Source organism: Cibotium barometz, chromosome 19, assembly GCF_041138505.1.
Source record: "Cibotium barometz isolate CiBa-2024 chromosome 19, ASM4113850v1, whole genome shotgun sequence".
Taxonomy (NCBI): Eukaryota; Viridiplantae; Streptophyta; class Polypodiopsida; order Cyatheales; family Cibotiaceae; genus Cibotium; species Cibotium barometz.
In genome coordinates, this window is record NC_141064.1 from 19,523,796 (window position 1) to 19,812,153 (window position 288,358).

The 288,358-nt window shown below is 43.0% G+C and overlaps 7 protein-coding genes across 13 annotated transcripts in view; 3 read left to right on the plus strand and 4 right to left on the minus strand.

Annotated features, from left to right (window-relative positions):
• Positions 1 to 32,255: 32,255 nt before the first annotated feature.
• On the plus strand, positions 32,256 to 33,345 carry LOC147628313 (uncharacterized). The gene has a single exon (XM_086813401.1). It carries the CDS (start codon positions 32,516 to 32,518, stop codon positions 33,116 to 33,118), a length of 603 nt encoding a protein of 200 aa, XP_086669527.1. The 5' UTR covers positions 32,256 to 32,515; the 3' UTR covers positions 33,119 to 33,345.
• Positions 33,346 to 85,806: 52,461 nt separating this feature from the next.
• Positions 85,807 to 220,305, plus strand: LOC147628314 (histone-lysine N-methyltransferase SUVR4-like). Of its 7 annotated transcripts, none has more exons than XM_086813402.1 (11): positions 85,807 to 86,306; positions 86,432 to 86,535; positions 87,367 to 87,450; positions 165,945 to 166,055; positions 166,158 to 166,286; positions 166,382 to 166,790; positions 166,963 to 167,876; positions 168,035 to 168,297; positions 219,423 to 219,489; positions 219,593 to 219,643; positions 219,774 to 220,305. In XM_086813402.1, the coding sequence occupies exons 2-11, from the start codon at positions 86,434 to 86,436 to the stop codon at positions 219,870 to 219,872; spliced, it is 2,229 nt and encodes a 742-aa protein (XP_086669528.1). In that variant the 5' UTR covers positions 85,807 to 86,306; positions 86,432 to 86,433; the 3' UTR covers positions 219,873 to 220,305. The 7 variants fall into 7 exon arrangements, with proteins under 7 accessions (XP_086669528.1, XP_086669532.1, XP_086669533.1 ...); XM_086813406.1 differs by having other exon boundaries at positions 168,035 to 168,269; XM_086813407.1 differs by having other exon boundaries at positions 86,030 to 86,306; positions 87,367 to 87,445.
• LOC147628315 (uncharacterized) lies at positions 143,534 to 147,857 on the minus strand. The gene has a single exon (XM_086813410.1). It carries the CDS (start codon positions 145,669 to 145,671, stop codon positions 144,475 to 144,477), a length of 1,197 nt encoding a protein of 398 aa, XP_086669536.1. The 5' UTR covers positions 145,672 to 147,857; the 3' UTR covers positions 143,534 to 144,474.
• Positions 220,306 to 222,354: 2,049 nt separating the features above from the next.
• Positions 222,355 to 223,071, minus strand: LOC147628316 (uncharacterized). The gene has a single exon (XM_086813034.1). The coding sequence runs from the start codon at positions 223,069 to 223,071 to the stop codon at positions 222,355 to 222,357; it is 717 nt and encodes a 238-aa protein (XP_086669160.1).
• A 28-nt stretch (positions 223,072 to 223,099) lies between these two features.
• LOC147628317 (uncharacterized) lies at positions 223,100 to 224,308 on the minus strand. The gene has a single exon (XM_086813035.1). It carries the CDS (start codon positions 224,306 to 224,308, stop codon positions 223,100 to 223,102), a length of 1,209 nt encoding a protein of 402 aa, XP_086669161.1.
• Positions 224,309 to 255,988: 31,680 nt separating this feature from the next.
• On the plus strand, positions 255,989 to 284,936 carry LOC147628318 (T-complex protein 1 subunit alpha-like). The gene is made up of 17 exons (XM_086813411.1): positions 255,989 to 256,247; positions 256,337 to 256,401; positions 267,589 to 267,678; positions 267,768 to 267,854; positions 267,939 to 267,998; positions 269,244 to 269,294; positions 269,378 to 269,473; positions 269,558 to 269,623; positions 269,867 to 270,084; positions 270,352 to 270,448; positions 270,545 to 270,631; positions 274,923 to 275,057; positions 276,116 to 276,220; positions 276,294 to 276,422; positions 276,527 to 276,630; positions 276,754 to 276,844; positions 284,494 to 284,936. Exons 1-17 carry the CDS (start codon positions 256,181 to 256,183, stop codon positions 284,578 to 284,580), a joined length of 1,635 nt encoding a protein of 544 aa, XP_086669537.1. The 5' UTR covers positions 255,989 to 256,180; the 3' UTR covers positions 284,581 to 284,936.
• Positions 284,937 to 287,951: 3,015 nt separating this feature from the next.
• Positions 287,952 to 288,358, minus strand: part of LOC147628319 (uncharacterized) — a 1,625-nt gene continuing 1,218 nt past the window's right edge. Inside the window, exon 1 of the mRNA XM_086814148.1 lies at positions 287,952 to 288,358. This exon is cut by the window's right edge and continues 1,218 nt beyond it. Coding sequence (XP_086670274.1) covers positions 288,040 to 288,358 — 319 coding nt within the window. The 3' untranslated portion in view covers positions 287,952 to 288,039.

Genomic DNA, 288,358 nt, shown 5'->3' on the forward strand with positions numbered 1-288,358 from the left:
CCAACCCTCAATCTTGTTGGAGCCCAAAATCCATTCTCATCTCTTGTGTTATGCAGCACAAGCTCTTCCACCTTCTCCCTAGGTCTTTTCACATTACTGGAAGAGGCCATGGTGGTAAGAAAAGAGAATAAGGGAAAAGAAAAGATTTTTTTACAAACAGAGAAGTGGAGAGGAGAGAAAGTTCAGGGTTTTCAGTGTAGCAATGGAAAGCTTAAAAGAGGGTTAGAGTTTGAGAATAGGCTTCCTGAACCTAGAGTAGACTAAAGAGGGATAGAGTTTTTGCAGCAATGGAGAGGGAGGGAGCTTGAGAGAGAGAGAGAGAGAGAGAGAGAGAGAGAGGGAGGGAGGGAGGGAGGGAGGGAGGGAGGGAGGGAGGGAGGGAGGGAGCTTGAGAGAGAGAGAGAGAGGGAGATTAAGAGGGAGGGAGCTTGAGAAGGAGGGAGAACTTGAGAGGGATGGAGCTTCTGCAGCAATGGAGAGCTTAGAAAAGGAAGAAAGAGGGAGAGGGGGCTTGAGACTGAGGGAGCTTGACAAGGAGGGAGAGCTTGAAAGGTATGGAGTTTTTGCAGCAGCAAATGGAGAGCTTAGAAGAGGAAGAAAGAGGTTCAAAATGAGCTTTCCAAACCTAGAGTATGTTGGGGGAAAGTTTGAGAGGGAAAACACACTTTTGGAAAAAAAATTAAAAAATTTTTAATTTTTAGGGTTTTTAATCTACGCGATTCTAGGTGGGGGGGACCTCTAAGTTTGAGCCCAAGAGGTAGGGGGGACAAGAGTAGTAATTAGGCCCCATTAGCAAACCAAAGCCTATGCCCCCTAGGGTCAAAGAAGTCAAAAATGTGCACCCATCCCTCTTCCTATTGGTCCATTCCTAATCAAAAGTTAATCCAAGAGGCCCTCTTTGGGTCCAAAAATTTCCTAATGCCAAAGTCCAGTGAAATGCGGCCAATTAGTTCTACCACCACAAGCACATAACTCATGGGGATTAAAACCTACACCACACCCTCTAACAACTTCCTAAGTCTTAACCACTTTGCTAAGCACTCCATGACATCAAAGCCCTTTCCTCAAGCAACAAAAGCCACAATCTCCCACATTAGCCCACATGAACCACTCCCATTATTGGCATCACAATTGCTTGTGTCTATGCTTTGACATGCTATATCCCTCTTTCTTGCCTACAACAAGCCTTAATAGTTAACAATATTTCTTAGCTTCAAGCCCAATCCTAAGTGAAACTAAAAGTGACCAAGACACATAAGAATACACCAATCTCCTTGTATGTTCTAATTTGATTGCTTGATTTCTTCGTTTTACAAAAAAATGGAATGATGTATATAAACATTTTTATACAAAAATGCCAACAATTCTAGCTTTCTAAAATTTCTCTTAAAAAACAAATCCTAGTTCTTTCTTGTAAAAATAAACAACTCATTTAATACCCTAAAATATAGTGTGTATTCAACCTATGTTAATGCTGAATTGGAATCCCTATATACGATGATAGGATAATAAACCATTGTGCATGTACATGTGTGTATATTTCTACTCCATTTTCTACAGACGGTCCTAAAAATAAAAAATCCTAGTAGTAAATTGTACCAAGAGTTTGCCCACGTATTTTCAAGATGAAGACATCTCAAATTTTTTTAAGGAAGACCATATTAGGGAGTTTGGTAAAATCCCATTACTTTGGGAATTTTCTTTTCAATATATTTTTTAGTGTATCTTCAACATACCAAATCTAAAGTTGTCAGAGAATGTGGATTTAGAACCTCTTTAGAACCTATTCTTCAAGAGCTTTCCAATGATATGGTCATATGAGCTGGTTTTGACAAAATCTTAAAAGGGTTTACCGTGTCCCCATCTTTTTTATCTTTCAAAATGCGAATTGGGATTTTTCTTCCAAACTCCCTAATATGGTCTTAAGGGGGGAAGGATGTAAAATCTGTTTTTGCTTTTTGAGAGAAAGACTTGCATGTAAAGAAAAGTAAGATATTTTTGTATTGGGAGCTATTTTGGGCCAAATGTTATCACCCAATTTTGTGACAAAGACTTGCATGTAAAGAAAAGCAAGCTATTTTTATATTGAGATTTATTTTGAGCCCTAAAAGCTATCTTTTACTCTCATTTTCTCACCCTTGGTCCTCCTCCCCTAATATGTCATTGCATATCAATATGCATAAGGCTAGTTACGTGTGTATAAAGCCATGCATAAGCCTTATGCTTGCATCATGCATGGATTTATTAATGCACATAGCATAACATAGTGGCTTATGCATGCATAGAGACATGCATGGGGTTGTATGCAAAAGGCTTATGCATAGTGTCTTATCCCTATGTATAGCCTTTATGTGTAAGGCTCTTATTTTGAGAGCTCTCTATGTATAAAATCGAGCAAAAGCGAGATACATTATTGTTGAGAGATTTCTATATGCATAATGTCTTGTGCTCTCTTTATGCATCAAAGGATCCTTATGCATAAAGCCTTTTAGAGAGATCTCTTGCATCAAAGTATCCTTATGCATAAGGCCTTTTGGTTTAATTTCTCCAAAAATATTCTTAAGAGTAGGAAGAAGAAGAGACAATGGAAGAGCACGAGAATAATCTTGTCAAGTTTTGTGACTTGCTAAGAATGGGCATGCATTGGGAGGTAAAATGAGGAAGGAATGGAAGAGCTTCTTGTCAAGGCCTTCCTCACATTTTACTTGCATGCCTTGAAATATCAACACACTAATGTTATTCGCGCAGCAATGTGAGGTTGCATGGATCCGCCTCGAAGGAACGAGGTCATCTCATCGTGAACACTCCGTGAATAGTAGTTATTCTCTATCCTGTAAATAGTAGTTATTCTCTACGTATCTTTAGCTTGTAATGGTAGAATCAAAACTATCTAAGTACTTGTAAAGGTACTATGGGTAGAATGGGATAGATTTGAGTTGAAAAACATTATTTATAGAGTCGGTATAAGCATCGATATACTCATCAATATTAAGCATTAGTATGAACCGATGCTTATATTGAAGGTTTCATATGGACACCCATACTAATGATGGGACTAGTTTAGCTTAAAAATTTTCTAAGCTCAAGGCCTTCCTCACTTGCATGCCCACTCTCAACACTTAAATGTCATTCTCGCAGGTGTAGCCATATTTGGTAGTGATGTCTGTGAACACACTAGGACTAGTCGGGGCACTTTTTTCCTTTTTAGGAGGTTTTTGCCCTGTGCTAGTATACACCCATCTTGGGTATACTTATCATCTTTGTACAACACACTTTCATTATCTATCTATCATCTCATTGTGTGCTCCCTTAAGCTTCTCCACTGTGTGTGTGTGTGTGTGTGTGTGCAACCTTATTTCCAACATTTGGTATCAGAGCATACGCTCCTTGCCCCTATGTTGCGATCGGCCCTTCACCTCGGGTCACATATCTCCTTGAATCTGATCAAGAAGCCCTTTTGGGAGAAGAAAGAGGACCGTGAAGTGTGCAGCTTTATTTTCGTTCCACGTGCATTTTGGACTTGCAATGTGAAAATTAAACTCATGAACTGTACTTTTTTAAACATTGCTCTGACTAGAGAGACCGTGATTCGTGAAAAGTTTTCCCAATCACTACATGTTCTATCATGGAGTCGATTTGTCATAATTATTTTTGGTGGAATATGTTTCTTTGCATATAGTAAAGCTCTTGAAAACGTTTATTTTATCCAAAATTCTTAGTTTTAACCACAAATCAACAAAATCTCTAGTTTGTTTGTGTGCTTTTAACGTATCCCACATAATTATGTGGGTAAGTATGAAATTATGCTTATAAAGCAAGCGTAATTTAAATGAATGTACACTCAAGGTAGGTGTTGGTAAATGTGGGCCCCAACTCGAGGGATAACTTCAGTAAAAATAGGTATCATGCAATTTCACCACAAGTTTGGACAGGTACACTAAATGTGAGTAAATTGCCTATAACTTTTTATATTATTACTCATATGATGTTTCCACTTTGCAGTGGATTTCCCCTGGCCTCTCGGGCACTAAGAGACTTGAAAACCGCACACTAGGAGCTACTTGATATACCAAACATTTTTCGATGGTGACAAAACTTTGCGAGCATGCGGGGGGGACCCCTCGTATGCTCACAAAGTTTGGTCACCATTGGATGATGTTGGGTACAATGTCATGGTGAAGAGCAAGATTTTCCATGGCGTCTCAAGCACTAAGAGACTTGAAAATTGCACACGAGGTGCTACTTGATATACCAAACATCATCCGATGGTGACCAAACTTTGTGAGCATGTTTGGGGGGAGGTCTCCCCCACATGCTTTGTGGACGATGTTTGGGTATGATGGCATGGTGAAGAGTGGGATTTTCCATGGCCTCTCGAGCATTAAGAGACATGAAAATTTCACACTGGGCGCTACTTGATATACCAAAAATTATCCACAAAGTAAAGTTTGGACACCATCGGACGATGTTTGGTGGGTGCGATGGCATGGGGAAGAGTGGGATTTTCCATGGCCTCTTGAGCACTAAGAGACCTGAAATTGCACACTGGTGGGTGCTACTTGATATACCAAACATCGTCCAATGGTGGTGACCAAACTTTACAAGCATGTGGGTCGTTTGATTAGTGACCAAATTTTGTGAGCATGTCGAGGTGACCAAATTTTATGGACGATGTTAGGGTACAATGGCATGGGGAAGAGTAGGATTTTCCATGGCCTCTCGGGCACTAGGAGACTTGAAAATTGCATAGTAGGTGCTACTTGATATACTAAACATCATCCAATGGTGACTAAACTTTGCAAGCATGATGTTTGGGTACGATGGCATAGGGAAGAGTGGGATTTTCCATGGCCTCTCAGGCACTAAGAGGCTTGAAAATTGCACATTGGTGGGCACTACTTGATATACTCAACATTATTCGATGATGGTGACCAAACTTTGTGAGCATGTGAGAAGGGGGTTCCCCCCCACATGCTCGCAAAGTTTGGTCACCATTGGATGATTTTTGGGTATGATGACATGGTGAACAGCAGGATTTTCTATTGCCTCTCGAGCACTAAGAGACTTGAAAATTGCACATTGCTACTTAATATACCAAACATCTTTCCCCGATGGTGACCAAATTTTACGAGCATGTGGGGGAGGCCTCCCCCACATGCTCACACAGTCTGGTCACCATCGAATGATGTTTGGGTATGATGGCATGGGCTTGGTATGGGGAAGAGCGAAATTTTCAATAGACAATATGATAGCCAAAGTGCAAAAAAAATCCTGAGAAATGGTGGTGCATCTTGAGGGAAAGGTCATTGAAAAACCTCAGTGTAATAGGCCATGGATACAAGGGTAAGTAAGACACTGCCACGTTAGAAGATCTACGAAACTCCCAAATATGCAGGATCAACTACTTTTCCTAGTGCTACGCAATCTTCTCCCCAATCACATGATGCTCTACCTCAACTCTAGCACTTTGTGCCTCAGCCTGCCCCCCCTGGCCTGCTCAAAAAGTAAAGCATACAAAAAATTTGATTAGTCTCTCTAATTAGGTATAAATTAAAGAAATTTATAAGTTTAGACCTTAACTATAACTCTTTTAAATACAAAGAGAGAGACCTACCAAGTGGATGCCAATCTCTCTTGCTTTATGCACCTCTATATATGGGGATCTAACGGTTATTTGATATCCTCCCATATGCAGCACCATGTCGACTATAGATATGTGCCACCATACAAGGATGTGAACACTGCAAAATAGTAAGGGGCTTCCTTGCCCCCCAAGCCACATCCCACGGCTATCAAGAAAAGGTCCAAGTATACTCCATCTCTAATAGGACCAAGCTCACACACCTGGTGATATGTCAAGCCATGTGATACTAGAGCAATACCGTGATGTGCTATCCACTCATCTACATAGACAACATCGTGAAGGCTACAAAGGGATGAGAGCATCGCCTCCAAGTCTGACACGATATGTAAAGTAGATGGTGTGTTTGTAGCACTCCTACACGGATAGCCACTAACTCACAGTCTATCTCTGCGATGAGGTCCAATAGATGAGCGGCCCTCCTCACGTGACTCCATGCTAAACCCTAAGCCTAACACAGATGGCCAGGCCAATGTGAAAGGTCTAATGTCTAGGGCTAAGAAAATATTAATCTAGCACTAATGAAGCTCTAAAACACCATTAATGTTGGATTCAAAGCCCACTTATTGCACTTCAATCCAAGAGAGAAACGAGAGTGAAACAATGAAAACGATGTGAGAGAATGAGGGGGGTGTTATGGCTCACCGTAACCCCCATGAAACACATCCAACAAGAGATTACCTAGTGAACTACAACTGTCGTGCTGTTCTTTCCAATGGCCGAGCTCGTAAACCCTCGAGGTCTCCAAGCTCTACAACTTTTTAAGAAGCAATTCCAACACACCTCCTGTGAGTGTTGTCACACTGCCATGTTGCACTATGGGTACTCATCCCTCCTCTCACCTCACTTCACTCACACACACTCACTAGCATGCATTAGGGGAGAGAGATTAGCAAGAGGATTAGTAAGAGCAAGACTCAATTGCACAATGGGAGACTCATGTTGTATTATGAGAGATATTCACTTATACACATGGCCATAAGTGTTCACACTCACTTAAAGTGTGGTTGACTGGGCACTTTAGGCTCATAAGAGGCCTAATGCTATTACAATGACTACTCTCATAATATATCGATGAAGTACATCACTTAGGACTTCATCCTAACTTGCTACCACACGCTCTTGAAGCAAGAATCGGCATAAATACTATGTCACACCATTACGGGCGCCCATCCAAGTTGTAGCTTTGGACACTATTGCTTCATATCTTGAATGTATGACCCTTTGGTGTATCTATCGTGACTCCTTGATGTAAGATAATGGCAGTGGATCTTGTTAACCCTAGAAATGGGTTAACATCTCCTCCTTCCTGATGGAGATCCCTGATGGAGATCACGTCCTCGTGATCGCGTTGAAGACCTTTGTGTGGGGAGAATGGACAAGCTTTGTTGATGGCTTTGAAGTTGATTGACGCTCAATGGTCTTTGTCCCTCCAAAAGGAATAAGAAAAGCTAGTTAGTGAATGAAAAGGTTAGTGGTTTATTGGGAATTCCTAACGGGGTGGGAGATGGGGGTTTTTGCGAATGATTGCATTTTAATATTTGTGTGAGCTCCTTTTTTTGCTCACTTTGTTTTTGGCAATCATAAGCAAGGCTACATGTGATTTGTGTTAGTGGGGATACTAAGAGATGTTAATAATGGGAGAGAAGAGAAGGAAGGATCCGGAGGAATGTAGACATAATCATCAAAACGAGATGGTGATTCTCAGTTCCTCATTTGATTCATTGATGCGATATTCATCATTTGAAGAAATTGGCCTATGATGATGTCCCTTATGTGGCAGGAATCTTGTCAAATGTTGTTGAGTAGGCATTGTTCCTACATGCTTCTTCTGCCCGTGTTCTTTTTATGTTTTAATATATATTTAAGTGCTGTTATATGAAGCAAATATACATGAAGTACAAGAATTGAGTCATATAGACTCTTATTGAACTATTATGTGTTGAAATAGCCACTTGTTGATGAGGATTGAAAGAATTATGTTGACTTGCGAGGTTAATATAGATATCTTCACTAAGGATTGAAGATCATTGATTTGTGAAGATGGTAGCGTCATTTGGAGAGGTTTGGAATTTAAAGGAAATTTTCAGGCGATGGGTTGTACCATTGACTAGGATTTCGCCCACCATGGCCCCTCTATCTAGAGATGTACTTGGAGGTTGTCGATGGTGAGGCTTTGGTGCAAATGTTCTCTAGTGCATGAGTATGGATATGTACTCATGGAGTAGCTGCTACATTAATTTAGCCAAAAGAATAGTAAGCTATAAGCTTAACAAATATATAATAGCTATTGAAGATCGGTGGAAAAGTGTTAATGCGTGAGATGGCTTAATTCATGATATGGCTTAAATCGTGAAAGTGCAGGTTCTTAAGCCATGAGACTATTAATTCGTGAGAGACCTGAACTCGTGAGATTGTAGGTTTGTTGGCCGTGAAGGGATATTCCGTGAAATGGCCTAATCCCGTGAAAGTGCATGTTTTTTGGCCGTGAAGGGATATTCTGTGAAATGGCCTAGTCCTGTGAAAATTAATCCCGTGAAATAGTGTTTCCGTGAAAATGCAGGCCATGAAAGGGTAATTCCGTGGAATGGAATTCCGTGAAGGATAATTCCGTGAAATGGAATTCCATGATGAAGGCTAATCTCATGAAATGGAATTCCTTGAAATGGAATTCCGTGAAATAGTCTAAAGCCGTGAAATTGCAGGCCATGAAATTGCAAGTTTTAACATCGATGGTTATTGTTTTGAAATGATTCTATGGGTCAGCTAGGGCATGACATGTGAACAACAGGTTCTTGTGCACTTATGCTTCATATCCAGAGGGGTGACAAGAGCATTGTGAGTTTGTCTTTGATGCGCTCATAAGTCTCCATTGTAGACGTGGGTATTGATTCCTAAATTTTTGGCTTAAATGTTGTCGAGGTGGTAATAAGTAAGACTGCTAGTTGGTTACCATTGGGGTTGTTTGAACACACAAACTCTTTTGTAGGTGCTGAATGCACGAGAGTGGTTGAGTGACTTGCTTGGTGTTACTTGGGCCTCCATTCTTATCGAACTTTAGGTGAAGCTATTGGGGTTGAAGTCCATGGGTGAGGTTTTCTTCACGTTTTTTGATTTTGGCAACCATCTAATGGGATTAACCATCAGATATAGTACCCTTGTTATTGAAGCACATGCATAGGCACCCATCCTTGATGAACATTATAAACTAGGACTGATGTGCTTGGTGTTGAGGCTTCCTTCTTTGTGCAAGCATAGGGGACTTTGTGATGCACTTGGGAATCCAAGCTTTGGTATTACTTTGGTAGTACCCTTGTGCTTGCAGTAATGTTTTTGGTACCCACACTTGTTGACTTGGAGTTCTTTAAGGAAATCGAATCGGCTTTTGTGCACGGTGTTGTAGAGTATTTGTTTTTTTCTTTGGCCTTTGAGTGCTGTGTTGAGGAAGAGGCATTGACTGTCAAGGCACCCAAATTTGATTAGCACCTTCACTTGTAGCCTTGAGCTACAAGTAGCTGCCTTTCCACCCACATCGTGATACTTTTAAGATACCTTGATTGTGGTTATCTTGGTGGAGTTTTCTTTTGGGTTGATGTGGAAGGTTTGGGGCCCTCCTTGACTTTGGTTGGCGCTAAGGCTATAAGTTTGAGACTCATGGGCATTGTTGACGATGATGAGGCTAGAGTCTCTTGTGGAGTGGTTGTCAATGATGAGGCTTTTGAGCATGCGGTTGTCTCCTTTGGTGGGGTTTGTCGATGATGAAGAGACATAGGCTCCGGGGCTTTTCCTTTGAGTTCCTTGTTAGAGATAGATGGTTGCGATGTGGGAACTTCTTCAAGAATAGTTGTTGATTGCAAGGTATTGGATTGAACTTAGTTGGTGAGGGGATGGGATTGAAGGAGTATATGCTTTATCAGAGTTAGACGTTGACGCGAATGGTAGATCATTGTGTAGAGGGGCTTGTGTGGAAGAGGCTTGTAACCTTTTGCGTTCAGCATCATAGAAATCCATTAAAGTTGGATCCTCTTCCTTGCAATATGGTATTGTCAACTTTTTGCCGTTGAATATCATGATGACTCTATCGCTAGCAAAGCATAGTGGTGCTTGGGCAACAATAGTCCATTTATGCCCCAAGATCAAATATGCTTCCAACACATACTCAACCACAAAAAAACTTGCAAGTAAGGAGGTTAGTTGTAATATACATTATATGTTCAAAGTACCCCAAACATGGCATGTTCAAGTCTTGTGTAAAGGGAATTCTTTCAGGATGAGCCGTGTGTTGGTTTACCTAACAAATCCCATAACTTGAGGGTCATGGGATTATGTTCTCGTATTGGATAAAGTTGTGCTTGAGCTATGGTTATTTTATTGGAAAGTTTCAATCCAACCAGAATCCTAGGGATGCTGGAAGTTCCAGCTCCTCCAAGGTCTTTTTCTCCCGTAATAGCAATTGTACATTGCTTGTAGGAGTGTTCAAGGTGGTTGATTGCATGGATTCATCTATTGAATACAATGAGTCACGTATCCAAGTTCCACCAAGGATGACATTATACTCAAGGGAATCTAAGGTAACACGGAATGTAAATTTTGCATCTCCACCTATTGTTTGAGTATCATAGCTAAAGTAACCTGGAACTTCAATGCTTTGTCCCTTGGCTTCTCTTGCAAGACCATTATCTGTAGGGATAAGTTTAGGTTTCCCCAATGACACCCATGGTTAGTTAGTACGAAAGGTACGATACGGTACGGTACGATAAAATACGGTACTAATTGGTACCTTAAAATTTTTTGAGGTACGGTACGATATTAGTACGTTTTAAAAAAAATACTTCCTAAACTTAAAAATTGTAGACAAGAAGTTACAAAATAGTAGAACCATGAACATAATGTCATCATGCCATTAGAGTACAAAATTGCTACAAAAGGATAGGCCAAAAACTCATGGCATGGGCGACCGCCAACATGCGTACATACATGATACCACATACTACAATACATCATCGATGGGCTAGAAGGAGATAGATGCCCAATGCCTAGAGAGCTATAACATATCAAAAGTCTACATCATCACCAACATCTGCATGATCATCAACATGATCACTACTAGAGTGTCCATCAAGAGAGTTCTCTAAAGAGGACTCTTCGAAGGTGGACGAGACACTCTGGGGATCATTCTCGCTAAGTAGGTTGCCATCATCATCAAACAAGGGCTCTCTAGGGAATGGGGTATCATCATGAGGAAATGGAAGCTCACTATAGAGCTCCATGAAGATTGCCTCCTCCTCCTCATTAGGCAATATGATCGCTTGCCTAATATGGCAATGGCAAGTGCACACGCTCCTGACAAACAGCTTCCTATAGGCTGCAAAGGGTGATGAATGGCTCTCTAGAAGACTGAAATTGCTCCACGCAACAACAACAACAACAACACCACCACCACCCCCCCAAAAAAAACGTACGGTATCGTACGAATCCGTACGGTACTGTACCGTACAACAGGTACGTACGATTTCAGTCGTACAACGTACGGAACTAACCTTGATGACACCCAAGTGTCTATTGTCATGATATAACTAGATCAAGGGCTAATCAATGTGCGTTTACGCTTAAGATCATTACTTCTAAGGAAATCCAACCATATCATGATAGAATCTTCAAGAGGAACCTTGGATGTTTCAATTTTTATTTCAGCTTCAAATCTCGTTTCTGTTTCATATTCCCACTCACTTTCATCCTCTTTTTGGCTCTCGACTTTTTCAAGAGTAGCCAATGTGTACACTAGCACACTTGGCCCTCTAACAATTCTAAATGAGGTCTTTTTGGAAACTTGTGAATCCTCATAGTCTCATTCTATCAAGCTCTTTATGTCTTTGTATAACTCGTGTGTTGAGCCCTTAAAAGATGCAAGTGCTGATGTTATACTGGCTTCACCCATGAGAGAAGAGCATTCCTCCAAATGAGGTTTTGAGAGATTGCTTTAATTTTGTAAGGGAATTATCGAATTCCTCACGTGCTTTCTCAAGCGCATAATTCGTGCAATCTGTCTCAAATGACTCTTTTGTGTAGTAGAGAGTATGTATTCCTCTTGAAAGGGGAAGCAATACTCCTCTAGGTTTTGTATTTTGGTTACTTTTTTAGGATTGGCATTATGAGGCTCAATCACAACCGATGATCCTGTAAGACACTCAACCAAGCTAAGCATGCTCTCTTGAGCTTGAATTTTGCATTCCACATATGTCATATGATCATGATTTTAAATTTGGGGTGGTTGGGTGGGTTCTAGTTTCTTGATTGGTTTATTAAGTGCACTGAGTGACAAATCAGAACTTGTACTTAGTGACATACTAGAACTTGTTTCATTTTCTGACTTTCTTTAGATTGTGAGTTTTTCATTATGTTTGCTCATGCGGCGAGATAAAATTTTCTTTTGGCCTTTTGTATCCTATGTCGCACATATGGGTTTTGTGGTTTGTGTGGTGGCTTTTGATGTGGATGATTCTGCATCATGTTTATCTTTTGGCTCTTTTGTGTTTATGTCCCCTTTTGGGTTTATGTCCTCCACCACAGGCTCCCTTTCCCTGTCCTTTAATTCAACCTTGGTTTCAATAGTTTGTTGTCCCTTATTTTTCTTGGGTTTAGAAGGTTTTGTTTTTTGTTTTGGGTTTTGCTTCAAAGCATGTTCTTCTACCCGTGTTGAGGTATTGTCTTTTACATTCTTTTTGACCATTTCTCGTGCCTTGGCTTCTTGTAGACGTGTAAGCACATTCAAGGGTACCGTGGACAATTGCCCGTTTTATACACTTAAGATGTTAAGAGTTGTATTTTGTGAGACAAGTTGTATCATCTTGGAAAATCTTGGAACATGTGATCAATGCCACATCGTTCACACATGCATCACAAAGTGTCAGTGATTATGGGTATGGAAGTATTCCAAACTATGCAGTCTACCACCTTGTGAGGTCCACGACAATAGAAACACTCAAGTATTTGATTAACTACTTCCTGAGCAGTTTCTATCGGAGATGAAGGTTTTGTATTAATTGTGGATGAAGTGGGACACTTTTTGGTATCATGATCAAAGGTTTTGCCATATATGCAATATAGAAAAACAAGTGCCTTATATGCCCAATGGGGATTGGGATGGTCGCAGTGATTGCACTCAACACAAGGCATTTTGTTCCTCACTTGTAGAGGCATTAAGGATGTTTGGTTTTGAAGGAGCTCATCTTCTCTTAGAGATGTCGATTGAAAGGTTTTAAGCAAGGCTGTATAGAATTCAGGAAATAACAATTCCGAGACCGATCCTTCTTTAGCCATTGCTTCACTTGGTTTAGATAAGGAACACATTAGGACATTTTGGAGGTCATTTGTAGAGCCTTGTAAGAAATTCATGAATTTGGAGGTCATTTGTAGGGCCTTGTAAGAAATTCACGAATTTCTAATTTCTCTCTCTAGAAAATGTGTATAAAATAAATAAAAACTAAATTTCAAGATATAAAAGTTCTATTCTTTCATTTAAGAACATTTGGAAGCTTGTCATAAAGTCCCTGTACCTCATGTCTATACCCCACATTGCATTTATGATGTGAGAGATGTGGAATTGATGGTGTGGAACACGGGCACACATCACTAGAAGCGCAGGTATTTGATATTGGTAGCATTGAACTCAGGCACGCTTAGTAAACTCCAGCTAAGGGAATGGGGCCAAGTTAAAAAATATAATAAACATGGCCACCAACTGCATCAATAAATCCCTCACATGCACATGGATAGGTCATGAGCTCCTTAAGCTAGGGGTCTAGGGCCAAGAGTCATAGGGTAGCCCAAGTTTTGTTGAAATTTGAGCATTGTGATGAGCTATGGTGGATCAAACACTAGAATCAACATCAGTAACAAAGTGATTAGCAAATAATTAAGACGTAATTAGTGGGTAATTAACAAATAGATTAATGTAGGCATGGATAATCAAAAACCAACAAATTCTCATTAGGGCAATGCCTCAATTTATAGAGTTTACATCAAGCATCAAATCCCACTGATTTCTCCATGATTCACTCCACCTCTTTTCCCTAATTCTCTCCACCTCTTCACTTTTTCCAGAATATCTACACACTTCCCAGAATATCTCCACACTTCCTAAATCTTCTCATGCTACCCTTTATTCTCTCCCAATAGATTCTTCTCACCTTTTCACAGGTTCTTTCACATTTACTCGTTCTCTTTTATAGCCTCTAACCATGGGCTTGTTCCCGCACACACCCTATTCACTTGTATTTTCAACACCTCCCCTCAAGTGAATACTCCTAGTACACCTAGACCCTATACCAAGTTTGCCTCCCCTTACTTGATAGTCCGCGACCAATGTCTACTCCTCCCCTCAAGTTATCTTAGCACACCTGGACCCTGTATCAAGTTTCTTTCTTACTTGACAGCCCGCGACCACTGCCTCAAGTCCCTAAACTCCATAGTCCTTGACACTCTCTCTCTCTCTCTCTATGTGTCCAAGGCTGCTATAAGTGCCCGCGACCTTGACTAAAGTGCTCACACATACATCTCTCTACCACGTGGCCTACATCATCGGTGGCTCAGAGGTGGTTTTACTTTGATGGGGCAGGCTACATTGGGTTGTGGGGTCTCTCTCTCTCTCTCTTAGAGATTTTCACATGGCTCCTCACTCTTTGGAGCCTCACATCTTCTCTTATCTTCAATCTTCTTATCATGGTAGCTTCTCTCCACGCGTCCATGTCTTTCTCTTCTTTCAGTCTTCTTGGGGCAGCTTCTCTTCTCGTGTCCATGTCTTCCTTTAGATCTTCTTGGTGTGGATCTTCCTCTTGGAAAGAGATATTCTTCTTCTTTCATGGCTGGGGCCATGAGCTTGTCTGTCAGGTCTTTTTGCTCCATGTGAGCAACATGTTTCAATGTTTTGTTGACAGTTTCTTTGGGCTTTTGATGTTCATCTTGTGTCATTATGCAATGCAAACCCAAATTTATGCAGGAGGTCTTACCTCTTGCCTTATTCTGGACAAGGGCAGTGTCTGTTCCCATTTTTACACTGATGTAATGTGCCCAATACATAATGCGTATAGCATTCATTCTTATGCGCATTCCAAATGCAACTCTGGCTGTGAATAATCTTGAATTTGAGTGAGATTTACAGGCATTAACCAAGGGTTAAATGCAAAATGATAATTATCACAAATTTATCAGCACAATTTTTTCATTAAATCAAGGGTAACCAATTTGTACGGGATGGTTGGAGTATCAAACCAACTCCGAATTCTAATCTGAAGTTATAGGGATCTGCACCAAAATACAGTGATTAGCACTGATTAATAAATTAATCCACTATTTTATGTGCAAAAAACAGAGTATGTGGGGAGTCCAGATCTGGTGCCTTAGACTTCAAATGAGCTCAAATGCTTTCAAAGCCATCAATAGCAATGAGTCTAGTAGAGGATTAATCCAAGAAACACAAGATTTGACCAAATATTGAAAGCTTAATCTCTGTTTTACCAAAGTCACTTACAGATTTGATGAAGAGCTTGGATCTCATTTGATGAAATTGAATTCTGTCTTCACCAGCTTGTAGAGCATGCTTGAAAACCCCCAGGGCTAAGAGGAATTAGAGAAATTTGATTTAATGAAGTGGAAATTATTGATTTGCTGTAGAAAAACGTAGCTTGATAAAAACGCGATTTCTCTTCATCCGGTTGTTTGGCGGTTTGCGCTTCTGATTCGATTGGCTAGAGTAGCAAGGAGTTGGCTATCTATGGCTAGAAGGGTTTGGGCTAATTTTATGTGTGCAAGGAGAGGGAGCTCCTCCATTGGCTGGGGGTACAGAGGTGAGTTGAAAAAAGAGAGAAAATTATAATTTTCTACTGATCCTAATTAGCAAAATAATTAGCAAGATAATGAGCTCAAAAAATGATGGATTCTAGGCATGGCTCTGATACCATGTTGAAATTTGAGCATTGTGATGAGCTATGGTGGATCAAACACTAGAATCAACATCATTAACAAAGTGATTAGCAAATAATTAAGACGTAATTAGTGAGTAATTAACAAATAGATTAATGTAGGCATGGATAATCAAAAACCAACAAATTCTCATTAGGGCAATGCCTCAATTTATAGAGTTTACATCAAGCATCAAATCCCACTGATTTCTCCATGATTCACTCCACCTCTTTTCCCTGATTCTCTCCACCTCTTCACTTTTCCCAGAATATCTCCACACTTCCCAGAATATCTCCACACTTCCTAAATCTTCTCATGCTACCCTTTATTCTCTCCCAGTAGATTCTTCTCACCTTTTCACAGATTCTTTCACATTTACTCGTTCTCTTTTACAGCCTCTAACCAAGGGCTTGTTCCCACCCTATTCACTTGTATTTTCAACAAGTTTCATAATATATCTTTTTCCATTTCAACACACACACACACATGTATACATGCATGCATCCAAATAAATGTGAACTTTGAATGAAATAAATCACTTTCAAAACTTAAGTTTTGGAATGTAAGGGAAGAGTAAAAAGGAAGTAAATGTTACAAATAAAACACTTTCCTCTTGATAGCCATTTGGTGCACATAAGGGTGCATGAGTTGCTTTAGAATATTCTTATAGCTTCGAATGGCTATCTTTTACACATACACACACCCACCCACCCACACACACACACACACACACATACACCCAGCCAGACACACAAACTTATAGTGATGTAGGTGTGTGTGTGTGAAAGATAGCCATGTATGCTAAAAAGGCTAAGTGGATAGAGAAGAAGAATGATGAAGATGATGAGAGGGAAAGTTTATTTTGTGTGCTAAATGTTCTAGCAAAGAAGAAAACTTAAAAGAAAGTATGATGAATTTTAGTACTCTTTTGTATCACACACACACACATACATACATACACACACACACACGTGTGTGTGTGTGTGTGTGTGTGTGCATGTACACACACACCCACACACACACACACATACTCTGAATTCTAGTGCCGTTTGGCACGATATTTAGACCTTAACAATGTTGGAATGTAGTATGCACGCTAAATGGCTATGGACCATTGGCTTTGTATCTTGTGCTCCTATAGAGTTGCTTTAGAATATTCTTATAGCTCCAAATGGCTTTGTATCTTGTGCTCCTATAGAGTTGCTTTAGAATATTCTTATAGCTCCAAATGGCTATCTTATACACACATACACACACACACACACACACACACACACCAACTTATAGTGATGTAGGTGTGTCTGTGTGTGTGATTGTGTGTGTGTGTGTGTGTGAAAGATAACCATGTGTGTGCTAAAATGGCTAAGGGGATAGAGAAGAATACTTTATGTGCTCCATAGGGGTGCATGAGTCGCTTTAGAATACTTTATGCACTCCAAATGGCACTCTTTCACTTAAACACAAAAACACACGCATTTTTATGTACTGTAAAAGGTTTTATGTGTGGGTGTGTGTGTGTGTGTGTGTGTGTGTGTGTGTGTGTGTGTGAGAGAGAGAGAGAGAGAGAGAGAGTGTGTGTGTGTGTGTAGAGCCTTTTGGTGCACATAGGAGATCACAAATTCTACATAACCTCCTTATTGCACCAAATGGCCATCTAAGTCTTGCCTTGTGTATATGTGCATATATGTATCTGTGAGATGGTGCATGTGTGTGTGTGTGTGTGTGTGTGTGTGTGTGTGTGTGTGAGAAAGAGAGAGAGAGAGAGAGAGAGAACTTCAGTCTGTGTGTATCTCTCTCTCTCTCTCTCTCTCTCTCTCTCTCTCTCTCTCTCTCTCTCTCTCTCTCTCTCTCTCTCTCTCTCTCTCTCTCTCCACTAACACTAGAAACCAAATTTTTAAAAAAAAATAGAAGTTTCTATTTTTGGCTGAACATTAAACCTCAACCGTACGATCGGCATATCACCTCACACATGTACGGTCTCGAAAGACGTGCCCAATGAATCAATTTTTGAGGTTCAATTGGATGATACCATGTGTTGAACAGTACTCACACACGTGTAAATCCAAGGTCTATTTTGCTAAACTAAACTCGTGTTTGCTATGAGTTTATTGCTTCATCTACTTTAGTAAGCTTATAGGTACATTTAAATCCAAAAACTCATTCTCCTTTCTCTCCCTTATATCACTGCAAATGGCTATCATAGCCATTTCAAGCGCATTGGTGCTTTGATTCTCCTTACTCTCCCTTGTATGGCTCCAAATGGCTATCATAGCCATTTCAAGCACATTGGTGCTTTGATTATCCTTGCTCTCCCTTGTATGGCTCCAAATGGCTATCATAGCCATTTGGCACATATTAGTGCTTTAATTTTTCTTTCTCTTCCTTGTATAGATTTAAATGGCTATTTGATGTAATCACATAGCTGATAATTTTGGCTTGATTATTTTTTCTCTCTCTTTTATAGCTCAAAATGGTTGGTGTATTGGGAAACAACTTTTTTTGAGCATTGGTGTGTTGTAGCTATTTTTGGAAAAAAGGAACAGAAAGAGAAGAAGAAGACACGACGATGAGAAGAGCAAGACAAGAAGAAGAAGATCGAGGAATGAAGAGAACATTCAAAGTTCTCCCTCTCTTGTGTCAAAACAAAATACATGCTTCGTACTTGGTCAAGCCTCTTTATTGCTATTGTCAGTCACATTCTCCAAGAAAGCGCTACTTTTTAGATAAAAAGGCATGTTTATTGCTATTGTTAGTCACGTTCTCCAAAAGAATGTTACTTTTTAGATGAATACGATAGTTTTTTTATTATAAGTTAAAGTTTTTAATTTTTTTATTTGAATATAGCTATTTTTCAACGTTACGTTGCCCGCTTGCTCATTGGTCTACTTCTATTTTCTCTCTCTTCTAAAAGGCCCTTCAAATGACCTCCAAAATATTCTAATGACTCATAGCATGATCATCTTCCAGCATGTCGTCATCTAAACATACTGCTTCTTTTTACAACATTTATCGAATGTTTCTGGGTTGGATACAATGATCAAGTTGTGTAAGCTCTTTTTCTTTAAGCCCATCTCATGAAACATTTCTTCAATTGAAAATCGTTTAATTTTTTCCATGACTCATATTGTGAGTCCAAGAGTTTTATCCGAAGGATAAAATTTCTAATGGTTTCATTTGGTTTACGCTCAATTGAATAGAGTTCTTTTGCTGCACTCCACTGATCACCTTGTCTTGAAAAACTATGGATAAAGGTTATTTCAAGGTTCTGAAGTTGGTCTTGATCGCCGGTATCAATGTGATGAACCATCGACTAGCCTTTTCCTCTAAGCATAAGTTCAACGCATGTACCTTGGTGGTACAGTTTGGATTTCCAAAGGCTTCACATCTCTGTTCAAACATTTGAATGAATTGAATAGGGTCTGTTGTTCCATCGTATTTGCCCATAATTTTAAAAATTTGTACGGTCGTATGTTTGTACGAGTCACTGAAGTCGTAAGTGAGTGCTCTTGTGGGTAGGAACTCACTCAGTCCTTGGGCTACCCCGCTTCATAGACTAGTCAGTATATCCAAGGTGTGGGCATCCAGGAAAGGGTTGGTACCTATAGGATTTGTGGAGATGTTAAGTAAAGGACCAAAGCCAGGTGGGATTGAAGTGACAGGGAGTATAAAACCCGATGACACGCTTGTTATGGCCAATGATATTGGGATGTGCATTTTGAGCATAGATCTCAATGTCTCAAAGATGTTAGCCATTGGGTTCAGTCCTTATGTGATCCCTGGCAATCCCTTTATCGTTGCCATGTCTGATTGCCTAAATGCTCCTTAATGAGCAAGCACACATTTTTTTTTAATTTACTTTTTATATTTTTTGATAGCTCATTATAGCCTCAAGAGGCTTGGCATTCTCTTCGTTGGGTCAAACGAGTGTCCGTTTAGCTTAGGCGCTATACGCACGTGAACCTTAGATATATTTTTCTTAAAAAAGTGCATGTTAGTAACTTCCCAGATGGAAGAGAAGGTCCTAAAACCTATTTTCTATCACTGTCTCTCACAATGAAAAAAAAATTCAAGAATTTTTTCCTTGTTTCGTAGCACATTTTTTAGGGTGTTCCAAAAGGAATTTTGAGAAACTCTATATGAGAGAGTCATAGTATTTTTGGATTACTACAACTTTGTTTTTCTGAGTCATTCGTGATTTTGTTGTTTAGACCCTCAAAAAGTAGCCCGAATATGGTTCGATGTTTTCGCACTATTTTTTTGCAATTGTGCTTTCTGGGCTATTTTGTCTCGATTTTCGGGTCAAATTTTGAGACTGCTAGTCAGAGGCCAAAACGATCGCTTTTGACCATGTCCAAAGCTGAAGAGCTCGATGTCAGCTTTCCGATGAGTCCTAGAGCACCTTCATTGAATATACGGTTTAGGAGATACAGGCCTCCAAAAACAGGGGTGTTTTCCAAAGCCGTGAATTAGCCGGGTACAGTTCACGGCGTGAAGCGGACGAATTTTATCAATTTTATTATTTTTTTTCTTCTGCCGCGTGAACGAAAGGTTTCACGCTATGAAACCTTAGCGTTTCACGCCGTGAAGTGGACTTAACGGAAAAGTTATATTCATTTTTTTTTCGCGAGGAGCGTGAACGGAGTGTTTCACGTCGTGAAGCGGACTTCACAGAGAAGTTAAATTTGATTTTATTTTTTTTGCCGCGTGAACGAAGGGTTTCATGCCGTGAAACCTTAGGATTTCACGTCGTGAAGTCTGACTTCACAGAAAAGTTAAATTTTTTTTTTTTTTTTGCGGGGATGTGAACGGAGTGTTTCATGCCGTGAAACCGTAGGGTTTCACGCCGTGAAGAAACGGACTTCACGGAAAAGTTAAATTTGAAATTTTTTTCAGCGCGCTGACTCCTAGAGCGTGAAACCTTAGGCGGTGAAAGTGCAGAAATGGTTCATGGTGTGAACCGTTTTTCGATTTATTTATTTATTTAGTCTAGTGGGAAATACGAATTTGCTTTTTTTGGGGGGGATATTTTTTAAATTTAAAAACAAGGAGATATGGGCATTTTCAGAAAAGGAGATATGGGCATTTTCAGAAAAGGAAAAGTGGGAATCAAAAAAGTCAACCTTTTTATGATATCTCTTACACCCTTCATAAATGGCTCCCAAAATGGACAATTTGACAACTCATGAGCATCTAAACATTGAATGCTCATTAGCCTTAATGAGTAATGTAAAAAAAGTGATTAAAAATTAATCAAAGATTAATTATTTCATTAATCTTTCTCTTCTATATTAATTAAGGATTCTAATTAACCACTAATCTCTAATTAATTCACACAATGGAGCACATCATTGGATAGAGCAAGGGAATGCTAATCTATGTGCATCAACAAATGTGTAAGTTAATCTAAAATAAGAGATTAATTAGACTCTTAATTTTGGTCTCCTCTTTTAAGACAAACTTAAGCAAAGAGAGTCAAATTCTTCCAATTGATGAAGAAATTGATGTAATTAGGTGTTTTGATGCATCTAGATGCTCTCAAAACACTCAAAAACACTAATTTCAACTACTCATATGATCAATTTAGACTTCAATTCATACATTTTTAAATTTTTTACCTCTTAAATAAGATTAATCACCCTTAATGACAAAAACCAATCCATTAAGAGAAATTAGTCGAATTCAAGGGTTTTTTTATGGTTTTAAGAAATTTTTTGAAAGATTAAGCTACTCCTAATGCTTGCTAACACTCTAAAGCAAACAACTCCAACAAAAAAATACATAATTAAGCTAAAATTAATGATTTTAGTTCTATTTTTAACACTAAAGAGAGCTAACATTCACTAAAGAACTGCATTCTATTGCATTGTTTAATGCAATGGATGCAAACTAAGCCTAATACAAACTATATACAAGCCCTAAGAACATGAAAAACCACAATAACAACAACAAAAACAACAAACTAAACTAAAAATTAAGCAAAAAACATTCTAAACAAAAACAAAAACAAAAAAGAGCTATTCTACACCAAATCACACACAAATCACCATCAAATCCACATCTTTTTCATGGAAAATCATTAATCAAGATAATGGGAAATGGTAATGCATAGATTAGAGGAAAAACGATGGAAAAAGTCAAGGGATGGCTCCTCTCAACGGCGCCAAAAATGTTATGGCTCACCCTAACCCCCCTTGAAACACATCCAACAAGAGATTACCTAGTGAACCGCAACTGTTCGTGATGTTCATTCCAATGGTCAAGCTCATAATCCTCAAGGTCTCCAAGCTCTACAGCTTCTTGAGAAGCAATTCCAATGCACCTCCCGTGAGCGTTGTCACACCACCGCGTTGCACTACAAGTTCTCGTCCCTCCTCTCACCTCACTTCATTCACACACACTCACTAGCATGCATTAGGGGAGAGAGATTAGCAAGAGGATTAGCAAGAGCAAGACTCAATTGCACAATGGGAGACTCATGTTGTATTATGAGAGATATTCACTTATATACATGGCCATAAGTGTTCACACTCACTTAAACTGTGGCCGGTGTTGGGCACTTTAGGCTCATAAGAGGCCTAATGCTATTACAATGACTACTCTCATAATATATCCATGAAGTACATCACTTAGGACTTCATCCTAACTTTCTACCACATGCTCTTGAAGTAGGAATCGCCATAAATACTCTGTCACACCATTACGAGCGCCCGTCCAAGTTGTAGCTTTGGACAATATTGCTTAATATCTTGAATGTATGACCCTTTTGTGTATCTATCGTGACTCCTTGATGTAAGATAATGGGGGTAGATCTTGTTAACCCTGAGAATGGGTTAACAGGGGGGAACTTAGGGGTTTTATAATCTTGATTGAGGTTATGTGGCATACATTTTAGGGTTTGCTACAACCCCAATGTATGCGTGGTTTTAGGGTTTGTGAAACAAATGACCCCGATGTATGCATGATTTTAGGGTTGGTGAAATAAACGGCTTTACTTTGTTGAGAGTATCTCGATTGAGATACATGGACGGCTTCGATTCAAACTATGTATCTCCATCGAGATACACCAATAGTTGGGATCGTATCTCGGTATATCGAGGTAAATGGATGGATCAAATTATAATGACGTATCTCAATTGAGATATATTTATGGCTTAGATCGCATTAGTTTCTCGATCGAGATATATGAATGGGGGAGATTGTAACTCACTATCTCGATCGAGATATGTCAATGGTTAAGATCACATTTCCATATCTCATCGAGATATCGAAATGGTTAAGATCACATTTCCATATCTCATATCTCATACGTGGATGGTGGAGATGGCATCACTGGTTATGATGAATATACATCCGAGTGGGCAAGTTGATCGAGATCCCTTGTGGCATTGACATGGATCCTCGTGGCCTGCGTATCTCGATCAAGATAGCAAGGTGGCAGTGACATGTTTTAGTGGTAGGACAGTGACAACCCTTCCAAGCCTATTGGTGTGGCGGTTGTTGGTGTCTCGATCGAGATATTGGGCTTCTGGCTCGAGGGGAACGTGTCAAGTTATTATGATGTTGATATCTCGATCAAGATACCTCACTTGAGAGTTTTGCTCCTTACATCGATGTCCTATTTTCAATGAGAGTGAACAAAAGTGAGTACCCTCACCTTGTATCCACCCTTCTACACCATCATTTCCTGTACCTCATGTCAACCAAACCTTTCTACCTCTTCTTCTAAAACTAATCTATTTCATTCCTCATCATGTACAAATTCTCAAAGTATAAATAAAACAAATGATCCACCATGGATTTATTTTGTGGCAAATTTCAATAGCACACTACAATATTGAGGCCACAAAAAATTCCAAGCAGCAGTCGACCCCAAAATCTTATTTATATAAAACCTATTGCTTAGTGTAACTTGAAGGGTAGAATTTAGTGACACTCTTTTAATTATTGTAACAAATAGAGTTGTTAGTGTCACTTGGTGATGCTTTGTTTAAATTATTTTCCCACCACATGTAGCCAATGGCAATATATTTTTTAAGTCATTGGGTGTGTTGCAGGGGGGCTAGGGGTGGTGCATGCATCTTATTATTTACTTATTCTTTTATGTACTCTTCTCTAAGTCTATGCATAAACATGTACAACCTCAAAAATAAGAAACAACAAAGTGTTTAAAGGATTACTTGACATATCACAATATGCTAGAATGATTGTCATGTGTATTTAAATATAATATGAACATGTGTATACATTCATTAAGCATATATGTGGATGTGTACCCCTTGACCCTTGAGCCGATGGTGGTGTGTGTGAGTTTATACACAAGCAGATGTGGTGGTGTGTGTGAGTTTACACACAAACAGATGTGGATGTGTACCCCTTGACCCTTGAGCCCGTGGTGTGTGTGGGAGTTTATACACAAGCGGATGTAAATACGCAATTTTCTACAATTTCAAGTTCAATTAAAAAAATAAATCAATTAATTAATTAAGTTTCTAATGTTTAATTAAGGTTTGTAGCTTTCTATTCGATTTTTTATTTTAAAAAAATGACCCAACAAGTCTCTCTCTCTCTCTCTCTCTCTCTCTCTCTCTCTCTCTCTCTCTCTCTCTCTCTCGATCACGCAGGGGGCTTTGCCCCAGCTCGAATACCAGCCAGACCTCCCTTTTAAAGCCTTCAACGAAGACTCCAGATACTCCAGAGTCGGTGCTCCGAACACTCCAGACATAGTCGATTTTTACAAAAAATAACCCTAAGGTCTAACATCTAAGCCCCTATTGAGATTGGTGGAAATATTTTTGAGGGGTTGGTGAAAGGGTAAGTCTCTCTTCCTTGGCAAGGGCTAACCAATGATGTTCAAAATGCGTTTTAAGAAGCGGCCCTACCGCATGCACGCAGCAGGGACGTGTCCCACGTGAAGAAGATAGACTGTACGAGCGATCTCTACATTGTCCCTACCGCATGCGCGAAGCACTATGGACAGCTCCGTGGCAAACATCAACCTATCGCCTGCCCCCGTCCTATTTCAATTTTGGGATTTTGACGCCTCGCCCAACTCCCGACTCCCTAGACGTCCCCTCTCCTCCCGTGAGCGACAAATGCACATGTATACGATTCTACGAAGAAGAAAAACCGCCTCTTGGTCAGCACTTTCGCAAGCATTCGCATCTGCCAACCCGCATTTTTGAGCACCCTACCCTACCACGGCCATCATGGGAACACCGGCGCTCCCCTCCCCTCCCCTCCCCTCCCCTAGCCTTTGTAAAAGCGCACACCACTCTAGAGCCTCCAAAGAGTAGTTTATCATGCCTTTTCGTCCTTGCTTTCTATGTGTCGTTTCACACTCTTCTAATGTTAATGTCCTTGCTTGTGTCGTTTCACACTCTTCCAAATTCCACCCTCTTATCCCATGCTGGAGATGTGCTTTTACTAAATCCTTCCCACCTCTAACACTCTAGATAAACATTCTGCATACGAATATATGGTTTAACTAGCCCCTCTCATTTGGTCCCCCTCTTCATTTACTACTTCACCAAAATCACATGCCATGCTCTACTTTTTTTTGCTAAATGCCCAAACTTCTTAGTCTGCTTTTGAAAGAGACATTCAAGACATTTTTTTATGAAAGTAACACCCACATAATCACGAGAAAGTTTAAATGCGTGATCGATTCCCAATTTTCCGTGCACGTTTTCCATTTCTTTCAACCTCATGTCTATGTTGTGTGCTACATCTACATTTTTAAGAAAACAATTACGTTATTAGAAGAGTGATAAATATAATGTATGGAATGTGCATGTTTTCTAATAATGAAGATAGCATTGTTTGAACTTGCATATGTGACAACTAACTTTAGTCACAATCAATGAGTATGAAAGAGATATAACATGGGCATGGTGACGGTTTTTTTATCATAACTATGGATGTTTGCATGCTCCACACACACGTGGCTCAAAAATACCATTAATCATCTACCAGCATAATTATGTCAACCAAGAAGTAGAAAAAAAAAGCTTATTAGATAAAAGGAAGTGACATTATAAGATGTTTATATTTTTTGAACGAAGACATCTTAGAGTGTTTGTTTATGACATATTAATAAAAGATTAAAGGTTGTACTTGTAAAAATAGAACTGTGTGTGTGTGCGTGTGTGCGCGTGCACGCGTGCATGAATGCATGCATGCATGCACGTGTATATGTGCGTGTGTGCATGTGAGAGAGTATATGGCTTGAAACCAGGCTATAAAATAAGGGTATGCTTCATGGTATAAATATAAGTAGGTTCGCAATTATGCAATTTTATGTCTATAAAATTATACAAACCCTGGGTGAAATTTTTATCTTATATGCGAATATGTAATGTGTTTTTTTGACAATTTTTTTTGCATAATCCACTTGAAATTATTCTTCATAATCCACTTGAAACTAGTAATTTTCTCTTCATAATCCACTTGAAATTAGTAGTTTTAGGCAATTGCAACTTTTTTTTCCATAAAGTTTCCTTGTAAACTACCTCAACACTTTTTGAAGGACCTTGTACTCGATGGACCTTACATGTTGGTGGAAGCCAGATTCTGAAAGAATATGTATTGAGAAAATAATTTGATGAATATGAAACTACATTAGAGTTTAAGCCACAATTGAGGTTAAGCCAAATATTGAAAGGTACAATGAGGTGAGGGGAGATGAACCCTAACTGGAATTATTTTACATCACAATTTGTGACACTACAAGAACCCTGACATGAGAAGAACCCTTTATTTTACATCACAAGTTGTGATACTACAAGAGCCCTGAGGGAGAAGAACCTTTATTTTGATCAATTTACCTAACAAAAGTCATTTTATAACACAATTTGTGACACTAAAACATAAAATTGTGATGCTAATTAACAATGTTCAAAATGTCATATATATCATCTATCCTTCCTTTTTTTGTAATATATTTGTGGATTATGAAGAGAAAGAAAAAGAGGATAAGGAATCAGAATCATACCTTTCTTCTCATAACTAAGTTTTCTTCTTCTTGTTGTCTTCTTCTTCACATGCATGTGTAGAAGAAGAAGGACAAGAAGAGGAGGGAAAATATGTGCTTTTCTTATTCTTCTTCTTCTCATGCTTGAATAATTAGAAGAAGAAGGCCAAGGCAAACTAGTTGGGCGTGTTTTTTTTCATCTTCTTTATCATTGTCTTCTTTTTTGTCTTCTTCTTCACAAGTATGTGAATGAAGAAAAAGTGGAAGAAAATGCAGTACAAGAGAATGCTAACTTTTTGTTATTTTTTAGCATTGTTTTCATGGTATAAGTGTTGGTATAAGCATTGTTATAAGCATCGGTATACATAATATACCATCACTTCTACAAATTTTGGGCAAGGAAATAAATAAAGAATGTGAAAAATGAATAGCCATGAAATTTCCTTAAAGTGTATCAAATATGATAAAAATATGATTAGATAAATCATAAATTAGCGTGAAATTTTAATATGTATGCTCAAACTAAATTTTAGTAAGCATCATGCTAAAACAAATAAAATAAACATTCTAAGGTGAGGTAGAGTCTTTTTCAACTTGGTCTTGTAATAAATTCATACATCCCATATGGTCTATGTCTAGGTTTGGCTTATCAAGGGCCACTGTCATGTAGCCTATAATGGCACGTAAGAGCTCGGACCGCATGTGGAGCCCAAACACCAAAGTGCAGACAGCGAGTGCATCCATGGTCTAGGGGTGAGAAAACCTCGGTCATCAAAGCATCGGGTGGCCCCGTAGAGCTAGGTAATCAGATGACCAGACGGTCTGACTAGTGTGAACAGCAGGCCCTATACTAGTTGGACAAGTGTGTACACCCATCATTATCCTCGACAGTTGGGTGGTGACTAGAGCTTGAGATCCTCTTAAAAAAAGCATATAAGGTTCAAAAATGTGCATAACTTTACCATGTCCTATCTCTTCGACATGAGAGATGAGGTTCTCTATCCCCATCTTAGTGGGATAGTAAAATTTTAAATTCTCTCTCTCTCTCTCTCTCTCTCTCTCTCTCTCTCTCTCTCTCTCTCTCTCTCTCTCTCTCTCTGCTATATATATGTAAGATTATGTTTAAAAAGGATGTTATCAAAAATTCTCTCTAGAATATTTTTGAAAAAAAACTCTAAAAATAATTAATGGTGATAACTTTTTCTCTTGGTTGCAATCCATTGGGTGCTATTGATTTAATAAGAATGTAGAACCATTAGGTCATAAATATGAATGGCTTGCCCCTTTGAGGCATTATGAGACACAACAAGCGAGAGAGAGAGAGAGAGAGAGAGAGAGAGAGAGAGAGAGAGAGAGAGAGAGAGAGAGAGAGAGAGAGAGAGAGAGAGAGAGGAAGAGAGAGAAAGAGAGAGAAAGAGAGAGAGAGGCATTATGAGACACAAGCGAGAGAGAGAGAGAGAGAGAGAGAGAGAGAGAGAGAGAGAGAGAGAGAGAGAGAGAGAAAGTTCTATTAGAATCTACAAAAGACCACACCAAAAGTGTTACAATATGTCCGTGAAGCGAATGAATTATGGAAAATCATATAAAAACCTAACTAGAGCTTAAACAACAAAAATAGCCATGTAATGATCGGTACAACTAAATAGCCATGTAATGATCGGTACAACTAAACAATTATACAATGTGATGGGAATAAAGTGGGTCCTCAGTATCTATGGTTAGAGAGAGAGAGATCCACCATTTTACAATTTGTGGCCATGACATGCCTTTGTACTAGGGGCTTTGGCTTAGATTCATCCATGTATCTACATATGTGAAAATATTTGTGTTGAAAATAGCAAGTGATGTTTGGTGAATTTTACGAGCAAGTGAAAGTGTGTGACCCTAAATGAAGTAGAAGTTGTACTAGTCATATGAATAAGGTTCAAAGGCCCAAAGGAGGTTCAAATGTGAAGGAGAACGTGGATGTCTAGTCCAAAGGGTGCCCAAAAGAAGACGCCTAGAATCAGGTGCAAAGAGGCCCCAAGTGGGTACTCACTTAAAGGGAGTGGGCCAAAAGGGTGCCCAAAAGAAGACGCCTAGAATCAGGTGCAAAGAGGCCCCAAGTGGGTACTCACTTAAAGGGAGTGGGCCTCAAATCTAGGCAAGATTAGGGGATGGACTAATCAAGTTCATGAGTCACAATTAGTGTCTAGTGGATATTTACTCAAGCCTATATAAAGGCCCCTATCTAATGGAATCATAAATGAGCTTTTTGCTAAATCTCTTATCTTGTCATTATTTCATAGTTTTGTCATTAGCAGTAATCATTTTCTTGCATTCTCATTAATATGTCAAAATATTGATTTTATTCCATTTATACACAGCCTAATCCTCTTTAAGAATGAAATTCAACTTGATATCAAAGCCAACCTCAATCCCTTGATCATACATGCATCCTAGGACGACTCTAGTTAGCTAAATCATTAGCATTCCAATCAGCCATTAATCAAGATTTTTCCCTCTTTTCCCAAGCTCTAAAATCATAAAAATAAAGGTTTTTGGGCACATCTACAATAAGGAGGCTTCTAGTACGCATCCAACAAAGGAGGGGAAGTGTAATCAAGCTACATCTTCAAAAATAACCCTGAAATTACAACAAAAAAAGGGTAGATGTACTACTTATCATATCTTGCAACTATTTTGATCCATGGATTCATCATGTCATGTGGAGGATGTGTGTGTCACTTTGTTTGCACAAACAACAAGTTCTTGAGATGTAATATTCAAATCATTCTATAGTTTGTTGATAGAAAACTACCTCTATTAATAATGTGACCATTGGGCTATGTTGCCAAGTCCTTGTGCATCATCAAATCCATTTCTCCCCTTGGTTTGGGGCAGTAATTTACTCTCCCATAACATGGGATTCTCTGGTTTGACAATTGGGAAGAATTAATCATACAAAGTTACTCCTATTACATCTCTCTCTCTCTCTCTCTCTCTCTCTCTCTCTCTCTCTCTCTCTCTCTCTCTCTCTCTCTCTCTCTCTCTTTGTAAGAGAGTAGACACTAGCATTTGGTCACTCCATTGCTAAGAACTTCCCATCCTCATAGAGAAATTATGACAACTCCACTCATAGTAGCTGAAAAATTTAATGGTGATGATTTCCATACATGGCAAGTAAAGCTTAAATTTATACTCGTGGAATGATGGACTTTGGGATTATGATGAAAGGAAGAGGGAAGTGTCCCGAGCTAGAAGGAGAAGAGAACACTTTTTGGCGCTTGGAATACATGAGAGAGAATTAGCCATCATTGCATTATTAGGCTTAGGAGATAGTTTTATACACCATCATATTTGCATCGAAAGAAAATTCAAAAGGAGCATGAGATGAAACTAGAAAAAAAATTTGGTGCCAAACGAAAGAAATTAAAAATTAGTTTAATTTTTTTTTATTAAACAACAAAGAATGAAAGTCACTTCAAGCTCACTTAAACAAAATGAAAAGTGTTACGTAACAACTTATATGCATTGGACTCCAGACAAGGAGGAGGATGCCATAACAATCCTTCACAAGAGCATGAGCTTGGAAGCATTTAGCCCATGGCTCCCTTGAAAAATCTACCTAACCCTACCTTCATCATCGACATTAAAGAAGACTTGATTGAAGAGGAGAAAAGACTCAAAGAGGGTGGACTTTCATCTCATTATGAGGAGAAAGCATTTTTCACCAAAGGACTAAGAGCCGGAGTATAGTGTAACTTTTGTGGCAAACTAGGTGACATGGAGAAAGATTGTTGGAACAAAAAGAAGACTTAACCCAACACTAAATCAAACATAATGATCCAAGAAGGAGAAGAACCAAATGAAGGGGCTTCCTAAGAAGGAGTCTAATTATCAGAATATCTCTTCTAAATGATGGAAGAGGACTCCTCTCCGAGCTTGTGTCTAAATGCACTCATACTCAAACTCCATGGTGTATTAGTCTACATACCTATAGGTCAAATGGAGTAACACCATCCCATACTAAGTTATTACTTTTTGGATAATAAAATCTACTTAGTTTGGTTTTTTTTAATCGTTTGGGGGGGTTTGCTTAAAAATATGTAAGTATATCACATGAGTTCACCAAAAAGAGTTTTTTAATTCACATTTTTTGGGATAAAAATTAAAGCATTGTACTTACGAAAGGGGTTTCTTAGATTTTGAACAAAATTTGTAAGTTTGCATAGAAAATTGGATCATTTTAAATAGTCAAAATTCACAGATAAGGGACCCCCTTGGACACATGTGATAAATAGGTTTTCTAGAACTTGAGCACATGTATTGAACACCCCCCCCCCCCGCGAGAAAAACCAAAAAGCATTTCAAGTAGGGATTCGAGAAATGTAGAGCTTTTATACTAAATACCTCTTTATATACATCAATGTTCACATATGGATAGTGATCTAACAAGATCTTCGCTTGCATTCAAGCATGCATTCTTATGGGGAAATGAGTAATTGATAACTTTTACTAGGTTGGTGACACGTGACTAGAGGTGATCGGAGGCTTTTCCACTTGATGCGTCAAGAAACTTACGTCTACCTTCTTTCATCTTTAAATTCCACCTTCACCAATTATATGGTGTGTCCTTAAATAGACCCCCCCCACACCCACACACACACACGCAAACATATGCATGCATGTATACACACACAACTATACGTAACAACACTAGTATGACCACATAATATAAGCATAGATAAACTTTAAGTAAGTGTCTTAAGTGTCTTTTATTGATGATGGCATTATGAGCTAGCCAAGATTCCAAGTAATTTATTTTGTTTGTCTGCAATGTCATGTCCATTCAAAAGTAGAGCAACACTTGCCTTAACCTTTCATGACCCCACATTATGCTCTTTTAGTTCCATCTACTTTGTTGAGTGATGTCGCACCCTTTGAAAGAAAAGTTAAGAAGTAGCAAATACATCTCATTTGGTTGCATTTTTTGGTTTATGGCTACCATGCTTTAAATAAAGGTTGTGATTGGTGAGATGTAAACATCTTACTTATCAACATGTCATGATAGTGGTATGGGACCTGAAATAATTTACTTAAGTGTATGTCTTTTAACAACAAACGAAAAGCCATGCTTTAAGCACTCAATGCCGACATGAATTGTGTAATGTAAGGACCATATTCGTTCATATAACAATCAAGATATGGATGATTGATAAAAACAAGTTTTCCTTAGCACCGTCAACCCCACAATACATTGGCAAGCTACTCTCATTTAAGTACTTTAGTGTGGAAGGGCCCTAAAACACCCTCTTTTTTGGCACCCTTTTTAAAGTGAAAATTGTACAATCAATTCTTAAGTCAGGATTATGCTTTTACGACATCCTCTAAAGTGGCTATGTAGTAGTAGCTTCGCCTCCTCTATCTTGGGTTGTAGTGGCTTGGGTGTGGTTGCTTTTGTCAAGGCCATGGGGCAAGACTAGCAAGAATGAGTTGGTATTTGCACTCCTTTTTAGAGAAGGAACGTAGAAGTGAGAATGTAGGGGCCATTAACTAATAATGCCTAGTCTAGACTTTCTAGGATAAATGGTACTAGGTAGGGCGGATGATAAGAAAGACTTTGTACACACATGCAATCATGTGAAAGCATGTGCTCACAACGGGGCCCTTTTGTATGTGTGTGTTGACCGCCCACCACACACACACACTCTCTATCTCTCTCACTCACACACGCACGCACGCACCCCCACACACACACTCTCTCTCTCTCTCTCTCTCTCTTACTTAACTCTTAATCCCCCTCACCATGTGCTGCTCGAGAGAGGCTTCGTGCGCCCTTGTCCCTTCGTCTCATTGCTTGCACTGGTAGTTCTAATTTCTCCCCATCACTCCCTCCTTATCAGACCATAACCATCTTCTTTCTTGATTATCATCTTAACTGATACGCATCACCTCCTGTCAGAATGGGCGAACACACATCGCGTCATAGCCAACGGGCCTTACGGCAGAGGTACCTTGCTCTCTTTGTGCCAGCCTTAGCTAGAATTAATGCTGATCATCCACACGGATCTGGCCATGGGATCCAACGAGCGCGGGCAGTGAGACGAGCAGCAGACGAGTGCTTGGCAGCGGCAGCCGCCAGCTCGGCCTTTCATCGCTTCAAACCTAGCGGCCGGCTCTTGATAATTAGAAGAGGAAGAAGATCATACAAGCGCCGTTTGGTGCTGATCAAGAGAAAATTAAAGACAAAAAGACTTGGTAGTAATAAGCATGGCTCTTACGTGAAGGCCCTCCGCTCGGCTTACTACAAATCGCCCCTATCTGCAAGGCTCAATCTTAATTACCATCGTAACGACGCCGCCATCCCTGCCGAAAGCGAGCTGAAGCGGTTGCAGAACGTTATATTTCCCCATGGCAAAGCTCAGACCGGCGCCATCAACCCTGCAACTCTCTTGACACAAGCCGCCCACTACATCCTTGCATTGCAGGTGCAGGTGGACGCCTTGCACACCCTCGCTCAGGCTGTAGATCCTGCTGCGGCTAACGCCTCCTGTACCCTTTCTTAGCCGGTAACTCTTTGCTAGTACTGTACAGGTTCTCTTTCTCTTGTAGAACTTAACTTTGCTATCTTCATATCACCCTGAAGTACCAACCTTTGGATTAAAGCCTGCAATTATTGTAAATTTTAACAAGTGATCTCCGTGAATTTGTGTAGCTTTACTAACAGCTTGTATCACTTGTATCCTGTCAAATGAAACCTAAGAAATGGCTTAATATGGATGCCGCATTGTCATATCTACCTGTGTTTTTACCTCTGGGCTTATATAGCAACAACAACCTCTCCCATCAGGTCATCAGAATCAATGCTTTCCTGCAATTATCTTTGCCATTGCCGCAAATATCATGCATTGAACAGTATTTTGATTTCTCCTCAGATCAATAACGGTATCTGAGATCATTAACGTAGTTGTAATTTTTCTTGCCGCCTGATCCTTCGCATTGCGTGTACATAATCTTACCAGTTTAGAGGCTCGAGACATGCACATTTCTCTGTGGGAGAGATGAATTACTGTCACACTTGCTTTCAATACTGTGAAAAAGTTTAAGTGGATTTTCAATTTTGCCGGTATACAGCCTAATTAAGGGCTCAAGTGAGTGTTAATGCACATGTACAAGAAATGTAAAATACTGTAATGCAGGATTTGGGGAAAGATAGATTTTCTTAACCTACAGCCGGCTCAAATTTTCAAAAATCTTCCTTAACATTGATCGAAGAACGAAAAATAACCCCTAAACATTTTCGAGGAATAGTTATAATTGAATGGAAGTTTGAATAAAATTCTTGTTCTTATTCTGATCTTGAACCCATGGTGACAAGTTTCAGTAACAGCCTACTTCCAAAAGCTTCTTTTATGGATGAGGCCTCTGATTATAAAATTAAGAGCTTTCGAATGTTTAGGGAAATTTGCATGTAATAAGAGCTACAAGATTTAAAAAAGTTGGTTCGTTTTGTGCAATCATCATGTCACATCTTCTTGTTGAAAAACCCACCTAAATGTCTTAGCACATACTAGATTCTTTCAACATGAGAACGATTCATTAATGTCACATGTATGTGTTATATATTTGATCCTCATTTTCTACATGCAATGGGACTCAAGCTTGTAGTAGGATGCATGCCATTTGGATACGTAAGTGGTTTGTTTGTGTGTGTGTGTGTGTGTGTGTGTGTGTGTGTTGCGAGCACGGGATCACGTGTGTGTGTGTGCACACATGCATATGCATAAATGCATGGGCATGTATGTGCACTCATGTGCACAAAAGGCTTGGTGCATGCACATGTGTTGAATGCATTGGTTGCATTATGGTGGTCATCCCACATGTGCAAGAATCATAAAATTAATGATACCATATGTGCCCAGTTTTCAAGGGATGTTGGCATTAGTTGACTAGCCATGTAGAGAGAACCCCACTTGGAGGTAGCACCATGCTCTAGCCACAGTTGGATGGGTCCCATGGTGGTTCTTTGGTTGTAAATGAAGACCTTCTATACCATAATCTAGGCCTGCATGGTAACACCTTGACCACCACGATTATGATTTTCTTTCTTTGCATTCTTTATATAAAATTCCATTAAAACAAACTTCATTATTTACATGTAATTTGAGATGTAAAGGGTGCAAGATCTTTAATCAAAGTCCAAAGATGTTGCAAGTCCATGATGCACATATTATTTCTTTGCAAGTAAGAGATGCACATTTGGGTTTGCACATTTGGCTTACACCTCTTCAATACCCAAGAGAGTTGGGCACCTATTTGGAATTTATACTATCTTGCACCAACATAGTTTGCACATCTCTTGCACCTCTTGAATACCCAAGAGAGTTGGGCACCTATTTGGAATTATCATCTTGCACCAACATAGTTTGCACACACTAAGCACATATGGGTCATGTTGATACCCAACCTCTACTCCACCATCCACATCTTACTTCTAGTGGCCTTTGTACTAACCTTTGTATGTATGCCACTTCCACATAGGTCTCTCCTCTATGTGGGATAGAGTCCATAGCCTTCAAGTAACACCAAGATATTCATTATAAGAAATAGGGGGGGGCGGGGGGTATAGCTGTGTTTCTATATGCGAAGAACTTAAAGGATCTAGAGAGAGAGAAAAACATGTTTTATGGTTGGACCGTGTTATAGATGTGTTTATAACCATGTTTATAATCGCGAAACAAAACAAATAACAAAAACTTTGGGACAGAATGGGTAAGATTAATCTCCCTCATTATGTCTCAATTTTTTAAATTAAATTTAAGTACATATCATCAAGAGCAAGAACACATTAAGAAGATAAAGATCTCATAACAATAAAGAGCATAGAAAGGTATAATATTTAATATCCAAAATATAAAATTATATTTATGATATATAAAAAAAGAGGAATCATATCCTCAACCATGCATTCTAAAGTTAAAAAAACTATCCTTAAGTGTCCTATTCGTCTTCATCCTCATGCTCATCTTTATCATCATCATTATCATGCTCCTCCTCATCATCATCCTATATACATAGAAAAAAAATTACAAGAGAACTATGACTTTGTTAGAAAAGATAAAAGAGAATATGGTAGACTATTAAATTCACCCTCAATAAGAGCTTGAACTATTTCCCTTTTAAAGAAGCCATTATGTTCTCAACCATATTCTTCTTTTGTTGTGTTGAGCAATTAGCTTGAGCTTTCTAGAAAATAAATTAATTATCTTAAGAAATTATATGCATAAGATGAAAAGATTAATCGTAAAAAAGTGATAAAACTTAAAAATTTTGTACGAAAGGTAGCTTTCCCACCCGAATTGTAGTGTGAGGGCCCCATCTTAACCAATTTACACTGAGTTGTTGTCCTTTATTGTGCATGGCTTTGTGGGTCCTCCCTAAACGGCTTCTCTACATTATCCACTCCTTGTTTTTTAGCAATGGCTAGGATAGGGGCTACCGTGCCTAATGTGTCTATGTGTATGGTCGATCTCCTATTAGAGAAATATAGTTTTTGAACAATGGCTAGGATATGGGCTACCATGCCTAACGTGCCAGTGTGTATGGTCAATCTCCTATTTGGAGAGACATAGTTTCATTTTCTCTTTGGCCCAACTTTCATCAACACACTAGCTCATGGGATTTGGAAATTATGTATTCAATATATATTATACTTCTTGTTTCTAGTCTTTTTCTTGGTCTACTTGATAAATGAGTACTTGAAAGTTTGGTTGACCAAGATTTATAGGCGGTTTTTTAAATGGTTACCTTGGACATCCATGAGAACACTCCCATCAACATTCACCATGTAATATAGTCTCTCCATCATGCATGAATCATCCTTCACCATCCTCCATGGATGGTGACCTAGAAAGCTATATCTACCATGCTTAGAGCACTTTATGCATTCATAGAGAGCCCTATATATGCCCTATGTATGTGTAGAAAGCCCTTTATGTACATGCATAGAGCTCATAGAGAGCCCTCCACATATGCATGCATAGAGCTCATTATAGAGATCTCTTTGCATAAATAGAGAGATATATCAATGCATAGAGCTCATAGAGAGCCCTCTGCACATGTATAGAGAGAGCCCTATGCATGCATAGAGCACTCTAAGCATAGATAGAGCTATGCATAGATGGAGCTCATAAAAAGCTCTGTGCAAATGCATAGAGAGGTATATCCATGATAGAGAGCCCTATGCATGTACAGAGAGAGCCTTATGCATGCATATATAGAGCTCATAAAAAGCTCTATGCAAATGCATAAGGGCACTACCTTATGTACAGAGAGAGGCCTATGCATGTGTAGAGAGAGGCCTATGCATTCATAGATAGAGCTCATAAAAAAAGCTCTATGCAAATGCATAAGGGCACTACCTTATGCATAGAGAACTCAAAGAGACCTTTATACATAAGTTATGAGCCCTTTTGCAAAGAGCTCTTATGCATTTGGTAGAGCCCTATAAATGCATAGGGCACTCTATACATAGATAGAGAGCCTTATGAATGCGTAGAGAGCACTCTATGCATGCATAAAGCCCTATACATAGATAGAGAGCCCTATGCATGCATAGAGCACTCTAAGCATAGATAGAGCTATGCATAGATGGAGCTCATAAAAAGCTCTATGCAAATGCATAGAGAGGTATATCCATGATAGAGAGCCCTATGCATGTACAGAGAGAGCCTTATGCATGCATATATAGAGCTCATAAAAAGCTCTATGCAAATGCATAAGGGCACTACCTTATGTACAGAGAGAGGCCTATGCATGTGTAGAGAGAGGCCTATGCATTCATAGATAGAGCTCATAAAAAAAGCTCTATGCAAATGCATAAGGGCACTACCTTATGCATAGAGAACTCAAAGAGACCTTTATACATAAGTTATGAGCCCTTTTGCAAAGAGCTCTTATGCATTTGGTAGAGCCCTATAAATGCATAGGGCACTCTATACATAGATAGAGAGCCTTATGAATGCGTAGAGAGCACTCTATGCATGCATAAAGCCCTATCAATGTGTACATAAACAGAGAGCCTTATGAATGCGTATAGAGCACTCTATGCATAGGGCACTCTATACATAGATAGAGATCCTATGAATGCATAGAGATCATAGAGCCCTCTATACATGAAAAATATCATAGAGCCCTCTATGCATGAATAAATCTCATAGAGAGTACTACTTATAGAGTGCTCTATGCATGCATAGGGCACTCTATACATAGATAGAGAGCCTTATGAATGCATAGAGAGCATTCTATGCATGCATAGAGAACTTTGTACATAGATAGAGAGCCCTATGAATGCTTAGAGCTTTCTATACATGCATAGGGCACTCTATACATGGATAGAAAGCCTTATGAATGCATAGAGAGCACTCTATGCATGCATAGAGCTCATAGAGCCCTCTATGCGGCATGAATAAAACACATAGAGAGTAATATGCATATATAGAGCTTATGAGCTCTCATGCATGTGAAAACAGAAAGCACTCCCACAACACCTAGTAGTGCAGTATTTAAAAAAAAGAGTGTTGGGTTTAGAGCGTACAACTATAAGATATTGTAAGAGAGTGGAGAGGGAGAATAAAGGCCATGCAAGATATTTGGAAGACCTGCACATCAAAGAAACATGAGTTATATGAAAACAAATATTAGGGGTAAGAGATCTCTATCCATAATCAACATTTTCTTAATAAAGAATTTGAGGATTTAGCTTGTTCATTAGCCCTTGTACTTGTAAAACTTCAGCAGAAAACAATATTTTTACATTGCTTCAGCAGAAAACAATATTTTTACATTGCTTTGGGGCCCAAGACTTGTGTCCTTTTCACAATTGGGGGCTAACTACAGAGGTTTGTCTTGCAAATAATTTATGCCTAGTCTTCATGCTTGCAAATAAGGGAAAACATCTCTAGAAGGCTACCAAATCATCTTGGCTTTCAACGATCGTTTGAAGGCTGATTTCTTACATTATTGCAAGTTCTTGATTTTTTAAACTTTTCTGCCACTTGGATCATATTACTAGTAGTTATTGACATCTATCTTACCTTATGAACAAAGAGCGAAACTCGACTTTTTAAGCAAATCAACTCAAGGTAAGGCAATAACACTTTCTACCATCATTCAAGTGAAAGATAAGCCAATTACTTACTTTAGTTCTTTTTTAGTAGAAGTATACCATTTATCTTCTTGCTTTAGTTCTTTTAATCAATTCAAGTATATCATTTATCTTTTATTTTTTCTTAAATTTTATCTATCATGGAAAAAAATCCACTTCTTCTTTTCATTCAAGAGAAACTTAACATTTTCCACAATCAACTGAGAGGGAGTTAGAAGATAGGTTATCCCAAAGAAAGAGGAGCAGAGGCACATCTAATCTACACTCATTAGATTCTAAAGACTCTAGAATCTGTAGGACTATTGAGGCTACTCGATATGCTCAATTTTTAGAAACAATATAAGATTAGCTGTAAAGCTTTTACTTTTAAAAATTATGATGGCAAGAAAGATACATGTGTTGTACTTTGTTGGATTAGCTAGTGTGATGATTATAGATAAATTTGCTAAATGAGATAAAATCAAGTGCATTGCTAACTATTTAGCAATAACTAGAGTGTTGGTTTATGGTCTAATGTCACTAATAATAGTCGTCACAAACCTCAAACATAGAAATCTTTCAAGAAGTTGATCAAAAGGAATTTTCTATCACCACAATACAAGGTTAGGGCTAGGCAACAATGGGACATCCTTCACCCATTAGAGAAAGATTCTATGCTTAATAGATTCTGGCAGACTCTTCTTCAATTGCAAGTCATAGACAAGGTCCATGAGAAGAAGCAAAAGAGGAAATTTATAGCATGACTTAAACCTACCATTAGAGCTGAAATAAATATGTTTCATCCACATTCCCTTACCTCTACCATTTCCTTAGCCATGAATTGGGAGAGAAAATTTGGATTTCCAAGGAAGCAAAGAATTGCAAACATCCTTTGGAACCTTTGGAAAAATGGATTTCCAAAGGAGGCAAAGAATTTTAAACATCAACTGATAAAACCTCATAAATTTGGATTCTTTTTATAGATATTTGACAAACCCAAGGACTAGAGGGTAAAAGATACATACTCATTTAAGCAACATGGTAACGATGATCATGAGTATTCAAGCAAAACTCATTATCTTTTGAGAATGAAAGGAACTATTAATAGTAACGATGTTACTATTATGCATGATGTTGGTAGCACACATGACTTTATTTCCAAAAGAACTATGAGAGTTTGTTCCCTCACATTATAAGCTAAAAGATGCTTTTACTAGCACAAAGTATAATTGCACTACTAAGGTAGTGAAAGATGTAGGTCTATACATCAAACCTTATGTGGAGAAAAGAGATTTCCTAGTAGCACCTTTCCAAGGGGTAGACATTATATTAGGTATTCCTTGGAGACATCAATATAAACCTTAGATTGACTATGATACGCATACTATGTGGATTACCAAAGATGGTAAGAGTTTATGTCTAGGGGGATAAATGAAAGCTTAGCCCCTTGCTTAGCCACACCCAAGCTAAGAGAGCTTTGTGTAAGAGGGAGAATTCTTATATGGTGTTAATAAATTTACAACCATAAAAACTATACCTGCTAATCCCTTACAAGAAGCATTTCTCTCTAAGTTTAAGAATTGTTTCTTAGAGGAATTGCCTACTGGACTACCATATTCCTGACCTAAAGACCATAAGTTTGAGGCTCTCCCAAGTAATACACCACCTTGTAAAGCACATTATATAGTTAATATACTAGAGAAAAAAGAAATCCAACATCAGATAAAAGAACTTTTAGAGAGAGAGGTTTGATTAGACCTAGCAACTCACATTATGGTGCTTTGGTCAACATCACTTACCATATGTGTATAGAATATAGAGCCTTAAATAAGATTACAGTAAAGAGTAGAAATCTCATCCCTAAACTACTTGTAAAATTGTTGATTTTTTAGAACCTATTATCATTGATGTCGGGTAATTTTATCCTTCCTCTTATCATCACAACTTGGTGTTTTTCCATTCTTCCACCATACCCCATTCTTAAGCATTCCATAGCGTGTTCTTAAAAATAAAAAATTCCTCTTATGCCTAGTTCTCTTCCCCTTGTTTTAACTCATGTCCCTTTATAGAGTCATTGTTTATGCTTATGTCATCAGCTACACACTTCACATTAAACATATTCATAGTTTATATTTAGAGATTGAAGGTGAAGAATTGGAAGCATCACTGAACTGAAGGTATTCTTCTCTAGTTGGGGTAAACTCTACCCAATCTATTTAGTTTATTGGATTGTTCATAGTTACCTTCATTGTTCGTAGTTACCTTCAGTGTTGCCATACGTACTCTGCATCTACATGTATGCTACCATCTACATACTATATATTTTATATATTATGTACTTACTATATATTATATATACTTACTATATAACATACATAGTAAATATACATATGTATGTATAGTTACTATGTATGTTTACTTCCATTGTTTCATCTTCGTATACTTGGTTTAATCTCTCTATTTGTACCATATATGTATCTTACTTTGTTTCTCCATCTGATCTTTGTCCAGTCTCTTTAGTTTCTTTCCATCTATGAGTCTACATGTATATTGCTATTTATGGTACACAATATGTATGTAAACCATGTATTGCTATCTATGGTACACAATATGTATGTAAACCATGTATGTTTACTTACATTGTTCATACTTGGTATGACATCTACATATACTATGTATGTAAACCATGCATTGTTATCTATCGTACATAGTGTGTATGTAAACCATGTATGTTTACTTACATTGTTCATACTTGGTATGATATCTACATATACTATGCATGTATCTTACTTGGTTTCTCCTTCTAATCTCAGTTTGTATATCGTGTGAGAATCTTTCATGATCTCACACATTTTCTAATACTACTATATATGCTTGATACATTTTCCTATACTACTATGTATTCATATTATTGTGTGTATCTTGCCTGAATTGGTCTTTACATGTATGCATCTTGCCTGGATTGGTCTTTTTGCATGTATGCATATTATTGTGTGTATCTTTCTGAGATTGGGGTTTGCACATATGGTATGTATTCACATGTTGTCCTATAGAATTTTCTTATTCCTTTGCACATTAACTCTACTCAAATGCATCCTGTAATCAGAGTTTGTGCATTGTTTGAAGCCTCGCATATGTTTGATTTTGTGATGTAAGGAGTGTGAAGTTGTACACTATATGGGATAATGATCTTGCATTGAAAGAGAATAAGCACTCGCATTTTGACATGTTTGGTGTTTGCTATACAAGGAGTGTGAAGCTATACATTATATGGTTTTTGTGGGTTGAGAGGATAATGATCCTCCAGCAACTCAGAAGCTGAAAGAGTACAAACACTCTATACATGGTATTTTGGCATGTTCAAGGGTCAAGCATTCAAGTTAGGCTTTAGATTATTCTAATAGGTTTCTTTTTGTGGTTTTATCAAATGGTGGATTCTTCTCCTATGGGTGAGCCCACGTGGTGGTGGATCTAGCTATGTAATATAAGAAACATTTTCTCTTGTTGCAAGGGGGGAATTTTACCCTTTCTCTGATGTGTTGAATCCTTTTCCCTCGCCCTCTAATAAGTGTGTATGAATTTTTTTAACTTTGAGAGTTGATATAATTGAATCACTGAAAATAGATGCATACTAGTCTACAAGACTAGGTGTTTCAAAAATTGAGTGCTCACAGGATGATGTGTTAATCCCATTTTGGATTAACAAGTATGCTCCTTCAATTGAGGACATTAATAAGCGTCATGAAAAGGCACTATAAAAGTTGTACATCATGAGATATTGGCCACCCAAGGCCTTAGTTAAGTAAGTTTTGGGTGCCCAAGTGCGAATAAGGGCCAAATGTATATAAGGCATTTTCTCATAAATGAAAAGACACAATCCCCCTTTGTGCTATTGAGAGCTCTTCTTTGTGCCTTGAGAGAGAGCATTCTAGTATTTATGCCTCTTCAATGCTTATATGTTTCATGCTTGTGTGTGAGAGTGAGAGAGAGTGATTGCCTTATGCGACGATGTGAGAGCGACTCTACGGTGATAGCATGGAGGTGGAGCTTGGAGGTTTGGAGCTTAACAAGTGAGCTTGGAGGCCTCAAGGGACTCAAGTTTAAAGCATTGGTAAGTGCCTGTTAAAACCCTAACATCTCTCTAGATGATTGCTATGCATAAACATGCATAAATCAGGCATAAACTCAACCACCCAACCACCCCCCCGAGCCCAAGGGATGCACACATGAATTAAAAATGAAATACATCATACCTCTACCTTGATGTCCCACACCATCAAGAGGTATAACTCCAATCCAATAGCATGTAGCTATAGTGTGAAATGGTAGATGAGTAGATATGGACCTCTACACAAGAGACCGTAGCATAAGCCTCCAAGCCCCCAAGCCCCCTTGTGAGTGTGCCCCATGCCCCTATTATATAGGAGGGCCCTCAAGTGACTCTTGACTTTCCATTCCCCATGTGTGACCCTTGGATGCCTGACCCTAACCTTAATCCTTAAGGTTAGTCCTAACCCATGCTCCACTAGAGCTTGTTCCCATGCTCCCATGCTCACAAGCCTAATGTGGGTTAGCCTCTTAGTATATGCACACATAATGTGTATATAACATAGCACACATAATGTACATATAACATACTTCCCCTCTCTCAAAACATTGCACTCTTGCAATGAAAAGAAGGAGAATTGCGCTGAATAATCTCAACCGACTCCCAAGTCGAATCCTCAATTTTCCTATCTTTCCACCTAATTTTAACCTTAAGGATTAGTCGACTAGAAAGTTTCATTTCCCTGAATTCAAGAACCTTATCAGGTTCATGTGGAACATAGGATAAATCTTCGACTTCAACGAGTTCTTGAGGGGTAACTATGTTATCCTCAGTTTGAACTCTAAAGAAAGAGATTTCAACAAGTGAAAATGCCGATGAGATTACCCTCATCAAAACATGCATCAAAACATGCAGGCTATAGATAAAAGAAGTTTATCTAAAGAATGCCCACACTATAACTTCTAGTGAATTTTAAAAATGAGATTGTCTTTGAATGTTGAGGTCAACATGCTAAGTGATGTAAGCAAAGCAACAATCTTGAGCCCAAATTATCCCATAAGATAATATATGTGAGGGATCACTAGCGTCCCATACCACCATGATACCACCCATACATACCTTAACAATTTGAAACTCCCTAGTATGCTGTCTAAGAAATATGAATAAAATCCTGTATAAAAGGAATAAGATGGCCTTATCCAGACTTTCACATACTAAAACCTGTCTCTATATACCTGAGACTACATCAAGGAATAACTCCTTCTGAGTACATCATTAGAAAAGAAATTAAATTATTGACGCCTTTCTAATGATAACTACCCAAAACATAATAAAGTTAGGATAGAAAAATAACTCACCTAGATATATAAGCAACTAGGTATCCGAGTTGGAATATATACAAGAGTATAAGAAATATACTCCAAAATTATGTGCAAAAAACGAAGGCAAATGCTACCTTCAAAGCATATGTAATTATTCAAAAGATCAAAAGATCCTTATAAAACCATGGATAAAAGCATAGAAGCTCCTCCAATCCATAAAGACCATAGTTGATCATAAAAATCAATGCGTACCATCTAATGGACATTAATCATGCCAAAAGAAGCATTAAAATTGGTGGCCAACTCATCAATCCGGAGTATATGAATATTGTGTCGTTCAAGCAAAACTCCAAAGTAAGCAAGTGAAACACATATGTATAGCACTCAATAAAAAACCCCTAGACACAAGTGATCTAGGCAGAACCTGATGAGTCCAAATAAAACTTGGAAAACATCTAATAAAAATCCACCAAAACAAACCGATCAACTAACCCATGATAGAATTTGTCTTAGGCTTAAGAAATTAAGCACAAACCACACTCAAACAAGTGCAAAATAAGTTATCATGGAAAAGTGTCAAAGGTGAAACACACTTTGAACGCAAATTATAGCCATCAAAAGAAATTAAGGAACATGTCCAAAAAGAATGGCTAAACAATAGTAAAAAATCATGAATACATCGTTTAGAATTAATCCAAACATAAACAGCCATTAATACAAGGTATAATCGTATTAATAATATGCGAATAACCTGTATCTATCTAATGTCATCACGAGAAAATGTACTTCAACATTAAATAATCCTCGAAAATATTAAATTCTCGAGAAAAAGAATTATCATGATTTTTTCCTAATTTTTTCTAATTTTTTAGGGCCTCAAAATATAATAATTTTGAATTCCACCAAACCTATCTTATGGCATTCCAAACCTATATTTTTCCAAAAAAAAATTAGCGCTTAATTTTGTCAAAATACCATTGATATTTTAAAAATATCAATTTTTAGGATTTTTTAAAATAATTTCTAGAAATTTCCTAATTTTTCCTGAGAATCCCATCGTTCACGAAATTTCCAATTCCGCCCGATAATTCTGAAATCCAATGAAAATTTATAATTTTAATGGATTTTCTAATTTTTTGGGTCAAAAATATATATATTTTAAAGGAATTTGAATGGTCACGGGCGCTCGAACGGACACACCACATGCCAAACACCAACCCCACATTTTTCCAAAATTTAAAATAACATTAGTCTAATTTTCCAATAAGTTTCAAGAATTTTTTGAAATTTTTAAATTACCCTGAACGCATTTAGAATATGAACGGTCAAAAATTCTTGGAATTCCAACGGTTTTCCCGGAATACGGAAAGCAAAAATTTTTGGAAAAATGAAAAGACAAAAAAAATCGGAATGTGAAAGGTCAAAGGTTTCCGGAATACGAAAGGTCAAAAGTTTTTCCGGAATTCGGAAAGCCAAAAGGTTTCGGGAAAAACGAAAGCCAAAGGTTTTCCGGAAGATGAAAAGCCAAAAAGTTTCAAGAAGAAATTTTCAGAAAATTTTCAGAGATTTTTTCCTCAAATCCCGTAATTTCTCACTATTTTTCAGGCTTTTTTCAAGCTTTTTTTGAAATATTATCAAAAGTTTTTTTTATAATAAAAAACTTATTATTTTTTTAAAAAAATAAAAAAATATTAATAAGCTTTTAGCTTATTATGGTATTTGATTTTTTTAAGGGGGGGCAAATTTTTCGCGAGAGCGTGGCTGCAGCGTAGCGCGTTGCGCCTGATGGAGGTGATGGAGAGAGAATCCTCCCTCTCCCCTCTCTCCTTTCTTTCTCCATCCAAAATACAATCCTCCTCTCCTTTCTCTCCTCTGTTAACCACAGGGAGATTAACTTTAATCTTTGATTAAAGTTTTTAATTAAATAATACTTAATCATAATCATTAATTATGATTAATGTTTAAAAAATCATTTTTAAGAGAATTTCTCACGGGAAAAAGAAGGAAAAATCAGATTTGAGAGGCGAAGAGAGTCCAACGCACACGGGAGAGCATTTCATGCATCAACACGCTATCCCCTACTGAATTTCAGTAGAAAATCGACAGAAATTTGATCGCATACCCGTGGAAAAAACCCACAAAAATGTATAAAAAATACATTTTTAATCATAAAAATGCTCAAAAAATTCCTAAAAATTTAGAAAAAAAATCCTTAAAAATCCAAGAATTTAGGGAATCCATTCTATAAAAAATATCCATAATAAAATATGTGGTATTTTTGTAAAATTTTCCATTAATACTTGATTTAAACCGTAAAAAATAAGAAAAAATAGCATTAAACTCACGAAATTCCCTGTTAACCCATGGCAGACATTGAGACGTACTATATTTTACGTCATTAATTTAAATATTCTGAGTCATGGGCCGGGCTTGTCGGCACCATATGTTAAGGATAAAGGGATTGGGTGATCGCCGATGAGAGGCGCACCTTGGATATCAGTAGGGTTAGGGTTAGGATCGGCCGGCCATGTATGGGCGCCCAAGTGTGAACGGCCAAGTCACCTATAAGAGTCAAATGTAACCCTAAAATCCTCATTCTCATGTGTTGTGAATACAAGAGTGCTCTTGCCTTATCTCCTTGGCTTCCTTCTCCTACGTGTGAGAGAGAGAGAGAGAGAGTGAGAGAGCGATCGAGCATTGTGTAGCGGCACGGCGGCGGAGAGGCGGTAGAGCGGCGACGGCGGCTCCTCCTTCACGGCTGCGACGCGGGAATTCTTCAAGGCGGCAGTTAAGCGGTGAGTGACACACCTTTTGCATTCTGTTTTGAGCTTCCTTCCCTGGTTGTATGCTTGCAGCCATTCGTGGCTCGCATACGGTGTCCGGCAAGTCCCCAGCTACGACCTGTGCGGCAAAAGCGCACATTTTTGGCGCCGCTGCCAGGGGGTTGCCCTGCACCAAGCTCCAGTTTGCAGCTCGGCTGCTGCGTGAAGTTTAATCTACACTGTAGGAAAGCGACTGTGTGTTTGTTGTTAAGGTGTTTCTGCAATTTGTCTGTGCATTTCTGTTTCTTTCGTTATATTTTCGCTCCGCGTGTGGGCGTGCATTCTGTTATCTGGTTTCTGTGTGTGAGAGGGATTTCTGAATCCCCAGATCTATGCTGTGTGTGCGAACTGCGCCGCGGCCAAGGCTGAACCCTAAGGAAACCCTAGAAAACTTATCTCACAAAAAAAAACAGAAAATAAAAAATTATAAAAATTATAAAAATTATAAAAAATAAAAAAGGAAAAATTAAATTTTATTTTCAAAGAAAGAACTGAACGTGGGGAGAGGAAAGATTTTCTAATTGGAGAAAAAAATTTTGAAAAGAAAGAACCCCAATTGACCCCCGGCCCCGACCTCGGTCTCGGTCTTTTGATATATATATATAGGAGAGTGAGCCTCCATAGCTTTCTTTCAAGTGAGAGCTTATGGGAAGTTGTGCCCTATATGTAGCCCACTCCCCAAGGAGTAAAGTGAGCATGTGGGATAAAGCCCTCACCCTTTCCTCCACAAGCAAATAGGCTTTTGCCCCTTTCCTCCACGGACTGTTTTGAGGACTACAGGAGCTCTGGATAGGCGAACACGGTGCTGTAAAGCACACTAGGATCCTTTAAACGATACGCTCATTTCGAGCTATCACATGCCCTAGTCCAGGTTCGACCGTAAGTAAGGGGGTCAAAAACGGGTTAAAAATAACACAAAAACAAATAAAAACGGGGTACGAAACACCTAAGAAACCACTTGTGTGAGTTTCAAGGGTAGTTACCAACGCACGTAGGGTACCCACGTCACATGCATCTACGCTCTGGTCGGGTGCTGGAGTCTGAGCCACTAGAAAGCGTTTCAGTCTATGCAGGCTCACACCATCCCTCCACGTTAGCATCTTGGCCTTCGGCTGGAACCCAAGGGAGTGCAACCCAAGATCCACGAATAGTGGATAGTGACTCATCTTCTGACTCAGAAGCCATGGAAGGACACCCTACCAAGAACCCTGAGGAGACAAGCCAAAACATGCCAGTGTGGGCCCCACAACCTGGATCTAGCATGTTTAGTCGTCTAATAGAGACTTTTAGTAGAGCTACACGCTCTAAACATGCAACAAGCGAAGTAAATGAAGAAGGAGGGGTAGTGGATTCGCCATTCACATCTTATGTAGACCCTACCCTCCCAAAGAGTGTCCATGTGGATATTCTACCCACTTCGTTTAATGAGGGCCCTACTGAGCTACCACATTCCGATGCTCTTCCTAAAGTAGAGGTCCCTAGAAGCCAATCCATAAGAAGTGACATTGCGTCCACTTCAAGAGAACCGTTTGGCACACCAAGTCTAGATGGGATATTTCTCAATGAAAATTGAAAATATGATCTACACACAGAGACTCTAACGGACCTATACACGGGTTACACATACCATGTAGGTTGGTTAGAAGTCCTACGATCTACATCTAGCGCCACTAATCTAGAGGAGCAACAACACATGATATGTGAGGTGATTCATAGAATTATCCAATTTGAGAGGCAAAATAGGGGAGTGAACCTAGTTTCCACTGGCCCTATGAGATTTTTGGATACGGGCAAGGCCAAACAACCAACCCTATCACAATTGGAGACTCCCTCGGTGAGTCCCATAGACCCTTCATATGTTGTTTCGCCTGGAGTCTCAATGCAGGTTGAGCCCACGAGTAGTAACTTTAGCTTTCCAACCTTGGCTCAACTTTCCATTAGGGAGTCCGCAATGCCTACCCCAATGATGAGCATAGCTGAAAGTGCACCTGTTACCGCTGTAGTTAGTACGACACCGCTACCTAGTGGAACAGTACCTACAACAGTGCGTGCCAGTGCCTATCGACCCTATGTACCTATCGCTACTCATGCTCAGGTAGCTCCTACGCCTCTTAGTATGCCAATGGCGTATGCTCCACGACCGCCTTATCATAACCATTATCCAAGGGGAGCTAGGCCTAGTCACATATCATATCCTACGTCATTTGCCAACCTACTCAGACCAACGCCAACTCCTATCAGCCAGGCTATCCCAGAAGTGCCTCCACCAACTATGCCTGCTCACTTAGGTGATCTCGCAGCATTTGCTCAGACGATCGGACGATCCATTGGAGAAAACATGCGGGGTATGCCTGAGAGAGAACCTAGAAGCAAGGCAGTACAAGTGGCTAAGCTTACTCAAAACTTCAGTGGTAACGAGGATGTTAGGAAGCACATTGAAGTCTTTGAACACGTGTGTGATTCCTTGGAAGAGCACAATGAGCTGCACAAGTGTAAAGCCTTAGGCTTAACCTTGAGTGGGAAGGCCGGAGATTGGTATCGAACCTTAAGGGTTGAAGAGCGCACTCACTACCCCACTCTCAAGAGATTGTTCTTGAAAGAATACATACGCGAGGGTGTGCTTTGGGGGGTAGCATCTCAACTCCAAAAAGCTGAGCGCGAGGAAGGGGAGTCAGTGAGAGACTTTATAAGTCGATTGAAGCATCTAAATTCTCGCTGCACTCCCGATGAGCGCTTCAATAATAACCAACTACTCGATAGATTCATTCGAGGATTGCGCCATGAGGACATTTACAATGGCCTAGTCATTAGAGGTCTTACAACGTGGGAAGCAGTCACTGCCAATGCAATCCAGTTAGAAGACAACTTGATGATTGCAAGTAAAAAGGTGTCTTCAGAAACAAAATCCGTTAGTTCGCAAGTATCTGGGCACGAGCCAATGACGGTGAAACCTCTTGCCAAGGAGCCCAAGATATCTGAAATGTCTGTGACCGACCTTACTAAGGCTCTCCAAGAATACTTTAGGGGTAATCGGAGCTCCCCAGAATAGCCATATGTACCCAAGGAGAGAGCAACAATGGTGTTCGGTGTGCTTAGGACCACATAGCACGAGTGAATGTCCCACATTTAGAGTCAAATTCAATGGGAATTGCAATGCATGTGGTAAGTATGGCCATCAATCTAAAGATTGCCTAACCCTTAAGCGAATGTTGGCAAACCAGGCACCACTAGCTTGGTCAAACACACCTCAAGTACCCGCGCTAATGCCTGCACAACCTGTCGAGCAATCGTCACAGCACATAGTTCCAAGGAATCCGAATGTAGTCCAATCTGTGCCGTTACCACCGCCAGTGCTAGGACCACAACCTCCACATCCAAGGATTACCCCAATAAACCAAATGGGTTGTGAGTCACATAGTGCGTGTGGGGATTATGAAGAGGAGATAGACCCCACTGCCCCATACGGGATTAATACGTTTGAAATGATTCCCTAGTACTACATGGAGGATCATTTCGGGCAAGTCAAGCTTGTATATCAAGCGGCTGCTCTCGCCACAAGAGGGCAAAACCTTAATACATTGGCGAGGAGACCACCTCTTCAATGCTATGATTGTGGTGGACCGCATCGTGTAGCGGAGTGCCCTAATAGGTTACAAAAGATCGCTACTCAGATGCAACCAAATCAAGGGAGCACATCGAGAATGCCGGTACTTACATGTAATCGTGTGGCATAGATCATTTAATCGCTCAATGTCCACATAATCCTAATGCACCCAAGATTACGCCATTGAATTTGGTTGAGGTCACCAACCAAGCACGAGGATCCACACCCGTTGTACCCACGAATGTAGTTACACGGTCAATGCTTCAAAATCAAAACTACATTCTTGAAGAGAGGGATACTGCATCAATCGCTCAGGCAAAGAAAAAGAAAACACGGTGGAAGAGATCGCTTAATGCCACGAGCTCCAAGCCTAGTTCAAAGACTAACATAGGGACAGGAGACGACCCCGTGTATATGAATGATCCTGAAGATGATTCCGATTCCATAGAAACCATGGGGACCAAAGCCACTACCTTAAGGGAGGAACCCACTCGGGAGCTCAATGAAGGAGAGTCAAGCGAGTACATAAATAAGGAAAAACAGAAGGAAACTTCCTCGGCCCCACAACCAAGTCAGTTAATGCCCTCTCGACCACCCAAACTGACTGAGACTCCCCAAGACAAGCCACGTGGGCCAAAAACCCTCAAGAAAAAGATTGGAACTTACCCAAACCCAATTGAGGAGATTGAACAGGTGCAACACTTAAGGGGTTTGGTGGAAGAAACACAAAGAGAACTGGAGCCAAACCCTAGAAAAATCAACATTCCAGACACAGTGTTTCCTACGCAAGTTCAGCCTCACCGGAACCATAAACCGTTAGCTATACCTAGCATCATTCAGGAAGAAAGTGAGGATAGGACATCAGGAAGTGGGCAAACACCCTTTTTGCTTGAAAGAATGTTTAGTGAGGGAATGCCTGACCCCATCGAAGAGGAAGTGATTCCATCTTCACCAGTCCCTAGTCAAGGAGCGATGTCTCGAAAAGTACCATTGAATGTGTCTAAGCTAATGGATTTCATGTCCTCTGAAATTAGAACCACGATCATATCCAAATTATACGGAGTTCCTGAGCTATTCTTAGCTCTTCGGGCATTTCTCAATGGAGAACTAAAGGCGGGGCTACCACAATTTGCAAATATGGATAGACCCGACACACTTCAAGATGAAGGGAAGCATTGGGATCTACAACCCAACTTAGATGAAGATTCGGTCGTTGAAATACCTGTGAACAAGTTGGGACAATACTTTGAAGGTGACGAATCTAATGCAACCCTCCCCATTACTACCAAGGGATTAACTCTAAAGGGAATCCTCGATGGTGGTGCTGGAGTGAGCATTGTGACTAAAAACTGTTGGGAATCTATGGGAAGGCCTCACCTCGAAGTCACAAACATAGTGGTTAAGATGGCAAACGGAACCATAGCTAAACCTATTGGAATGTTAAGGGACCTTAAGATCAAGGTCCTGGGATACAAGGTAAAACATACCTTCATTGTAATGGATTTCTCCAAGCATCCTATGTCATATCAAATGATCTTAGGACGTCCTTTCATGAGGGAAGCACAAATGGTGCATGACTGGTCGAAAAACCATGTCTATCTACAATTCCAGGACTCTGTCATTCGAGTTGATCTTGAGAATGGTCGTGCACATCCTTTAGGAAGCAAGGTTATCATTGATAATCGATCGGATACCACTATTCACTCCGCCCCATTAAGGTATTGCTATACATGCAAAAAAGAGACTGATGATGGGAAAGACTCTCCTTACATGGATGTCCTACCAGGTATGACTGAGTCGGATAACGTGGATTGGGTACACCTAGCGGCAACCATAGACACATGGGGAAATAGAGGCACAAGTTGGGTAACACCTGAGGGGCAAGATATGCCACCGTTAGTGCCAATAAACATGATAGGTGTTATGCACTTGACTCCTGATGGCGAGAACGTGGCAAACTCCATCGACACTGAAAGTAGCGAAGACTCTGACCAATGCAACTCTGAGTATGAATCTCAAGAAGAAACTGACCCTGAGCCTGATGGGGAAAGTGAATCAAATATTCACCCAAATGTGGAAGCAAGGTGCTCAAGGCCTAGGACAGTGGCCTCCTGCAGTTCATCCGAAAGTGAAGATCGACCAAGTGAGTCCGAATCTGATAGAAACAAAAATCAAAAACTTGGTAAGAAGAAAACGAAACATAAGCGCCAACGCTATCGAGCTAATGTACGCACTGCAATAAACAAGGAAAGATCCACTGCAGAATGGCTTAGTTATGTAGGAGCCATTGATGCTCATCGGAAGATAGCGGATAATTGGGGACAATACCTCCAAAGTGTCATGTGGTGTATTCCGCAACCTCATGACGTCGCCCAATTAGAAATCGAAGAGAAGCCGAAACTAAGTCGTACTGCAAGAAGGCGGCAAAACCAAGAGTTGGCTCGACAACAAAAGGAAGCGGAATTGAAAGAAAAAAGTCTGGCACAACAAGAACCAGTAGACTTACACCCCGCACCCGAGCATTTCAAATCATTCACCACAGGGGAACGTAAAGTAGTCTACACAAAAGCCCAATGAACGCCTACCAATGGGAGTAGCGGTGTCTACGATGGCCCTGCGGTAGTTAAGGAGATAGACTTAGCAGATCCGGGTGAGGAGTCTAAACCATTTTTTATTGCTCAAGACCTCACCAAGGCGGAAGAAGCTGCACTTACGAAGCTTCTTAAAGAATTCAAGGACATATTTGCTTGGACATATCATGATATGAAGGGTGTTCCACCCTCGGTGGTGCAACACACGATTCCAATGATTAGCACTGCTAAACCAATCCAGCAACGTCCCTACCCAATGAATCCTAAGTACGCAAAGATTGTACAAGAGAAAATTGAAAAGCTTGTAAAATGTGGATTCATATACCCTATTGAGCACTCAGAATGGGTTTCTCCGATAGTCATCGTACCAAAGAAGAATGGGAAACTCAGAGTGTGCGTTGATCTCAAAAAGGTTAATGCAGCCACCAGAAGGGATCATTACCCCTTGCCATATTCTGAACATGTGCTTGAAAGAGTGGCAGGCAAGGAGGCATATAGCTTTTTAGATGGGTACTCGGGTTACAATCAAATCACAATTGCAGTCGAGGACCAAGCTAAAACAACATTTATCACGGAGTTTGGAGTGTTTGCTTTTCGCGTCATGGCCTTTGGCTTGACCAATGCACCTGCAACATTCCAACGATTGATAAACACGGCCTTTAAGGAATATCTAAGGGACTTCTTTGAAGCTTTCTTAGACGATCTTTGTGTTCATTCCTCTTGGGATGAGCACTTGATGTGTTTACAAAAAATATTTGAAAGGTGTAGATTATATCGCATCTCCTTGAATCCTTTCAAATGCCAATTCTGGGTTAAACACGGAGTTATCTTAGGGCATATAGTGTCCAAAAATGGGATTTCCACTGACGAGAGTAAAATCAAGGTCATTCTGGAATTACCCCCACCCACCAACTACAAGGGAGTCCAACGCTTTATGGGCCACGTTGGTTATTATCGAAGATTTATTCTATTCTTCGCCGAGATAGCTCGACCATTGTATAAGCTTCTCATCGAGTTTATTTGGACCGAAGAATGTGATCGTGCCTATGAGCTATCAAAGAAGGCCTTGGCGAGTGCTCCAATCTTGAGAATGCCTAACTGGGATTTACTCTTCCATGTGCATATTGATGCATCAGACTTTGCTATTGGGTGTGTGTTAACTCAACCTGGAGAACACAAGCTAGACTACCCCATTAGCTTTGCCAGTCGCCAGTTGAACGATGTTGAGATGAACTACACCACTACGGAGCGAGAAGGGTTGGCAATGATATATGCAGTAAGGAAATTTCGTTATTACCTCCTTGCCACCAAGTTTGTTTTCTATGTGGATCATCAAGCATTGTTGTATCTGGTAAACAAACCATGCTCCACAGGAAGAATCACACGATGGCTATTGATTCTTCTTGAGTTTGATTTCACTGTTGTTGTGAGACCTGGCAAAAAACATGTTATGGCTGATCATTTGTCTCGCATACCTAATGGTGAAGCTCCTACGGGGGTTGATGATGACTTACCGGACACTTCCCTGTTCATGGTGGAGACAATGCCTGAATGGAGTGAGAAGATTGTTAACTTTTTGGTTAATGGCTTTCCACCCAAGGAGCTTCGTAAAGATCTAGCTCGAAAGCTAATCAAAGAATGCGAACCCTATTGCCTGATAGCTGGGACTCTTTATAAAAGAGGAAAGGATGACGTTCTTAGGCGTTGTGCCCGAGAGGATGAGTATCTATACATTTTTGCAAGAGGCACATATGGGCGTAGCCGGTGGTCACTTCTCAGGAGACTTAACTGCGCGAAAGATCTTACAATCAGGGTATTGGTGGCCCACTATGTTCCAAGATACATCACTCTTTGTGAAGGGTTGCGATGAATGCCAACGATATAAGAAACCCCAGAGGAAAGATCAGATGCCCCTACATCCAATCAAAGTAAACCAACCATTTGAAAAGTGGGGTTTAGACTTTGTAGGTCCAATTAGCCCAGCGGCCCGAAACACACAATCTCGCTATATTATTGTGGCCACTGACTATATGACCAAATGGACTGAAGCGAAAGCGACACGTAAGGCAGATGCGAGGACAACAGCCAAGTTCCTCTTTGAAAATATAATCACACGCTTCGGTTGTCCTTTTGAACTTGTGAGCGACAATGGTACGCATTTTATAAATGAAGTGATTAAGGAACTCACAACAAATTTCATGATATCCCATCACAAATCTACTCCTTATTATCCGCAAGCGAATGGCCAAGCCGGGAGTACAAACAAGACATTAATCTCTGTTTTGACAAAGACAGTTGAAGCTCATCGCACGGATTGGGATCTAAAGCTCACGACAGCTTTATGGGCCTATCGTACTGCGTACAAAGTGGCTATTAATTGCACACCATTCAAAATGGTATATGGCCAAGAAGCAGTCATGCCGTGGGAATTTGTCATTCCTAGTCTTCGTGTTGCTACTCAAGAGGGTTGGGATGGTAATCCCTTAGTAGAGCGTCTATATATCCTTGAGCGGCTAAACGAAGAAAGACAATTGGCTGTATACAATGCCCTTGTGGAGAAGGATAGAAGGAAAAAATGGTTTGATCGCCATCTAAAGGACAAGGACATCAAGGTTGGGGATAAAGTCCTAATGTATGGAGTGCGAAACGAAAAGAAGAAGCTCAAATATGCTGGTAAGGGACCGTATAGAGTATGTGAAATTACCCCGCAAGGTACCATCAGAGTGGAGACTCTCGACGGAGTTGAAACCATTGGATTCCTTAATAGGAGTAAATTCAAAAGATACTATGACCCCCTAAGCTAAGAGGAGTTACATGCAATCCATCAAAAAAAGGCAGCTAAAGAACAAGCTGAGCTTAAAAAGATACAAGCGAGAGTCGAAGCCAAAGAACATCAACAGCGTGCTAGGCGACAACGAGAAGCCAACTTGGGAATTACGCAAGTATTTTTCGAGGAGGCAGAGGAGGATTCACTGGAATCCGACCCGCCTCTAAGATACCCAATTGAGTTACATAGTCCTTACGGGGAGGTGCTGTATAATGCATTATTGGATACAGGAGCTCAACACAATTTGCTATCATATGGCGTGTGGTGTCAACTGGGAAAACCACCTTTATCCAAGAGTTCTATCCAAGTTCAAGGAATCAACAAGAAGAAAACCCCTGTCTCAGGAATTCTGCACACTCCGGTTGCTTATGACAAAGGAACCATAATTCAAAGCTTTTTGGTTATGCCTACGGGTACCATGGAAGGGACTGTAAACTTAGGGCGCAAATGGATGATGGCCACCAAGTGCAATATCGATTGGGCAACTAGACGAGTCACAACGCAAGAACCAACACTAGGTCTGACCGCTCAAAATCCCGCACCTAATTCATCCACTAAAATGCTAAATAATGAAAAATCACAAAGTCCAGTGGCAAAACCATCTTTGATTGTTTGCCACCCCTCTAACGCTTCAACGCCAAGAGTGGAAACATGCAGGATGATCTCTAAAGCTCCGCTTACTATGCCAAAGAGTATATACAAATGGGTACCAAAAGCTTCGTTAACAGCTACTTCCCCTGCTCAATCTCGTTCAGCCACCAAGAAGCCTCGTAAAAGGAAAGTAGCTACCCACCCGAGAAAGGGCAATGTAACATCGCGATGGATCCCTAGAAAATTATTAGTAGCCCAAGGGTATTATGAGGGGAATGACCAGATTTGGGTCCCTAAACATAAGGTGAATCCCTCTACATCACCTGTAAAACCTTGCAAACCAATTGTTGCCACCCCAATGACAATTCAAGACCGTGGTAAGAAAAAGGTAACAGAGTGCTCCGCACCACTTCTTCCAGAGCTAGTTTGGATTCCCAAACGATATCAATCATTACCACCTAGCTCAGGAAGGGGGGAGCCACATGAAGCTTCTAGCTCCTCATGCCAGGCACACACTCATATAGAAGTTTCTACATGCTCTACACCTACTCTTGTCAACACCCAACAGAAAACCGATGAGTCTACGTCTCCCCTTGTAATAGTATCGTCGGAAACCATTTCCTCCATTCGTCAATGGGAGCGTACACTACCATCTCTACAATTGGATGTGGCCACAAGGGTCATAAAAAGCTATCTGCCCACATCACAACCTATGACCCGCTGGACAAATTGGTTCCAAGAGGCTGCAACATCATTGCAAATAATATGATCTACCCAAGGAAAGGGGGAGCATGTACTCACGCGCTCGACATTCTAATGCTTCCTCCTTAACCTTCTTCCCTGACCATGTAATTGCCAAATTCAAGGGGATGTATATATATAGCTTCATACATAAAACAAAACAAAGAAAATAAAATAAAAAAATAGTAAAAAGAGCAAGAGCACAAAAAGAGAATAAATATCCGTATACAATCAAGAACTAGATTGACCTGTCACAAACCTACTGATGCTATATCTGTGTTTGCAGATATGGCAGATGCACGATCATCATACACTTTATCCACTCCTACCTTTGGTGAGAGGTATCATCCGTACCTTTCTCAGATATTCCACATGTGCTATCCTGTAATTGAAACTGAATGGGATCATATAGATGTACTAGCCAGAGAGGAAAATATTGAGGAATTAGAATGGCTAATTCGCCTATTGACCATGACTGACCCCTACTCCGTAGAGGACATATCCCCGATAGCCCAATGTTTTCCTTTTCCACAAGATGACTATCCTCGCATGGTTACATTTTTTATGAGTTTATGTGGATGGGAAAATGAAAAGGAAATATCTGATAATGATGAATGGACGGATGAAACTCATGGCACTACTGAGGTTGACTTTATTTGTTTGGATGATGCGGATAGAGGCTTAGCCTTAGGGCTAGAGCCAGGACTCTACAACATCCTCTTACCGTATCCTCAGTAGTAGTGTGGTGAACTGGTAGGTAGGTTAGTGTTTTCAAGTTTTTTCTAGTTTAGATTCCTTAAACGAGTCTTGAAATTTTCACACTAATGTGCCTCTCGAGGTATAGTGCTTGTTAGTTGATTGTACAGGTTAAAAAAGTTTGAGGTGGGTTCGCTTTCAAGTCCTGAGACTACCGCAACGTTCATCAAAATATATCTACATCAAATTGCAAGCTGTCTCGTCAAATCAAGGAGATCTCCAATTACAGGTGTAATTCTTCCATACCCACTCTCTTTCGTTTTTACTGTTTAATTAATTTCATAAACTATAAGGCATGACCACATGGAAATTGTCAATGTACTACTTAGTTTTTGAAGTTGCTTGCATGCTAGTGTAAATCATTAATGAGCTTAACTTTATTGAAAATATTCCTAGGCAGCATGACGTCTTTAGTTAACCTTGGAATACGATTGTCTTAGGTCTAGGGTCAAACCATCTTAATGTTTGAACACCTGGCTGTGTGTGTGTTGACCTCTAGGACATAGCTTTTACCCCTTGTCGAAAGGATGTAAGAACACATTTTAGTTCAGGAGCGAAGATCAAAAGAAACTTTATTTAAAAAAAAAAGCCTACAATAAATGGCAATACAAGTCTATGATGTGCTTTAATGTTGGCCTATCGCCTTATTGATACTTGGTAGGCGAGGAGTATTCTACTCCATACCGATGCCTTGGTTGGTAGGGGGTAGCCTTGCCTAAAGTGAGCTAATAGATTCTTGGATAATGCCTTGTGTTAAACATGGTACCAGGATCGATGTTAGTTTTGCCTTAGGAAGGTCACCATTGTGTATAAAAATTGTCACGTGCATAAAAAAATAAAGGCAAAAGGCTCCTGTAACTCTGATGTTTCTTGTGTCCCTAGGCTCGTGGTATTAACTTGTTCTTAGAGTAGACACAGTGTGGTCATCTGTTTAAGCTTGGTTATTTTCCTTGACTTAGGCCAGTTAAAAACCTTGATTAATCTTTGACACCTTGCTAACTCTTGATTTACTTTCAATAATTTTAAACTCCTGTTAATTTGCTACACTAGCACTTTAACGTGACCCTTAAACTAAGTTCTCATAGCAACATCCATTGTGGTCTAACATGCTTGAATTTATACACTTTATATCTTTTGAATTCCAGCATACTTTCACTCTTTTCCCTGTTTTGCAGACGGTCAACCACAACAACCCTATCGAGCTTACCATCCCATAGCTTCCGAGGACGGAATCTACATCAGGAAGGGGGGCATGTTAACCCATGGGCGGACATTGAGACGTACTATATTTTACATCATTAATTTAAATATTCTGAGTCATGGGCCGGGCTTGTCGGCACCATATGTTAAGGATAAAGGGATTGGGTGATCGCCGATGAGAGGCGCACCTTGGATATCAGTAGGGTTAGGGTTAGGATCGGCCGGCCATGTATGGGCGCCCAAGTGTGAACGGCCAAGTCACCTATAAGAGTCAAATGTAACCCTAAAATCCTCATTCTCATGTGTTGTGAATACAAGAGTGCTCTTGCCTTATCTCCTTGGCTTCCTTCTCCTACGTGTGAGAGAGAGAGAGAGAGAGAGAGTGAGAGAGCGATCGAGCATTGTGTAGCGGCACAGCGGCGGAGAGGCAGTAGAGCGGCGAGCGACGGCGGCTCCTCCTTCACGGCTGCGACGCGGGAATCCTTCAAGAAGGCGGCAGTTAAGCGGTGAGTGACACACCTTTTGCATTCTGTTTTGAGCTTCCTTCCCTGGTTGTATGCTTGCAGCCATTCGTGGCTCGCATACGGTGTCCGGCAAGTCCCCAGCTACGACCTGTGCGGCAAAAGCGCACATTCCCCTGCAACGTCGATTCGTCCATTGAATTGTAGTAACACACGTTCCAATCACCATATCGATGATCCACGTGCAATTCATCAACACAAATCAAAAAAATAAAATTTTTATTAGTAAATATTAAAATTTACTTCAAAAAAATCAACAACAATTAAATAGAGATTGCTCTGATACCACTGTTAAAACCCTAAGATCTCTCTAGATAATTGTTATGCATAAACATGCATAAATCAGGCATAAACTCAACCACCCAACCACCCCCGAGCCCAAGGGATGCACACATGAATTAAAAATGAAATACATCATACCTCTATCTTGATGTCCCATACCATCAAGAGGTATAACTCCAATCCAATAGCATGTAGCTATAGTGTGAAATGGTAGATGAGTAGATATGGACCTCTACACAAGAGACCATAGCATAAGCCTCCAAGCCCCCAAGCCCCCTTGAGTGTGCCCCATGCCCCTATTATATAGGAGGGCCCTCAAGTGACTCTTGACTTTCCATTCCCCATGTGTGACCCTTGGATGCCTGACCCTAACCTTAATCCTTAAGGTTAGTCCTAACCCATGCTCCACTAGAGCTTGTTCCCATGCTCCCATGCTCACAAGCCTAATGTGGGTTAGCCTCCTAGTATATGCACACATAATGTGTATATAACATAGCACACATAATGTACATATAACAGTGCCCTACCACTGTTGTGTTCTATTGCTCTTCCTTTAGGTGAATGCATTGAGTTCTCTCTTAGAGGTGTGGTAGCCCATAACATTTTTGGCACCACTGCCGAGGGAAACACCTTTGTTTCTTCCTTCCTCTTGGAGTTTCAGCTCCCATTACATAAGCTTCATGATTGCCTTTACATTCTGGTAGTGCATTATGTAGGAAATGAATGGATAAGATTTGTGTGGAAGTAAAAAATCATGAGAAATTGGTTGTGTTTATTATGTATGTGTGTGGTGGAGTGGTCTTGGAAGAGAGCTTCACTATTTTTTCTAGTTAATTTTTATATTTGCATCATTGGAATCATCAAGGTGAACAAGCAGTTTGCTGTTATGTTTTTCTTTCTTTTTAAAAATTCATAAAAACTAAAAAAATAAGGAGCCATTGACTGTGCCTTGAACTTGTATTACACTCCTTAGGCGTGGCACAATCATTTGGAAATAGTTGGATAAGTATTTTGCACCCAGAATCACATTAGCCGATGTGGAAAGTTCCCACATAAAAGTGCAGGAAAATCATTCACGACATGAACCGTTTTCTACAAACTCACGCCGTGAACCACTCCCGGCATTAACGCCATGATTAACACCGCAATTCACGGGATTACCTTGCCAAAAATAGATAGCCTGATCCAAACATCTCTAACACCACGAGATCTGACAAAATTAAGAATCGTGAACATGCAAAAAATCATTCACGACGTGAACTATTTCAGAACTCTTCATAGCATGAACCATTTTTAGTTCACGACGTGAACCGATTACTTTTCATGACGTGAACTTTTTCTGTAATCTCACACCTTAATCAAATCAAACTCACAAACTTGGTATAGTCAGATTAAGGCTAAGGAAGTCTTGAAAAAAATGAAACCCCAACAAGGTAATGGGGAATTATGATTCCAAAAGCAAAAATTTAAACACATGAAAGTGCAAAAAATCGTTCATGACATGAACTGTTTTTTGACACTTCACACCACCGTGAACTGTTCACTGCAATCTCACAGCCTCAGAAATAGGTCGACAGAATCTGATCAAAACTTAATTGGGACAGCAAAATAACTTATCAAATCATGCATACATGCACTTAAGGTCTAGAAAGCTCATCGGAGACAACCTTACACCTGACAATAGTGCATCAAATCACCCAAGATCTTCCTATTAAAAAAGTGTGGGTTTAGGCCACTCAGTAAAGCACTCACTTGAGTATCTTAAGGAATCCAACCACCATTGAAACTAGTAGTGAAGAATCCATGGAAGAAGGGTTGCGATACTCTGGGTTTGGGGAAGAGAAGAAACCACCCTCCCCAACCAGATCCAGTGGTATCATTGATATCGCCCAGGGATTTTTTGGTCTCCACACCAGCCATGACAAAGAAGTGCAATCTGCGAGCATGGGTCCCTCAACCAGTGCGGACTTGGTCCAAGGCAAGAAGTGCCCATCCAAATGTCAAATTCGAGGCTGTCAAACACCAGCACCCCCTGAATGAGACGGGACATGGAAAGTGCGGCCAAGACAGGTCAAGTATTCTTCCCAACCTCAGAGGAAGTAGAGTTAGATCTAAAAAGGATCGAGGTGGTGGAATGACAACTATGAGAGTTGAGCTTAAGGAAACAAGAGCTTGATACTCAAAGGGCGAGAGCTGAACAAAAGGAGATGGGAAGTTTAAACTTACTCCAATCACGGGGTAAGGAGCCAAAAATAGTCATGGGAAGAAGTCAGGGAGAAATTCCAAACTTAGAACCCATAAATAAAGAGCCCAAAGCTGAGGAAGGTTTTGTGACCTTAGAAGAAGAGAATAACCTAGCAAGAGCAGCTAGCGAAGTGGAGGACCGTTTGTACACCAAAAAGGACATCGAGTAGATGATCAATCATCCTACGTTTCTATAGGATATGGAACTCTTAATTCCGTAAAGGTGTACAAAGGCAACTAATGATGAGCCATTCCAAAGTGCAGTAGCAGGACCATCCCATGAACCGGAGATACCTAGAAGAGCCAACCTAGGAAGAGGATGAGGTCTAGGTAGGGGGGAGCAATTCCTCAAAGACCAAGGGTGGATACAACCCTCGATCTTGGATGGATCTGTTGAATATGATCGTAGAAATGGGCCGAGGAATGGTCAGGGAACTAGGCACTGCTCCAGAATCCCGACCCTCCAGATGAAGCCCCACGTCATTTCCAAGCTCGTCCAAAAATTCTATGGGGATGAGAATCCTATTCAACATGTAGAGACTTTTGAATCCACATACAAAACTTGCGGGCCTGTCAGTGATGTGACTATGATTCATGCTTTCTCACATTGACCCTAAGAGTGAAAGCACATCAGTGGTTCCAAACCCTCAAACCCAAGGATAAGATTAACTTCACGACTCAAGAATGTATTTATGCCCGACTTTGCTAGAAGTGGTGACAGATGGAGCCCTATGGCATAGCTACACAATATCAAACAAAAGGAAATGGAGTCTATGAGAGACTATGTGTCTCGACTAAAGCACTTAAATTTAAGGTGCAAACTACGGGAGAGGCTAACTGATGATCAGTTATTATTGCCTTACTTCCAGAGAGGAGTTAGAGACCACAAGATGCATGATTATTTGGTACTAGCCCGACCAGCCACTCTAGATGCATGTTGCAAACTAGAAATTGAATATGAAGATAATATGTTGGAATTGCCACAACCGGAAGATGACAGAATATCTTCGGCAACAATGACTTCGCATGTTTTGAGTCACCAAGAGATTGGAATTCAGAGCAAGCAAGTCAGAAACATGACTATGGACAAGCTCAGTAATGCAGTACTAGAGAAATTGAAGGTAAAGGAGGGAAGAGAAACATTTGGGCATGGGCATAACCATCTTTACCCTAGTAGGGAATTGGTGCAGTGCTCCATGTGCAGATTGAATCACACTACCACCGAATGTCCACAGTTAAGAGCAAGGCCACTACTCTATTATGTACACTATGTAAAAGTAGGAAATCATGACACTTCAATGTGCAGATATCCAAGGTTCCAAACATTTACACAACTACGAGCACCTAGAGCTCCATTGGCCTTACCAGCACCATCTGGACAAATCACGCAGCTTTGTAGGACAACCCAACTCTTCCTATTTACCTAGGGGGATGTTCCGAGTACAGGACACTTCACCTTTACCACCACTTGTTCTACCACCACAACCACCATAGGGGCTAAAATCAACCAAGTATTTATTGAAGAACCATCAGAAGATATTAATATCGTACGTGAAGTAGAACTTCAATCAAGAGAAGAAGGGGATCAAGCGATCAACCACCACAAAGAACCTGACCTAGAGGAGAAAAGGGAAATACCATCAACTCCTAAAGGTGTTGGTGAGTATCCAAATGCCGAAGAGGAAATAAGAAAGCGTGAAGACGCTAAGGCTTTAGTAGAAGAATGTCAACGGCTTCATGAAGCCGAACTAAGGGCTAACCGGGTCGAGGATACAATGTATCCAAGAAACGAGCCAACAAGGGAAAGAGAATTGGACGTACCTACTCCAATTCTAGAAGAATCAGAAGAGGGATCTCAAGCAAACACAATGTCCAAGATGTTTGAAGAAAATGTGCAAGGTGAGTTCATTCATTCCTTCCCTAGGGATGGATACGAGACACACACATGGAGGGAACCCTCAATCTCTAGAGAACTAGAGACATAGGAAGCCTCGCGGATGTACTATCCCCGTCTGTGCAAATGCCATTGGGGCAACTGCTACGCAGTTCACCAACCCTATGGACAAACATAAAGGAATAGGTAGTAGAAGGCGGACTAAGGCCAGCCGCCGCCGCCGCCGCTGACACTACAGAGGATGTTCTGCTATCTTTGGTAGAAAGAACCCTAAAACACACAAGGGAAACCAGAGATACCAGTTAATCAATTAGGACATTATTACGAGAGTGACAACACAAATGCCACAATCCCAATTCATCCATGGCAAGGGTACCAAGCACTAGCTATCCTTGATGGTGGGGCGGAGGTTAGCATCATCACAACACGTTGCTGGGAAAACTGGGAAAAACCCGATCTAAAAAGAGAAGATCTAATCGTTAAAATGGCAGACGAAACATCTTCAAGACTCATTAGACTTTTGGAGAATGTAAAACTCAAACTCTTTACGTTTTGCTACCATCATACATTTGTGGTAATGGACTTCCTGTGCCAACCAGACTTATATGACATAGTATTGAGGAGACCCTTCATGAGGGAATCCAAATTGATGCACGATTGGGCATTAGATCATGTGTATGTGCCTAGGGATTCACAAATTTTAAAGATAAATCTGAGAACGTGGAGAGTACACCCCATAGAAGGGCAACTGTTCCGTAATGAACTGAGTGGACCACATCCATACAATATGCCAGCCTTCGATGAAAAATTCCAAATAGGAAGAGGAATCAGAAATGTATGCATCACTTCCTCCTCCGGATTTCAATGAAAACTGGATGCATAGCTACCATAGATGTGATGTAACCAAGAGGGACCCAATATGTAGAATTAAGAACTATTCCCACCACGACGTCTGCCTGTATAGTTAATTGAAAAACCATTGATGAAGAATCAAAAGAGGAGGCCTCTAGCATAGAAGGGACTATAACACAAGGCCGTATCAACGCTCAACGCCTCAAAAGATGGCGAAAACAGAAATGATATATTACCCAACAAAATGCTCTATTACAAAGAAAACCCATAGATGCCCAGTGGCTAAGATACATTGAAGCCACTAAGGTACACAGGATTGGGGTGAGAAATTGAGTAAGATATCACTGGAGGGGAAACATAAGGAGAAAGTCTTCCTTCAAGAGCCAGAAACACCTAAGCTTATGAAAGCTGGGCGTCGAAAATGGAACAAAGCTCTAGCAAAAGCCAAGCGAGAGGCTAGAAAAGTCATGGCTAAAACAAGGCCGTATCAACGCTCAACGCCTCAAAAGATGGCGAAAACAGAAATGATATATTACCCAACAAAATGCTCTATTACAAAGAAAACCCATAGATGCCCAGTGGCTAAGATACATTGAAGCCACTAAGGTACACGATGACTTTTCTCAGGATTGGGGTGAGAAATTGAGTAAGATATCACTGGAGGGGAAACATAAGGAGAAAGTCTTCCTTCAAGAGCCAGAAACACCTAAGCTTATGAAAGCTGGGCATCGAAAATGGAACAAAGCTCTAGCAAAAGCCAAGCGAGAGGCTAGAAAAGTCATGGCTAAAACAAGGCCGTATCAACGCTCAACGCCTCAAAAGATGGCGAAAACAGAAATGATATATTACCCAACAAAATGCTCTATTACAAAGAAAACCCATAGATGCCCAGTGGCTAAGATACATTGAAGCCACTACGGTACACGATGACTTTTCTCAGGATTGGGGTGAGAAATTGAGTAAGATATCACTGGAGGGGAAACATAAGGAGAAAGTCTTCCTTCAAGAGCCAGAAACACCTAAGCTTATGAAAGCTGGGCGTCGAAAATGGAACAAAGCTCTAGCAAAAGCCAAGCGAGAGGCTAGAAAAGTCATGGCTAAAACAAAAAGTGAGAATCATGATAAACAAGACTTGCTCTTAGTACCAGACCACTTCAAAAAATGCACTGTTGAGACGAAGGGAAGGTGGTCCGACTAACGGCAAAAAGGGTTAAGGAAGATGGGCTATCCACATCATACGATGGCCTGGCTGAAGTCAAGGAAGTTGATATTACGGGGCCAGGGGAGGAAGCCATACCCGTATATATTGCTAAGGACTTGAATTCAGCTTAAGAAGATAAGCTCGTTACCCTCCTTAAGGAATTTAAGGAGGGTTTTGCATGGAATTACAAGGAGGTGAAGGGTGTACCACCTGAGGTGATGCAACATATGTTCCCAATCATGAAAGGATCAAGACCAACCAAGTAGAAACCATACCAGATGAATCCTAAGTATGCGGCAATTGTAAAGGAGGAAATAGATAAACTCATTGCAGCGAATTTCATTTATGAGATAGAACATACGGATTGGTTGTCACCAATCGTAATAGTGCCAAAAAAGAATGGGAAATTAGGGTCTATGTCGATCTTAAAAAGGTCAACGTAGCTACTAGGAAAGACCATTATCCATTGCCCTATAGGAACATGTTTTGGCGAGAGTGGCTGGTGAAGAAGCTTACAACTTCTTGGATTGATTTTCAATCTACAATCAAGTGTCAATAGCACCAGAGGACCAGCATAAGACAGCTTTCAATATAATGTGGGGACCGTTTACATACAGGGTCATGCCCTCCTTCGGTCTCACCAATACCCCAGCAACATTCCAATGATTGATGTGCACAGCCTTCAAAGTGGTTAGAGGTATTCATTGACGATTTGTGTGCACACTCTCGATGGGCAAACCATTTGGCCTGCTTAAGAAAGGTGTTTGAGCAATGTCGATTATATCGTATATCCCTAAACCCTTTAAAGTGCCAATTTTGGGTCAAACATGGTGTGATATTGGGACACATTGTCTTAAGGAAAAGTATATCCACGGATGACAGCAAGGTCAAGTTGATCTTGGAGCTGCCACCACCCACTAATTACAAAGGTGTGCAAAGATTTATGGGCCACGTTGGGTATTACCATTGCTTCATAATCTTCTATGCTAAAATCGCCAGGCTATTGTACAAGCTACTCATTGTCTTTGAATGGACTAAGGAATGCTAGGAAGCATATGATCGATTGAACCAAGCATTAGCTAGCGCGCCTATTCTAAGACCCCCCAATTAGGACCTCATATTTCATGTGCATATTGATGCATCAAACTTTGCTATTGGATGCGTACTAGCATAGCCCGGTGAGTTCAAAATTGGACTATCCATTCTGCTTCGCTGGTCGTCAATTGAATGCCACAGAGGTGAATTACACCACCACAAAGCGAGAAGGGTTGGCCATGGTTTACGCTATCAAGAAGTATTGACATTACCTATTGGCCAAAAAATTCGTATTCTTTGTGGACCATCAAGCCTTACTACACTTGGTGAATAAGCCTTGCACCACGAGAAGAAAACGCTGTTGCTATTACTATTGGAATTTGACTTTACAATTACGGTAAGGAAAGGGACACAGCATGTGTTAGCTGATCATATGTCAAGAATTCCAAATGGGGGGGAAACAACAACTGGTGTTGATGATGACCTCCCTGATGCTTGTTTGTTCAAACTGAATATGGTACCCGAATGGAGCGAGGAGATATCAGATTATCTAGCTTATGGTTTTTCGCAACAAGAAACACCCTTGAACAAAGATAAAATGCGGCGGCTTATCAAGCTTGTTACACCTTATCAATTAATTGCAGGAGAACTATATAAGCTAGGTAAAGACAATGTCCTAAGAAGATGTGTGAGAGAAGACGAGTTCGTCCACCACGATATTGGACGAAGCTCATTCAGGGATAGCAGGAGGGCATTTTGCTGAAGAGATTACGGCTCGCAAGGTACTTCAAATAGGATTATGGTGGCATACGTTGTTCAAGGACCCCATAGAATTTGTCAAAAGGTGCAAGGAATGTCAGCGATATGCTATCCCACAACAAAGGGACAAGATGCCGCTCACCCCTATTATTGTAAGACAACCCTTCAAAAAATGGGGGATAGATTTTGTTGGACCTATTAGTCCAGTGGCACATCCATCTCATAAGCCCGATATGTGATCGTGGCCACAGACTATTTCACAAAATGGGTAGAAGTCAGAGCCTCGAAGAGCGAGATGATGCACGAACAACAACAAAATTCTTATATGACCAAATTATCTCAAGATTCGGCTGTCCATTAGAATTAGTTAGTGATCGCGGCTCACATTTCATTAATGAGGTGATTGATCATTTACTTGCTGGATTTTTAGTAGTCCATCGAAAATCATCACCTTATTATCCCACAGGCTAATGATCAAGTAGAGAGTAAAAAATAAAATTTTGTGCACTATCTTAACGAAAACCTTGGAAGCAAGTCGAACGGACTGGGAGCATAAGCTGACAGCAGCCCTATGGACATACCGAACATCATATAAGGTAGCGACGGGATACACTCCCTTTCGTCTAGCTTATGGTGTTGAGGCAATAATGCCTATGGAATAGCTAGTTCCGAGCTTAAGGATTGTAGTGCAAGAACGTCTGATGGAGGATGCATTAGCTGAAAGGCTAATCGATTTAGAGAAACTTGATGAGACCAGACTAATTGCATCGCATGGACTCATGGTCGAGAAACTATGTAGGAAGCATTGGTTCGATAAAAATTTGAAACAAAAAGAACTGGAAATGGGGGGCCTTGTCCTCATGTATGGTGTAGGAAGCACAAGGAAAAAGAAACTCAAGTATAGAGGCCTAGGACCCTTCCGAGTGTCTGAGATCACACCTCAAGGGTTGGTTAGGATTGAGGCAATTAACGGCGTACAAATGGAGGGTTACATCAATGGGAGAAAACTCAAAAAATATTTTGGACCACTGACCCAAGAGATGTTCTTGCAAGAACATCTCTTAAAACAATAAAAACAACTCGCAACAAAGGAAAAAATCCCCCAAGCTCAAGAAGAGGCTAAGGCAAGGGAGGCCAAAGCCAAACAATTACTCCAGAAGAGAATGTTGCATTTGAACATGGCTTCTTTAACTCTCCTGGATGAAAAGGAACTGAACATTAAGCCAGCATGAGTAAGGGTGGAACTTTCTACGGTTAAATGCCATACAATGAGCATTGCACTAATAAATACGAGATCAAGTCATAACCTAATCTCATATGAGACATGGGTAGCCTTAGATAGACCACGCCTTGAACCCACCACCAATGCACAAGTACGCAGTGTGCACTTGATAACTACGAAAGTTGAGGGATTTTTAAGTGTTAACATTTCCATCAGAAATAATCCCTTGGTTGGAAAGGTGTTTGTCATGCCTGCAAGGTCCATAGAAGAGGAAATGATCCTAGGACAATCCTGGATTTGCGCCAGCAAATGTAATATCCAATGGGAGAAGAGGACACCACTACCGAACGAGGGCAACAATGTCATGTTCGTACCCTTATGGAGACTAACAAACATAGGGAAGCATGCCATGATTGAGGAGCTAGTAACACCAAGCACGGTGACATCAACTCATGAAGCAAAAAAAAAAAAACATCAATTCCGCAAACCCTACAAAAACAATATCCTAAATCACAGGGTACACAGTAATGGGTACCCAAGGTTCAACTTAGAAACCATCCCCACGAGAAGGAGAAGGAGGTTAATACAGAAACAATAAGAAGGGTTCAAAAGGGGCCAAAAATCAGAAATGGCCTATACAAGCAGGTTGGCAGTACTCCAGACAAACCAACACTCCACAAAGCATTCGTAAAAGCAATGGGTCTGAAAGGATTTACTACTAGCACAAGGATACTACCAAGGCAATATAACAGTGTGGGTGCCCAAACCCCACCTAGTGACCACCATTAACTGCTCTGAATACTAAGGAAAGGATAGTAAAAGCATGCGGAACCAACTCCCAACTAAAACCAATGCTCAAACAGCACTCAAACAGCACAAACACATGTATATGAAGGAAGGAGACAACTCAACAAGATGGGTTAAGTATTGCCAAAGCAATACTAGTAACCACTTCAATCAAGGAGCTAGACAAAGCAATACTAGTATTGCCAAAGCAATACTAGTAACCACTTCAATCAAGGAGCTGGACAAGGACCCTAAAGGAAGGAAAAAAGAAGTTCAGCAAAAGGACACAAATAAAAGCCCCAATCCACAGGACTCAGTAGTAAAACTGTTCAGTTGGGTAGAAGGAAGAATCAAACACTCCCACACGGAGCTAAAACGCCTACAACAACACCTACCCACCAGAAGTGCCAAGGTGTCACCTTGGTTCCCATGGCAATAAAAGATGAAGGTATCCATTAGTCACAAAATGGATACAAGGTAAAACTGGGTATCATTCACTCATCTAATGGATGTTGAAATGACTGAGCATGAAGAGAAATAGAAGGTATCAACTTGCACACTCATAATCTGAAAAAATTCACATCGTGAATGGATACAAAAAGGTTCACACTATGAACCAATCTTAAAAGGTTCACGTCATAAACTAATCCAAAACAGTTCACATCGTGAACTGCTGCAAAACAGTTCACGCTATGAACTGGTCCAAAATGCTTCACATCGTGAAATGGTCACTTCTCACGAGCTAATCGCAAGATGCCACATGGCTTTCTTCATTAAGGAAACCGCCCAGTCTGACGGTTGCATCATAAATTCAAAAATCTTTCCTTTTTTCGTCATTTTGCATCTTGTGCTCAAATGCAAACAGTCTTCCATCGTGCACTCCCGCAATCAGTCTTCTTGCATTGCATCCCCGCTTCTTCGAACTCTTATCGACATTCACACATTGAGGTGGGAGCTTGGATCCTTCCTTGTTTTTCTTTTCTTTTTCATCCTTTCAAACTTTGATTATGATCAATTGAATGTCTTGACAACATAAAGTCTTGCACATTAAAACCGTCTACATTTTCATCAAACGATTTCCGTGTTTTGTTCTGAGATTCACTCTAAACTCCGCTAGGCGGTCTCATCACAACTTGCACGAATTAAATCCTTAAGAAAGAAACAAAACATAAACATGGAATTGCCAAAAACCTACAGTTTCACGGAACTACCAAAACTTGCTTCATGAAACTGCCAAAACCTACAGTTTCATGTTAATAAAACTCATGGGATTCCGTCTCACAAAAATCCCTCTCATGGGATTCCGTCTCATGTAAATCCCTCATGGGATTCCGTCTCATGAAAATCCCTCTCACGTTTTTAACCTTCACGCCTTTAACTCTCAGAGGATTCCGTCTCACGAAAATCCCTCTCACGTTTTTAACCTTCACGTCTTTAACTCTCACGGGATTCCGTCTCGCAGAAATCCCTCTCACGTTTTTAACCTTCACGTCTTTAACTCTCATGGGATTTCGTCTCACGAAAATCCCTCTCACGTTTTTAACCTTCACGTCTTTAACTCTCGTGGGATTCCGTCTCACAGAAATCCCTCTCACATAACTACCAAAAGGAACTACCAAAAGCTTGCACCTTTACGCTACATAATTGACCTCTTCAACTAACACACCTTGTTTATTGCTCCCACCACTAACACCCTTCTCATGCCGATTAACCTCCTTGCCCTTCTCAAAAAAAAAAGAAAAGAAAAGGGAGTGGTACCTACCCCACCAGTCTGGAGATTGATTTTCTTTACATGTATAGATGTCGACCTTAGACCCCGAAGCCGCAGAGACCCCCACGGTAACACAAGCCAGTGCTATGTGGGCTCTCCAAGGTAAGTCAAAAGAGGAGGCCGAACACGGGGACCAAAGATGAATTACCTAGGCCCATATGCCCAAGCCTTCCATGGTGCCATCATCAGAGCAAGGAGATCCATACAGCCCATGGAAAGGTGGCGCTGCAGTACCACAGCCCGGAGTGCCTCCAAATCCTGGAAGAGGTAGAAGTAAAGGAAAAACTGGAGAAAATGGGCCTCGAGAGAATGGCACAGATTCTTCCCAAGAACATCAACACGGAGCTTTGTGCCGAGTACATCAAAACCTGTGAGACAAAGCTACCAAGCGGGGTACAGTACGAAGACCAATGACAAAGCAGGTCCTGATCACAGAAGATCTAATCCGCGAAGCTCTGCAGGTCTCACCACCAGTCAAGATACACGCCCATGCCTTTGATAAGATGCCCTTGGATGCCATGCTAAAGAAGAGCTCCTATAATTCCAATGGAGTTGAATATGAGAACATCAGAGATGAGGCCACAGAGAAGGCATGCAAGGCAATGTCATTAATCATGCAGGTGAAGCCAGTGGACTACTACAACAAGGTACCACTAAAGAGAATTACAGAATTCCATGAAGAGGAGGAGGAAGACTGGGCATACTACATAAACCGGGAAATGGAAAAATACCTCAAAGCCCATCAGTCCAAGATATGCAACCCATACCTCCTGACACAAGTCCTAAAACATGTGGCGAAGAGGACCCTTCCAGAACCCGAACCAGCAGAGTGGATGCAATTGGCACTCCTTCTAGAGTAACCAACACTGACAACTGCAGAGATGGAAGAAGGCCAAACTGTCCTCATAGAAACACAAGCCATAATGAAGGAGATAAAGAAAGGGAGGAAAAAGAAAACAGAAAGAAAGATGAGGGGCATCATTCCCGACGTGGCTGAGGAATCACAAAGGATTGAGGCTGAGCTCGCATAAGAGATTAAATCATACCAGGAAGTACTGACACTACAAGAAGCCACTGTCAGTTAGTCCACACAAGAACAAATGCAGCACAGATGACTCCTCATTCTACTATGACAGACACACCTACGAAGATGGAGCCAGAGATAGCAGCAGAAGCAGTGCCGACTAAAGAATCACAAGAGCTTGAGACAGCAACATCAATCCCAGTGTAAGATCCAGCAGTGCCACTTGATACAGGTAAAAGACCAAGAGGTAAAGATACATCCAGTCTGAGCAAAAGAAGGCACCTGGAGGACGAAGAAAGAATACCACATCTGTCATTCCTATAGAATATAGATTATGAACAGTTCATGCAAAAAACTATGGAAGGCTTGAATGGGCTACTGAACCTACCGTATGCTAGACTGGAAGGAGCAGCGGGCACAAGTGCACCACTTTGGGAGTAGGAGCAACGAGTATGGCGCTGCCATCCCTCACTACACACATGCTTCATGATCATAATGCTGCACTTTAGAAGCAAGCTCAAGAGTCCAACACACAAGTACATACCTTAAAAGAACACTTGACAGCAGCAGAGGCTGCACATCGAGATGTGATCATGAAGAGTTTGAAGGCCACTAAGGAGCAAGAGGCTAGGTAAAAATCATTTGAAAAAGCAATAATTTGGTTCTAAGCCAAACTATTGTTCAGAGAATTAAAGAGAATACGGATCTTAAGGCAAAGCTGAAATAGGCTAACAAGCAACTCCAAAAGGAGGTTACCCCCCCACAACCACGAGCTAACAGCCATTCATGCCCAACAAGTACAAGAGCTCCAGCATATGTCCATGGCCAAAGAAGAGGAGCTACAAAGCTAGATCCAGCAGTTACCCTTAAGTCTAAAGGAAGCAAAAAGAAGGGCTACTCACTTGCAAAAAGAAAGGGAACATACAAACAAGGTACATGTAGAGAAGGTGAGAGCCCTTGATGATATCATTAGTGCCAATCAAGTTGAAATGCAAAGAATAGAGATAGCACACCGAGAGGCAATGGCACAAGTCGCCCAACAGTTACAAGACAGTCAAAGACTAGCTGCCGAAAGACTTCAGAGAATCACAGAGGCTCAAGAAAGAGAGGCTACTGCCAAACGTGCCCAGGAGGACACAAAGAGGCGCTTCGAGGAGTTGGATGCTCTGCACGGATGGTCCGAGAAATAGCCATATCAAACCTCCTCTCAGCACTAATGACTCCAGTCTACAAGAATTGGAACGCCAATTGGCCATACAGGACCGTAGTTAAAGACAAGAGCCTAAGGACGAAATACGCCTACTCCTTGAGCAAGCCTCGGAGATAGGTCAATTGCCGGTAACCCCTCGGGCCCCTCCTCAAACTCTTACTCTATTTTTTGTCTATACTAACCCTCTCCTTGCTTCAATATGGTATAAATCTATCTGAGTACCTAGGCCTAGGTGAACTAACCCTCATTAGGCAAAATACTGAGCGTGATGCTGACCCCACTATCATAATGGGAATTCTGCGTGGAGATATAGTATTAACTAATCCACAGGATATCTACTTTTATCCATTACACCCTATTGTGTTAAACCTTTGTAGTTGGTGTCGGGTACTACAAAACTCTGAAATCTTGGACAACAGTGTTGAAAAATTAGACCTGTTTGTTCCAGATGATCTTCCCGAGACACCGGCCAACTACGAGGTGGTAGCATAAAGTTATCAATGGATTATAAGCTATGGGTGGCTAGCAGTCTACAATACTCACCAGCAGTTAAACTTATGTGAGTCTTCTTTATATCGCCCTTTTGGAATTCTAAAACTATACTATACTATCTACAAACATTTAGAATCCATGTTAACCAATGTACTTTACACTTTTGATGCCACCCATATTGAATATCTTAACATAAATCCTGAGGATATCCCTGAACTTCAATATTTTATGAAATCTCACAAACCTAGCCATCTACCCCCCACCAGCTCAGGTCATGGTCAGGAAGAGACACCATCTTCATCTTCCATCTCCACTTACCTAGTACATTCTAATGTCGCTAGTAAACTACTTAATCCATATCACCTACTAACAGGTCTCAAGCCGACTACATCTTTTCTACTCTCATTCCTCAACATATAGATTTTCCCACTAACCCTCTCGCCCCCAAGGAGATACTGGCACCTCGTCCGTCTCCCCCATAGTAATCTCAAGAGGTATGCCATACTCTCCCCCAAGACAATATTGAAGCTTTTACTGATGATACAGTTTTGGAGTCACTATCTGGTGCAAAATATGAAGGCTTCATTCAAGCTGGCAATCCACTGCAAAAACCAAAGCTAATGTTCAAGGTGTTAATGCAAATAACACCATTTGAGCCGATTCGAAGGATTCTACCTAGGCCTACTCTGAGGTCATGCCAACAAAACAACATTATGTACCATACCCTCTGCGAGCACCTCGCCCAGATTTAGAAGAACTACTCCCTTTGGCTGGAGAGGGTACATTGTGGTCTAACGTGGCACTACAGACAAAATTAGCCAATCCGCAATTGGCCACGGCCTGCTGGAAATCCGAATAGTTACATTCATGTGATTAGTTATTGCTTTCGCAGGTGGAGGAAAGCTCACCCCCAGTCCACACACGAGGAGGCTATGTAATAATCATCACAGATGATGCACATCCCAAGTTAGAGGATTTTGGAATACAATCGAACTGGAGAAAAGATTTCTTAACAATTCCGAAATACAGCCATGTCTATATGTGTGCACCACCAACTCAATGAGTTGACCCATTGTACCTAAAGAGAAGATGAACTCCATTGGAGTTTCAAGAGGCCAAGCAGCGTGACTCACATGTTTGTTATAACTTCCCAATCTTCATGCCAGCAACCTTTACATACATACGGGAGCAAAGAAAACAGATGCTCCCTTGGATACAGACATGGTGCTGTATTCGGACCCAACAATCGTGGCCAATGTTAGATTCTTAAAATTGCTTGTGGTCTTGATTGACCAACCCAAAGAGCCATATGATGGATATGAAGGTGAACAACTACAATTTGACATGAATCAAGGTCCATCTGACAGGGGCATGATGCTGTACTATCATCGCCTATGATGTCTTCCTACCTACATACATGTCACATTCGAGGACATGGTGGACACAGGGTTCTAGCGCGATCACACTCAGCATTCTAAAGAACCCTAAAAAAAACTTCAATCATATCGAAACTTTTACGGTCATGAGTTCAGTGTGACCAGGTTTTTCGACCTAGATAACAAGTTCTAAGGACCAAACCTACATTAGGTAGGGGGGATGTTAATCCCATTTTGGATTAACTAGTATGCTTCTCTGAAAGAAAGTAACAGGGGTGGGTTAGTCCCTCACCAAGGGAGTGGCTCATGAAGGAGTCACCACTTAGCATCTCACGGGAGAAGCTCACCATTGATTCTTGGAATAGATAACATTATCATGAATGAGCCATAATCCCATTTACATTGGTATTTATACTCCACCCAAGAGTTCACACCTACTTACTAGTTGTCCATGGCCTTGGGCCCATAATGCTTTCTTACAAACCATCCCTTCCCCAATGGTTTCGTCCTCGAAACCTCAAATGAATACCCCAAATTCGGAGAAGAATGTTCCATTTGGCTGAATTTACACCAACCCATATTGCTCTATCAATGCTTCATATCCCTCCAATGCTGAAATAGGTTGCCATGAAGCTTCTTCCTTAGGTAAACCCTTCCATTGAACAAGATACTCCACCAAGGTACGAGTGCGAAGTACCTTTTTCCTTGTACCCAAGATAGCTTCTGGAATGTATTCAATCATTCCCTCTTCATTCATTGGAGGTAACTCATCAACCATTTGATCGATCATACCCACATATCCTTTCAAGTGAGAGACATGAAACACATCATGAATCTTTGTTGTAGATGGAAGTAAGAGTTGATATGCAACCTCCCCAACTCTTCGTATCACTTGATAAGGACCATAATAGCGATGAGCTAGTTTGGTGTTTGTGCTTCCCTTCAAAGACGCATATCTTGACTTTGGTATTCTCAAAAGAACCCAATCTCCCAGTTTGAATTCCAATGGTCTTCGATGAACATTGGCATATTGTCTCATTTTTTCTTGTGCAACCTTCAAATTACTTTTGCATTGTTGCAACAAAGCTTGCATCCTTTCAGCTTCCTCCTTGGCATTATGGTTAGAAGTCTCATATGTACCCACCAACATAGGCAAATTGACCTTGTAACCATATAAAGCCTCAAAGGGTGACATGCCAATGCTCACATGATATGTTGAGTTGTAAGCAAACTCAGCCAAAGGTAACCAATCATCCCATGTGCTTTGAGTATCATGACAATAGTGGCGTAGATATGTTTCCACCCATTTGTTTACTCTTTCTGTTTGACCATCGGTTTCGGGATGATAGGCGGTGCTTGGAGTAAGCTTGGTTCCCATATATTCAAACAATGTTCTCCAAAAAGTGCTCATGAATTTGACATCGCGATCACTCACAATTTGTGATGGCATACCATGCAACTTGAAAACCCCATCAACAAATTGCTTGGCAACATTTTGGGCTGAATATGTGACCTTGGAAGGAATGAAATGGGCCACTTTGGTCAATCTATCCACCACAACATACAAGCTGTCCCACCCTTTCTTTGTGCGCGGAAGGTTAGTAATGAAATCCATTGATATATGACTCCATTTGCCTTCGGGAATGGGCAATGGCTGAAGCAAACCTCCCGGTTTATGTGTAGGATCCTTGTTCAATTGACATGACCGGCACCCACTTACATAAGCATGAATGCTCTTCCACATCCCCTTCCAAAAGAAACTTTTCCTTATTGCATCAAAGGTTTTGTAGACACCCAAATGACCAGCCATAGGAGTACAATGCATCTCTTCCATGATCTTCTTGATAAATGATGAAGTAGGAACCAAGTAGACTTTTCCTTTGTAGTAGAGGAGACCATTTTTCAGCTCATAATGGGGTAACTCTTCACATACATCTTGCTGTAATTTCTGCACTATTTGTGAGGTTTCTTCATCAAACAAGTACTCTTCTTGTATCTCCATGATCCAATCTTTATGCACCTCAGAAATAGCATACAATGAGCAGGCCCACATACGAGACAAGGAATCGGCAACCACATTTTCTTTGCCCTTTGTGTATGTGATTTCAAAATCATAGTTTTGTAGTGTTGCTACCCACCTTCTTTGCTTAGGAGACAAATTGGGTTGTGTGAGGAAATACTTCAGCACCCTATGATCACTTCTCACATAAAAATGACTCCCATATAAGTAATGGTGCCATTTCTTGATAGCATGGAGTATAGCAATCATCTCTTGCTCATACACATGGAGTTCTCTTTCTTTGTCATTCAGCTTTCTACTTTCATAAGCAATGACTCCATGGTCTTGGTAAAGTACCGCACCAATCCCTCTTCCACTTGCATCCGCCCTTATTGTGAAAGGTTTGGTGAAGTCTGGACATACCAAAATAGGTGCTGATGTGAGCATTTTCTTCATATCTTCAAAGCTTTTGTTGGCAATGGCATCCCAAAAGAAGGTTTCCTTCTTCAATTTATCCGTCATTGGGGCTGCAATTTCTGCATAGTGGGCAATAAAGCGCCTATAGAATGAAGATAACCCCAAAAATCCCCTCAATTGAGTAGTGTTTGAAGGAACCGGCCAATTCCTAATACATTCCACTTTCTTTGGATCCACACAAATGCCATCCTTGCTCACAATGTGACCCAAATATTCCACCTCATGTGCCATGAAGGTACATTTTGTCTCCTTAACATACAACTTGTTTTGCCTCAAGACCTCCAAAACCTCTTTCACGTGCTTCAAATGCACTTCCTCATCTTTGCTATAGATAAGTATGTCGTCGAAAAAGACCAATACAAACTTGTAGAGGAAAGGTTGAAGCACTTTGTTCATCAATGCTTGAAAAGTTGCCGGTGCATTGCATAATCCAAACGGCATAACCATGAATTGGTAAAGACCCCTTTCTATACGAAATGCTGTTTTGAACTCATCACCACTTTTCATCCTTATTTGATGGTATCCGGAACGCAAATCAATTTTTGAAAAGCATGTGGCACCCTTCAACTCATCCAAAAGATCATCCACCCTTGGTATTGGAAATCGATTTTTGATGGTGATCTTATTCAAATCACGGTAATCAATGCACATGCGAAAAGTACCATCCTTTTTCTTCACAAGTAGCACCGGAGAAGCAAAAGGAGATTGACTTGGTTCAACCCATCCCATGTCAATGAGTTCTTTTACTTGCTTTGCCACCTCTTCCTTTTCAACCTTTGACAAACGATAGGGAGGCTTGTTGATTGGTTTGGCATTTGGTTCCAAATCAATAGCATGATCAACACTCCTCTTTGGCGGCATTGATTTTGGCATGGTAAACACATCTTCATAATCCTTGAGTAGCTTAACCATGTCCACATGTTCGATGCAATCCTTTTTGCTATTATCTTCCTCTTTGCAAAGCTGTAGTACATAAACATAGCCCTCTTTCTTGAACTCTTTCTTCATTTGAGTAGCATTGATCATGAAGAGCTTGGACCCTTGCATTCCATTCAATGTAATAACCCTTCCATGATGCACAAAACTCATGAAACTTTTCTGTAAGTTCATGGTAAAAGAGTTCAAAGTGGACATCCAATCACATCCAAGTACTATGTCAATTGGTCCCAACTCAATCACCAAAAGATCAACTTTGCAAGAGTAGTTCTTGGACAACTCCAATTCTGTACTTTGACACTTCATATTGCAACTCATTGAATCACCATTGGCCACTTGCACCATGTGCTTGTTTGGTAAAGAAGTTGGTTGCATTTTGAGAGTGTTCAAAGACCTTTTATTGACAAAACTATGCGTGCTTCCAGTATCAATGAGTGCATATGCTGTTCTCCCATTCACCTTGATCTTCAATCTCAATGTGTTGGCACCCTTACTTCCCGCATAAGCATCATGAGAGATTGTACACAAGGTAGTATGTGCACTATTGTCTTCGTCCCACACGCATAGAGGCATCCCATCATCCATTTTGTCATGAGCAAACTTTAGTTTCCCACCCGGATCAAAAGGAAACTCGGGATTTTCTTCATCAAAACCATCATCATGAGAACCTCCACCCTCATGAGGATCTCCCCATCCTAAGGCATCATTGCATTCAAGGAATTCCTCCTCCTCATGATTAGCATTGTCCTCAGTGATAATGTAGCTTATGGACATATCCTTGGATTTGCATACTTTGAAGTGATCCTTGTTCCATTTTTCTCCACATTTGAAACATAGACCTTTGAGCCTCATTTCATGCAAACGGTCCTCCTTGATAACCTTGCTTTTTGAACCCCCATTTGCTGGCTTGGACTCATTGTATGTAGCTTTGTTGGACATAAATGGTGGTTTAAATGGAAGTCTATTAGACCCTCTACCATACACGGTAGGAAACCTTGGAAGGTTAGGCCTTGCATTTGCATTTGCATGAGAACTCAAATCCGTTCTTGTAACCACTTCTCCCTTGGTGTTGCCTTTGTTAGCCCACTTTGACATATATTTTTCCTCATGAATTTCTGCAAGCATCATTGCTTTCTTCAAAGTTGCGGGCTCTTGAGCTTTGACATCACCACCAATAGGAGTCTTCAAACCCCTTATATACTTGACGACTAGATAATGCTCATCAAAATCATCCAAGTATAATAGAAGTTTTAGAAACTTTTGAGAATAGGCCTTCACCGTTGTGACTTGTTCAATCTTGTCCCATTCTACAATGTGGTTATCCCTTTGCATTCGAGAAGTAAACTCCTCTGCCATGTCATTCTTGAATGCTTCCCAAGTAGAAATAACATAACCATGTGATTGCTTCCTTCTCCACCAAGTATGAGCAAAGCCTTCCAAATGCAATGAAGCAAAGTAAACCTTTGACATTTCACTTCTCGGGCTGATCTCGAAGTAGAGGTCCATTTTGTTTGCCCATTCTTCAAAGTCTTCGATAGAGTTTGACTCTCCCTTGAACTTTGTGAATGTGATTTTGTCCTTCACGGTCTTATCCATGTCATTCTGCATTCTTGGCCCTCTTTGCCGTGTTCTAGGATCATCAAATCCTCTTCCTTCACCCAAGTGTCTTTGCATTTGCTCATCTTCCCAATCCCAATCACATGCATCCTTTAGCCCTCTGTGCTCATAACTTCTTCTGGCATCCTGCATAAAGGACGTAGCTTTTGGAACATTGGCATTTGACTTCTCATGATAAGCATCACCCATAGGCCTTTTTCCTTTATCCACTTGAGACGAGTGTGACATCATCTGTCTCCCATGGTTTACCTCATGCATAGGCGGCAATCTTTCATGTCGGAACTCATGGTGTGCACTATCCATTACATTGTCATCCACTTCTTGATTAGACTTGGAAGAAGCCAACCCACTGATAGCATTACCCAAGTCTCTAAATCCCGTCTGCATCATATCACCAAGATAGTGTTGGCGCTTGTCAAAGCGTTCCATGAGTTGCTCACCAAACTGTTGTTGCCGACTAGCTAGGTTACCTTCAACCCGTTGGAACATACTCTCCATGGCTTTAAGCATCATGTCCATCGTGATCGGAGTAGTCCCCACCATGGGTTGAGAAGTCTCCAATGGCTGTGAATCACTAGTGGCATTTGAAGTCGAATCCTCCCCAACTATTGTAGAAGATCCACTAGCCATTAATGGTTCGGGTTGCTTAGCATCTTGCTCACTCCGAACTCCTTTGTTTTGTCCCCCTCTAGTCATTTCCATGCATGAAATTTGGTCCCACTTGCAAACTAGCTCACTGTTTTGCTCCAAAATGTGACCAAATCACCAAATATGCCAAAACTCTTTGGAGACAAGTTCGATTTTGCTTCTCTTTAGCTCGATAGATCCGTAATGATAAGATCTTGGAGCTGAATGCCTGGGGCAAGAAAAATCTGGTGTGCACGTACTCTCTGTTTTAGGGTTTGCGATAGAGGCCCAACTTTTAGTTCACTATCCAAACGATATCAGATTTTGATGATCTTTATATCGTTGGAAAGCTCTCGATGAGACTAATAAGGATCCCCAAAAACAGATTTGAAAAAGTCAACTGCCTTTGACCAGTCAACTGTCCCGACTGAAAGTCAAACTTTGACTTTGACCGCTCCAAACTTCTCCGATTTCAGAGATCTTCGGCTTGTTAGAAAGGTCTTGATGTGTAGATTAAGAATCATCAAGGACAGATTTGGAATAATCTTTGTAAACCCTAAAATTTAGGGTTCTGCCCTGACTGCAACTAGGCAAGTTTTTGCAAAAATTTTGCCATAACTTCCCCGCTTTTGCTTGCAAATCTCAATCTACCCATGCATTTGTATCATCATTAACCACTTGACCATTGCAAGGTATCAATCCACAAAGCATTTTGACCATTGCAAGGCATCAACCACAAAGCATTTTTGCATGCAAATCCATATGGCATCACCCCTTTGTCATGATGCAACTTGAGTCGATGTAGAGGTTTGTTGCTTTGCTTTGCTTTGCTTTGGCTCAAGTATGGCTTTGATGTCGATGAAGCGCGTTGATGCTTGCCGATCTCCCGGCCAAGCACTTCTCACCCCTTCACCAAGTTTTCCTCCAAGGTGAAGGTTGAGGCCATGTCTTCACCACCAATGTACCTAATCCTCCACCATACCGCTTTTCCAAGGCAATCACGGCATGGTAGATTCATGACATGCTCCCCTTGGCCTCTCCAACCCATGCCAAGGTACCCTCACACATTGCTAGATTCACTAGGAAATGAAAGTGAATGCAATGGTGAGTGTATGTGATTGGAATTCACAAATGGGATGAGGGTAAGATCACTTACATGTGTAAGCATGACTCATGCTTTTATCATTTTACAAATCATAATGGCATCATGACCATGCCCTTTCATAGCTCCATTACAATCCCATCATCAACAACATCCAACAACACATCCAACAACATCCAAGTGTCACAAAGCGGTGATCTCGGGTCGCGTTCTGGGCACGAGTTCCCGCTCGGGACTAGAAAATCCAGTACAAAAGTGAAAACAGAGAGCACTTGCTGAATGCTGCACCTCAAGACCTATAGCTCGTCTCGAAGAGGACGACGAGCCGGTCGTTTTGAGTACTAGAACTCTAAAAACGGAGTTCGTATGAGAGAGTTATGACCAAAAACGTGCAACCGGCAATGGAAAACAGTCACCAAAAAGCAGACTTCCAACCCAAAACATTTTATTCAATCCCCCAAATGTGCCAAAAGCTATGCTCACTTATGCCAATATGCAAGGCATAGCATTGAATGGCTATGTGTAGCATTCAAGCATTCATAATGCATAAAGAGCAGCATGAATGGCCATGATTAAAGTCCAATTTCTGAAAATTAGGGCTTTATGTGTAATAAAACCCTAATTCACTCCATAGCTTGAAAGAATGCTTCAAAATTGTAAGGAAGTGATGGAGCAACTCACCAATGTCACCCGGGAAGCCTTAATGCTTGAATTTGTTGAAGGAGATGAAGATTAGGGTCACTTTGGTGAAAAACGTGGGCAGCTTTGGTAGTGATTTTCAGCCACATTGGGAGCCCCATTGCTCATGGAAAATAGGTGAAATACTTCATAAAACATTGCTAGATACATGAGAGACTCAATGCCCTTTGCTCATGTTGAGATTCCATGGCTAGGGTTTGCAAGAAAGCTCCCAAACAAAAAACGTTTTTGATTAACAACTGCTAATCAAGATTAGAAATTTTCCCCAATTTGGTCCACTCATTCTAAAAAAAAATAGGTCCATGTGCTCAGATTTGAACCACAAACTCTACCTTAGCCATATCCCCTTCCCCCATGAATCAAATGAAGCAGAAATCTCACGAAATGAGAAGAAGAAAAGAAAATTAAAAATCATGGATCAAAAGCCATGCTCTGATACCAATGAAAGAAAGTAACAGGGGTGGGTTAGTCCCTCACCAAGGGAGTGGCTCATGAAGGAGTCACCACTTAGCATCTCACGGGAGAAGCTCACCATTGATTCTTGGAATAGATAACATTATCATGAATGAGCCATAATCCCATTTACATTGGTATTTATACTCCACCCAAGAGTTCACACCTACTTACTAGTTGTCCATGGCCTTGGGCCCATAATGCTTTCTTACATTCTCCAATTGAGGTCATTAATAAAAGTGTCATGAAAAGGCACTATAAAGTTGTACATTATGAGATATTGGCCATCCAAGGTCTTAGTTAAGTAACTTTTGGGTGCCCGAGTGTGAATAAGGGCTAAATGTATATAAGGCATTTTCTCATAATAAAAAAACACAATCCCCCTTTGTGCTATTGAGAGCTCTTGTTTGTGTTTTGAGAGAGATTGAGAGAGAGCATTCTAGCATTTGTGCCTCTTCTATGCTTGTATGTTTCATGCTTGTGTGTGAGAGTGAGAGAGAGTGATTGCCTTATGGGATGGTGTGAGCGACTCTACAGTGACAGCGTGGAGGTGGAGCTTAGAGTTTTGGAGCTTAATAAGTGAGCTTGGAGGCCTCAAGGGACTCAAGTTCGAAGCATTGGTAAGTGCCCTACAACAGTTGTGTTCTATTGCTCTTCCTTTAGGTGAATGCATTGAGTTCCCTCTTGGAGGTGTGGTAGCCCATAACATGATGGAGAAACATTCCATTTGTGCCTCTGTTCTTCAGCAGCATCATGATCAAACCCTATGGCGAGGAGCTTCTGGTCCTCATGGAATAGAGTAAAAAGACTCCTTTGCCTGTTAAAGAACACTAAGAAAGTAGTTGGCTTCTTTTGTAAAGACTCTATATGGTTCTCCATTTGCCTATAGAATAGTGTGGATATTGACAGCTTGAACTATCAAAAAAGGGAGTTCAGTGCTGAGAAGATATATGGGATTTCACAACTCAAATGTGGTATGAAGCAGATAAACTAAGGCTGCTATACAGAATCAACAAAGAGGATCTCCTTTTCATTCAATCCAGGATAACCCAGTTGGGATCCTGACAAGGCAATGCTCATACAGTGCAGAAGCCCCCTCACCCTAGATGCATTTAACTAGGGACATTCCAACTCGCTGCTACCCATCCCCCTGCCTTTCAATGGAATGTTGATGCACGTGAGATCAAACTCTAAATGGAACATCCTTTGGGATAGAAAAGAGTGTGAAATCCGCTTTTCTAAAATCTGGTCAAAAACTATTCCTCCAAAAAATCAATCTTACTTTGGCTCATTATGCATAAAGGAATCTGGACATGCTCTAGAGCCAAAAAACCGGGAATTGGAGATGGATTATGCCCCCATTGCAGACATGAAGAAGAGAGCATCCCTCATTTGTTTATTTCTTGCAAATTTAATAAAAGTCTTTTGGGTTTGATTCACCAATGCCTCACCTCGGTCAATGTCACTTAGCTAACATGGAAACAAATTCTTCTTGGTGATTTTACCGGATGCTCATCAAGGATCTGGAATGCAATAAGAGCTGAATTTCTTTGGTGTGTTTGGAATATGAGAAATTATGCAGTGTTTCAAAATGCAGTCTCACTCAAATGCCCTGGCTTGAAGAGTGCTCTGTATGTGCAGATGAAGATGATTCTCAAAGTGGATAAAACTGTTTGCAAAGCTCAGGAATCACGGATTGAAGTCGAAGAGATTCTTGCTGTAAATGAAGCTCAGGAGGAATATCAAGAGAAAGTTAACAGCATCAAAGCAAACCGGGTTAGTCAGGAACAAGAATGGAAGGAGGTAGGAAACTAATTGTCAGTGGAAGAAGAAGAGCTTACACAAGCTATTATGGAGTTAACTAATCTGAAGAACACTATCCAGGAGTTGAGTTAAGCTTCTCTAAAAAGCTAGATGTATCTGACGTGTTAGTCTTTTGAATAATACAATATATCTCCCGTTCCGATTTTTTTATAAAAAAAAGACTAGGTGTTTCTTTCGTGTTATTGTTACATCACTAACTCTACTAGTACAATGGTATTTTGCATAGTTTATATGTGAGTGCTAGTCGCTACACTTCTATTTTGTTTAGTTTCAATTTTTGTCACACAAAAAACACTACGAAAGCACGCTCCATATGTGATCAAAGAGTTGTGAGGACTATAAAACGTTTTAATGCAGTCCTTGTTGGTTTTGAAGGGCAGCCCCCAATAATTTATTTCATATTGGACTAAAGGGCTCAATCAGTAAATTTTTGAATTGAAGCTTTTTTTTGAAGGTAAATTTTTTGATGTCCGTATCTAAGGGTACCGCTCAGCTCTCTGAGAGCACCAGTTCAGCACTATGTCCGAGGAAGTACACTCCGTACGTGTGGAATTGAATCTACGCTGCACCAAAAGCTCTAAACATTAAATTAAAGTAGAATTTTGAGTGATTTGAAGCAAGGTGGAGCTTCAATGGCAGAACTGTGAAGCCGAAGAGGAAAAGCGACAGGGGCCCAAAATTTCTCGGTGAGATTTAAGAATTGGGTAAGTCGCAGGATAGACAAATTTTCCTTGCTTTTGTTCAATTCTGCATTTACTGGTTTCATGTGTGACTTCCGTCCCTTTTTGCTTTTTCGCCCACTGCGAAGTATTGCATGTTGTCTTCTCAGCGATGGCTGATGACAAGGAACGGTTCAGCCGTGCATTGGATTTCATGAAGTTGCTGGGTGTCTCTCATGCATTGGTCGCCCCGCTTCTCAGACGCCTAATTAAGGTATTTTTCTACACATTTTGTTTGTTCTTGGCTTTTTGCCCTAATATTTGAAGCTAATCACTTTACTGTAGCCTCTTTTTCCATAGCCCCGCCCCGCCCCCCCCCCCTCCCCCCCCTCTCTCTCTCTCTCAACCCACCCCCTTTTGATTAAGGTAATGTATGTGCTATGTATGCACGCCCACCCTCCTTTTGCCTCCCTTGCCTTGATTAGGGTATTGTACCTTGCTTTGTCGATGATTGCCATCATTCTGAAAAATGTAAGGAACTTATGGAGCTTCTTTAGTTTTCTCTTCACCATTTTTACCATGAGAGAGTTGTATCATGCCTCTTTCCTTTTCTCTGGATATTACCACTTTTATTTACCACTAGACTGAGCCACAGACAGGGATCGAAGTTCGAACTCAGTTTCTGCTCGTCGGTAGGTCAAGAGGCTCGACCCAGCTGGCCTCTTTTCCTTAGCTTTTCTAAATTCTCTCTTAATGCAAACTTTCCATAGCTTTTTAATGTTCATCTTCACCATGTTTGTCCCTTATTCCAATAAAAACTGAATCCATACCTTTTCCCTCACCATGATCCCAATCTGGCCCTGGTTTTGATAAGTTTATTGTATCCCATTTCTTTTCCATACCATAAACCTTACACAATATCATCACCAAAAGCACATTTGGCCCTAGTTTTTATCATATGTACTCTCTTTCTTGAGTTTTGGGTCACGGAATACCCTTTTTTAGTTCACCTTGAAAACACGTTTACCCTTCCTCTTCCCTAGGTTTTACCCTACTTTTGAACTTTTCCACAAGTAGTTTAATGATGTTGTCCACCCATTTGCAGCTTTATGACAATGAGTGGAGCCTAATCGAGGAGGAAAACTATAGAGTCCTAGCAGACAGCTATTTTGATCAACTCGAAAGTAAGGTACCTTGCTGGTGCATTTTTGCCATTTGTCTACATTCCATAACAACTATTATCATAAGCAAAGATAAAAGTACACACACACACACACACACACACACACACACACACACACATGCATGTGTATGGATGGATGCATATGTATATGTATGCATTTATGTATGTTTGTATGCATGCATGCATGCATGCAATGTGTGCCCGTGCATGCTTGTGCGTGTGTGCGTGCGTATGTGTGTGTGTGTGTGTGTGTGTGATGTTCCGACCAATCTAGGGTTAGGGTAACCCAAGGTGCTAACCCATGATTAGGGTAAGGGAACCCAAGATTAGGGTTACGGCGTAGTAGGGCATGGGGACCGAGATGGTTTACAAGTAGGCTAAGGGCACTAACAAGATGAGGTTTGTATTGGCCGTGAGCTTATAAATAATAGCCAGGGGCTAGTTATAGCTAAAAGCTTATAAATAAAGCCTAAAAGCTAATAAATAAAGGAAGGGCTAATAATAGTTGGTATTGCTATATGAGTGACCTTGGGGGCACTTATGATTTATTGTAAGTATCCACGCGGCAGACAGGAGTTGTAAAATCCCGTTTGACTCGCGTGGGGAACCCCCACGTTTACATCTTCATCTTTAAATCTAAATTTTATTTTTTCAAAGGAGAGGTAGCAGCCAGCATTGTGCCGACCACCCACCCTCCTCTGTGCCGACCACCCTCCCTCCTTGTCGTTTTCTTCCGTGGAGGCTACATCGCAGATTGGTGCCTTGTCTTCTCCTCCCCACCAGCCAGCCATGCTGGCATCCTATCGTCTCCTTGTGTAGGCTGGCGCTGGCTCCTTCCCTCTCTCTCACGTGCATACACTCCAGTCTCCTTCCTTCGCTACCTCACCACCCTCAGTCATCTTCGTTACTCCCTCACCCCCCTCTCATTCCCTCGCTATCTTCCCAACCACCTTACTCACCCTCTCTCATTCCCTCGCGATAGTCTCTCTCTAACTCTCTCACCCCCTTGTCATGTAGCATGCGTCGAGCTAGGACTGTGTGAAACAATGAAGCCTTTCTTTAAACCTGAGTTTAGTGAGTCTTTAGCAATCCTTTAAAACAACATACATGAATTTGAAATAGATGTAGTAGAGACGACACCACATGGGGTCCCGAATTACCCACTGAAGGGCCCCCCCTTGCAAGCAGGAGTATTTGCTTTATTTCTTCTTCTAGAGAACTGTATACAAGCTGAACTGTGTCCACAAGATTGAGCGGACAAACTAACTGACTGACCGCCAAACACAAGGACAAAGCGTCCAAACATTGGGCAGAACTGTGCATAAGCTTTAGGCGACTTTGAAGCTATTTTCGAGAGGAATACACTGGCCCGAGACTGAGGGTAGGTGTGCTGAATACTCTTGAAGAGACTGAGCTTCTTTGCCTTGGGCTGAGAGCACAAGTAGGGCTGTAAGTATGCACGGACAAGAGCCTAGGCACATGTGCTTGACTTCTGATGATAATCTCTGGTTTTTATCTGATGATTTATGGACTGATCTGAGCCTGTTCTTTTATAGGCTTCAGGGTGCCCAGTCAACTACCCTTAAAGCCTATCGGCTGGCAGAAAATGTCCATGATTGACATTAAATTTCAGTTGGCTGTAGCAACTGTTTCTCAACTAGCATTTTGTGCTAGTCGGCTGCTTGTAGCTGGTCGGGTGGCTGCCTGTGCTGGCCGACTGCTCCATAGCCTCCAAAAGGCTTGTCGGCTGAGTGTGAATTGTGGCTAGGGGGTTGGCTACCCCCTTGCAAGGCAAGCCCACCTTGGGGCTTGCCTTAGGGCTGGCCCCCTCTACATGAAGTGCATCTACATGCTCTAATGCATCTATTGCTATGGTTGACATCTACATGCTCTTGAATGATGAACACTTGCTGAATTCTCCATAGTCGGTTAAGAGGACTAACCTGACATTCTAAGGTTGGGAGATTGACCCACGTAGCTCGTGCCTGACATGTCCCGGACTGGGCTCGCAAAGGGGTCACGACATACAACAAATAAATCCTAAAAGGTACTACTTGTGTACACGATTCTTGCACTGTTGATGAGCGAGTTTGTCACCGTGTACCACAATCCATGGGTGCATGTGACATCCCCCCCCCCCCCCCCCCCCCCTCTTGCTTAGCTTGGCGGTAGGTTCATAGCTTCGAGATAGTCCGCCAATAACTATGGATACTCGAGGAAGAATTCTTCATCTAGCCAAACTCCTTCATGGGTCCCTCGATCTTTGAACTTTGCATAAAATTGGCGAAGACATCGTCCAAAACCATGCTTCTAGCGATGTAGAAGGATTTGTGCAGGCTATATCTGTCGGAATGCACATCGGAAAAATAAGACAAGTGCTATGGAGAACAAAACGTAGAAGTGTAGTGAGAGAGGCTGTATAAACTCTGCTATATACACAAGATCCGGTACCATGGGAAATGGGGGAGTCCCAACGACCATAAAAATAGGGAGAAAAAATACGAAAAAATGGAAAAAGCTGTCAGAATGCATAGCAGAAATGAAGACAAGTGCTGTAGAGAGCAAGACACAGATGAAAGAGAGAGAGAGAAGCTGTGTAACTCTGCTATATACACCAAAGAAAATCTCGAAAATATACAATGTGGAGTGTGGGGGCAAGGGGCCATTTTATATGGCCCTAGGCTACTGGTCGGCCAGCCCATAAACAGCCGACAGCAGCCGTGAGACTGCTCATGACCAGCAAAAAGCTTAGTCGGCCATAATACATGGAGTCGGCTTGCACTGAGGGACAGGTTGGGTAGCACTAGAGCAGTCGGGCAGCACCTGAAGGCAGCCGACAACCCAAGCACACCTCTAGAAAATAGGGAAAAATACACGGAGAGTGAGGAAAAATGGGAAGACACTAAAACGGGCGGGCACACCCACAGCAGAGGCCCTGACATAGTGTACAGACAGGAGATGACTGCTACACCCCCTCTCAGCTCCTGGAACCAACCCCAGCGAGCTGGAGTGCCGTCGGAGCATAGCGTGAGGTAGACTTCGTGAAGAGGTCCGCCGCATTGTCCTTCGTTGAACAATAAAGAAGCAAGATGTCACCAGCCAAGATCTTCTCACAAACAAAGTGATATTGTATCTCTATGTGCTTGGTCCGGGCATGGGTTCCGAGCAATAGCGATACAACTCTGGTTATTGCACTGGATGAGCAACCTCCACAGCCACACAACCTCGCAAGCAGCCCGATATGTAGATGACAAGGCAATAGTTGGCTGCCTCTTGTTGCTCCACGAAACAGCTCCTGAGCCGAGGGTAAAACTATAGCCTGATGTAGATCTCCTCGTGTCTGGATCTCCTCCCCAATGTGAGTCACTCCAACCTTGGAGTCGAACTCGGTTCTTCGTTTCACCTCCAGTGGTGTAGAAGAGTCCAAGATCCTCCGTACCCTGCAGATACCGCAAGATCTGCAATCCTGCGTCCCAGTGAGACTTCAACGGCATCTGCATAAACGAGCTCAACAGCCCCACTCCAATTTGGTGTTCAACAACCAGATCAATGACCAACCACCTTTCGGTACAGAGAGGCATCAACTGGCTCACAAGGATCATTCACGGTAAGCTTCGTGTTCGGGTCCATCGGTGACATTTTAGGCTTGCAGTTCTCCATCCCAAAGGCCTCAAGCAACTCATGGACATACCTTTGCTGAGAGACAAAGAACCCCCTCTGGGTCTGCCAGATCTGTAATCCCAAGAAGAAGTGGAGTAAGCCTAAATTGGTCATCTCAAACTCCTTTGTCAAGGTAGCCTTCGTCACTGCAATGTGCTCCACATGACCGCCAGTGAGAATGAGGTCATCCACATAAAGGATGATCAACGTGACCATGCCGCGTTCTCAAAAGAGAGAAGTTAGAATCTGCAACAACTGATCTCGAAAATCCAGTCCGAAGAAAGAAGGAATCAATCTTTTGATTCCAAGCCCTTGGAGCCAATTAAGACCATACAAGGCCTTCCGCAACCTGTAAACCATCCCTTTTGATCCTGGAAGCTCAAACCCCGGAGGCTGCTCAACATACACCTCCTCCTACAGGTCACCATTAAGGAACACAAATTTCACATACATCTGAAATACAGGCCACCATTGAGAAGAAGCAAGGGCAAGAACGGTCTGAATCGTGGTCATCCTCGCTGTCAGTGCAAAGGTATCCTCATAGTCGATGCTTGGTCGTTGAGCATAACCCTTAGCCACAAGTCCGGCTTTGTGTTTGTCCACTGACCCATCTGACGTATACTTGGTCTTAAAGACCTACTTGACACCAATGAGAGACCGTTTCGACGGCCTCGGAACCAACTCCCAAGTTTTATTCTTCTCTATGGCATCCAATTCCACCTGCATGGCTTTCCTCCAAGTATCGTGTGCAAGGGCTTCCTTGACGGAAGTGGGCTCTTTGTTCCGCATGATACGAGACATCAAAGTGTAGTTTACCTGTAAGAGCTCCGTTGAATGGCCTTTGTCTCAAACTCTGCGATCTTCGAGGTCCGTCCTCTGTGGTCCATTCGGAGGGAAGCTACGTAACACCTGAATCCCGAAGGGTATCTAACGACCACCTGGGTACTCCTACAAAACCCGGAGCCTCTTGCTACTGTGGGGGCTCATCTCTAGCCACGGGCTCAACGTCCTCAACTGATTGAGGCTGTCCAACTGGAACAATTGACTGGGAATCATCAGCAGAATCATTTGGGTCTCCAAGATGTGGCGGCTCATCAATAGTGGAAACTGGAACATGCTCATCAAAAACCACATCTCTGCTGACGACGACCTCGCTCCTCTCTTGATCATACAACCTGTATCCCTTGGAAAGAGAGTTATATCCCACAAAAACAAGCTTTTGGGACTTTGAGTCAAGCTTCCCCCTCTGCTTCTTTGGAATGTGAACATATGCATCACTCCCAAACACACAGAAATGGGAGACATCCGGTTTCCTGCCAAATTACGCCTCAAAGGGAGTCATGTTCGGTATTGAAGTCGTCGGAGAACGGTTGAGGATATGGACAGCCGTAGCCACAGCCTCTCCCCAAAGTGGATGAGGAAGATCACGATGCTCCAGCATCGTCCTCGCCATCTTCACCACAGTCCTATTCTTATGCTCAACAATTCCATTCTCTGAAGGCGAACTTGTATTGGCCAACTCTCGCTTAATACCTTGTTTCGCACAAACCGCACCAATGCATTGGAAGAAAACTCTCCTCCTTTTTCAGCCCTAAGAGTCCTTATATCTGCAAGCCAGACTCTTTCTCCACCATCACATGCCACTCCTTGAATCGAGCAAAAGCTTGGTCCTTCTGTGAAAGAAAATAAACCCAAGTGAATCTGCTACAATCATCAACAAGCAGCATGAAATACAAAGAACCTCCCAATGATGGCGTTTGCATAGGTCCACACAAGTCAGTGTGTACCAACTCCACAGGTTTCGAAGCCCGCCTGGAAGCCTACTTCGGAAAAGATTCCATGTGCTGCTTACCACAAATGCAAGAACTACAACGTCCTTGCTTGTTGCCAACATTTGGCAGGCTAACTACCATCTGGTCCCGGAAAGCTCGTCGCAGCGCATCCACATTCAAGTGGCCAAACCGAAAGTGCCACAAGTCACCAATCTGAGAGCCTGTCAATGAGGAGAATATTGAGAGTTTGTATACACCATTCTCCACTCCCCTTTCCCAAACAACCTGGCCAGTCTCTCGGTCGCGTAGAGCAACAGAATGCTCCTCAAGCTAGTCTTGCAAACCTTATGCACTGACAAGAGATGAAAACCAAGTGCGGGGATGTAAAGAACACGAGAGGAATGCTTCCCCCCTCTACCATCGGGAATGATCTCCATCCGGCCCTCACTGTGAATCGGTATGGTGGAATTGTCACCAATGAAAATGCGACTTGACTGCCGTTTAAGATCCTGAAAGAAGTCACAGGAAGGAGTCGTGTGCTTGGAAGCACCACTATCAAGAATCCACTCCCGAGTATCCCTGGCGGTGAAGCCAACTATGTCCTCGCTCGAAGAAGATGAAGCACAAGTGTCCAACATCTCCAAGTGCACAAAGGCTGGAGTCTTTGTAGCTGAAGCTGAAGAACCAACACTCTTCCGAGTCCGCTTGGGACACTTCCTCCAATAGTGGCCTTTCTCGCCACAATCGTTACAAGTCCTCTCGGCCTTCAATTTCTCATGGTGTGAATCAGGCTTCTTCTCAGAAGACTTCTCCGATGAAGACTTCCCTTTGCCCTTGTTGTTGTTGTTACGGCCTTTCGACCGCTAGCCAGTCAAGGCCTCAGAATCTCCGCCTTGTGGAGGGTTCGTAAATCGCTCTTCCTAGTCCAAGACCATTGGCAAAAGCTCCTCCCATCTGATGGTGTTGAGCCTGCCACTGGTGATCAAAGAGGAGTAAAATGCTGAGTACTAGAGGGCAAATGGGACAACGTTGTGATGGCCATATCCTGTGACAATATCTCTTTCCTGGCCCGGAGAACTTCCTGCTCAAGAGCTTGCAACTTGTTGATGTGCTCTCACATCGTCGACGACTTTGCAAGATTCATCACCCGCATCTGAACTTCCAAGGAGATCCGCTTCATGGGTGATACCGTGTTGTACAAAGAAGCCAAATGTTGCCAAATCCCTCTAGCCAGCGTCATATGCTTTATGTGATTGATCACCTGTGGTGTGCAATTTAGGAAGATGAAAGAATGGATGTAGGCATTAACACGATCCCATAACTGTGCCTGTGCCTCCCGTTCCTTCCGTATAGAGGGTAACTCCCCATCTTCCAACTCCGGCCATGGAACCCCAACAACAATGAAATCAGCCAAGTCATAAGACTCCAAAACAGACTCCATCATTACCTTCCATATGCCATAGTTGTTCCCCCGTCCAATTGTCGGTCCACCGGGAATGTAGGGAGTGTTGGGATCTTCACGTGCTGCTCAGCCATCTCAAGCAAGTCTACCATCTCAAGGGTTCGCAAGGTCTTGTGAAGGGAGGGTGGGTGGGAAAAAAGAAGAAGAAGAGGCTGCAAATAAAATGCAAGGTGGCTTTCCAACGGTGATGGCTGCCTTCTTCTACCAGATCTCCAAGTCCCGTACAGCCGAGACAGTCTCCAATCAGCACCTCAAATCAGCAAACCCTCGACGTCCCACTATCTCCAAGCTTCAAGCCACCTGGGGCTCTAATACCATGTCAGAATGCATAGCGGAAATGAAGACAAGTGCTGTAGAGAGCAAGACAGATGAAAGAGAGAGAAGCTGCATAACTCTGCTATATACACCAAAGAAAATCCCGGAAATATACAATGTGGAGTGTGGGGGCAAGGGGCCATTTTATATGGCCCCAGGTTGCTGGTTGGCCAGTCCATAAACAATTGACAGCAGCCCGACTGCTCACGACCAGCAAAAAGCTCAATCGGCCAGAATACATGCAATCGGCCAGCACTGAGGGACAGGTCGGGTAGCACCAGAGTAGTCGGGCAGCACCTAAAGGCAGCCGACAGCCCAAACACACCTCCAGAAAATAGGGAAAAATACACGAAGAGTGAGGAAAAATGGGAAGACACTAAAACGGGCGGACACACCCACAACAGAGGCCCTGACATAGTGTACAGACATGAGATGACTGCTAACAAAAGCTCTAGGGTGGTCACACCCACAACAAAGGTCCTCACTCCCTATATGGTACAGACAAGAGATGACTGCTAACACCCCCTCTCAGCCCCTAGATGTGTAACCAACCTAGAGAGCTGGAGTGCTGCCGGAGCATAGCTTGAGGTAGAGACTTTGTGAAGAGGTCCATTGCATTGTTCTCCGTCGAACAATAAACAAGCAAGATGTCACTAGCCAAGATCTTCTCACGAACAAAGTGATATTGTATCTCTATGTGCTTGGTCTGGGCATAGAAGACCGGGTTCTGAGCAATAGCTATACAGCTTTGGTTATTGCACTGGGTGACCATGGGTTCCTTTTGTGGAAACCCAATCTCGCCAAGCAACCTCCGTAGCCACACAACCTCGCAAGCAGCACCACAAGCAGCCTTTGTAGATGACAAGGCAATAGTTGGCTGCCTCTTGTTGCTCTATGAAATAGCTCCTGAGCCAAGGGTAAATCCGTAGCCTGATGTAGATCTCCTCCCCAATCTGAGTCACTCCAACCTTGGAGTTGGACTCCATCCGTCGTTCCCCCTCTAGTGTCATAGAATAGTCCAAGATCCTTCGTACCCTACAGATACCGCAAGATCTGCAATCTTGCGTCCCAGTGAGTCTGCAAAGGCGTCTGCATGAATGAGCTCAACAGCCCCACGGGAAAGCTCAAGTCCAATTTGGTGTTCAACAACCAAATCAATGAACCAACAAGCTTCCGATATAGAGAGGCATCAACCTACTCACAAGGATCATTCAGTGTAAGTTTGTTGGTGTTTTGGTCCATCGGTGAAGTAATAGGCTTGCAGTTCTCCATCCCAAAGGTCTCCAGTAACTCATGAACATACCGCTGCTGAGAAACAAAGAACCCCTGTGGGTTTGCCAAATCTCCATTGACAAGGCAGCCTTTGTCACTGCTATGTGCTCCACATGACCGCTAGTGAGAATGAAGGATAATCAACATGACCAAACCGCGTTCCCAAAAGAGATACAAGTTAGTCACCTCGGAACCAACTTCCAAGTTTTATTCTTCTCTATGGCATCCTGTTCCACTTGCATGGCTTCTTGAGAAAGAGCTTTCTTCACGGAAGTGGGCTCTTTGTCCCGAATGATACAAGACATCAAAGCATAGTTTACCTATAACAGCTCTGCTGAATGACTTTTGTCATGAACTCTGTGCGATCTTTGAGGTCCATCCTCACTCGGAGGGAAGCTCCATAACACGTGACTCGTGAATGGTGTCTAACAACCACTTTGGTACTCGAACTGAACCCAGAGCCTCTTGTTGTTGCTGAGGCTCATCTCCAGCCTCGGGGTCAACCTCTACAACTGACCGAGGCTATCTAGCTGGAACAATAGACTAGGAATCATCCTCAGATTCATGTAGTTCTCCAAGAAGTGGCGGCTCATCAACAGTGGAAGCTGGAACATGCTCATCAAAGACCACATCTCTGCTGACAACAACCTCGTTCCGCTGTGGGTCATATAACTCATAGCCTTTGGAAAGAGAGTTATATCCCACAAATACAAGCTTCTGGGACTTTGAGTCAAGCTTCCCCCTTTGCTTCTTTGGAATGTGAACATAGGCATCACTCCCAAACACACGAAAATGGGAGACGTCTGGTTTCTTACCAAAATAAGCCTCAAATGGAGTCATCTTTGGTACTGAAGTTGTCGGAGATCGGTTGAGGATATGGACAGCCGTAGCCACAACCTCACCCCGAAGTGGACGAGGAAGATCATGATGCTTCAGGATCGTCCTCGCCATCTCCACCACAATCCGGTTCTTATGCTCAACTACTCCATTCTTTGAAGGCGAACTACTGGCCAACTCACGCTTGATGCCATGTTCTGCACAAAACCGCACAAAAGCATTAGAAGAGAATTCTCCTCCTTTGTCAGCCCGAAGAGTCTTCACCTGCGATCCAGACTCCTTCTCCACCATAACATGCCACTCCTTGAACCGAGCAAAAGCTTGGTCCTTTTGGGAAAGAAAGTAAACCCATGTAAATCTGCTACAATCCTCAACACGCAGCATAAAGTACAGAGAACCTCCCAAGGATGGTGTCTGCATAGGTCCACACAAGTGAGTGTGTACCAACTCCAAAGGTTTCGAAGCCCGCCTAGTAGTTTGCTTTGGAAAAGATTCCTTGTGCTGCTTACCATGAATGCAAGAACTACAGCGTCCCTGCCTACTGCCAACATCTGGCAAGCCATCCACCATTTGGTGCCGGAAAGCCCGCCGCAACGCATCCACATTCAAGTGGCCAAAACGGAAGTGCCATAAATCACCGATCTGAGTGCTTGTCAGAGAAGAGAGTGCTGAGAGTTTGTAGATACCATTCTCCACTCCATCTTCCCATACAACCTGGCCTGTTTCTCTGTCCCGTAGATCAACAGAATGCTCCTCAAATTCCACCTAGAAGCTAGTCTTGCAAACCTCATGCACTAACAATAGATGAAAACCAAGTGTTGGGACGTAAAGAACATGAGAGGAATGCTTCCTTCCTTTGCCATCGGGAATAACCTCCGTCCTGCCCTCATTGTGGATCGGTATAGTGGAATTGTCGCCAATGAAAATGCGACCTGACTGCCATTTAAGATCCTATAAAAACTCTCGGGAAGCACTCATGTGCCGGAAGCACCACTATCGAGAATCCACTCCCGAGTATCCCTGGCGGTGAAACCAACTGCCTTCCTGCTCGAAGAAGATGAAGCATATGTGTCCATAATCTCCAAGTGCACAAAAGCTGGAGTCTTGGTAGCTGCAACTGAAGACTCAACACTCTTCTCAGTACTTTGCTTAGGACATTTCCTCCAATAGTGGCCTTTCTAGCCACAATTGTTACATGTCCGCTCAGCCTTCAAAGTATCACGCCTTGAATCGGCCTTCTTCTCAGAAGACTTCTCTGATGAAGACTTCCCTTTGCCCTTATGGTTGTTGTTGTCACGGCCTTTCAACCGCTGGCCAGTCAAGGCCTCAGAACCTCCGCCTTGTGAAGGGTTTGTAAAACGCTCTTCTTGGTCCAAGACAATAGGCACAAGCTCCTCCCATGCGATGGTGCTGAGCCTACCACTGGTGATCAAAGAGGAGTAAAAAGCTGAACACTAAGAGGTCAGATGAGACAGCAAAGTGATGACCATTTCCTCTGAAGATATCGCCTTCCCAGCCTGAAGAACCTCTTGCTCAAGAGGCTGCAACTTGTTGATGTGCTCCCGCATCGTCGAAGACTTTGCAGGATACCCGCATCTGCACTTCCAAGGAAATCCGCTTCATGGGTGATACCCTGTTATACACAGAAGTGAAATGTTGCCAAATCCCTCTGGCTAGCGTCATATGTTTGATATGATTAATCACCTGTGGTGTGCAATTAAGGAAGATGAAAGAATGCACACGGGCATTGACACGATCCCACAATTGTGCCTGAGCCTCCCGTGCTTTCCGAGTAGAGAGTAAAAGCTCCCCGTCCAACTCTGGCTATACCACAAAGAAATCAGCCAAGTCATAAGACTCCAAGACAGACTCCATCCTTACCTTCCAGATGTCGTAGTTAGTCCCGTCCAACTATTGATCCACTGGGAATGTGGGGAGAGTAGGGATCTTCACGTGCTTCTCAGCCATCTCAAGGGTTCACAAGGTCTTGTAAAGGAGGGTGGGTGGGAAAAAAAAATGAAGAGGAGGCTGCAAACAATATGCAAGGCGGCTGTCCAACGGTGATTGTCGCCTTCTACCCGATCTCCAAGTCCCGAACAGGCCAAGAAATCTCCAATCACCACCAAAAATCAGCAAACCTTCAAGCTCCCACTGTCTCCAAGCTTCAAGCCACCGGGGGCTCTGATACAATGTCGGAATGCACAACGGAAAAATAAGACAAGTGTTGTGGAGAACAAAACGCAGAAGTGTAGAGAGAGAGGTTGTATAAACTCTGCTATATACACAAGTTCCGGTACCATGGGAAGTGGGGGACCAAGGGTGGTATTTATACCACCCTTCAATGCTGGTCGGCCAGCCTATTCCTTACGTGCGTGTGGCTCTCTCCGTTTGGTGGCGGGCGGTCAACCATCTTGTGCTGGTCGTGCTGCGCTTCGAGGGGGCTTCTCTGGTTGTGTTGCGCTCGAGCTTTTCGCACATGCTCAAGTCAGTCTCTCTCTCTCTCTCTCTCTCTAGCAGACCAGCGCATACTGGGGAGATACATTCTAGACATACAGCGCCACAGAGAGACATTATTACATGCTCAGACAGCTCCAGAGGGGGGGGGGGACAGACACAGATTACTGCATTTTTTCAGAGATCCATCCCCCTCCCAGCCCCTACACGGCAGGGAATTACTCTCCAGAGAGCAGAGACACTTAGAGCCCGCAGGAGACAGAGGACACCTGGCTTTCGGACACCACGCCTATACCAGAGAGAGATGACAGAGATCAGAGCTCAGTTTCACAGAGAGGGTGCGGAGCGACTGGCTCGCTTCAGAGCACACCCAGGCATGTTCTTCAGGGAGCTGTGGACACCCCCTTCACTGATGTATACCATTTTATACCCCTAGTATGGTACAGGATGGAGCTAGCTAGGTTGCATATCATGATTGTATACTCCATGCATATAGCTTTGCATTTCTCCTAGTAGTAGAGCTCCATCCCCTGCACACCCAGATTCAGCTTTTTTTTTGTTCAGTACTTTTTCATTTTGTTGGGATGACAGAGGATACCCCATACAGGTACTTCTATTTGTCTCATAGGCCGAGTTCGGTCTTTTGGAAGACGTTAATAAAATCTTTCTTTCTCTCTCTCTCTCTCTCTCTCTCTCTCTCTCTCTCTCTCTCTCTCTCTCTCTCTCTCTCCCACAAGGCTCTCTCTGCCACACCTCCCCGGACCCCTACACAGGCAGAAATTTGATTCGTATTGTGCGTGAAATATATATTATAACTCTTGAGTCGTCTTGACATTTCTCCATTTTCTTGATTGCTTTTTGTGCATATGCCATAGATGCCTCGTGCACTGAGTTTCGTGTGGGCAAGGCACACCATCATTCAAGGCACACCCAACACCCCAGGTGTCGGTCACTCCAACACGCGCGTGTGGAAGTGCAAATATTGTGGAGGAATATTTACTAGCACATCCACTCGTGTTATTTATCATGTTGGCCAAGGTACGGGAGGCGGCATTGGACCATGTGCAAATGCACCACAGGAGACGGTTGATGAGATTTGGCGGGAGAACCCACGGATCTTCCTCGGATCACAGCTTGGTAGGGCTAGTAGAGTCATCATTGAGGATGAGCAGCTAGATACACGAGCGCATATGGGCCCATTAGTTGTTGGGGGGCCAGCATGTTCATATGTGGGTGGACAGATGTCACAGTCAGGCTCAGTGGAAGGATCATCCACAGGTTCAGGTGGAGGTCCTAGTCGAAAGAGAGCTAGAGTAGATGATGGACAGTCTCATGTGGAGGATATTGCATGTGGTAGTGCAAGACGACACCATCAGGCCACTCTGTGGTACATTGAACCAATCCTCGTGGGTGAAGGAGAGGTAGCGGAAGGCAGAGATAGAGATAGAGCGCTCTCTCATTGAGTGCAATATCTCTTTCAATGTCCTTCGCACAGATTAGTGGAAGAGAATGACTAAAGCCATCTCCGATGTAGGTCCATGTGAGAATTGACTGGATTAGACTACTTGAAGATGTGGACAACCATGCTAGAGGATGAGAAACAGTGCATAGAGTGCACTAGAGCCAATAAGATCATCTTGGAAGAAGCATGGTTGTAGTATCATTTCAGATGGATGGAGTGATGTGCGGAGAAGACATATTATCAACATCCTTGTTTCTAGTTGCATGGGCACATATTTCTTGCGCGCAGTGGATGCAGGCAAGGCAGGGGAGAGGATCACTGCAGCATTTATGTTCCAGCACATCAGGCAGGCTATTATCGATATTGGCCCAGAGAATGTGGTGCAGGTCATTACGGACAATGCATCCAACTGCAAGAGCATGGCAGAGATGATTGAGGCAGAGTTCCCATCCATTGTGTGGACTGTGCTGCACACTGCTTGGACCTCATGATGGAGGACATAGGGAAGCTTCGATGGGTGAAGCCGGTTGTGGATGAGGCCGTACGCATCACTACCTTCTTCAGGAAGAAACACCAGGCATTATTTATCTTCCGATCCCACTCACACTTGGACATGGTGCGGCCATCCAAGACCCAATTTGTCTATATGTATCTTGTGCTTAGCAGGCTACATGAGGTACAGGATGCACTTCGAGTCTCAGTGGTATCACCGGCATGGAGGGAGATGCGTGATTCGACCAACGAGCCCACTCGATACATCCAACGCAAAGTGTTGGATGAGTCCTTTTGGTTTGATATTGAGGGCTTAGCAAAGCTCCTCAAACCCATGTATGTCTTCATCCGATTCAGCGACATGGAGGGCTCTACATTGGGGCTCCTCTATCATCATTTTCATCGGATGAGAGAGGTGGTGTCATTAGTCACCTCGCCGACTATCACTCCTACCAGGTATATCTATTATGTAATATGGTTTATGGTACGTGCTGTAATTTTGGTTATATGATGTACTTACTATTGGATATCTATTTTGAAATTTGGAATGTCAAACGTGGCGAGGTGGTGGCCATTGTTGACTCACGATGGACTTTCATGCGTCGTCCCATTCATGGGATTGCAGCATTACTCCATCCAATGTTCAACAAGGTCGACCTCCAAATAGACACGCAACTCAATTTGCTCAAGGATGCTTATGTGTCTCAAGTGCTTAGCTATGATGACATGGTGACCTTCGATGAGAAGTTGGTCATCTACCGCAATCGGGTGGGAGTTGTCTTTGGCAAGTTGAGTGCCTCAACGGTTCAAGGGTAGGTGAAACCACTTACATGGTGGGACATCCATGGATACCACTTACATGGTGGGACATCCATGGATACTAGGCCAAAACTGTCTAGAAAGTGGCCTTTAGATTGCTATCTCAGGTTTGTAACTTTAAAGTTCTTAGTTTGTACAATGCAACCAATGTGTAATCTTGTCTTTTGACTTTTGCCAATGCTATGTGGCATGTGCAGAGTTGCTCTGCTGGTGCATGTGAACGGAATTGGAGTGCATACTCTCTTGTGCACACCAAGATCCGTAATCGCTTGAGTACTCAGTAGTTAGAGAGGTTGGTGTTTTGTCGATCCAACCTCCGTCTTTTGCGCACACTCAAGACAGCCACTGGTGTGAAGGAGGCAAATTACTTGCCAACTCGAAATGTTTATTATTAAGCTTCATTATGTGTAACCTCATGAGCATTGAATCTTGAGTCCTAATGAATGCTCACGAGCATTGAGTGAAACCGGCCTTTGGTAGAAACCAAAGTGCGGTAGACTAGCAATCACCCAATCCAATTGTAGTCCAGCCAATAAAACAAATAAATAGGAGCTAGAGTGCTCCAACACATGAAAGAGAACGACACCTGTTGGCCCCAAAGCTTGGCGCCCCTTTCGGTATTTCTTTATTCAATTTCAATGGAAAAGTTTAAATGATTACATGGCCATTTATGGCTCGTATGTCTGCAAGTCCAATCTTCCAATCCTCTGGACCTCTTAGCATAGAGGTACACACAACTGTGTCCCAAGAACACCACACTGTTATCTCCTCTAATCTGCTAAGTCAGTGTATCCATGAGGCCTTGAATATGCATCTGATTGAACCATGCACATAGGCACAAACTCAGCCATGAAAACAGTCCACAAACTCTTCCAAATCAGTCTACAATCTTGCCCTGTTTCCACTCTTTGAACTGCCAAACCCTTCCTCTCACAAAGGTCCAGAGAGAACAACTCCGGATCAGTCACGAGCCAGTGAAAAGAGAGACTCAATATGACACCTCCTGCAGTCCCACCTGCTCACAAAGAGAGAGAAACTTACAGTCCTTGTGTCGCTTTTCACAAGAGAGAAGAGATGCGAGGAAAAGCCTCATTCAGTCCTACCCTCTTGTCTTGCAGCCGGGAGAGAGAACACCTGTGGATGAACCTGATGTCCAGCCTTGTACTTCCTCCTACAGTCCACGCTTCTATGTCCAGCACTGTTTATATGAGCAACAGTTCAGCTGACAGTCAGCTTCTTTCCAAAAGCAAAGGAGAGAGAAGAAGCTTTTGTAGGCGCATGTATTCTGCTAGCCAGCCCTCCGAAAACCAAAGAAGAGAGAGGGATTCAATAGGCGCCTGTGTTCTCAGTTCTGTAGTACAGCAGCCAACCTGTGTAATCTCCCCAAGAAGCAAGCCTGGTCTGCGCCTGAATTCTCTGTAGCACAGCAGCCAGAGAAGCGCAGCCCGTCCACAGCTATTTTCCAAAAAGCAAGAGTGTAGCTAGAAGCGCAGACCTGCTAGCCACCTTTTTCCCTAAAAGCATGAGAGAGAGAGAGAGAGGCGTGCTAGCCACCCCCAATCTCCAAAAGTGGTGTAGGCCTCCAAAATTAGCCTAGGGGCCACCAAAGGTTATTAAACCTTTTAAATTTTAATTCCTTGGCACCAAAGGTTATAAAACCTTTAAGCTTTAATTCTCTTTGTCCCCTTCACACTTGGGGTTGTCCACACATGGGTTAATAAACCTTAGTTTCCTTTTTGTCCCCAAGTATGAACCTTTAAATATATATCTTGCTTATCGACCGTCATGCTCACACTTATGTTGCACCAATTTCACAGGGTCATGACAGTCATGACATTGAGCATTGAGTATTGACTCTTGATATGTGTTATGTGCCATGTCACATGTGGCAGGTGGATCCCTTTATCTTCGATAGGCTCCTCGCTCATACTAGTGATGTGGAGGCTCAGCTTCAGGAGGACCGGTTGCGAGACGAGTAGGAGGAGATATACCGAGAGCTCCATAGAGAGCTTGAGAGCATAGATCGCAGGGTTACACGAGCTCGATCACGAGCTATGAGTATTGGTTGGAGCACTCCCCTTGGCTGTCCTGGCCCTTGGAACGCACCACCGGTTGTGAATTATGAGATGCTAACACTGATTTCAGTGCTGGCTTAAAGTCATCGTTTCACACTGTAAAGGCTGGCCAGTCTTGTGCAAGGGACTGGGGGCTGCTGGGCAGCCATGCACAAGCGGTGTGGGCTGCCCCCACACCAGGCCAACTGGCTGGGCAAGGCCCTGGGCCCTGTCGGCTGCCTGGCCAGGTTCCCTAGGGCTGGTCGACAGCGTGTCCAGCCCATGCTAGGGCTGGTGGGCACAGCATGGGGCCCTCCTGGCCCCTTGGGGTGGTTCTAAACCTGCCCCATGCCCACTACAGGAGCTCTAAGCACTGTTCTAGGATAGCCTTATAGGCTGGCCCTTTTCTACATGCAATCCTACATGCATCTATAGTCGTCCGGCATCTAGTTGCAAACCAGATACACAGATCATTTGACATCATTCCAGAGGGAGACTTACAGTACGGACTGATATTGCTTCATGTGCAGGACAATGCACACCCGACCTCGGATGCGTAGAGTGGAACCCTGGCTAACTTGTCCCGGACTGGGCTCACATGGGACCATTTTCTACTCTAAGTCTTGCACCTTCTTGTTGAGATATATCTACATGGCATCCAAGTGCGGGATGTACGTGACATCCCCTTTTGCTTAACTTGACGGAAGCTGCATAGCCTCCAAATAGTCCGTCAATAAAGCCGGATAGTCTTCGAAGAATTCTTTGTCGAGCCATACTGCTTCGTGGGTCCCTCGGTCTTGAAACTTCGTGAGAGGAATTGTCTTTGTCTTTGGCTTGAGCAGTGCCAAAGAATCTGTTCTGGAACCATCACTTCAGCTTCATCAACTCCGCTTCATCTTTCACTTCTGAAGGGGTTGAATCTGCATATGGTTGTAGCCAACTGACGTGGAACACATCGTGCATAGTCCAACTCGGAGGTAGCTTCAACTTCACTGAAACCTCATTAATGTTTCTTTGGATGGAAAAAGGCCCGAAGCTCCATCGCTTGCCCACTTGTTTCATCTTTGCTTCATGATCCAAAGATAAACCCGATCTCCTTCCGAGAACTTCACATCCCTTCGGTCTTTGTTGGCTTGTCGAGTGTAGGCCTCTTGTGATGTAGCCAACCTGTCTTTCAGTGACTCCAAAATCTCCTGGTAAGACTCGATCATTATGTTTGCTTCAGGTACTGAAGACAGATTCACAATGCATTTCATGTGAGTCTACTTAGATCTTTCTGTGGGGATGTGCCTGAGGATGTATCAAATGAGGCTCAGCCGGAAGTGGAGGAACTTGATGAGGTTCTTATTCCTGAGTAGATACTGGCACATAAGGAAAGAAAGGTACAAGGTAAAAGTTTCCTGTCGCTATCTTGTGAGGTTCAAGAACTATTCACCGATGGATGCGAAGTGGATGGAGGAGGGTGACTTAGCAAATTCACCTCAGGTATTGCAGCTTTATCTTGATGCCTTTGAGTTGGAGACGACTCTTGCTACGGCTCATTCAGGTTCAGCAGAGCATAGGCCTAGAGCATTGCCTGATGCTCAATAGGGGGGTAGCACCTCCGCTCCCTTGATACAGACAGGCTCGGATGTCATCTAGAGGTCACTTGGTGCAGCTTTTGTCTCACCTGAAGGTACTGACCGTATATCTGCTTATGGGACTTCTATGATATATGTGTACTAGTCACATTGGATGTGTGGTTATATATGGTTCACAGTGGTATACAACTTGGACTATTACTACACCATTGTCTTGCAGTGAATGTTGCTACATATGCATGGCTCAGAGAGATTGGGACGTTGATCTTGCCATATTGTACTTTTCACTTTTAGTTGGATCACATGGTTGATATCTTACTGTATTGGGCAGCCTACGTTGTCAGTGTGGTTCCGCTTTGGATGTCTTGCTGTATCACCAGAATGCAATTGAGAACGCTTGCCATTTTTCAAGAGGAGGGTATGTCATGACCCTACGAATTTGTGCAGCACAAGTGTGAGCATGGTGGCCGGTGAGCAAGACGTATTTTTAATGTTCATACTTGGGGCAAGGGTTTTATTAAAACAACCCCATGTGTGGAGGGGACAAGGGGACAAAGGTTTAAAGCCTTTAAAATTAAGGGAAAAACCTTTTGAAGGGAATCGTGGCCCGTTTTAGGGGAAGCCCACGCTAATATTAGGTGTGGCTTTTTGGAGAGTCGGGCTAGATGCTACACGTGAAGAAGGGGCTGGCTGGAGACAAAGGCACACGTGTTTTTATTCTCTCTCTCTCTCTCTCTCTCTGGCGACGACAGGCCGGCTGCAAAGAAAGCAAGCTGGACTGCTCACGAACTAGACAGAGGGACAATCGACAGCAAGTTGGCAGGCGGGAGCTGGACAGGAGACTTTTCCCTCTCTCTCTCTTGACGATTGGCTGGCTGCATAAAAACACAGGGCGGGCAGTCTGCAGGTGAACAACTCTCTCTCTGTTTGTGAGAAGGCCGGCGGCCAGGACTGCAGGATAGCAAGTTTCTCTCTCCCATCTTCTCTCTCTCTTCTTGAGTTGTTGGACTGCAAGGGCAGTGCTCGAAGCTACACTCAGGTTAAAGGCGATTGGAGATTGAGACTGGCAGAGTAGCACGGATCCCCCGAGAGGAGAGGGTATGCAGATTGTGCAGAGAGGAGGTGGAGAGTGAGGAGCATTATGTATGCAAATGCAGAGCATATACAGCCATCAGAGAGAGATATCCCATTTTATTCAGAGAGCCACATTCCCTACGCCAGATCTTTGAGGCAGCAAACCAGCGCATACTCCAGCGCATACTGGGGAGATTCATTCTAGACATACAGCGTCACAGAGAGACATCATTACAGGCTCAGACAGCTCCAGAGGGGGGACGACAGACTACATTTTTTCAGAGATCCACCCCACTCCCAGCCCCTACACAGCACGGAATTACTCTCCAGAGAGCAGAGACACTCAGAGCCCGCAGGAGACAGAGGACACCTAGCCCGCAAGAGACAAAGGACACCTGGCTTTTGGACACCACGCCTATACCAGAGAGAGATGACAGAGATTAGAGCTCAGTTTCACAGAGAGGGTGCGGAGCGACTGGCTCGCTTCAGAGCAGACCCAGGCATGTTCTTTAGGGAGTTGTGGACACCCCCTTCATTGATGTATACCATTTTATACCCCCAGTATGGTACAGGATGGAGCTAGCCAGGTTGCATATCATGATTGTATACTCCATGCATATGTAATATGCGGAAGCTTCGGAGAAGGATCGGTACTTCAAAACTCAGAAAACAGCACTCTTTTCGCGACGGAATTAACGCACAAATTGAAAGACGATGTGCAGAAAATAGAGAGAGAAGGGGGAGATGGAGAGGACACAGTATTGGGTCCCAATTACCCTCTGTAGGGCCCCCACCACGGATGGTGTATTTGCTTTATTAGAATGATGTAAATCTGAAAACAAATACAAAGTACTTGACCTTTTCTTGGCTGGAAAACCTGCCCTTGACCTTCAGTCCTTCACCCCTTTGCTTTAGCAAACCCTTGGCTGTCCTGGCCCTTGAATGCTTGGAGCTCTTGGTGAATTATGAGATGGATTCAATGAGATCTTGGCTGGGCTTTTATACCCCTCCCTTCATGCAGTCGGCTGGCTTCAGGACAGCCTCACGACTAGGTATTATTAATAAAATGTATTCACACTCTAAGAAATGCTGATTTCACACTAGGCAGCCTGCTGGCCATCCTGCGCAGCCTTCTGGAACAGCTCCTGACTGCTGGCCAATCAGCGCATGGGTGTGGGACTGCTCCCTACACCTGGCTGACCAGCTGGATAGTGCTTTAATCCCTGTCGGCTGCCTGTCCAGAAGCTCTAGAGCTGGCCGACAGCCCTCCTAGCCCTTGCCTTGGCTGGTGGGCAAGGCTTGGGCCCTCCTGGCCCCTTGGGGGTGGTTCTACACCTCCCCCATGCCCATACTACAAGTGCAAGTGCAAAACCTTCTCACTGGGGTAGCCCTATGGGCTGGCCCCTTCTCTACATGCAAACCTACATGCCTACAGAGGCCTGGCATCCAGTTGCAAACCAGATACACAGAACATCTGACATCATTCCAGAGGGAGACTCACAGCGCGGACTAGCACTGCTTCATGTGCAGGACAATGCACACCCGACCTTGGACTCATGTGCAGGACGATGCACACCTGACCTCAGACGACTGAGATGGATCCGTGGCTGACTCGTCCTGGACTGGGCTCACATGGGACCAGTTCACCATCCCAGGTCCTGCACCTTCTGTACAGAAATGTCTACGTGGCATCCAAGTGCGGGATGCACGTGACATTCCCTTCTGCTTAACTTGACGGAAGCTGCATAGCCTCCAAATAATCCGTCAATAAGGCCGGATAGTCTTCGAAAAATTCTTTGTCGAGCCATACCGCTTCATGAGTTCCTCGGTCCTGAAACTTCGTGAGGAACTGTCGTAGTCTTCGGCCTGAGCCATGCTTGAAACGGTGCAGAAGGATCTGTTCTGGAACCATTACTTCTGCTTCATCAATGATGTCTGGTTCCGCTTCGTCTTTGACCTCTGAAGGGGGTGGACCTGCATATGGCTTCAACCAACTGACATGAAATACATCGTGCATAGTCCAACTCGGAGGTAGCTTTAACTGCATAGACACCTCATTAATCTTTTTCCGGATGGGGAATGGTCCGAAGCTCCTAAAAGACAACTTTGGGCATCGCTTGCCCACCTGCTTCAATCTTTGCTTCATAATCCGAAGATATACCCAATCTCCTTCCGAAAACTTCATGTCCCTTCGGTCTTTATTGGCCTGTCGAGTGTAGGCCTCTTGCGCTTTAGCCAACCTGTCTTTAACGGACTCTAGGATCTCCTGGTAAGACTCCGTCACTCTGTTCGCCTCCGGTACTGAAGACGAAGTCCTGGTTAACAACGACTGGAAAGGCCTTCCAAACGCTGCCTCATATGGAGTCCTGCCAATAGCTGAAGAAAAAGAGTCATTCAAAACAGCTTGGACTAAAGGCAAAAACGATTCCCACTTACCTTGCTGATCGTGGACATAACACTTCAGCACATCAAAGGCCAACTGGTTGTATATCTCTGTCTGACCATCTGTCTGTGGGTGGAATGCACTGGAAAAATTCAACTTAGTACCAAAATTATCAAACAATGCCCTCCAAAAATGATTGGTAAACTTGGCATCTCGGTCTGACACTATGGTCCTAGGAATCCCACCAATCGGGTACCAATGCCGAATGAATAGCTGGGCAACATCCTCGGCGGTCACATTGGCCCTGCAAGGAATAAGCATAACAAATTTGCTGAACCTATCAACAATCGTTAAACACTGTGTATTACGCTTACTTGGACTGGGAGGCAGATTTGTGACAAAGTCCATTGAAATGTCTTGGAAAGGACCCTCAGGAATTGGCAAAGGTTGTAACAACCCTATCTTCTTTCCACGAGGAGCTTTCACCTTTTGACAAATGTCACAGCGTTGTACATATGTAAACACATCACGCCTCATCTTTGGCCAATAGTATTGCCGTTCTAATTTCTCCAGAGTCGAATTCATGCCCCTATGACCACCTGTAATGGCGTCATGGGCATCATGGAGAAGAGCTGCCCGGAATGATTTCATGACACACAGTCGGCCTTTGTAGTAAAGCCAACCATCGCGTATCAGAAAATGGCATGGTCCTGTGGCATCCAATGCCTGTTCCCACTGTGTACCGAATTCCTCGGAATCCGCGTACGTGTGCTTCATGTCTTCTAGTCCAGTACCAACCAGGTCAAGTCTAGTGGTCTGAATCGCAGATACTTGTCCCTTCCTGCTCAAAGCATCGGCCATTGGATTGGCCTTTTCTGGAAGGTACTCAATCATACCACCGAACTGCTGGAATATCTGATTCCAGCGGTGTTGTCGATCACTCCACTGTGCACTTGGCATCGTCTGAATCCAGCGCAATGCCTGATGGTCAGTGCGAACCTCAAAATCACGGCCATACAGGAAATGTTTCCAATGTTTCAAGGCCTGTATAACTGCTAGGAGTTCACGATCATAGACTGAGTAGTTCTTTTCGGCGGGCAGTAACTTACGAGACATGTAAGCTACTGGATGACCATTCTGTTGCAATACACCTCCAATTGCGATGTTACTCGCATCGGTGATCACCTGAAATGGTTCGTCCCACGAGGCAAGGGCTAAACAAGGCGCTTCTGACAAAGCCACCTTGAGGTTCTGGAATGCCTCCAACGCTCGTGGAGTCATTCGAATCTTTTGCCTCCTTGTTTTCACTCCCTTTAGCAGATCGGTGAGGTCTGCCGAGAGATCAGAAAACTTGTCAATGTGGGTGGAATATGCCTGGCATATACCCACAAATGATCTAATGTCATAAGCGGTCTGAGGTACTTCCCAGTTAACAATCTCGGCCACTTTAGCCGGATCAAGTCGAATGCCTTCGGCACTGATTATATATCCCAAGTAATGTACCTGGAACAGATAAAATTCTGACTTCTTTTCATTGATATAGAGCTCGTTGCTTTCCAGCAACTTAAGGACTTTCTCCACATCAATGTCATGCTGTTCAACTGTAGCTGAAAATATGAGTATGTCGTCCAAAAATATGAACACACACACTCCAATCAACTCCCGGAAAATACGCATCATCATGCGGTTAAATGTGGCTGGGGCGTTCGTCAAACCAAATGGCATGACCATGAATTCATAGTGGGCCCGTTCTGTACGGAAAGCTGTCTTGGGGATGTCCCCCTCAACAATCCGAACCTGGTGGTACCCACTCTTTAAATCCAATTTAGAGAACACCTGAGCTCCATTCAGCCTCTCGAGAATATAGTCAATTCGAGGCATCGGGAATTTGCTCTTGATAGTCAGCTTGTTGAGTGCACGATAATCGACACACAACCGAGAAGACCCATCTTTCTTCTTGACAAATAAGATCGGTGCTGCAAATGGTGACACGCTGGGGCGGATGAAGCCAGCTTGCAACAATTCTTGGAGTTGGCGGTCCAACTCCGATTCCATTGCCTTAGAAAGGCGATACGGAAACTTGCTCGGGGGTTCCGAGCCTGGGAGGAGGTCAATCTTGTGATCCTCTGGTCTGGACGGGGGAAGCTGGGGAGGGAGACTGTCCCGAAGAAAAATCTTCTGGAACTTTTCATGGAGAACCGAGTACTTCTCGGAAGCACTGGCCACCGTCTGGGCTGTCTGGATGTAAATCATCGCACACTGTGCGCCTTTCCTGACTGCTCGCTTAGCCTGCAAGTGGCTTATGAGCGGATAGTTTGGAATACCTGGCTCACATTTAATGGTCACCGGGGTGTTTGACACATTCCGATCGATCTGGAACGTGTGCTTGTCCCACTTGACATCAGGAAGAAACTTGTGAAACCACTGGATACCCAAAATTATGTGTGCTCCTACAAGAGGGGCAACCATAAAGTCACGCACAAACTCTATGCCCTGAATTACTAACTTAGCACCTAGAGCTTCATACTTGACGCTCGTTGTCATACCTGTGCTAAAACCCTCAACTTGTTTGTCCACCGGAGTTAGCTCGAAACGGGCACGCCTAGCGGCCTCTTCCGTGATCACATCCTTTGTGCTGTCGCTGTCAAACAAGACAACGACTCTCTGGCCACCTATGTAGCCAAAGGACTTGAGCAATTCGTTGCGCTCATACTCCTGGTCATGGGCGCCCTTGTGCTTATCTTCGAGCTCCCGGCTAATAATTGCTCCAACTGAAGCACCGGGGGTTGAAGAACTAGGGGTAGCCGCTGGGGTCTGTGTGGGAGCTGTGCTCACCACGGAAGCTGTGGAGGCAGCGGCGGGCTTTGGAGGCTTCTTCGGACAATCCCGAGAAGTATGTCCTTTTGTGTGACAAAAGTAACATCTACCCTCCTTCCTGTACTGAGCAAGCTCCTCAGCACTCAACTTGCCACCTGTCTTGCCTGCCTCCGCTTTCTGGTCTGGAGTAAGCTTAGACGCATTGTTCGAGTTCTTGGAGCCAGAGGCTCCCGGGCTCTGTCCTGGGGAAGATCCCGTCTGGTTCTGGCTTTTGCCCCCCGAGGCGTTAGCCTTGGGAGAAGCCGGCTGGGCAGTCTTGGGCTTGCCACCGTTGTGTTTCATTTCTGCACTCTGCGCAAGCGAGAGTGCGTCCTCAAAGGTGGCTGGCCTAAACATACGCACCTCCCATTGGATTTGCGTGTCCAAGCCATACAAAAACTGCCCTTTCTTGTCCGTATCAGATAAGCCTAATTGCAGACACAAGGTCGAAAGTCTATTGGCAAACTGAAGGACTGGTTGCGCGTTCTGACGCGCTCCCCTGAACTCGTCTTCGAGTCGCTCAAGGTAGTGGGGCGGTAGAAACCGCTGCTTAAGGTCACGGACGAACTCGTCCCACACATAAGCTGCCATACCTGATCTGGTGTGGGCATAAGCCCACTGAGTCCACCAAGGAATGGCCTCACCTTCCAAGTACCAACTAGCTAAGATCACTTTGTCAATATCTGTTTTCCTAACTGCGGCAAAGTAAGCTTCAAATTGGTGTAACCATGAATACAGAGTAGTGGGATCGTGTTTACCATTATACTTACTGAAGTTCATTTTCTCGGGAAAATGATTCGAGGGCGCCGCCGGTGTCAATCTGGCGTCCAAAGCTCTGAGGTAACGCTCGTGTTCCACTCGTCGCATGGCTTCGTCTTCTCGTTGTCGAATCTCCAATGCACGCATCTGCATCTCAAGCAAGGAGCTTGGCTGCGGCTGTGACCCCTCGAGAGGGTCCCTGTGACGAGGATCTGGTATCTGGGGTACGGAAGAAGAGGGAGGAGGAGATGGAAAACGCGACGCTGGAGAGCGAGAACGCTCCTCCAGAGCCAAAATCCGTGCCTTCTGCTCATCCAACTTGGTTGTCTGGTATGCGATTGCTCGCATCATCTGCTGGAACATGTCTTGTACACTCAAGCCGGGTGCCCGAGCTGGGCTGCCTGGTGCACTCTGGTCCCATGGTTCTGGTTCTCTCTCGTCGCCAAAGCTCGCCATAGCGGGAATATGCAGTTCCTTTCCGGAACGCAATTTGACCATCCACTATCTGTGTGGGAGACTTCCGGAGGCTTCCGGAGGCTAGAAACCAACCGTCCTTCGAGGGACAGGAGTCACTCCGAAAGGGGTAGTCCACCGGCGTCTAAAAACCAACCACACGAGCGAAAAAATTTTCTGGTTTTCTTTGCTGAATCTGTCTCCTTGAAGTAGGCTCTGATACCACTGTAATATGCGGAAGCTTCGGAGAAGGATCGGTACTTCAAAACTCAGAAAACAGCACTCTTTTCGCGACGGAATTAACGCACAAACTGAAAGACGATGTGCAGAAAATAGAGAGAGAAGGGGGAGATGGAGAGGACACAGTATTGGGTCCCAATTACCCTCTGTAGGGCCCCCACCACGGATGGTGTATTTGCTTTATTAGAATGATGTAAATCTGAAAACAAATACAAAGTACTTGACCTTTTCTTGGCTGGAAAACCTGCCCTTGACCTTCAGTCCTTCACCCCTTTGCTTTAGCAAACCCTTGGCTGTCCTGGCCCTTGAATGCTTGGAGCTCTTGGTGAATTATGAGATGGATTCAATGAGATCTTGGCTGGGCTTTTATACCCCTCCCTTCATGCAGTCGGCTGGCTTCAGGACAGCCTCACGACTAGGTATTATTAATAAAATGTATTCACACTCTAAGAAATGCTGATTTCACACTAGGCAGCCTGCTGGCCATCCTGCGCAGCCTTCTGGAACAGCTCCTGACTGCTGGCCAATCAGCGCATGGGTGTGGGACTGCTCCCTACACCTGGCTGACCAGCTGGATAGTGCTTTAATCCCTGTCGGCTGCCTGTCCAGAAGCTCTAGAGCTGGCCGACAGCCCTCCCAGCCCTTGCCTTGGCTGGTGGGCAAGGCTTGGGCCCTCCTGGCCCCTTGGGGGTGGTTCTACACCTCCCCCATGCCCATACTACAAGTGCAAGTGCAAAACCTTCTCACTGGGGTAGCCCTATGGGCTGGCCCCTTCTCTACATGCAAACCTACATGCCTACAGAGGCATGGCATCCAGTTGCAAACCAGATACACAGAACATCTGACATCATTCCAGAGGGAGACTCACAGCGCGGACTAGCACTGCTTCATGTGCAGGACAATGCACACCCGACCTTGGACTCATGTGCAGGACGATGCACACCTGACCTCGGACGACTGAGATGGATCCCTGGCTGACTCGTCCCGAACTGGGCTCACATGGGACCAGTTCACCATCCCAGGTCCTGCACCTTCTGTACAGAAATGTCTACGTGGCATCCAAGTGCGGGATGCACGTGACAGCATATAGCTTTGCATTCTCCTAGTAGTACAACTCCATCCCCTCCCCCACTCATTGTACTTATTGCACACCCAGATTCAGCTTTTTAGTTCAGTGCTTTTTCATTTTGTTGGGATGACAGAGGATACCCCACACAGGTACACTGATTTGTCTCATAGGCCGAGTTCGGTCTTTTGGAAGACGTTAATAAAATTTTTCTTTCTCTCTCTCTCTCTCTCTCGATCGGCCTTGGTGAAGATGGAGATTGAGGCAAGGATGATGGCTGCGCTGATCACACACACGCGAGCCTAAGGAGTACATAGCTTCTCTTTCTTCCAGTAGTCAGAGGGCTGTTCGGGGGTTCTTTTCTCAGTTCCTTGTGAGAGGAGGAATTTGCAGCCCAAGAGGGCAGAAACAGGAGCAACAATTGAATGTTTCAGGAAGGGTTCATGGCTGTGTTTTTGGCTATGTGCATGGGCAAATCGATTGTGTTTATAGGGCCTCATGGATGTACTAGCTTGGCTGATTAGAGGTGAATATCAGTGTGGTGTTTTGGGGCACAGGGCTGTGTGAAACCTCTATGCTGAGAGGTCCAGAGGACTGGCAGTTTGGACATGCATACGTATAAGCCATGAGTGGCCATGATGTATTCACATAAACTCTTCCATTGAATGTGAATAAAGAAATACCGAAAGGGGCGCCAAGCTTTGGGGCCAACAGGTGTCCTTGTTCTTTTTGTGTAGAAACACTCTAGCTCCCTTTTGTTTGTCTTTTTTTTGCTGGACTACAACTGTATTTGGGTGACTGCTAATCTACCGCAACTTTGGTTTCTACCAGAGGCCGGTTTCACATGCACTCAATTAGCTAACTATCAAGAGTAAGTTCTCGATGCCTCGACTAGATTATATTCTCGAGAGGCTCAATGGGGCCAAGTTTTCTCAAAATTGGACTTGAAGAGTAGGTACCAATAGGTGAGGATTGTTGAGGGGGACATCCCCAAGACAGCCTTCTGTACGGAACGAGCTCACTATGAATTTGTAGTCATGCCTTTTGGCTTGACGAATGCCCTAGCCACATTCAACCGCATGATGATGTGTGTTTTTGGGGACTTAATAGGAAAGTGTGTTCATATTTCTAGACGACATACTGTCACCAATTGGCCGACCATTTGGTCCATCTCCAGTTTTTGCGTCTCGTTCACTTGAGGCCAGGCCAGTGTCTCGTGTGAAGAGGCCAGTATTTTGCTGACATGGACGGGAGCCAGACTGGTGCCACCCGTGTGTTAGCAGGATGGTGTCGTATGGACGAGAGCCAGACTGGTGCCACCCGTGTATGACCTGGACTGTGTTCGACCCATGGAATTGTCACGCCATGGAAGAGCCAGTATTCGTGCCGTGTTTTGCCTATGGGACTGTCACACCATAGGAAGACTCGTGCCTGGAACTGTGTCTTACCTATGGGACTGTCACTCCATAGGAAGACCAGGTTTTTATGTTTTTATGTCGTGCCAGTTTTGTGCCGACAGATATTTTGTACTTGTTCCATGAACGGGAGATATGTCCATGTTACTATTTGCACATGCACACATATTCTGCATGTTTGAAACTGTTTTCGTATGACATGTATTTGTGTGTTTGCCTGCTTGACGTGTTACTTACTGAGCGGGGACGCCTGCCAGTGAGTCGTGAAGTCTGCTCTGTATTCTGACGAGTTTTGGTGCATGTGAACAGGTGGTAAGTATGTCGCTCATATTGTTTAAATGTTTCATATTCTAACCTCTTATTTTATAAGGTTAGGTGTTCACATTTATTTAAAAGTGGGCACCCCCTTTGGGCACCCACTTAGGGGCCAAGGTGGGGAGCCCCACTTTAAGTGAGTGTGGGGGTGGGCATGGTCACCTACCCACACTAGTCCCCCCACATGCATGCGTGGAATTCACTAGAGAAGACTCCACTTTAATTTTATTAAAAAAAGGCTCCCTCCTTCAAGCGTGGATCATCACCATTGGCGTGCTCTTCCACCATCCTTCGTAGAAAAAAAGAAAACGACCGGCGCTTCATCTCTTCGCTCCTTCAGGCTGCGCTTGTACACGGGCAAACTGCTTCTGCACTTCTGAATGTGGCTGCTCATAGGCTGCTCTACCTTCCGTACAGACAACTGTACTTGTAGCAGGCGGCCAAAACAGGCTGCGCATGCTTTTTGAGGCGGCTGATGTACTGTTGCGCCTAACCCATAGAGGCGACTACTTCTACTCCCCACAGGCGGCTGCTTCACCTCCCATATATGCGACTGCATCTTCTGCAGGCGACTGTCACCTTCAGAGGATTGGACTGCTGCGCTGCCTCCTCATACAGCCGGCTGTGTACACTACTGCAAGCAGTCACCTTCTCCCTTGCAAGCAGTCACCTTCTCCCTTGCAAGCGGGTGTTACAGCAGGCGGCTGTGACGTTTTGCACTGACGACTCCTCTCCTACAGTACTGCTGCGCCTCAGGCTGCACTTCTGTAATCGCTGCTGGTGGCTGCCCACTATCTACAGGCGGCTGCCCCCACCTGAAGCAACCAGGCGGTCGCTGCTGTCCATCTCCTGCAGGCGCCAGTTCCTTCTCCATCCTCCTACGCAGCCTACCAAAGCTAGTCGGCTGTGTCCAACACCAGCAAGCTGCGTGTGCATCACCAACAAGTGGCGTCTTGCTTCCAGAACATTGTCCACCACCAGTAAGCTGTGCTCCTTCTCTCACAGCAGGCGGCTGTGATCCTTTGTGGTGGTACTTGTCTTGGTGGTTCACCACGAGGCAACTGTTTCTTCAACAAGGGTGGCTACATCTTTTCCACTGGCGTTCTACAAGGGGACTTTGCATCTCCTGGGTGGCTTCATCATACCACGAGTATTGGTTTTCTATCAACCATCCACAAGTAAGTGAATTTCAGATTTAAGTAAAGTATTTTGTGTTTAAATCTGATAAGGGATTTCCGACTCCCACTACGGCCACACCGGTTCGGTGCCGGGTTGTCCAAGCTCTATTGGAGAGCCTCGGTCCAAAGGTGCTGAGATCGGGAGAGCCAGGCGTTAGTACGAGAGCGCCTGTTTGTGCGTGGTCTCGGAATACTAGTGAGGCGCTCTCCGCGGAGTCTAGTGAAAGCACAGGACCGTAGAGACTGGACCACGCTAGTGGTCATTCTGCTTCGAGTGTCTACTCCGAACATCGACTTCGAGCATATTTGTTTGGTACTGTTTTCATATGTACATGGACATCATCTGGTTCTTGGAACCCATGGAGCATTGTATTCATTAAATACTCCCAATAAATATATATTGAGGGGGGGGTCGGCCCGTTCCGGCCCCAGTGCTGGTGTCCATCTTTCCATTTCATTTCATTTAAATTTCAAGTTGTATTAAGTTGTCCATTTCAAAATTGTGGTTTTAAAGTTGTGCTATTAAGCGTGTGGGTGTCCAACGGAGTCTTTCCCACTTGACGGGATCGGTTTCATTGGTATCAGAGCGCGGTTGTTTCCCTCTTCCTAGTGGGGAAACGAACCTGTGTACTGGACATCCCGCTTTTAGCAAACTTAAAACACAATGGACAGCCAAGGCAACCCTTTGGAAGTGCCAAATTCGAGGGGTCCATCTAGTGCCTCTCGTGGGTCTGATGTCCTCCGAGGTAGACACAAGCCCCTTGAAAGGGTTATTGATAGCGAATCAAAGGGTCAACAATCTCCAGGAAAGACAGTTATGCTTGAACAAGAGCCTGATGCTATGAGGGCTGAAATGGAACATATGAGAAAACTTTTGCAAGCTCAAGAGCAAGAGTTAAAGTTTTTACATGAAGATCCCCATCTACAAAGTGCTATTGAAGCCAGGAAGGCTGATGCTATGGTGGATGTAACTTTTGAATCAATGGCTCGTGAAGTGGGCAAGAAACCAAGGGAGTTGGCACTTGCCTACCTCCTCCGCAAAGGTGATATCAAAGAGGGGGATGACGGAGAGCTGAAATTCAGAAATCCACCTCGTTTGAAGCATGGAGATCCCGCATCCCAAAGGCTGAAATCTTTTATGCAAAAGGAAGAAGTGACAGTCACCTCTTGACATGCATCCTCTCCACAAGGCACTAAGCTTGACAGATATATGTATGCCAGTGCTCATGGAGGGCATGAAAGTCACATGCATGCAAGACATGTATCTCATGGTGACAGGTCTGCCTCCAGAAAAATTTTGCCTTCTGAGTTGTCTCATGGAGAGACATTGCCATATGCAGGTAAGTCACATGCATCTGAGTTTCGAGTTCGTGGAGCACATGCCACCGTGCCCCATGAAGCTTCTATGACTGCCCATGGAGCCCATGCAGATAGGGCTGCCCCGTTGGATAAGGGGAAAAGAAAAAGAGAAGACCATGAGCCTCATGCCAGGAAGCTCAAGGAATTCAAAGCAGGTGACAAATCTGTCAAATTTGATGCTTTTCATGGTGAACATGATGCTTCTAAGGTATTAGCATTTGTGGCACAGTTCGACATTGCTTTTAGCGATGAGGACTTCACAGAAAAGTCAAAGGTGTGCCATGCTAGCATGTTTTTGAAAGGGATTGCTGCTCATTGGTGGATCAGTGAAAAGATCACCAAGGATCCCATTTCTACTTGGAAGGAATTCAAGGATAGATTTTATGCTCAGTTCTTGCCACCCAATGCAAAGCAAACTCTCACTCAAAAGTGGGACAGGCTGGAACAAAGAGATAATGAAAGTGTGCAACAGTATGTTAACAAATTCTGGAAAGTGTTGCTGGAAGTGACTCCCTTCATGCAAATCACTGAGGATGAAAGAAAGAGGAAGTTTCGTTCTGGATTGCAACCAGCATATCGATCGGGTATTGAATTGCACCCGAAACATACGTTGCAACAACTCACAGCTTCTGCTCTTGCTACGGAGCAATTGGTGCTCAAGATTAAGCAGGATCAAGGAGGTTTCAAGGGAAAGGACAAGGCTGTCCCAAATCAGCAAAAGGGTGGACAGCCACCTAAAAAGAACTTCCGGGAGCCCTACAAGGGTGGTAAAGCTGAAAATAACACATCTAAAGAACAGGGCCCAAGGAAGAACAAATTCGGATTAACCCCGGAGCAAAGAGAACAATATGCCAAGGATGGAAAATGCTTTTCTTGTGGTAGCAAAGACCACATGTTTCGACAATGCCCAGATCGCAAACCAAAGCACGAGGACAAGCACACCAAAGCTAATGTACATGCAGTTCCTGATGTGCAAGGAAATACAGGTCATGATGCAAAAGAGCGAATGGTTTGCAAGGCTTGGGGGCAAATGAAGGATCAGCCCGCACTCTTCATGTTTGATGACTGTGCAACTAACAATTTCATCTCTATGCAAATGGCAGCTGCATTGGGTATTGAGGTTGAAAACATGGGACCTTAGATTGAAGCCGAAGCTGCATTTATTGGTAAAGAGGTGCAGGTTACCCCTTTGATAGGGAAGTTGCACATCCATATCCAGGGCTACCTTGATAATGAGCATTTCTTAGTTGCTCCACTGAATGGATGTGATGTATTGTTGGGCAAGCCGTGGCACCATAGGCTTGAGCCCCGCAAAGACTACAAGTCCAATATGATCTCTTTTATGCATAAAGGCCGCATGCATTTTATTGATGCTGGCCAAGAAGGGGATTCCATCCCACTTGTATCACACATCCAAATTAATAAAGCAATGAAAAAGAGTCTTTCTGCGTACTTGGTTTTTGTTCGTGATAGCCTTGTACCAAATCATCAAAATGTGGATGCTATGTCTAATGATAGGCTGAATTTTCTTTATGCATTCAACGACTGTTTTGCTGACTCATTGCCAGGTGAATTACCTTCCCAAAGGCCCGAAGATCACCGCATAGATCTTGTGCCAGGTAGTTCTCCACCTAACAAACCCGCATACGGAGTGAGTGCTGGACAACAAGAAGAAATTATGAAGCAGGTAAACGAGCTTTTAGAGAAAGGTTTGGTTCAGCCCAGTTCCTCACCTTACTGCTCTCCTGTGCTTCTTGTTCAAAAGAAGGACGGATCATTCCGTATGTGTGTGGACTATAGAGCTTTGAACAAGCTTACCATCAAGAACAGATTCCCAATTCCGCGAATTGATGATATCTTGGATAAGCTTGATGGCTCAGCTTGCTTTAGCAGACTTGATTTGAAGAGTGGTTATCACCAAATACGTGTGGTGCCACAAGATGTCCATAAGACTGCATTCAGGACAGCCTTCGGATTATATGAATTCTTGGTAATGCCTTTTGGTCTCACCAATGCTCCTGCAACTTTTAATCGTATGATGGATAGGATATTCCGACCCCATCGCAAGTTTACAGGAGTCTTCTTTGATGATATCTTGGTTTTCTCCAAGAATGAGCAGGAACACAGAACTCATTTGGTCACAGTGTTCGAAGAGTTGTGGAAGCATAAACTTTTCGTCAATGCCAAGAAAAGTGAGTTTTTCCTTTCAGAGATTCATTATCTGGGTCATATTGTATCCAAAGATGGAGTTACAATGGATCCTGCAAAGATCGAGACTATTTGGAATTGGCCCGAATTGCAAAACGTACATCAAGTATGTAGTTTTCTGGGATTATGTTCGTACTACAGGCGTTTCATAAGGCATTTTGCTATCATTGCCACTCCTCTACATGATCTCACAAAGAAGAAAACTGCTTTCAAATGGACTTCAAAGGAACAGGATGCTTTCTTGCAGCTCAAGCATGCGATCATATGTGGTCCAGTATTGATTGTTCCTGACTTGCACAAGTCATTCGTGGTTGAATGTGATGCTTGTGGTGATTGCATAGGAGCTGTCCTAAATCAAGAAGGGCATGCAGTTGCATACGAGAGCCGTCGTTTGCATGATGCTAAGCTTCATATGGATATCTATGAGAAAGAGCTCTTGGCTGTAATTCACGCCGTAAAGATTTGGAAACATTACCTTCTTGGGGCTGAATTTGTAGTCAAGACAGATCATCATCAAAGCTTGAGATACTTTCTATCTCAAACAAAGCTTTCAGAGAAGCAGATGAGAATGGCAAATTTTCTTTCCATGTTTCATTTTCAGATTGTGCATACTCTAGGAAAGAAAAATGTGGTGGCCGATGCACTATCTAGGAGGCCTTATATTGCTGCAGTCTCAGTGGCCTCTCATGGAGACTTATCTGCTATGAGAGATTTGTATCATTTGGATGCTGATTTTTGCCATATATGGACTGATTTGATGGCTGGTCATTCACATGCCTCTTATGTTATCAACGAGGGTTATCTTATGAAGGATAATTGCCTATGTGTGGTAAAGGATTTGCGTCCAAAGGTTATGGACGAATGTCACGCTCCACCTTATGCTGGTCATAGAGGTATTATGCCTACTACTCGCATGATTCAGAGGTATTTCTTTTGGCCGAGCATGCGTAAGACATTGAGGCTTATGTGCGTGCATGTATTACTTGCCAAAAGGTGAAATTTGACAGGCAAAAGCCTCCAGGTTTGCTTCAGCCAATTGCCTATTCCCTCGCAACCTTGGGAAAGTATCACGATGGATTTTATTATGGATTTGCCTAGATCCCAGCATGGGAATGATGCTATTTGGACTATTGTGGACAGGTTTAGCAAGCAAGCTCACTTCTTGCCCGTCAAGAAAACCATTAAAGCTGATCATATGGTAAAGCTTTTTCTTGCTAATATTTTCAAGCATCATGGTATGCCTAAATCCATTGTTGGGGATAGAGATCCCAGGACTACAAGCCTATTTTGGAGGGCTTTATTTGATAATATGGGTACTAAGCTTGAGTTTTCATCAGCTTATCATCCCCAAACGGATGGCCAAAGTGAAGCTGCAAATTCAGCTGTGTTGGATTTATTGAAGTGTTATGTGGCAGATCAAAAGACTGCATGGGAGAAGTATCTTCCTCTTGTTGAGTTTGCCTACAACAATACGATCCATGCTTCCACGGGAAAGGCACCGTTTGAGATTATCTATGGCAGAGTGGTATTGCCACCCATCCTTCGTACCAAGGATGAGATTTTTCCAGCTGATGAATATGTTCGTGACTTGGATGTTGCCTTTGGTCAGGTGCGGACAGCCATTGCAAGATCTCAGGATAAGCATAAAATGGCTGCTGACAAGCATAGAAGGGACATGGAAGTCAAAGAAGGTGATTGGGTATTGCTGAAATTTGAGAAGGCTAGGCTTCGGAAGAGGCGAGGACGAGAAGGATCATATCCTAAGCTTTCTCCTCGCTATTATGGACCCTTCAAGGTGATTCAGAAGATCAATGAAGTGTCCTACAGGCTTGCTTTACCTAGTCATTGGAAGATTCACAATGCTTTTCATGTGAGTCTATTTCGAAAATATGTGGGGCCAGATCCTGATGAGCCTGTCACACAGAAGATCCGCCAGAGATTGAAGAGCTTGAGGAGATCCTCCAGCCAGAACAGATTGTTTTTCACAAGGAGAGAAAGCTACCTACAGGAAAGCTTTCCAGCAGATACCTTGTGAAGTTTAAGAATTATTTGCCTATTGATGCCAAGTGGGTAAATGAGGATTATTTTACAGATTATCCGCAATTGTTGCAGGCATATCTTGAGGCTTTTCAGTTGAGGTCAACTTTATGTTTTTATGTCATGCCAGTTTTGTGCCGACAGATATTTTGTACTTGTTCCATGAACGGGAGATATGTCCATGTTACTATTTGCACATGCACACATATTTTGCATGTTTGAAACTGTTTTCGCATGACATGTATTTGTGTGTTTGCCTGCTTGACGTGTTACTTACTGAGCGGGGACGCCTGCCAGTGAGTCGTGAAGTCTGCTCTGTATTCTGACGAGTTTTGGTGCATGTGAACAGGTGGTAAGTATGTCGCTCATATTGTTTAAATGTTTCATATTCTAACCTTTTATTTTATAAGGTTAGGTGTTCTCATTTATTTAAAAGTGGGCACTCCCTTTGGGCACCCACTTAGGGGCCAAGGTGGGGAGCCCCACTTTAAGTGAGTGTGGGGGTGGGCATGGTCACCTACCCACACTAGTCCCCCCACATGCATGCATGGAATTCACTAGAGAAGACTCCACTTTAATTTTATTTAAAAAAGGCTCCCTCCTTCAAGCGTGGATCATCACCATCGGCGTGCTCTTCCACCATCCTTCGTAGAAAAAAAGAAAACGACCGGCGCTTCATCTCTTCGCTCCTTCAGGCTGCGCTTGTACACGGGCAAACTGCTTCTGCACTTCTGAATGTGGCTGCTCACAGGCTGCTCTACCTTCCGTACAGACAACTGTACTTGCAGCAGGCGGCCAAAACAGGCTGCGCATGCTTTTTGAGGCGGCTGATGTACTGCTGCGCCTAACCCATACAGGCGACTACTTCTACTCCCCACAGGCGGCTGCTTCACCTCCCATATATGCGACTGCATCTTCTGCAGGCGACTGTCACCTCCAGAGGATTGCACTGCTGCGCTGCCTCCTCATACAGCCGGCTGTGTACACTACTGCAAGCAGTCACCTTCTCCCTTGCAAGCGGGTGTTACAGCAGGCGGCTGTGACGTTTTGCACTGACGACTCCTCTCCTACAGTACTGCTGCGCCTCAGGCTGCACTTCTGTAATCGCTGCTGGTGGCTGCCCACTATCTATAGGCAGCTGCCCCCACCTGAAGCAACCAGGCGGTCGCTGCTGTCCATCTCCTGCAGGCGCCAGTTCCTTCTTCATCCTCCTACGCAGCCTACCAAAGCTAGCCGGCTGTGTGTCCAACACAGCAGGCTGCTTGTGCATCACCAACAAGTGGCGTCTTGCTTCCAGGACATTGTCCACCACCAGTAAGCTGTGCTCCTTCTCTCACAGCAGGTGGCTGTGATCCTTTGTGGTGGTACTTGTCTTGGTGGTTCACCACAAGGCAACTGTTTCTTCAACAAGGGTGGCTACATCTTTTCCACTGGCGTTCTACAAGGGGACTTTGCATGTCCTGGGTGGCTTCATCATACCACGAGTATTGGTTTTCTATCAACCATCCACAAGTAAGTGAATTTCAGATTTAAGTAAAGTATTTTGTGTTTAAATCTGATAAGGGATTCCCGACTCCCACTACGGCCACACCCGTTCTATTGGAGAACCTCGGTCCAAAGGTGCTGAGATCGGGAGAGCCAGGCGTTAGTACGAGAGCGCCTGTTTGTGCGTGGTCTCGGAATACCAGTGAGGCGCTCTCCGCGGAGTCCAGTGAAAGCACAGGACTGTAGAGACTGGACCACGCTAGTGGTCATTCTGCTTCGAGTGTCTACTCCGAACATCGACTTCGAGCATATTTGTTTGGTATTGTTTTCATATGTACATGGACATCATCTGGTTCTTGGAACCCATGGAGCATTGTATTCATTAAATACTCCCAATAAATATATCATATATTGAGGGGGGGGTCGGCCCGTTCCGGCCCCAGTGTTGGTGTCCATCTTTCCATTTCATTTCATTTAAATTTCAAGTTGTATTAAGTTGTCCATTTTAAATTTGTGGTTTTAAAGTTGTGCTATTAAGCGTGTGGGTGTCCAACGGAGTCTTTCCCACTTGACGGGATCGGTTTCACATACTGGTATTTCCAGCTACTGTTGAGCAGCATGACAGTGATGTGGAGAAAGTCCTGAATCCTGGAAAGCAACGAGCTGTACGTCAATGAGAAGAAGTTGGAATTTTATCTATTCGAGGTTCACTACCTTGGATACATTATCAGTGCCGAGGGCATCCGACTTGATCCTGTCAAGGTGGCTGAGATTGTGAATTGGGAAAGTACCATAGATCACTTATGACATTAGATCCTTTGTGGGTATATGCTAGGCATACTCCACCCACATAGATAAATTTTTATTTTTTGACCTCTTGGCGGATCCCACCGACCTGCTAAAGGGGGGTCAAGACTAGAAGGCAGCGGATCCGAATGACTCCACGAGTGTTGGAGGCATTCAAGAATCTCAAGGTGGCTTTGTTAGGAGCGCCTTGTCTAAGGCTTACCTCCTAGGACAAGCCGTTCCAAGTGATTACCGATGTGAGTAACATCACAATTGGAGGTGTTAAAACAAAATGGCCATCCGGTAGCTTACATGTCTCGTAAGTTACTGCCTGCGAATAAGAATTACTCGGTCTACGATCGAGGACTCCTAGCAGTTATTCAGGCCTTGAAACATTGGAAACATTTCCTTTATGGCCGTGAATTTGAGGTTCACACTAACCATCAGGCATTACATTGGATTCAGACAATGACAAGTGCACAGTGGAGTGACCGTCAGCACTGCTGGAGCTAGATGTTCCAGCAATTTGGTGGTATTCTCGAGTACCTTCCAGGAAAGGCTAACCTAATGGACGATGCTTTGAGAAGGAAGGAATAAGTGATGTTGATTCAAACCACTAGACTTGACCTTGTTGGTACGAGACTAGATGACATGAAGCACACGTACGCGGATTCCGAGGAATTCGGTACACAATGGGAGCAGACATTGGATGCCACAAGACAATGCCACTTTTGATACGCGATGGTTGGCTTTTCTACAAAGGCCGACTTTGTGTCATGAAGTCGTTTAGGGCAGCTCATCTCTATGATACTCATGACGCCATCACTCGTGGTCACCAGGGCATGAATTTGACTCTGGAGAAGTTAGAAAGGCAATATTACTGGCCAAGAATGAGGCGAGATATGTTTGCACATGTGCAAAACTGTGACGTTTGTCAGAAAGTGAAAGCTCCTCGTGTGGGAAGAAGATAGGGTTGTACAACCTTTACTAATTCCTAAAGGACCTTTCCAAGATTTATCAATGGACTTTGTTACGAATCTGCCTCCCAGTCCGGGTAAGCGTAGTACTCATTGCTTGACTATTGTTGATAGATTTAGCAAATTTGTTATACTTATCCCATGCAAGGCCAATGTGACTGCCAAAGATATTACCCATTTGTTCATTCGGCATTGATACCTAATTGGCAAAATCCCTAGGATCATAGTGTCAGACTGAGATACCAAGTTTACGAGTCATTTTTGAAGGACATTGTTTGATAACTTTAGTACTAAATTGATTTTTTCCAATGCATTTCACCCACAGACTGATGGCCAGACAGAAATCTACAACCAATTGGCCTTTGATGTGCTGAAGTGTTATGTCCACGATCAACAAGATAAGTGGGAATCATATTTGCCTTTAGTTCAAGCTGTCTTGGATGATTCTTTTTCTTCAGCTATTGACAAGACTCCATATGAAGCAATATTTGGAAGACCATTCCATTTGCTATTTTGTTTGGACTCCATTGACCAGAACCTCCTCCAGTGATCTGGTAGCTTCAAACGATAGGCCACCTCACCAATCTTTTCCAATACCTAAAAAAGGTCCATAGTAGCGCATGCTCAACTTAGGAGGGAATAAGCGCTCTTCACACTTCATCTTCTTGAGCCTAGCTTTCTCAAATCACAAAAGAACCCAGTTACCCAATGCAAACTCTAATGCACATCTGTGACGGTCTGCTGCCTTCTTTTGCTTTTGTTGAGTTTTCTAGAGTGCCAACTTAAACTCTTCTATAAGCTTCATCCATGTTCTCCACATACTGGTCAGCCTGAAAGATCTTATCCTTTGTGTGCAAAATGGGTGGTACCTTCTTCTCTTCTTCCACAATGTCAAAAGGCGCCTTGCCCGTCGAGGTATGGATGGTGTTTTTATAAGCGAACTCCACCAAAGGAAGATACTTTTCCCATTGTTGCTTGTGCTCTAACACATAGCACTTGAGAAGATCTAACATTGTGGAATTGGCCTCTTCTGACTGCCCATCTGTCTGTGGATGAAACGATGATGAAAACTTGATAGTTATACCCATGTTGTCAAACAACCCTCTCCAAAATAAACTCGTCATCCATGGATCACGGTCACTAATGATAAACGAAGGCATGCCATGATACTTGAAGATGTTCGCCATGAACAACTTCACCATGTGATAACTTTGATCTTCTTATGCACGGGAATAAAATGAGCCTGCTTAATGAACCTACATATGATAGTCCAAATGCCATCATTCCCCGTTTGTGTCCTCGGAAGATCAAATATAAAATCCATGGCAATGCTCTCCCATGGTCTATCTGGAATAGGTAAAGGCTGGAGTAACCCTGGTGACTTCTGACGGTCAAACTTCACCTTCTGACATACGATGCATTGCCTAACAAAAGCATCAACATCTCTTCTCAAGGTCGGCCAATAAAAGAAAGCCTCAACTGCCTTTATTGTGGCCTCAATGCCCCTATGACCTGCATACGGTGGAGCATGACTTTCAATCATAACCTTGAGCCGTAACTGCCTGGTAACACACAGTCTACCATGCATCAACAAGAAGCTGTCCCTGAGAGTATAATGATCATGCCACAGACCCTCAGACATCTGATCATAGACCCTACCAAAATCCTCATCCTGTGCATATTGCTTTTTCATCTCATCAAGCTCATGATGATAAGCAAGTGAAATTGCTGAGACTTGTGGTTTGCGTGACAAAGCATCTGCCACAACATTCTTTTTGCCTTCCACATGTACAATCTGAAAGTGGAACATAGACAAAAAGTTGGCCCATCTCATATGCGTCTCAAAAAGCTTAGTCTGCGTGAGGAAATAACACAAGGTCTAATGATCTGTCTGCACAGTGAAATCAGCTCCAAGCAAATACTGTTTCCATGTAGAAAGAGCATGAATTACAGCCAACATCTCTTTCTCAAAGACCTGTAAATGCTTCTCGGCATTCTGTAATATACGACTCTCATAGGCTATCACATGTCCTCCCTGCATGAGAACTGTCCCAATGTTGTTCCCACATGCATCACATTGGACAACAAAAGCCTTTCGGAGATCCGGTAGTACCAATACGGGATCCGAAGTTAGCTTTTCTTTAAGCTTCTTAAAGGCTGCAATTTCTCGATCAGCCCATCAAAACGCAGTTCCCTTCTTTGTCAAAGCATGAAGGGGCGAAGCAATCTCAGCAAAATATCGTATGTACCGCCTGTAATAGGAACACAATCCCAAAAAGCTGTGTGCATCATGCATGGTCCTCAAATCTGGCCAATTGAGAATTGCTTCTACTTTTGAAGGATCCATACGGACTCCATCTTTAGACACGATGTACCACCGCATGTACTCTATGGCACCATGGCATACCCAACAAAACATCACACCCATCAAGTGGCATGATATAGAATTCCTCACTGTCCACATAACCCTGCACATGAAGCCTCAGCTTCCCAATAATAGAGGTAACGAGTTCTGCATACCCAGGACAAGCCATATTAGCCTCATACAAAGGCCCCATCTCCTCTGCACATATCCACAATCTGCCAGCCAAATCTAGTGAGATAAAGTTGGCTCTAGCACTTGTGTCAAAGAAAATCAAAGCATTTTGATCTCTAACTTTGCTCCATGCTCTGCACAACTCAGTTTCCTCACCACTTGGTTGTTCCCCAACAAGATCATGAACTAACCCTATAGAAGGCTTTGCTGTCTTAGACTTGGGCTCCCCTTTAGTGTCAGAGTCCTTATTGGACTTATGCGTGGAACAATTGAAAGACATATGTCCCTCTTCTGTATAGAAAAAGCATTTCTTGGCATCCAACAAAGCTTGCTTCCCCTCAGGAGTTCCCTTGGGCATTGGTAACATCTTACGCCACTTCTCTGCAGGCACTGTTGCATCGCAAGATGCATGCCCTGACTTCTCAGTTTTCTTGCTAGTGCTTTTGCTGCCCTTGAATCCAATTGAAACCCTAGTGAGTAACACATTTGTCGTCATGGCATTCTCTATCATCTGCGACATATTTGTTACTTGGGTCTTAATGCATTAGTCACACACTTTCTTGGGCAACCCACAACAATACTTCTCAACCTGCTCAGACAGTGCCACTCCAGGATAAGAAGTAACTAGGAGTAGAGCTTCCCAAAACTTCTTGTTATAGTCTTTCAGATTTTCACACTTCGATGCATCCAAATGATGCCATGCTGTCACTACATCCACCTCAAATGTAGATGTGAGCCACACGGAAGAGAACACCTGTTTAAACTGTACCCAAGTAGATGCTGCTATGCCCTGCAAAAGAAGAGTGGGCCACCACTACAATGCATTGCCCTTGAGAAAAGTCGCGGCTTTTCTCACTTTCGAGGACTCCGTGTAATTTCCACCTGAAAAAGCAGCATCAAACTGCTGTAAAAAGGTAAGAGCCTTGAGCCTGTCTTTGGCCCCACAGAACGTGTCAAATTTCACCACAGCTCCCCCTTCCTTATAATCCTTCGCCTTAACCATAGGCGTTAGATTATCGTAAGGAAGTGGCTTCACAAGATTACTACCCCCTGCATTCATGCCCATACTAGGGTCAACATTGCCAGTTCCCACACCTTGCATACCATGCAATCTTGCTCATCCTCCCATGTTTCCAAACATGCCACTATGCATACCGAGTTGCATGCCCCCATACATGTTTCCTTGCATTTCGGGCTGCATGTCCCCATACATATTCCCTTGCATTCCGGGCTGCATACCACCATACATGTTGCCTTGCATACCAGGCTGAAAACTAGCTCCAAAAGTCCCTTGCATTCCCATGCCTCCTTGAGGGTAACCCCTAGTCATAGATTGGAACACGGAACCACCGCCAAAATAGCCTGGATGCATGGATTGCTGCGGAATAGGTGGCTGCTCAAAAAGGGAACCCTGTGGGTTTGCACCCTAAGTGTTCTACATGTTGGAAAACTGTCCAAAAGTAGAATCCTGTGGGAAGGCACCACTATTGCCCTGAGGTGGGTTCCTAGAACGCACCTTCTTCTTCTTCTTAGGCTCAGAAGGGGCCCTCATAAATTCAGCAAACTTCTCACTTTGCGTGAGCTGCATGAGCACATCCATTGCCCCTACCAAACGGGCTTTGAATCAGGCATCATCTTCCTCTTTACTTGGCATATCTTCTGGCTACGTTACATCCTCATAACATGCATCTTCTGCAGCCTGTTCTCTTGCAAGTACATCCTCAGATTCAGTCCTCTCAGGAGTGGTCTCTTGCTCCTCTTCATCATCATAGCCATAGTCATCCTCATAGTTTGACATCTTGCTGAAATTTTCAGCAACGACTTTCCTCGAGACAACCACGAGCTCACCCCCTTAGGAAAGTTGGTGATGGTCCCGGCAACGGAACCTTGAAACCGGCCTCTGGTAGAAACCAAAGTGGGGTAGACTAGCGGTCACCCAAACACAGTTGTAGTCCAGCAAAAAAAAGACAGACAAAAGGGAGCTAGAGTGCTCCTACACAAAAAGAACAACGACACCACACTTGTTGCCCCAAAGCTTGGCGCCCCTTTCGGTATTTCTTTATTCACATTCAATGGAAGAGTTTAAGTGAATACATCATGGCCACTCATGGCTTATACATATGCATGTCCAAACTGCCGGTCCTCTGGACCTCTTAGCATAGAGGTTTCACACAGCCATGTGCCCCAAAACATCACACTGTTATTCACCTCTAATCAGCCAAGTTAGTACATCCATGAGGTGCTGCAAACACAGCCAATTTGCCCATGCACGTAGCCAAAAATAGAGCCATGAAACAGACCATGAACCCTTCCTGAAACATTCAATTGTTGCTCCTGTTTTTGCCCTCTTGGGCTGCAAATTCCTCCTCTCACAAGGAACCGAGAGAAGAACCCCCGAACAGCCCCATGACTAGAAGAAAGAGAAGCTATGTACTCCTTAAGCTCGTGTGCATGTGATCAGAGCAGCCATCATCCTTGCCTCAATCTCCATCTTCACCAAGACCGATCAAGAGAGAGAAAGAAAGAAAGAAAAAGAAAGTTGTATTAACGTCTTCAAAAGGCCAAAATGACCTATGAGACCAAAAGGTTACATTAATCCATGAGGTACATCATCGTGGGTACAAAATAGTAATAAAGAAAGATAACAAAAATCTAGAACTTTAAAATCTGATCTAGGTACATGAGCAGAGAGAGAGAGAGAGAGAGAGAGAGAGAGAGAGAGAGAGAGAGAGAGAGAGAGAGAAGAAAGGCTTTAGTCCACACCTCCGCCTGCAACCTGAGTGTAGCTTCCAGCCCTGCCCTTGTAGTTTAGCAACTCACAGAGAGAGAGAGAGAGAGAGAGAGAGAGAGAGAGAGAGAGAGAGAGAGAGAAAGAAAGTTGTATTAACGTCTACTAGAGGCCGAACTCGACCTATGAGACAAATCAATGTACAACTGTCAATGTCTTCTGGATGTCCAGAAAAAAAAAGGACAAAATGAACATGAAATAAACTATGAAAGTACTGAGCTAGTGGGGGGTTGTGATGGATGGAGCACTACTGCTAGAGGATCAGTATGCAACCTATATGCGCAAGGTATACAAGAATACAATGCAAATCTATCTAGCTCCAACCAGTACCATAATGGGGGTGTAATATGATGGCGAGGCAAAAATACCTCAGAGCATGATCTCCGGGTGTGAGTGTAAGTGAGCTAGCCGCTCCTGGATATGGTGCTGATGTCGAGTCCGTATCTCTGTGATCTCCCTCTGCACAGTAGCTGAAGTGACAAGTGTGAGGCCACTTGTCTAACTTTGATCCATTTTCTAACAAGTGTCAGGCCACTTGTCTCACTTTGGTCCACTTTCTTGCCACATGTCCCAATCTAAGAGATGGGTCCTTCCATAAACTTTATCTCTAAAAATATCCCAACTGGTAGACATTCAGTCATAGGCACTCTTGGTATCTGCTCAATTCCATATGTAATGACGCGAACAGAATTTCCATCGGAGTCAGGCCAAAAATAGCAACTCTCCTAAATTTTAGGAGTGTGGTCCTTTGTATTCTTGGATAATCCCCCATTCCCAAAGCTTGTACTTTCCAAATATTTAGACATTCTAGAGTCCACCAGACTCCTTTCATACTGGGAAATGTCCAGACTAGTGACATCCTCCCTAACTTCTTAAAAGTTGTCCGCAACTTTAAGCTTCAAGCCATATATTCAAGATATAATCATGTCCCATCAAGTGGGCGAGACGAGATAGTCTCAAAAATCCAATATAATTGAAGAATCCATGTCCCAAAGAAATGGGTGAGACTAAATAAGTCTCCATAATACCAATATCAAAATCATGCCCAAAATAAATGGGCGAGAATTCCATGGAAGATATACTAGACACATGCACAAGAGCCAATTGTGTCTCAATCACCAATATCAATGAGATAATCATATGCCAATGAAAATCACGAACCAGGTGCTAAGACACTTAAATAAGTGCCATGCACAAGAAACCAGTGCCTCGCACAGAAACATGTGCTATGCACACAAAGTGGTGCCATTCAAGAGCACTGTCATGTGCATCACAGATGCCATGGACATTTCTATGGCTAAATCCAGAAGGGGCAAGCAGATGAAGACTATGAACCAGTAGAAGATGGACATGGAGCAGAACTTGGAGCCAAGCATGGATCAGAAGGCTGTTGGCTACATGGAGGCTGACGTCAGCAGTACCAGATGGCTGTCGGCTGAGTGGTTGGCTGTACCAGAAGGTGTGGCAGCAGCAGGCGCATCAAAGACAACAACCAGATCCAGTCGGCTGCATTTTAGGGACTTTTATGAAGCTGTAACTGGCCGACCAGCAGTCGGCCAGTTCATCATTTATTCCAAGGGGCTATAAATAGCCCCCTTGCTCAATGTTTTAGTGATTCTCTCCCACTAGGGGATTGGATCATAGGAGGTCCCATAGGGGACAGATTTAGGGGTTAACAACCTTTTTATGAAGGCAACCCATGGCTGCAAGGACATGTACCCTTTTTGTACAATAGATATACTGAAATTCCAGCATTCTCACTCTCTCTCTCTACTCTCTCTCTACCTGCGTTTTTGCATCAGATGGTGCTTTTTTGCATCAGAAGGTTTTCAAGATGTGTTTAGGGCTAAAAGAAGACTACCCAGAGCTTCCGCGCGTTACATTGGTATCAGAGCATCAGGCTCAGCAAAGCTAAACACTGATTCAGTCCCATATGATGGTGTACAGGTCCAAGGTACAGGAAAGTACACGGATTCGAAGCCCAAGGCGGGAACACAGATCGGGAAGAACTCCCAGGAAGTTTGTTGGTGGTGTTCCACAGTGCCAGATGGGGATGGCAGTTCCGTGAGCCAGATGGGTTCTAAGGGAACGGTCCCAAGGGAGGTTGATCCTCCAAGGGTGATGTGAGAGTGCCAGACTCAGTTCCAGACCAAGACCGTGTTCAGAGCCAGGGCAGGAATGGATTGTGGACTAGAGGACCAGATGCATAGATCTTCATCAGAGACAGAGTGGCTTGGAGAACAGATCGGATTTTCAGAGAAAAAGGTTTGCCAGGGATGGAAGATGACAGAGGGGCTTCGGAACAGGATGGGGATGATGACAGTCATCCAAGAACAGGTTGGATTCCCGTCATCAAGTTTAGCAGAGGGGGATGTCATGTGCATCACAGATGCCATGGACATTTCTAGGGCTAAATCCAGAAGGGGCAAGCAGATGAAGACTATGAACCAGTAGAAGATGGACATGGAGCAGAACTTGGAGCCAAGCATGGATCAGAAGGCTGTTGGCTGCATGGAGGCTGACGTCAGCAGTACCAGATGGCTGTCGGCTGAGTGGTTGGCTGTACCAGAAGGTGTGGCAGCAGCAGGCGCATCAAAGACAACAACCAGATCCAGTCGGCTGCATTTTAGGGACTTTTATGAAGCTGTAACTGGCCGACCAGCAGTCGGCCAGTTCATCATTTATTCCAAGGGGCTATAAATAGCCCCCTTGCTCATTGTTTTCGTGATTCTCTCCCACTAGGGGATTGGATCATAGGAGGTCCCATAGGGGACAGATTTAGGGGTTAACAACCTTTTTATGAAGGCAGCCCATGGCTGCAAGGACATGTATCCTTTTTGTACAATAGATATACTGAAATTCCAGCATTCTCACTCTCTCTCTCTACTCTCTCTCTACCTGCGTTTTTGCATCAGATGGTGCTTTTCTGCATCAGAAGGTTTTCAAGATGTGTTTAGGGCTGAAAGAAGACTACCCAGAGCTTCCGCGCGTTACAAGCACAAACCATGGTGATAGAATAGCTGGTTCTCCATAGTTCTGGCAATTCTATCTCCCAATCCCAACAGTTTCCATGTTCTCCCATACAATCCCAACTCTGATCAATAAGCATGGTGTGGAAACAATGAAACATTCACTCCACAATCGCAACACGAATCCACGTGTATAGTGGAGTGTTCATTGAATTGCTCTCTCACAATCCCAACATGAATCCACATGCATGGTGAGATGAACAATGAACCTCTTGGCCTATGTATGGGGAGATAGTGATTCCAATAAGTCCAGATATCATAATCATGTCCCAAGTAAATGGGCGAGACAAATCAGTCATAAGTCCAGATATCATAATCCAAGCTCAAAGCACACAAACATGTGCCAATCCACATGACCCTTGGCGTACACATAAGTCCCTTGCCAACCAGGTATCATGTCCACTTTTCCACTTGCACTCCGTGTTGGTACTCTGACCACACACCTTGGATGAGAGGTTTGCTCAAGTAACAAGATAAAACAATCACTCGCAGGTATAAATAGCCTGGTGTTCCATAAGCATTTCTGCTGCACATAGTTTATAGGCATTTCGGCCACCAACTCACTCTATCCTCTCAAGTGCCCATGTTCCCTTCCATCTGCTCTCTATTGTTCCACCCAAATATGGTAGAAACAATTTTCAAGAGAGCACGTAGGACAAGAGAACACTACACACGGTATGTTGTGCTCCACGCTACCCTCTGAAGTGCCCATGTTCCCTTCCATCTGCTCTCTATTGTTCCATCCACACATGGTAGAAACAATCTTCAAGAGAGCACGTAGGACAAGAGAACACTACACAAGGTATGTGAACCATGAGTTCCATAAGTCCAATGCATCCCAAATAAAGGGAGCCATAAAGAATAATCCATAAACCTGAGGATTTGAAGACGTTAATACAACTCTCTCTCTCTCTCATCTCCACTACATTGTGCAGTCGTCAAGAACCAAGGTGCTGAATATTCATTATCAAAGTATAATCTTGTCTGTAAGCTTCCTCATGTTACATCTTGAGGTTTAGTCCTAATCTATTCGATTTGTGTATCTTTGGCTTTCTTGGGTTGTCAATCTTTTTTTTTTTTTTTCAGGACATTCTTCTCTACCCCTTGTATAGAATGTTCTTTTGCAAGCTTTTTGGCTTTGGCTCGCACTTTGTCTTGCAAACACATGAGCACAATTAGTGGAACCGTGGATGAGTGTCCATTCTGCACACTTAAGATATTGAGAGTTAGGTATTGGGACCAGCTTGCAATAAACCATGTCTCCTCAGGTAGTGTATGAACATGTGATCGACGGCACATTGTTCACACATGGGTTGTGTGGCATCAAGAACTGCAAGTGCATTCCACACTGGGTAGTCTGCAACCTTGTGCGCCCATGATAATAGAAGCATTGCAATGTTTGTCTAATTGCTTCCTTAGCAGTTTCTATCGCGGATTTCATTTCTATTTGAGTCAAGGAGACTAAATGTGTGCATGGGGTTCCTTGGTTTTGAAGTGATTGTTGTACACTTGTTGCATGTGAATACATACATTGCGAGATGTCATGGCCGAGCACCTTGCAATGCCTATAGTATAGAAAGATTGGCTTAGGATACATGCAATGTGAATTGGGATGGTGGCACCTGCAATGTGCACAACACATTAGGTTTAAAAGAGAAAGCAATTGTAAGAATTGTTGACAATTTAGCTCATTCTCTTTCTTGTAGTGAATTTCTAAGCTTTCAAGTAAGGTGTTATAAAATTCTGCTATGGACATTTTAAAGATTAATATCTCTTTGGTCCTTGCTTCTTTGCAACATCAATTAAAAGAATTTGGATTTGAGACTGATCAAATTGTGCAAAGTGTTTTTATTTAGTCACAAAAGGAAACATCGCTTCATTTGTGTATCATTGAGTTTCTCTCAATCCTCGCATTGTGAGGACTGGGTTTTCATGAGTAAGATGCAATCTTGTATGGTCTTCTCAAGTCTTTGCTCTATCATTTAGAGCTTTGTTTTGCAGCACTCCACGCAGGGCCTTGTCTCGAGAATCCGGAGATAACGATAGTCTTTAGAGTTTTGAAATTTCTCTTAATCGCAGGCATCAACGTGATAAACCATCTACTGGCCTTGCTCACTAAGCATAGATTGAGTGTAGGCACCTTGTAGAGCAATCCAGATTCCAAATGCTTCACATTGCTACTCAAACATTTGCATGAATCGAATAGGATCAGTAGATCCATCATATTTACCCATGAGCTTCGAAATTTCTATGGACACGAGTCTAGATGACTCCTCTGGGTTATGTGCAGGTCCTTCCTTGGTTAAAGCACCATGCAATGCTTGTGCAACCCCCTTCCAAGATTGTCCAATATTGCTAGAGTTTGGGCATCTAGGGGTTGCGAGGTGTGTGGCATACCTATTAGCATATATCATCTCATGTTGGTGGCTTTTCTAGTGTTTATGGGGGGCATTTCTATGCTTAGGCATTCCCCATATTTTTCTCATTTTTTGCATATTTTTCCCCTATTTTTATGGGCCTTTGTGTTTGAATGCACAACAGAAATGAGACAAACAGCTGTGATAGAGAAAACACAAAAGTGTAGAGAGAGAAGTTGTATAAACTTTGCTATATATACTAGATCCAGTACAAATGATACAAGTGATGTGGGGGGGCAAGGGTGGTATATATACTAGCTTGGGCTGCTGGTCGGCCAGCCACAAAACAGGCCAACAATCCTATGAAAGCCCATGGTTGGGAAATCATCTAGTTGGCCAGCACATGATCAGTCGGCCAAGACAAAAATAGGTCGGGCAAAATACAGATCAACTAGGCCAACTCTGGGTCCCCCTTGACTAGCAAAACTAGGGAAATAACACGGACAATGGGAAAAATGGAAAAAACACTTATATGGGCGGGCACACCCACAACAGGGGCCCTCACTCCCTATATGGTACAGACAAGAGATGACTGCTAACACCCCCTCTTAGCTCCTAGATGTGGAACCAACCCCAGTGAGCTGGAGTTCTAACGGAGCATCTGTCGACATAGAGGCTTCATGAAGAGGTCCACCACATTGTCCTCCACATCTGCTAAGGCAGATAAGCAAGATGTCACCAGCCAAAATCTTCTCACGAACAAAGTGATATTGTATCTCTATATGCTTGGTCCGGGCATGGAAGACCGGATTTCGAGCAATAGCTATACAACTCTGGTTATCGCACTAGATGACCGTGGGTTCCTTCTGTGTGGGAAATCCAATCTCGCCAAGTAACCTCCACAGCCACACAACCTTGCAAGCAACACCACAAGCAACCCGGTACTCTGCCTCCGTAGAAGACAAGGCAATAGTTGGCTGCCTCTTGCCGCTCCAAGAAATAGGTCCTGAGCCAAGGGTAAATCCGTAACTTGATGTAGATCTCCTCATGTCTAGATCTCCTCCCCAATCTAAGTCACTCCAACCTCAGAGTCTGACTCGGTCCATCGTTCCCTCTCCAGTGTTATAGAAGAGTCCACGATCATTCGCACCCTGCAGATACTACAAGATTCGCAATCCTACGTCCCAATAAGTCTTCAAAAGTGTCTGCATGAATGAGCTCAACAGCTCCATTGGAAAACTCAAGTCCAATCTGGTGTTCAGCAATCAAATCAATGAACTAACAAGCTTCCGATACAAGGAGACATCAACCTGCTCACAAGGATCATGTACTGTCAGTTTGGTATTCAGGTCCATCAGTGAAGAAATAGACTTGCAGTTCTCCATCCCAAAGGCCTCCAGCAACTCATGAACATACCGCTGTTGAGAAACAAAGAACCCCCTCTGGCTCTACCAAATCTCCAATCCCAAAATGAAATGGAGTAAGCCTAAGTCCGTCATATCAAACTCCTTTGACAAGGCAGCCTTCATCACAGCCATGTGCTCCACATGACCGCCATTGAGAATAAGATCATCCACATCAAGGATAATCAAGGTGACCATACCGCGTTCCCGAAAGAGAGACAAGTTCGGATCTGCAACTGATCTCTAGAAACCCTTTTGTAGAAAGAAGGAATCAATCTTCTGATTCCAAGCCTTGGGAGCCTGCTGAAGACCATACAAGGCCTTCCGTAACCTTTAAACCATCCCCTTTGATCCCGAAACTTCGAAGCCTCAAGGTTGCTCAACATACACCTCCTCTTGCAAGTCACCATTAAGGAACGTAGATTTTACATCCATCTGATACACCGGCTACCGTTGAGAAGAGGCAAGGGCAAGAACTGTCTGAATCGTGGTCATCCTAGTTGTCAGTGCAAAAGTGTCTTCATTGTCGATGCCAAGCAGTTGAGCATAGCCCTTAGCCACAAGTCTGGCCTTGTGCTTGTCCACCGATCCATCAGACGTATACTTGGTCTTGAAGATCCACTTGACACCAATGACTGACCATTTTGATGGCCTCCAAACCAACTCCCAAGTGTTATTCTTCTCTATGGCTTGAAGTTCCACTTGCATGGCTTTCCTCCAAGTCTCCTGGGAAAGAGCTTCCTTAATGGAAGTGGGTCTTTGTCCCGAATGATACGAGACATCAAAGCATAGTTCACATGTAACAGCTCCTGTGATTGACTTTTATCACGAACTCTGTGCGATCTTCGAGGTCCATCCTTTGTGGCTCACTTGGAGGGATACTTCATAACACCTGACTCCCGAATGGTGTCCAACAACCACTTTGGTACTCGAACAAAATGCGGAGCCTCCTGCTGCTGCTAGGGCTCATCTCTAATCTCGGGCTAAACCTCTACAACTAACTGAGGCTGGCTAGCTAGAACAATAGCCTGGGAATCATCCTCATACTCATCTAGTTCTGTAAGAAGTGGTAGCTCCTCAAAACAGTGAAAGCTGGAACATGCTCATCAAAGACAACATCTCTGCTAACAACAACCTCGTTCCGCTTTGGGTCATATAACCTGTAGTCTTTGGAAAGAGAGTTATATCCCACAAATACAAACTTCTGGGATTTCGAGTCAAGCTTCCCCCTCTCCTTCTTTGGAATGTGAACATAGGCATCACTCCCAAAAACACGGAAATGAGAGACATCTGGTTTCCTGCCAAAATAAGTCTCATATGGAGTCATCTTTGGTACTGAAGTCGTCGGAGATCAGTTGAGGGTATGGATAGCCGTATCCATATCCTCTCCCCAAAGTGGACAAGAAAGATCATAATGCTCCAGCATCGTCCTCGCCATCTCCACCACAGTCCGGTTCTTACGTTTAACTACTCCATTCTCTGAAAGTGTTATGGGCTACCGCACCCCCCAAGAGGGAACTCCACACATCCACCGTTGGAAGAAGCAATAGACAACAGCTATCGCTGGGTACTTACCAATGCTTCGAGCTCACGTCCCTTGAGGCTCTCCAAGCTCGCTTTTGGAAGCTTCACTCCAATCTCCACCTCCACGTTGTCACCACGAAGTCGCTCACACCACAATGCAAGGCAATCTTCCTCTCACTCTCCAATACACATGCATAGAAGAGGAACATGCACTAGAGTACACACTCTCTCTCTCTCTCTCTCTCTCTTTCAAGACAAAGCAAGAGCTCTCATAGCACAAAGGGGGATTTTGTTCTTTCATTATGAGAAACTGCCTTTTATACATCTAGCCCTTATTCACACTTGGGCGTCCAAAACTTACTAACTAAGGCCTTGGGTGGCCAGTATCTCAAAATGCACAACCTTTATAGTGCCTTTACATAACACTTATTAATGTCCTCAATTAGAGGAGCATCTTTGTTAATCCAAAATGGGATTAATATCCCCCCCTACTTAATGTAGATTCTGTCCTCAGAACCTCTTACCTAGGTCGAAAGACTTGGTCACCGAACTCATGTCTGTAGAAGTTTCGACAGGATTGAAGCTTTTTAAGGATTCTTCTGAATGCGGAGTGTGATGTCCAGAACCCGGTGTCTACCATATCTTCGAATGTGACATACATGTAACTTGGTAGACACTTGAGGTGATGATAATAAAGCATCATGCCTCGTTCATTGGGGCCTCTGTTCATGTCGAAGCAAAGTTGTTCGGCATCAAATCCATTATACCATTCCTTTGTTTGGTTGACCAACAAGCACTACGATTGACTTCATGAATCTAACAACAACTACTATGTTCGGATCTAGAATTCTTCGCCACGCTCGTATCCATGTGAGCATTTGTTGCCTTTGACTTGTGATATCTTGGAATGTCGATGGCAAAAACTGTGGGAAGTTGTAACAGACGTGAGAATCTCTTTACTTTACTTCGTGGAACTAGAGTGGAGTGAGCTTTCTTTTGATTGGCATGTAAAGTGGATCCACTCTTTGTGTTGGCAGGGAGCATTAGTACTGAAAACTGTACTCTGGCACTGTGAGATACTCCTTGTGCCAATCAGGCTGTATGCCAAAATCCTTGAGTTGGGGGTTAGTATCATCTGTGTTGATCGTTGTATATTCTTCCCTTGTATGTACTAGATGTTGTTTGGGCCATCTGCGGAAACAATAACTGATCATGAACATTACAACGCAGATTTTCAACAGATCGGCGAGGTGTGGGTTGGCTAGTTTGGTGTGTCCGGCCACATTTTCCCACAAGGTCCCCTCTCCTCCCATTAGTAGCAGCTCTTCCAATTACGGCATTGGGGCTCGGAGAGGGTATGGTACATATGGTTGCTTCCATGACTTCATGGTAGCATAGTAGCAACGGAACGGGAACGGGAACGGAATGAAAGCACCACCAGGGGAACGGGAACGGGAAAAAGGGGAAACGGGAACGAGGGGGAACGGAAACAGGGCAACCTAGATAATTCCTAGAAATGACGATAAATCTTAACATACAATGCTTATTTATATAACCAAATCAGAGACACTAAAGTCTAGTGCACCACAATTTGCATGGCTAGATACTAACACTGAATAGATCTCACAAGTCAAAATAAATTAGCCCACATCATACATGACATAAGTGACAAAAAGCACAAAATGTGGCCCACATGGCACAACCTAGATAAAAGAAACAATCCAAGTCCAAAGTCCAAAGTCCAAGCCTCAAGGTGACATGCAAATAGTAAGGAGATATCATGCATGGCTACTGCCAGTGATGCCATCAAGGAGACTATCATCTATGTCATTCAAGAAAGCCATATCATCAAGACCAACATCTGCAGCATCCAAATCTTCAATCCCATCTTGACCAGGATCTGCAAGTCCATGTGTCTCCTCATCATCCGAGGACTCCTCATCAAGCAATATAAACTTCTTTGGTTTGGGAGAAGCCATATCACCAAGCAAGCGGAAATTAGCACTTACAATTGTTTTGTCCCAAATTTGTTCCTCTTCTTGGATGCAACATGGCCGAACACACTCCATAGCTGCTCAATCGGAGAGGAGCTTGCACCTTGAGACAAGATCCTTACTGCCAATGATTGAAGCTGTGGTGTACGAGCCCCATAATCCTCCCACCATAAAGCAGCCCCTATCTTAAACCTATCTCTCTGTGCATCAACCGATCCAAACCTTCCCAACTTGCTGCGATAAAATCCAAGTTGGTCTTTCACCAACCTTCGTTTATCTGCATCACGAACCTGCCTAGAAAGCACTGTCTCCCAACCATCCATCACCTCATCATCAGCCTCTTGTCCACATCCTTGAACCTCGGGATCCAAGACATACACAGCAGCATGCATAGGAGAATGATAACCATTCCATCGTGCTTCACATAATTCTCGAACCTTTGCATATTTCTCATCAGACAAGCCCATTTGAAACTGGGCTATGGACACATAACAATTCTTTCAATTAAATACCTGGACTTTATGACACACACACAAACAGAATCCTCGCTCCCTCGCTCAACACCAGATTGGCCCCGAAGTCCGGCACCCCATTCGGTATTTATTTATCAATTAATTCAAGGGAAATTACAAGGGTATGATATCTGTAGTTACAAGAGCAATTCACCCCCAAGAAACCCCTGTTCTAAGGAAACTTCGGCAGCATTTCGGTACATAAACCTTCCCTGAACAAAATCCCAAGTCCCTAAGTCCCTGGTCCTCTTCCTTGGCCTTCTACCACTCAAATAAGCCCAAAACAGTGAATTTCAGCTTGCTGTATTTTTTGTACAGACCTGTTTTCAGCTCTGTTTTCAACTCTGTACAACCACCACACTATCCTGGTAGACCCTAGCAAGGTCCCTCTGCAATCTGGCATCAACTGGGCCTTGGAACAGCCCCTGAACAGTCCAAAAACAGCACTGATTTAGTGCTGAATTGGACACCTGCGTGGTGAGGTAACTACCCTCACCTGTTCCTGCTTTGGAGCAGCAGTTAGCTGCTCCTGTTCCTGTCAAAGGAGGCTCTTTCCTCAGTCAAAAAGCATATTCCCCACACAACTGTAAAAAATTCATGAGAGTAGCCCACTAGAGGGGCATTTCCATAGCTGAATATAGGTTAAGAGAGGCTGTGGGGAGCAAGCTCAACCCTCAGTGCATAGAGAACAGGGAAGGGGAAGCTCCAATAGCTCTTAACCTGCAACAATCCACCGGCTTACCTCAAAAATGAGCCCAGGGGGAAGATAAGCAAGCGCCCAGTTTCCTGTACTTAGAAACTGGCCTAAAAGCTGCCACATGGCAGTCATGCAACTCATTTCCCGTTCCAGTCTTCCGGTCTAAAAATCTCCCAATCTGCTAACATTTTGACATCAGTCCTTTGGTGATTATTGATCCTTGCAACATTCCGGAGAGATTGACACGAAGAGATTTCAAATCTGATGACTGTCCAAAAATAGCAGTTTCCCTAAATTCTAGGAGATATGCCCAAAGCATTCCTTCAGGTCATCTGACCAACATTCTCTTTCGTGACCACATCAGAAAACGTAATGTGGTCATGATACAGTGACTTTTTCATTTCATGGACATTCACAAATGTGTATCTACATTTATGGCCAGGCACACTGTCCTGCACCATTCTCAGTGGCCAAGTACACTGTCCTGGTCCACTATTCGTCAAGTCTTCAGTGCCCAATCTTCTGGGATTTTAGGGTCCCAAGGCTCAAGTAAACCATTAGTCGCACGAAGTCCCAATGGTCCACCTTCTCTGGTCATGCAATGTCGAAGCTTGATCCAAGAGATATCTGAGGGTAGAAATCAATAGCAACTAAAGAACAAAAAGAAAAAGAAAATATATGTATTTACTTAGGTAAATACAAGGAAAGCAACTGCAAAAGTTCACCACCTGGTGACATACCCCCCTCTTGAAAGAAGCAAGCGACCTCGATTGCATACCACACATGGTAACGGATGACATAGGACGATAACAAGATTCCCCATGTTATTAATGCCATCGCATGTATCACTTGCTAACGGATGACACAGGGCGATGATAGGAATTCCCCACTACCATTAGTGCCATCGCAAGTCGAGCCTTTCAATATACATGTTTCCGGATGCAACACAGGGCGATAGCACGTGTCCCCGCACTATTAGTGTCACAACACGTATAATCATTCATTGAAGTGTAACAGATACAACTTCAAAGCACTGAAAGTCCATTCATTCATTTATTGACAACAAATGTCAAAACTGTACATTGCCAAACATATGATACAAGTGTAAAGGTCATTCAAAATTCAGGTTGAAAAAGCAGATCATGTCACTGTAGTGTCTAACAGGAAAGCTTTTCTACCTTCGTCTAGTGCAGACAAATGAGTTTCAACTTCATTCACTTGCTTTGCAAAAAGCAAGTACGGAGAAAGATGATTTTTCATTACTGAAGTTATGGCAGAAGCAGAAATAACTGGGACAGACTCTCCTTTCAGCTTCACATCCAAAACATGAGTCTTGTCCCTATGTACAATTGTGATTTTCCTGTTGAAAGCATCCAACATTGCATGTTTCCTATGAGACCATGGAATTCCCAAGAGGACATCACATGGGCATGATATGAAACTCCTCTGTGTCTACATAACTCTGTATATGCATGCGAAGTTTGCCAAGTATAGGAGTGACAGGAACTGAATGCCCAGGGCATGCCAAATCAGCCTGTCCAACTGGTCCCATCTCTTCAGCACGAATTCCCAACTTGGCTGCCAACGCCGGTGAAATAAAGTTAGCTCGAGCACCAGGGTCGAAGAAAATCAGCACTGTAGTATCTCTGATTTTACCCCATGCTCTGCACAATTCTGTCGCATCATCACATGGCTGGTCACCAACTATGTCAGGTACCAATCCTGCACTCGGCATTGTCTTCTTCTTGGGTGGCCCTTCTTTTTCCTCCGCATCTTTTGCTGGCTGTTGTGGACATTTTGCAGCCATATGCCCTTTCTGTTCACAGATGAAACATTTCCCAGCTTGCATCAATGCCTTTCTCTCTTCAAATGACTTGCCATACAGTGGCCTCTTTTGTCCTTTGCCTTGAGGTTCCTTCTTCACTGTGCTCTTGAAACCACCTGAACCTCCCTGAAGCAGTGCATTAGCCATGTTTGCATTCTCAATTAGTTGAGTCATGTTGGAAACATTGGTCTTAATACAGTAATCCCTGATCTCTTTGGGCAAACCACAGCAGTACTTCTCTATTTGCTCTGACAATGGCACTGTCCTGTAAGAAGTTACTGGCAAGAGTGCATCCCAAAACTTCTTATTGTACTCTTCCAAATTTGCACAATTAGTTGCATCCTGTTTGTGCCATGCTGTCATCACATCCACTTCAAAAGTGTTTGTCAGCCATGCAAAAGAGAACTGCTGCTTGAATTGGACCCATGTAGCAGGTGCGTGTCCTTGCATCAACAGTGAGGTCCACCACTGCAATGCGTTAGCTTTCAAGAAAGTAGCAGCCTTTCGCACCTTAGAAGACTCTGTGAAGTTGCCTCCAGTGAATGCTGCATCAAACTGCTGAATGAAAGTCAGCGCTTTCAATTTGTCCTGCATCCCACTGAAAGTTTCAAACTTCACTGCTTGACCACCTTCTTTGTAATCCTTTTGCTTACTGCTCTTGGGGGTCAAGTAATTATAGATTGGCGGCTGTAAGAATGGTAAATCCTTCTGCACTTTCTCTGCACCAGTCCTTGCTGCCCTTTGTCCATTTGGCTGAGAAAATTCAGCCACACTAACAGGTACTGCAGGCATCAAAACTGGGCTGAAATGTGTTTGAAGTCCAGGCTGCACACCTATGTTGGCATAAAGAGGGTTCACATTCTGTAGGCATCAGCCCTGGTGATGCTCTTGGGATCAAACCTGGCAAAGCTGTGGGCGGTCTAGCCATGGCCTGGAAAATAGACCCACCACCAAAATAACCGAGTTGGGCAGCAACCAAAGGAGGAATGGTCGGCAGAACCATTTGTGCAGTACTGCCCTGACCATTAACTGCCTGATCATGTGCCTATGTAACATGCTGCACTGGATTAGCTGCCACCACTGTTGGTGTCTGCTCTACATGCTGTGGCATCCTTGGCACTTGTTCCTGTGCCCTCTCAACTGCATGCTGAGATGATTCAGCCTGGGAATCCCCTCTCCTTGACTGCAAATATCTCTTCATCCTGGGATTCTTCACCAGCTGTTCAAAGGTACCAACCATGCTCAGGAGCTGCGCATGAAATAAATCCTCTTGTTCCTGTTCTTCTACTGACATGGCTGGCTGTGACAATGGCTGTGTCCGCTCAAATGCTGACACTCTGGCACTTGTCATCTCTCTACGGTGTCGGCGGGTAGAAGAGGAACTCTCTTCTGCCGGGAGCTTTCCTTTTCCCTTATTTGCCATGCTGTCTACTGAGCCCTCAAAGGAATCCTGTATCCAAAGAAAGATCTCGTAATCTTTCTCACCTGTAATCAGCTGTACCTCTCTGTGTGCGTCTCTTGTTCACCCAATCCAATCCGTGTCCGGGCTCTTGCAGAAAAGAGGACCCTGTCCCGGCAACGGAACCATGAAACTGGGCTATGGACACCTAACGCAGTAATTCTTTCAATTAAATACCTGGACTTTATGACACACACACAAACAGAATCCTCGCTCCCTCGCTCAACACCAGATTGGCCCCGAAGTCCGGCGCCCCATTCGGTATTTATTTATCAATTAATTCAAGGGAAATTACAAGGGTATGATATCTGTAGTTACAAGAGCAATTCACCGCCAAGAAACCCCTGTTCTAAGGAAACTTCGGCAGCATTTCGGTACATAAACCTTCCCTGAACAAAATCCCAAGTCCCTGGTCCTCTTCCTTGGCCTTCTACCACTCAAATAAGCCCAAAACAGTGAATTTCAGCTTGCTGTATTTTTTGTACAGACCTGTTTTCAGCTCTGTTTTCAACTCTTTACAACCACCACACTATCCTGGTAGACCCTAGCAAGGTCCCTCTGCAATCTGGCATCAACTGGGCCTTGGAACAGCCCCTGAACAGTCCAAAAACAGCACTGATTTAGTGCTGAATTGGACACCTGCGTGGTGAGGTAACTACCCTCACCTGTTCCTGCTTTGGAGCAGCAGTTAGCTGCACCTGTTCTTGTCAAAGGAGGCTCTTTCCTCAGTCAAAAAGCATATTCCCCACACAGCTGTAAAAAATTCATGAGAGTAGCCCACTAGAGGGGCATTTCCATAGCTGAATATAGGTTAAGAGAGGCTGTGGGGAGCAAGCTCAACCCTCAGTGCATAGAGAACAGGGAAGGGGAAGCTCCAATAGCTCTTAACCTGCAACAATCCACCTGCTTACCTCAAAAATGAGCCCAGGGGGAAGATAAGCAAGCGCCCAGTTTCCTGTACTTAGAAACTGGCCTAAAAGCTGCCACATGGCAGTCATGCAACTCATTTCCCGTTCCAGTCTTCCGGTCTAAAAATCTCCCAATCTGCTAACATTTTGACATCAGTCCTTTGGTGATTATTGATCCTTGCAACATTCCGGAGAGATTGACACGAAGAGATTTCAAATCTGATGACTGTCCAAAAATAGCAGTTTCCCTAAATTCTAGGAGATATGCCCAAAGCATTCCTTCAGGTCATCTGACCAACATTCTCTTTCGTGACCACATCAGAAAACGTAATGTGGTCATGATACAGTGACTTTTTCATTTCATGGACATTCACAAATGTGTATCTACATTTATGGCCAAGTACACTGTCCTGCACCATTCTCAGTGGCCAAGTACACTGTCCTGGTCCACTGTTCGTCAAGTCTTCAGTGCCCAATCTTCTGGGATTTCAGGGTCCCAAGGCTCAAGTAAACCATCAGTCGCACGAAGTCCCCTTCTCTGGTCATGCAATGTCGAAGCTTGATCCAAGAGATATCTGAGGGTAGAAATCAACAGCAACTAAAGAACAAAAAGAAAACGAAAATATATGTATTTACTTAGGTAAATACAAGGAAAGCAACTGCAAAAGTTCACCACCTGGTGACACCATTTCCCCTATTTTCTCGATCATTCGGTCAGCCCCCTCATAAACCTTTTCAATGCATGGCTCCCGTCCATCTGCAATCCGCATCAAGCGCATGATCGGCTTCATCATAGCATTGATAGTGTTGACTTCATCCCAAAATGTGAAGTCTTGTATGGTTCTTGCAACCTCTATGCCGGCTCTTGACCGAGAAAGAGCCCATCCCATCCACTCATTGCATACAACCAACTGCTTCAAAGGCAATTGCACTTTGGATAACATCTTCATCATGAGAAAGTTATAACCAAAGCGTGTCTCTGAGTACTTCAGGAGATCCTTTTTGGGCGATCTCTTGCGGAATTCATTCAAAATAAAGTGATGGTTTTGAATGAAGCTTATTATCTCCTTGCCTTTTTGAATGTGTGGATCAACCCATGGCAAGCTGCCAACATCCTTCAATAAGTTGCTCAAACAATGAGCAAAGCATGGACTAAATGTGATATGCGGATACTTGTCTTCAAGCTTAAGACCAGCTGCTCTATTTGTTGCCTCACCATCATCTAAGAACTGAATAACATTCTCTGGTCCAACTTTCTCAATACCTTCGGCCCACTCTTCCACAAGCTGATCTGCAGTTTTTCCAGTCCCAGAAGCATCATGTGAGGAAATGAATTGCATTCTTCCTCGAGAATAAGCAACCATGCCATGAATGGACCTTTTTCGAGTGTCAGTCCAACCATATGCAATAAGTGACACACCATTCTTTGCTCAACTTTCATGCACAGACTCTAAAGCACATTCAATTGCAACTTTCTCCTTTTGCAACAAGGTGGTGCGTAGTGTCTCATACGAAGGAGGCTTGTATGTTGGGCCATACCGTGCAATCTCCTGGACCATTTCAATAAAATATGGAGACCTGGCAACATTGAATGCTACATGATCATGATAAAAGAACCTTGCAACAGCTACATCTACCCTCTCTTTCTTGCGGGGATCTCAAGCTGCTCCCAAGGTTTGCTGCTTGCCGGAACTTGCACCCATAGTCCTTCATAATGTTGTCCATCTCCCAAGTGTACATCTTCCCCATGTCTACTGAAGTAAGATGCATCAATTGCCGGTTTCTTTCGTGCACATGCTTTCTCCTCTTCACTTGGGTACTTTGCCAAAAGCTCTCTACGCATTTCAGGTGTTGTCCCTGGGCATTTGTTCACTTGTGCTTTTTCATTGTTTACATGGCATAGATGTGCTCATAGGCCGACGGTTTGCTCCTCTTGACTTCTCTTTGTTACATTGCTTGCATTTCCATCGTGTTGCACCTCCCTTAGATGAATACCTTTCTAGCCTTTCAACCTCGTTCCACCAAGTAGCATTCGAAGCCGATCGCTTTGAACCCGAGTAAGCCATGATTTCTGCAAATTCGAGCAAAAAGTTGAATAGACTTTCAAAGTTAACCATTACAGAGAAATGAGTCCTTTTTTTTCTTTTGTTTAATGGGGAGAGACTGTGCAGTCCAGATTGTGACATAGGTAATTTTTAAAACACCAAAAGTTCAAACAAAGAAAGAGAGAGAAGAAAGAGAAAAGCTTGCTGCCTTGCCTTCTAAAGATGTAAACTGGTGAACTTGAGTCTTGATCACTTGGGCCCAGGCAGATTGCACTGTTGCTGCTTGCAGATTGGTACCAGGCACAATGTTGAGAACTTGAGTATACTACTGTAGTTTGTTGTGGACTTGTACTATGTAGTATGTAGACTGTAGTAGAATGAAGTCACTAGTGTGTACACTCAGCATTGTAGTATGTACACGGCAAGGGCTGGGGGCCTGGACTCTGGAGGCTGGGGCGACTGTAGTGCTTGGTACAGAACAGTACGGGCAAGGCCTGCAGGCGACAGCAGTACAGCCTACATGGCCACGGTGACGGGCAGGCTGTAGGTGACTAACGTCGGGCAAGCTGTAGGTCGGCCGACAGCGACCACAGTACGGGCGTGAACTTCCGAAAAGCGACGGGCGTCGGGCTTCTAATTTTTTTTTTGAAAATCCACGTCATCGTTCCCACGTGGGGGAATGGCAGCCCAGCGTTCCATCTCCCGTTCCACCAGCGTTCCACGGTCGTTCCCTGGCGTTCCACGTACGTTTCACCACCTCAACGTTCCTCATCCCGTTTCCATCGTTCCCTTCGTTCAGGCCATGGGGGAACGCGTTCCACCGTTCCCAATGGGGGGAAACGGGGTTCCCCTGCTACTATGCATGGTAGAGTAGGCATCCGGCATGATTCTTCGGGTAGGCCCAAACGGTGCAATTTGCATTAGCACTTTGAACATTAGTTTAGGCTTCAAGAGGGGATTTCCTACCCGAATAATGAAGCTCTCGTACTCTGCAGCTAACAAAGACTCAATGACATTGTATCAAGAAAAGCTTGTATGTCATCTTGAGGGGGAAGATCACGTACCTCATCGAGCTGTCATGGTGGAGATAGAGTTGTTGCCAGCAACTCCTCGGGGACGAGAGGGTTAGTGGGAATATTAACTAGGATAGAAGAGCAGCGAGAGAAGATACAATCAGCCTTTGTTTTGTTAGTAGGAGATACACTAGGAAAGGGATTTAATGGCTTATTGGAGATGGAAGTAAACACTGGGTAAGTAATAGATGTTGAGGATCCTAGTGTTTCTTCTTGTCCTTCTCTTGAAGTAGGTGGTGGTTGGGTGGGCTTGTTAGTCTTTATAAATTCTTGGAGGTCTAGGATTTCTTCTGTGGTTATATTGGGATATTCAATATGTTCTTTATCAAAATTATAAACCACAGTGGTGAGCATTGCCTCCAAGTGTTTATGGATGTTTCGATAAAGTTTTATAATACTATATGGATGATGTAATGTTGATTCAGAGAGATTTAGATGTTGATGAGTATTATAAACTTCAATCCATCCTGGCTGATTACCCATTGGTAGCTACGTGCAATAACTTTGTAGTCGGCTGGTGTCAATGGTATGTCATCTGGTATAAACAGGTCGAGTGTATCGACACTGTCATCCAGGATGGCCGATTGTTGCAGCACCGGACGCTAACTACGAAGGTTGAGCACTATTGGGAAGAAGAAAATGTCGGCTGGGTTAGTAAGTACCAGATCTCCTCTAAGGATTCCCATTACTAAGGTGGGATTTGCATCTCTTTTCTTATTCTTATGTATAAGTGTTAGGTCTTCTAAACTGAGGTCGTCGGTTAGGTTAATTTCGTAATGAAGAAGAGAGAGGGTTAGCGTAGATAAAAACAAAGTGAGAGTTTGAGGGGCTTGAGGAGTCACTGGCAACGAACCTATCTTTGAAGCTCTCTCGATGAGGAGTTGTAGTTCATCGGGTTGATCATCCCTTTGAGGTCGTTGTTGGAGTGCAAGTCTTCGCTCCAGTTCCCGGATCCTAGAGTCTTTGTCGTTAAGGAGTGTTGAAATGGCTACCTCACGGACCTCCCGAGTAGCCGCTAGCTCCGTGTATTGTCTTTCGGCTTCATCTTTGGCTATGCTATGGGTTGTGGTTTGAGCTTTAGCCTTGTTGACCTACTGCAGGTGCTCGTGCCAAGACTTCGGTGCTATGGAGTTGTTGGTTCACATGTTCAAGCACTTGTTGGTGGCTTACCAACATTTGATTCATCTCTTGTGTCTTGGTGCTAATAACCTCATTGACATCTCTAATCTTCTCTGCATGTGCCTTGTTCAGTTGTTCTCTTTCTGTCTGTAGGCTAGCCACCTTTTATTGAGAGGCAACAAATGCTTCCTTGAGCTCTTGGATTTGCTGGGTGTACCCTTCTTCTTTAGCCTGGAACGTGGCATGTGCTTCCCTTAACTGCTGTGTGTGCCATACCTCTTTCTCCTTGGTGTGCGCCACTTCTTTTTGGAGTTGTTCCTTTGCTTGATCAACTTGCGCTTTGAGCTCATTATTTTCTTTGGTTGTTCTGACTATGGTTAAGCTTAGTAGTCGATTGTGCCCTTCCATGGTTTGAAGCCTTGCTTCCTGTTCTTCGGCTGCCTTTAAACCCTTAATGATTTCCTCCTTATGTGTGGCATCAACGGCAGCTAATTGATCTTGAAGAGATTGCACCTGTTCTGTTTTGTCTCTGAGCCGCTGCCACAATTCTTCGTGTCTGTCATGCAGTCGATGAGTTGTGAGAAGGTGACAATGCCACACTCTTTGTTCCTGTGACCAAATAGAGGAGCTGGAAGAGGCCCTGCCTTCTGTTTCATGAAATTGAAGTTGAAGCAAACTGTCAAGACCTTCCATGGTTTCTTCAAGAAAAGTATCTGCATCCTTAGGTATATGTAAACGATCTAGGAAGGAGCTTGTGCCTAGAGTGCCTTCAAAGTCCAGTCTCCTTCACTTGTTGGGGTTGGGGCTTTCCTCTGTCCTCTTGCGGTTGTCCGTTGTCTACCACGCCCACAAACGCGAGATTCTTTCTGTCACTGCGGGTTCAGATCTCTTTCATCGTCTGCGGTGGTTTGCAAGCCAAAAGAGAATGAAGGAGAGAGGGAGGACCTCCAAGCAACTGCCCGAAGCAAATGGGGAAGGTGGTGTTTGTAGAGCCGACTCTAGAGCTATGGTCTCGGAGGGTAACTGTCCTATTAAGCTCATGCTCTTCATCCCCAATTTTGTGTCAAGTGTGGTTGTTACCTCTAATGGTGCTTGTTGTTCCTCGAGAGCTTGTTGATACAAGGCAATGTCTTTTGTGACCTCCTCGTGCAGGCACTTGGTCTCCTCTTTCACCAAATAGAGGAGCTAGAAGAGGCCATGCCATCTGTTTCATGAAATTGAAGTTGGAGCAAACTGTCAAGACCTTCCATGGTTTCTTCGAGAAAAGTATCTCCATCCTTAGGTATATGTAAACGATCTAGGAAGGAGCCTGTACCTGGAGTGCCTTCAAAGTCCAGTCTCCTTCGCTTGCTGGGGTTGGGATTTTCTTGTGTCCTCTTGCGTTTGTCCGCTTCTTGTTCCTCTTGAGAAGCCTTTGGATGTGCGGATGTGGTTTCTTCATTCTTGTTGCTTACATTTGTTTGTGGCAATGGCTATTCCTATTGAGCTTGTGTAGCACCTATCTCATGTGAAGTGGGAAGATCCTGTAGTGGTGAGGTTTTTGAACACAAGGGTGGCAGGGCTGGTAGGTGGTGCCTGTAGAGCCGACTCTGGAGCTGTGGTCTTGGAGGGTAACTTTCCTGTTAAGCTCATGCTCTCCATTGCCAATTCTATGGTCGTCACCTCTAATGGTGCTTGCTATTCCTCGAGAGCTTGTTGCGACCTCCTCAATGTCTTTTGCGATGACCTCCTGTGGGCGCTTGGTCTCCTCTTCCACCTGTTGTAAGCTACCCCTCATCTTTTTAGGCTTTCTTGGTCTCTTACCTTCTTTGATCCCCTTGGCAATGCCTTGTATAAGCTCCTTTGTCTCTTTAAGGATAGCTTGTCCTTGCTACAGCTCCTCTTGAATGTTTGTTGGTGGCTCCATGTCTCCTTGGGCATGTGATATTTCCGCTTCCTTAGTGCCTTTGGGTATGGGGATGTTACCTGCATGGCTTAGAACCTTCGTGAGGAGGTAAGGCTTTGGATTGATGAGACCGGAGATAGTTCTCCATTTCCTTGTGGATATACCATGCCTAATTGTCGGATTTCTCCTCAGGTACTTTGGCGATTCTCATAGTTGTTTCTCATACCGGTACGAATGGGTTCGTACGGTACGATACCGTACGGTATCGTACGGTACGAGTTTTTTTTCTTTCTTTCTTTGAAAAAAAAAATTCCAAATGCTTAAAAAAAATATAGAAACCCTGCTTTATGAAGATCCCAAATGCTCGCAATGCTTCGCAACTTTCGTGTCCACTCAGTATTCCATATGGGGTTGTTGAGAGACCTAAAAAATCTGGCGAGGTAGACTAGTAGTGTACACTTGATTGGTAGGATGAGAGAATCTTGCTACATCACTTGGGGATCCCTGGTATAGGTAGGCTAGACAATTAGATTCTCAAGTTATGTACGAGGGAGAAGATTTGGACATGGCCATTTTGATCTAGAGAGGAGTCCCTAAACTTATCACCCTAGATGCACTCCTCGTATTTGTGCAAGGACGGGTCCCTTAGTCATAAACGCTACACTGGGAGACCTTTGGTATTGCATTACCCATCCAGGTTCTTTTTTGGAGACAACCGGAAGAGACACATATCCATGTTCTGATTTCTCAAGAACTGTAGACTCCTCCCCTCCCAACCTTCCCTCACATTCAAGCTTGAAGCTCCATAGGTTGTAAGTGTAAAAAATAAAAACCGTATTTTATCGTACGGTATCCAAAAATTTCATTTTCGTACCGTGACAACCATGGCGATTCTGTGGAGAGGGATCTTGTTGTACCTGTCCACTCGTTTCACTTGCATGAGCATCGGCATTGCTCGACAAGCTCTTTCATCTGCTTCCTCCCATATGTTCTCATACTCAGCCCCATTGGAATTAAAGGAGACCCTCTTGAGCATGTCCTCCATGGTTATCTGATGTAGTGAGTGCACATGTGACAATGGGAGGGGGCAACTACAATGCATCTCTAATTATGGCTTCTCAGTGATGAGATCCTGCTCTTTAGATCCATCTGGCTTTGTGATGGTCCCTCTTTTTGTATTCTTGTCATAGGATTTGATAAACTCGGCACATAGTGATGGGTTGATTGTCGGAGAAGTACTTCTGCCATCTTTTCTAGCCCCACCTTCTCCAGCTTATAACGCACATCAATGTCTTCTAGAATCTTTAGGCACTCCGGGTTGTGGTATTGGAAGATGATTTTACCTTGATTGGTCTGGATATCTGTTTGGAGCATTGTCCCTTGTAAATCCTATGCATATGGTCCCAGATATGTCAACTTTGTGCCTCCATGTCCCTGCTTCCTTTTGGCGGCCGGTGGTCCTGTTGCGCTAGCTTGGGTGACTGCCAGGTTCCCTTCACACTCTAGGTTAGAGACCTCTTAGGATGCAATCTACAACATTTGTAAAATAGCATCAGTCATTGTTGACTGGTAGGAGCTCGCGGCACATGTGTTGCCCCCCTTTTTTTTGTGTGTGTGTTAGTGATTTCCTAAGTGATGGAGGATGATGGAAAGTGTGTGAGTGTGGTGAGCAATCAACAATAAAGGATGGATGTTTGGAATTAGCAAAAATTCGTGAATTGGTGTTTTCCGTGAAGCAGAAGAGGAAGTCCGTGAGCTGGCAGTGTGTGAACTGTTGATAAGCCGTGAGGTGTTAAGACATGAACTGGTAGTACGTGAAATGTTAGTTCGTGAAGTGTTAAAGCGTGAGCTAGCAGTGCATGAACTGTTAACTCGTGAAATGGCTAGGACGTAAAATGGCTTAACTCGTGAACTAGCAGTGCGTGAATTGTTAGTTCGTGAAGTATTAGAAGCGTGAGCTGGCTGTGCGTAAACTGTTAACTTGTGAACTGGCTAGGCCGTGAACTGGCCTAACCCGTGAACTGGCAGTCCGTGAACTGCCCACAGCTAAACGTTTGTGATGTATGTTAGTGATCTGTACATTCCTTGAGTGATTTATCATTAGTGGATGGAGGCAGGTCATTAGTTTGTTTTTCGTGAAGTAGCAGGAGTGGGTTCGATATCATGAAATAGCAAACTGTTGTTTCACGTTATAAATCTCCCAAGTTTGTTTTGTGAGAAGTGTTGATTGAAACGATGCAATGGATCGAGAAAAGAATACAAAGAGAAAAGAAAAGCCGCAGATGCAAGCTTGATGGATAGTGAGCATGTGCAAACGGTTTTAGCCTAGTCGTATGCTAACCATGATTGAAACCATTCATAGTCAAGCTTAGAGCTCCTACCTGAGAATGATGATCGCAAGAAAGCAGACGATGATGGTGATGTGCTGGATGGACGGGGCGTCGACGATGCTCGCAATCACACAGGCGATGGTGGAGGAGAAACTCTCGAAGAAAAAACAACGAAAGATACACGAAAGAGAAAAAACTAAGTATTTATGATCTAGTTGTCAGCACTGGCAACAATCTTGATTGGGTATGACACGTGTCAGAATACGATTAGCGATGGCTTTTTGACCATTTCACGGTGTGAATTGGCATGAGTCGGTTCACGACGTGAACTAACTTGAAGTGGTTCACGACGTGGAATAGTCCGTTGCGGCTCACGACATGAAACAGCTGCATTCCCTTATGCATGCAATTATTAGTATCCAATGGAGTCCTATATGCTCAAACATTCCAAGGCCACATGATATGCATTAGAGGAGTAGAATTGAACACGTGAAACGTATGAACATGTTTCACGGCATGAAATGCATACCTCTTTACCTTATACCCATTTGGAGTTATTGCTTGGAGCTAGATACTCCTTGTCACCCTCTTTCCTTTTATTGCCATGGGAACTAAGTTTGTACTTTGGAGCTTGTGGGTATGTGTTGTTATAGCCGCTTTAGTTTTGAGTGAGAACTTCTAAGCTTTTCTTTCACCTAGTGGAGAAGTACGTCTATCGAATCCTGGTAAAACGTGCTTGGTTCATAGTCACAAGGGACAGGGGACGGGGACGGGACGAGGGACGGCCATAAGTAGGGAACGGGGGAGGGAACGGCACTCAAAAAATACTTTTTTTAAGTTTTTCTACTCCACACTTATTCTACTTTGGAAGTACATCAAAATGAGCACAAATTTACACTAAAATGGTAAGCTTTTGCGTCATATTAACAAAATACGCCAATCAAAGAGTGAAGGCGTTGACGGTTGATTGTATTTATAATTAAGTAGATACAAAATGAGTCATGACTCAAGAGTCAGGACTAAGCCTTAAGGAGGCAGAATACATGGAAGGACTCAAATGAGTCAATGACAAAAAGTGCTAAAGCCTAGAGGCTAGAGGCTAGAACTAAGTAGTAAGACCATGAATCATGATCCATGAATGATCATCTACGTGAAGTGCTCGCCTCATGGTCATGGGTAGCTTATGCCAAAGGAGCATCAAGCTCATCCTCGCTGGCATGCTGCTACTGCACCTCATCCTCTTGTTGCTCTTCTTGCTGACTCATCTCCCACTCGGTGAAGGGATCTGCCTTCTTGGTCACGCTCTTGCAAAGCATTCGCAAGTTCGCGCTAACGAAGACAAGGTCATTGGCACGCTCTGCCTTAAAGTCAGTTCCTCTTCCTAGAGGCAATCAAGGTGGTTCCAAACGTAGTGAACGATACGTTTAGTACGTTTGGAAAACGTGCTGAAAAGATTCCAAACGTAGTGAACGCTGCCCCCGATATATATTGTTGGAAATAAGTGCTCACTAGGAGTACTTTTAGTCTTGGTCATCTCAGTGTATGCCACGTGGCACCTCTATAATTGTCCCATAAGTCACTCTACTCTATCTTGTACTTCTCACCTATATATTGTGGGTGTCACATCAATGAAAGTATCAATCTTGTGTCTTGTCTACACTTATCTCAAGGTATGTCTATGTTTTGTGTTTCCTTCTAGTTATGCTCTCATTTCAGTTTTAGTTTTATCTTTGTCTCTTTCCCATTTTTCATATCATGGTATCAGAGCAGGTTTATCCTGGCTCCCCTCATCTTTGCCTCTGTTTCCTGTAAGCAACTGCCCCTCTTCTCTCTCTTGCTGGTTCAGAACAGGCCGCCGCTTAGCTGGGTGTTGCCCCCCCTTGCTCTTGGTAGTCGACCTGCTGTTGTAGCAACCCGCCGGCCTGAACTTGCTGTCCGCCCTGTTCAGGCTCATACAGCTCTACTGTTCTCTCTCTTGGAGCTGCTGCCCGTCATATTGGAACTGCTACAACCCGCTGTACTGTTGCTGCTTTGGCTGCCTTCTTCATCAACTCAAGGGTATGCATCATCTAGAAGCAGCTGCAGATCGACTTTCCTCCTGTTAACGAGCTATTTGCTGCATTCAGTTCTGCCATCATTTCCTCTTGAAGAGTCTACAAGGTACTGTGCATTGTATCCTTCAGTTTGCTGGTCAGTCCTTTTCTTATCCTCATATCTGCAAACTGCTAGTTCCTCATGCTTCGATGGGCTGTCACATGCTATGGCCTTGACAAGTGGTGAGAGAGCCGGCTTCTAAAAACAGTTGGATCTCTTCTTTCATTCATTTCTGCAATCTTGTAAGGGAATAGACACTGCCCTTGCATTTTAGCAAGAGGTAAGACCTTCCCACATGGCCTCTTCTACTCATTCTCTCATGTCTATCGACAAATTCAATGGGTCCAACTTTCATACTTGGCAAATCAAAATCAAGTGCCATCTTATGAAAGAAAGTCTTTGGGATGTTGTTCACCATGCTGCTCCCGAAGATTCCGACATTGAGCAAGTTATCACTTATGCTCCCACTGCCAAGAATGACAAAGCCTATGCTATCATCTTGCTCGGTCTTGGAGATGATTACATTCATCACATCTCCGACATACAGTCTGCTTCTCGAGCATGGATCACTTTGGATACCCTTTTTGGACCCTGCTCTAAAAACTCTAAGATTGCACTTATGATCTCATTCTTTGATCTATATATGCAGGAGGGAGCTACTATAGCCTCTCATGTCAATTATTTTCGCAGTCTTATGGTTCAGCTTGCATCAGTGAAGTCTCCCATCTCCGAAGATATTGCTATTGCTGTGCTTCTCAAAAGCTTACCTGACACCTATGCTACTCTTGTCACTACCTTCAAGTATCACAATAATCCTACTCTTGAAGGTATCATCAATGCTCTCCAAGAAGAGGAAAGAACTCAACAACAAAAAACTGACACTGCATTTTTAGCAAAGAAAGGAAGTTCTAAGGTAAGAAAGCCTTGCACCCATTGTGGAAAAACTAATCATATGGAGAAGGACTGCTTCAAGGCCCATCCATGCACCATTTGTGGCCGTGATAATCACCGGGAGAAGGACTGCTATTCTAAAACCTCTACATCAGCCCCTGCATCTACCTCAGCCCATGTTGCTGCAGCATCTCCATCAGCAGATCTTGCTGTTCATTCCTATGATGAGGAGTGGGCTTTCTGATTACTTCATCTTTCTTGTCTACCACTTTGACCACCGATGATGTAGGTCAAGGGGTTCTATGTCTTACTCATTCTGCTTTAGGACCTCTCTCTTGTCCCTACTCGAGAGGCAGAGATTGCCCTTGAGGAGGGGATGTCTTCAAGGTCCATCTGTTTGTCTACAGTCAGTCTTCTGTCTATCTAGTCTTGTCTGTCTGTCTATCTGTTGTCTGTCTATCTGTCTATCAATCTGACTGTGTCTTGTTTTAGATCCATCTTGTCCCTATCCTTGTGGACCCATATGAGGATATCACTTGAGGAGGGGTGTCTCAGGATCTTTGTCTGTCATGTCTTGTCTCTGAGTCTATAGGTCTTTATGTCTATCTTCTAGTCTTGTCTTTCTGTCTTTCTCCTAGTGTCCACTTAAGGAGGGTGTTGGAAATAAGTGCTCACTAGGAGTACTTTTAGTCTTGGTCATCTCAGTGTATGCCACGTGGCACCTCTATAATTGTCCCATAAGTCACTCTACTCTATCTTGTACTTCTCACCTATATATTGTGGGTGTCACATCAATGAAAGTATCAATCTTGTGTCTTGTCTACACTTATCTCAAGGTATGTCTATGTTTTGTGTTTCCTTCTAGTTATGCTCTCATTTCAGTTTTAGTTTTATCTTTGTCTCTTTCCCATTTTTCATATCATATATATATATACAAAATTTATAGTTTACGAAGTCTGAAGATTCATCAATGAACATTAAAGCACTTACTAATACAATACAACCTTTAGTTTCAATTTTGCGGGAGGAAGAGAGAGAGAGAGACTTGAGCGTGTGCGGGAGAGAGAGAGAGAAAGAGAGAGAGAGAGAGAGAGAGAGTTGAGTGCCGCATAGAGACGCCCGCAGGAGAAGACTTGAGCGCCACACAGAGACACCGCACAGAGGCTACCACACGCACGTAAGGAAAGCGGAAAAAAAAACGACGTTGACTTGCGTCCATTTTTTAACCTATAAAATCAAAAGTACACGTTCACTACATTTCCAAACGTTAGTGAACGTTCCAAACATTTGCAACGTTTGGATTACATCCGAACGTAGTTTGGATGCAACTATGGAGGCAATGTGGCTGTAGGTGCTCCAAAGTTGCTCCAAGCAAGAGGAGCTAACGACCTGGCTAAGTATGCAGATGGCAAGCTGTTGTAGCTCCGGTCCATCCAAACCAAAGTCCTCCTACCATAGAGCAGCACCAACTTTGGAGCGGTCGATCTGTGCATCATGACAGCCATAGGAGCCATGAAATGACTTGTACATGGAAAGCTGGTCCTTGATCTTGCGCCTAACCGATGCATCGGGCACAAGACGGTCCAAGATGATCCTCCATCCAGCGCTCACCTCCCGGTTGCTCTATTGCTTGTTGCCTTGGAATTCTGGGTCCACCACATAAGCTACTGCATGCAATGGAGAGTAGTAGGAATTCCACCTTCCTAGACACAAGGCATGGATCTCCTCGTTTTTGTCTTCGTCAGGCACAAAGTCTTTCAACTTGTCTATCATGCGATCCATGGCCTCGTAGACCTTGCCTATGCATGGTTGCATAGCGTCTACAATCCTCAATAGGTGGACTATGGGCCTCACCATAGCATCCGTGGTCTTCACACGCTCCTACCAAGAGGCGTCATCCACCCGCAACCTACACTCTTGGCCAGTGTTTGTACGGGACTCTTGCATGTCGACAAACTCGTCGCTAAGGAAAAGCCTCCTCAAAGCACCGCTACAATCCTTCAATCGGCCCAACATGAGGAAGTTGTAGGTAAACCGGGTGTCATAATATTTGAGGGGAGAGAGAGAGGACCTCTTGTTGAACTCATGCCGAAGTCTTTGGTAGTTGAGGACAAAGGAGACCATGGTGTTGGCCTCCTCAATGAGCGGGTTGATCCATGGCAATGCCCCTATGTCCTTGAGGAGGTTGTTTAGGCAATGAGCAATACAAAAGGACACCATGACAGGTCCATACATACCTTGGAGGATAGCTCCTGCCGCCCTATTGGAAGGCTCCCCATCCGCAACAAAGCCCACTACATGCTCGGGGCCAATGATCTCCATGGTGGTGGCCCACTCCGCCACAAGCACATCTGCGCTCTTCCCGGTGCCGGATGCATCATGAGATGAGATGAAGTACATCTCTCTGCGGGAATATGCAACCACGCCATGAATACTCCTCTTGCGGGTGTCGCTCCATCCATCCACAATGATGGAGACTCCGTTCCTCTCCCACTCGTGTTGTCCTTCTTGCCGCTTCGACCGCCTCGTAAACGGCAAGCTGTCAAGAAGTTCCCATCTCTTCTTGGGCGTGACATTCGTTCAAAACCTCACCTCATGCCCACTCTCATGCAAGAGGTGGGCTCACACTTTGTCGGCGCCACCCGTTCGCCTGTACGGGCAAAGCTTGCATGCCTATGGCCGAGAACCGCCTCCTTGAGCGGATGGGGTGTAGTTAACCTCCTCCCACCATGTCCATGCGGTTGTTCTTCTACGGGAAGCCCCGGCACGTGAGGAGGATGCCATGGTTGAAGATGGCTTGAGCTTTGAGGGAGAGAGACTAGAGACTAGACTCTAGAGTCTAGAGTTCTTGTGTGAGAGCCTAGAGGCTTGGAAGTTGGAAGACTCAAGAGGCTTGAGGGAGAGGTGAGAGAGAGAGAGAGAGAGTCTTTGCTGCTTGAAGCTTGAGGGTTGAGCAATGAGCAAACTTGCAAAGTGCCAAAGACTCAAGACTCAAGAGACTAGAGAGAGAGAGTTGCTTGAAGCCTTGAAAGTCGAAGGGGTGTGTGTGTGTATGTGCTTGGAGCCTTGTAGCCTTGTTCTTATATAGATATTAGATAGGCAAGAGAGAGAGGCAAGGGCCAAGCCTCAAAGCCTAAAGGCCAAGGCAAGAGAGAGGCAAGGCCCAAGGCCCAAGGCCCAAGCCACAAAGGCCAAGCCAAACGGCATCCCCAAACGGCCATAAACGGCTAGAAACGGCCAAAAAATACGGGCAAAAAAACAGTCAGGATAGGGCTCAACGATTCCCTGTCGTCCCCCCACAGCGTTCCCTCTCCTGCAGCCGTCCCCATTCCCGTCCCTTGTGAGGGATGCCTCCAGGGGGACGTCCGACCGTCCCCTGCCGTCCCCGTTTCTGACGCGTCGCGAGACAGTGTCCCGGCATTTCAAGCTTTCGTCCCCTGTGACTATGGTTTTGTTTCATGTGCATGTGAGTGCACATCTGCATTACCTTGTTCCATCACTTGACTCAACTTGATCTCTTTGATGGGTGTTATTGGAGAAGTCGTACTCCTTTGTTTACTTGATTGAGCGGTTTTCTTCTTCCAGACCAATTTCGGTACTGCCTTGACAACTGATTTAGTTGGGACCTAAGTTTGCCTGTGTTTATGGCTCTCGTCTGTTCTTTTGGAGGTACATGCCGCATTGGATCTTGGTTTGGTTTTTTATACCCATACCTTTGCATGTCCTTGATAGTAGCCCTGTGCTACTAGTAGCCCTGTGCTACTAGTAAGTCTTTTCTGACCCACCGCTTTTGAATGTCAAGTGGTGTTCGTGTGTACTTGGGCTCTTACTTTCTCTCCTTGGATTGTTTCCCTTGTCTCTTGCCTTTAGCTTTGCTTTCTTGATTTGACATCCACGGGGTTTTGTCCTTATCATAGTATCCTTGGGCTTGAAGTTGGGATTTGGAAACCCATTGTTGTCTTATTGGATACATTCACTATCTTTTCTGTGGTTCTCTTGACTGGGGATGATGTTTTGACATGGACGCCTGTTCCGTTGATTCGTCTGTTTTGCTTGGCATTGGCTGCTCCATGTCACATGTAACTACCTGTTTTTCCTTATTAAATGAACTCCATAATGGGAGGGTGATGGTTTTTTTGCCATCATTAAGTTGTACTTCTCGTTTTGCCCATTGGATGTAACAGTTGTTGGCGCAAATCCAGGATTGTCCAAGAATCATCTCCTCTTCCATGGTTCCTGCAGGCATAATAAATACCTTCCCGATCAAAGGATTATTTCAGATGGAGATGTTAACATTCAAAAATCCCATTGTTTGCATAACAGATAGATGCACACTGTGAACCTGTGCATTAGTTGCCTCTAGGGGGGGTTCGTTTAGAGCTGTCCATGTTTCATAGAAAATCAAGTTATGACTTGACCCCGTATCAATCAATGCGATGCTCGTTGTGTGACTACCCTTTGTAGAGACATTTACATTGAGTCATGGAGGTTCAATATCTAGATCATCCTTGTCAAGCAAGGTGAGTGAAGCCATGCTCACATGTAGCACTCTCCCTTGGAGTCTCTGTTTTGCTTTGGCTTTCTTTGCCTTGGCTTCCTCTTGCGCTTGTCTGATTTTTTTCTTGACTAACTTTTTCTTTTGTTTTAAAAGATGCTCTTATGCGAGCATTTCCTGGGTTAGGGATCCATAATATGTTTTGAGTTTACTTCCGTTGATATATTCCTCCATTTCTATCCCATCGATGATTTCAATTCGTACTGACCCTTGACGGGTGATTTCGGACACTCTAAAAGGTCCTAACTCTCTGTATTTCAGTTTCTTTTTCTTGGTGCTTCCAACACCATACATAAGGACGAGGTCTCTCGTTTCCAGTTCTTTGTGTTTTAGGTTATGATCAAATCAATGTTTTCTACATAGTTTTTTGACCATAAGCCCATGCGAAGTAATTAGTCGGATTTCATCGAATTTTTCTAAATCAATCAGCCTCTCGGCTAACACATTTTCTGTAAGCCTTTCTTGTACTGCAATACATAGGCTTGAAACTAAAAATTCCATAGACATTACCGCATCAATGCTATAAGCTAGACGAAAGGGAGTGTGTCTCGTTGCTGCCTTATACAATGTACGATGGGCCCATAGTACTGCAGTTAGCTTGTGTTCCCAATCCACGCGACTCACTTCTAAATTCTTAGTCAAGATAGCATATAAAATCTTGTTTGTGCTCTCTGCATGGCCATTTGCCTATGGGTAGTAGGGTGATGATTTTCGATGGACTACAAGGAATACTGCGAGTAACTGTTCAATCACCTCATTGATAAAATCTGAACCCCGGTCACTGACGAATTTCAGTGGGCAACCAAATCTGGAAATGATCTGTTCATATAAAAACTTGGCCATAGTTTGAGCATCGGCTCTTTTAGAGGCTCTCGCCTCCGCTCACTTAGTGAAATAATCCGTAGCCACGATCACATAACGGGCTTGTGACGGGTGCGTTGTTGAACTAATAGGTCCAACAAAATCAATAACCCATTTCTCAAAGGGTTGTCTCACAATTACAAGAGTAAGTGACATCTTGCTCTCTTGTTGCGGAATAGCAAATCGTTGACATTCTTCTCATCTCTTCACAAATTCTATGGCGTCTCTAAATAACGTAGGCCACCATAGTCTTGCTTTGAAGCACTTTCCGAGCTGTAACTTCTCCTGCAAAATGTCTTCCGACTATTCTCAAGTATGCTTCTTCTAATACTATGACGAACTCATCTTCTCACGCACATCTCTTGAGGATATCGTCTTTGTCCAGCTTATATAGTTCTCCCACAATCAATTGATATGGTGCAGCCAGCTTAATAAGTCAACACATCTTCTCTTTGTTCAAAGGTCGATCTTGTGGGAAACCATGAGCTAGGTATTCTGATATTTCCTCGCTCCACTCAAGCACTATATCAATTTTGAAAAGACATGCATTTGGGAGGTCATCGTCAATGCCCTTTGCAGGTTCTCTGTTTAGAATTCTAGACATATGGTCTGCCAAAACATGTTGTGTTCCTTTTCTCACTGTGACCATAAATTCGAATTCCAGGAGTAAAAGCAACCAGCATGTGATTCTCCCTATGGTGAGTGGCTTATTCACTAGATATAATAAGGCCTGGTGATCAACAAAGAATACAAACTTGTTGGCCAACAAGTAATGTCTGTATTTCTTAACAACATAAACCATGGCCAACCCTTCACGCTCAGTTGCAGGGTAGTTTATCTCTGCATCGTTTAGCTGTTGACTCGCAAAGCAAACTGGGTAATCCAATTTGAATTCCCCAGGTTGTGCCAATATGCATCCTATAGCAAAATTCGATGCATCAATGTGCACATGGAATACAAGATCCTAGTTGGGTGGTCTCAGAATTGGTGCACTAGCCAGTGCTTTCTTCAACTTATCATATGCATGTTGACATTCCTCATGCCATTCAAAAAGACATTAATGTGATAGATGCTAATGGAAAATACATGGAAATATGGGGTTATTTCACTCTTCTCCTTGAAGGGGTTGACATAGAATGGGAGTTCCAAGTTACTCTTGATGACCTTGACGAGATCATCTCCGTGGCTACTTTTGAGTGCAAACGTTGAGTTTTTTGGTGGGAACTAGCATATTGCAATATGTATAACTCTCATCATTCATGCCAGGCCTACCAAGTCGCATTCACATAATCCATGCTTCCTTGTCTTGTCTTAGCACTTTGAGCATTTGTCGCAAATGGTGCTAAAAGAGTGCCCCCCCCCCACACGCACGAACTGCAGACCCCTCCAGTGGTGTGTGTTCATTTCCTGAAGGCTGATTCACATAAGTATTCCTGTGACATTAGGTAGCCCCCTTTTGCTTTGGTGAGTTCCTATATAAAAGACTACATCTCTATCTGTGTATGTCTCTTTAAAACCCCCTATGTCTGACCAAAGAGTTCCATGACAGTTTTTTATTGATTTTCATGTTTCAATCTCCCAAATATGTTCCATGACAGTTTTTTATTGATTTTCATGTTTCAATCTCCCCAATATGGTCCATGCAAGGGTAAATTATTTTATTTTCCCCTTTTTCTTCAAGCAAAGATGGTCCACTGATGGGTTATTCTTGCTTAAAGCTTGACTGCTGTAGAATAGTGTGGCATCTATTGCCCTAAACAGAAATTCTTTCCAAGTGTAGTAAACATTTAAATGTAAGGTTTTCTCATACCATGCTCAATATCCTGAATTTGTTGATGCAAACAGGAAACCAAATTCCCGAGGAGAGTGACCAGGAATGCTGCCCGTTGTGCTGCATCAAACGAGAGCATGCCCCCAGAAATCCAACGGAAGGAACCCTTTCCTGTCATATCAAAGGTCAGTGAACAGCATGCTTATGAGTTTGCATAAGCTACATTTTCCCTTTTGTAAAATGAAAATCACCAAGTGACCTCTTTTTTGTGGCGCTTGACAATGAAGCCAAACAAACGAGTCGCCTTGCCACCTACCTCTTCTGCAATCAGGACAGGCCTCCTTGATTGTGTGAGGTATGAAGAAAAGCAAATACAGCTGGAAAATACTCATTCAATGGCTACTGTTTCAAGAGAGGTATACGCTCAAATTCTATGGGGATGGATATACAAGCTGATGTACACAAAAGTTCATGGACAGAAACTTACCGTAACATGGTTCTTCCTTTACAGGACAAAGCACCGATATCTGGTATTTGTGATTCTCTCACATACAATTTGCAGCTTGAATGCGTAAGCTATCAAGAAACAGGACCTGATGATCCAAAGGTTAGCTATCAAGAAAGAAGAGGCAATGAGCAGAGTGCTTATATGGAGAACACGCCTCCAAAGAAACCAAGAATAGAAGCAGCTGCTTCATCACCGACCTTACAGAAGCCTGTGTACGACATGCTATTGGTGCCATCTGTATCGATACCCCCTCTTAGAGTGAAAGAAGAACCCGTAGAGCTTCCATGTTTGGTGGAGAAGAGAAATGAAATTGTACTTCATAAAGAACCTGTGGGGGTACTCAATGCCACATCTCAGTCTTATTCATTTCCAGCAGCAATTATGTCCACATGGCAGCAAGACAAACAAACTGGTAAAATCACTTCCTCTAATGTGCAGCATGGTCAAAAGTAGGTGCCTACCTACACACACCACCACACCCCCGCACCCCCCCCCCAACACACACACACGTGTGCACCCACATATGCATGCAGCGTAGATTCTACCGCTTTCCTAAGTTGATAATTTACGTGTTTATCTGGCAGTCTCAGTTCATAAGGATGAGGGAAGCATGCTCAAGAGTGACTACTTCAAGAGCAGGAAAGCTTCCCCTTCAAAGGAGCAGTCTAGACAGAGCTCAGCCTTGATAACATACCCTAGAGGGAATGGGACCAAGCAAGAGAAAGATGCCTTGTCAAGAATTGCAATCACATACGGAAACACGTCAGATGAAGAGCCAGAAGCAGCTTGTCAGGATAATGACTTGCTGGAGACTAATGATTCTTCATTCATGAAGGGGATTTATGGAAAGACCCAGGGGTTGGATTTCGCCAATTCTCTCATTGTGAAAGGGAAGAAAGTAAAGGCATCAACCAATATAAGATCAACCGTGGTCGTGAAGGAGGAGCCTGAAGCTTTGTTCTTTATCACCCAGTCGCAGCATAACTCCTACACGCATAATCCGAACGACATCTCACGAGGCCAAGAAGCTGTGCCCATTTCACTGGACAAGTTGACAAACCAAAGCTTGCCCAAATCATTTTATTACATTCCAAAGAACATCACGTTCCAGGACGCCTATGTCAACTTCTCACTTGCACGAATTGGGGAGGATGATTGCTGTGGGAAATGCTACGGCGATTGCTTAAGAAGATATCCTTCTTGTCATTGTGCCAGAGAAACTGGTGGGGAGTTCGCGTATAACTCCGAGGGTCGTCTGCGGGAGGCACTCCTAGCGGAAGCTATTGCAGATAAACGAAATGCAGACACATCATCAACTAGGATGAAGTATTGTGAAATGGGTTCATGTCTCCTTGAACGAGGAAAGAATGGTTGGAACCGGGAACCCTGCAAGGGGCATCTCATAAGAAAATTTGTGAAAGAGTGTTGGAGCAAGTGTGGATGTGGTATGCACTGTGGAAATCGGGTTGTGCAAAAGGGGATCCACCGAAAGCTACAGGTTAGAGAGAAGTGCCTTGCAAATCTTTTATAGCATATTCTGCATCAGCTTAGGTGCTCTGTGTTTGTGTGTGTGCATGCATGTGAGCACGTGCACATGTGCGGGCATGTGTGTATGGCCGTATGCCTAACAGCACTTTTTTTGTCCTCTTTTTGTAGGTCTTCTTCACTTCTAAATTGAAGGGTTGGGGGCTGCGGACGCTAGAAGATTTGCCTGCTGGTACCTTTGTTTGTGAATACGTTGGTGAGATCTTGACAAATATGGAGCTGGACACAAGAAATGCTGCAAGAAAGGGGCATTCTGATCATTATCCGGTACTCCTTGATGCGGATTGGAGCTCGGAGACCATGCTGAAAGATGAAGAGTTGTTATGTTTAGATGCAACAACTTATGGTAACGTGGCACGGTTCATTAATCACCGGCAAGTCTCTGCACTTGTTTGATTCTCTGACTGTTGGCATAGTTGAGATTTATTGAAACAGCTTGCCATGTTAGATCACTTAGTGGAGCCGTGTTGGGCAAGCTGGTTGTGAGAGGCCTTCAAACAGCCTTGGAAGGCTTTTCTTCTGCCTCAGATTTCGGCTCACACTCCGTCTCTCGGTGGCCCCTGGATCCCCACAGTGATAGATCATGTAGGCCCGTTCCGCCACTGTATTGGCTGCACCAGCCACTGTACGTGTTGTACCGGCTGCACCAGCCCTCGTATCTGTTGTACTTGCCCATGTACTTGTTGTATCGACTGAATGGAGGGCTGTACCGGCTGATTTGAGAGCTGTATTTGGTATACCAGCCCATGTACTTGTTGTACCGGCTGAATGGAGAGTTGTGCTTGCTGTACCAGCTCTATTGGTGCTGTCCGACTTGTTTTTTTTTCTTTTTTCTTTTTTCAGAAAGGAGACTTCTATTAAGCATGAAATTTTTTTACAAAATGGAGATTTCACACCAAGCAAGGTGGAGATCTCAACCAATCAGGAACACTGTGCTGCCAATAGGGTCCCGAATGAGAGGATGCTGTCCGACTTGTTTTGGCTACCTGTGGCGCTACCCGACGTGTTGTAGCTACAAGTGGTGTTGCTCGACTTATTCATGGTGCCCGAGATGTTGTCTAAAGCTGCCCTAACTTTCTACGCCAGTTTTATGGGTGCTCGATCTTGGATTTCATGGGTATTTTGGATATATTGTATATGTGGAAGTATTATTTGCTTCAGCTGAGTTTTTCTATCACATATGACATCTTGAAGATCAGAGGTGATGGGGAAAATCAATAGCCACACGGAGACATGGATTATATTGTTGGCTTGGCATTTCTATAGCCTATACACCAAGTTGGTGAAGAGGTGTTGGGCAGAGTAGCCCCAAATCACAGGCTCATTCCCACCTTCACTGGGTGGACACATGCCTTTCATTGGTCTTCCGGGACCGTGCACCAACAAGCACGCCCGTACTGACGCAGGCCAAGGAGTACACCGCGGAGGGAACGTGGCCTGGTTCTCCCCAATGAGCTTTGCTCCCAAATTCCCTGGTGAGTCTAACCTTCACTGGCTCCCAAAAGCTTTGAGAGCGCGGTTAACAACACCACACAGGGAAATATACTAACCACACCAGGAATAATTTCCTGAACATGGTCAGCATATACATGCCATGCTCCTGTACTACACAACTTAAAGCATTTTTTGAATTTAAATTAGCAAATTTTAGATTTATTCAAATGAGAAAAATAATATGAGAGCACCTGGTATGGTGAGTACAATCCAGATACAATCGGTACTATTTGTAGCAGGTACAACCAAGCACTTTAGGTACTTCACAAGTGTGCAAGTACAACCAGCCAGGTACTATGTAGGTACTTGTACTTGCAGCAGGTACAACAAGTACACCAGGGCAGCTAGCAGGTACAGTAGGTACACCAGGGGCAGCCAGTAGGTACAGTAGGTACACCAGAGGCTGGTACAGGCGTGGACAGCAAGTACTGCAGGTTCAGCAGCCAACAGGCATGGACAGTAAGTACACAAGGGCTGGTACAGCTGGTACAGCTGTGGACAGCAGGTACACAAGAGACAGTACAGCCGTGGACAGCAGGTACACAACAAGGAGTGGTACAGCCGTGGATAGCAGGTACACAAGGGCTAGTACAGGCGGGTGCATCTGGGCTGCAAGGCGGTTACCATAGCAGCACTTCCAGCAAGCAATGGAGTAGGCGGGTACAGCCAGCAATCTTCCTTTCATGAAACTTGTACAAGAGGTTCTTGTCGGGCACAAAACTGGCGCGACAAATATAAATAAATATGTCCTGGTCTTCCTATGGAGTGACAGTCTCATAGGTAAGACACCATCCGGCCATACACGGGTGGCGCCAACAGGCTCTCGTCCATACAACACGAAGCAAATCACACACGGGTGACACGAAACTGGTTCGCGTCCATGTGATGCAGCACTGGTCGCACACGGGTGGCACTGATCTGGCTCCCGTCCATGTGACACCACAAAACTGGTCCTTTCACATGGGACACTGGCCTGGCCCCACCTGAACATGGCACAAATCTGGCCACTCTATGGAGTGACAATCCCATAGAAGTGGCTTCAGAAATGGAGATGGACCAAATGGTGATATCCCCCCGGGCTTCCAAACAGTTGACCTCAACTGAAAAGCCTCAAGATATGCCTGTAGAAGCTGAGGGTAGTCAGCAAAATAATCCTCATCTACCCAGTTTGCATCAATTGGTAAATAATTTTTAAATTTCACAAGGTATCTCCTGGAAAGCTTCCCATGTGGTAACTTTCTCTCCTTGTGAAATACAATCTGCTCTGGTTGAAGGATCTCCTCAAGCTCATCAACTTTTGGCAGATCTTCTATGTGACAAGCTCCTGTGGATCTGGCCCCACATACTTCCGCAAAAGACTCACATGAAAAGTATTGTGAATCTTCCAATGGCTAGGTAAAGCAAGCCTGAAGGACACTTCATTGATCTTGTCAATCACTTGGAAGGGTCCATAATATCGAGTAGAAAGCTTTGGATATGATTCCTCTCGTCTTGGCCTCTTCCGAAGCCTAGCTTTCTCAAATTTCAGCAATACCCAATCTTTTATGCTTATCCTATGACCTTGCAATGGCTGTCCGCACCTGAGCAAAGGCTACATCCAAGTCACGCACATACTCATCAGCTGCAAAAATCTCATCCTTTGTACGAAGGATGGGTGGCAAGACCACTCTGCCATATATAATCTCAAACAGGGCCTTTCCCGTGGAGGCATGAACTGTGTTGTTGTAGGCAAACTCTACAAGTGGAAGATACTTCTCCCATGCAGTCTTTTGATCTGCCACATAACGCTTCAACAAATCCAACACGGCTGAATTTGCAGCTTCACTTTGGCCATCCGTTTGGGAATGATAAGCTGATGAAAACTCAAGTTTAGTGCCCATGTTATCAAATAAAGCCCTCCAGAAGAGGCTCATAGTCCTGGGATCTCTATCCCCAACAATGGACTTATAGGCATACCATGATGCTTGAAGATGTTGGCAAGAAAAAGCTTCACCATATGATCAACTTTAATGGTTTTCTTGACGGGCAAGAAGTGAGCTTGCTTGCTAAACCTGTCCACAATGGTCCAAATAGCATCATTCCCATGCTGGGATCTAGGCAAGTCCATATTAATACTTTCCCATGGCTGCAAGGGAATAGGCAAAGGCTGAAGCAAACCTGGAGACTTTTGCCTGTCAAATTTCACTTTTTGGCAAGTAAGACATGCACGTACATATGCCTCAATGTCTTTACGCATGCTTGGCCAAAAGAAATATCTCTCAATCATGCGTGTAGTAGGCATGATACCTCTATGACCAACATAAGGTGGAGCGTGACATTCCTCCATAACCTTTGGACGCATTTCCTTCACCACACATAAGCAGTTATCCTTCATAAGATAACCCTCTTTGATCACATAAGAGGCATGCGAGTGACCAGCCATCAAATCAGTCCATATATGGCAAAAATCAGCATCCAAATGATACAAATCTCGCATGGTAGATAAGTCTCCATGAGAGGCCACTAAAACTGCAGCCACATAAGGCCTCCTGGATAATGCATGTGCCACCACATTTTTCTTTCCCGGAGTATGTACAATCTGAAAATGAAACATGGAAAGAAAGTTTGCCATTCTCATCTGCTTCTCCGAAAGCTTTGTTTGAGATAGAAAGTATCTCAAGCTTTGATGATCTGTCTTGACTACAAATTCAGCCCCAAGAAGATAATGTTTCCATATCTCTAAGGCATGAATTACAGCCAAGAGCTCTTTCTCATAGATATCCATATGAAGCTCGGTATCATGCAATTGACGGCTCTCATATGCAACTGCATCACCTTCTGATTTAGGACAGTCCCTATACAATCGCCACAAGCATCACATTCCACTATGAATGACCTTCGCAAGTCGGGAACAATCAATACGGGTCCACATGTGATAGCATTCTTGAGTTGCAAGAAGGCATCTTGCTCCTTTGGAGTCCATTTAAAAGTGTCTTTCTTCTTCGTGAGATCATGTAGAGGGGTGGCTATCATAGCAAAATGCCTTATGAAACGCCTATAATATGAACATAATCCCAGAAAACTACGTACTTGATGTACATTTTGCAACTTTGGCCAATTCCGAATGGTTTCTATCTTGGCTTGGATACAATGTGACCCAAATAATGTATCTCTGAAAGGAAAAACTCACTTTTCTTAGCATTAATGAAGAGTTTATGCTTCCACAGCTCTTCAAACACTATGGCCAAATGAGTTCTATGCTCCTGCTCATTCTTGGAGAAAACCAAGATGTCATCAAAGAATACACCTGTGAATTTTCGATGGGGTCGGAATATCCTATCCATCATGCGATTGAATGTGGCTGGGGCATTGGTGAGACCAAAAGGCATCACCAAAAATTCATACAATCCAAAAGCTGTCCTGAATGCAGTTTTGTGGACATCCGTGGCACCACTCGTATTTGGTGATAACCACTCTTCAAATCAATACGGCTGAAACAAGCCGAGCCATCAAGCTTATCCAAAATGTCATCAATACGCGAGATTGGAAATCTATTCTTGATGGTGAGCTTATTTAGAGCTCTATAATCCACACACATGCGGAATGACCCGTCTTTCTTTTGAACAAGAAGCACAGGAGAGCAATAAGGTGAGGAACTTGGTTGAACCAAACCTTTCTCCAAAAGCTCATTAACCTGCTTCATGATCTCTTCTTGTTGTGCGGCACTCACACGATATGCGGGTTTGTTAGGTGGAGAACTACCTGGCACAAGATCTATGCGATGATCCTCGGGCCTTTGAGGAGGTAGTTCACCTGGCAATGCATCAGCAAAAAAAATCTTTAATGCATGAAGAAAATTCAACCTATCCTGAGTCAAAACATCCACATTTTGATATCTTGGTTCAAAACTATCACGAACAAAAACCAAGTACGCATAAAGACTCTTTTTCATTGCTTTATTGATCTGGATGTGAGATACAAGTGGGATAGAATCCCCTTCCTTGCCAGCATCAATAACATGCATGCGGCCTCTATGCATAAAGGAAATCCTGTTTGTCTTGTACTCTTTGTGGGGCAGCTGAAGCCTATAATGCCATGGCTTTCCAAGCAATACATCACATCCATTAAGTGGTGCAACTAAGAAATGCTCATGATCAAGGTAACCCTAGATATGTATGCGCAACTTCCCAATAAGTGGGTAACTTGCACCTCTTTACCAACAAAGGCAGCTTCTGCTTCAATTTGAGGCTCCATGTCCTCAGTCTCAATGCCCAAGGCGGTTGCCATCTGAATAGAGATGAAGTTATCTGTTGCACAATCATCCAAACATAAATAGAGCAGGCTGATCCTTGATTTGACCCCATGCTTTGCATACCACCCTCTCTTTTTCATCATGCTTTGTGTTTCCCTGCACATCGGAACTGCATGCACATTTGCCTTGGTTTGCTTGTCCTCATGCTTTGGTTTGCGATTAGAGCATTGTCTAAACATATGCTCTTTGCTACCACAAGAAAAGCATTTCCCCTCCTTGGCATATTGCTCCCTTTGCTGGGGGGTCAAGCCAAATTTGTTCTTCTTTGGCCCATGATCCTTGGATGAGGTATTTTCAGCTTTACCTCCCTTCTGGACCTCCCGGAAGCTCTTTTTAGGTGGCTGTCCACCTTTTGCAGGTTTGGGACAACTTTATCTTTGGCCTTAGAACCCCCTTGATCTTGCTTAATTTTGAGCACCAATTGCTCCGTAGCAAGAGCAGAGGCTATAAGCTGTTGCAGAGTGTGTTTCGGGTGCAATTCAATGTCCGAACGATAAGCTCGTTGCAATCCGGAGTGAAACTTCCTCTTTCTTTCATTCTCGGAGATATTCATACGGAGATTTTCATAAAGGGAGTTACCTCAAGCAACACTTTCCAAAACTTATTGACATACTGCCGCACACTTTCATTATCTTTTTGCTCAAGTCTATTCCACTTTTGGGTGAGAGTTTGCTCCGCATTAGAAGGCAAGAATTGGGCATAAAATCTGTCCTTAAACTCTTTCCAAGTGCAAATGGAGTCTTTGGTGGTCTTTTCAGTGATCCACCAATGGGCAGCTGTCCACTTCAAGAACATGCTTGCATGACGAATTTTGGACTTCTCAGTGACGTCCTTATCACTAAAAGCACTATCAAATTGTGCCACAAAAGCTAGCACTTTAGAGGCATCATACTCTCCATGAAAGGCATCAAATTTCACGGACTTGTCCCCTGCCTTGAACTCCTTGAGCTTCTTGGGATGTGGTACATGTTCTTCTCTTTTTCTCTTCCCCTTATCCAACGGGGCAGCTCTCTCTGCATGAGCTTCATGGGCAATGATAGGTGTTCCACTAGCCAAAGTGACAAGGGTCTTTGATTCTAGTGACCCCACTGCATGTGACCTCGTTGAAAGATGCCTTGTCTCGCCACGAGACAACTCAATAGGCAAGGTCTTTTTGGCTTGCATGCCGACCATTGTCCCCATGATGTACATACCTAGAATCCAAATGGCCTTGAGCATGCATAAACCTGTTTCCTCTTGTGCCATGAGGAGTGGATGCATGGCGAGAAGTGGCCGATACTTCTTCTTTATGCAAATATGATCTCAACCTTTGAGAGGCTGAGTCTCCATGCTACAAACGGGGTGGATTCTTGAACATAAGCTGTCCATCCTCTCCCTCCTTAAGGTCACCCTTGCGGATAAGATAAGAGAGTGCCAGCTCCCTTGGCTTCTTATCCACTTCTCGAGCCATAGACTCAAAAGTCATGTCCACCATAGCATTGGGCTCTTCCTCGTGCATGGATTCTTTACCACGTGATGGCTGTCCCATGTATGCACTGTCATAGACTCTCTCAAGAGGCTTATGCCTTCCATGCAATGCATCGGAATCCCGTGAAGCACTTGATTGGCCCCTCGAATTAGGCACTTCCAATGGGTTGCCCTGGCTGTCCATTGAATTAAGTGTTCGTGCTTGCTTATGATCTCAAACTCCGTGTCTCCTCTTGAGAAAGAGAGACGATCAAGCTCTGATACCAATGTGACCGCTCCCTACAGGAGGCCTACAGATCGGAAGACAATATACACATATTTAGAACACTTAATCTAACTGTTATTAAACAATGGAAGCAACACAAATACTGGAAATATTGAAAATACAAATGACACGAGCACTGGGGCCGGAAAGGGCCGGCCCTCCCCTCAATTCTTTTTGTATTTCTTGGAGTATTTATCTTTGTACAAGTGTCACGGGCCTGACAGGCCTGATTTCTCCACAAGGGAGTGAAAACAACCAAAAAGAACTGGTTCAAGTTGGTGAAGAGGTGTTGGGCAGAGTAGCCGCAAATCACGGCCTCATTCCCACCTTCATTGGGTGGACACCTGCCTTTCACTGGTCTTCTGGGACCGTGCACCAACAGGTACGCCCGTACTGACGCAAGCCAAGGAGTACACTGCGGAGGGAACGTGGCCTGATTCTCCCCAATGAGCTTTGCTCCCAAATTTCTTGGTGAGTCTAACCTTTACTAGCTCCCAGAAGCTCTAAGAGCGCGGTTAAGAACACCACACAGGGAAATATACTAACCACACCAGGAAGAATTTCCTGAACATGGTCAGCATATACATGCCATGCTCCTGCACTACACAACTTAAAGCATTTTTTGAATTTAAATTAGCAAATTTTAGATTCAAATGAGAAAAAGAATATGAGAGCACCTGGTACGGTGAGTACAATCGAGATACAACCGGTACTATTTGTAGCAGGTACAATCAAGTAATTTAGGTACTTCACAAGTGTGCAAGTACAACCAGCCAGGTACTATGCAGGTACCTGTACTTGCACCAGGTACACCAGGACAGCCAGCAGGTACAATAGGTACACCAGGGCTGGTACAGCCGTGGATTGCAGGTACACCAGGGCTGGTACAGCCGTGGATTGCAGGTACACCAGGGCTGGTACAGGTGGGTGCAGCTGGGCTGCAAGGTGGGTACAGCAAGGCTAGAACAAGCGTGTACAGCAGGCGGGTACCACAGCAGCACTTCCAGCAGGCGATGGGGAGTAGGCGGGTACAACCAGCAATCTTCCTTTCATGAAACTTGTACAAGAGGTTCCTGTCGGGCACAAAATTGGCGCGACAAATATAAATAAATATGTCCTGGTCTTCCTATGGAGTGACAGTTCCATAGGTAAGACACCATCCTGGCCATACACGGGTGGCACCAACAAGCTCCTGTCCATACAGCACAAAGCAAATCACACACAGGTGACACGAAACTAGTTCCCGTCCATGTGACGCACCACTAGTCGCACACGGGTGGCACTGATCTGGCTCTCATCCATGTGACCACACAAAATTGGCCCTTTCACATGGGACACTGGCCTAGCCCCATGTGAATATGGCACAAATCTGGCTGCTCTATGGAGTGACAATCCCATAGAAGTGGCTCCAGAAATGGAGATGGACCAAATGGTGACAGCACCCTCTCCACTTATGGGAGAGGTGTAGCTCTAGTTGAGGTGGCCCAATGGCCACCCAATGTACTTATGAAAAGGCTTATCCTCTCCCTTCCTTAGGCACCTACTTCATGACCATACACATACTTTTTTTGGTATGGTTTTTTGCTTCTCCAACTCTTAGAACAGCTGGCAAATGAGTGTTACATTGCTGTCCAGCCCTTGGGAGTCCCTTTCAGCTACTATCTCTTGGATATGTACCTACTGAAAATGCTTTGGAGCATTTCTATCACCGACAATTTGATCAAAAACTGATTTCTTCTCTCAAAATAAAAAAAATTCAGTGGTAAGAGTTTTCACAAATTATCTTTACCTACTCTACATCTGCATGCCTGACCATTAAGGTCTTCTATGACTCGGCCTAGCACACCCATGCTTTTGTATGGATGGATGCCAGTGGAGCATAGCTGCTTGTGGCAAGACACTGGGGATTGGGAAGTGAGGTTCTTCCGATAAAAGCTATGGATTCAACCTCTACTTCGACAAAACATGTTTGCAAAATGTTTTCAGTCATTGGAAATCTGGCATGTGATACCTATGAAGCTTGTATCTTGAGAAATCCTTGATAATACAAACATATTACAAGAGGGGCCGGCCCTATTGCAATGTCATCTCAAGAACAATCCACGGGCACTCTGGCCAGGATCAATACAATCAATGAATACAAAACAAACAAATATGCCGATGTAGGATATCCAAGTCAAAGTCGATGTTGATGTCAAGGCACGAGATCTCTGATGCCAAGCACACCACGGGGATGACCCACAAGTATCTCTCACCGGGCTAGTACCAAATCTAATATCCAAATCCAAATCCAATGAGTCCAAGTCCAATGAATTCAAGTCCAAATCCAACTCCAGGTTCCATAACCAAGTTCCATGTTCATATCCAAGCTTCATGCCCAAGCTATATGTCCAAGTTTCCATGAGTAATCTCCACAACTCCTACAACCTTAGCGATGGAGAAAACCATGGAAAAGCTCTTTTTGACAAGAAAACTGATATAAAACCTGTTGTAATGGTTTTTGGGTGGTAAAAAACTCCAAAAAGTAGTTTTAGGGTTTTTGAAATTTTTAGGGTTTCTAAAATTTATGTTCATACATGTCCGTACAGCTCCGTACACGCGTCCGTATCACCCATGCATATGCCCATACAAGTCTAGGGCTGACCGTACATTTGAAAAGCAAGTTGGAGAAGGTGTTGATGGCGAAGAAGAAGCTCTCCATGATCATAATGACGCCCACACACACTCCACGATCTCCTTCAATCTTCAATGATCTTATTCATGGTACTACAAGAGAAGTCCAATCCTTTTTATACTTGTAAGAGATCCTGCTTTTTGCCAAAAAGCCTTCATGCTTTTGCTTTGCCTTTTTATGCTTTGCTTTTCTCTTTTTGCCTTTGCTTTTGCTCTTTTTACTTTTATTAATAAAATATTACTCAACTTTTGGTGCTTTGCATTTCTGGCTTTAAGGCCTCGCTTTTTGAGAAAGCGCCTTTTAGCTTTTTGATCCAGCTCAGTCTCCTCTTTTCAATGGTGCCCTTGGCTCGCGGTCAACCCTGTTTGACTTGTTGCTTTTTCTTGCTTTTTGACTAAGAATGGTGCTTTTTCTTAATCAACCCTTATGGACCCTATCCCCATGTCTTCTTCCACCTGTCTGGTGTCCGAGCATGGATTTCATCATGTGAAAAGAGCTAGGAGAACCAAATAGTTACATTCCCTCCCTCTTACATCGCAGTTGTAAGAGCTAGGAGAACCAAATAGTTACATTCCCTCCCTCTTACATCGCAGTTGTCCTCAACTGTGGACCGCAAGTGTTGCAAGCATATCCATATCTTCCAAGTACATCCATATGTCCCTGGTATATCCATATGTTCTTGGTACATCAAGTACATCCATATGTTTTAAGGTACATCAAGTACATTCATATGTTTCAAGGTACTAGCCCCATCTGGTGAGCTTGTGCATCTGGTCTTTTCCCATATCTGTGGTGGTGTCATCTGGCAATATCTCAATGCCTTCTCTTTGACCGATGTCCTTGTTCTTGATGGTACACATACATCAGTATATGCAATGCACAAGTTATGATTCTCCTGTTCATGGATTGTCCTGTCTGGTTTCATCGAAACTATGCTAAGCCATTTGGCCACTAGGACCACTCAGACTATCCTCAAGGTCATTTGGGCCATTTGGTCACATTTAACTGCCCGACTGCAAAATCCAATACAGTCATCTGGGCCATCAGGTCACATTGACCCGACTGCAAAATCCAATACAGTCATCTAGGCCATCTGGTCGCAAAGACTGCCCGACTGTGAATTCCAATACATTCATCTGGGCCATCTGGTCCCAATGACCGCCCGACTGCGAAGTCCAAGTCATCTGGCATCGTTGCCGTCCAATGGGTCATCTGGCATCGTTGCCTCCCGTATACAAATCTCGTTCTGGCATCATTACTGTCCAATGGGTCATTTGGCATCGTTGCCTTCCATATACAAATCTTGCTCCTTGGGCTATCCGGCATCGTTGCCACCCAACTAGAGCATGTCCAAGTAACCATTATAAGCAAAAGAACGGTCAATTTTAGTCCAATATATATATATATATATACAATGAAGAGGGCATAATCTCTTCCTCTTGAATCTGTCTTGATCGCAAGACATCCATATCTGTACTTCAAATACATATGGACCAACCATTTCTTCATAAGCTCGAAGTATATCTAGATAGTCCTAGAAGTACTTCTCTGGCATCCATTTCACATCCAATAGCCAATAGTTCTTGAATTGCAAGAGAAACTTTCTGACCACTATCTTTCCTCTTTTTCTCATAGAATGAAACACAATCTCTTTTGGCTCTTCCACCCTTGGTGGATCCTCCAAAACAAGCTCCTCTCGGGGTAACCTGTACATGGTTTCAATAAACTGTCATGGAAGGCATTATCTGAAAGGTCCAACTGATGATCTTCTTGGTAATCTGAAAGGTCCATATATCATCATTCCACGACTTTGGCAATCCAAAGATAAAATCCATAGCAATACTCTCCCATAGAACATTCAATGGGTGCAATAATCCTACTAGCTTTTGTTGGTCAAACTTGTCCTTCTGATGAACCAAACATTCTCGAACATATAACTGAATGTTCTTTCTCATACAAGGCCAATAAAAGTAGCTTTCCAAAGCTTGAGTTGTAGTCAGTATGCTTCTTTGCTCTGCGTAAGATGAAGCATGGCTTTTTTTTGTTCACTTTTGGCCTCGAATCCTGTGTCACATAAACGGGTTTGCATCATAAGAAAAACCATTTTTGATGACATAGAAAGTCACCAAATCTTTATTCTGTAATCTGTTCCAAAACATCTTTGAAGTCTTCTGTGGTAGCATAAAGATCCTTCATCAAATGAAATCCATAGGGTAACCCATAGAAACCTCGTGGCTGAAAATCTCTCTTGTGATATGATTATGGAAAAAATCGCGGCTCGCTGAAGCTCCCGCCTCCCCTCCCCCTGCTCGCGTTTCTGCACTGCGCCTGTCGCCCCCCCCCCCCTGCCTGCTCACCCCCCGTCTTCTCCTCGCTCCTTCCCCCCTCCGCCTTCCCTGCATTGCCCGCCGCCTGTCCTTTTAGCCCGCCCCCCCCCCCCCCCCCCGCGCCTGCTTCCGCCACTGCTGCACCCCCCCCCCCTTTTTGTTCCGCCTCGCTTCCTCTCCTCGCGCCTCCCCTTGTCTTCGCGCCCCCCCTCCCCTCTGCTGCGCCTCATCCCCCCCCCTCCACCTGCTCGCTTCCTCCCTTCCCTCTTGCGCGCAGCCCCCGCCTTCCCCCTTTTTTAGGGTTTTTTTTCTTTTTTCTCCTTCGCCTTCTCCCACCCCCCCTCCTCCCTTTTTCTTGCTTCCATCCCCCCTTCGGGTTTTGTTTTCCTTTTTCGCTCCGTATCCTGCCTCTCTATGTGCAGTTCGGTTCCAGCAGGATCCCGCCTTCGCCTCGCCTTCACCGCAGCTTCAGACTCTGATGGAGGCTCCTCCCACCCCGCCTCAAAGGGACTCATCCGCAGCCCCCTCGCCCGCCCCTGAGGTCACCCCCATCAGGCTTTCTCTTTCGCCGGAAGAGGAAGCGAGCCTCACCGCAGAGGTGGAACGCCTCCAGGCTCATTCCACCATCTGCCGTATAGTCGGCACTCGCCCCAGCAGAGGGGAGATCAGGGATCTTCTTTAGGCCCGCCTTCTTGCAGATGTGGGCAAGATCCTGGATGTACAGCTTCTGGGCCGGGGACATTATCAGATCGAGTTCGAGGCCGCCCAGAGCGTTGCCAAGGTCCTTGCCATGAGTCCCCTTGACATCAGGGGTGCTCGGGCTTTCTTCAGACCTTGGCAGCATGGATTTGACCCAGCAGCGGCGGAGCAGGGAGAGCGCCTCTTCCATGTTACAGTTTGTTTCCCTGGTCTCCGCCGGGAGTATCTTCCGCTCCTCTCCAGGCTCGGAGCATTGGTGGGCTCGGTACTAGAGACGGGCCCCTCAGCAGCTTCAGTGGTGGCCAGAGCAGCTGGGCTACCTTCGGTCAGAGTGTTGGTGTCTGACATCTCCTCCCTTCCTAAGGTCATTCAGCTACCTAGGATAGGGGGGGGGGGGGTGGATAGATCAGAGAGTGGAGTTCTCGGGGCTCCCGAACCAGTGCTTCATTTGCAGGCAGGTCGGTCATCTGGCCAGGGCCTGTCCTCGCAGGAGACCCCGACCCTCACCACAGCAGCAGGCTACTGATGGCCCGCCCACAGATTCGGCTCGGCAGGCTGCCTCCGGGACACCTGCTCAGGCCACAGAGACCTCGGAGTGGCAGCCTGGACAGGGGCGCCGCCGAGGGAGACAGCCACAGCAGCACGCCCAGAGACCGCTGCAGCACAGCAGCCACAGTCTCAGCCTCACTGGGTCCCCGTGAGGAACAGCTTTTCTCCCCTCCAGGAGGAGACCCTCGCGGCGACGTCTGAGGACCAGGAGATGCCAGCACCCCCACCTTCTCCCCCCCCCACCCCCGTCCCCTCCCACCGCCTCGCTTCCACCATCGCCTCCTCCCGTCTCCGCTCCGGTTTCGGCAGCGGCTCCCTCTCCACCTCCCTCACCTCCCCCTCCTCCCCCTCCGCCCGCCTCACCTTCCCGGGAGGCCCTGGCAGTTCCCTGGCGCTCACCTGCAGTCCGGAGAGCGCTGAGCACTGACCTCGCTCGAGCATCACAGAGGAGACCTATGCCGATTAGGGCTTCACGGATTTCATCTATCCGCAGTCGGCTGAGTCGCCTTGGCATTAGACAGCGCTCGGAGGCTTTTGATTATACCTTCACACGGCTTTTTGGAGCAGAGGGCCCCCATGAGCCAGCGCCCATCCGAGTTCATGTAGTGATACCTCCGGCCCCGCCGGGAGGAGGCACTAGACTCAGCGGTGGCCTTCTCGTTCCCTCTATGTGGCCCTTGTGACCGGGAGTGGACTCTAGAGCTCGCTCTCAGCACTTTGAAGACTCAGGCAGTTGAGTTTTCTCATCACATGAGCGATCTGGAGGTGACAGATGTGATAGGCCGACTCTGGGAGTTGGCTCATTTTTTCTTGGATCCCGGGAGTGTGGATACGTCAGGGATTCGGCATTTGGTCGTGCGCATAGTGGCAGACTTGGCACGCGACCCTGGATATGTGTGTATACACAAGGTTGCTCTGTCAGAGCGGGAGGCAGTCGCCATGGGCCACAGCCACTGGCGCCTAATCCGGGATTCTTGCAGTACACCGGGTGGGCAGATTCGCAACCGTTCGGATGGGGACTACTCTCCATCCAAGCCGCTTGCAAAGGCCCGCCGTACGGCTGAGACAGCATCCACCTCAGCAGGGCATCCATGAGGATCATCTCATGGAATGTACAGGGCCTTGGCGGAGCACACTTTATACGCTATCGAGGTTGCTTGAGGCAGGAGCTTCAGAGATGCCTGGTTGGTGGCAGCATTGATATTTTGATGATGCAAGAGCACCACTTGGGTGAGAGCAGGATCCGGAGATATGGTTCGGTGATGCCTGGTAGATGGGACACTTTTTGGTCTGCAGGGTTTGGTCCTTTGGGTGGACAGGGAGGAGTATGCATGGTTATTGCAGATGTATGGCGGCAGGCCATTGTGGATCGAGGGATCATTGTGCCTAGTAGAGCACAGTATGTCATTCTGAGGATGCATGATGAGCTATTGGGTGTGCTCAACATCTATGTGCCCAATCATGCTAGTGCCAGAGCAGAGTTCTGGACTCAGGTTACAGATGCATTGCCAGAGGCCGCACATTGGTGTGTTGGGGGAGACTTCAACATGCTTGAGGACCCGGCAGATAGGGTGGGAGGCAGTCATGTCACAGTGCACGGCACGGAGCTTGCAGCTTGGGACCGGTTTTGCATGTCACTGAGGATCACTGATGCATGGCAGCATGGGGCTTTCTCCCGGTCTCAGGACAGTCTTAGTTTCTCTCGGTCGGATCGCCGGCGGCAGGGAGGGACTAATCTATCACGGATTGATCGCTTTTATGTGGGCGACTGGTTAGGGGAGCGAGGGGGCTCCGTCAGCATTCTCGCTGGCACCTCATTTTCAGATCATGCGCCAGTTATATTGACATTGGAGGAGGGGACACGGGAGCCCAGCTTGCAGTTGAGGATCCCAGAGAGGGTACTTACAGATCCCAGTCTCGCTGAGGACATTGAGAGGATCTGGCATGATAGTCAGTGCTCTGACCAAGATGCAACGGGCCAGTGTGCCCAGGGACTCATTGATCTTAGCTCTTTTCTACACGCTGCAGCTTTGACACGACTGGGAGAGATTCGCGAGCGGGAGCAACGGCTGAGACTCAGCCTTGCTTCGCTACAGGGCCTTCAGGAGCAGCAGCCTGCATGTGAGTGGGTGGCGTCCCAGCTGAGCCAGGCACGCCAGGAGGTTAGAGAGGTAGAGGAGCAGAGACATGAGTTTTACTATCGTCGTCAGGCCTCTCAGTGGACGCAGCTTGGTGATAGAGTGACTGGAGAGTTTTTTGAGATCACTGGACCCCGTCATGCGCGAGCAAGAGTCCGCCAGCTTGGTAGACCGGATGGATCGGTAGCTACTACTGAGCTCGGGGAGATCAGAGCCATTGCTACTGCATTTTATAGTGACCTGCTTTCAGCGGAGCCAGCCACTGAGGATCGAGATGTTTGCAGACAGACTGTGTGGGCCCATGTGCAGAGGAGGGTCACAGACCATATGCGTACAGTTCTAGGTGCGCCTCTGTCAGAGATTGAGCTTGCCGAGGCCTTGAGGGTCCTGCCACGACATAGTTGCCCAGGGGAGGACGGACTGACGCCAGCCTTTTTTATGCGCTATTGGGACCTTTTGGGGCCAGGCCTCCGCAGGGGCTTTCAGCATGTTTTGGACACTGGGGTGATGCCGCAGAGCTTTTCAGAGGGCTTGATCTATCTTATCCCCAAGGGGGAGGGAGTATCAGATGACATTCGGCATTGGAGGCCTATTACGATCCTCAATACTGTCTACAAGGTCTTAGCAAAGGCCTTGAGTTTGAGGATCCAGCCCTTCCTGGGGGAGTTGATTCATGCTACTCAGACAGGATTTGTCAAGGAGCGCAGTATCCTTGACAACATCTTTACTTTCTGGGAAGCGACGGCCCGAGCTAGATTTCTTGGCGAGGACTTGGTCGTGATGCTTCTCGATTTTGAGAAGGCATACGATAGAGTTGATTGGGGTTTCTTAGAGGGCACTATGCTTCGCCTGGGCTTTGAGCTAGGATGGATCAAAGGGGTGGCAGCTCTGTATTCCACAGCTCGCAGCCAGGTGCTGATTGCAGGAGGACGGGGGCCGAGTTTTGAGCTGACCAGATCAGTCCGTCATCAGGGGTGTCCTCTCGCCCCTTTCCTTTTTCTACTCTTTGCGGAGGCTATGAGTACGTATTTGATGGCAGAAGAGGTTGGTTTGAGAGGACTGCAGCTCCCAGTCCGGGGGGAGGACCTGCTTGATGCTGAGTTTGCAGACGACACGGGCTTATTTTTGCATGGCCATGAGGCCAATCTTATTCGGGCTGAGCAGTCGCTCTAGGTTTTTAGTGCAGCTTCAGGAGCATTGATCAATTGGCGCAAGACAGTGGCCTTTTGGATCAGTAGTGCTCCCACTCCGGCATGGAGCCCGGACCCCGGTTTTAGATGGATTCCTCCAGGCACAGCAGTGCGGTATTTGGGATGCCAGATTGGCCTAGATTTGTCACCTGAGCAGCAGATTGCCCCGCTTCTTCTGAGCATTCGAAAGAAGCTATTGTATTGGAGTACAGCTCGACTATCCTTGGCTGGGAGGGTGGTGGTGGCAAATCAGGTGCTGTTAGCGACCATGTGGTACATTACGTCTTGCTGGTTTTTCTCGAGCTCTTGCATCAGCCAGGTACAGAGGCTGATCAGGAACTTTCTGTGGTCTGGGAGGGACGGTCAGCCAGCTCGGGCAAAGGTTGCATGGGCAGTTATTACACTTCCGCTGGCTCAGGGCGGTTTGGGCATTATAGATCCAGTCGATCAGAGTAGAGCCTTATTGGGGAAGCTTATTGTTCGGGGGTTGCTTCCAGGCGCTGAGCCTTGGAAAGAGCTCCTCTTGCAGCGGCTACAGGCTCGGGCGCCCCCAGCAGGGGGTACTTGGGCACCAGAGATTCGTTGGATCTTCATAGAGATGAGGAGGACAGGCCTCAGTAGAGGATGGGAGGACAGATTTGCTTTGAGTATCCTGAGAGCTTGGGAGCTGCTGAGACCGGGGCTCTCTCAGCGACCTCCTTCTTGTGTTGAGGAGTGGGCCAGACAGCCGCTCATCTGGAGCCCAGCGGTTCGTACGGAGCAGGGTCATATGCTGGGTTCTCGGCCTCGTCTAGCCTGGGGACCTTTAGCGGCAGGCCCAGCTCGTAGTTTTGGAGACTGGCAGGCTTTCTGCAGTCTACCAGAGGAGATCCAGGTGGAGAGGCTGAGTCACTTCAGAGGGGGGTTGATTATGAGGGATGATATACAGGAGGCACTCACAGAGGAGTGGTTCACGCCTCTCGAGCCAGTGGCCCCACGGTGGATGGGAGCCTTTACACAGTTGGAGATCCTGATTGCTGTCAGAGCTAGCACTGAGGATGGCAGATGCCTCTACTATGAGATTCAGGATGAGGGCAGACTCCAGAGAGTGGAGGTGGAGTCGCCTTTGGTTGCAGAGTGCACCTTTCAGAGGATTCGGGTAGTGGCCGCCGCTTCTCGGAAGTGGCATATTGACCCCGACCCTGCTGATGTGCTCCCGGATTGGCGCATATGGGCATATTCAGCGCGCCCCTTGGCCCGGCTACAGTGGGACCCCAGGGAGTACGAGTGGCATGATCCTTATGCATCCCTTGAGGCCACAGAGATCACCTTTTTCCAGTATACTGTTCAGCTGGGGCGGCATATTTTGACGGCGAGGAGGACGGTTTCTCCAGCGGCAGCGGGGCATTGGCGACTACAGGGACTCTCACAGGAGTTCCTGGAGGATTTCTGGGCTCGGCTCTGGGCTAGTCGACAGGCCCGCAGGATCTCGACTTTTCAGTGGCTGGTCGCCCACCACAGGGGCTCAGCAGTTGGCACTTCAGGGGCTCAGCAGTTGGCACTTGGCTTGTTTACAGCGGTCTTCTGGCGGCTTGCGTCCGATGCGGCCACCCTATGGAGACACAGAGACATTGCCTTTGGGACTGCCCTCAGGCACAGCAGATTTGGCTGCGGATGCTGCGTATTCTGGGCCCCCTCTCTCCAGAGGGTATGTTTACGTGGGGTGCCGCTGCTTGGTCGACTTCGTCATGGCCTGCTATGGGCTATGAGATGGAGCAGGGCAGTCAGGCCATCAGATTTATTAGGGGCCAGCCTCGCCTGGTTCCGGCACCGGATTTCTCGTCCGCCAGCTGGACACAGGAGAGGGATTTACGATGGGAGCTCCTCAGCAGCCTCACCATCTGGTTCACCTGGAGGGCCCGGTGCTTTACGGCCTTTGAGGGGAGATTGGAGCCACCAGCAGAGACTGTACGGGGGATTTGGCAGGAGTTGATCCACACCCTGCGAGGACAGTACGACCGCATTCGGGGAGACTCGGATGAGGCGATCTTACGGCGCCAGGCCTTTCACACCACTTGGCGCTGTGGCCCTTTCTACACCCTACACACGGGATCCCCCCGTTGGCACTACAGGCCACCGGTTTGGCTTTTCCCCCCCCCTATTGTATGATTTAGCCGCTCAGTTCTTTGTACTGATGCTTGTATTTTGCAGCACCTAGGGAGAGTCTCCCGGGCTGCCATGCTGTATTCGCTGCTCTATCTCTCTTAGGAGCAGTAGAGATCTTTTGTAGCCCTACGGGCGTTTTTATATAACTAATGAAAGGATCTTTTCTCGGAAAAAAAAAAAGAAACCTCGTGGCTCAGGGCTCTCCGAGATAATGCATCTACTACCTTGTTGTCTTTGACATTCATAGGCCACAGCATGGCCTTTTTGGTACAAGGCTGCTCCAATGCAAGCGCATCATGTTCAACCACAAAAAAGGTCTAGAATATCCAACATTGGTCCTTTGCTAGCATAAAGTCTCAATGCTTCAAAAGGATTCGATTTCAGGTTTGGTCCACAAAGATCCCATGGCTTTATTCGTCAAAACATGCAATGGGCTAAGCACCACTGCAAACCATTTGTCAAACTTCCCGGCATGATGTCAATCTGATGATCTTCTGATCTCTCGCTTCTTTGCCTTCCTTTCCCTTACCTATCGTGAGGAAACTGCATGTGAAGGCCTAGAGTAGCTTCCTTGTCTCCTGCATGATAAATAGAGCGGGTAGCTCTAGATCCTCCTGCAATGGTGACTCCTCTGGTCCGAATTAGGCTTTAGCAACTTCAACTCCTTAGGATTCAGTGGCTCGATCCTTGATGAAATCTTCAAATATTTGAGCCCTTCTTTGGTCCTTTTCCTTCCTAGCTCTCCAAGCTAGGACTTCTTCGTCTTTGAGAAATCGTATGAACTACTGAAAGTCATGGTATTCTTCTGATGACAATGGTTCCCATCTTGAAGTCGTGGATCGGTCTCTTAGTTATTCCCTTCATGAGGCTCTTGGTCTCCCTCTGCTCTTGACATGGCTCTATCACCCCAAGAAAGTTTCTTCAAGAGAAATCGTGCTCTGGTACCATTGTAAGCCCAACGGGGCGTGTCGTGACAGACTCAACCACGTGTCCAAGAGATAGAGATATTGTCACGTAGGCTGTAACGCCTGTGACCGACGGCGGCAGACCGGATGGCCAGACGGGGCTTTAGCGTTGTTAGGTATTTTTTTGGTAATATTTTCTTGGCATATGTACACACCCATGCATGGCATTTACAAATAAAGAATGTCCATCTCCAAGGGCCAAAGGGGGTATAAGGCCACATGTGAACGGATCTAACAAAAATGTGCAATGTGTACAGTTAGTTATTGGTTTACCTGGATAAATAATAAATGGAAGAAGTGAGAGATAAGAATCAGTTTCACAAGACAGATTTTGGCACTATCATGTATGGACAAGGTTGTTGACAAATAATGTGAGCATGCAAAGCATTATTTTTAAAAAAACTGGATAGGGACCCGTTAGAGGAGGTCAGCTACAGTACCTGTCCTTGGCATTTCATGGGAAACAAAGGTGTGTGTGGTGCAAAGTCTTCCTTGAATGAAAGAGTCACCTTGGGATTTAATGCAAGGTTTGCTTAAAATAGAAGGTGGCCTTGGAGGGTTTCAAAAGTTCCTCAACTAGCCTCAAAATTCAAAAGGAGCCGCGTGAAGGTGGGGTGAGCTCTCTGACACACGTTGGAGTATTATGAATAATATGATATTCTTGGGTTGAATGGGCAGCACACGATGGTGTATAAAAAGAGGAGGGGAGCAAGCTCAAAAAGAGAGAGAGATATTACCCGCAGCTTCAATGTGCTGTGCGCAGCCTATGGGCATGGAAGAGCGCTGCTATGTTTTTTATAGTGAGTGAGGGAGAGCGTAGCTCTAAGGTTTTCATAAGAGCTGCATTGCATTCTCTATTAGTGTGTATAAGGCTCTCAGTATTTTCAAAGTTTGTAAGGGAGAACTGCGCAGTACATGTGCGCCGCTCATTGAGTAGGGAAGTGGTAGTGTAGCTGTAGCGCCAGAGTGGGTGTGGGGGAGAATACATTATTCTAAGTTCAGAGAGGTTGCTTAGCAACTGGTAAGGGAGAGCAATTGTTCTGGTTTCTCTCGAAAAGCTGCGCTGCACTCTTTCTTGGTGTATAGGAGGGGAGCTGTAACCTTCAGAATGAGTAAAGGGAGAACTCGCCATTCTTATGCGCAGTACATGTGCGCAGCCAGGTGTGTAGATAGCTTATATAGCCAGTGTGATAGCGAGAGCTCGACTCTCTGATGCTCTCAGGGGGTGCGCAGCCCATGTAAGTAAGGAAGGTGCGTAGATACACATAGCTGGGCGCAGCAGAGGGCGTGAGAAAAGCGCTGCACTCTCCACGAGTGTAAAAGGGAGCACTCTCCACGTGTGTAGAGGGGGAGCTGCAGTCCACGTATGCAGAGGAGGATTGCGTAATTGTGAGGTTCAAAAAAAGCTGCGCAATCCAGGTTTATAAGAGTGTGAGAGAGCTCGTGTGTGAAAGGGAGCTGTAATTCTAATGTTCTTTGATGGCAGCCCATGTGGGTAAGGGGACACGTGCAGCCATTGTGTGAGAAGGCACCGTCTTCAAGGTGTGAAAGCCCGGGTGTTTTTCCTTGTATGTGAGAAGCTGCTCTCTTTGTGTTTAAGGGAGGAAGGAGATAAGCTCGTTTCCTTTGAAGAGAAGTATCCTCAGGACAGCACATGGCACTCCAGTCTGGGTGGGGAGGAGAAGCTGCAACGCTACTTGTATGAATCAAGAGAAGGTGCCACGCCTTGAGAGTGCGGATCTCTGTCATGATGTCAGCCCATGCAATGTAAGTGACGGCTGGCCAGCTTTTGTGTTCTCTTTTCTTTTGTGAAATAACTCCTATATATGTGAGGAATCACCAGTTTGTGGCATTGGAAAACCCATGTACATGATAACCAAGTCTCTGATTTTGTGGAAAGCTCATGTGTATGAGAAAGACAGCCTTCTGGTTTTGTTTGAGAGAACATGTATGAATGGTGGTATGCTTCTTCAACAAACAAACTGAAGACCATAAAGTGATTGTGTCTCCATCCACACACTGCTTGCCAGGTTGGGAGAATTGAAGTTACTTACTGATATTGCCTTTTCTTGGGAAACTGAAGTTTTGCATAAAGCTCATTTCTGATGGAATGTAACCTTGTCTATGGCAAGTGGTTCTCTCACCATTTCTCTGTGGTGATCATTTTTGCTTACGGCCGTGAGCCTATTTCATAATAAGGGTGCACCCCTATATGCATATGTATCAATTGAGTAAAGGGTGGCAGATGTTGATGTGCCCATCTCCCCTTGCATGTCTTGATCAAATGTATGTAGGCTTTCCCCAGTTGCTTGGAAATTGAATGAGGGTAGAGACAAGTCTCATGCTTGAGATGTTAAATGTTGTGTCAACTCACTGAGTAGTTGACTGGTGCCCCTTTTTCTTGATGTTGGTGTGTACTCCAAACTGTGGAAAGGCATTGCTATAGAGGTGTTCCGTGATTCTCCGCCTCCCTTCACAGTTTTTGGTGCCCCCACTGAGGAGCATTCCAAGAGCCTGCAGTTTACAAGACCGAAAACATGTGCATGTGATTAATCTCAGTGAATGACTGCTATGCCAGGACAGTTGTGTGACAGATGCCTTCTAAAATTGTGCTATATTACCTTGATTTGACAGTCAATTGAAGTATGGTTTGCAGGCTGAAATTCTTGATATTGGTGCTGTTTCACATTTGATTTGTTGCCTAAAAGTTCTGGTAGAATTGGGTAATCAGCCAGTCGTGCCCCTTGGGAGTTGGTGGATGGCCACTCTCAATGGATAATCACAATGGACCTCAATTTACTCCCTTCCATTTTACCCAAAGAATTCAGATAAATGTTCATGTGGACAGAAAAATTTTCTTTCAACAGCAGGTGGCATATATGTTTGGGCCAGAGAGACTGAGGGAAATATTGGAGTCTCCTTTGCCGGTGGTAATTCCAATGATTAACTATGCAAATTCGTTTGATGTGCATGTGTTCATCCTCTTCTAAACCTGAAATGTTTTGAAGTTTTCTTCTGAGGATTGAGTTAGTAGAAGGTTTTGCTCTCGCATCTGTGTCAAAAAGGTTTTTTTGGGTAACAATGGCTTTCCCTTATCCAGAGTTTCATGGAAAAAATGATGAGAGTGTGGAAGAATTCTTAGAAAACATGGAAGTTGCGTGCATAAGCAACCATATTCAGATACCCGCTCAAATGTTACGCCTTTTGCAAATCTGTTTGAAGGGTGATGCACGTAGCTGGTGTAAGGGCTATGAGGAGGAGTTGCAGAGGGCTGATCCACCTATGCCATTGACTTGGGATAATGTCCGACAAGCTTTAACAGCACAGTTTGTGAAGGTGAGAGATCCAGACAAAGTTTGGCATGAAATACAGGAATTGAGACAGAGAAAAGCAGAGCCCATTGAGGATTACATCAAGAAGTTTTCCATATTATGGGAGAGTTTGTGCCAAGCCTTACAGCCACAAGTGCCCCCACCAGATATGATGAAAAAGGATCGGTTCTTGGTTGGCCTCAAGGAAAACCTGCGTTGGAGGGTAGAATTGAAGAAGCCAAGAACATACGAGGATGCATTGGAGGTGGCAAGGAACAAAGAGTGGAAGTTGAATAGGCTAACCCAATTGGGAGTGAGCTCACTACCTATGGTGTCAGAGATGAAGCAAATGGATTCCATGCAAAGTCGGGTTCCAGAGGAGGTGCATCCAGCAGATGCGGGTTCAGTAACTACTCAAGTTGCGCCAGCAATGGTCACTACTGCAGCACAAGATGATGAACTGAGGCAGGACTTGAGGCAAGTGGTTGATTTGATGAAGAATCTTAGTCTAAATATGTTAAGCAATGTGGGAAATAATCGAGGTCGTATGAGACTTGCAAATCAGCCAGGAGGTGAAGGACAACCAAAGAATGGTTTTGGTGGACAGAATAACGGCAGGGGTTGGAGGCAATTGCCCACATGCTATAACTGTGGAGAGCTTGGCCACATCAGCCCACAATGTGATAAACCACCAAGAATGGGTGGAGATATGTATCCGTTGCCTGCACAGTTGCCAAACCGGTCAAATGATTATGGCATAGAGATTAAGGGTGAGGCAGGACCTAGTGGACTGACCAAGGAGGACAAGGGAAAGACAAAAGTGTTAAGTGTGGTCACCTTGGAGAAGGCAGCAATGTTGGAAGATACATTAGTAATGCCTATTGGGAAGAGAACTACAGAGGATAAAGAAGGAAGAAATGAAGCAGGTCCCAGTAGAAAAAAAGGGAAGAGTCATGAGGGTGAAGATGTGAAAGCTAAAAGGAAAAGGAGAGCCCGCCGAAAATTTCACGTCTCAGATTTTCCACTAGGGGAAGGGCAGGATAGCTATGACTTAAAACAGGACCTGAGCAGTAGGAAGGCAGACGTGACCTTTGGACAACTAGTGGAAATGATACCGAAGCTGAAGCGCCAATGGAAGAAACTAGTCAGCCCGCTAGAGAAGGAGCCCAACAGAGGGTCAGTAAGAGTGTTGGCCATTGATGAGTCTTCAGACATTTGTCCCATAGTAGATGTTTGGCACAAGAGAAAGAATCTTGGGCAGGGATACGTGGATGGTGGTGCACAAATTTGTGTAATCACTCAAACATGTGTGGAAAAGATGGGCCTGACAGTAGAAGGAGTCTCAGGATTCCGCATACGACTGGCAAACCATCAAAAGATCAAGTGTTTAGGGGTAGTGAAGAGCTTGGAAATCGAAGCTTATGCAGTCAAAACGGTAGTGGATTTTCATGTAATGCCAGCAGGATTAGGGGCTTATCCTATCATCCTTGGAAGGCCATGGCTACGTGCAGTGCGGGCCGTTCAAGATTGGAGACACGGAACAATCAGTTTATATGGAGAGAAAGGGGGCAAAAGATTATTTGACATGAGTAGCAGGAAACCACTAGATGAAGATTATGAAGAAGGGGAAAGTCCAAGTAGTGAGGAGTCTTCCACTGTGTCAGATGAAGACAGTAGCACCACCACTAGTAGTGAGGGAGAGGTAAATGTGGCATTTCTGATGGTGGACAGGGTCTTTGAACAGACCAGCATAGTCGCATCCATGAAAGGGATTGAAGATGAGTCCAAGGGCCCATACGAAGTGATTGAAGAGCTAATGCAACCTCAGGTGAAGCCACACGAAAAGCACGAATTGATGGCCAGGATGATTAGCACAGATCTCTCAGTCATAGAGAAGGAGAAGTATTTAAAGATGTTGTCAACATATCCAGATTTATTCATCACATCGTATGAAGAAGTTCGGGGCTTCAAAGGGGAAGATTTGCACATAGAGCTAAAGGAAGGAGCCAAGCCAGTACGTCAAAGACTAAGGAGAATGGGTCCAGAACAGATGAAGGCTTTGCAAGAGGAGGTGGGCAAACTACTAAAGGCTGGTTTTATATGCCCTGTGGAGACAACAGAGTGGGTAAGCCCAGTCGTGGTCACTCCAAAAAAAGACGGGAAATGGAGGATTTGTGTGGATTTCAAACCTTTGAATGCAGCTACAAAGAAGGATCCATACCCACTACCTTTCATTGATCAAATCCTGGATTCAGTGGCGGGTCATGAAAGATACAGTGTGTGTGATGGGTTTTCAGGCTATTTCCAGTTGAAGATTGCTCCAGAGGATCAGAAGAAAACCACTTTCATTACGCCATGGGGCTGCTTTTGCTATACAGTACTACCATTTGGGCTAACAAATGGTCCAGCTCACTATCAAAAGAGAGCAAATTGGGCGCTTCTGCCATTCATTGGAAAATGTGTACAGGATTTCATTGATGATTTTTGTGTCTACAGCACACGCATGGATCACTGTGAGAAGCTGGAGATGGTGCTGGAACGATATAATGATTGTGGTGGCCAACTCAATCCCAAGAAGTGTTTCTTTGCAAAACCAAGGGTAAAATTGTTGGGTCATATGGTGTCAGAAAATGGCATTGAGGCTGATCCAGACAAGGTCAAGGCAATCATGCTTCTTCCTTCTCCAGAGTCTACAAAACAGTTGGCAACATTCATTCAGAAGGTAAAGTACATGTCAAGATTCATTTCATTGTCCTCACAGCTTTTATATCCATTACAACAAGTGGCAAAGCACGATCCTTTGCAATGGGATGACAAGTGTGAAGAGGAGTTTCGAAGAGTCAAAGAAGTCTTGGGGGAGATGACAGTGGTACAGGCTCCAAATTGGGAACAGGTTTTTTATGTGAATCCTTCAGTAGGAGAGGATGCTATTGGTGCTATGTTGCTGCAAAAAGGGAAGGGGAGCCAATATATGCACCCCGTCTATTGTGCTAGTAGGGTAAAGTCAATTGCAGAGAGGGGATTGTCAGAAATAGAGTTGGTAATGGTAAGTGTGGTGTTTGCTTGCCAACGGTTTCGCCAATATCTTTTGACAAAGCCATTTGTATTCCTAACTAGCTACACATTCTTGCCTCAGCTAATCAATGGTGTAAACATGTCTAAGGCAGTAAAAAAGTGGGTGATTGAATTGCAGGAGTTTGAGTTCTCTTTCTTGGTGGAAGAAAGTAACAGAGCTACTTTGGCAGACTTGTTAACTTATAAGGAAAACCCTCTACTTGTCAAAGAGGAAAGTGTTAGAAGGGTAGAAAGTGTGGCAGAAGTAAGCAATGCTCATGTTTTGTTCTTTGATGGTTCATACAGGAAGAGCCATGATGCAGCTTCGGGTGGTATAGCTCTTTATGACCAGCAAGGTAAGCTGGTTTGTAAAAAGGGATTCAAAGTTGATGCTCATACTAACAATGAAGCAGAATATTCTACATTGGAAGCAGGGCTAAACATTTGCATTAAGCATGGTGTAAAGAGACTATGCATAAGAGGTGATTCTCTACTGGTGGTAAAGCAAATACTAGGAGTATGGAAGAGCAAAAACCCTGCATTAAGGAACAAGTGTCTCAAAATCAAGAGCTTGTTGAAGGAGTTTGAAGCATGGGGCATTCGGCATGTGGAGCGTTCTCTTAATACAGAAGCACATGAAGCAGCACAGGGAATGATTGGTGAGCTATATGTGTTAAAAGCAGATCTGCCACTTTATCGGGGTCGTGAAAGTCTGACACTGGAAGAAGAGTTTTTGTTGACAGGAGTCATTCCCCAGGACATTGAGAAGGCAAAGAAATATGGGTTTGTACGCAGAGCTTGCAAATACAAGCTCATTGGTGACACCTTATACATGCAAGGGGCTGACTTGGTGTTAAGGCGTGTACCATGGAAGGAAGAGCTGTACAGAGTGCTTGAGGAGAATCATGAAGGAGCATGCGGTGGTCACTTTGCATTTAAAATCACATTGCACAAAATCTTACAGGAGGGTTACATATGGCCAAGTATACAAAAAGATGTGCATCACTGGTGTAGCTCATGCAAAAGGTGCCAGGCATTTGGGAAACGAATTTTAAAACCAGAGTTGCGCAAGACAATCTTGGCCTTTGACATTTTTGAGAAGTGGGGAATTGATGCAGTAGGGCCCTTACCCATTACCAGCAGGGGAAAGAGTTATATTTTGACAGCTGTGGATTATCTTTCCAGGTGGGCAGAAGCTAGAGCAGTGAAGCAAATTACGGCAAGAGATGTTGCAAAGTTTGTTTATGAAGACATCTGCTGTAAATTTGGGGTGCCCTTGGAGCTTCTTTCAGATCAAGGGCCCGGTTTTAGAGCTGACTTGCTTGAATACTTGTGTGTCAAAATGCGGATTAAGCATAATTTCACTACTCCTTATTACCCGCAGTGCAACGGTTTGAATGAAAGATTCAATGGTGAACTTATACACATTCTTGCAAAGGTGACAGAACATCAGGGCAAGAATTGGGATCTGGAGTTGTTCAGTGCTTTATGGGCTTATCGTACATCGGTAAAGACAAGCACAGGTTTTACACCTTTTCACTTAGTGTATGGCAAAGAAGCTTTATTACCGGTGGAAATTGAGTTGCCTGCAGTAAAAATGTTAGAAAAGCTGCTAGGGCCATCTAGCAACACATTTAAAGAGAGACTCTTACAGTTACAAGAGGTTCAGCTGGACAGGATGAGTGCCTTGGAACATTATGAGAAGATGCAAAGTAGGGCATTGACAAAGATAAATGAGAAGATTAAGAAGAAGGATATTGAGGAAGGTGATTTGGTGTTACGCTATAACAGTAAGCTGGATAAAACCTTCCAAAAGAAGTTCCAAGTAAAATGGGAGGGGCCCTTCAGAGTAATGAATTGCTTTGCTAATGGCACATATCAATTGGCTGACCTTGATGGAACCCCACATGTATCAAGGGTGAATGGTTTACGTCTCAAGTTATATCATGCACGACTGATGATGGTAGACAAGGATGAAAGAATTGAAGAAGTGAAAAGCAGTGAGAACATGGCAATATCAGATACATTGAGTCTCACGACACTGTTTTCTGCTGACCATGAATGATCTAGCAGGCTAGGGGATGGGCAAATTATGTTAGGTATTTTTTTGGTAATATTTTCTTGGCATATGTACACACCCATGCATGGCATTTACAAATAAAGAATGTCCATCTCCAAGGGCCAAAGGGGGTATAAGGCCACATGTGAACGGATCTAACAAAAATGTGCAATGTGTACAGTTAGTTATTGGTTTACCTGGATAAATAATAAATGGAAGAAGTAAGAGATAAGAATCAGTTTCACAAGACAGATTTTGGCACTATCATGTATGGACAAGGTTGTTGACAAATAATGTGAGCATGCAAAGCATTATTTTAAAAAAAACTGGATAGGGACCCGTTAGAGGAGGTCAGCTATAGTACCGGTCCTTGGCATTTCATGGGAAACAAAGGTGTGTGTGGTGCAAAGTCTTCCTTGAATGAAAGAGTCACCTTGGGATTTAATGCAAGGTTTGCTTAAAATAGAAGGTGGCCTTGGAGGGTTTCAAAAGTTCCTCAACTAGCCTCAAAATTCAAAAGGAGCCGCGTGAAGGTGGGGTGAGCTCTCTGACACACGTTGGAGTATTATGAATAATATGATATTCTTGGGTTGAATGGGCAGCACACGATGGTGTATAAAAAGAGGAGGGGAGCAAGCTCAAAAAGAGAGAGAGATATTACCCGCAGCTTCAATGTGCTGTGCGCAGCCTATGGGCATGGAAGAGCGCTGCTATGTTTTTTATAGTGAGTGAGGGAGAGCGTAGCTCTAAGGTTTTCATAAGAGCTGCATTGCATTCTCTATTAGTGTGTATAAGGCTCTCAGTATTTTCAAAGTTTGTAAGGGAGAACTGCGCAGTACATGTGCGCCGCTCATTGAGTAGGGAAGTGGTAGTGTAGCTGTAGCGCCAGAGTGGGTGTGGGGGAGAATACATTATTCTAAGTTCAGAGAGGTTGCTTAGCAACTGGTAAGGGAGAGCAATTGTTCTGGTTTCTCTCGAAAAGCTGCGCTGCACTCTTTCTTGGTGTATAGGAGGGGAGCTGTAACCTTCAGAATGAGTAAAGGGAGAACTCGCCATTCTTATGCGCAGTACATGTGCGCAGCCAGGTGTGTAGATAGCTTATATAGCCAGTGTGATAGCGAGAGCTCGACTCTCTGATGCTCTCAGGGGGTGCGCAGCCCATGTAAGTAAGGAAGGTGCGTAGATACACATAGCTGGGCGCAGCAGAGGGCGTGAGAAAAGCGCTGCACTCTCCACGAGTGTAAAAGGGAGCACTCTCCACGTGTGTAGAGGGGGAGCTGCAGTCCACGTATGCAGAGGAGGATTGCGTAATTGTGAGGTTCAAAAAAAGCTGCGCAATCCAGGTTTATAAGAGTGTGAGAGAGCTCGTGTGTGAAAGGGAGCTGTAATTCTAATGTTCTTTGATGGCAGCCCATGTGGGTAAGGGGACACGTGCAGCCATTGTGTGAGAAGGCACCGTCTTCAAGGTGTGAAAGCCCGGGTGTTTTTCCTTGTATGTGAGAAGCTGCTCTCTTTGTGTTTAAGGGAGGAAGGAGATAAGCTCGTTTCCTTTGAAGAGAAGTATCCTCAGGACAGCACATGGCACTCCAGTCTGGGTGGGGAGGAGAAGCTGCAACGCTACTTGTATGAATCAAGAGAAGGTGCCACGCCTTGAGAGTGCGGATCTCTGTCATGATGTCAGCCCATGCAATGTAAGTGACGGCTGGCCAGCTTTTGTGTTCTCTTTTCTTTTGTGAAATAACTCCTATATATGTGAGGAATCACCAGTTTGTGGCATTGGAAAACCCATGTACATGATAACCAAGTCTCTGATTTTGTGGAAAGCTCATGTGTATGAGAAAGACAGCCTTCTGGTTTTGTTTGAGAGAACATGTATGAATGGTGGTATGCTTCTTCAACAAACAAACTGAAGACCATAAAGTGATTGTGTCTCCATCCACACACTGCTTGCCAGGTTGGGAGAATTGAAGTTACTTACTGATATTGCCTTTTCTTGGGAAACTGAAGTTTTGCATAAAGCTCATTTCTGATGGAATGTAACCTTGTCTATGGCAAGTGGTTCTCTCACCATTTCTCTGTGGTGATCATTTTTGCTTACGGCCGTGAGCCTATTTCATAATAAGGGTGCACCCCTATATGCATATGTATCAATTGAGTAAAGGGTGGCAGATGTTGATGTGCCCATCTCCCCTTGCATGTCTTGATCAAATGTATGTAGGCTTTCCCCAGTTGCTTGGAAATTGAATGAGGGTAGAGACAAGTCTCATGCTTGAGATGTTAAATGTTGTGTCAACCCACTGAGTAGTTGACTGGTGCCCCTTTTTCTTGATGTTGGTGTGTACTCCAAACTGTGGAAAGGCATTGCTATAGAGGTGTTCCGTGATTCTCCGCCTCCCTTCACAGCGTCAACACCTCGGCCGGAGTGCCGAGGACGTGGCCATCCGGGGTTTAGTGGGAGAGGACGCCCATGCAGAGTCATGGGTGGCCAGGCTAGTGTGGACGGCAGGCCACACACTATATAGCCTAGGGGATGAGAGGCAATCCTCATTCTTCCTCTGCGGCTGGGTGGTGAGCCAGAGGCCGTCCCCTCCTGTAGTAGCACCCGTATAGCGGCGCTACGGAGATCTAACATTGGTATCAGAGCTTGGCATCGGGATCACGAGTGGCGTGCGAAGTAGACCCAACCATTTAATGATTGGCTCTCAATCAAAATTGGGGGGATAACCTTATCCCAAAGGTCTTCATCATCTTCTACAGCAAGAAGTCGTGTACACAGAAGAAGTTGGCCATAGCTGGAAGGAAGGGTTTCTCTCTATTCTCCTTTTTCTCTTTCTCTCTCCCTTACACACACCCAAGCTCTCCATTGCAGACACCTTTCTCTCGGATCGGAGCATCCCGGAGTAGCGACGCTTGTAGAGACTCGCAGCGCAACACAAATTGATAGTCGACGACAATCGCAGGCGACCGTAAGGGGGGTGACTATTCTCTCTCCACTGCTCATTTTATTAGCGTTTTTGTAATTTCCGAGTTCACATTTTTATTTGTGCAAGAATTAAAATATGTCTGCTAGGCGTAGTGTGTCCCCACCGCCTTCAACTTCTCTAGGGTTTTCAGGTCTCTTATTCTCGGTCGCGGCTTTGACCCCGACCGAATTGTCAAGCCGTATACGCCCGATCGTTGTCCGGTCCGGAGTACGCTCGTCGATCACGCATGATCCGCCAGCGCCCTCCTCATCTGTTGACCCCGCCTTAGGACCCAGTGAGCCCGCAGCGGCCGCAGTAGCAGATGACCCCTTTCTGGCCGATGGGCCAGATGACATGAACACCGACGTCGTCGAGGGGACCGAGGAAGACCTCTTGGAATATGACGACGACGATTATGACCTATTGGACCCTACCGACGTCCTGACAGAGACGGAGCTCTCTAGTGAACTTTTTAAATATCTTAATGCAAAACTGAACAATATGAATAAAGTCCAGACTGACTTAGTCACGATGCTACAGAGCATCTCCACACGGTTAGACGCACTGACAGCCGCTCGGCTAGTACTCCGACTCCTCGTGGTAGACGAGCTCCTGCGACACGGGTGAGCGTAGCCTCGCCAGTGGTTGCAGGAGTACAGGCCGATGCGCCTGCGGGGCTGTTCGTAGAGACAGCTTCGTCGTTATTGAAAGACTTGAAGCCGCCTAGTTTTGGTGGCGAGGAGAAAGAGAGAAACAAGTACTCGGTCAATATGTTTCTAGCGAAGTGGTCAGACTTGCACGCGCTGCGATAGCAGCCTAGCCGGGTGCACCCCGTAGTAGAGGCTAGCCTCTCATTAACCGGCAAAGCATACAAGTGGTGGATGAGTTTGACAACTCGTCCTGCCACTTGGACAGAGTTTGAAACGATATTTCGAAAAGAGTTTTTGCCTATTAATGAGGCGGAGAGAAGCTGGGAGTTATGGGACAAGTGCTCGATGGAGAACAAATCCCTGACTCAGTACATCTCAGACTATAGGGAGATAGTACTCAAACTAAAGGGGATCGATGCATTCCAGACATTGCGAGGCTTTAAAAGAGGCCTCAAAGATGATTACCTTGAGTACGTAGAGCCCTTACAGCCTAAAGACTTAGCACAGGCAATTAAGTATGTGCAGATATTTGATGACATCAAGCGCCGTAGTGCGCGTGGTGGTTCGAGCAGGGTAGAGGGCAGTGAGAAGAGGAGGTCAGGCCTTAAAAGAACAGGGTTCCGCAGTGATAGCAGGGGGATAGGATGGACCAGGGAGGACAGTGGTCATTGGTCTAAAAAACCGCGACCATCCAGGAAGAAAAGAGACAGCGAAGTCCAAAAGAAAGAGCAGTATATTAAAGCGCGAAAGGAAAATCATTGCTTTAATTGCAACGATGTAGGGCACACGAAGGTTGAGTGTCCAAAGCTTAAAGCCAGCACGAGCGGCAACGAGCCCAAAAGAGATGGTAAATCCTCTAGGCAGTTGCATATAGTGCAGAGACTCCCTCTCAGTTCCGCAGAGTTCAGAGAGGTGACAGTGTGTCATTGTGATGAGCATCACGCTTGTTCGGTGACACCAACGATGTGGCAGCCTACTGTAGATCCGCATGACATGGTGCGTATGTATGGCACCATAGGTGGCCGTAGAGTCACAGTTTTTATCGATGATGGAGCTAGCCACAACTTGTTGAACTACTCGTTGGTCAAGAAGTTGGGGTTGACTGAGACCCAGAGCGATCGTGAGTATACTGTTGGCCTAGCCAACGGATATGACAAAACGGTATGGAATACCGTAGTATTGGGGGTCCCATTATCTATGCAAGACTACGAGGCTCTGCTTGACTTTTAGGTCAAGCACTTAGCCAGAGCAGACGTATATCTAGGCAGGGAGTGACTATATGGCTTGGGCCCTAGTCTAGCTCGGAGTTACCTACATAATACGCTACGTTTTGAGCATGGAGGTAGAGTCATTACCCTGCAGGGCGACCGTACTGTCCCCGCCACACCACTTATTTCCTCCATGGAGCTGTGCACAGCGGTCCGCAGAGGCCAAATAGCAGAGGTATATGCTTGTTACCCTCTTTTAAATTCTGTTTCCGTAGATGAAACTGTAGATGATGTTTGTGTAGACAAACAAGGAAAACAAAATAGCTTTGGACGAGACCCACTGTTTGAAAACCCTGTTTGGCATGCATGCGATTCAAACAAGAAAAAATCCAAGGCGAAAGAGACATTAAAGAAAAAGTACACAAATACTTTAATGAATTTATTAGAGGAATTTCAGGATGTTTTTCCTGATGATTTGCCAGATGGCTTACCACCATCTAGAGAAGTAGACCATGGCATCGAAGTTATGCCAGGTTCAAAACCTGTAAGAAGCAAACCTACTTATAGATTAAGCCACTCCGAGGCACAGGAGGTGGAAAAACAATTGACGGAATATTTGAACAAAGGCTTTATTCGGCCTAGTTCAAGTCCATGGGCATCGCCTATTCTTCTGGTAAAGAAGAAAGATGAATCTATGTGAATGTGCATAGACTATAGGGCTCTTAATCAGATAACGATTAAGAACAAGTATCCGATGCCTCGCATGGATGAGTTGTTTGATCAACTCTATGGATCGAGATACTTTACAAAAGTAGACCTGAGATCAAGGTATCATCAGGTTAGAATTAAAGCAGAAGATGTTGTGAAGACAACATTTAGGACCCGTTTCGGGCATTTTGAGTTTTTGGTTATACCATTTGGGCTAACCAATGCTCCAGTGACGTTTATGACGCTGATGGACAGCATTTTACGTCCATATGTGGAAAAATTCGTAGTAGTTTTCCTAGATGATATTCTTGTGTACAGTAAGACACAGAAAGAACACATAGAGCATTTGCGTCTAGTGTTCGAGTTGTTGCGAGAGCACAAACTATTTGCAAAGAAGAGCAAATGTGAATTTTTTGAAACAGAAATTCACTACCTTGGCCATATTATATCCGCCGATGGTACGCGGATGGAGCCAGAAAAAGTAGAGGCTATTCTTAAATGGCCAGCGCCGAAGAATCTCAAGGAACTGCAGATTTTTCTTGGCATGTCGGGGTTCTACCGACAGTATGTAAAGGACTACGCGAAGATCGCAGTCCCGTTGACTGTCCAGTTAAGGTCAAAAACTAAAAACATTAGTTGGGGGGAAGCCCAATAGAAGAGCTTTGATAAGCTCAAGGTGGCCGTAGCAGCTGCACCTGTTTTAACTATTGTCAATCCAAATGAGCTGTTTGTCTTGGAAACAGACGCTAGTGATGAGGCCATTGGGGCCGTACTTATGCAAAGGGGACGCCCAATTACATTTGAGAGTAAAAAGTTAGATTGTGCGCAACGTAACTACTCGGCTTACGAGCGAGAGTTACTAGCGATAGTTCATGCAATGAAAAAGTGGAGACACTATTTATATGGTGCTCCTTTTGAGGTTCGGATGGACCATGAAAGTCTGAAATGGCTTTCAAGTCAAAGTGAACTGAAGGGTAGAAAAGCTCGGTGGGCGGAGATTTTACAGGAGTTTGACCTTCAGATACGTTACCAGAAAGGTAAGTATAACGTGGTGGCAGATGCACTTAGTCGCATGCCACAGATTAATGAACTTAGTTTCACAGTCTTCAAGAATGATTTCTTGGAGTGGAGAGACTAGCCGTGTCTTCTGGGTATAGTTTGGAGCCGGAGAGCTCTAACGTAGGCCCTTCATCACCTTTGACTGCCACAGTCTCAAAGGGGGGTGATAAACTTCGTCGGGGGGAGAAATATGCTAATTACTCCATGTTTGACGACGGGTACTTACTCTACAAGGGTAGAGTATGTGTGCCAACTATTGGTGATTTCGGGCCCAAATTCTTAAAGAAAGTCATGATAGTCCAAGTGCGGGTCATCCCGGGATTCAGAAGACCTATGCACTAGTAAAAAGACAGTTTTATCGGCCTAGTTTGTTTAAGGACGTCCAGACTTATGTGTTGAAATGCAAGAAGTGCCAGGTCAATAAACACGAACATCTTAAGGTTGGAGGACCTACTCCATCCGCTGGAGATTCCTCAGGGAAAATGGGAAAGCATTTCCATGGATTTCATTACCGGTTTACCCAAGAAGAGTCGAGGGAATGACTCGGTGTAGGTGGTAGTGGACAGGTTAACTAAAATGGCAAAGTTTATCGCCACGAAGAAAACTATTAAAATGCCAGAGTTGGCAAAACTCTTTATTGAACATCTCTACAAGCTATATGGCCTGCCCGCAGATATAGTGTCGGATAGAGATAGAAAAATCAACAATTATTTTTGGAGGGAAGTCTTCAAAAAGTTGGATACTACTCTGAGTATGAGTACGGCAGATCATCCGGAGTCTGATGGCCAAACTGAAAGAGTTAACCAAATTCTAGAGGATACGTTGCGTTCTTATGTTAGTAAGAAGCAATCTAATTGGGAAGAGTACTTGCCCTTATTGGAGTTTGCCTATAACAGCTCCAAACACTCAGTGACTGGATTTACACCATTCATGTTAATGTATGGATTCCAGCCGAGATCTCTGATGGCTGTAGGCCTAGAAAAGGAGAAGATTCAATCTGTCAAGGATTTCCTTGAAGATATGAATGATATGCTCAGAGCCGCACGTGAGAGCATTCGTAGCGCTCAGGATCGCGCTAAAACTTATGCGGATAAAGGACGTAGAAAGGTGACTTTGTATTCCTCAAGGGTCCTGCGCAGTCAGAAACCATGAAAACGAGAAAGTGTGATAAACTTTTTCCGAGATATTGTGGTCCTTTTAAAATCCTTAAGAAGATTGGGGACGTAGCATATAAACTTGAGTTACCGGAGAGTTCTCAAGTCCACCCTGTCTTCCATGTTAGTAAAGTGAAGAAATCAGTTCACGGGTTAGAGAACGCAGTTTCTCCAGAGATTTTAGTAGACTTGATAGAGCCACCAAAGATACCACATGAACTTGAAAAGATTCTAGGATATCGTGACAGACAAACCACCGGGAGGTACTTGTTAAATGGACAGACAGGGATGAGGAGGCAGCTACTTGGAAACGCCGTAATGCAATTTCCAACAGGTTTCCCCAGTTTGTTTCCGAGGACGAAAACTCTTCTTAAGGAGGGGAGTAATGTCACGTAGGCTGTGACGCCTGTGACCGACAGCAAACCGGATGGCTAGACGGGACTTTAGCGTCAACGCCTCGGCCGGAGCGCCGAGGACGTGGCCATCCGGGGTTCAGTGGGAGAGGACGCCCATGTGGAGTCATGGGCGGCCAGGCTAGTGTGGACGGCAGGCCACACACTATATAGCCTGGGGGATGAGAGGCAATCCTCATTCTTCCTCTGCGGCTGGGTGGTGAGCCAGAGGTTGTCCCCTCCTGTAGTAGCACCCGTAGCGGCGCTACGGAGATCTAACAGATATAGAGAGAGAGGGGAGAGACAGAAGGGAATAGGAATCTTGCACAGCACACCACATTGAGCGGGGAATAGACCCCGCCCCCTTTCAGGAATTTATTCAAGAACAATCCACGGGCACACTGGCCAGGATCAATACAATCAATGAATACAAAACAAACAGATATGCCAATGTAGGATATCCAAGTCGATGTCGATGTCAATGTCAATGTCAATGCCGAGCACACCACAGGGATGACCCACAAGTTTCTCTCACGGGGCTAGTACCAAATCCAAATCCAATGAGTCCAAGTCCAATGAATCCAAGTCCAAGTCCAAGTCCAGATCCAAATCCAAGTCCAAGTTCCATGTTCATGTCCAAGCTTCATGCCCAAGCTATATTTCCAAGCTTCCATGAGTAATCTCCACAACTCGTACAACCTTGTCGATGAAGAAAACCATGGAAAAGCTCTTTCTGGCAAGAAAACTGATATAAAACCTGTTTTAATGGTTTTTGGGCGGTAAAAGCCTCCAAAAAGCAATTTTTAGGATCTTTGGAGCAATTTTAGGGTTTTTGAAATTTTTAGGGTTTCTAAATTCTATCCGTACATGCCCGTACACGCGTCCATATCACCCATGCATATGCCCATACAAGACTAGGGCTGACCGTACATCTGAAAAGCAAGTTGGAGAAGGTGTTGATGGCGAAGAAGAAGCTCTCCATGATCATAGTGATGCCCACACACACTCCACGATCTCCTTCAATCTTCAATGATCTTATTCATGGTACTTCAAGACAAATCCAATCCTTTTTATACTTGTAAGAGACTGTGCTTTTTGCCAAAAAGCCTTCATGCTTTTGCTTTGCCTTTTTATGCTTTGCTTTTCTCTTTTTGCCTTTGCTTTTTCTCTTTTTACTTTTTTTAATAAAATACTACTCAACTTTTGGTGCTTTGCTTTTCTGGCTTTAAGGCCTTGTTTTTTGGCCTTAGGCCTTTTAGCTTTTTGGTCCGGCTCAGTCTCCTCTTTTCAATGGTGCCCTTGGCTCGCTGTCAACCTTGTTTGACTTTTTGCTTTTTCCTGCTTTTTGACCAAGAATGGTGCTTTTTCTTAATCAAACCTTATGGATCTTGTTCCCATGTCTTCTTCCACTTGTTTGGTGTCCGGGCATGGATTTCATCATGTGAAAAGAGCTAGGAGGACCAAATAGTTACAAGAGCTCTCATCTTTTTTACATGTCTCAATAATGAGAGAATAGCTGAATTTGTAGTTCTTGCCCAAAATCACTTGAGAAAAGTGCTTTAAAACTCACTTATAGAAAAGGAGCAACTCTAAGATTGAACAATAGTAAATCTTTCATACAAGAGTCATGGGACTAGCCATCTCTTGGAGGCATTGTTTATCAGAAGTGAAGGAAATTAGAGCTGCGTACATGGATATGAATACTGTTAGTCTACCATAGTGAGACACTAACATGGTAGCTGGACTCCAGTAAGAATTGGTGTAAAAACCAAGAAATTGGTGTCAAAACCAAGGAACTGTTTGTGTATTCATTTGTTTATTTAATTTATGCTTGCGAGTATATTTGTGTATGTGTGCCAAGGGGCAAGGACGCCCGGTTAAACCCAAAGATGATCATGTGTGCACGTGTATGTGTCTTCTGACATATAATGGATGCTTGTTGATCTTGATAGGAAAAGAATCATGCTAGCAAACTCCTGCCTCAAGGCGACTCTAGAGGTGCAAGGAGTGGGAGTATCTACCAAAGAGGTCAAACCCAAGGTCACTTTTTGTGAAGGGTGAAATCCGTGAGGGCAAGATGCTCCAAAGCCAAGCACAAGAGAAGAGGAGGACATTCTGCATGAAGAACCATGTCTCAAAAGCCCATAGCAAGAAAAAAGCTAAGCCCATAGCAAGAAAAAAGCAGAGGAAAGCAAGACCTAATAGGACAACTATTTAATAAGTTGGGGGGATGTTACCAAAGCATCAAAATACAAGTTGCTGATATGCAAAAACGCAATGCGAAAAAAAAAAGTGTTGGGAAAGAAAAGTGACGTGACGTTGATGATGTGGCATTGGTGATGTGGCACTGACACGTGACAAGATAGCAACACAAGGTCCCCTTAGAGGCTTGGAATGATGCGACTAGCTTTTGGAAAGCAAAAGATTAAAAGTTTTTTAAATACTTAAAAGAGAAGAGCTTTCAATATTAAAAAGATGCTTTTTGGACTATAAGTGAGTTTTAAAGCACTTTTCTCAAGTGCCATTGAGAAGAACTATAAATTCAGCTATTCTCTCATTGTTGAGACATGTAAAAAAGACGAGAGCTTTCTAGCTCTAAGAACTTGTACAAAGACTCCTCGAAGAAGTTTTTTCTAGTATAACTTGGAAAGGGGGGGGGAGGGATCGGCCCAAGAGTATTTCGACTCCTAGTGTGGTGTCTTCTCTCGCTACTCTCTCTCTTTTGTTTATTTTCAGATTTTCTCAAGGTTTTACGCGTGAAATTGTTGTTTTCTTGAAGATAAACTAAGTACCTGCATAGCCCTAATGAAAATTTGTTTCAATCTCAATTGCTCTTTCAAGGACCGTTTTGTAGCCAGTTTGATTTGAGTTTGAGGCACCTCAAGCTTGCCTTGTCGTAGTTGACCTATGACTAATAGGAGAAGAGAGAAAGAACAACTCTTATATTATTATCTAACGTAGAGTACGACGCTCTTTACGATTTGTTGACAACGGGGTGCCAACTCTTCTATCAAAAGGGTAAGGAGTGCCTGCCCGGGAACATTACAGTGCTTCTTTCTCAACTGATAGAGGGAAAGAGTCTACAAGTACCACCTTATTATGACTCAATAGGATTACATGTGAAAACACTATCAGCCAGAGTGGCACATCCCCTTCAAGATCCTTAACCCCCCTTTGTTGCTTGGAGCCTTTACTCGCCATGATATTCCCCTAGCAGGCCCATCCCCCTCCCCCACCCCCCCCCCCCCCGTGGGTGTCATGTGCATGCTCATTCCCAAGGCTTTTTCCTAAAGGGCAGCAGATAAAGAACCAACTTAGAGCCAATGAGGTGATAGCTCAAGTGGTGAAGGTGTTTGCCTAAGACCAAGAGGTCTTGGGTTCAAAACCCCCCGTGGTGCTTCATCGGTGGCGTGACATACGAGCAGATAATTAAGCGCCTATGGGCAGTGAAAATTTAGCAACTACAGGAGGATCTTGGGCCTAAGGCCAGTTGCCAGGGGCCAGGGGCGGGGGGGACAAAAACAAAAACCGAACCAGTTTAGAACCAAATACAGGAGCTGGCGCAGCTAGTGTGGGCAGGGAAAACCTTATGGAGGACTCATGTGGCTGTCGGCCATGAGAAATCTATGGCTTGCGATGATGTACTACCTTTTTATACTACATGAATATACTGAAACTCAGCTCTCTCACTCTCTCTTCTCTCCATCTCTTGCTTGTGTTTTGCATGAGGTTGTTCCAGGATGGTGTTTAGGGCTGAAAGAAGACTCCTAGAGCTTCCACATATGACATTGGTATCAAAGCATCAAGCTCAGCAGGGCTAAACAGTAATTCAATCCCAAATGAAGGTGCACAGTCCAAGGAGAGTAACACAATGAAACCAAATCCTAGAACACTTGGTGCACAAACAGACAGCACGGTTTTCAGTGAAAAGATTGCCAGGAAGGGAAGGATGTCAGGTTTGTGAGTCCTGGAAAAGACAAAGGGATGACAATCGTCATCCAAGAACAGAAGTTGGAATCAAGTCATCAAGTTTAGCAGAGGGGGATGTCATGTGCATGCTCATTCCCAGGGCTTTTTCTTGAAGGGCAGCAGATAAAGAACCAGTTTAGAACCAGATACAGGTGTTGGTGCAGCCAATGTTGGTAGGGAAAACCTTGTGGAGAACTCAAGTGGCTATCGGCCAGTACATAAGTGAGCTAGATAAATAACCAGTTTAGAACCAGATACAGGTGCTGATGCAGGCAGTGCGGGCAGGGAAAACCTTGTGGACTCAAGTGGCTGTCGGCCAGCACCACATAAGTGAGCTATGGTTCTGTCGACTATAGCAAGAAAGGATTTATTGTCCAAGGACTTGGTCGACAACAGGTTGGCCAGTCCATGAGGTGTTCCAAGGCCTATATAAGGCACCAATTGCTCATTGTGTAGGTATTCACTCCTCTAGGGAGTAGAATCAGTAGATTAGGACACTATGAGTCAAGAACCTTTTGATGATGGGCAGCCTATGGCTTGCCATGATGTACTACCTTTTTGTACTGTTTGAATATACTAAAACTCAGCTCTCTCTCTCTCTTCTCTCCATCTCTTGCTTGCGTTTTGCATTAGGTTGTTCTAGGTTGGTGTTTAGGGCTGAAAGAAGACTCCCAGAGCTTCCACATATGCTCCCAGATCCTTGCTAGGCTTGTGCTACATATCTCCAGGCACTCTTTCTGGGTTGATTTCTTGGCTGAACATTTAAGATGGGGCAGCTATAGCTGTGGACACACTTGGTGAACAATGGGATTGACCTCATAACCAGCAGGTTATTGACAGCTTGTAAGCAGTGTACTTTTTACGTTGCCAATTGACAAGCTTGGTCTATGGAATCTGTGGCTTGTAGTGACTTGCTGTCATTGAAGCCACCAGGATGGCTGAACCCCTACCCTCTGCCCATGTTTTGCAGGATGACGATTGTGGCTTGTAATGACTTGGTATCATTGAAACCACTAGGATGGCTTGGACCTTATCTTCCGCCCGTTGTTTTGCAGGACGACGACCGAGAAAGTGTGGTACAGAACCCCATGGGGTTGGAAACGGCTGAGCTGGAAGTTGAGGAATCACAATCCAGCTATGCACTGAAGGATGAACACGGTGCTCTCTTGATACCGGGTGCTTCTTGCTAAGTGGGATTCAGATAGAAATCCACACGTTGTTGCATGGGTCCAAGAGTGGCTTGATTGTTGCCATATATATATAGGCAGTGATGTGTGTGAACACACTTAGGACCGCCGGAGCACTTTTTCCCTCTTTAGGAGGTTTTTTCCCCCGGCTTGTATATACGCCCATCCTTTTAGGGCTAACTTATCTTTTGTACATTGACACAATCTAATACATTGTGTGTTGTGTGCATTCTTGCTTCTTCTTCTCCAAGCTTTGTGTGCTTTCCTGCAACCCTAATTCCAACAATTGGTATCAGAGCAGGCATCGGCTCCTAGGGCTACGCCGCCAGCACCCTCCGACTCACGTTCTCCGATTGAGGTGAGCTTTCACGAGCGCTTGCAGGTCCCTATACTCTGCAAATAGACCCGCAGGGCTTTGCGTTCTCAGAAATCGTATCTGAGGTCGTTTCGGGCTCCGTTTTTGCATTTCAAGTTCTGCACAGGTGTTTTCGTCATTTTGTGCAGAAATTTCGACAGTGCAGTTTTCTGCAAAACAAGCATACGTACTCTATTGTGGACCGTGCTACATAGCACGAGTTGTTTTCTGTTCAGTCTTTGCTTCATTACAGGTAGCTTTTGCATCAGTTTCAGTCAGTGGCCATGGCTGATAACAGCAATGGTGTATTTCGCATGTTATCTGCTGATGACAAATTGGATGGAGACAATAACTACCCACTTTGGGCATACATGATGCAGCATGTTTTGGTTGCAAAAGGAGTGTGGAACATTGTGCAGGGTATGGATGTACGTCTAGGTTCTGTGGATGTAGGATCTGTTGAGGATGTTGCAGGTTCTACCAGCTCTACTGTTGCTGCTGTTTTACCCACTGCTGAACAAGCTCGTTGGGATGGTAAAGATGAGCAGGCTCATGCCTTGATTGCACTTTCTGTCAAACGTAACATCACCCCACATATTCGTTCAGCTAAAACAGCAAAACAGGCTTGGGATATTCTAGCTGGTTTGTATGCAGGTCATAACGAGGCAAAAATCTCTTACCTGCGTAAAGAGCTAGAATTGAAGTTTATGCAAGAAGATGATGACATGAATGTTTTTCTTGCTGAGATTAAAGATCTCAAAGATAAGTTTATTTCTGCAAGTGAGATTATTCCTGATCATTCTCTTGTGCAGACTGTTCTTAATGCTTTACCTGAGACATATCAGACTTTTGCTTCCACATGGAGACTTCTTACTGAGGACAGACTTGATGCTGTCAAGTATGATACTTTAGTCAACAAGCTCTTGCAAGAAGCGCAGTCCAGGCAAAACAGGACCAAGCAGCGTGCAGTTGATCAAGCATTTATTGTTGCCCAGCAACAGAGAAGAAGTGGTAAGGCAGTCCCTTCCACTGTTTCTTCTCCTATTAGTAGGTCTGCAACTTCTTCTCCTTCCACAAGTAGCAACAATAAGTCTGAGAAGGCTCTTGATAAAGGCAAGAAAAAGACCAGATGCAACTATTGTAAGGCAAATGATCATGTCATTAAGAATTGCCCTAAGCTAAAGGCTAAAGAGGCAAAGAAGAAAGAGTCAAACGCAGCCACAATAGCGGATGCTTCTACAAATGCAGATTCTGCAAATGTTGTGCAGGATACAGAATGGGCGTTTAGCGTGTATTGCCAGTATGACCCATCTGTACATGATGCATGTTTGGCAGTTTATGTTGACTCTAATGTATGGTATTTTGACAGTGGTGCTACAAAGCACATTACCTCACATCGTGATATATTCACTTGTCTTGAGGCTATCTCTAATGGGAATACTGTCACATGTACCAATAATGCTTCTTACCCAGTGAAGGGCGTTGGTAAAATTATGCTTACTGGTGCAAATGGCAGCGCTTTCACACTTTCAGATGCTTTGTATGTGCCAGGGATAAAGAAGAATCTATTATCTGTCTCTGCGCTTGCTAGACTTGAATTTGTAGTCAAATTTGTGGATGACAGATGCACTGTTCATGATTTGACTTCTGGTGATACGATTATTGCATCTGGCACCTTGTTTCGTGGGCTGAATAGGCTCAATTCTTATGACAAGTGTGTGGAAAATTCAGCAAATGCAGTTTCTAATGAAAAGGCAGTTTCAGATGCAAAACTATGGCATGCTCGTTTTGGTCATCTGAACTTTGCTAGTTTGCTGCGTTTGCAGAAATTTGATATGGTTGCTTCATTGCCCCCTCTTGAGGCACCATTGAAACATGTTTGTGAAGGCTGTATTTTGGGCAAAATGCAGCGTTCTGCGTTTCCAAAGGATGGTTCTGTGCAGGCCACTCGCAAATTGCAACTTGTACATAGTGATGTATGTGGGCCTATGCAAACTCCTTCATTTGGTAAACACTTGTACTTCGTGACTTTCATTGATGATTACTCAAGGCATGCATGGGTATATCCGCTGAAGGCAAAGTCCGAAGTGTTTTTGTGCTTCAAACAGTTTTTTCTTATGGTTGAAAATGTATCCAATTATACTGTGGGCACCCTCCGTTCTGATCGAGGGGGAGAGTACTTGTCTAAAGAGTTTGATGCATTTCTGGCTAGTCGTGGGATAAAACACCAATGTACAGTGCCGTATACCCCTCAGCAAAATGGTGTTGCTGAGAGGAAAAACAGGTCACTTATGGAGATGGCATGATGTATGGTCAAGAGCCAAGCTTTGCCACATGCGTTTTGGCTTGAGGCTGTCATGTGTGTTGCATATGTACTCAATAGGTGTCCCACCAAGGCCTTGCAGTCTATTACTCCATACGAAGCTTGGCATGGCAGGAAGCCTTCTATTGGTCACTTGCGTGTCTTTGGTTGCTTGGCCTATGCTTTAGTGCCTGTGCAACAACGCAGAAAATTGGATGATAAGACTGTCAAATGCATTTTTGTTGGTTACAGTGCTGAGAGCAAGGGTTACAGATTATATCATCCGCAGTCAAAGCGTATCTTGATTAGTCGAGATGTTGTTTTTGTGGAAGATGCTGTACAGCCTTTGTTATCATGTACCAAAGAGATAGGTGTGAGCTCACGGGATGTATTTGATACATTGTTGCCTCTGTTTACAGGTGGGAATTCAAATGTAAGTCCTAATGAGACAAATATTCAGCCTATGCAGATTTCAAATGACATCATAGATCAGCCTATTTCTGATGCAGATTTACAGGATGTAATTTCTGAGGATAGGGCTGAAAATGAGCAGGCTAGAAATATGCCTAAATGGCTGGTGCAAATCTTGCGTGATAGTAAAATTGATGCACCTATATCTAGTCGTACTCGTTCAGGTTTTCAGCATACCTCTTATGCATCAGATTGTTATGCTTTGGTTGTGTCTAGTATGTGTGAAGAGGAAGAACCTCTTTCATTTGATGGTGCATTGGCAGCTCATAATGGTTGGAATGTACATCAGTTGGACATAAAGACTGCGTTCTTGAATGGAGATTTGCATGAGGAGGTGTATGTATCGCAGCCTCGTGGTTTTGTTCAAAAAGGGCAGGAAAACAAAGTGTGCAGGTTGAAAAAGGCTTTATATGGTTTAAAGCAAGCTCCACGAGCTTGGTATGAAAAGATACATGCATATTTGACTGCACATGGTTTTCAGAATAGTCCAACAGAAAGCACTTTATATGTTAAATGTGTGGATGATGTACATCTAATCATTGCTCTCTATGTCGATGACATGCTGCTCACAGGACCAAATGAAAGTCATATTGCTAATTTTAAGGCTAATTTGAATGCCTCTTTTGAGATGTCAGATTTGGGGCATTTGCATCATTATTTGGGGATACAATTTAAGCAGTGTGATGGAGGTATTGCTTTGTGTCAGACAAAGTATATTGAGACATTGTTGCAGAGATTTGGCCTTCAAGACTGCAAGCCTATTGCTACTCCAATGGAGACAAGTTTGAAGTTGAGTCTTCATGATGCTGGAGATCACTTTGATGTCACACTCTATCAGACAACTGTTGGTTGCCTCATTTATGTATGCATTACGAGGTCGGACATTCAATTTGCAGTCTCACAAGTGAGCAGGTTTATGCATAGCCCAGGGTCTTAGCATTGGAAGGCAGTTAAACGCATCTTTCGCTACTTGAGTGGCACCATATATCTTGGGTTGTTTTATCCCAAGGGGGGATCGTTGCTGCCAGATTTACATGCTTTTTCGGACTCAGATTGGGCTGGTTGCTATGACACAAGAGTGTCCACAAGTGGTTTTTGTTTCATGCTCGGTAGCTCATGCATATCTTGGTTGAGCAAGAAGCAACCTACTGTGACCACTTCTAGTTGTGAAGCTGAGTACAGGGCAGCTTTCACAACTACGATTGAGTGTGTGTGGCTCAGACGGCTTATGACTGACTTGGGTGTTGGACAGGAGTCTGCCACCTCTATCTTCACTGACAGTCAGAGCGCATTGGCAGTTGCGAGAAACCCAGTTTTTCATGCTCGCACAAAGCACATTGAGGTGCATTATCACTATGTCAGGGAGAGACTCTCAGCAGGAGAGATAAGCTTGGCCTATGTGCCAACACAGGACAACCTCGCCGATCTTTTCACAAAGGCGCTTCTTCGTGAGAAGTTCGAAGCTTTCCGCAAAGCTTTGGACTTGCTCCCCTTTGTGGACTGATCTACTTCGGGCATAGCACTCCCCTATACATGAGTGCCAGCTCTCGTTCACACCATCACTCCCAGGGGGGCTTTGTTGCCATATATATATAGGCAGTGATGTGTGTGAACACACTTAGGACCGTCGGGGTACTTTTTTCCTCTTTAGGAGGTTTTTTTCCCCGGCTTGTATATACGCCCATCCTTCTAGGGCTAACTTATCTTTTGTACATTGACACAATCTAATACATTGTGTGTTGTGTGCATTCTTGCTTCTTCTTCTCCAAGCTTTGTGTGCTTTCCTGCAACCCTAATTCCAACATTGATAAAGCCGATTTCATAGAATGAGAATTATGATGGAATGTTTAATCCATTCCATGGGTCATATACCGGGTTACATGGGAAACAAATACTGGATGTTTTGGTACTACTGTACTTTTTGTAACAAACTCCTAGTTAATGAATTTTTTTCATGAGGTCTTTTTGTATTTTACTAAAATATTTGTCAAAATCTTATGTTGCATGCTCTATGTCTTCTACATCACGAAGAAAATATTCATGACATTAGGTAGAAGTGCTATGCTTTCGTTTGTTGGTTCACAGATCATGGCGTGTTATGGTTTGTCCATATGCCATGATTCTCACCGAGGGATGTGATGCGGAGATATACTAGAGAGCGAACCCTCTAAAGGAGCAGAGAAATGATCCCTAGACCATCGTATCCTATGTATGACCCAAGCAGCTTATGGTGGGTGAATATATGGAGGCCAAGACCTAGAAGGCTGAGGGTTGTGCATGACTTGTGGTGGCTTGGCTAGAGTAGTCAAGGTCACGAGGGACTTTATACCTAGACAGTTTACCGGTGGCTAGATTATGGCCTAGACGGAAAACTGAGGTAGTGGATATGGTGGTATCTTTCATCTTTGAGTTTATACGGATTGGATTAGCTAGGTTGATCCGGAGGTTTGACCATGGCATCCAAAGGGAGGTTTGGTTGCATCAAGGTCCAGTCTTGAGGGGAAATTGGTCGTTCCACCTTAGACTTGTGTACCTAATTGTGGTTTACATGGGGTATGTCTTGGTGGTATGGGACACCAGGACGGACTTCATGTAGGGTCTCTCGACGCTTCTAAGCCTTAGACTAGGATGCTCTATGCCTTGTGGATAGCTAGCCTCAGAAAATAGCCCTGCGGAATGCGAGGCCAATGTGTGGGAAAATAAGATAATGGACATTAGTGGTTGTCTTGAGCATGGCAATTCACCAGGGGTGTACAAACCTTCGGGAATACTGGTCTTGGGCCAATTAGTGCTTTAAGGGCACTAGATTCATTGCATACCCTCTCTCATGTGATGGCGAAACCGATGTAATGACTTGTACCCCATGTACAAGGGAGGTAGCCTCCGTTGTACATGAGAGATGAGATGTTTGAGAACTTGTGGGTCTGAAACTTTGAGTCAAAGACCTTTGGTTGTGCCCTAGGTTTTGGGATAGCAACGATTTACTGACTTTGTGACACTTTGTGTGAGGTACCCACAAAGGTAGTGATGCTCCAAGGTGGGTGTAGTTCCACAAAGTCATCTGGTGCTCGCTAGGTGGATGAAATTTCACGATGGCACTCGATCCCTTGCTTCTGGAAATCAAAGGGATATACACTTGTCTTATGGGGTGCACAACATGGATGCTGAGTGGATGAGATATATACTTCCTAGTGCTCGCTAGGTGGATGAAATTTCACGATGGCACTCGATCCCTTGCTTCTGGAAATCAAAGGGATATACACTTGTCTTATGGGGTGCACATCATGGATGCTGAGTGGATGAGATTTATACTTCCTAGTGCTCGCTAGGTGGATGAAATTTCACGATGGCACTCGATCCCTTGCTTCTGGAAATCAAAGGGATATACACTTGTCTTATGGGGTGCACATCATGGATGCTGAGTGGATGAGATTTATACTTCCTAGTGAGTAGTAAACCTCTTGTTAAGTGTCACGTGCATGCCTGTGTCATGGCTAATCTTCAGCATGAACTGGCTTAATCCCTGCTTAGTGCAGTAGTTAAGACAGCATCATCATTAACATCATCAGTAGCAAAGCATCAACCTCATCATCAGCATCAGACCATCATCCTTATCATCATCAGAAACATCAGCATCAGAAACATCAACATCATCATCAGACTCAGCAGTTTAATCATCATCATCAGCATAGGGAAAGTATGGGTTCTGTTGGCTGGCAGCAAATGCTCTATCGGCTGGCAGCATTGCTCTATACAGCAGGTGGCTAGGGCTTCAACAGTGGCCAACTTCTGGTAAGACATCAAAAGTGCAGCATTAAATGAAGAGAACTCATGTGTTTGTCCCGACAACAGAGAAGATGGGCCGATTGCATCATTCCCCATATATATAGAGCATAAAAGCATAATCGATTCAGTTCATAATTCATCTTTCATTCATAGCATCAATAGACTCATGTAGACAGGGGCCTAGGTCACCCCCATGGGGCTAACCATAGCCCTACATCATGTACAAGCATCAAGTTACCTTTTTGTACCATAGTAATACAAGAAAACCTAACACCTAATCTCTCTCTTCTTCTCTCTCCTCTTTGTCTTAATCATGTGTTAATTAGCATCAATGTTCTTAATCATGCTTAGGGCTGTGGATCCCGCGCATGCAACATTGGTATCAGAGCATTCAAGCTCAACCCACTAAGCTACATCCCAAGGAAAGTGCACAATTCTAGCAGATTGGATGCAACAAGGTAGCAAAAGGAGTGGTCTGCAACAAGCGAAGCCAGAGGAAGCATCCCCTGAGAGTAGGTACGCATACCCAGTACCTCATTAAGCCCTCAGATCATTTCCAAAGGCCTAGCAACAAGCATGATCAGTTCCAATAGGTGACCCACCGTTGTGTCAAGGTTAAGGGAAAGCAGGCATGGGGACAACAGTGAACAGATGCTCAGTTCTTCATCAAAGACTTGGAAGTGGAGATCAGGAGTGAAGGTGTTCAAACCAAAAATATCAGTGAGTCAATAGAAGTCAAAGTCAGTAAGCAGTTGCAGAGTAGAAGTCCAAGGAGGAAGGATGACAGAGTCTCCACCCCATCATCAAGTTTAGCAGAAGGGAATGTCACATGCACACCCGTGCCATGGCTTATCTTCAACATGAACTGGCTTAATCCTTGCTTGGTAGTGCAGCAGTTAAGACAGCATCATCATTAAAGCAAAGCATCAGCCTCATCATCAGCATCAAACCACCATCATAAGCATCAGCATCAGAAACATCAACATCATCATCAGATTCAGCAGCTTAATCATCATCATCAGCATAGGGAAAGTATGGGGCCTGTTGGCTGGCAGCCAATGCTCTGTCGGCTGGCAGCATTGCTCTATACAGCAGGCGGCTAGGGCTTCAACAGTGGCCGACTTCTGGTGGGACATCAAAAGCGCAGCATTAAACGAAGAGAACTCATGTGTTTGTCTAGTATTCTGGCCGACAGCAGAGAAGATGGCTGACTGCATCATTCCCCATATATAAAAGCATAATCGATTCAGTCATTCAGTTCATAATTCATCTTTCATTCATAGCATCAGTAGACTCATGTAGACAGGGGCCTAGGTCACCCCTGTGGGGCTGACCATAGCCCTACATCATGTACAAGCATCAAGTTACCTTTTTGTACCATAGTAATACAAGAAAACCTGACACCTAATCTCTCTTGCTTCTCTCTCCTCTCTATCTTAATCATGTGTTAATTAGCATCAATGTTCTTAATCATGCTTAGGGCTGTGGATCAGTACAGCAAGGCTTCCGTCGTGCATGCAACATTAAGGAGGTTGTATGTTTGTCTTCAGGGGCATGTGAGGACAACAGTATGATACACTGCACGCAGTAGACTGGGAGTGGAGTTGATTGTTTACCCCAAGTTTAGACTAAAGGTTAAACCTTTGGTTAATCAAATTTCGTGCTTTTGTGAGAAAGATCTTTTGTAGTCTCAGAGATTCAATCAGTTGCGTCATATTGTCCTAGGGAGTCTCCAATCATTGTTGAGATTCCAGTAACCAGTGACCTGAGGAAGCTATCATGTAAAGTTTGTCTTGAGTTCCCACCAAATTTGGTGGAGTGACGAGTAGCTTCAACTGGTTTGTCTGTGATAGTTGGTTCCATGAGACGGGCTACTTACATTTTGCATTTGGAAAGCAAGTAGAATCTGAAGTGCTTATCGCCTCCATTATAGATTGCTCAAGAAATGCATGATGACATGAGGAGTCGGGCCTTTTAGGCCATGATATGAATGTAACCTGGGACAATGTTTATTCTCCCTGAGCAAGTTGCTTCATTAAAGATGCAAATCCTCAAACTGCAGGTAGTTGGAAAATCGTCGATGTAGTCACAGTGGCCAGTCAGGTGCCTCCAACATAGCGGACCACTTTTATGGCACAAGACTCTTGTTGCAGCCTAGTAGCTTGGCAGACATTGCGAGCTGGTTATCATGAGACTGTAGAGGGGTCAAGCACTCCTGCAGAGTCTGGCCTGTCCATATGGACGGACTGCATTCACACCCTTTGTGCAGATGGGAGCACTTTCCGGGTAGCTCCAGGGCTAAACAAGATTGGAGGACAGCTTTTTTGCTTATTTGAAGTCCTGGACCTTTTCTCTCTAGAGGTGACAATGGGATCACTTGGCAGTACGTGGCTCTTTTCCCCACCTCCGCATATGTAGTCTTCCTTCTAGAGCAGCCAGCCATGGGAGATGTTACCCTCTCATCTTTTAGACTTTTACTTCAGTAGAGGCATCATATCTACTATATATCTCTTCAAATGTACATTTTGTTATTAATAGAATGATGTACCTCTTGAATTTTTATTTTTATTTTACAATTAAGTAAAGCAGCCTTTCCTTTGTTACTACTAGCACAAATCAATTCTTCAAACAATTAAGTTGAGTATTATCTCAATGGTTTCTTGTCAGGTGCTATGATGCCAATCTGGTGGATATCCCAGTTGAGATCGAAAGCCCAGACCATCATTATTACCATGTATTAATCCGGTGGCACATTATTAAGCTATTGTATCCAGTAATTTTCTTTTTCCATGGCCATTTTTAAAAGCTGAAATTCTTTGAATTTACTGGTTTGTCAGATTGCTTTCTTTACTACTCAATTAGTGAAGGCGTTTGAGGAGCTGACTTGGGTATGTGCCTACGCTCCACATAACCTGATCACATTTTGAGGATTGATATGCTCTACTTCTGAAGATTAAAGGTTTATTTAATATTTTATTAGCTTCTTAACACTCTGCACATGTTGATTGATGTGCCCAGGACTACTGTATAGACTTTGAGGACTTGGCTCATCCCATCAAAGCATTCCGTTGTCTATGTGAAAGCCAATATTGCCGGGGCCATCACTACAGATCTTGAGAGTAGAATCCCAAAGATTTGAGTCCTTCGTATATGCAGAAATACACGTGAAGTATTATCGTAGCAGTTTAACTATCACTGTCAATGCCGTTGTAAATTCTTTTACGGCGTTCACAGGTCAATGTGTTTGGCGTAACCTTCCCGATTTAGAAGTGTTACTCTAGCACTTGTTTAAAACTTTTTCTGTAGCAGATTATCTATGCCAAAATATTATGAAACTTGGGTATGCCGTTGGCCCTTGGTCAGCTAGGTGGGAGGGCTGGGGACCCCCTCCTTTTGTTATATTCACACCCATGGGTGCATATGCATATAATCATACACCTGTTTGTATTGTACATGAATTCATGCATGCACTTAGGTATGCTATATCACATACATAGCTGGTGTACTGGGCTGCCAAAGGATTTTATGAGGTTCTTTTAAAAGAACTAAACATAGAGTAGCTTTGTTGGAGAAATCGTCCTTCAGGTTTGGCACTTAGTTGGTTCACGTATTGCCGTGGTTGGTGCATAAAGACTACAAAAGTGTCATTAAGCATAAATGCCTAGTGTGGGTCATAGTGAAGCATTTTCCAGAGCATTTCCGTGAACATTTTACCTATGTTGGTTGCTTCATTGGGTAAGGTAATTTGTCCTCGACCTATTGAAGATGGAAATCGTTTTATGATTCTTTGGAATAAAATTGGACCTATTGTTCCCTCAGTCTCTATTGGAATAAAATGTATTGATAATAGATAGCTTGGGATTGGTCGTCAAAACTATGAGCTTATTTTAAACACCTTTTTTGGTGCATGCTTTAAATGTAAATAGTTTGGGCACATCTCCAATAAATGTCCCATTGTCATTCACAAACCACCAATTGTGGCCTAGCCTCCAATGGCATCGGTTTCACCTTCTACTTCTACTGCAAATGCCATTCCTATGTCACTCTCTACTACTATGGCTAAGCAACAAGAAAAACCAAAAGGTTCATTGCTTGTAGTTAATCAGCAAGCCTCGAACAGTAAGGTTGTGTCATCTGGCAAGAGACTAAAGCGAAAAGTACAGCAAATCAAGATGGTTTTATTGCTGCAAAAAAGACTTTCAAGGTACCCTTGTACAAAACTCGTAATTGGATCCAGACCCAAGAGAATGTATCTCATAATGTGGATTCCTTAGTGGCTAATGTTCTCAATGCAAAAGTGAATCCCACTATCTATGTAATCTCACGTAATTGGGTTCAAGTTTGTATTGGAGGTACTTAGATCTTTAATAAGCATGATGCTGTTTGAAATGTATTGCAGGACCAAGGGGTCTGTGCATATGGATAGAGTTAAATCCCCTCATTTCTTTGTCATGTAAATAAGGTGCTTCCAATAAAGTGTTACCTATAATGTACAAGATATTTGCAATTCTCATAAAAATGGAAATGTTTATGAGATAGTGTTCATATGATGAGACGAGATATAGTTTGTTTGCAAGAACATAGTCAGCATGAGTATGGTGGCTAGATTGGCCGTTTTGCTAGATATGGCATTTTCTTTGCGGGAAGCAAACAATTCTCGGGTGTTGCTTTTCTTTTACGACATGAACTAGAGCCAGCTTTAGAATATAATAATTCATTGGGTTAATGTAGGATTGTACAATATATTTTGTAGGGTGAAATTTTCTAGTTTGTAGGAGAGTATGGATCTCAATCTTTCCATGTGCGGGAAAGAATTTGAAATTTCTTCAATTCCTATCCTTCATTGACAAATGCTTTTGATTGTGGAGATTTTAACAACTCTCCATGAAGGGAGGACATCTAGCTCTTCTCATATGTTACATGTTTAGCGTTAGGCTTGGGACAATTTCATCTTGCAACTTGATGCCTGTGATCTTTTACTTCTACTATGGTTGGAATTCACTTATCAGCATAATGCTCTTGCTCAATATTAAGCTAGATTGGACAGATGGTATCTGTTACACACCCGATTGTATGAGTCTCTCATGTAAGCTTTGGGTTCATTATGCTCGGTAGTATTACTCTTTCTCATGTAAGCTTTGGGTTGATTATGTCTCAACACTCTCTAATCATACATCGATATGGCTAGCATTATATTTGTCCTTGTGGAAACCTCCTCTCCAATATCGTCAGAGACTGTCACACATAAATAATAGTTCTCTCACATGATGCTTTCGAGCTTATGATGCCATCTTTTCGCTTCTTGCTCAGTTGTTAGATAATGTCGACATTGCTTGGTTTCGTTTTGTGCAATGAATGCATATAGTCATTTTGTTGACTATGGCAATGGTATGTTGTTGACACCAGGCAAAGCGTTGAAATCTAAGTCACACGAAACGTTTCTGGCAAGGAAACGACGAACGTCGAAATGGCAAAGGAAACGGTGAGCATAGGTAGTAGGAAACGTCGGGGGTAGGATGAATTTTAACATGACATTAAAGAACATTATATTGAAAATTGACATAGGCAAAAAGAATAAAGAAATCTCAAATTTCATAGATCAAGACATTGGAGACAAGTCTTCTACATCAACTTGTTGCTCAGACCATTCATCTATGGGATCTTCTTCTATGACATCCCATTGATGACATGGACCCATCTTATATGATGAATCTTTTCGAGAGGTTAACCTGAGGTTACTATGGACATATACCAAATCCTCTGCCATCTTATGGCCAAGGTGATTGCGCTTGATGGAGTGTATGAAGCCATATGTAGACCAATTCCGCTCACAAGTGGATGCACTCAAAACTTGAGACAAGAGAGTTATAGCTAATCTTTGCAATTGAGGAGTACCTACACCATACATTTGCCACCACGCAACAGGAGATAACTTTAGCATGTCCCCAGGAGCGTCAATGTCTGCAAAATCATCCTGCTTCCCAATGTACCTTGCCAATTGAGCCTTGTAGATAGTCCTTTCATTGGCATTCTGACATATCCTGTCCAAGGTATACCTCCATCCTCTCATGATTTCCTTATCCTTATGTGCATTCTTTAAGAACAACATAGGATTGAGAAGAAAGGCAGTGGCATGAAGGGGAGAATGAAGCATATTCCACTTGTATTCTGCAATTGCACGAATTTCTTCGTGCATTGCTTCACCACTTGTATACTCCAAGAGCTTCTCCTTGATTTTCTCAAGTGCCTGGTCAATGCCCTCATACACAAAGCCCATGCATGGCTCGTCTCTGTCAACAATGCGAAGCATGGCCATATTTGGCCAACAAACCTTTACATATTTTTCAATCCCCTCCTAAAATGTAGCTGAAAGAATTTGATCCTCTACCTCCTGAGCAGAATTGCTTTGGCTCTTCCATTTCTCCCACTCCTGACTTGTGACAAGATGCTGGTTCCTTCACCTTGGCAAGTCGATGGAGCATAAGGAAGTTTGAGGCAAACCTGGTATCGCCTGCTCTTATGAGCTTAAGCTTGGAATGCTTGCTAAACATTGCCCTCGTAGCATCATGATTGGCTATGAATTGCTGCACATTCTTACCGTTGTTTATAGCTGTATTCATCCACTCAATTATAGATAAGTCTTTGAGTAAAAGATTCAAGCAATGAGTTGCACAAGGAGTCCAGAAGATGTGCTGGAATTCCTCTTTGATGAGTTGACCGGCCAACTTGCAATTTGCTGCACTGTCTGTGATCACTTGAACCACGTTTTTAGGGCCAACCTCCATAATAATCTCCTTGAGAAGCTGCACTATGAATTCTGTTGTCTTCTGGTTCCCACTTGTGTCCACGGACTTCTTGAACAATACTCCATGAGAGTTTGACACCATGAAATTAAGCAAAGGCCTCTTCGCTGTATCTATCCACCCATCTGAAATGATGGAGTAGCCATACTCCACCCAACTTGCCTCCACTGGACAGAGGGAAGTAGCCACTCTTTCTCGCTCCTTCTCCAAGAGTGTGGTCCGCAATTTCTCATAGTTTGGGGCTTTATAACCCTTCCCAAAAGAAGAAATAGCAGAAACCATGGCGTGAAAGTATGGAGAACGGGCAAGAGTCAAGGACAAACCATTAGCATAGAAACAGTGAGCCACTATCTCGTCCACTTCTTCTCTAGACGCATTTTGAAACATACTTTCCACCGAAGGCTGCGACAAGAATTGCTTCCCGGACGCATGTGTAGCATGAGTGATCTTCTGCTTCTTTTTGCTAGCACTTTCATGCTCTTCTCTAGCCATACGTGCCTTGTCTTCTGGTGAAACCTTCGAACAAAGTTGGATCCCCTCCTTTGTGATCCCCAACAAATGTGCGCGCACACGAGGATAGGATCCTCCAAACTCTCGATTACAAAATGAGCAAGCCCATTTTTTGGTCCCACCTTTACCAAATGCACCTTTCTCTGTCACGTTCTTCCATAAAGGCTTTGGAGAATGTGGTGTTTTTACCCGAAACCCTATTGGTGGAGGACCTTGTGAAGCAAATGGTGAGGAAAACATATTGTGGCGAGGTTCAAGAAAATAGCGGTGCTCTCCTTCGGGTGATTGGTGGAAAAGCAGTGTCCTGTTTGTTAGCACACAACCACTCTGGTAAGAGTATGATGCTCGAACACTTGCACTTGCGGGCTCTCTCTCGGATGGCGTGGTCAAGGGATAGATAGCCTCTGATGATAAGTGGACACTTGCAATGCTCAAAGATCACATTACGTGGCGCACAATCAAAGCAGAAGCACTCTTTCCTAGGATTTCTACCCTCAGACTGTTTCTCCAGTGACATTGGAGGCAGACATGGTTGATGGAGAGAGAGAGAGAGAGAGAGAGTACAAATGGTGAAGTGGTCTGCCCAATTATGTAGACAATGCTTGGTCCAAGACTCCAAGTCGATGGTGCCAGACGACGCAACGCGCAGAGAACACGCAACACTTTAATTCTACGTGTTAAAAAACTAACGCTTCACTTACGCGAAACGAAAAAGCCAAAAAAAATTAAATTCTGGAGGCGATTTAATGCGTGGTAAAAAAAATTTACGTGGCCCGTTTCTTGCACATTTTCGCGTAATAGAAACGCTCGCAGCTCTGCAGGAAACGCTGAAACGGCATTTTCGCCTGCGGCGCAGTCGTTTCCTGCAACCTTGGTTGAAATGGCTAAGCGACAAATCCAGTCACTCACAACTCTCAGCCATCTTCAAACTCATATGCAAGATCAATAAAATGTATTGTGCAAAGCTACAGCATGTGTCTCTGTGAATCAACAAAGAAATCTACAAAAATGGTAAGTCCAATCGAGATGTAAGCAAATCCAAGATAAAGGTTGATCATTGAAACAATTTTTCAAAAGCTTGCATGTTGATAGGTAGAGACACAAAATTATGTATGTTAAGAAATTTAATGGCACATGGATATCGAAAAAAATGGAGCTTGCAATTGAACGTATCAATCATTATCAACACATTTCAAAGTTCATCTATTGTGGATGCTGATGTCATTGATGCTCGCAAAGTTTTCTTAAATTGTGTGCATGCCATTATTGATAATGAATTTGGTACCTAAACAAGCATTAGGAGAATCCCTTAACGATTCGCGGGCCAATCATGTTGATGCCAATTGTCTACAAATTGGCAATGCTTGCAAATCGTATTGGCATACTACTTTTTCATGGTTTACATCCACAACAATATGGTTTTGTTTCTAGAAGACAAATTATGGATAATTTTGTTTATGTATCTCTGCCAAACATACTTATCATGACGTTCTTGTTATGCAAGTGGATGTAGCACAAGCCTTTGATACAATTCAATGGGATTACATAGCTGAGGTCATGGTTGCAATGGGCTTTGGTCGTAAAATTTAACAAGCTATTTTTTTGTTATATCAAGATAGTATTGTCCAATGTGTTATGGGTCGTGATCTCTCAATCAAAATTATGGAAAGTATGCATAACAGAAGCAATAGTTGATGGCAAGATAGAGCAACATATATGAGAGAGCAAGAACACAAGATTTATAGAAAGCTTCTATATTACCTTATATTTCAACCACTCCAAAGTTGGCTTAACCTTCACCTTCAAGTGTTGTGTTACAAAAAGTGAGACCTCCTTCCCTTTATATAAGATTTACCAAGGGTTAAGGTTGGGCCAACTGTAGATCCCTTTTGCACCTACATGCCCACATTATTTGGGGTGTGTTCACACCTAAATTACCTCTTTCTCTCGCACTTTACCACTTGTACATCATATATTTCAACACCCCCTCTCAATGCCACCATGGGACAATGCCAACCATAGACCAAGGTGAGTATTGGACATACAAGAACAAAATGATCCCCTCTCAACCATAGGATAGATGACAAGGTAGGTAGCCTTTATAAATTTGGCTTTCACAAAAGCGATGAGTTATAGAGAAATTTGGCTCACACCCAATTCTAGTAAACATGCTTCACTCCTCAACTAGAAGGGTTGCCTATCATGTGAGGAACTTCCAAAATTTCTCTCAACCTTAGTAACATCTTTGGTACCATCTCTTCCATAGTGGCTTCGTGCACCACCCTTATTGCTCCTTCATTTTGATGAAACCATCTTCTTACAAATGATACATTTCAAGTTAGATTTGGATGTACCATGTTTCATCACAAAGGCTTGAGTTTTCGATGTAGATATAGATCCACCCTTTGCTTTGACCTTTAGCATATATCTTACTTGAAATTTCCAAGTATGAAAACCCTTGCCATCAAACTTCTCAATCAAGGCTCCAATCTCCTTCGACATGATTGATAGGGGTAGGAGAGGTCTTACCACTTGCAAAAAAACAAGGGCAGTGTCTAATTAAAGTTTGACGAGTAATCTTTGATGAACAACAAACACCTCTTGATTTTTTATGAACAAGAGTACCTCTAGAAACCTTTGACTTTGTGAGCCTTGGAAAAAAAACAAGTTGCAAAACCTTGGAAAGCTTTGGAAAAAATCGAGGTGAAAAACATAGAGTAAAAGGCTTAGAGAGAACCTTGTACAAAAAGGTTTAAAGACCTTTAGATGATGAATTTAAAAAAAAAAACTTTGAAAAAAAAGAAACAAGGTTTTTGAAACGTTAGTGTATGCCGCACGTTAAAAAACGTGCGGCATTTTGCATTGCTGCATCTAGCGTTGTTGTCGGTTGCCTTGTTGCTGATGTCATTTTAATACTACCAGATTGTTGCTAAAGCAACAGTGGAATGGCTATGCACACAGTGCACAAGGCGGGCTTTGCTGCAGTATTGTTGCAATTGAAGTAATCGGACGGCTCAGTCTTGTGGCCTGTTGTCGACAGACGGCAGCTGTCGTTGACGGACGTCGACACTACAGTGGACGGACGGACTAAAAACGCGAAAGGGGGCACCGACTTTGAAGCGCTACTTTGTCTTTATGTAGCTTACATGACTTTGCTTAACCAACAGCACAGCAGCTAGTTACTCAAGGCGTTCTGGACGCAATGGGTGACGGAAAGACTGAATGAGCAAGGAACGACTGACGAAATCTGTGACGGATGGCGACGAAAAAAGACAGACGTTCACAGAACTTTTGGGTTGCTTTTTTTAATTCGCCTCCTGATAATGATGGTGATGATCTTCCTCCCCTATTTGATAGAAGGGAAGAAGACAAACCAAACAACCTTCCACACCTTCAACCGATCATGAAGCTCCCATGCACCTTCAAAATCTTTGAAGAAGATTGATGACGAAAAGATTTGACGGAATTTTCTGACAAGAAGGATGTAACGTACCAATCTTCACTAATAAAGAAATGTCCATGTAATTATGAGTTTTTATGGTATAAATATCAATAATTTTATTATTTGAGTCATTTCCACTTAGAATCTTCAAATTCTGAGCCCAAATTTGGAATCTGCGCGCGATTTTACCCTAATATAGGATTTTACAGCATCCAAAACGGACACCGGATCAAGCCTATACGCTAATTTCAATCATTTTAGTTAGAAAACGGCGACCTTTAAACCTTAATAAATGCACGACCACACGTCCGATTGACGGGAAAAACCAAAAAATTACCATTTGCTTGTGTTTTTTTTCTCTTCTTTTTTATGTTCTTGTTGTTGTTGATGATGATAAGAATCGTCTTCTTTTTCTTCTTTAAGCTTCAAGAACTTGTTGATGATGACAGAGTCTCCTTTTGATGAAGCTCTTTTATTGCCTTCCTTCTTGATGCCTTTTTTCTTCTCACCTTCTTCTACCACCGTCTTTCTTGATGAGGATGTGAATGGCTTATGATAATGAGAGAGAGAAAAGAGGATTGAAAGGGGAACTTAGCCTTTGCAAGGCTATGATACCATGTCAAAATTATGGGGAGTATACACAACGAAAGCAATAATTGATAGCAAGAGAGAGCAACATATATGAGAGAGAGCAAGAACACAAGATGTCTAGAAAGCTTCTATATTACCTTCTATTTCAGCCACTCCAAAGTTGGCTTAACCTTCACCTTCAAGTGTTGTGTTACAAAAAGTGAGGCCTCCTTCCCTTTATATAGGGTTCACCAAGGGCTAGGGTTGGGCTAACCGTAGATCCTTTTTCCACCCACATGCCCACATTATTTGGGGTGTGTTCACACCTAAATTACCTCTTTCTCTCGCACTTTACCACTTGTACATCATATATTTCAACACCCCCTCTCAATGCCACCATGGGACAATGCCAACCATAGACCAAGGTGAGTATTGGACATACAAGAACAAAATGATCCCCTCTCAACCATAGGATAGATGACAAGGTAGGTAGCCTTTATAAATTTGGCTTTCACAAAAGCGATGAGTTATAGAGAAATTTGGCTCACACCCAATTCTAGTAAACATGCTTCACTCCTCAACTAGAAGGGTTGCCTATCATGTGAGGAACTTCCAAAATTTCTCTCAACCTTAGTAACATCTTTGGTACCATCTCTTCCATAGTGGCTTCGTGCACCACCCTTATTGCTCCTTCATTTTGATGAAACCATCTTCTTACAAATGATACATTTCAAGTTAGATTTGGATGTACCATGTTTCATCACAAAGGCTTGAGTTTTCGATGTAGATATAGATCCACCCTTTGCTTTGACCTTTAGCATATATCTTACTTGAAATTTCCAAGTATGAAAACCCTTGCCATCAAACTTCTCAATCAAGGCTCCAATCTCCTTCGACATGATTGATAGGGGTAGGAGAGGTCTTACCACTTGCAAAAAAACAAGGGCAGTGTCTAATTAAAGTTTGACGAGTAATCTTTGATGAACAACAAACACCTCTTGATTTTTTATGAACAAGAGTACCTCTAGAAACCTTTGACTTTGTGAGCCTTGGAAAAAAAACAAGTTGCAAAACCTTGGAAAGCTTTGGAAAAAATCGAGGTGAAAAACATAGAGTAAAAGGCTTAGAGAGAACCTTGTACAAAAAGGTTTAAAGACCTTTAGATGATGAATTTAAAAAAAAAAACTTTGAAAAAAAAGAAACAAGGTTTTTGAAACGTTAGTGTATGCCGCACGTTAAAAAACGTGCGGCATTTTGCATTGCTGCATCTAGCGTTGTTGTCGGTTGCCTTGTTGCTGATGTCATTTTAATACTACCAGATTGTTGCTAAAGCAACAGTGGAATGGCTATGCACACAGTGCACAAGGCGGGCTTTGCTGCAGTATTGTTGCAATTGAAGTAATCGGACGGCTCAGTCTTGTGGCCTGTTGTCGACAGACGGCAGCTGTCGTTGACGGACGTCGACACTACAGTGGACGGACGGACTAAAAACGCGAAAGGGGGCACCGACTTTGAAGCGCTACTTTGTCTTTATGTAGCTTACATGACTTTGCTTAACCAACAGCACAGCAGCTAGTTACTCAAGGCGTTCTGGACGCAATGGGTGACGGAAAGACTGAATGAGCAAGGAACGACTGACGAAATCTGTGACGGATGGCGACGAAAAAAGACAGACGTTCACAGAACTTTTGGGTTGCTTTTTTTAATTCGCCTCCTGATAATGATGGTGATGATCTTCCTCCCCTATTTGATAGAAGGGAAGAAGACAAACCAAACAACCTTCCACACCTTCAACCGATCATGAAGCTCCCATGCACCTTCAAAATCTTTGAAGAAGATTGATGACGAAAAGATTTGACGGAATTTTCTGACAAGAAGGATGTAACGTACCAATCTTCACTAATAAAGAAATGTCCATGTAATTATGAGTTTTTATGGTATAAATATCAATAATTTTATTATTTGAGTCATTTCCACTTAGAATCTTCAAATTCTGAGCCCAAATTTGGAATCTGCGCGCGATTTTACCCTAATATAGGATTTTACAGCATCCAAAACGGACACCGGATCAAGCCTATACGCTAATTTCAATCATTTTAGTTAGAAAACGGCGACCTTTAAACCTTAATAAATGCACGACCACACGTCCGATTGACGGGAAAAACCAAAAAATTACCATTTGCTTGTGTTTTTTTTCTCTTCTTTTTTATGTTCTTGTTGTTGTTGATGATGATAAGAATCGTCTTCTTTTTCTTCTTTAAGCTTCAAGAACTTGTTGATGATGACAGAGTCTCCTTTTGATGAAGCTCTTTTATTGCCTTCCTTCTTGATGCCTTTTTTCTTCTCACCTTCTTCTACCACCGTCTTTCTTGATGAGGATGTGAATGGCTTATGATAATGAGAGAGAGAAAAGAGGATTGAAAGGGGAACTTAGCCTTTGCAAGGCTATGATACCATGTCAAAATTATGGGGAGTATACACAACGAAAGCAATAATTGATAGCAAGAGAGAGCAACATATATGAGAGAGAGCAAGAACACAAGATGTCTAGAAAGCTTCTATATTACCTTCTATTTCAGCCACTCCAAAGTTGGCTTAACCTTCACCTTCAAGTGTTGTGTTACAAAAAGTGAGGCCTCCTTCCCTTTATATAGGGTTCACCAAGGGCTAGGGTTGGGCTAACCGTAGATCCTTTTTCCACCCACATGCCCACATTATTTGGGGTGTGTTCACACCTAAATTACCTCTTTGTCTCACTTTATCACTTGTACATCATATATTTGAACACCCCCTTTCAATGCCACCGCCAAACATGGAGCAAGGTGAGCATTGGACATACAAAAACAAAATGACCCCCTCTCAACTATAGGATAGATGATAAGGTAGGTAGCCTTTATAAATTTGGCTTTTACAAAAGTGATGAGTTATAAAAAAATTTGGTTCACACCCATTCTAGTAAACATGCTTCACTCCTCAACTAGAAGAGTTGCTTATCATGTGAGGAACTTCCAAAATTTTCCTCAACCTTAGAACATCTTTGGTACCATCTCTTCCATAGTGGCTTCGTGCACTACTCTTATTGCTCCTTCACTTTGATGAAACCATATTCTTGCAAAAGATGCATTTCAAGTTGGATTTGGACGTACCATGTTTCATCACAAAGGCTTGAGTTTTCGATGTAGATGTAGATACACCTTTTGCTTTGACCTTTAGCATATATCTTACTTGAACTTTCCAAGTATAGAAACCCTTGCCATCAAACTTCTCAATCGAGGCTCCAATCTCCTTCGACATGATTGATAGGGTTAGGAGAGGTCTTACCACTTGCGAAAAACAAGGGCAGTGTCTAACTCCATTTACAAGGCAAAAAAGAATTTAAGTTTGACGAGTGATCTTTGTGATGATGAACAACAAACACCTCTTGATTTTTGATCAACAAGAGTACCTCTAGAAACCTTTGGCCTTGTGAACCTTGGAGAAAAAAAACCGGTTGCAAAACCTTAGAGAGCTTTGGAAAAAAATCAAGGTGAAAAACATAAAGTAAAAGGCTTAGAGAGAACCTTGTACAAAAAGATTTAAAGACCTTTAGATCAAGTTTTTTTTAATCTAAAAAAAAAATAAAGTTTTTTAAACCTTAGTGTATGCGTTTTTTTTCACTCTGTTAAAAAACATGCGGCGTTTTACATTACTATCTTGGTCAATGATGTGCTGCGCGGGGCGTTGCTGTTGATGTCATTTGGCACTACCAGACTGCTACTAAAGCAACAGTGAAATGGCTATGCACACAGCATACAAGGCAGGCTTTGCTGCAGTATTGTTGCAGTTGAAGCAACCGGACGGCTCAATCTCGTCACCTGTCGTCGTCGACAAATGGCGGTTGTCGTTGACAGACGTCAACGCTGCAGTGGATGGACAGACTGAAAACGCAAAAGGGGACACCGACTTTGAAGCGCTACTTTGTCTTGATGTAGCTTACATGACTGTTGCTTAAGCAACAGCAACAGCTAGTTGCTCAAGGCATTGTGGACACAACGAGCGACGAAAAGACCGAATGAGCGATGGACAGCCGAGGAAATCTGTGATGGATGGCGATGGAACTTTTGGGCTGTGTTGACGGAACTTTTGGACTGCGTTTTTTTTTTTTAATTCGCCTAGTGATGATGATGTTGCTCCCTAATTTGATAGAAGGGAAGAAGACAAACTAAACAACCTTCCACACCTTCAACCGATCACGAAGCTCCCATGCACCTTCAAAATCTTTGAAGAAGAACCTTCCACACCTTCAACCGATCACAAAGCTCCCATGCACCTTCAAAATCTTTGAAGAAGATTGATGACAGAAAGATTTGACGGAATTTTTTGACGAGAAAAACTAGAAAGTTATCAATTTGCCTGCGTTTTTTTTTTCTCTCTTCTTTTTTATGTTCTTCTTCTTCTTCTTGTTGGATGATGAGAATCGTCTTCGTTGTCTACTTCCAAGCTTCAAGAACTTGTTGATGAGATGATGGAGTCTCCTCTTTGATGAAGCTCTTTTGTTGCCTTCCTTCTTGATGCCTTTTTGCTTCTCACCTTCTTCTACCACTATCCTTCTTAATGAGGATGTGAATGGCTTATGATAGTGAGAGAGAGAAAAGGGAATTGAAGGGGAACTTAGCCTTTTCAAGGCTCTGATAGCATGTCAAAATTATGGGAAGTATGCACAACAGAAGCAATAGTTGATAGCAATTTAGAGCAACATATATGAGAGAGAGCAAGAACACAAGATGTATAGAAAACTTCTATATTACCTTCTATTTCAGCCACTCCAAAGTTGGCTAACCTTCACCTTCAAGTGTTGTGTTATTTGTGTTGTGTTACAAAAAGTGAGGCCTCCTTCCTTTTATTTAGGGTTCACCAAGGGCTAGGATTGGGCCAACCCTAGATCCCTTTTCCACCCACATGCCAACCTTATTTGGGGTGTGTTTACACCTACATGACCTCTTTCTCTCACTCTTTATCACTTGTACATCATATAACACTCTCATCGAAAAGTGGACATTGAAAAATCTATGTCAAGGATGTCCTCCTTGATTACACAAGGGCAATTACATGGTCTATAGTAGTTATCCAATCACTCACATTTTGTGGCCTAGGTCTATGCAGTAGGACTATGCTAATGATTCTTGGTTCATGTCCAAAAATGATCCAAATAATCTGAAGTGCATCATGAAAATTTTAGAACTATCTGGTAAAGTAGTTGGACTTTATATCAACTTTTCTCAGCCTAAATTGCTTCCATTGACTTCTTGTGATTGGTATGTACTATTATGGCCAGGATAAATTATTCCACCAGACTACCTAGTTATATCTACTGGTATGGTATATGTCTACGTAGCATGCCATTCATTTGTGGATATTGAACAAAGTGAAGACCAAGCTAGCATATTGGAAGCTTTCTACATGGCCTTTATATGTGCGTCTCAAAATTGTTCAATTGATCATTATGGCCTATGTGCAATTTTACTTGCCGTTGTTGATTTGGCATAAATTTGATATTGATACTTTTTTGTCTGAGGCCTTGGAATTGTTTTTGTGGAAACCAAGCATCATACGAGAGTGTTGTGTCTTCTGAGACGATCTTTGGTCTGCAGACCTAAAATGTATGCTGAACTAAATATACTTGATCTGCATTATATCAGCTCTTGGCAAGAAAGACCACCATCCAACTTTTTTTTCAACTTCGACAGCCATGGGCCATAATACTTGCATACATGTGTGCTTCCATCAAGCCTAGGGCTTATGGCAATTGGTACATTTCTCTCTGGAATGCATTGCTTAGTGGAAAAAATTTCGGGATGTCCTTATGCATCTTTCCCTCATCGTGATTAGAAATTAGTTCTTTCTTCTATTCAGTGGCATGGTAGAGACTGGAAATTCTCTTCGATTGGAAAGCATTCATTGGTCTTCGTTGTTTCCTCACCCATTAGGAGAATTTTGGACTCAACTTTGGGCCCTCTAAGAAGTGCCAACTCAACTTAGAGAGAGATAATCCAAAAAGTCTAAAAAATAAGATGAAATTGATTTTGGTGTATATTATGTCCACTTTCTTGTTAAATTTGCAGCAATGTGATGAGCTATGGTGGATCAAATGCTAGAATCAATATCATTAAAAAAAGAGATTAGATGATAATTAAGATGTAATTAGTGAGCAATTAACTGATAGCTTAATGTAGGCATGGATAATCAAAAACCAACAAATTCTCATTAGGCCAATGCCTCAATTTATAGAGTTTACATCCAAGCATCTAATCCCACTGATCTCTCCTTGATTCACTCCACCTCTTTACTTGATTCTCTCCTTAATGTAGGCTATGGTGGATCAAATGCTAGAATCAATATCATTAGAAAAGAGATTAGATGATAGACGTGATTAGTGAGCAATTAACTGATAGCTTAATGTAGGCATGGATAATCAAAAACCAACAAATTCTCATTAGGCCAATGCCTCAATTTATAGAGTTTACATCCAAGCATCTAATCCCACTGATCTCTCCTTGATTCACTCCACCTCTTTGCTTGATTCTCTCCACCTCTTCCCAGAATATCTCTACACATCCTAAATCTTCTCATGCTATCCTTCATTCTCTCCCAATAGATACTTCTTACCCTTTCACAGCTTCTCACTCATTTACAGATTCTCTTTTACAACCTCTTGCTAAGGGTTTGTTCCTGCACACACCCTATTCACTTGTATATTTCAACATTTCTAAGATATAAAAGATATATTCCTATTCTTAAATGTAGATAAAGAAAGAATATTGTCAGTTTTTAAAGTTTCCAATCACGTTTTCTTGTTCATGTAGTACAACCTGCATGAAAAGTGTTCAAAGTACATTTATAATTTGGCCAGTAATGGCTCGTATCTCAAAAAAATTACTTGGATGTCGAAATAGCATATTTCTCAAAATTTGAACAAAGATCATTCAAAAGTAGTTTGATAGTTTACTTTTTTTTGTGCCTTTTTATTTCCATTTTAATTTTGCTATCAAGGGGGATCAAGAGCAAAAAGAAACACAAAACGGATCAAGAGGATGGTAGAGAGATCAAGGACAAGGAGGAATACAGAGAGGAGCGACATTTACAACCTACACATCAAGCTTAAATGTGAATATGAGCTTCTGAGTAGTAGAAATAAACCCAATACTTTGTCTATTGCTTCTAAAGAAATATTAAGGTTGGAAGGGAAGAAAAACATAGATTGATGGATTGATGGAAGGTTGTATCCAAAAGACCCTTTTACAAACTCCATCCCCATTTAAGAATATGACATCTCTGCTTTAACTATGTTGGAGATAGCTATAATGGGCTCTTAGGATATACACATCATTTGGAAGCAACAAGCAATATTCTTAAATTTTGTTGAGAAGGAGAACTTTCATTTGAAGCAAACCATGGAGCAATGTGTACAGAAGCTATTAAGCAACAAGGAAACCATTCTAGGGCTTGAAAAACAAATAGATGAATTAAAACTTAAGCAGACATCATTAAGTCTACGTAGACAAAAAAAAAAACTTATTAGACATATTGAGCAAATGACGCTAAGGGGTGGTGGCATTAAGAAGAGAATACATGCAATCAAGTAAGCTCCTTTCTATTGCTTGTTGTTATTGCAATATTTTTATAAACTTCAATCATTATTACATATATTCATGTATATTAATTTGTTCATTTTAATTTGACATCAGATCATTGTTGCACCCTGATAAAGAATCAACAACAAAACCTTCTGGCACACATTTTAGTCTTCTTTTAGATCACCAATATATAAAGGCAATGATGAAGGAAAAGAAATATAAGAAGGTCGTAGAAAAGCAAATCGAATAATTTATTAAAAAGAATCAACTCAATTCACAGGACATCCAGGTAATACTTGATGAGGCGAGTATATCACACAGAGAGTACTCATCCATTTATAAGACTTTGAAGGAAAAGATGAAGACTTCTAGTATGAAAGGGTCATTATTGCCAAATCTTTCTTTAGTTTTAAAAAAATATGCAGACAAGTAAATGAAGATGTACTTCAAGCATTGGAAATCCCATTTCACATTTAAGGCACAAATGCTACGCCAAAAGGAGATATGATATACAATAGATACAATAATAATTTTTATAACTTAGAGGCTTTGCAATCGTATGTTGCCCAATTTTTTGAAGTTACTCCTGAAGAATGTAATGGTATCCTCAAATTTGTGCTAAAGCTTGATGAGTGTCAAATTGTGAAGGAAAGAAAGTTAGAAAGGATTATAATCAAAGGATGATTATATATTCTCCTTAGGATCCTTTGAGGTAAATTTTATTAGAGATCAATTTGTGCAAAGCTATAACAAGCAATGAGTGTTGCATTCTTATGTTTTTTGTCTATTGCAGGTAGACTCAGAGAATTTTCATATTCTGCATTGGGTTTTTCATAAGACATCTGTACCCGAGATCATCAATGAGCATATAAATGGTAAAATTTTGGATGTGCAAGACATGGAACAATATGAGGTTGAAGTAGTGGAATATGGCAAGTGATCTCAAAACTCTGAAATGTATGTACAATGTGTCATGTGACCAATTCAAAAAGTTCATGCATATATTGCACGTGCAGTGCAAAGATGTTTGATAAGAGGTATTGGAAGAAGACACTTGAAAGACCAAGATTACAAGCCAATTCTTGATATTCCATTGTCGAGAGTCCAAATTTGTACAATGCATGCTCTTTACAGAATCACTGAAAAACTCTTGTTTTTATACATATGTTTCGCATGGACTCTATAGCCTAATAGAGCAAAGGTCAAATCCATCAAGGCACTAGAGAAGGTTTTATCAAACATTAGCTTGCATGGTGGACATGTAAAGATTGAACAAGACAAAAAAGGTCCAAGGATAGGAAGGATGTACATAAGAAACCTTCCATTGGGATTGTTAAAGCAAGAAGGTTTCTATCTCCATTAACACCACAGGATAATCCTCGTCGTAGAAGAAGACGATCACTATAGACCGTGAAATACAACCAATGAAAGGGCATTCACAATTTAGTGGTAGACCATGCAGACGATGGCAAAGCAAGAACACATAAAGCCAACGTGCGAAAATCTCTAGACACTATGTTTAAGTTTTGTGACAATAAAGTGTAGAAGAAGACGGACCATGACATCTTTCAAACATCGCTAGACGAGTTCAAGAGATCAATGATTGATCCATGGACAAATCAACACATCACCCACTATATTGGATAATTTTTTTAATTGTATCTGATTGATTATACATTGGATAAATTTTTTTAATTGTATTTGATTGATTATACATTGGATAAATTTTTAAATTATATGTTGAGCAATATACTAATTAATGTATTGTTTTATTCTTTTACAGTACATTATCTATAATCATACTCCTTGGTTAGCAAAGTATGGTAGTTTATCAATATGGTCAACCCAAGGAATGAAGAAAACACATTATCAAGCATGCTCGGGGTATTTCAATCATACAAGACATGGTGGAGGAGAAGAAAAAGCTAACACCTTAGAAGAATTACATCAGTGGGACATATAGAAAGCTTCTTCACAGAGCCAAAAAGAATGAACAATTCAAAGCATTAAAAATTAATCAAGCAGTGAAAATTATGAACGGAGAAAGAAAGCAAGATATATGGAGGAGATCTAATGCAATGGTGACGCACAAAACAAAGACATGGAAAGTTTTGGATAGCCATAGATCAATGATTAATATTTAAACTTTTGTAGAAGTGCTTATTACAAGAGATAGAAGTCCACTACTACTCCTCATCTTGCTGATTAACCTCCTCAGGTTCATGAAACCTTGCCCTTTTTGAAGATGGCTTTGCAACATCTTGTAATTGTAAAACTGGAGAAACCTTGGGTTTTTTGAATCTTAGAAGCTCCCTTTTTCCATAATCACTTAGCATCTTGGGGTCCCTGATCCGACATGTCAAACCATATGCAATATATGCTAAGAAATATTTACTCCTCCTCATCAGTGAATATACCCCAGGGCCCTAGCCAAAGATTCGTAGCGTTAACTACTTCTCCAAAAGCATAAGCTTATCTGCATTCCACCTGACGGGATGTCCTCCAAGGTATCTAGATAATGTCTTGATTGCAAATAAACAAAATTATGCATTGTTCTTTGAGAATTTCTTATGGAAAATGACGAGGTGTGGAAATTTCAGTCAACTAATGTACTCTCCCAACACTGAGTCCTTTCCCAATACTCCCACACGTTTGTCGCACCGTGTGCAATAAAATCATCCTTGAACACCACAAGCTGCAAAACAATGATGTCCATGAGCCAACAAAACGAATGTAATAAAGAACTTCAGCATGATAATAAACATTGTTATAAATATACCTTCTTATTCTCGTCATTAACAAGTAAATCATCTGTCCATATGTTGATTGTTGAGTTGGTGTCCTGGATTGATTGAGGACTCCCCTTCCTTTCCCATATGAGAAATATTCAATCTTCGTTGAATAACTTGAAACTCCTCTTCAATTGAAAGATTGGCTTCATACTAAACTACATCCTTGTACATCATAGCTAATGTCACGTGGCAGCAGATTGGAACTAACTGTCCTTGACATTTGAATCTAGTAAGAGATATTTATTAAGATCTAGACAAAATCCTCATCTTCCTCAAGATTCTGTGCAATAATGGTGAGACAGTAGTCCTCCCTTATATCAAACACAACTTGAATATCTATAGTTAAAACATATTCATTATCACCAATAGGATATGCAAGGAGGAGCGGGAGTGAAAGGCCATATGTTTCCTCTGCCCTCCGAGTGCCCTCCTCATCACTTGTTATCACATCATTGTTTTCTCTTCTGAGAGAGTCAATATCAACCTGTCCACTTAACTCCCATCTTATGCCCCTGGAGCTCCCTCTGCTCGCTCCTCTACATCTTCCTTCCCAAAACGTGCTCATCCTCAAGCAACACATAAAGATAGCAAAATAAAACTATAGTGATAGTTTAGGAGATGACATTTTTTATTGTGATCGGGCCACTTATTGTCTATCTTCTTCTTATCCTCGGGCACTTTTAAGATATCCCTATTAAGCTTCTACCTTTGGGATGTTGCAACCAGAAGGTCATTGACATGCACATATTGAACATTGTCATAAATGACTACATTAGTTGAAGTGATTTTTTAAAATTGTTGCTCCTTTTCTTGGAGATACAAGCATGCACACAAGAACGTGTCTTCGAGACGAGAAAATTGCGGTCAAACATGCGTGAAATTTTTGGTTGGTGATGATGCTGGCAAACTTTGTGCAAGAAGTCGAACAATTTCTCCTCAAGGGTTTCTTGAATATCAACATCAGGCTCAATCTCAATTTCCAACAGAGCCATCTGAAAGATAGAAAAGCAGAAAAATGCATCAACATGAAAGAATCCATTGACGAGTAACATCAATTGAAGGACAATAAAAAAAGACAAATCAATACAACACGATACAAGGTCTTCGAGAAGTGGTAGCATATCACGTTGTAGTGATTTTAGAAAAGGACCCCAATAGCACAATAATGCATTAATTCGTGACAAATGACATTGAAACTACCGAACAAAATAAAGATCATAACATGCAATATGAGGCCATGAGACAAAATCATCATGCCCTTCTTGCATTATAGTGATTTGTCATATAGGAACATTAGACACAACCATCATTCAACCTTGCATTCTAATTATTTGTTAAAATCGTACAAATTTATGCATTAGCAAGTATGTAGAGATGTATAACTAAATAGAGCCATCTAAAAGATAGAAAGGTAGAAAAATGCATCAACATGCAGGAATTTGTGATGATCAACATTAAAGAACGAGATAAAAAGACAAATCAATACACCGCGATACAAGATCTTCAAGATCCTTGAGAGGTAGTGTAACATGTTGTAGTGATTTGGATAGAAAAGGACCCCAATAGCACAATAATGTGTTAATTGGTGACAAATGACATTAAAACTACCGAAAAAAAGAAAGATTATATGAGGCCATCAAACAAAATCATCATGCTCTTCTCGCGTTATAGTGATTTGACACATCCATCATTCAACCTTGTGTTTTAATTATTTGTTAAAAAGGTGTAAAATTATGCATCATCAAGTATCCAGAGACATGTAACTAAATGGGGCCGAAAAGTGGTAACGACAACGATATGAAGAAAAATTTGACATTTGCCGAATCAAACGTTGAAGACTTTGAAAACGTACCTAAAGTTATAAAGGGGACCAAAAAGTGGTAACAATAACGATCTAAAGATCGCTCAAAAAAAAATTCAATGAGAACAAGAATGACCTTAGTTTATGCAATCGATAATGAATATGGGTACACTTTATGTAATGGTCTTTACACATGGCACTCATGCATTGGCCACTGCCTCACATAATCTTCTACATGTGTTGGAGCCACATGTCAGCCATGCATTGTGGACACGTGTCACACATGCATTGGTTATAATCATTTCGCGACATAACTATTTAATGCATACATTTGTCATTCTACTTCTCGCTTTCGCTACTTCGATTGTTCTATGATCTCGTCTACACTCTATCTATGCTTCGCGAGCTCCACCTCTTCATCCTCATCACTTACTTCGATCGCCACAATACGAGATAAAACTTTCAATGTTTTTTGAATTTCCTTTTAGCATTATAGTGTGTTCTGTCATTTTATGCATTTCAATAAATGTTTCTCTAGTACATTTTTCTTTGCCCATCATTTGTGATACATTTATGATTCATTTTATACATTTGTGATACACTTTTGATACATTTAATACATTTATGATATATCCTTAAGTGCCAATCACTACAACGCGAAGTGAGTGGCATGATTCCACACGACTTCCGTCCTCGCATTGTTTTTATCTTGTATTACCAATTGCCATAGAATGGTAGATATTTGTTTCTTGTGTTTGTGCGTTAATTCATTTGAACTCCTCTACATGAGAAATGGTGGTTAGGATTGCATGGTGGTTTTTTCCAATGTCCCCATGTCAAAAATCAGTACTACGTGACAAAACACGATAACGCAAGGCAAGGCCTTACAATTTTTTTGAATATAGTCTTCGCGTTGTAGTGAGTCATTCAAGTTTGTACAAGCATTATACTTTCTTGATTATTTGTTAATTTATTGATTACTTATTTTGTGGAATGAAAATCTCTGCATGGAGAATCACTACAACGCGAGGAGGGGATTAAGATTGTGTCTAATGTTCCCATTTCGCGTTATAGTTTTTTAATGTTACTTTCTTGTTTTTAATATTTTTTTAGAGGACTTGTAACTTGAATGCTCATTTAAATTTTCAGATGGCACATACGAAATAGACTATAAGGTGCTCATCGAATAGTGATCCTACCTAAAGTAGGGAAAACACTCTCAAAAGCTAAGAAGGCTGGTCTTAGGAAGAATATGTTCGCAATCTCGACAATGAGGAAACACAGGTATGAGCATCATTGATCCGTCCTCCTTGAGCTAAGAAAGGTGCAAAGACACATGCAAAGTGTCATTCCAAAGCTCCCTTTCCAGTGCCTAAGATCCATTTGCACGACAGATTCAAGATTGATATACCTTGGTAGGCTTCTACCCTAGGTTGCTTATAGGACACTAAGGACTTTCTTATCGAGTTCTTTAGGATAGTTATGTCCTCTCTACCCATGCACATAGAGTGTCATTCCAAAGCTCCCTTTCCAGTGCCTAAGATCCATTTGCACGACAGATTCAAGATTGATATACCTTGGTAGGCTTCTACCCTAGGTTGCTTATAGGACACTGAGGACTTTCTTATCGAATTCTTTAGGATAGTTATGTCCTCTCTACCCATGCACATAGAGTCACAGTGATGCCGAGGGATATGAACTCCCTTCAATTGGTTAGATTTTGATATGACAAGACTCTTGAGCCTATGCTTCTTTCCAACACGAAGATGAAAAAAATCCTTGAAATTCCTCCTATGAGGAGAAAAGTTAAGGTCAAAGATGTGACAAGTGCCACTCATTCTCCGTGACACATGGCTCAATTCATAAGCTAGAGACAACCAAGCCAGGGATCAAGAGCTGGAAGAGAGACGGAGGAGGGATGCTACTATTAAAGATGCTTGTCACACAGAGGTGATTAATAATAATAATAGGGATGCTACTATTAAAGATGCTTGTCACACAGAGGTGATTAATCATAATAATGTTGAATCACTGCGTATCTTGGGTTCCTCCTTTTATGTCAGACTTCCGATACGAAATAATCTAGAATACTTTCCTTTCGACATAGAGGAGATTCAGATTGTATCAAATCTGCACAAGGAGGTCAATGATAAAGTTTTGCTAGCTACTCTAAGGTTTGCTAAATCCTTATCATCCTCTTTATTCTAAAGTATTTTTCTTGCTTAAAGTGACTGATATAATGTTATTTTGTTATGCAGCATGGTTTTATCAAATCTCCCATCAATCAGAGGTTCAAGAGAAAGTTTGTATTGTAGATTTCCTCCTTTCCACTATTCTGACTTCACAGCAAACTTCCCTCATAGATGTATGCCCATGGTTTAGCTCTGTTAATTTGATAAAGCTCAACTCCTCCTCATGGCATATCATCAAGAGTAAGTGATATGCAATCTTAGTATAGTGATATTGATTTACTTTGTATATTTTGTCTTCTTCCCTTCCCTTACTTCTCATATGCTTAATTGCCTTTAGGAGTTCACACTGGAGTTTAATTGCTTACGATATGGAATCGAAGCGTTGTTACTTGGCCAATTCAGTGAAAGGCTATCATGGCACCATTAGAGAGTAAGTCTACATAATCATTTTATATATATGAGAGAGAGAGAGAGAGAGAGAGAGAGAGAACACTGTTTTAATGTCGTAGAACAATCCCAAGAGACCAAACAAGATCTATCTGACAGGAGTGAGATTCGAACACAAGACGTGTTGAATAACAACTCCATGAGCTAACCGATCTACCACACATTGGGAGAGAGAGAGAGAGAGAGAGAGAGAGAGAGAGAGAGAGAGAGAGAGAGAGAGAGAGAGAGAGAGAGAGATTAACGTCTATAAGAGGCCAAAGTGGCCTATGAGACAAAAGTACCAATACATCCAAAATTCAAGGAAACTAAATGTCCCAGTATAAATGAAAAGCATAAACTGAAAAACAACTACCTATAACATGTGGCCAAAGAGGAACTAGTGGCCTGATACAACTGCTAGAAAAAGGCATATCTGATAAAAGTGTGGAATTGGAAAAATGGTAGGCTATGGGAAGCAGTTAACATAGACTCATCCCATGATGTCTTGCATAGGTCGATCCAGCATAGACAAGCTGAAGCATCGAGGACGCGCCACACAATGTCGTGCCAATATCGCTTGTATCCCTCTGATAATGTCTCGGCTACAACAGGTCGTGGATGTCATGCTCTACATAGCTCTCCAGCTCTGTCTAGGGTGACTCCTCAAGGTGGTTGTGTGGGCCTAGTCGACTCGTGGGGTCAACGGAGCGCGGGGTTGTTTGCTGCTCTGAAGAAATCGATAAGGGTGCGCTGGCCTGTGTCTCAAACATGTCCCCCCTGTCTGGAGCATAGGATGTGGTCTCGGTGTCTGGGCACTGTGAGAGAGAGAGAGAGAGAGAGAGAGAGAGAGAGAGAGAGAGAGAGAGAGAGAGAGAGAGAGAGAGAGAGAGAGGGGGGGGGGGGGGGAGGGAGGGAGGGAGATAAGCTTTCAGTATTTTTAACTATAAAGTTGTGAGTAGATCAATTAGAAAGTTTATAAAAGCAGTCTTGAGGCCATCACCTAGGACCCCGAGCTATTAGATGGGACATCATTCATGAAATGCAAAGTCCCTAAGCAATCTGATGGCCATAGCTATGGGTGGAAAGTGTGCTACAACGCAATGTTGTTGCTACACTCTATCTTTGAATTACCCTCAAGAATGATAAGCACGCACCTTTTTTTTTTAATGATATCCTAGTTTCCTTCCTTATTCATTCTTTGATGGTATGTATTTGATTTTTCACCTTCGTGTAGAATCTATCATTGTCAGGCTATACAGATTTGGATTTGCACTTGTTTAGGGCCCATACGATTGAGAAATTTATAAACAATATTCAAGATCGCCCTCCTTATATCTCAGTTGTGTTCGTCCTACCTCCACCACGGCCATGTCCATGGTGGCCACCACCGACTTACAAGGTAGTAATCGATCTTTTAGATGCTAAAGGATCTGAAGAGCAAACTGCGTAAACGGAAGAAATGTAACAAACGCAATCTTAAGCTTCCCCCAAGCCACATAGCATACTCCTAATTTTTTGAACAAAGCTGTGATCATAAAAACGTACTGATTTTGCTTATATTACTCTCAGAAATACAAAATGGTTTCATGATTAATGTAAACAAGGTATTGATCCTTTGTAATTGTTTACCATCAAGAATACAAGAGGCTCTTTTCGAATGTCTCCAAGATGTCTATCACATATCTATCTCCATGTTGTAATGATTCTTATAACATAGTCGGTTGCACCAAAAAAGCTTGCTTCCTGGTAATATATTTATATGAAACGCTCCTTTCTTTTCTCCTTGGTACCTATTTTCAAAAATGACAGTTGTATGTAAATAATAATGATTATGACATATTGTTGAAATCATAACTTTTTCAAGGTTAGAGTGATTGGCATACCTTACGGTCGTTGCATTCAAACACATAATCATCAGCAGACACTTGTAGGTCCTCCTCGTTTGCCAAGTCTATTCTCACTTAACGCAGGGAAACATTTGAGTATTGTCAAGAGCTCATGTTCAAACCATACCTCTAATAAGATCAATGGATTTTCAATGTCATCCTCCAAGTCCTGTGATCAATTGGCTACAATATTTCTATTGACATAATGCCATCTCATATAATTAAAGGCTAAAATAAAATTATGAGAGTCAATTATAAATTTACAGACACAATAAACTTCTGTTGGATTTTGCAAGTAACTCCATTTAATTCTTTCACATCCCAATTTTGATCTAAGAAATCCAAACATTTCTCTAATTTATAGATAAATATTGACAATGTTTTTTTGATCTCGTCGTCATAAAAGAAGTCAAAAAAAAACATGCAATGGCATAAAGACAGTTTTCACCTAGTGATTTGCTATATTTGGTCTCATACATCTTTGCAGGTCTTGGTATATCTTTAATCTAAAGCACTCACTTGTTTTTGTAGTGGGTATTGGCCATTCTGGACTACTTATAACACTGTGATGTGCCATGTAAAATTTGTTATAAAAGAAAACTCCCCTCTTTGCCAAAGACCTACTTAATCTTTCTTTATATAGCTGCTCACCCCAGTAGAAGCATGAAACGCATCGAAGATTTCCATTATATTGTCTATAGGCTACCAGTCTACCACGTTTGAAGAATATATATTAGTACAAACAAATACAAGATAAGTGTAAGTATAAAAATAAAACACGTTACATAAACATAATGTAAAACCCTTCCAAAAAAACATTCACTTACAGTTTGGTCTATGGAGTGGGATGCCATTAGGTAAGTGTTGCAAACATAGCTCTGAGTATATGTAGGCACGCTATATAAGGACTTTCTTAATGCTCCTACCTATGTCAAATAGCTTGAAATCTTTAACTCTACCTTTGTAAGTATCAATGAACTCATTCGTTGCAATTTTTTCTCTTCCTCATTTGCAAAATAACCCAACTCTACCAATAGAGATAATGATTGGAATCCACCTTTGATTATCCATATCAAAGTTGTTGTATACTATAATAGCTCTAATAGAGGAGTAGGATGTGTGGTTACCATTGAAGAAAGCAAACACAAGCACAAACGCATACAAAAGAAGAGATAACCTTCAAAATGCAAGAAGATGGAAGCTGAGATATCCTCGAAAATGTGCAAAATTCTTAGAGGGAAATCCATTCATTAAATGAGCTGGGAAATTCAAAGAATTTTTAGAGCGAAAAACTATCTTTATTAAATGAGCTGACAACACTCTAGTTTTCATGTATATTAATGAACTGTCAATATAAAGTGTGGTCTAAGTTTTTTCCAAATGCAATTTGTATTTCTCTATTAATAACATGTTCATATAAAGAATATATAAAAAACATCTAACTGTCAAAAGTTCCATACGGAGAGTCTCTTCCTATTGGTCCAAACCCTTTCTCTTTCTAGAGTAAAAGGGGCCAAAATTGAGTCCAATTCTCCCCTAATGAACCACTTTTCTGGCAAAACGACATATCTCTAATGATTGATGTTGTAGATGTGGACAACATGCAAAATTCGTTCCGCATCTTCTTTGGCATTGCATGGAGTTCAATACTTTCTTGCAAGAACTGACTCCCAATCTCTCAGGATATTTTCCATCCTTCAAAGGAGGAAAACTCTTATGGATTCTTAGTGTTTTATCATCTTGCGTGGTTGGATTTGACACTTTCATGATTTGGATGGGATACTAGGCACTCTTGACTATTTGGAAGGCTAGGAACCATATTATGTTTCAATTGTCTTCTCAAGATTCAAAATGTTTAGCTACTATTGGAATAAGTTTAAAATTCTATTGTACTGTTTCAATGGAACTCTCTTTTGTCTCTCACTTATCTCCATTTAAAGGCATTATTCATAAGGGTGTAAAATTAGATCTATACTAGCTTACAATTAGTTCTTTACCGGTATGTTGTTGTTAATACATTAGTTCATTGTATTAGAGTGGTATGCAATATAGTGATAGTATTCGGTAGCAGCTTACAACCGGTTAATACACAATCTTATACCAGTTGTATGACCTATATTGTACACCAATATAGTGATAGTATTCGGTAGCAGCTTACAACCGGTTACAACCGGTTAATACACAATCTTATACCAGTTGTATGACCTATATTGTACACCAATAAAAGTGGTAGTACATTAGCTCAATATATTATAATGGTATGCAAAAGAGTGATAATATCTAGAAATAGCTTTCAATTGGATTTTCGCGGGTTCTATATTTATTGTGTATGACTTGTATTATATTGGTAATGCAAGTGATAACTCGTTTATAATTGAGTGCAAGGAATTGGCAAAATTCTACAACTTGTGTTATACCATTATAATATTAATAATACATTAGCTCTCCATAAGAATAGACGTTGTTTGAGAGAGGCAGCTTATAACCCCATATTAATCGAAGTCTTTGTTTCCACCACTTAGTATTCTTATGCATTCTCCATAAAGTATCAGCATGAGGTTGGATCCATTGTCAAGGACTTGCCGAAAGTACATCCAATCAAAGAGGACTAGTATAACCTACAAGTTTCCAATCATGAAGTCTATCTTGATTATCCATTAGGGGTGGAATGGGTTCAAAAGGCCACAACATTGTAGTAATAGTTTTCCATACTCGCTTGTGATGCAGACCTAAGTTATGTTTCAGACAAGCTTGTGTGAAAGTCAACAAAATCCCTCATCTACGACATCTGCCATAGTGTTAACTTTAATGGAGGCCAAAAAGCAAGCCTTTCGTGGTTCCTGTACTTTATATTAGTATGCATTTAAGTGATATAATTTAGCAACATCCTATAATTGGTTTACACCAATACGAATATTATTAACACAAGTGTGTAAAAATGTGAAGGCTATGTATTCATAATTGACTAAAACCTTTTGCAACATTTGGGAAGTATAGGAATTTCTCTAATCACTATACAAAAAACTCAAGGCTTTGTGTTCATAATCCATTGAACTGGTTTGGAACATTTAGAAGGATAGGGCATCCTCTCAATAGGTACAAAAAGTTAAAGGTTATGGATTCTTAATCTAGCAAAATCATATTACAAAAGTTTTGGAAGCCCTATGATTTAAAATTTGATGATGGTGGACTTTGTCTCCTTTAAACTTGCTTTTTTGAATGTATAGGCCTCACTAAGAACTCTGCATTGATTTGAGTACACATAATCATGTTACTTGTACTCTTGGTGGTCTTCAGCATACAGCTACATGGCTAACCAATGTAGAATAGCATTTTGATACTACTATGTGGTTTAGTTCTCTAAATTTTGAGATACCAAATATGGCCACAACATATTCCAAATAGTTTTGCATGTGTTGTCTTCAAAGAAAATTATGTTATATGCATCCAACCTAGGATACACTTACCAAACGACATCCAAGCTCTTGTGAAACATAAAAAACTTATTACCAACAATGAAGAATCAATTGACCTTGTTGTAAAATTGATGCCCAATAGTATTATAAAATATTTCATAATGCTTTGGAAAGCATGCAAAAATAGATTATTAAACCTTATGTAACTTGGCACAGTTTCAAACCCTAGACATCAAGCTTGCATGGCTCCAAACCTAGACATCAAGCCCTTTGAAGCAGAATTTCAAGAAAAATCTAGCATCTAACCACATAACAAGGAGCCCCAAATTTGATTCAAAGGTATATTGCATCCCCCAATGCCTGCACTTCTGGGGGCCTCATCCCCTGAAAACAATAATGTTGTATTTGTTCTTAACCTATATTTGTTCAAAGAGCCTCATCACCTAAATCTACCCTAGTTGTATCTTTAACTGTTGACAATAACTCTTCCTGTGCTTGACCTGCATTCATTATGATCTCATCACCCAATTTTTCTCTGTATCTACAAAACTCACACATGCACTTCTTGTTCCTTACCTACATTCCTTGTGCACTCATTCCTTGTGCGTCAAACTGCATTTCTTACGATCTCATCACCAAATTTTGAAACATGTGTATCTACAAAACTAACACATGCACTTCTTGTTCCTTACCTACATTCCTTGTGCACTCATCCTTTAGATTTGTCCCAAGTGTATCTTTGACAAGCACATGCAATTTCTATGCCTCATCTACATTCATTGCCCCATCATCACCCAAATCTACACAGGTATGTTTTGACAATCACAAGCTATCCATGTAACCCACTTATATTCATTGTAGCCTCATCACCAAAATCAGTGCTGCCAAGTGTGTCTTTGACAGGCACATGCTCTTCCTATGCCGCATCTACATTCATTGTGACCTTATTACCCAAATCCACCCCAGATTTGTCTTTGACATGCACTTGCACTTCTTGTGCCTCACCTGGCTTTACTATAACCAAATTTTCCCTAGGTGTGTCTTCAAATAGCACATGGAGTTCTTCTGCTTGATATGTATTCATTGTGGCCTCGTCCTAGATAGGCACTGCACATCCTACACCATCATCCAAATCTATCCTAGGTGTGTCTTTGACAGACACATACACATCCTACACCTCATATGCACTCCTTGTGGTCTCATAACCCAAAACTGCAATAGGCATATTTGCATCTAGCACATGCACTTCCTATGTCTCACTTGCATTCCTTGTTGACTCATCTACTTATAAATCATCACCCAAATATGGAATACTAGACACAATCAGTACACATAACATAAAAAAAAATAGGTGATGCTAGAAGGAAAAAAATTAAACATTGAGACTAGCAGAACCAATGACAACAAATAAATTAAAGAAGCTATGTTGTTTGAAAAGAATTATTGCAGGAAGAGAAAGATTTTCCATGAACCTAGTAAAATGACTACAAATGTTTGCAAGCTTTAGGTTTAGAAGTTGGTTTGGTGGTGTTGTTTGATTCATTAGCATTGTCTGCCCCTCTCCTAGCCGTCCCTTCCTCCTCTTCTTAGTATACTCCTCTTACTTGTCCAACTTCACACCAGCTGATTTTTTAGTTGCTATTGAGGGTTAAAGTTAAGTCATTCGTGTTGGCTATCGTGTCACATTACAATTGTCTACCTTTCTCTACACTACATGAGTAGTTGGAGCCTCAAATGTTTTCTCCTCCTCCTCCTTCCTTGCAAGTTTTCTAATGTGTCTTGTGCCTCACCTCTGCCAAACTACAAGAACAAAGGTTAATAAGTGACAAGTACCATGCGTGTCTACTTTTGTACACTTCATTTAAACATTACTTTGAACTCACCACAAGGGTATACTAGTCCTTGGTTTCTTTGGAAAGCGTTACACATCCACTCTCTTCTGGACCTTTTTAATGCTCATCATCACAAGTCCTTGGTTTCTTTGGAAAGAGTTACACATCCACTCTCTTCTTGACCTTTTTAATGCTCAAACAATGTCTGAAGTTCAGAAGTTACAATATACAGCTCTGCATCCTAGAGTCATCATCACAAGTCCTTGGTTTCTTTGGAAAGAGTCACACGTCCACTCTCTTCTTGACTTTTTTAATGCTCAAACAATGTCTAAAGTCCAGAAGTTACAATATACAGCTCTGCATCCTAGAATCGTGATGCTAATGAGCCATTCATAATATAAAAAACAACTTGATTGAATTGTACTCAAATGAGCTTGGTTACATGGTCTTATATAGCCATGGAAGATACATCAAAAGTGTTTAGGTACTATCCATGACATCATTGATTATGACATTGTGGAGCTAAATTCTTTAGCTTAGGCTAACATTTTATTCTATGCACATTTGATTTATGGCTAAGGGACAAGTTTGTTGAAATTTTTGATGCCATTGAGGGTAAGGTATGAGTAGAGGACCATGATCAAGAGCATGCAGCCACATCACACTTGGACATTATCCCACATGAGCATATTTGTAAGAGGTGTACCCTCCTCATATAAAAAGGGTCATTTCCAAAGCAATGAAACATTGAAGCATCTCTCAAGCCTCTCTATGAGTAAAAGTTTCCATCTTGTAACCTAATTGTGCTTGCATCAAGCTTGATTAAGTCATTAGGATCACCATTAAGTTGTTAATTGAGCTACACCCACCGTAGGATTAGTGCTCTTTAATCACCATTAAGTTGTTAATTAAGCTACACCCACCATAGGATTAGTGCTCTTTAATCACAATAATTAGGGTTAAACACACCATAGCTATGCATGCTTGAGGATTCATGTTCAATCTTTTGTCATGGTATCAGAGCCACTCCTTCTCCTGAAACAATTTCTCCACTAGCTTAGCTTTAGTCTTCTCTAATCGTTTTTTAAGGTTTTTATGTTAATTGAGCTCATTAAGCTAATCAGCCCCCCAAGCTTATCCACACACCCCTTTGTGGACCAAATTTGAAGAGCCTCATTCTCCCTAGCCATTGCCCAAACTAGTAAAGGGGAACATTCATCACTTCAAGGCATCGCACTTCACCAAAGGGATCAAGAATTTTGCCACCGTTCATCCAAATTCGACACTTTTCTACTGACTGATTATTCAAACCATTCTTCATGTGTGCATCAAATTGAGGCAAGCCCCTTTAGGGTTGCCTTAGCAATGCTATAACCTATTCCCAGCCAAAGTTTCAGCACACTTCATCACTCGGTCATGGCGTGAGGAGATAAAACATAGTCGCCTAATTGTTCCCTAATTGGCTACTTTTTGAGCAAATTGAGCTAGAGTCTTTACTTGTGCTATTAGTTCTCATTGAGGGCTATTTCACCATAAAAAATGATGAAGCGACGATAATACCCAACGTGGCCCATAAACCTCTATACACCTTTGTAGTTGGTGGGTGGGGGTAATTCCAAGATTAGTTTTACCTTGCTCTCATCTATGGAAATACCGTTTTTAGACACAATATGTCATAAGATTACACCATGTTTGACCCATAATTGGCATTTCAAAGGGTTTAAGGATATACGATACAGTCGACATCTCTCAAATACCTTCCTTAAGCAAGTCAAATGTTCAGTCTAGCGAGAGTGTACACACAGATCATCAATGAATGCCTCCAACCACTTTTGCAAGTAGTCCTTGAAGGTTGTGCACATAAATCATTGGAAAGTTTATAGGGCGTTGGTGAGGCCAAAAGGCATAACCTTATAAGCATATGTTGCCCACATCGTATTGAAGGTTGTTTTATGCTGGTCTTTTGGTGCTATGGACACCTGATTATAGCCTAAAAACTCATCTAAGAAGCTATAAGCTTCTTCACCTGCTACCCGTTCGCAGTGGGTAGTGGTCTTTCTTAGTGGCTGCATTGACCTTTTTGAGATCAACACAGACTCTCAATTTCCCGTTCTTCTTCGGCACAATCACAATTGGTGAGAGCCAATCTGTGTGCTCGATCTCATAGATAAAATCCGCAAAACGACGAGTTTGTCAATTTCCTCTTTTACAATTGTTGCATATTTTGGATTCATCTGGTATGGCTTCTGCCTGGATGGTCTTGATCCTTCCATGATTGGAATCATGTGTTCTACTACTTCAGGCAGTACACCTTTCATCTCTATGTATTTCCAAGCAAAGAAATCCTTGAAATATTTGAGGAGAGATATTAGCTCTTCTTCTTTAAGTGGTAGTTAAGTCTTTAGCAATGTAGATAGGTTTGGGTTCCTCCCTTGGCTCTGCAATATCAATTTCCTTAACTTCAGCTTGACCGTCGTATAACATGGATAGACCATCTTCCCTTACTCTTTTAGCCGTCAAATAGACCACCTTCTGTTCGTCAATGGTGTATGTTTTGAAATGGTCTAGTGCATTGACAGTAAGTCTGGTTTATCTTCATCCTCATTTTTTGTTTGAGCCATCGCCTTTCTAGCCTCATGCTCAGCTTTAGCCAAAGCCTTGTTTCGTTTCTGACACCTTGCTTTCATAAGTTTAGGCGTTTCTGACTCTTGAGGTATACTTTTCTCTTCTTGTTTACTTTACAGGGACATCTTACTCAACTCTTCACCCCAATTCTTAGAAAACTCCTCGTGCACCTTAGTGGCTTCAAGATATCTCAGCCACCACTGGTCATCCGTGGGTTTACTTCATAACAGGGCATTTCGTCAAGCGATATACCTCTTCTGTTTTTGCCATCTTCTGAGGCGTTGAGCACTGAGGCTTCATCCTCCGTATCTTCTTCCCTTGGTTGTACATTTAACATGCACAACGAGGTGGTAGGAACGTTCCCCAATTCAACATATTAGGTTCCTCTGGGTTGCAACACATCTATAGTGGCAAGCACATGCATCCAATTTTCACTGAAATCTAGAGGTGGAAGCAATGCATACATTGCAGCCTCTTCCTCTTCTCCTTAACTCTCTACCATTGGTTGGCAGACTTGTAAGGATGTGGTTTGCTTAGTGGTGACCGAATCGTTGCCAAACAATAAGATGGGCAGCATCATCCCAATCTTGTCTAAGTATTGCCTTGTATGCTATCAATGCTAGCCTTCTGCACTTTGATGTGGGCACACTGTAGACATAGTTGAGCTGGGTGAAGTGGAATCTAAGGATACTCCCTCCCACCACTTGTAAGCTCTCTTCGTCGATATAGCTTTCCTTTGCCTCATTGAGGTCCATTATGACATGTGGTTTTGCATGGGTTTCTTGGATCTTGTTCTTCCATTTGGGGGGTGTGGGCTAGACCCTGAGGCCATAGGGCCTATGCACAAGTTGTGTTCCTCTGCAACCCTCAATCAATGAAATGTGTCACTTGTAAAAGTAGTGTAATGTTTGCCCAAGCCTGAACCCTGCAATTTCTTGTTGCTCTACAAGGCTTGCCCAATCCTACAAATAATCAATTTTTTCCAATCATCCAATAGTGTATGCAAGGTAATGTTGACACTAAAGCACACTAACAATAACTTGCAATATAGCTTCTACAATGGAGCCCTACACATGGTGCACTAGAAAAAGTGTATGGCCAATTGAAACGACGAAAATCTCCCTTGCTTACTTGGTATTGGACCACACTATCTAACACAAAGGGCAAGCAACCTCTCTGGGCATCCACTACTTATAAGTGGACTTGATAGCGATGCATACAGAGTAGGAGAATACATGGCATGGCATTCTGTAGAGGTGAGAGGCAGTCGAGGAAGTGCTCCATTGCATGCTCCGATTGCAAAAACAATTATGCAATTAAGGATTCAAACCTTTATACTCGACTACTTGATTGATGATGCTACTCCAGTGATGATGTGGCGTAAATGAGGGTGCAATCAAGCGATTAGAACATATTCAATCGATTGGACACTAGAGTCGGGTGATCGGATCTCTTGATTAGATTGGCGGTCTCTCAATTGGAATTAAGGTGATTGGAGTCGATGATTAGTCGAGTAAAGTTTTGATGATTGAAGTGTCATTGATCTTAATGATTGGTCCAGTTGATTGGACTATGTGCTGACGATTGGAGGTATTGGATCAATGATTTCAGAGGAGGATCGATTGATTGGAGAGTTGAATCGTTCAATTAGACCTTTCAATTGATGTTTTTTTCTTTGTAGAGGTGCTTCTTCTTAGTGCATGGGTCCCAAGAGTTCATTAGTGCTGCCTAGATGCATATGTCTTGTGGTGGTGAACACCCCTAGGTGTGATTTGAATACATAAAACATACTGTACAAGTACACTCAGTGGGGGTCCATAGGTTTTTGATGGCGAGGTTCATGTGTGCTCCCTTTGTGTAATTTAAAGGCATAGCTCCTTCCCTTCTCCTGACTCATTTAGGGACTTGACCTTTATGCCTCTACCACATCCGCATAGGTAACTCAACTAAACCCTTATGGTTGTCTCTCTAGCACAAGCGACTCATCAACATATGAAAAATGGAATTGTGCAATGATGCACCACTGATGTGATTCCCTAAGGAATTATGCTCAGGCTCGTTTTGACCTTTTGCAACCCGCCCGACTCTTGAGTCTTATGTCTCAAGCTCGTTTTGACCTTTTGCAACCCAACTCTCGACTCTTATGCCTCAGGCTCATTTTGGCCATTTGGCAACTTAACTTTTGAACTCTTATGCCATTGGTTCACGAGATGACTTGACTTAGAGTCAGATGCTTACCTGGTGGCATTCCCCTATTGCTAGTCTTTCATGGGTGACTTTAGCTTTGTTATTCGAGTTAAGGGTATCTACATCATCTTTATGAGCTTGGCTTCTACCCAGGTTAGGAATGAGGTTTTAATGGTCCCTTCGGCCTTTTTGTGCTGGAATAGTTATTGCACTATGCTCATCAAAGGTTTCAACAGGTAGGGATGTTGGGGTTTTGTGTAGAGCTAAAGAAGAGGGTAGATCTTGGTTTTTCTTCTAGAGCTATTCTTAGTCTTCCACAGTCCATGTGTGCTCTATCTTGACTTTCCCCTTGTCTTGCCTTTTGGGCAAACACACTTGCTTTGGTGCAACTTATTGATGCATGGTACTCGAGCACGATGGTGGTTTTGTTATAACCATTATTTTATCACTCTAGGAGGGTTGTAATTTTGTGTGGATTGAATCCTTGGCACCTAGATTTGTCTTCTTCCTTAGTAGTATCCCAAGTATTAGTGACCTTTGTGTCGTCACCCATCCCTACGTGGCTGGATCACTGATTACTTCTTGAATTGTTCTCCGCCTAGAAATCCATATCAGCTTGTCGTTTTGAGATACTTTCCTTTGGAATCCACACATGTTTCAACTTTTCGTTCTTGGGCTTTAGCTGTTTGGTGAGCACATAAGTTGGCTTCCTTTGTGCCTCTTCGATACCCAGATTCGCTTGGGTTAGTTCCTTTATTTGGGTAACAATGTGAGTAAAGGCGAGGTCAGTGCTTGTTGGTGAAAACCCTCGCCTTGTTTGAATGTAAAATAAATGCGAGAGGTTCCTTTCTTTATCACACCTTATGAGAGGGGGGACAATAACCCACTGGTAGAGCGTTAAACTTTACCTTTTTGGGTGGCGCGGGCTCAAACTCCGGCTCACCGCCTTTTTGAATGTGGGGTGGGTGGGCACGATATGTTCGTTGAGGCGCATATGATTTTGTGATTGGGCCATTTCTATAAATTGTAAGAGAGGGTATTGAAATTACAAATGCAACTAAGACAGATTCTAACCCTTACCTCCTCTTGACCATTACCGGAGGTACTGAAGTGTTTAGTCTTTTCGAGCCGGTGCAGAACACAATCGAGCCGGTGCAGAACACGAGGGACGCCGGACAAATTTTGTAAGCGGGCTTTAGGTTTTTTAAACCCACAGCCTACAGGCTTACTTCGGCGCCCTAGAAGAGCTTCAGTTGGTTCTTACACATTCTCTTCCTCTCCCTGTCCCTCTGTCATTCGCGCGCGCGAGCACGCACACGTCCGCACATCCATGGCGACTCAAACTCTGGACATCCGCGGCGAGCGCCAAACGGGGCAGGATGTGCGAACTCAGAACGGTGAGTTCTTGATCTACTGTCTGCCCTTGTTTTTTTTTTTCCCTCTTTTTCTCTCCGCTTGTCCCATCTGTTGTATCCCGTTTATGCAGTTATGGCTTGCCAGGCTCTGTCTAATATCGTCAAAACCTCGCTGGGCCCCGTAGGCCTTGACAAGGTACTCGCGTTCGCACTTCTTTAAAACAAATTTAGGATCAGAATGCATTTTTTTCTTCAATTTTGAGCGCAGTTATGTCTGACATTCTTGATCAGAATATCGGCACGTGTTCGTGCTGTTTATTGCCAAGATTTCTCATGATCATGGCAACACACACACACACACACACACACACACACACATGTACAAGAGCACTCGATATAATTACATACATACATCAGCGATGGATGTATGCATACATTTGAGAAAGAGTAAAATGTTCTTTATAGATGTCAGTGATCTACTAAACTGTGACATTTGGATTAAGGGAATCTAGTTAGCGATGATAGTTATCCATTATATTTCTAAACATTGGATTTACTACAACGGGATCCATCCTTTCAAAATTTTCTCCAGCTGCTAGTTAAGTTGAGTAGAACCTTGATGGTAAGTGCTTTTAGATCACCAAGAGAGGCTTTCCTCACTCACTTTTCATTGTTAAGAGGGGCTTTCCTTGAATTGTTTGCACCACCATGTCTCTATGTGCTTTTGCATTCTAGCTCACGTGCAAGTGATTTTGCACTTTGTTGAGTCTCATCCAAGACCAATCCAGGATCATTTGATGTAGAGCACACCTAGTGAGCAATCCTATTGGGCCTTAGGCTACGAGTCACATTAGATGATCACTATGCCTTGGGTTCACTTATATAGGATTCTTGGCCCTAAACTTAGCCGTCCTTTTATTATAAGTGCTTTCCCATAGTTCTTTTAATAACTATGCCTCTTCTTTAAAGCATGCCTTCACTTAGTGTGAAGCCATCCCCTAGCCATGCACCCATGTAACTTCTCTTTCAGATCTTCCCTTCTATTTTAAGCTTTTTGTGCCCCTTGCTTTTCCCCTCTGTTGGTAGGCGAGGGTGGCATGGAGGACTCCAGTCTTTGGTCATGCTACAACGCATGTTGGTGCGCTAGGGAAGGATTGCTGCCAGTGCTGGAGAAATATCGTTGCAAGGATGTGTGTTTATGTGCGTAATCGCCATGAGCGCTTGGTTGAAGCGTGTACGTAAGTTTGGCTCAAGGTAAGCCAAGCTAAGCCACGGTTGGCTTGGGCTGGCAAGGTTGTGATGTCATGTGCACACATGCACATGGCTAACTATCCAAGGCTGGAAGCAGCAAAACAGACTTAGACCAGCACTCAAGAACCAAAAGTGACAGCAAGAACTCAGCCCACGTCAGTTCATGAGCACACTTGTGGGGACAACAGCATTTAATGTTGTCTTTGCAGGTTTGCAGCAGGGGAACTGGTTGATTGGAGGATGAGCTGGTATAAGTAAACCAAGGCATAGATTTCGAGTCATTCAGTCCTATAGGGGCTAGGGGCTGATTCATTAGACTAGGACTTCTAGGAGTTAGGAATCTTTTTGAAGGGAAGCCTAGGCCTTGCCAATACTTGTACTTCCTTTTTGTACATTATGAATATAGTTAAACTCAACTATCTCTCTCGTCTCTCCATCTCTTGCTTGCATTTTGCATCGGGTTGTTCCATGAAAGGTGTTTAGGGCTGAAAGAAGACTCCCAGAGCTTCTGCATGTGACATGTGGCGGCTAGTGTGTGAAAATATGCCCAAAATAGTATTTTACCCAGCCCAAAAGGGGTTTTTATTTTGGTATTTTTGTCTTGCTGCTGGCCGACAGCCCTTTCTGGGCCGACTAGCAGCCCAACCCCATATATAAGCGTTGCTTCATAAAATCAGCAAAAGCACAAGATCATAATCAACATCAATGCTCTGTTGCTGTCGGCCTACCTCTACAGTAGATTGGATCATCTTCGCAATCTGTCTCCAGCAGTGCCCACCAGCGCTCTGTCTTGCCTTGATCGCCCGCCCTTTCTCCGCAGTTTGTCTCCAGCAGTGCCAGCACTTCACCTACTTCCTGTAGCTTTGATCGTGTCCCGACTTCCTGTAGCAGTCAGGTGTACTTGTAGGCAGACCACACTTACCTGGGACATCAACCCTCTCTGCACATCACTTGACATCGGGATAACAGCCCTCTCTGCTCATCATCACACCACAGGACAACAACCCATTCTTTGCTCACTACCTACCTCGGGATATCAGCCCACCATTTGCATGGGATCGCGTCCCTCTTTGTCCTCAGCTACTACAGCTTGGGACAACAGCCCTCTCTGCTCCACATACGTGTTCTTCTGCATCAGAGTCTCACACCGAGACATGGTGTATCTAGATACCTTCTGCATTTTGCTATGCAGTCCTCTGGGAGTTGTCTAGCCGTGCACCTTGTTAAAATTACAGCAATGTGATGAGCTATGGTGGATCAAATGCTAGAATCAACATCATTAACAAAGAGATTAGACGATAATTAAGACGTGATTAGTGAGCAATTAACTGATAGCTTAATGTAGGTATGGATAATAAAAAACCAGCAAGTTCTCATTAGGCCAATGCCTCAATTTATAGAGTTTACATCCAAGCATCTAATTCCACTGATTTCTCCTTGATTCACTCCATCTCTTTTGCTTGATTCTCTCCATCTCTTCCCAGAATATCTCCACACATCCTAAATCTTCTCATGCTACCCTTTATTCTCTCCCAGTAGATTCTTCTGACCTTTTCACAGATTCTCTCACATTTATAGATTCTCTTTTATAGCCTCTAGCCAAGGGCTTGTTCCTGCACATACCCTATGCACTTGTATATTTCAACACCTCCCCACTCCTAGCACACCTGGACCCTATACCAAGTTTTCCTCTTACTTGATAGTCCGCGACCAGTGCCTCAAGTCCCTAAACTCATAGTCTCTATGTGTCCAAGGCTACTATAAGTGTCCGTGACCTTGACTAAAGTGCTCACACATACATCTACCACATGGCCTACATCATCGGTGGCTCAGAGGTGGTTTTACTTTGTTGGGGCAGGTTACATTGGGTTGTGGGGTTTCTCTCTCTCTCTCTCTCTCTCTCTCTCTCTCTCTCTCAGAAAAGATGATCCGACTCTACTTTCTTAGGAGCCTCCATGAAGTTTGCCGATGTCGTTCCGTCTCCACTGGGTTTGCTGTAGCAGTCTCTTGCCATGTGTCCCGGCTTTCCATAGTTGTGGCAAGTGAAGGTCCTTCCTTCTACTTTGCCTCTTCCTCGTCCTCGTCCTCGAGAGAATCCTTCTCGGGCAAAGAATGCTTTTTCTTCTCCTGCTGTTGAGTCGAGCCATTTCTTCTCTTTGCCTCTGCTCTTTTGCTCTAGTAGAGCTCTTTCTATCTCGTGTAGCTACATTCTTTAGTGTTGCTACAATATTTTCATATTCACCTTTGTCCACACTCTTCAGAAGCACTGCTAGTGCCTCATCATCTTCTACCTTTTTGCCAATAGATGCCAGTTGTTGCTTAATGCTTTTATATTTGTTCAAGTGTGTGATTAAAGGTTCACTTTCCTTCATATCCAATTTGTAGAATTGCATTAACAGATTTATCTTTGAATTTTTAGCTTGCGTGTCAAATAATTTATTGAGTTCATCCCATGTATCTTTTGCCCATTGTATCCCTGTGATGTGATGAATGATTTTATCATTTAAACTGAGTGTAATAAGTCCCAATGCTTTTTCATTTCTGCTCTTCCACTCATTTTTCCTCTCACCTCTGGGCATTCATCTCTTCCCTCAACTAGGCCCCACAGATTTTCCCTTGTGAGCAGATACATGGTTTTTGTCTGCCATGTGTAAAACTGCTCTCCATTAAATTTGGCTATTTCTTGTGTCGCACTCATGATGATGTGAAGCGGGTCTTACCTCTTGATCCAATTTCAAGATTCAAGGGCAGTGTCTACTCTTTTATAACTCAATCTGGTGTTTAGGAGATGATTACAACAGATTTATCAGCATAAAATCACCAAAAATTACATTAAATCAAGGGTAATCAATTTGTACGGAATGGTTGGAGTATCAAACCATCTTCGAATTGCAATCTGAAGTTATAGGGATCTGTATCAGATACCTAATGGTTAATTTGAATCCTCAATTGCACCAAAAAATAGTGATTAGCATTGATTAATCACTGATTAGCAAATTAATCCTCTATTTTGTGTGCAAAAAATAGAGTATACGGACTATGTAGGCATGGACATCTATCTAATGTCAGCAAGATAAAACGTACTTCCACATCAAATAATCCTCGAAAATATTAAAATCTCAAGAAAAAGAATTATCATGATTTTTTTTTAATTTTTTCTAATTTTATAGGGCCTTAAAATATGATAATTTTGAATTTCACGAAACCTATCTTATGGCATTCCAAACCTATATTTTTTCAAAAAAGATTTAGCAATTAAATTTGTCAAAATACCATTGATATTTTAAAAATACTAATTTTTAGGATTTCTAAAAATAATGTCTAGAATATTCCTAATTTTTCTTGAGTATCCCACCATTCACGAAATTTCTAATTCCGCTCGGCAATTCTCAAATCCAATGAAAATTTACAGTTTGAATGGATTTTTTTAATTTTTTGAGTCAAAAAATATATTTTTAAAGGAATTTGAATGGTCACGGGCGTCCGAATGGACACAACATACCAAACACCAACCCCACATTTTTCCAAAATTTAAAATAACCTTTGTCTAATTTTTCACTAATTTTCAAGAAATTTTTAAAAATTTTAAATTATCCCGAACGCATTTAGAATACGAATGGTCAAATTTTTTTGAAATTCCAACGGTTTTCCTGGAATACGGAAAGCCAAAAGTTTCTTGAGAAAATAAAAAGACAAAAAAAAAAAGAATGTGAAAGGTCAAAAGTTTCGAGAATACGGAAGGTCAAAAGTTTCTTTGAATTCGGAAAGCCAAAAGGTTTCGAGAAAACGGAAAGCCAAAGGTTTTCCGGAAGATGAAAAGCCAAAAAGTTTCAAGAATTCTTCTCATCTTTTCACAGGTTTTCTCACATTTGCAGATTCTCTTTTACAGCCTCTAGCCAAGGGCTTGTTCCCGCACACACCCTATTTACTTATATATTTCAACACACCTCTCAGGTACCGCAACATCCTTGTCACCAGAGCTTGGATCACTACATTTTTGTTGCCCACTACAGACATCTACTACCTTGGAGTGTCACCGCATCCACCGATGCGAGCCTTCGACACTGACCACCTCACGATGTTGTGTTGATTTGCTTTGATCTCTCGCACATCTGGTTCTTTCGTCCTTTTGTCCTCACATGGTATCAGAGCTTTCTTGAGCAAAGGGATTGAAGATCTTGAGAGCACACAACATGGATCGTCTACGCATGAATTCGGAGGACTAGCCTTTATCACTAGAAGTTGATTCTCCTTACTTAGATTTGGACCACACAAAGGATGGGACTTCTTACTCATTGGAGAGCGCCGTTTGAGGTCTTACATTGGGAGACGATCAACTTGTCTATACCTAGTCACAATCTACACCTTTGACATCATGACCTTCCTCTTGAAACTTATTAGACTTCGTTTCCAGAGAGGGGATACATGCCTTTTGCGAGTGTGGCAGTGTGGGACCCTGGTATCCTTTGTCTTCATCTCATCTTCTCTCATGGTCCCCCTTTTGGCCTGAGAGGGGTGTGTGAATATGCCAATGGTATTTATCGAGCCCAAAAAGGGTTTTTTATTTTGGTATTTTTATCTTGTTGCTGGCCAACAGCCCTCTTCGGGCGGACCAGCAGGCTGGAGCCCAACCCCATATATAAGCATCGCTTCATAAAATCAGCAAAAGCACAAGATCATAATCAACATCAACGTTCTGCTGTTGTTGGCCTACCTCTGCAGTAGACTGGATCATCTCGGTAGCCTTGTAGCAGTACCCACCAACGCTCTATCTTGCCTTGATCGCTTGCCCTTTCTCTGCAGTCCGCCTCCAGTAGCGGCTGAGCCATATTTTTGTGCTACACCTCTGTGCCACCAGCTCCACTTGATTGTGTTTTCTACGCTAACAAAGCTATAGTCGCCTATTGATTGACTGTGCCACTTGTGCACCTTTTTGAATCACCGCGTGCAACTAGCACTTCTTGTTGTTGCTGCCTATTGAGTGCTAGACGTCGTCAAGAGCCACTTGCCATAGGCATTACTCCCCGTTGGTTGCGATACTTGTACAACACCACGCCATTAAAGCCATCGTTGCCACCACTTGCTGCAGAAGCTGTGCGTCGTCACCTACAGTCGATTTCTTCACCAGCACTTGCAGTTGCTTGTGCCTCTTTTGTGCTGCTTGTGCCTTTTGTATAACACCAACTAGCATTATCTATCGCCCTATAGCACCAACAGCCAGCACTGGCGCCAACCTCGAGCGCTCTTAGCGCCAATACTCTGTCTCAGCCAGCGTTGCTAGCGGCTCTGTCGGCCCTGCAAGCGGCTCCGTCAGCCCTGCCAACTACTCCGCCAGCCTTGTCAGCACTCAACTCTTCCGTGAAGTCATCCAGCCAGCCTGTGCAACCAACGCTGCAGCCAACCAGCGTGCGTCAGAATCGCTACCCTTTGTATCCGGTCGCCACCTTTTGTGCTTGGCCGCCACCAATTCTACTTGGCCACCACATGATACACCTAGCAGCAGTCCACTGAACAAAAGCTAGCTACCAATATTTGCTGGCCATTGCCTACAAAGCCGTCGCTAACAAGGACAGAGCCGCGCCACTGTCAACAACTGCCTTGAACCTCCTACAGGTTGTTGGTGAGGGACCTGATTTGATATATATATATTCCTTCGTGGGGTCTCTTACTGAGGATTGCTTTACTCTAGTATGGACATTAAGTCTATTGTAGGGCTTGGACATGAACATGGAACTTGGACGTGAACATGGAACTTGGACATAGACTTGGACTTGGATTTGGATTTGGATTTGGATTTGGATTTGGATATTGGATATTGGATCTGGTAATAGCCCGGTGAGAGATTCTTGTGGGTCATCCTCGTGGTGTGCTTGGCATCAAAGATCTTGTGCCTCGACATTGACCTCGACTTGGATATCCTACATCGACATATTTGTTTGTTTTGTATTCATTGATTGTATTGATTCTGGCCAGCATGCACGTGGATTGTTTCTGAATAAATTCTTGAAAGGGAGCAGGGCCTGTTTCCCGCTCAATGTGATGTATTGTGCAAGATCCCTATTCCCTTCTCTCTCTCCTCTCTCACTATATCTTTATCTCTTGTACACGTGGTTGAGTCTGTCACTGCACGCTTCGCTGGGCGTACAACACGACACGACCTAGTCGGTTTGTATGCATAGTTGACCCAGGCGGGTTGGTATGCAAAACATGCGGCTGGTGTTAATGTTACATGCACTCTGCACTGTCATGCACTTTGCACTGTAGTGCATGGTGACAAGATGGCTCATCATCATCAGTGCAACATTGAATAGTATTAGCACCCTTTAGGATGATATTTGTCATACGCCGTGACCCCATTGTAATCCTCAGTCTAGGATATGTTAGGCACAAGCTACATAGGTCATTCCTCAGCCTTAGTAAGTAAGTCAGTCAGTCAAGTCCTTTAACATTGAATAGTATTAGCACCCTTTAGGATGATATTTGTCATACGCCGTGACCCCATTGTAATCCTCAGTCTAGGATATGTTAGGCACAAGCTACGTAGGTCATTCCTCAGCCTTAGTAAGTAAGTCAGTCAGTCAAGTCCTTTAACTCACTTGGAGAGAATCATTCTTGCATATAGATGTCTTAGAAGCCTTAGTGTTTGCATCAGGACATGTTTGCATTCTGTAGAGCATTCATCCCATATGCATGTAGGCCATCTACACCAATGCAGAAGGGGAGGGGATCAGAGAGGGAGAGACACCTACAGAGGCAGATTACAGACTTCTTTCGACCAGAGATTGAGCAGTCAGGCCAGCAGAGGCATTGCAGCTAGCCCCAGAGTATAGCCGCACGAGAGGTACACTGATTGATCGAGCTATAGAGCTGAGGCGGTCCAGGCGCCCCAAGATGAGAGGCCCATCTCGACACCGGCGGAGACTACAACAAAGGATCAGGACCATACTAGCACGGCATGGGAGACGTCCAGTCAGAGTACTCACCATGGAGGACATTGAGGATATCCGCCATCGATCGATGAGAGACATCTTTGGATAGTGATGTGTATGATGCTTACCTTTGTTGTTGGAGTTTTCCTCCCAGATGTTATCCATTAAGAGCTCCTAGTACCGTACTTTTTCTCATAGTTGTTTCAGTTTCAATTAGTTGTTTAGTTGTTTTTAGCTTTTCTTACATAGACATTGTATCAGATCCACCAATTGTTGTAACCTTTTTGGTCTCATAGGTCATTTTGGCCTTCTGAAGACGTTAATATATCATTTCATTTCATTTCATTTCATTTCTCTCTCTAAATCTCTTAAAGTTTGAAGTCATAAAAGTGGATTGCTAAACTCATGAAATTTAGGATACAGAAGGCGGTGTGAGACTTGTGTGACAGGATCCTTAATCACGAATACTTCCGTTGCATGTTACAATTAATCACAGCCAGCCCTGCTTACCTAGAACTGCGGTCGAGCGACAGGCTGGAAAGCGTAAAATGCCAACGTCTCATATCTGCACTGGTGGTGGATATTGAAGCTAAAAATACTGGGAGACAGAAAGTCGGCATGCACATAATGAAGAGAGAGAAAGCCGGTGTGGAGAACGGAAGAGAGAGAGAGAGAGAGAAATATCGTGCATAGTCGATACATGGACATAGAAAAAGATTGCCGACTTGCTTTATGAACGTGGGAAAAGCTAAAATTAAAAAGAAAACCCTTTGTGCTTTAATGCTTATTAAAAAGTACAAGCTTTTAGCTTTTTAAGTTTTTAAGAAAAGCAAAGGTTGGCTTTTATAAGTTTCTTTTGGGAACAAAATGATTTTTGCTTTTTATTTTGTATTCCAAGGGATGTAGCCTATCACAAGATAGCGTACTTTAAAACCGAAGTCTAGCATAAGTACATACCATTTGGCTTTACAACCTCTCAAGCCGGATGCAAGATAGAAGTACTTGAAGGCTATATTATCCTCATGTGCCACGACATTGGTGCCTTATAGGTAATGCTCTACTCCTTCAATGCATGAACAAGCATAAAGCTTATTCTCATGTAGAAGTGCCTGAGTTACCTTTTGATTGACAAACACCATCGTTGTTTGAGGAAAGTGGTGCTAAAGTGTAGCACTAGGAGATTTCCACAAAATGGATAGCTTGGAGGTCCTCCATTACCTTAAGGTTTTGGGTTTTGGATGGCTAGACCAATTTGTGGAAACCTCCAATTAAGGGTGCATTGGCATGAACACAATTGGGATGGTTGACCTCCTGCAAATTGGGCCTCCACCCAATTTTCAATATGGTATTAGAGCCGTATCACGTGCATCCCACACTTGGATGCCACGTGGCCATGCTGTACAGTTGGTGCAAGTCTTAGAGTAGTAACTGGTCCTTTGTGAGCCCCTATCCGAGACAAGTCAGCGAGGGATCCATAGTTTAGTGTCATGGTCACGTGTGCATGTCCCGCACATGAGGTCGGTGCATGTCCTGCACGTTTGTCACCCTCTGGAATGATGTACATGTATACTCGGCATTTATTAGGCTACTAGTTGGATGCACGGGCATCAGGAGATGGACCTTGTAGGGGTTTGTCTCAGGAATACCATGGAAAAGGCTATCCAAGAGACACCTAGGCCTTAGGACACCCCACCCCCCTTAGGTACTTGGGATATCATTGGTTGATCCCATGCAGCCCAGTCGGTTAGCAAAAGCCCAGTCGGCCAGCACAATACCCAAGCTGCCAGCACAATTAATCACACGTGTGAAAGGCGCCACATTTAATGTTGAAAAATCTAAGTCGTGGGCTGTTGAAACAGGCGACAGCCTCATAAGCAAACCGACCAGCCTATGTTAGGATATATAAGCGATGGGAAGAAATCAGCCAAATCATCTCATAATCTGCAAGTGCTAAAAGTCCAAGGGCTGTAGACAAGCCAAGTGAAGGGCCAAAGCAAGGTGGAAAGGTGTAGATCAAGGGATAAATCTTCAAGCTGAAAGATATCTCAGCTAAGGGAAAAGCTGTCCAAGTTAAGTCCAGTTCAGTCCAAGCTATTTATAGCCAAAATTCTGTCATTCTATTCATTCAATAAAGCAAATACACCATACATGGTGGGGGCCCTTCAAAGGGTATTCCGGACCCAAAACTGTGTATTTCTCTCCTCTCTCTCTCTCTCTCTCTTTGCACTCTTATCTTCTCTACATTGAACTATTCATTGTCAAGAACCAAGGGCTGAAAGTATTTATCAAAGTATAATCCTTGTCTGTAAGCTTTTGCATGTTACAAGCAACGGGTTAAAGTGTAATCTTTGAGCCACTAAAGAGTAGCCAAGTTGAGTCTTTGAAGCCATGAAAACATGGACAAAAGTTCAACCTTAAAAGCTAGGAAAAAGTGGACAAGTTGGCACCAAGGGGGGTGTTGAGAAAAGTGGTGCCAAAGTAGCACTAAGAGATTTCCACAAAATGAATAGACCAGATGTCTTAAGGTTTTGGGGTCTGGATGGCTAGACCAATTTGTGGAAACCTCCAGTTAAGTGTGCATTGCCGTGAACACAGCTAGGATACTGGATGAGTGACCTTCCGGGACTTGGCCCTCCACCCAATTTTCAACAATTGTTAGTATTTCTTGGAATAAAGCTATTGTTACAGCATGATTATTGGCATCCGTCTTAACCACAAAGAGCTTACTTCATGCAATCTCAATATATAGTGTATTGGTGGAGTGGTCAACTCATGTTTCACTTACATTATGGCTTAATCTAGAACATTTGTCTATACTATGGGTTTGTGCTCAATTTACTTGTACAATCGCTTGATTCTTGGAGAATAGTTTCAAAAGATATTCATCCTTTAGGATGAAAATTTAGAATAATTGTGTGAATTCTAAAAAATAACTTCTCTTCTGTGACAATATGTAAATGTCCAGTCAAAGCTGTAGTAACAAGGAATCCAGCTAGTAAGTCTAGTAGTGGACTTTATTTAAAATCCATGAAATTAGCTGATTTTGACATTCTTGCATGGTTGCTTTCAAATTTCTTTAATTTCTTTGAGCAATCCTTGTTGCGACAGGAAGTAATGAAAATTGTATTTTGATGAATCACAAGTAATGAAAATTGTATTTTCAAAACATAACATTGACTAAGAATCAATGTTACTTGTTACAGATGCTTGTGGATGATATAGGTGATGTGACTGTTACCAATGATGGAGCTACAATTTTAAAGATGCTGGAAGTAGAACACCCAGCCGCAAAGGTGGTATATCTTCCAAATGTTTTGTTAAAGCTTTTCTGAAAATTTGCCTTGGTATTGGGATTAAGAAACTAGCATGTTTTCTTTCCTAGGTTCTTGTGGAGCTAGCTGAACTTCAAGATCGGGAGGTTGGAGATGGAACAACCTCTGTGGTCATAATAGCAGCAGAATTATTGAAGGTAAAGTTGATAACTCCAGCTAACACATGAGTGTCTAGGTTGTTTTGCCTCCTTGATTTCAATGGTCTCTTTCTTGTCTTGCAGAGAGCAAATGCTCTAGTTCAAAACAAGATACATCCAACATCGATTATTGGTGGATATAGAGTAAGCATCACCACCCTTTAGCATTACATGGGATCTACATATTAAAAGAAAGAAAAAGAGTCACGTGCTTGCTTATGCAGTTAAGCCCAGGGCCAAACATTAAAAGTAGTCTGGTTTGAGGGTCTGGGGACTGCAACTTTTGTAGAGTTTGATGAAATAGTGATCCATGGTCAGATAGAAGAGTGGTCTATATGTTGACAGTTTTTTCCCATGAGTTTGATAGACTACTGGTCTATGGTTAGATTGCTCTCAAATGCCACATGTTTGTAGCAAAGCTGGTCAAAGCATCCAAAGGTTGTTCTATTGTTCTCTGAGTGGCTATCCCATCCCAATTGATCAGTTTGAGAATTTTTCTGACCCCTGCAGTGTTCATAGGCTTTAACTTAAGATGGCTGCTCTAGAGTCCATGTCCAAAAATGTGCTCGGGGGCTACCCTCCTTGTCCTCTTATATATATATATGTGTGTGTGTGTGTGTGTGTGTGTATACATATATATCCGAACTTTAGTGCTTTGTCAATTATTACACTTTATTTGAATGTTTTGATCTATTTATGTTTGCAGCTTTCCTTCTCCATCCATTCGTCTGTCCATGCATCCATCGATTGATGTTTCTATTTATCTTTCACCAATCAATTGATTGGTCTATTTATACCTATCTACCTTCTACCTCTTCATCTACCTATTAATCTGTCTATTTATTGGAAGGGGTGTGTGTGTGTGTGTGAGAGAGAGAGAGAGAGAGAGAGAGAGAGAGAGAGAGAGAGAATCATCTTCAAAAGACCCAATGGGTTTAAAAGTAGCACGAGAATTCCATGTAATATATTGAGCGATGGAAAAGACTAAAAGAACAAAAAAACTCATACAAAAGGTTATACTAGCTGTATGTCTATCATAACATCATCATCATCATAGTGAGCATCATTGTGTGTGTGTGTGTGAGAGAGAGAGAGAGAGAGATGCTGACTTATTTCGTTATGGTCTATGGCGGCTCGGCTGGCTCATCTTTGATGCTTTTATCTGGGATGCTTATTTGGCTAGGAGGCTTTCTTATTAGTGTACAGGTTTGCATGGTCATGATCCTTTAGAGGATCTTTTGTGGGGTTTTTTTTGGGGCCATAGGTTTTGTGTGAGCCATGTGGCCGATGTACATTTTTACATATAATATAAAACACCATTTCACGAAAAAAAAAGAGATGCTGACTTATTGTGCTAGAGAAATGCTGATGTATTGTGCTTTTTGTAAGCTTGCAATGCGTGAGGCCTGCAAATACATTGAAGAGAAGCTCTCAATCAAGGTATTGATTTTCCACAAGATGCTATAAATGCTACGGGAATTTTCAGACAATGATATTCTGAGAAAATGTTGAATGCATCACAGGTTGATAAGCTTGGAAAGGACACTCTCATTAATTGTGCAAAGACTAGCATGTCTTCAAAAATAATTGGCACTGAAAGCGACTTCTTTTCAAAAATGGTAATGTGATCATTGATACCCTCCATGCATAATCATTGGGCTTAAAAAGAAACATTGATTTTCTTATTAATAGTAGTTGTTCAGGCTGTAGATGCGGTGCAAGCAGTGAAAACTGTAAATGAAAAAGGAGAAACAAAGTATCCTATAAAGGTGGGGCATTTTTCTTCTTCTATCTTTACTATTTAGCTATTAGATTCAATATGAGGATATTGGTACTCACTGAATATGTATGTGTGTGTTTGTGCGCTTGTCTATATATATGTGTGTGCATGTGAGTGCTGTATGTTGGTTTGTATGTGTGCTTTCATGTGTGCACAGAGATGCATATGTGTTGTATGGTTGTATGTATGTACATGTTGACTATCCCAATTTGATGGCCTGCTGGGTGCGCAGGCGATCAATATACTTAAAGCACATGGGAAAAGTGCTCGTGATAGCTATCTTTTGAATGGCTATGCACTGAACATGGGACGCGCTGCTCAAGGTATGCCCATGCGCGTCTCCCCTGCTCGGATTGCATGTCTGGATGTCAACCTGCAAAAGACCAAGATGCAAATGGGTGTCCAAGTACTTGTGTCTGACCCCAAAGAGCTGGAGAAGATCCGTGACAGGCAAGTAGTATGGGTCACCAAGTTGATTGTTTCTTGGTTGAATATTTCTGAAAAATCAGGGGCTTTAGTCTTATAGCCCTGCCTGTGAAAAGGGGAGATCTCACCTGCCCCTGCATGAGAAAAGGGATCTCTCTTGCCAGTCCTTCAGGAAAGGGGGGCAGGGGAGGTGCTTGTAATGACCCTTGGTAAAACAGTGTTTTTTATAGTCAAGACCTGATCTAAGAAAGTAAATCCTGGGCCTATTTTACATTCATATTTTTTATACAGGGAAGCAGACATAACAAAGGAAAGGATTGAGAAGGTATTGAAGGCTGGGGCCAATGTAATACTTACAAGTAAAGGGATAGATGACATGTCTCTGAAGGTCACTTTCTACTTACTCTCCATCCCCCACTGTAATAGATTGGTATTTTTTCTGATGCATTTCACTGTTAATCTGACGTGCTTTCAACATGGTCAGTACTTTGTAGAGGCAGGAGCGATAGCTGTTCGGCGTGTCAAAAAGGAAGATCTACGTCATGTGGCTAAAGCTACTGGTGCAACTCCGGTAAGTAATGTGGTGCAGGAAACAATACTTATGGCTCTACATGTGCAAGTTAACTTTGTTTTGTTTCATGTGTAAGCAAGCTGAAATCAGGCCTGTCATTTGCGTGTTGGTGAAAGTCTAGGTTTCGTTGAAATATATTCAATGCTAAAAAGGTAGCCGTGTGTGTGCGTGCGTGTGTGCGTGCGCGGCACGTGCATGTATTCCACGTTCTTTGGTCTATACATAGATGCGGTAGGTGATTTTATTGACAAATCTGGCGGGGTCAACTTGTTTTGTGCTATTTGAAAATGCCTTCAAATGGCATTTTCACCACTGGAAGCCCCTTCGACATTATACGTCAGTATGCCAAATTAGGGTTTATGCAGTTAAAAGGCCGAAGCTTTTTGGTGAAGTGGGTTGGCTGCCTGTACACCAGGTGACGTGCTTGTAGACTGAAGCTTTTCACAAAATCCTCCAGTTATGATTCCAGCAATCCCACAACAACTGAAGGGTCAATAAGATCAATTGGATCCCTGCAATTTTTTATCAATCTTTCATACAATTGTTTGCACAGCTATTAACAGCAACCTCAAGTCACGTCTTTTCTTTTCAAAAGAATTTACACCTCTTGTGGCTCATGTTAAGCCCTGCTGCCCATCTGTAGGATCTGTGTTGTGATGCTTGCTACCCCTCTTCTGTATGTTGCATTGATATGGTTTCACACCCTATTAAGGTTTGTACATTTGTTAAAAGTCATTGATCCCTTGCTAGCTGCACCGGTTAATTCACTTTCTGCAACCTTGTGAAGCATCAAGACTCAAGAGTTGGTGTCTCCATGGAATGAGAGAGCGTTAATTGATTGTGGTGGCTCTCTGCATTTATTTTGCATGAATGCCATTAGGGGACTACTGTAACGTCTGAGATCTGATGGACAAGAAGAGACAAGAGGCTACTCATAGCAAGCCTTTAATACACATACAGCTGGTTCACTCATGATACCTTTGATAAAGCTTATAACTTGGATTTGAAGAAGCTGCACCTTGTTGAAGCTCGTGTTGTTACAAGTCCAAGGGTCAAACACTTAAAATAAAGGCACACAATTCATCCACTTAAAACCACAGGCACACTTAAATACTTGACACCACATTGCCTTCCCCTTGGAATTTATGTTATTACCAAGGAGTATTTATCTGTTACAAGCTTTGGGGCTGCTTCATAAGTCTAGCGCCATGTCATCAAGATTACAATAATATATCCACTAATCCGTAGATGCCTATGGATCCAAAGATACGGTCAAGCATAGAAGATGTCCACGTAGGTGTCCAGTAATCTCATGGAATCCAACTCATGAAAACTATAGGAAACTAGGAGCGTAAACCAAGAGTATTTGCACTTAAATATTGTAATTAACCATTGAATTTAGCATAAGCATTGAAACATCATTTCACAAATATATATCAGAAGATTTTCTTCTTTGCATCATGACACATTTGCACAACATTAGGGATCAAAAGATGGGTTGGTTCCCCCTCCTACCCCCGTCCCTCTCTTCCTCCTCCTCCTCCTCAATCTGGCATTTTCATTACCATTAAGGAGTGAAATACATCAAGCATCATCTTTGGGAAGTCCCAAGGCCCAATCTTGTCAAACTACCATTTCTTTCCACAATGCAAGTGAAGACAATAGCAAACAATATCTTCCAAATGATTGGACCCCCTCAGTCCTTCACCACCATGAGAGTATCATGGGATCCCATCTCCATGTGATTACGTGTGAATCCGTCAAACTGAGATGCTCAACCAGTTTTAAATTCTTTCATTGCCTTGCTCCTACCAAGTCGCCGAACACCATATTTCAGATTTTGCATCTAGTATGGGTTTGTCCGTACTATACAATCCGTAGGTTGAAACACTTGTACAATCTTGAAATTTGATTTCCAGTCTTGAAAACCCTTAAAATAGCTTGCTTTTAGCTTTTTCTCACAATGTGTCGGAACTCCTTGTACAACTTAGGAGGAATGTCCATCACCAGTCCTAGGAGGCAGCGACAAGCTGCACGGAGAGAGCCCTTGGGAGTAGTCAGCGAGCCTCCTCGCGAGCACCAAGTTCTTGTTATGATCAAATCAACCCTCAAATCACCTTTTTATAGTGAATTGATTTTGCTTTTGTTGTCGTTGCTTTTCTTGTGTTAAAACAAGTAATAATCTTAATAATTTACTTTTATTCTAATAGGCGTCCAAAAAAAAGGGTATTCTTATGAATAATACTTGACTCCAGTCCAAAAGCACTCTAATAACTTGGCGTAGTCACTTTACAATAGATGTGAACGTGCCTGCAAATAGAATTTTTGATAGCCTTCCATCCTCAAAGTTTGTCTAAAAGTCCATAAAATTTGATAAATGCCAATAAATCCCATAAATTCTGAACATGGTGACACATGTCTAAGGGAACAGTTTGCCCAGGAGTCTTGTGGGGGTTTTTTTTTGGGGAAGGGAGGAGATGGTGTAACAAACATGAACGTATTTCAAAATTATATTAATTGTAACAAGATTATGAGCACTTAATATGACAAATCACAGCCACAAAAGAGGAATTGCACACTATACCACACTAGGGGCTGGGCTACATGCATAGTTTCAGATGCACCTCATGTTTAGTGTCCACTTGTCTAGGCGCCCTTGCCATAAGTTGTCTGTGCTTAAAAAATCAGGTTTTGGTGAGTGAACAATTGTAAGCTGTCCAACTTCTCTTAAATATAACGTGAATGTGCGATCATAAATCTTAGTAATAAATTAAACTAAGTTGTAAATCAGGCTTACTGCATACTTGCCACATGCAAAATCTATAAGACAATGATTTAGGCCCGTGCACATACGCGTCCATAGGGTGCCCAAGCATCCCTGCCCCATGGACAGTCACAGGTTGAGAATTACTAGGCATTATCTAGGCAGCAAAACAATGTTACAAATAAAAAGAAAGGTCAAAACATGGGTAACTAACTATCCATGATGCACTTGAGAATTTGGAGAATCACTCATTTGCTTTCTTTTACTTCCAAAATTCCACCTGCCATCTCAGCACACCCAGCGTACATGGCTGGAATCTACTTAGGCACCATGGATATCACCTAACCTTCATAACACTTGATATCCATATGGGCTCCGTTGAAAGCCAAAATGTCATGCCATGTCCCTAGATTCCAAATGGGCTCCACCCACATGATCCATATGCATGCTTAAGTCTAACGTACTCTGCATGCCATCTGCTTTCTTTTACTTCCAAAATTCTGCCTGCCATCTGAGCACACCAAGTATACATGGCTGAACCTACACAGGCACTGTGGACATCGCCTAGCCTTCATAACACCCGATATCCATACGGGTTCATATGGGCTCCACCTAAAAGCCAAAATATCATGCCATGCCCTCAGACTCCAAATGGGCTCTACCCACATGATCCGTATGCATGCTCAGGGCTAACATGCTCTGCATGTCCCGAGAAATTAGGGATTTGGGCTCCACCCATATGATCCATATACATTCCCAAATCTAACATGCTCCGCGTGTCTCCAGAAAATTTGTGATGGATAGTATGTGGATTACCTCGATAGATAATCACCAAATGTAGATTCATCAGGCATAGGAGTTGTTCAAGTGTAGAGTTTGTAATGGCCAATCTTGGGCTTGTGTTTGCAGCTTTCAGATGAAACATTCAGTTTGCAATGAGTCACTATAGTGTCTTGTAAGGGGACCCCCCGGGGGGGGGGGTGTGGTTATGGTACGTGGATAATTTCATTACAGGTAATCACGAAGTATAGATTCAGTAGGTAATCACCAAGTATAGGAATTGTTCAAATGTTGAGTTTGAGATGGCCAATCTTGGGCTTGTGTGCTATTTTCTGAGAATTGCTGTCTTGCAGCACTCAAATGAAGCATTCATTTCCAATTAGAGGTTTGTGAGAGGGCAAGTTTGTAGGTGTGGAGTTAAGCAAATGTGCATAGGACTAGAACATCACCTTCTCCATGGGAACCATTTCTGACTAAGGTTTGGTCAGTTACCTTGATGCCAGGGGCTCGGTAAGATGGTACATTTCTAGCTTCAAGTACATGTTTTTGTACAAATCTTGTTGTGTAGCACTAGGCAACTGTTTGCTCATGTGACATGTCTTTAGCAAAAGTGTTGCATCAGAGGCTTTTTGGAGATTCTTTGCCTTATTCCACTCACAAACATATGAAGGAATTCTCGGTTCTCAATTTTGTTGTTGCCGTGGGTTGGAAAAGTGGTGGGTATCCCCTGATGTAGTTGACTTGCAGGTGCTTACTTTTGCAGACATGGAAGGTGGTGAGTCCTTTGAGCCATCATCTCTTGGAATGGCAGATGAAGTTGTTGAAGAGCGCGTGGCTGATGATGATGTTATATTGATCAAAGGAGCAAAAAGTTCAAGAGCGGTAAAGTTAAACGATCATCAATATTTGTACAAGCTCTATTTTCTGCTATTTTACTCTGTTTCAAGTTATGAGTGTGTATTTCATCTTTGCATGGGCTTCTGATTGGAGCTTCTTTATTGTCGAGAAATTCTAGGGCTTCTCATGCTTTCTGCAAAATAAATGCTTTTAGGAATGGCAACTAGATGTTGGAAATCCACCTGCCTCTTTTATATTTGTGTTGCTAGTGCTGTACTGGTCCAAATTTTGGTGTTTGAAATTGTATTGTATATACAAAATTGACAAAATGAGCATTTAGACTAGATTTGTTAGAGGTGTACCAGTATGGATATTATTCCATGCTGCCCCAGCTAGGTGCATGAGTTCAAATTGTGACACCACGTATATGTGCACCTATTTTAAGTTTGGGTTCTTTTTTAAAGTAAGGATACAAGCTGGGTTATTGTAAAATTCTTTTTTAGAAGGATGTGCACTCTTTGACTTTCCCAAAAGTCTTTTCAGAAGGATGTAGATACAAGTTCTATTACATGTCCATTGTTGCCCTTGTCCGTACTGTCTGAATATTGATATTTGATATTCTGAGTTCACAAATATGCCTCTCAGGTTGTCTGTGTATCTGTTGTTAGCATGTAAGTGAAATCAAGGCGAGTCTATGGTAAGATGCATAAATGGGTGGATTGAGGAAGTGGAATATTGAAATAATGCAACCGCACAAAAGCACCATGCCTATAAAATGTCACTAAGGTTTATGGTCTGCACATTATGTTCAAATATGTGTAGATGGAAGGAGCGGAGGTTCATGGTTGCTGAAAAAAAGTGCTGATTTTTGTAGATGGTGAAAAAAAGTGCTGATTTTTGTAGATGGGGACTCATTTCTCCAATTGAAAAGAAAAAATCAGATTCGTAGCATTCAAACCGTGGAATATTAGGATGCATTCCATTATTGCGATTAATCACCATCAACATTGTCTGACTTGGGATGCTATGTACATTCCACATGTATGCTGAGTAGTTATCCAACCTTATCACGGGTTTTATTCTGTTAATGCTTGCTTTCTCAGGTTTCTATTATTCTTCGTGGTGCTAATGATCATTTACTGGATGAGATGGAACGCTCACTACATGATGCACTCAGTATTGTGAAAAGGACACTGGAGTCGAACACGGTATGGGAGTTTTCTTAAATTGTGTTAAATGTTTTGGATTACGGGGATATTAAAGCTGTAGGCTACTTCCCAGATTGTACCGGGTGGTGGTGCTGTGGAGGCAGCTTTATCTGTCTATTTGGAAAATTTGGCAACAACTTTGGGATCTCGAGAACAGCTTGCGATTGCTGAATTTGCAGAGGCACTTCTTATAATCCCCAGGGTATGCTTGGATCTTAATCTTCGAATTCCATAATATGTAATGATCAATTTGGTTCTATCAAGCTCTAATTCAAGCTTTGAATGCATTTATGATTTTGATTGCAGGTTTTGGCTGTTAATGCTGCCAAAGATTCGATAGAGCTTGTAGCAAAGCTCAGGGCATACCATCACAATGCCCAAACCAAAGCTGACAAACAGCACCTTTCTGGGTATGAAGGCTTTTGTTAGTTGAATTTTTCTTTTCATTTGAAACAGTGCCTTGTTTTCGATTCCAGACAATTTTGCTTTGCTTCTTCCTGATAAGCTGCAAGTGATTGATTTGTGAGGTGCAGGACTGGACTAGATCTTGTGAAAGGAACCGTCAGGAACAATGTGGAGGCAGGAGTGTTGGAGCCAGCAATGAGTAAAGTGAAAATTATTCAGGTTAACATGCATGCGTGTGTGGAGAGAGAGAGAGAGAGAGAGTTATATTAACGTCTACAAAAGGCCAAAATGACCTATGAGACCAAAAGATTACATCATGTCCATGGAATACATCATCATGGGTACTAAAAATAAAAAGAAAGGAACAAGAACTGAAATGCCAAAGCTGATCCCAATACAAAGAGCGTCAAGCTCTCTGCGTAAGGCACTGCATCATATTACCCATCTGAGAAAGTCTTGTGGTGGTGGGAAATGATGGCTGTGATCCTCATGTCGTGACGCGAGCGTGGGCGGGGGCCATGGGAAACCCTAATAGGATTTAGAAGTAACCCGTATTGAATCTAAATCAAAGACCATGATAGATTGTGGCTAGTGACTCATCTCGAGCCATAGGCTCCATTCCAAAGCCACGCTTGAGCTTGAGGTCGAATTGCCGTGAGTCAACCAGGCTTGACAGCCATGCCCTAGCGTTCTATACCACTAGAGCGCGTGCCCGCCTGCAGCTGCTTTAGCCTAGGGGTCCTGTTCGTCCAGGCGAAGCTCCTCCATCGCGAGGGATCCTCATAAGAATCATAAGTGACCCCTAAGTCACTTATATAGTAATAACCTTGCTATAATTGGTCCTTTGTTTTAGTAAGCTTTTAGCCATATACAACCACTACCTTACTTTTAAGTGACTAAGACAATCAAACCTTATCCTTGCTAGCCCTTAACTTTTAACTGACTCTAAGCCCATCAAACCTCATCCTTGCTAGCCCTTAGCCCTATGGGTGGGTCTTATTGGTGCCTTGGAGGTATCGAAAGATACGCTTGATTGCTTGTCAATGTTTTGTTCCTTGGCATGTGCATAAATTTAATTGTTACCATAAGCAATATTTGGTCGTGTCGTACAAAAGTAGATGAGGCATCCCATAGCCTTGCTATACAAGGTAGCATCAAAAGGCTCACCTGCATCAAAGCTACTATTGAGCTTTATACTTGTCTCAATTGGTGTGGCAATAGGCTTGCAATCCTCCATGCAAAACCTTTTCAAAAGCCCATGAACATATTTTGATTGAGACATAACTATGCCACCATCCTGCTATGCCACCATCTTGCTGCATAAACTGTATGCCCAAATAGAAATGTAAACGGCCAAGATTTGACATCTCGAATGTATTCTAGAATTTTAGCTTTAAAAGTTGTAGTTTTCAGCTCAGTGTTCCCTATCACAAGATGATGTCATCCACATACATGATGAGTGTCACAATATTTGAACCATCTCTCTGTGCATATAGAGTTCTCTTAGTGGGACTATTTTGGAATCTTTGCGTGACCAAGTGTGCGTGAATCTTCTCATACCATGCTTGAGAAGCTTGTTTGAGGCCATAGAGTGCCTTCTTCAAAAGGCATACTTTGCTTTCATGCCTTGCAATCACAAAGCCAAGAAGTTGCTGAACATACACCTCTTCCATAAGATTCCCTTTTAGAAATGCAATCTTTATGTCCAACTGATGCATACTCCACCCATGTTGAGCTGCCAATGTAGTGATTGTCCTAATGGTAGTTGTCTTTAAAGTTGGGGCAAAGGTTTCATCATAGTCTAGCCCTTTCTCTTGGGAATAGCCTTTTGCAATCAACCTTGCTTCACAGTCACAGGAAACAGGGGAAACGGTGCGGAAACGCCGTTTTCCCACGTCAACCTCACCGAAACGGCAAGAAACGGGAGCAGGGGTCGACGTTGCCTACGTGGCCTTTTTCCGCTCCAAAAAAGACGTAAGGCTGCGTCCATTATTACTTCGCTGCCTACGTGGCATAAAAAAAAACGATGACTGGTCCGCTCGTAACAGCATGCGATGCTCGTTGAGAAAAAACGATGGCCTTCGTCTCCTGTCCGTTGCTTCCTTCCCGTTGCTCTTCTTGCAACTTGTCTCAACACCACACCATATAATCTATAGTACATTGCTTGTTTTGTAGAGTGTACTTGTACACAAGTCCCTAAAGAGCTGAGATTCAAATCCCAAAGCTCCAGCACGGTTCTCTCTCTCTCCCTTTCTCTCTTTCCCTCCCTTTCTCCCTTTCTGGAGCAAGGTTGAAGTTGGAGCAAGGCACTTCTCAACTTGGTGCTCCACAATCAATAACTTTTAATCAGTAAGTGTTTTTTTTTAAAAATTTGTAAATGAACCTTGTTTTTTTAATTAATGATCATTGACTTTTTAAAAAATAGATAGGAAGCTTCTTAATTAACTGGCACCTTTTTTTATTAATATAACAAGTCCCTTTTCAATTAATCCATCTCTTCTTCTTATTGTGCTGCATTCAATAGTCTACACTAATGGCATTCTATGAGCGGCATTGTGGTTGTCGTTCATGCGTGGCTAAGCAACAATACATCAAGACAGCTCATTGTCGATGCCCTTTGCCTCTTCGAGAGAGCTTGACATTGCAAGAGGCAATCTCTAAGAGGGCTCGACGATGTCATTGCCCTCCCATGTGGTTTTGGGATGATGAAGATTGCTTGTTATTGCAAATGGTCCCAAGACACACTCGAAGACGAGTCCCCATATAGCGAAACCTACAGCTTGTAGAAGAACCTGTTGTGGTCCTAGTTGATGCTGAGGTACTTACCAGTCATGAGGATCAAGAAAATAAAGCCCATGTAGAAAGTCACTTGTTGTAACTTGTATTGCCAAAAACTATCGCTAATGTTGAATGAATAAAGAAATTTATTTTTCTCTGAACTTTGTCGGCTCTATTGTGTACTTTCTTTTTTTAGAATCTCCTGGCACCTTGTCCTTATTGGCCATTGCCTTGTTCCTCGGTCCGTCTTTGCAGCAGTCTTTGCATCCATGGCCTCCATGGATCATTCCACCTCAAAGAAGTCTAAATCTACGAAGTGGTCTTGGTGGGATGAGGTCCTCGCGGGAGGGTGCCTACAAAACAGGAGGCGCGAAAAAGTGGACATGCAAATATTGTCTCCTTACGAAGTCAGGTAGTGCAACTCGTATTCGAGCACACCTGCTTCATCAGCATGGACAAGACATTGCATTCATTGTTAGGATAATCCATTTCTCATTTAGAATGAATTAAAGTAGTTTTTAACTACTTATAAACAATCTAAAAGAATTTACCATTATTTTAATAGCACAAAATCATGAAAATATCATTTTCTTACTCTCTAGCTCATCAATCATTGAGAAGCATCCTCTTCCAAGGGATTTAGCCATAAAGATGGCTATTCTTTTAGAGAGAGAGAGATTTACTTAAAGAAAGCATTATAAATAAGCATAGAGATTAACTTTCTCTTAATTAAATTTTAAGACTTTTAGGGAAAGCTTGATTTGAATTAAAACAATCATTTAGAAAGCTCTCAAGCTTGAGAGGGGTTGAGAAGAAGAAAGTTATTGAGATAATGATGGTAGTGTTCATGCTGTTTTCATGCTTGCTTGACCAATGTGTAGTTCCGGGTAAGGGGACGCCCGCCCGTGAACCGTGCATGTGAAACTGTCTGTTGACATGGTTGTGTGGCATGTGAATAGGTGGTAAGTATTACCCAATCTAGGCTCAAATAGTCCTTAGGACTTAGCCAATATTGATAAGTGAGTGCGTTCCCACTTCATTAAAGTTTGGGCGCCCAAAAGTCACTTATAAATTATGACCACTTCCAAGTTCACACTCACTGAAGTCCCGAGGCGGACAAGACTCAATGTCCAGGACCTGATCTTTCCTTTTACTCATAAATGGGCATCTCCCCATGTCCCCTCACCTGATTGGACCCCAATTCACTTATTAAGAGAAAATTCATGTTTTCTCTTCATGAGGATTTTTGGAGGCTGAAAACTTTGTTTTTCCACCATTTTTTTCCATTTCCAAGCTCTCCATAGCCATACCCAACTTGCTAGGGTGTTTTCCAAGCTTCCAAGAGTGTTTCCAAGTGCTAATCACTCTCCTACTCACTCCCAATGACTGAAATTCAGCAAAACAGCTCTCATTTTTGCTGTAATTTTTGGTCTTTTTGCTGAAAACCCTAATTTCAGCCTTCCTTTCTCAAGTTGAACCATAGGGGAAGCTTTCCCAGGGTTCCCTTCATCCTCTTGAAGACTTTTGTCACGAAGGATTGCGGCAAATCGAAGATATTAACACTTCTAAAGCTTCCAACGCGAAGGCTTTCGCTTGCAACAACTTCTATGAAGACTAGTAAGCTAATTGGACAATGTGTTGTCATTACTTATTTAGTGGAAGGGCAGGACTCCTTGTTTAGCCGCCCTGTGTAGTATTTCTCTTGTCCTATGTGCTCTTGAAGATGTTGCTACCTTGCTTGGTAGAACATAGAGCCAATGGTAGAGAATATGGGCACTGAAGTCGGGCCGGGCTTCAAGGCAGCTCCTTGGTGATCTACATCGACATACCATTGTTTTCTAAATGTTGAATTTCATATGCATTGGCATGGAGGATTTGGCAATGGATGCCCGTGAAGCTATGTATTGAATTTCTCCAATAGTAATACAATTTACTCAAGGGAGGGGTCGGCCGTTCCGGCTCATTGTGTGTCTCTTGTCAATTCAGCAATTTACTTCTTGTATTTGAGCAAGTGTCCTTCAAATCTTAGTGTATTTAAGTGTATTGATTAGCATTGTGTTCAACCAAGTTACGTATCTCCTGTTCCTAGAACTTATAAATAACAGGTCTTCCCGAGCATGGAACTGGCTCCGTGGGAAGCCTAAATTGGGATCCTTGGTTTCACGTCATGGCCACACTACGGGTGACATGAAGCCTGGCCTCCCGTAGGTGAAGCGAGTCTTGCCCCCAGTATGGGCGACACGAAGTTCCCTGGCCTCCTGCACCTTGGCATGAAATAGGGGAGACAACTTGGGCGGCCAAATGGTGACAGCCTCATTAGGAGTTTGATACATACGGTTCAATCTGTCACAAGAATTCTTAGCTATCTTACATGACCGTATATGTGGAATGATTGACCTATTTATTGACAAGGCAATCAATGACATTGCTTGGGCATCACGATTGTCTCACCTCCTTTGTTTTTGCATAGGAGGAGGAGGGTTTGCAACCTATGCATCAACACATGCAACCCTTTGTGCAACATATCTAGGAGGTGTAGCTAGTTGAAGTGTTGGTGGGCGTGTGTCTTACCGTAGCCCTTTGGCTACCACATTCCGAATCATAAAATTCCATAATGAGTAGTTAGTTCCATCCAACTTGTCTTCTTGCGTGAGCATTCCGAATACATCTTGTACACAAGCCATTGTTGCTCAACAATGCAAAAACCACACCGCGCTCTTGCAAACACAAGTACTAGAGCACATATCCTAACACTGTACTGTGTGCCTGCACGTTTCTAGACCTGTAGCAAGAATATAGAACTGCACTGTATCAGAATGGTATACCTGATAGCTTGCTATGATGGTATTTGTCTTTTTGTTGCAGGAGGATATCCCGTCGAAGTTGGAGCCACCTATGCAGCAGCATGTCTTGCCCGTAGCCTTCCTTCACCACCACTAGTCACTGTAGCAGCACCCTTTTCTACCACAGCAGCGCCCTTTTTCCCAACAGCAGTGCCCTATTCTGCCTTGTGCAGTGCCTGCTTCAACATCTTCAGCCGGGCGCCTTGTGCAGCGCTTCTGCCACTGCTTGTGCAGCACAGCTGCGGCCTCTGCTACCTGCTGTGCGTTGTTGTGCTCTGCTTTGCTGTGCCTGCTACGCTACCTGCTGTGCGACAACTCAGCGCGTGCGCCTACAATGCTTGCTTCGCCACCTTTGCAGCGCCAAAAGCAGCACCACCTTCTGCCTCCTGCCATGTAGCACTGCTTGCTAGCTTTGCCTGTGCAGTGCCACGTGAGACCCCTTATGAAGCCCCGACTCAGCGCCTGCCACTTATGCAGCCCTGAGTCAGCGCCTGCTTTGTGAGCTTGGTGTTGCCTCAACAGCACCGTTAGGTGCTTGATAGCCACACACTACAAAGTGTCGACGGCTGCAACAGGCTACAGCACTTCAGTCGGAAGGTCGACCAGGTGAAAGAAAGCTTCACTGGTCGCAAGCTGCTCTGATGCGAAATGTTAGGAATGTTGGAGCAATGGAAGCAATGTAAACCTTCACCTGCAGCAGCAGCTATCACATGCACATAGTCATGCAACAAGAGAGGAAAGATGGCGGTGGAAGTTCACACGTAATTGTGTGAGAGAACTGCATAACAACAAAAGTAAAAGGTGCTTCCCTACATCTAAGGATCACACGTAATTGTGTGAGAGAATCTCATAACAACAAGAGTAAAAGGTGCTTCCCTACATCTAAGGATCACACGTAATTGTGTGAGAGAATCTCATAACAACAAAAGTAAAAGGTGCCCCTACATCGAAGGACCAAGAGGTCCAAGTAAAAAGTGCCATGTGTCACCATGAAGTATACATGACACTAAGGTATGAATAACTCCAAATACACTAAGTGCCTAGTGCCTAGCACTAATAAACCCCTAACTCCTATACATGGTCACCGTGAAACACGTTTCAGGCAGCTTGAAACGTGAAACCTCTGAAACGCGTGAAACGTTTCATCGTTTTAGTGAAACGCCCACTGAAACCTTCAAAGTGAAACGTCTAAATTTTTGAAACTTTGAGATTTGAAGTTTAAATATTAATGGTAGTCTTTTATACTTGTGTTATCACTGGTGGTAATGTATTATATGAGTAATTTTGAGATTTTTATACTAGCAAAATAGTAGACCTAGCATCTCTCTCTCTCTTGACTTCATATATATATATATATATATATATATATATATATATATATATATAGAGGCATTTCGGTCCGGCGTTTCAGTTGGTGCTTTTCACAAAGTGAAACGTTTCAGTTGAAACTTTGTGTTTCGGAGTGAAACGTTTCGGACTCCAAACGTTTCGTGGTGGCGTTGTTCCTATATATGTGTTCACTACAAAATTCGTATATCTCCTACACCTACCTGGACCAATTGTCCTAGACAAACTTGTTCAAGCTACTCTCCACCTCCCAAATTGGGTGTGAACTTATGGCAAGCTTTTCAACATAAGCTTTCTCATGTCACTAGACATTGGAATCTCAATGACACTTGGAGATTCCCCAAGACGGTACCACAAGTCCTGAAATCAAAGAGATTCTATCAACCGGTTCTTACAGCTGTTCCTTCACGATGCAACTGATTGAATCTCTGGGACTACAAAAGATCTTACTCACGAGTCACAAAAGCAAGGAATTCAATTAGCCAGAGGTTTAACCTTCAGCCTAACCTTGGGGCCAGTATACAACTCCTCCACTCCCAATCCATAAAGAGGCTATAAAGGAAGGTGCATGCTATTTTTAGGAGAATTAAGCTTTTTTTTTTTTGGAATTGGCTTGGGGCGAGAGAGAGAGAAATGAAATGAAAATGAAATGTTATATTAACGTCTTCAAAAGGCCATAATGACCTATGAGACCAAAAGTTACATCATGGTGGATCTGATACAATGTCTGGATAAAAAAAAAAAACCCAGAAAAATGAAAAATAAAGATGATACTACTGGTACCTAGAGAGAGAGAGAGAGAGAGAGAGAGAGAGAGAGAGAGAGAGAGAGAATATTACTGAGTTTGGTATGTTCACGGGTATGATTGTTCTATAACTAATTTTTCTTGCATGTTGGCAGTTTGCAACTGAGGCAGCTATAACTATCCTTCGCATCGATGATATGATCAAATTAGACAAGGAAAGCACTCAAAATGAGGATGATTAAGAGGGCTGCCACCACAAGCAATTTTGTAGACGCTAAGAAAAGTGCAGAAAGTTGAAGATTGAAGTGTTATTTGTTGTTGCCAAGGTAAGCAGTTTAGAAACGAGGAGCCAGAAAGACATGAAGCATATCATGTTTGTCTATTTCACCTCCTAAGCTTCTTAAAGACTTGGCAGTATATATGAAAGTACAAAAGCACAGGCCTGAAGGAGAATTGGCGAGTGTATACACTAAGTCGACGGTATATATACTCTTTTCACCAGGAGTGGAAAATACTCTCAGAAGGAACTGGTTATTTCCTTGTGAATTACTTACTGCTATTTCATGTAATCTTTAGCATGTCATGATGTTCTCATTGAGTTTGCTTTGTGCATCTGTACTTAAGAGTATGCTAATGTTACGTGGGCAATGTTGGAGCTGCACTAATGAGGGTTTAAGACATGGTGGATTACTAATCTAGTGTTTAGGTGACTCTACTGTGTATGGCACTTCATATTGGCCTTGTGCATCATGCATGGTCCTAGGGTCGCTGAATACACAGCGCTGGCTGCATACTGTTAGCACAACACTGGCTGCTGCTTAAACTCTTAGCTTGTGCGACTGGAAACTACACTTCACATCATAGTCACAGGAAACGGCCGTTTCAGCCCCTAGAAACCCGTTTCTCCATTTCAGGACCCCATCCATATCTATGGCTGTATCTCGTTTCCCAAGTGATGTTGTCACAAAAAACGACGGTTTCCACCCCTAAAAACTCGTTTCCCCGTTTCCATTCCTCGAACGTTTCTGTTCCCGTTTCTCATTTCTGGTGACTATGCTTCACATGCCCTCTGGATGGGCCACTACATTTGTGCTGGCTGCAAGCTGTTTGTACAGTGCTGGCTGCATTTGTAGTGGCAGGGAAGCTTGGCACAAAACCGCTCAGGCTGCAGCAGGCAAACTGTTTGTGACAAACTTTCCATTTGTTCAATGCCAGACTTTGTGAGAGGACTGTATGCAGGAGTGACAAATAAATGCTGTGGGCGTGACCTGGCAAGACATAGATGTTGTGCCTGTGCGGCCAGTTTTGTATGAAGCGTACATGTCATGTCCTCCAGCTGCTGCTCCACTCCCAATGTGCGTATCTTAACAGGCTGCTAGCTGGCTGCAACAACTGAAGTGAGAGCTCACTATATAGTTGGAAATGTTTTTTTTCCGTCGGTACTCGCACTGTATAATTTATGTGGGTGGTGGAATGTTTCCAGCTCAAGTCGTACACAGCAGTTCTGTCATGTACAATTGTTGGGAAGCTTGGAGATACTTGTTAGGCTGCTGCTGATAAGTAAACCTTATGAAGTAATTGGGCCCTTAACATGTTTCCACGGCCCTTCTGTGTGGCAAAATAAGTAACATTGTTTTTGAATTTTAAGTTACCTGGGAAGTGCCTTTCCCTCCCCTTTGAGGTGTTTATTTCCAATTGTGGGTCGGGTCGGTCTTATGTTGGATTTAGATACTCTTGAAACATTTTTTCTTATTGTGCAAATGTTAATGATTTATAATGGCAGACATCAATAGGCATTGAATAATAATTTGCCAAGGGTTGAACACCAAACCTTAAGAGCTTGGACATATCCTTAAAATGGTTATGAGTGAGAGGCTCAGTTCATAAGTCATTTGAAAGAGTGCATCGTTTGAAGGTCATTTTATTGTTAAATGTTAAAAAGTAATTATGTTTCAGAGGCCAAGTATATTGCTTACATGTGTGCTCAGGTCGAAGGCGTCCAATATACTTGGTGATTTTGTTCATTGTATTGACAAATCCGATGACTTAAGCATGGTTGAATTCATATGGCCATTGTGCTAAATGATGGAGTTAATGACGGCACCAAGTGATTGATTATACATGCCTAGCGTAACAGGGTGGTACATGTTAGTAAGGCACAAGTATGTGTGTTGCCAAAACTTGAAGGTTAAAAGTAGCTTCAAGTAACAAAAACGTTGTCTTGATGAGTGCGAGAGTATTTTATTATCAGTTACGGCATATATACTAAGAGCACAAGTGTAAGAATATACCCATTGTTATGATTATATCATTGTGTAGTTCTATACTCATTAATTGCTGGGCTATCCTTGTACAACTAGTTGAAGAACTAAATACAGGACATTGCTGTACGATGCCAATGGTTCATTTGTTTCAATTATTAGTTACAGTAGTATCATCTCTAAGTCATTATTTTTAATATCAACTAAGAAGGGGGTGAGAACCTTGGAGAGAAAAGGAGGAGATTGTCAACCAAATTCATAGATTTCGTTCCCAATACATTCATAGGTCCCCTTTATAAAGCCAGGGCAATAAAATATTTGTGGTTCTTAAGATGGTAAGTTGAGGCATGATATGCTGTTTGTAGAACATAAAATTGGTCGAGATTTGAAATCTTGTGTTGGACCAGTGTCTTTTGGATGTTTCTGCTTCTCAAAAATTGGGGCTGCAGACATCTTGTTTGCCCTCTTGGAATCCAACCTTTCATTCAGAGTAACTAGTATTCTAGCTCTTTTCTTTGGCTACAAAGGTTTCCCCTTTCCGTGTTTTTGTCTGCCTTGGCCATATTCGATGGCGTAGGTAGTTTATAGCTCTGCACTGTTTTGTTTTTTTGTAAGGGGGCATTTGCAGGCGTAGCAGTGTAGTCCTAAGGAAACTGTACGCACTATGAAACAACTAGAGTCTACGGGGTGATAGGCCTTAACGCTCATTTCTCCTGTCTTCGACGAGCTCGGAAAGAGGACTAATTTAGCCGCTGATACGTGGTGTCAAAAGGAGCAATGCAATTTTGTGAAGCTCTCTTGCCTGTCAGCTAACACGTATGTGGCTTGTATGTTAAAGAGTTGCTGGAAGGTTCTGTTTATTTTTCCCGGAATCAGTAGCCTGCGGCTTATAAAACGCCATATGAAAAAGTGCATCACATTTACTTGACAATTGCGAAGCCCTGTTGGTACGGTTGTCACAAAGTTCAAAGCCCTCTTGGTGTAAATGATATCTAAATATATACGTGTGCATATTCTGAACTTCTGAAGCTCCCTTTCCATGTATTACACGCGCGCACACCAAAACACATGGTGGTGTGTGCGAAAATCACTATTCCCTTGGAAATTTCAATTCATACCATATAAATTTAACCTTAATATTGATAAAGTTAACATATAACGTTAGCTTTATTATTGGTTATTTTAACAATCATACACGTTTAATCTCACCCCAATTCACTTTAATGCTTCCCCAATTCACCTTCAATGCTTGATCATTCACATGTTTATTGCCATCAAGCATGTTGTAATTGGGTCTAACAAGCTTTTATTTGCAGCAAGCACACTTGTATTAAAAGAAGAAACGTAACAACTTACACAACAAAGCAATCAGTTGATATTTGAATATTATTTAAACTTGATCTTGGCACAGATAAAGATGATTCTTGAGAGTGATCTGTATCAACCTTCACACCACTCAAAATGAAGGCCTCCATCAATATAGTGGCTAACATCAAAGGGTCCATATTTAGCCATCATGGTATGGAGCCCAAGAAACTTTGCTTTCCACAACTCAACGTAAAAGTGAGTAGAAGATTTAAGCATCTTATGGCTTAGTGTAACACTATCTCCATCCTTCTTGTGATGAGTATCAACCTTACCTATGACCTTACCATGCTCATTGGTGATCATTACAGCTTTCCAATTAGATTCACAAGAAGGTTTCGAGTACATGTAGATGCTAAGCTCCTCAGCACGGTCCACTTTGCAATGATAATAG

Coding starts and splice junctions, on each gene's coding strand:
- LOC147628315 (XM_086813410.1), bottom strand. CDS start 145,671: ATGCCTGCAGTACCTGTTAGTGTGGCTGAATTTTCTCAGCCAAATGGA.
- LOC147628313 (XM_086813401.1), top strand. CDS start 32,516: ATGGGCGAACACACATCGCGTCATAGCCAACGGGCCTTACGGCAGAGG.
- LOC147628318 (XM_086813411.1), top strand. CDS start 256,181: ATGGCGACTCAAACTCTGGACATCCGCGGCGAGCGCCAAACGGGGCAG. Junction 256,248..256,336: donor GGATGTGCGAACTCAGAACG/GTGAGTTCTTGA, acceptor CCGTTTATGCAG/TTATGGCTTGCCAGGCTCTG. Junction 256,402..267,588: donor GCCCCGTAGGCCTTGACAAG/GTACTCGCGTTC, acceptor TACTTGTTACAG/ATGCTTGTGGATGATATAGG.
- LOC147628317 (XM_086813035.1), bottom strand. CDS start 224,308: ATGTTTTCCTCACCATTTGCTTCACAAGGTCCTCCACCAATAGGGTTT.
- LOC147628316 (XM_086813034.1), bottom strand. CDS start 223,071: ATGGCCATGCTTCGCATTGTTGACAGAGACGAGCCATGCATGGGCTTT.
- LOC147628314 (XM_086813402.1), top strand. CDS start 86,434: ATGGCTGATGACAAGGAACGGTTCAGCCGTGCATTGGATTTCATGAAG. Junction 166,287..166,381: donor TGGCTACTGTTTCAAGAGAG/GTATACGCTCAA, acceptor CTTCCTTTACAG/GACAAAGCACCGATATCTGG. Junction 219,490..219,592: donor CAGACCATCATTATTACCAT/GTATTAATCCGG, acceptor CTGGTTTGTCAG/ATTGCTTTCTTTACTACTCA.